This window comes from Amblyomma americanum, chromosome 1, assembly GCF_052857255.1.
Source record: "Amblyomma americanum isolate KBUSLIRL-KWMA chromosome 1, ASM5285725v1, whole genome shotgun sequence".
NCBI classification, from domain to species: Eukaryota; Metazoa; Arthropoda; class Arachnida; order Ixodida; family Ixodidae; genus Amblyomma; species Amblyomma americanum.
Window position 1 is genome coordinate 358,506,134 of NC_135497.1, and position 288,358 is coordinate 358,794,491.

At 48.1% G+C, this 288,358-nt stretch overlaps 1 protein-coding gene, 2 long non-coding RNA genes and 1 other non-coding gene across 4 annotated transcripts; 2 read left to right on the top strand and 2 right to left on the bottom strand.

Annotated features, from left to right (window-relative positions):
* The first annotated feature begins 39,070 nt into the window (after positions 1 to 39,070).
* LOC144115603 (uncharacterized) lies at positions 39,071 to 79,551 on the top strand. Its single transcript, XR_013311468.1, has 4 exons — positions 39,071 to 39,177; positions 39,344 to 39,449; positions 40,224 to 40,340; positions 79,004 to 79,551. It is a non-coding gene; the product is annotated as an uncharacterized LOC144115603 (long non-coding RNA).
* LOC144115604 (uncharacterized) lies at positions 79,328 to 130,102 on the bottom strand. Its single transcript, XR_013311469.1, has 3 exons — positions 129,871 to 130,102; positions 104,188 to 104,281; positions 79,328 to 79,443 (listed from the first exon to the last, which is right to left on the bottom strand). It is a non-coding gene; the product is annotated as an uncharacterized LOC144115604 (long non-coding RNA).
* Positions 92,691 to 189,163, top strand: LOC144115602 (uncharacterized). The gene is made up of 5 exons (XM_077650026.1): positions 92,691 to 92,947; positions 119,068 to 119,229; positions 139,046 to 139,425; positions 140,826 to 141,288; positions 184,475 to 189,163. Exons 1-5 carry the CDS (start codon positions 92,782 to 92,784, stop codon positions 184,660 to 184,662), a joined length of 1,359 nt encoding a protein of 452 aa, XP_077506152.1. The 5' UTR covers positions 92,691 to 92,781; the 3' UTR covers positions 184,663 to 189,163.
* Positions 146,411 to 146,482, bottom strand: TRNAS-GCU (transfer RNA serine (anticodon GCU)). Its single transcript has one exon. It is a non-coding gene; the product is annotated as a tRNA-Ser (tRNA).
* Positions 189,164 to 288,358: the final 99,195 nt, after the last annotated feature.

Consider the following 288,358-nt stretch of genomic DNA (forward strand, 5'->3'; position numbering starts at 1 on the left):
AATGGCGGCCGCATTTCGGTGAAGGCAAAAAGCAGAAACACTCGTGTGCTGTGCTGTGCCAGTGCCCATTAATGAACCCACAAGTGGTCGAAATCAGTCCGGAACCCTCCATCTCGGTACTATGGCCTCCATAACGGCGCCTCTCAACGCCCATGGGCAGCTATAAAGGGCCACTTACCAGGGGTCTGGACATTTTAGACAAACAAGCCCAGTGCATAAATGAGACATCGAAGATAACCTCTACAAAATACTAGAGCCATGGGCGCGCTGAAAAAGAGTAAGAATTCAAATCGAACGTTCGCTCTTCCTTTCGAGAAACCAACCCCTTCGTCCGCTACGCTTTCATCCTGTGCCTTGCGAATGGCGTCATCTTCCAAACCTTCGCGAAATACATTCCATTGGTACGATGTCCTTCCTGAAGGGTGGGCGTCCATAATAGTATATAATATACCGCGCGATAAGCCTTCACGCAGAACTCCTCTTAGGTGCTTCGATGGAACAATGGTTCAAACAATGACGTTATATCAGAGGTGTTGAAAACAGCTAATTCAACAAAGAGGACAATTATTAGGTTTCCCAGTAAAAGTATTGACAAAGGATTCAAAACCGATTATGCATTATATACGTAGTGAACCAGTGAAATCAGTATATTAGCATTATTCTGCCTCAGAGGAGAACAATACTAGCTCGCGCGGATCAGAATGCGAAATTCAGTCACCCATCGTTATTTAGAGCAGAGCTATTAACTTCACCACGGTAAAAAAAAAAAATCGATGCACTTCTTCATATCCCTTCTTGCAAGTGACCTTCGGTGCGGCGTGCAAAAAAAAAAAATAAATGCGCGATCCCGAAAAGGGGAGATGAACGGTACGGAGGGCAGCGCTCCAGGAAGCGAGCTCGACAGCCGCTGCAGCGACTGTGCGGGAGCGCAGTGAGCATCTCCGAAGCCGGCACGAGGAAGCCGCGGGAGGGCGGCGAAATGAGCCCCACAATCCGTACCGGAAGGGCGGCAGCGGGTCAAGAGCCCCGCAACAGCAACAGCAGCAACGGGAAAACCTACTCGGTCCGAACAGCGCGCGACAGACGGAGAGCAGGGCGGCGGCCAGACGCCGTTCAAGCAGCGTCGGCTCTGCTGCTGCCGCCACCGGTTGTGGGAACTACTCAAGTGGAACCGGCGGCCATTCGGAACGTGCTACGTTCTGGCCCAAAAAGGCACCACTCACGGCAGCGCCCTCCACCCCTCGTCTGCTCCGTGCCAAGGCTCCCCGCGCCACGGGCAGAGAAAGCAGAGGCAAAAAGAGGAGAGATAACGGTGCAAGAGTGAAAGCGGCCCAGCGAAACAAAGGCTGGCCCCGCCGCTCGTTACGTTTTTCCGTCAGTCAGCAGCACACCGCCGCGTGCGTGCACTGGGCTCGCTGCGGGGGGCAAGGGGCACTCTTCAGGTGCGTGCACGACCGTGTCCGTGCGTGCACCAACGCCACGGAGTCAGCTGGTAAACGTGGCCACGTGCCACATGACTTACGGCCGCCGCTCAGTGATTTCGAGGGCCAGGCGGCGGAGAGGGGAGCCCTCTCCCCACGAGCGGCACTGAAAGTGGGCGGCCCGCGTGCTACGCTCCGCGGACCGGGGTCCGAACGCGCTCTGGGCGTCGGGCTTTGTTTTACGTGTCACGCGCACGTGCATGGGTGCGCCTTCTCGCTTGTCTCATTTCCTTTTTTTTTTTGCGTGTTATCGCTTCTCCTCCCCGTGGTTTTTGATTGTGAGCGTGTTTGGCGTGCACGTTTGCGTGCGGACCGTATGCATGATTACGAGCTGTTGGCTCCTGCCCTTTGGCACGCGTTGCGTGTCTATCTTTGTCCCTTCATTCATGCATTCGTTGTTCGGCTCTTTCGTTTTTTTTTTCGCCCTGCTTTTCCGTAATTTAGACGCAGACAATATTTTTTTAAATCCCTTCTTCGGCTCACGTTGCGATTTTGAGCGTGCAAACTGCTGTCTCAAAAAAAAAATCGTCTTCTAAAGCCGCTTACAGCGAAGATTCTCATTTGGATTCTATGGATATCAGTACATGTTTTAGGCAATAAGATTCTCTAAAAGAAAGGAAGGGACGCTGCTAGTTTAGACATTAATGGAGCCGTAGATAAAAAAGAACAAAAAAGCCTGGCCTGATCTTGCACGTATCGCCGCATCGTAGGCCCTGGTCTCTAGATATCAACTTCCAGTAGAGCTTCCCCGACGCGGTCACGGTATGTCCAGAATTCGGAACTATGCCCTCCTCCAAAAAGCGTTGTCCGCAATGCATTAATTTTCTTGCAGATATCGACGCTTTTTTGACAAGCACTGTGCGATGCAGATCAGCAAGCCGCAGGGCGCATACCCAACATTTCTGGACAGATGCATTTTTGAGCGGGAAACCATTATGAACGCAATTTTTTGACATAATGTAAGATTTCACTATAGCAACGTCCACATACCCGCAGATCACCCGATGGCAGTCTTGCATTTTTTTTTTTCTATTAACGTTTTTGCTATCGTCAAAAGCGTTCCCCATTGGTTTTCTATGGCCGTCTGAACTGCTCGATGCGACCCATGGAAACACTTTAAAAGGAAGATTTTGCTACATATCGGAAGAATGGACCATTACATTCGATATTTTAATAACAGTATATTAAAATTTTCTAATTTTCTAAATTTTTGTCTGAAAATGTTGGACATGGAGAACGAATGCGCAGTCGGGTGCGGGCACAGCTTAAACTGTAGGGGTGAAGATTCGGCATGCTGTTCTGCTAATTGGTAGCCTGCTACCTGCGGTGTTCTGACTATCAAGGACACTACTAGGAGTACTTTGCAGTCAAGATTTAAACGGCGATACGTGCAACTCCCTAAACAATACATGGCTTCGACGTATATCAAGCGACGTGCCCAAGAGTTGTTGTTAACAGAGTGGCGTCGCGAGCGCGTGTTCATGCGCGCTCTGAACGACCAGGTGAGCATCGCGAATTTCTTTACCACTACGAACTGAATACATATAAGGTGCAGCACCTTAGCGTTTTAGAAAGGGTCGCACGGAACACATGAAATGACGCATGAGGGCAGGAAGCGCCGGCTGCGTGTCTATGTGTGCTACATCTTCTTCTGAGTGGTACTTGATGAATCATAAATAAGATCACTAGCCCGAGAACAAGCTTTAGGCGACAAGAACGCCTGTCCTTGACATACATATGAAGGAAACCACCAGTCGCCGAAAGCGAGGAAATCATGGGGAATGTTTCTACTTTTTTATTTTATTGAATTTCTCGCTTTGATGAATGGTAAATCAATAGTGCAATCACTTTGAGGCTAAAAAATAACCGATTCGAAAGTGGAAGAATAAACTGGACCACAAGCCACCGGTGGGATCCGTACCGATGACCTCCTAATTTTGCGCATTCTGCTCCAGCAATTGAGCTACGGCGGCGGTATCTTCTACTTTCGGGGGTATTTATGCTCTACTTCCTAGTCGTTTGTCTTTCGGCCATAAAATCATCACACTATTCGTTTTCCATTGATCCCATCACAAATAAAACAAAATGAAGAAAAACATTTCCCTATACTTTCCTCGGTTTCGGCGACTGTTGGCTTCCGTCATATATATATAATAACCAATCCCTCGTTTCCCTACTCTTCTCTGCTCAATGTCCCCGACATTGACATTCTGGCTTTTATTAGTTTGAGAACACGTAAATTTTCCACGGCGGCAGTATTTTCAGCCATTCGCGAAACTTGGCTTTGTCTGGACTTGACCGTGCCTGTACACGTGCCCCGGAAACCAGCAGAATGCCTCCGCAAAGTCACGCGCGGCTCTACAAGCACCCGCAAAGCAAGGAGAACGGCTCTGTTAATGGAATAATTGAAACGTCGCTATCGAGTTACGCCCCCAGCAGCGACTGGCCCTCGCTTCCGCTCATCGTGAGTCACGCACGACTGGCCTTAATGGGCCTCATGAGTGGACACGGCCTGCGCAGCGCCGAAGGCTTCCGCCACAGCGCGAGGCCGTCATCGCGCCTTGTTAGGAGGCCGCTGCCTGCTGTCCAGTGGGCGCACTTTTATTTTGCCGTAGGTGGAAGAGTAACCGGGAAGCAGGGAGAGGGGGGACCGTTCATCCAAAAGCGACACTGAGGACAAAATGATGTTGGGTTTTATCGATAGGGTACCGATTTGTAGAACACTTAGAAAAGAAAAAAGAGGTTGGGTTTCAATGTAGTTCAACCGAGTAGGACGTGCGAAAGCACTTGAGGCAACACCGCCTGAAAGGCAACTGCATGCAAGGTCTTATCGTCAGCCGCGCGCTGGGAGGAGGGTTGGGGGGGGGGGGGGGGGGTTCTGGCGCGAGTCTACCCACCCTGTCACACGCGTTGACGAAGCAGCTGCGCAAGGACTCCGCCGTAGGCGCTCTGTCACCGTTCAAAGGTTGAGGCTTCGCACATACCTCGCGTTTTTCAGCTTTGCTAGGGAAGTAGCGCTCTTCGCACTAAAAACGGAGCTCATATAGACTGCAAAAGGTCAAGGAACAACATACAAAATTTATATTGGGACTAAGGAAAAAATAAAATAATAAAAGGGTCCCCACCCGTGCCACTGAGTATAACGGGTTTAAGGAACGACATACAGGTATCATCAGCACCGGCCTATTTCGCTAGTAAAATCCGTGCGTCGACAGCAGTGTTAATGCGGATCTCAGAGGCTATATTACACCACCATTTCACTTCAAAGCGGAGGCGACCCGTACTTGCCGGTAGGGTCGTCACGAGTTTGAATCGACTGGCGGGAAGATTTTGAGGTATAGTTTTCTTCAGCGATATCTTTTTTTTTTCAGTCGGACAAACGTCGCCAAACCCAGAAAGAGCCAGGAAATTAGTTTTCACTGAGATCAGTACTCGCATTCAGTTATCCTCACTGTCTCTCAAGTGTGCGCCTATACGGCAAACAGCACCTCTACGCGTCTATATATATGTGTGTACTGTCTGGTTGGGGGACCGGCGTCGTATCTTCGAGCCAGCAGTAAAACCTAATAGACGTAGCATTTGCTGCTAGGTAATTCAACAATAATTTCGTCGTTCTTTTTCTTTCTTCTGCCTGGAATCGTGCGGCTGATCGTGAATAGTGGAACGTACGTTAGCATAAGCCACCTTCGCTCACAAATGCTCAGCGAACAACAGCGGCGCCTTCACTTGTTTTTCACTTTTAACGCGTAAAGCAAAGCACACACACACAGGTGGGGAGGAAGAGAGGGGAGAACACTCGAGCCGGTCCTTTCTGCGTAGCGGGTCTGTATTGCCGAATTTGTTAATGTCAAGGGGGGGGGGGGGGGGGGGGGGGCGGGCAACGTTCGCGGGCAGGTAGCAGGCCCGCGGGGCTGACTGAACCAAAGAGGCCAGCGGAGGGAACCTTGCCCCCACAGCGCGTTCACGCCGCGCGGCGCCTCCGTGACTCATGACAGCCCCCGTTGACTGTAATGAGCGAGCGCGGAGCGCCAACTTGGGCCGTTCGCCCAGCCGGCTCCCGCTGATGGTGCGGCACGATAATGCACCCGCCTTTTGACGTCTTCCCCGCAATTTGCCCATCGCTGCCGCCTGCTGTACGACGAGCGGCATATGCTACTGTGTAACCTTTGCCGTCCCGAGGTACTCACCGAGCTCGTCCAGGCCACCGCGCGCCCGTGTTTTATCTATCCGTCGTTTCGAAGCCCGGTTCCTAAGCATGGAGTGAATTGCTGGCTGTTACGGGCCTCCCTTTAGTTTTTTTTTTCTTTTCCTACCTCTCATTAGGCCATATAAAGCCCAGCGTTTACTGTCTGAAGCGAATAAAAAAAAAAAGCTTCCCTCGAGATTTTTTTTTTGTTTTCGTTTATTTCGCCTTCTTACATTCGTAACAATGTAACCACCGCTAAACAAAGACCACGCTCTCGCACTAGGTGGAACCATATGGTACTCGAATGCTTGAGTCCTTCTTATTCCTTGCCTGTTTCGCTGCCTTTCGCGATTTCGCGTGTACATCAAGTGCGTTTAAAATGCTCACCGCATGGGATCCTTACTTCTTTCTTCACAAATATTAGATCTCGGCATTTCTGAACAATGATACCCTGGAGTTCCCCCTCTCCCCAGGGTGACAGGCGCCTCTGATGGCTTGTCGTGGGCGTGCAAACCATTGAGAATTTCCGCCTGAGAAATCTCCTCGTCGTTCTACACCGACTAAACTGTTGACCAATGTTGGCTACGTTCTCAGCGCACGATCATCAGATAAAAGCCTTGTGCTTGTACGATACAGCATGCAGTAGTGCGTAGTTCTGCTGCGGTTCCTGCCGTCATTTGGCCTGAGCGATGACATTTAAATTCACCGAGTATGCATCGCCGGTGGGTGGGAGTTATATATTAGCGTCTTGCTTCTCCGTCTTTAGTAGCGCGGCCGACCGGGCGCATTCCTGCCCCCTGCCTATCTTTTGTCCTTATTTCTTTTTATGCATGACATGGTTCTGTCATTATAACTTTCTGCAACAGTAGCATACCGCTGAGATGTGAACGCGGATGAATGAGTCGTTCGAAAGACGCTACTACAACATTTGAATGTAACTGAAACGATCTCACAACGTGGCGCACCTGAATTTTTTGGCACAGCAAAAGTACAGTGACACTTTGAAGTGAGGAATCATTCACTACTTTATGGCGCTTTTCTTCGCTAGGTGTATTAGGCAGTAAAAACCGAAATATAAAAATCAGTTTAAGGTTCAAGTGTTCTTTGTTTTCTACCTGGAAAGGGACCTACTGATAAAGGCTCAGAAACTGCTTACATGCGGTTACTCGGAATTCGAAGCTGTTTTCGAACTGAATAATTGTCAAGTTTCAGCTCGTTGCTGTCAACATTCAAAAAGTGATCCAGGACGGGATGTAACAGCCAGAAACGAATTTAAAAAAAGATCAAATGTATCACCCACCATAATTATTATCATAAATACTGCACCATAGCAACTCCCGTTGCCACCATGCTTTGTTTAAACGTTCTTATTGAGATACGACGCCTGCAAGCGATCAATGACGGCACAGGGACGCCTTCTCAGTGCGGCCAGCAATCTATTTAAGCAACACCGGGGTTAGGTAATGAATGGCAATTTTGGAAAACGTATTTCTTTAGGATACATGCTTACGTGGCCTGATTCGTCACACTCTGTTGGGATTAGAGGCAACTAATATATCTTTACAGGTGCGAGCATTATGAAGGGAACATTTAACACCCACTCCAGAACCAAACTTCTTTTTATTTCAGAATGCAACTTTAAATGGCGTTATTGGGTGCCGCGTCCAAAGAAAAATTGCCTTGAGCAAGAAAGCATGTTTCTAACTACTTGATAATTTTTGCTCGCATGCTAGTAAATTGTTCTCTTTTGTAGTGCTTGGATTGATACATGTAGTGAGTATTACAAGTTCCACCTCTCTTTCGGCAATCTCATAGCGGCAACAGTACAGCGGGAACCAGGCAGCGAGACCCACAAACTACTGGAGCATAGAATGAAGTGCCCTGCATATTTCTGAGAAAAAGTTGTATGCCTAATTAAGAAGTGACTCCCGATTTTGACCGTATGGCAGAGCTTATGGCTACAGAAACGCCTGTTTTTAAGCGCGTGAAGCATTTGAAATATGCGTCACTTCACCTCATTTTTCTTTTTTTGCCGCTTAGAAGAGGACTGCATGTTACTATTTGCTTTTTTCCTCTGCGCTACGAGATATTCAAAGTGTGGTATTTTGTAGGTAAGTCCATCATTACTTCGCTTGGAACCTGGACGCCTCATTTAAGTGCTTCCTAGGTAACTTTTGCTTTTGTGATTTTAAGTGTAGACGCTAAATGTTTCCTTCCGTGCTTTCTTCTTTCAAATGGTGCCGTAGGTGTCGGTATACATGGAGAACGCGTATAATTCGCTTACGACCGCTACACCGATTATTACAGTTTCTTAACGCTTCTCCAGTTTCGATTTCATTAACCGAACGATGGCGGTGACGGGTAGTTGGTTATAGGTCACGTGAAGCATGAAGAAAACGGCAATATAACCGCAGTACGTTGTTTGTTGTGATTTCAGCTCTCGTGGCAGGCCGGTTTAAGTGTTGTAGTGAATAAAAGCTACGTTCAGCGATTATACTGCAGTTTTTACAGTGACAGATACTAAGCGGCGCGTTCTTGGGTTTCGCGTCCGTACTGCTACTGCTACTACTACTACTACTACCCTACTACTAGTAGTAGTAGTAGTAGTAGTAGTAGTAGTAGTAGTAGTAGTAGTAGTAGTAGTAGTAGTGTAGTATGGTCGCAGTGGTCGGCGTAACCAGTGGGTGCGTTGTAGCGGACATCGCTCGGAGGGTGGTTACCACGGAAGGATGAGCGCATTGCGAGGACGGAAAGAGGCGTAACCGTTTCGTGGTTGTGGAAACCAGCCAGGGGGTTGTTACCCGGAAAGGAGGATGGCTTTGCGAGAGCACAGGAAGCGCAACTGGGGGGGGGGGGGGGGGGGATTACCACAGGAACCGTACGGAAGGTGCTCACTGTGGAAGGAGGAAGGTGTGGCGAAAACGTAAGGAATAAGCGGAGTGTAGTTGCCACGGGAACCACCCGGAGGTTAATTACACTGCAAGGAGAAGGAGAAGGGTATGGCTAAGGGTTAGGAATGCGTTATCGGAACATGGTGGCCATGGGCGCCATCCGGAGGGTGGTTACCGTTGAAAGGGGAGGGAGATTATGGCAAGAACGGAGGAATGTAGCTCGGTCCATCTGCGCCAGATAGTGCGAAACGCGCCGCCCGAGGAGAGGGTCATCGGTGGCGCTAGATCGGCAGACTGGAGAGGAGAGCTAATCGAAAAGCGAGCATGTGTGGGAAAACTAAAACATCGCTCTAAAATTATACAGGTGACGAAGTGGCTCTCACATCCTCTACCTCAACATATCGTAGGATATAAATACCTTAACAACTGTCGCTGAATCTCGCGTTACACGGTGGTAACCATCCTGTCGTGATTTTTTCGTGACTCACGTGATACAAACACCATCTGCTCGTCACAGCCTTCGTTCGGTTGATGAAGCCGAATCCGAAAGAGCACAAAGAATTATCTGGATAAAGAATAAACTGGCTGTCGTAGGCGAATACAACGCAGTGATTCAAGTATGCTAATGTCTAACGCATCATTTGAAAGTGTAAAAGTTGTATTAGTAGTTGTTTATTCAAATAAGAATATAAAGGAAGGATAAAGTTTTCGCTAGCCCCGGCATCTGCCATCGATACTGAAGCACCTGAGCTGGGGCAGCGGAAATAAAGGATAGTAGGCAGAATGGAGAAATAAATGAAAGAGGTGAGGGGACACGAAGAGAGGATAGGGGAGAGGTAAGATACACAAGCTATTTGCACAATAAGAAATGTGTACAGGTTGCGCGCGTGATTAGTTCGTGAGGAAGCAATAAAAACACACGCGCACAGCACTGCGTTGACTGCAACTGGAGTGGGGCTTCCAGTTATTAATCGTTCAAGGTAGAACTCGCGGAACGTTCGGTCACTGTGCGTAACTACCTGGCGGAGAACAGACGGGATGTCACGCCCATCTGTTTGGTAGAAAACGCGCAAATGAAATTTTTGTCCATACTTTTTAAGTTACCTGCCGTTATCTCTCAATATCCCAAGTGGAGCTTTTGGGTTAAATCCCACATACCGTTCGACATCAATATGAATGCCATTGGCAACTAGCCGAAAGGGAAGTCATGCCTGTTTAAACCTAGCCATTAGACGGACTATACAATTTTTAATAAAGTAAATCATTTGACCCGCGGTTTTAATCACTAAGATAGTGAACTAACCTAACATTTTTTTTTAATTGACATGGACATAAAAGGGGACAGTGGCATCCTCGGGAGGTATTAGATATTGCTTGTGTAAATTCTGTGATTGTTCGCCCCGGCTCGTGCTTTCCAGTGTCCTAGAAATCACTTATATGTGTTTCTGTCATCTGATGTATGTGATATCGTTATTATTACTGCTCATTGTTTCTCTTTCATTTCTTGGATTTTTGGTTTTTATACCGCTTACTGTGATCAGGACCTATAGTTGTTTATAGCATACCCTCATTTTATGTCACTAAGTGATATAATTACTTATAGTTTGTTATTATATTTCATGTTATCATTTCTGGAGTGTCCATTGTATAATTTGTATTGTGAATTGTCCTTACTTTGTACGTAGTTCAATATGTTGTTAGCCTTTCGGTTGAGTTCAGTTTCATAGCTCATGCAGTTCCGGGTCAAAATGTTGCAGGAAACGGGTATGAGAAGCGAGTGGAGAAAACTTGGCGAGTTCAATGGCTTTGTTCTTCAAAATTAATGCCGGAAGTCCACAGCTTCGATTGCACATATCATTTTGTTGCCATTTAGTTTTGGTCGTTTTTTTCACTACCCTACGCGTTATATGATTAAAATAAATGGTATACCCACTAGTTCACTTTAAAACACCCGTGTCTCTATTGCGCTCTTGGTGGATAAAACATGGAGTCCTATGCGAGCTAAAAGTTGTGAACATTCGTTAGGAGAGGCCTCATAGCGCAGGCTGTTAAATATTAGTACTGCTTGACCCTCGCAGTTCCCAGAAGAGACATCGTAAGGCTGAAAACTCCGCTCGACAGCGCAAGCTGGTCGCCTCTCACGGCTCTTCAGTGCAATCGTGAAATGCAAAGCGGAGCGCTCCTCGCGAGATTGACACGTGGCCTCGACTGACCTTCGGTCGACACGACCCGCAGTCACTCAGGTACGCGGAGCACCACGGCAGGTGCGCTGGATCCCGCGCGCGTCACGTCGCTGGCCAGAGCGTGCAAGGTGCTGGGACGCGCTTATCGCGGCTTGGGACACCGATAGGCTTCATAACATCGAGCACCTGCACACGCCTCACTTGAGTAGGAGGCCTCCGTACAAAAGAAAACTCGTAGAGACACTGTCCTCTCGTCGTGATGGTGCGTAAGCTCTCCAACAGCACGGGACATTCCCTCTTCTGCAGAACACCTCTGCAAGCGTCGTATACTCGACTTAAGAATATATTGTGCGGTCTCCGCAACTTGTCATTTGGCATGCGTGAACTTTATTCGCCATTGTAATACTTTTTCTTCGCCATGCTTTTGGCTATCACAGAGCACTGGAAAATAGAGTTTGTTCCCACTTCAAGGATGTCAACACATACATAACGAGGATGTCTTCCATACATAACGAACAAAGCAGGAAAATATTAGCACACTTCAACAGCGCGATATCTTGCTCCGGGGTGATAACGGTTTACTCTGAGACCCTTCTCCGCCCTTCCTACATCCTGTTGCACGGTATGCTGATTTGCTGAGGTCAAAGCTATATTGCTGGCGTCTGCATATCTACAGCCGATTTCTCAAACATTTTTGCACATCAGAACTGTTCCTCACTGGCTCGCACCTGTCACTTCGGCTAGGAAGACCGCTGTACCTACAGAGTTGAGAATTTGGCCCTTTTTGTTGGCGCCAGCTGCATAGATTCTACTTGAGAGCGTGAAAAATGTTGCAAGTGCCAGAATTGGGCCTAGTTGGTTGTTCGCGACGCTATCAACGCGATAAACGTTTTATGGACAAAACATAAACTGAGACACAATAAAAAGAGCGCGCTCCTTGTATTGTGTCTCCGTTGATGTCTTGCCCGTAAAAAGTTTAGCGCGTTGTTACCGCCATGAAAACTGCAAGGCCGCATTGTTCGACAACTGCAAAACCATTCGTTTCCAGAAGAATACAGAAACCTACACTGATGTTTTCTTGCGCGAGAAAAGTGGTTCGAAGTGTGGCAGCAAAAGGGAGCACAGGACAGGAGACACATGACAAACAAAGACATTTTCGCCTGACGGTCTGTGTTTATGCTCGATCGCGCAGCTCATGCATAGGGGAAAATGAAATATGAAAAGTAACACTTCATTTTGCGCTCCAGGGGCAAATTTATTTATATTTTTACATAGAACTTCAAAAACTATTATGGGGATCACTCATCCGGAGGAAAACTTCAGAGCTGAAAACAATAAGCGCGATCCTCAGTCACACTTCGAAAGAAGTCTTTTCATGGGCGAAAATCAGACGTTTCTGTATGTATTAAACGTGTACTACACCAGCAAATAAACAGTGACCGAATATTTTCATATTTTAGGCGTTTTGAATCACAGCAAAGTAGGAATGAAAATACTAGCATTAACCTTAATGTGCGAGCCAGAACAAAGCTGAGAAAAAAAACCTTAATATGTTCACAGCGCAACTGATTTTAAACACTGTTTGCAAGCGTCGCCGTTGCCAGCCCACAAGATATAAACTCTAATAACAAGTCAGATGATGCGTTTTTCTGAATAATTGTAGGCCTTCCTATTTTTTGGCAAAATAAACTTGAAGAATATTGCGTAATCCTCAATTGTAAAACCATAGAAGCGCGACTGATAGCAGCATGCCTGACATTGGATCGAAGAAGTTTTCACCATTATCACCAATGTCTCAACTTACCTATGCTATTTATGTTTTCTTGTACGCCTGATTTCTATGCCCTCATGGCGGGGTCAAGGTTTTGTTTTGGTTTGAAATAAAAGATTAAGGCTGATATTAGGCTGGACTTTCTGTAGAGCGTATCAATTCAAAGGCGTTCAGTAAAAGTTAACTGCAAGCCAATTACAAACAAGATTGGAAGCATGTAACCAGGTTCTGGTGCATGAGGAGTTTTCTTAAACACTAACATCTCAGCGGGGCCCTGTTGTGAGAAATAAAAACGGCAGTACTTGGTACTGAAGCGTAAAAGGGATCTCACCATAAAGTGGATCTCATCTTTGTATGCCTTTTTGGAAATGGCGAGCGGTTGTTTTACCATAATGTCGCCCAGTTCTCGATTTATATGTATTGCACTGAGAGCACTGCGCTGCAATCCAGGGCAAGGCCGCAACTGTAGCGGAATGAAAAACGAGGATTTGAAATTCTGCAGAAATAAGCTGTTGTATTCACCCAGATATTAAAATCGGAAAATACTTGCAGTTTACGGTTGATGCTGGTACCATCGGCTTAGTATTTCCGTCATTAAATATTATTTGACTTTTACGTTTAATTATTACTAATTTTAAGAACTTCCTTTATAATGAAGAAAAAATTCATAAACTCAACGAAATTAGGCAATGAGGAAGCTTGCATTGAGTCGAAACTATTTTTAATGTGTTGAGGTTCAACCTCATGTTTAAATAGTGTGGGGGCTTAAAGGATGGAGGTTAATAAGGGTTGCGCTTAGGTAACGCCCAGGAAGGACATTGGTGTGCACTTTGCACGCTTAACATAGGCCAATACTTCGTGGATGCATAAAAGCTTTACAGAAGTAGTTCCACGAAAAGGTTTTTGTTTAAAGCGACCTATTTGGTTGTTATGTCATTTAAAGAAAATTATGTGCAGCCCCAACCACATTTTCAAAGCCTCCAGAGTTTCTATGTCGTCACGATAACGTAAATACTCCATATTTTCCCCACTGAGAGCCAGCTTTCCCGTCAGTAATTAGTACACATTTCTTTAACGCCCGTGTTGCTTCTGTATACGATCAAAGTTACGAGTACAGTCACAAATACTTATTTGGCTTACAACATATTTCTTCTAAATGCGCTTGACGCAGCTTACCGGCCACCTTGAAGTGAATGTTACATCTACCATCTTCTCATTCCCACCCCCTCAATTTACGCATATTGTATCCATGCGCACATCCTGTCTTTCGATATGCACCATCCAAGAGACCCTGTAGAGAGAACAGGTTAGGGGGATGCTTATTTGATACCCAAGGCATGCTCGTATGTACTGCAAAGCCCTGTTTTTTTTTCATTCAATCTCAAAATATCTAGCGGCTGCGAATTTTTCTTTTCTTTCTAGCATCATTAATTCTATATCCCTTTCCGCTGAGCGCACATTGTGGACACTACCTGAACACCGTTAAGCTCTCCTAACAAAGAGCAACGTCCTCATATTTCACCAGAATAAAAATATGCTGAAATCTGAAAAATTTTGTTTACGACCATCTCTCAGCCAAGCTGGAAATATGACTACAAAAAATAAGTTTAAAGATAGACATTTCTACGTTTTTTTTTCCTTAGCTCTTCTATGGCTCCGCTTAGTGTGCGTTTCATTTGCTTGTTTAGAAAGCGCGAGAACTTTTAGGCGAGAGGCAAGGCCTAATATGTGAAGATTTGTTTCAACGACGAATTCTTGTCATTGAAATCACTCAAGGAAAAGCATAATTTTGAAATATATTTCACCTTGGGGGAAGCCTCTTGCTCATTGTGACGCCCGCGGCAAAGTTTAAATGAAACTCCATACTCTTGTTTCTTCCCTTTCCGAGGCGTGGTTTAAAGCCAAGTTCACAAGTTATCTAGAACGGCTACAGCAGCGCAAATAAGACAGAAATAATCGGTACAGAAATAAGCGGAATGTTTGCTCATGCTGCCTTGTTTACGTTATTTCATTTTGAATACTACCTCTTGCTGCCGCCTTAGCCGGAAAGCTTTGCATAAGACGCAGGCTTGCATAACAAGTGACTCTTTAAAATTCAAGAAAATAAACAGCTGACTATTAGGTTATGCTCTGGAAATAACTACGATAGGATATCGCGGGCTTGTTGCGGAATACGTGCAGTTCTAAAACGTTTGTGTCCATAGCTTAGGTAAGGAATAACTGCATATGACGGTAAGGAAAAAGCGTTAATGCGCCACGGTGGCTCTGTAGCTTTCGCGTTTGGCTGCTGGTCCCTTGGTTGTGGGATCGAATCCTGGTCGGGGCGGCCCCATTTTGATGGAGGCGAAACGCAAGAACTCAGGGTGCCTTGCGATGTCAGCGCACGGGTGGCCTACATTCATCCGGAGCGCTTCACCACGGCGTCGCTCGTAGCCCATGCGTAGCTTCGGGCCGTTAAACCCATATGCTTACTTTCGAGGAAACCACAAACTCAATTTAAGCTTCTTGCTACTGCGACAATATCATTTCTGGTAGCGTTCACGATTTTATTGTCTTAAAATGAAACGCACAAAAAAGAGCTATAAACTACTAGTGAGACTAAACCTAGTACGTTGTAAGGAAACTAGTGCCAGTAACACAAGCCAGCCTCTTTTTCCAGAGCTCCTCGTGATATTTGTTTTCATTTCTGTAGCTCCTTCCCATCTTGCGCGCTGAGTAGCCTGAACAAGGCTCGCTCAGACTAGGAGCATCGGCTATCGCAAACTAACGCCGTTTGGCCACAAATCTACATATTACCGTTCCCTAGCGACTCGTTGACATCTGGATACTGATTTCGTCATAGAAATGATCAGAAATACTTGCGCGATGTTCAGGGTCATTTGATATAAAAGTATTCAACTTGAATTTTAATTTTTGGGTGCAAAAAATTAACTTCAGCCCCCTGGTGCTTTTAAATCCGCGCTGAAATTTTAGCGCGCCGATAGTTTTGTACGTACCTCTGTTCAAATGCGACCGCACAATGCACTGCGGCCGAGAATCGAACCTTCGGACTCGTGATTAGCAGCAGAATGCCCCGGGCGCTCAGCCGCCACGGTGGTCATCAATTCTATTTTTTTGTTACTTAGGCGTGAAGCATGGTGCTTTTTGATCTTAATAAGATGCTGTGCATTTCCCCTGGCACTCTAGCTGCTTGGTAACTAAAATATTAGCTACGTGTTACTGTATTATTTATGCGCGAATCAATATCCACCAAAGTGAACGACAGGCAGTCTTGTCGATTGATCGATCACCATTCGCAACCTCCTCAGGGGACGCGTTCAAGACAACGAGTGGCGCGATGTTTTCTTTTTACTTCCTTTCATGTCAGTATAACAAATACGTAAAAGTTTTCATGTGTTAGCAATGCCCGTTCATCTGCAGTAAACTCGCTCATCGAATTTCCCGTAATAGTTATCCTTATGCAGCCTACCCTGAGCAAGCACACATCGAAACATATCGTCAATATATTTTTTGACAGAACAGCCCGTGACTGGAATGGCCTTACGTCCGAAGTGGAGACCATCGTTAATATTGGCCGCTTCAAAACAGCCATCTAAGACCATCTGCACTCATGCTAACGCACTTTTATCAACCTATTCCTCATTTAAGGCGCCTTCTGGACATTTGATGAAAAATTAATGAAGAAATTATGAAAATTCAGTCCCGTTCAGTTAATTTTCTTAAAAGACCCACCTTGAGAGGTCCTACATAACAGGGGGAGTTACATACGTGGAAATACATGGTTTTATCTGAGAACAGTTGCGTCTAAGAAATTCTCTGTGGTTATGTACTAGTTGCGACATGGCGGGGGGAGGGGGGGGGGGGGGGGGGGAATGGAGATGTTGTGTGGGAACGGTGGCGGGAAATTTGAAGCAGATGTCAAGTAAGCGGAATATGTGACGGAAAATTGAAGCTGCTCGATGAAGCGAGTCATAGGAAAATCCTGTGTAGAAGACAGATGCTAGCAATACGCCGGGGACGATAAGGAAGTGAGTAGTTAATATCTACTTTCAAAGATGCCACACTCACATCTTACAAACATGAGGAATGAGCGAACCTCTCGTGAGGCAAACGAGCTGGAGGCGATGACTGCGAAAATATCATCTCAAAAATTTTGCATTCATATGTTTATATTCTTCAGTATTTTGTAGTTAATTTTCTCGGTGCAGTATCATAAAGAGAGTTCAATATTTTTTATTAGGAAAAGGATGATGTCAGCGGGAAAGGTTGGGGCTGGCACGTAAGGTGTTATGCTTGTAGGAAAGTAGACGAAGGTATACGGACACGGAAGGAATAGGGATAAAAATGTGCGGTTCAATAAGTTTGCAGTATCAACACCTGGGATTATTTCCCCATATTTGTTGGTGACTATAACCTGGTAGAAGTACTGTGGATGTATTATGGTCCAGAAGTTTTCGAGGTCCTGAAATGGGAGGACTATGTTAGGCAAATATTTCTGGAAACCAGGTCCTTTTGCGCAAGTCAAGGATTGCTGTGACAAGAACTTCCTCTGCCGCATAATACCTGTTCCCTGCTGAAGTAGTCGGCATGAATTTTGAAAGTCTTTTGTTATTTTCTGTTTGTTTTGTACACCGTGCGAACCAGGACTTGTCACGATTTTACAGGGGTTTCTTGGACGAACCTATCTGTTGGTCGTTTACCTTACTTTTAAGCACGATGAGCCAGTTATCTTCAATATATATGTGTCATGAAACAACGTCTCAAAGCATGGCAGGAAGGTAGTCAGTTTGTCAATTATTCCTTCACATTTGCCTCTATCATGAGGACACACTTTTTTGCGAGTGACACTTGGTTTCGGAGTCAATAAAAATATGGCATGTCCATGAAATTCATTCTATTAGTATTAGTAGCCATGTAGCTACAGCGATAAACGACCGGAGAGTTAAACAAATCACCGAACAGGAGAACACGTGCATTAGAGTGAGCTGTAGTGAGATTATAATTAATTTTATGTGGCACAAGATCGAGATTATGGCAGCAATAAAGGCGCTAGCAGCCGCCGAGTAGGGTTGTTTAGGCTGAGGCCCGAATGATAAGCCAAATGGTTTCGAGGTCTCAGGTAAGATTATTTTGAGTACATGACAACTGTTGGCTGGCAGCTATTAGGACATCACATTTCGTGCTTTTTTGCGATTCCTGCGATAAACGTGAAAGCCGGGGCGGTGAATCAGTATTTCATCGTCGCAAAAGTCGTTAGTCCCCCATGTTTATGTTAGCATGCGTAGGCTACTACCGGATGATGATACGAGGCCAGATGCAATATCGCGCATCGGAAGGAAACTGCGAATGTCAGCAGTGATTACGGAGAAAGAAACATTACTCCGGAGAGTGATGCGGAATCTCAATTTCCTCCTTGACGTGAGCTTTAAAATTATTGAATTTATTAAGTAAGGCTACTGCGCAAAAAATGCGGACAAGAAGACGACAAGGATGTTCGCAGATTTCACAAAAGAAAAGGCCCACTGCAGAAGAAACGTAGTTCAAGAGTGCCTGCTGTTGGGCGAGTACCCGTGCTTAACCATGCATGACCGACTCGGCCGAAAGCATGCACGATTAAATGCATATTGTTATTTATTCACAAAATGTCATACGGAAGGGAGGTACAAGACAAGTATTTCAGCGAGTGAAAATAATGTTCAGTTCACTCATGCAGCCTATATCTTTTTAGAGCGCTAGCACTAAGACCCCCACTCACTGATTTCGCCACTCTCTGTCTGGAAAGGCGGTTTGCTCGGGAAAAGCATCCTGGGTCTCCCAAGCCCCACTGGTGGCAGCCCCTGCCATCGCAAGGCAGTGGTGGCGCATCGCTTAACCTTGCACCACTGCACCAAGAGTGGTATCAGGACTCCGAGGGATCTACGAATGTGGAGAACGACCAATTCGTAACATATGAGATTTAACCCATTAAGTCTATCGCGTCATACACTTCAGGCGCAGCCTAAGTATCCTCTCCAGCTTTAATGCGCTAGCAATGAGGCCCCCACTCATCGACTTCGCAGATTTGTGTCTTAAGACTGCTTGACCTTTAAACCCCAGCCTCGAGCCGAAACCGAAACCAAAGTAAAAATCGAAGTCCTTATGCAATTATTTCGCATTTGCCTTAACCGCGCTAATTCGTCCATCTTTTTTTTTGTCTTCTCTGGTGGTGCACCTGCGGTGTTTTGCTATTATCACCACTCTGCCACAATTTTTACGAGCGGCTATGCTGACCGTCACCAGAGAAAAATATATCTACCAAAGCTCTCCTCATCTGTGGCCATGAATGCAGATTTCATTTTAAGGAGTGCAAGTTATGAACAGCATAAGCGCATTGGCACGTACGTCGGAAGTACGAAGAAAAAGATCATAACTCGAAGTTTCGCATTCTATCAAGTTAGCAAAGCAATACTCAAAAGAGAATCAGCCTGACGCTGAGTCAGGCGGTTAATTTTATTTTATCATGGACATCATCTGCTGGCTGCACGGGCGCTAAAACTGAAATGAACGAGCCGTCTCGACGCCCTTCACGGGCCCGCGATTCTTCCATCCAGCCACGGACTGCCAGGGCCCGAGGCGCCTTGTTGGTGAACACGTCCTGCACACAGCGATGCGAGCTGTCTAGTCGCGCCTTGTCGACAGCCAAACAAACAATAATTCATCGGGCATCGCGCCGAGGAAAGAGACAAAAAGACGCGCGTAGCACCAATGAGCCGACATCGCCGACTACTTGTTTGAGACCCTCAAAACTACCGCTCCCCCCCCCCCCTTCTTCCCTTTCCCTTCCAGACCCTCCTTTTGCTAGCCGTGTAATTGGGAGTCCAGGCGGCGGCAGCGCCATCGGCAGCGCGGCGCCCGACCAATCAGAGCACTTAACCTCGTTACCAAGGGGGCGCCGCTGTCATCGTCGTCTGCTTACAGGGTTAAGGCATACTTTCTGCCTACGCCGAGCTGGCCGCGGGCCCGCGCCCATGCGCCACGCTCGAACGCATAGCGGGATGACGCCCCGTCGTCTGAGATCCCGAGCGTCCCACGTAAATCAAGACAACTTCGCCTACTCCCCCTCCCCCTCCCCTCCCGCTCCCCTTCTTTCTCAGTGCGTACCGTCGACCGCACAGAGTACACTTCGAAAACTTACATATTTACATCCTCTGACGCCGTCTCCTCAAATTTACAGCGCGGGTTATGCCCAAACAAGTAATGCAGAAAAAGAGGTCACCCGAAAGCTCCCAACCAAATCGCGCAGTACAGAGAATGCCTTTAATTCACGGCTCCTTCGATTTAAGCCCCAATCAAGCGCAACCGTGATGCGACTTTTTTTTCTTGAAATTTACGTTTTCTGCCGAAATCAAGGTAAGCGAATGTGACGTAATGAAAAAATGACCACTCTCACTGTGTGGACTGATTTTCGTCTTTTGTCGACACAGCAATTTGAAAGAGAACGTCAAGATCTAAATATAAAATTTCAATCGCATTACTGCGCTTAAATGGACAGTTCTGGCTTGTTTGGTTTATGGGGGTTTAACGTCCCAAAGCGACTCAGTCTATGAGAGACGCCGTAGTGAAGGGCTCCGGGAATTTCGACCACCTAGGGTTCTTTAACGTGCACTGACATCACACAGTACACGGGCCTCTAGAATTTCGCCTCCATCGAAATTTGACAGCCACGGCCGGGATCGAACCCGCGTCTTTCGGGCCAGCAGCCGAGCGCCATAACCACTCAGCCACCGCAGCAGCTGTAAATGGACAGCTCTCTTCGCACTTAATTAGGATGGCAGTAATCAATGTAACGGACTTCGGTCAAGTTAGTCAAAATATTGCAGGTTATCGTCCCGCACCACGAAACCCGCTCTACTTTTTCAAGTTATTTTTGGAAAGCTCATCTTGCTGTCGCATTAAGGAGCCTCTTAACATTTCTTTTTAGGCACAATGAAGTTGAAGGCAGTAAAAAATAAATTGTCCCTGTGATCGCTTCTTCACCATTAAACCTCCTACTAATTTCCTGTACCCATTTTTTTGCTGTATGCATAATGTTCAATAAACTTGACGTCCCAGGAGATGTTACAGGATGAAGCTACAGCGTACTGATATATTCCTTTACCTTCATTTTGTGCGCGTCCAAATGTTGCCATTTTTTTCCTGACTGCAAATAGAACATATCAAGGTGCTCAAAGATTTGGGCACGTTGAAGTGCGCGCAACGCTTACCGAAAGCGCTCTTTTTACATGAGAGGAGAGAGCCGAATCACGAGCCAAAGCCAGGGATTGCTATCCATTTGTGCTACAACAGACAGTATACTGAAGGAAGTTTGGATAGGAGTAGGATGAGGGGGGGGGGGGGTGCAGATGACTTGAGCTGAAGGTGGCTCATACACTGGTGGAGTTTCAGATGCTTACTTTGCCCGCGCCAAGCTGTCGAACGCTTTTTATACACTGACCCGATCGCATGAGAGAGCGTCGAGTGGTGTGCTGCGGCAGAAAAATGGAGCGATATCTACTCGCAGTTGCGTAGTTTTGAAGAAAGCTCTTGTGAGCAGAGATCACTGCCTGCTTCTACGTGACCACTTTCTGCCAGAATTTGCTTTTATTTTCCGCAGTGCACCACAGGTGAAATATTCAAAACTGCAATACATGTACAAATTGCGTGCTGTGCATGCTTAAAAATAAATTCAGCAGAGAACAGTTTAAGTGAACTAAGTCAGTTCATCATGATGCATGCATTCCTTTATCGTTTTACGTCTTGTGATGCAACCAGCAAGGAGACGATGTATGCCAAAGGAGGAAACGATAAAATATGCAGCTACTACACAATAATCCGTGACTTGGACCGTCGGTGCGAAACTTCACTTAACCGGCTGTCCCGGTTTATTAACTTTTTCCTCTTTGGAAAAGCGAAATTCACATATCAGAGCTAATTTTGTCCCTATATAGGACTGAAATCTTGCTTAAAGGAAGCATTCAAGAAATTGACCTTACGTCCTCTGAGATTTAGAACTGTGTCGGTTGGGAAAATGTTGACATCACAGTGCAACAGGCCAATCAACACTGCAAGTCGCGCACTCTGCTTCATCACGCTGTTTCAGTGTTCGACCTTTTTTTTTAATTTTTGAGTCTTTGCAGAGCAAATAAAACTGTAAGAATAATAAATCACGGCAAAAATAGAGCCCAGTATTTTATGTAATAGTTATTCGCTGAGACAAACTTCATCATGCTAAACAGCGGCGGCGTTGACGTCGAAGTATGTCGTAACCAAAAACGCCGTCTTCAGCTTCTGCCCGAAGCCTTTGGCGGTTGACGACACAACCTAATATTTCTTATTGTAACTATTGTATTGGAATTTTACTATAAGTATAGGCAGCAAATAATTTCGTTTCTGCTGCCCACCTTGATGAAGCAATGTGCAGCCTTGAAGGTATTGGTGAGCGCTACCAAAATACGGAGAAGGACGAACACACAAGACAAGCGCTTTCTAACAACTGTTTATTATCTGAAGGAGCATGCCTATATACACATATTAACGTCAAGTCATACACAGAAGAGGGAAGAGCACACGACGCTGACATGAGCGATATGAAGGAAAAATATATAATAATAAAATATCAACACGTGCCTTTACAACAGCCGAAGATTGCTATTCCTGAGGTAGTTTAATTCGGTTCTCCCTAGCATCACCGAAGGGGAGCTGATGCATTGGTTATCTGGAGCAACTTGCATAGCGAAAGCTTCGATAATTTCGCGTTCCCGTCTGTTTCTGGCCCGACCTATTACCTTGGTGTTGTTTAGCATCGGGGTGCATTTGCAGTGTGCGCAATGTGGTGCCAGGTTTCCTGATTTCGCTACTTGCTCGCATAATCTTTCGTGCTCTCTGAGCCTCTTGTTCAGGCATCTACCCGTTTGCCCTACGTAGGTTCGTTGACAGCTAAGTGGAATGCTGTAAATGACGTTTTCTTCACACTCTCGATAGGTGATGTCGTGTTTGACGTTGCACTCAGGTTTCTTTTTGTGGTCTTCATTCTCGTTGACCTTTTTGCACATTCCAATGAGCTTATTGGGAGCTGAAAAAACCACTTCAACTCCGTACTTGTTCGCTGTCTTCCTTATTCTGTGGGAGATGTTGTGAATGTATGGCATCACAACGGGGCGTCCTTCATAGCTCGGTTTTTTAGTCTTATCGGACCCAGTAACTTCCCTTAGTAAGCATTCTGCAATGCCGCCAAGTAACTGCTCAGGATAGCCACAAGCCATCAATCGGGAAACCTGTTCAACAATGCTGTGCCTAATCGAGTGGGGCATGATTTTTTTATAGCTAGTTTTAGGCAAGAAGTTGCTACAGCTCGTTTAACTATTTTAGAATGACCAGAATCAAATCGCAACAGTGGTTTTTCTTCCCTGGGCTTATAAGCCCAGCAAGTGTGGTTGTCGCTGCAAGTCACCAGCAGGTCTAGGAATCTAATCTGGCTGCCCTGTGGGGTTTCAGATGTGAACTCAATGCCAGGAAAAACACTCTTCCATTAATTAAGAATACCTTCCACGTTTATGGAGTCGGTTAGGCTGTTGGGAAGGCAAAGCAGGTAATCATCAACATACCTAAAGAAAGCTAAAATATTGTGCGTATTTAGTATGCTCGATATCTTCCGATTGCCCTGTGCCAAAAAAATGTCGGACAGCACAGGTGCCAAACAAGATCCAATACTTATGCTTCCTTTTTGCAGAAACAATTCGCCTTCAAATTCCACGTACAAAGAGCACAGGTAGCATTCAACCAATTCAAGAAAGCAGTTAACATTCATTCCACACTGGTTTTAAGCCTAAGAGTTCCGAAGTGTTCAATGCATTCTTCTACAGCTTTCAAGGCGGCGCTCTGTGGAATGCTATAATACCGGGGGGCTTGATCTTAAAAAAATTTACGATTTCCTCAGACCCTTTAACCATGAATGGAAATCGTAAATTTTTTAAGATCAAGCCCCCCGGTGGTGTGCCTTTCCATTGACGTGGTTGACATGTATTATAGCATTCCACATAGCGCCGCCTTGAAAGCTGTAGAAGAATGCATTGAACACTTCGGAACTCTTAGGTTTCAAAACCAGTGTGGAATGAATGTTAACTGCTTTCTTGAATTGGTTGAATGCTACCTGTGCTCTTTGTATGTGGAATTTGAAGGCGAATTGTTTCTGCAAAAAGTAGGCATAAGTATTGGATCTTGTTTGGCACCTGTGCTGTCCGACATTTTTTTGGCACAGGACAATCGGAAGATATCGAGCATACTAAATACGCACAATATTTTAGCTTGCTTTAGGTATGTTGATGATTACCTGCTTTGCCTTCCCAACAGCCTAACCGACTCCATAAACGTGGAAGGTATTCTTAATTAATGGAAGAGTGTTTTTCCTGGCCTTGAGTTCACATCTGAAACCCCACAGGGCAGCCAGATTAGATTCCTAGACCTGCTGGTGACTTGCAGCGACAACCACACTTGCTGGGCTTATAAGCCCAGGGCAGAAAAACCACTGTTGCGATTTGATTCTGGTCATTCTAAAATTGTTAAACGAGCTGTAGCAACTTCTTGCCTAAAACTAGCTATAAAAAAATCATGCCCCCACTCGATTAGTCACAGCATTGTTGAACAGGTTTCCCGATTGATGGCTTGTGGCTATCCTGAGCAGTTACTTGGTGGCATTGCAGAATGCTTACTAAGGGAAGTTACTGGGTCCGATAAGACTAAAAAACCGAGCTATGAAGGACGCCCCGTTGTGATGCCATACATTCACAACATCTCCCACAGAATAAGGAAGACAGCGAACAAGTACGGAGTTGAGGTGGTTTTTTCAGCTCCCAATAAGCTCATTGGAATGTGCAAAAAGGTCAACGAGATTGAAGACCACAAAAAAAAACCTGGGTGCAACGTCAAACACGACATCACCTATCGAGAGTGTGAAGAAAACGTCATTTACAGCATTCCATTTAGCTGTCAACGAACCTACGTAGGGCAAACGGGTAGATGCCTGAACAAGAGGCTCAGAGAGCACGAAAGATTATGCGAGCAAGTAGCGAAATCAGGAAACCTGGCACCACATTGCGCACACTGCAAATGCACCCCGATGCTAAACAACACCAAGGTAATAGGTCGGGCCAGAAACAGACGGGAACGCGAAATTATCGAAGCTTTCGCTATGCACGTTGCTCCAGATAACCAATGCATCAGCTCCCCTTCGGTGATGCTAGGGAGAACCGAATTAAACTACCTCAGGAATAGCAATCTTCGGCTGTTGTAAAGGCACGTGTTGATATTTTATTATTATATATTTTTCCTTCATATCGCTCTTGTCAGCGTCGTGTGCTCTTCCCTCTTCTGTGTATGACTTGACGTTAATATGTGTATATAGGCATGCTCCTTCAGATAATAAACAGTTGTTAGAAAGCGCTTGTCTTGTGTGTTCGTCCGTCTCCGTATTTTGGTAGCGCTCACCAATACCTTCAAGGATGCATTTCCAACTAGCCCCAGTTGTAGCTCTTTTGACAATGTGCAGACTGCGGTACATCTTTGTGGGCACGTGTAATCAGATATTCAAGCCCACGTCGTTAACAGTCACTTTAGAACATGGAGTGTGTGCGAATTTCCGCGGAAATGATAAAAAAACCTCTGCAGTTTTTGTTACCATGCGAAAAAAGTGCAGTTTTTGTTACCACCTCACTCCACACCTAAATGTTGGAAGGCAGACCTCTTTTCTCGAGGAAAGTGTCACGAAGGTTAGCCAATTCTCAGTGCATAGAAAATTGTACATACAACCTTTGTCCGTAAAGTTTCGAGACTGATTTATTTTCTTCTCTAGAAATGATTGGAACCCCGAAACAAGTGTTGGTGCGTATGTGTAGCGCCATCTTTTCAAGCTAACCTGAGCTATTTATGTTAATTTCTGTGGCAGCCGCTAGATGACACTCCATGTAAAAAATACGTTGTCACTAGTCGTCTGCGCATTCTACTGTGAGTGAATGTGGAGATATGGACGTCCACCTCGAACTGCCTGTAAACATAAAATTCTGTGTGAAGCTTGGCAAGACAGCCGTACAGACGTATGAGCTCCTTCGTGACACTTGAGGCAACGAGACATTCTCGCGGGCGCGAGTTTTCGGGGAGAACGTCGGTGGAAGACGACACAAGGCAGGGGTGCCCTTCAACCTCACGGAATGAAAACAACGTGGCTCGGATCAGGGAATCCTACAGCAAGACCGCACCATCACAGTTCGCATGCTATCAGATGCTCTCGACATTAGTAAGACAACTTGCCACCAAATTTTTCGTGAGAACTTCGGGAAACGAAAGCTGACTGCCAGACTTGTGCCGCACTCCTTCACACAGGACCACAAGGACACGAGGGCATCAGTGTGCGTTGATTTGCTCTCTGAGGCAGAGAAGCATGCTGCATTCGTCGACAGCATCATTGCTGAAGACGAAACATGGTGTTTCCAACACGATCCTCAAACAAAGAGGCAGAGCGCCGAATGGCGGTCCACAAGCTCTCCGGCGTCGAGAAAGGTGCGGCGACAGAAGAGAAAACAAAGACGATGCTGATAGTTTTTTTTTATGCCAGAGGTGTCATACACCGCGAGTTCGTCCCACAAGGGCAGACGGTGAATCAGGAGTTTCATATCCGCGTGCTCCAACACATTGGGGATGCGCTGCGACGCCGTCGCCCTAGCTTATGGGCATCTGGACAATGGAGCCTTCTCCGTGATAACGCATGACCGCACACTGCTCTCAGCGTGACAAAATTTCTCGCCAAGCACAGGATTACTGTACTTCCCTATCCGCCATATTACTCGCCTGACCTCTTCCCATGCGATTTTTTCCTGTTTCCTCGTGTGAAGACAGCCCTAAAAGGTCGCTGGATGGGGAGCGGGGAGGCCATCCAAGACGCCACGACAAAGGAGCTGACAGCCCTGCCAAAAGAAGCGTTTCCCAACTGTTTCGAAGACCCCAAGAAGCGTTTGAAGCTGTGTACATACTGCAAGGGAGACTATTTCGAAGGAGTACTGCACAAAAGATTTCGATGTTAAACAAATTTTTTTATTGGACTCAGTCTCGGAACTTTACGGACAAAGTTTGTATATACGTACCCAACAATTCTGGACAAAAGCATTTTCGAGCAGAAAACCGTTGATGAACGCAATTCTTTCATATAATGTAAGATTTCACTATAACAATTAATATATCCGCAGATCACCCGACGGCAGCCTTGAATTTTTTTTTTCAATTAACGGTTTTGCTATCGTCCAAAGCGATCCCCAATGGTTTTTTATGGAAGCCTTAACTTTTCGTTGCGTTCGATGAAAACACTTAAAAATAAATATTTTTCTACATATCAGAAAAATGGACCATTGCCTTCAATATTTCCATAACAGTAACTTACAATTTTCTCATTTTCAAAATTTATGTCCGAGAACGTTGGGCATGAGGCGCGGGCAGAACGTTACGTTGAACGCTTCGGCGCTCACACTTATTTCACGTGTTGCATAGGGGACTGGTTTCTTTTCCCCCATGCACAAACTTATGAATGTCCCTAAGAAGACATAACAAATATTAGGGGGACACTTAACCTCTTCTTCTTCTTTAAGGGTGAGAGCGGTAATGGTTATTTCCTTCTTTCTTTGTTAATTAGGGCCTCTTTCTAATTATGAACTCATTAGCATGCATCAGTAGGCATACTATACCATGCGATACACCAGAAGACACACAAGGTCTCTATTCAACTAAGTGGAACGAACCTGTCTCAAAGACCTTCACCTCCTGTCATTTACTCGATGCAGGTGCTAGTATGTATCCCGGAATTTTAATGTGCTCGCAGAGTGATAACAGGATGCTGGTGCGATCTTGTTTGACGGGTGGGAGATGCGCGTTCTGGTTAAATAGGGCTAGAAGGCTGTCATTGTTGTTGTACTTCCATGCAATAAAATAAAACTGCATCAGTGGCATATGATAAAGGTGTTGATGAATATATACCAGACCATTGTATCGCACCATCTTTTCAGCAAGGGGCTGGCAACGACACCCTGAAAAAAGTTAAGCGGATGCCAGTACGGCCTAGTGTGAAAACTTTTTGTTTAATTTGCACACCGGAACTCTCCCCGTTAAACCGTTGCTAGAGGAGAAGTTTATGTTTTTGCCATGAACGATAAACTGCTTACTGTGTAGATAACCAGAAACTATTGACCATATTTTTTTTATTGTGAAAATGCAACCTTATTATAGGACATACTGCAGCGCACTTTGAAAAAAGATTTGATGGTAACGCCATACGGCCTCCGGTTCCTCCCGACTTCAAACGACGAAGGGGTGCTGTACGACATGTTTATGGCTCTTATGTCTTCATAGCGTATGGAATACGAGAATGGCAGTGCACCACGCAGACATGAATTCCTAACCTGCCAGAGAATACTTCAAAGAAAGTGCCGCATTTTTTGGTGACGTATTTCAAGCGCAGACTGATCCACCACAATGGATACCTGTATTAGATGAGCTTGCCAATATGAAACGGCTTTAAATGACCTCGATAGCTGAAAGCTGGCAGGTGTTTTTTTAACATTTGAACGTTGTGTATATATGTGAATTCATATTTTTTGTTTCAGTATACTGAGAAAAGGAAATAAAGAAAACAGCCTCAGTGGCCTATGGGTAGCGTCTGACTCGCAACCCAAGGGTCACGTGTTGGACTCCCAAATAGTTATTCCAGTTTCTGTTGCAGCGTAATTAATTTACCTTACATCCTTAAGTGTCGAAATAGCATTTCACTCGTCCTAGGACCTCACAGTTTCCATTTAACTCGTGTTTTAATCGCTTTCCTTCCGCCGCTCAACGTGTGACGTCACAACTCTCTCCAACATTCATCAATTAGCGTGGCAAAGCACACGGCTTTTCCTCCGAACGTCCGCTGTAACGCTGTCTTGTTAATACCTAGCTTTCGCAAGCAAACTCCTCGTCGGGCTGTTATCGCCAAAGCGTGCGCTTATTGCCGCATCTATCACAGTTCGTGACATTCGAAATGTGCAGACAGACATGCAGTACTGCAAACGTGCCCATTTAATGAACAGCCGTGCTCAGTATGAATTGCAATGAACAAATTGTGCTCAGAGCTTCCGACATGAGGAATGAGGATTGCAATTTGTGAATCTAGGTTTCAATCGAAGAGGTTTCGTTTTCTGCAGTGTGTATCATGGCGAATTCAATTTCCGTGAAGCGCATACCGCCGTTGCGTTACAAGTAATATTGAGGGCGACTGTACGTGTCAGTCAACATTCCTGTATGCGCATAGCCTCATGACTTCGAACGTACCAGCAGCATGGAATAATGCCAACATTTTATTAATCCATGAGAGAGAACACGTTACAAACGTAAAAAAAAAATTGGACCTATTATCCCACTGCCCACTATTTACAGCATATTTTATAACGTAATGGCGATCAGATCCGAGCAACCTTGGCCTTCAACCAACTTAAGGTACAGGCCGGCTTTGAGAAAGCGCACTTGACAATACAGCATTCTGTTACGTGTTGAAGACAACAGTTGGGCCGGTAGGAGGACCGTGCACTGTTCACTCGGTGAACCTGTGGCCGCAGGTAGAAAAAAACTCGGCGGTGGTGGTTGCAACGAATGCGCTTTGCAGTAGTCTTAGATGAGAACGACCACCCTTTCGGTCGTAGCAAAGAACCTTCGAGATGTGGCATCTGCAACGCCCATCATAATCTCGAACATTGTACAACTATTTGAAATTCGGGCTTGTTGGTTCATACTTCGGAGCAATAGCGCAAACAGGACCAGGGACCAAGAATGAGTAGACACACACAGCGCTAACTTCCAACAAATTTATTCGAAGAAAGCACAACAATTTATACGTGCAAATATTGCCGTGTCATCACAATGCATGCGCAAAACTCAGTGCGAACGTAGGTATGCAATTTTTTTTTTTGAGAGTCAGACAGAAGGAGTGCTTACACAAGCACTTCCTAATCTGGCTATCTTTTCTGCTTCAATAATCTCTCGAGTACGCTTGTCCTTACTTTTCCCAACTAAAAAACACTTGTCGAGTAACGGCCTGCAGTTTACACAGGCGTTGCAATGTTTCACAAGTTCTCCGTCATCTTCGTTTTTATTGCTTACATTGCGATTATGCTCACGGAGGCGGTCGTTGAGGCAGCCACCAGTTTAACCGACATACTGTCGCCCACACGAGAGCGGAATCTGGTCCACTACCCCTACCTTGCATTCAACAAACGGAGTTCGATGTTTCTTTGTGCACTCTTTGGACAAAGGACGAACACATTTGTTAACCTTGCATAGGCTGTGTAACTTTTGAGGGGCAGAAAAAACAACTGACACATCTATCCGTTTAGCAATGCGCTTAAGATTGTGAGATATGGTATCCAAGTAAGGAATAACTGACATTTTTTTCTTCTGTCTCTCCAAGGGCACATGCGCATCAGGTTGCAGCTCAGTGTTCAGCTTTCTGAGCACTTTCCGCCATTGAAATCTGAAGGAGACCAGGATAGCCAGCATGCGATAGCCTACTGCACTGTTGTTGCAAACTTAGATACATCAAATGCGGACAATATTTTCGGAGGGCGTTTTGAAAGCACAGTTTCGCTATCGCTCTCTTGACCAGTTTTGAGTGGGCAGATTTGAAGGGCAGGAGAGGTTTGCTATCTCGAGGTTCGTAGGCCCAGCAGGTATGACCTGGGTGAAAGATGATGCTGGCGTCATGAATTCTAAGCTTGCCATTAAACGGCAGTTCAAAAGTTAGAACACGCGAATTAAAACTTTGTCTGAGCATAATTAGTATGTTAAAAGCCTTGGATTCAAAGGAATCGGGGTCACTGTCAGTAAAAATTAAGAAATCATCAAAGTATCTAAAAATTTTGGCAACCTGCATGTTGTCTAATCTGTAAATGATGGCTTTGTCAAGTTTGGCTAAAGAGAGGTCACTTAGGATCAGGGCTATACAGGAACCAATATAAATTCCTTCTTTTTGAAGATGAGGCTTATCATTCCACAAGATAAAGGAGGACATCCGATAAAAGTTCTAAAAAGCTGCTAGCGTTAATACCTGCTGAGTTTTGAAAACCAACGATTCCAAACTGGTCAGTACACTCTTCAACACATTTTAGTAACTTATCCTGAGACTGTGAATAGTACAGGTGTTTGATGTCGACAGAAAAATCGTGAAGGGTATCACATTTACCCGACTGCAGATCTGCGGATATATTGATTGTTATAGCGAAATCTTACAATGTATGAAAAATTGCGTTCATAAACTTTTTCTCGTTGAAAAATGCTTTTGTCCAGAATTGTTGGGCGTGGAAAAGGTGGCGTCGGCTTTGTGGTCAGAAACCCACGTCACGCGTGGATGTCTGGAATGAAGAATAATTGACACATAGAGACGGTACTTCGTTGTGGCCAGGACAAAAGAGAGGCACTCTTTTTCCGCCGTTGAATAGTTAGTCTTTCCCTTTGACATAGAACGGCTTGCGTCGGCGATGTCTCGCTCTATCCTACATTTGTTTTCAGTGATCCCGGCGGCAAGGCCCATCCTTCCTGTGTCGGCGTGCATCTCGAGTGGGCGACTACTGGTGGCGCTTGCAAGCGCCGTTGAAGTTCCTTGAAGTCTTGGACCTGTAGCGCTTCCCATTGGAACGTAATTCCGCCGATACTAACGACAGGACTGGGAATCGGTAGTTCTTCGTTGACAAAGCGGCCCTTACGCGTCTTCAGAGTGAGTCCTGAAGACCGGATTGCTTTGAGTACTCTTTTCGGGCACTCGAAGTTTTCAGCGAATAATACGACGTCGTCCAAGCAAGCGAGACATGTCTGCCACTTGAAGCCTGCTAGCACCGCGTCCATAACTCGATGAAACGTAGCTGGCGCAGTGCAAAGCCCAAATGTCATGACGCTGGACTCAAATAGCCCGTCTGGAGTAATGAAGGCCGTCGTCTCCCAATCCCTCTTGTGGTCTTGAGTATGTCAGTACCCGTTCTTGGGGTCCATCGACGAAATACTTGGCGTGACAGAGCCGGTCGGGGCCCCCTCGAGCCTATGGGCGGGGTATACGTAGTTGCTCGTTATGCTGCGTACTATGCGGTAATTGACAAACAATCGTCTTGCTTTTTGATCAGGCGTTATCCAAGGTTTCTTCGAAGGCTGACAACGTCGTCGCGAGGCATTTATTCCACCTGGTCACAAATGGCTTCCCGCATTGACGCTAGGTAGGGCCTTTGTCGAAGGGGGCGAGAGAGTTCGTTGGTTACAGTTCGATGCTTTGAAATAGAGTTTGTCGGACCTTTGAAGAGGACAGAAAACAGCCCCGTTACTCCGAAGGAGGCTTCGAGGGCGTTCTTGTCGGCGCTCAGGTGGAGCGGGGCTAACGTCGAAGGTCGGCTCAGGGTCTTTGATCAGTTGGACCGACAACGACGTGTCCAAGTGTCCAAGTGTGCGAAAGTGTCGCTCCCCATAGCAGTTTCATCTAGGAAAGCGATAACCGTGCCTTTGTTGATGTGACGATGTTAGTCGCTGAGGTTCGTTACCCAGGCTGCGCACCTTTGTAATGTTTTTCGCATGTTCCTCGTCCAAAAACGTCGGCACGGCCTTATCATTTTGTTTGCAACGCCAGAGGCAACAATAATTTACTGAAACGGTTCTATAACCGCTGGCAACTGTTTCCACCATGTTCGAGGCTATCATAAATATAGTTGTTGTAGGCGCCTTATACTGAAGCTTCGTTTCATCTTTCAGCTTCACACCGTCCAGAGCGACGGCTGTTCTGACGTTCTAGGATTGCCGAGCATATTTGCTGCTATCGCCGCCCCCGAGTTGATTCTGATTGAGTGCACGGGTTCACAGAATAAAGCTTGTTTTAAAAGAAAAAAATGAATAAGGATGACAAAAGCAATAATTAAAAAACTGTTCGGTAATATTCACAGTGTATTAATCAGATTATAGAGAAGTTCACAGAGTTCCCGAGTTCGAACCCGACCGCGGCGGCTGCGTTTTTATGGAGGAAAAACGCTAAGGCGCCCGTGTGCTGTGCGATGCCAGTGCACGTTAAAGATCCCCTGGTGGTCGAAATTATTCCGGAGCCCTCCGCTACGGCACCTCTTTCTTCCTTTCTTAATTCACTCCCTTCCTTATCCCTTCCCTTACGGCGCGGTTCAGGTGTCCAACGATATATGAGACAGATACTGCGCCATTTCCTTTCCCCAAAAACCAATTAAAAAAAAGTTCACAGAATGTAATCAGCCCTTATACCTATAAGCTTTCATAAATAGCAAAAAAGCATTTGATTCAGTCGAAACTTGATGGCGGCGCACTGCCTAAACAGGGTTTGAAAGACATAAGTAATTGAACAAGAAGATGCTCATAAAAACTGCATAGCGAACGCAGGCCCCTGTGTGAAAACTGCTTGAGTACCAGTCAGGAAGGGTATCAGGCAAGGTGACACAGTCTCTCCACTGTTGGACGCCCGGCGTCTACAAAAACCATTGAAATGGTCGGACTGAGGTGGGCTGAGAATAAGGGCTAATGGGCAACCAATTAGCAGCCTCCGATTGCCTGACGACGCTGATCTGCTTGGTAACTCGGGAGAGGAATCGCAGCCCATGATTGAGGACCGAAACACTTAAGCAAGACAGCAGTACTAAAAATTAATTTGGAAAGAACTAAATCTATGTTCTGCAGTCCGGAAAAAAAAAGGAACAGTTTGAGATAAGCGGCAATGCATTTGGAGTGGTGAGGTAATGCAACTATCTAGGGTAAGTAATGACCGCACATTCAGACCATTAGAGTGAAATACCTAGGGTAAGAATGGCACGGCATGCATTTGGTAGATACCCTCAGGTTATGAATAGCACTTCACCCGTACCACTCAAGAGTAAAAGTATACAACTGTTGTATTTTTCCAGCACTCCGCTATTGGGCAGAAACTTGGAGGCTAAAGAAAAATCTTTAAATTGGGCTGAGAACCGCGCAGCTAGCTATTGAAAAGAAACATATAGGCGGAACTTTGAGAGAAAGGAAGAGAGCAGGGTGAGTCATGGAATAGAGTAAAGAATATCCTAGTTGAAATAAATAACAAGAAATGAGCGCGGGTATAGAGCATGTAATGTGAAGACAATATAGCCGATGTGCCTTTAGGGAAACAGAATGGATTGCAAGAGAAGGCAGCAGGTGTAGCAGGGGCTGCAAAGAGTCAGGTGGGTGGACGAGATTATAAAGTTTTCAGGGATAAGGGGGCCACATCTGGCACAGGACAGGATTAATTGGAGGGATGTGGAAGAGTCCTTTCACCTCCAGTGGACGTAGTTAGGCTTATGATGATGACGTCTTCAACGAAACTCACGGTGTTTACTTTCACTATTCTTATGACCTTGTTACAAAGCGTTCTGAGCACGCACGAGCTTTACTCTGGCGGCCACGCTCGCCACACTTAGATATCTTGCACTCATGTGGTGGCGGTCGTGGCATGTGACGTTTAGCGTCCCGAAGCTGTACGTGGACTATGAGGAACGCCGTATATAGTGGACGGCTCTGGATGAATTTTGACCCCCTGGGGCTCTTTAACTTACACTTACATGGAACAGCACACATGAGTGTCTGTTTGCGTTTCACCTCCACCGAAATGCGACAGCTGCATATGGGGTTCGAAGTTTTGAGCTTGGCCTAAGCAGAAAGACATCAAATGCACCACGCCACAGGGGCAAGTCTTTCACTGTATATTGTATTCTATGAGTGGTGAGGACTTTCGTGCTTAGCGTACATTGCCTAGGTAGTCTAGATGGCCGAGAAATGTGCTTGAAGCTATGAAAGAGGACTTCTTCGAAGAGTTGTTGGCTGGCACGAAAAACGCACGTTTTTGGAAGTAATAAAGTGTTATTTTTTCTATGCGGATTACTTCATCGCATATAGGCTTCGAGGTTGTTCTTCACTGGTGCTTCCAAACCAAATTCGTATGAAGTCCGCACTCAACAAATCTTGCAACCAATACTACTGCGTTACCTATTCACCAAATATACCATTCCGCAAAAAAAAAAAGATTTAGGCCTTAAAGATTTAAGGCAGTAAGCAATGCCCAAAACTGTAACTACTGCACATTTTCGCGGGTGCTGCGACTGCGATACTTCCTTTCAACAGCGAGAATAAATACATTAAAAAATTATAAGCATTTGAAAGTGGACACATGTGCGTTCCTTTCTCTACACGTGACGAAGCTCTCACGAGTTCATCTGGGTTGTCGACCCGAAGTTGAGTGAGTCTGCCGGCGAAGTATGTATAATCTAATCATTACTCATAGATAATTAAAGATATCATACGCCCCCATGGGCAGCATGATTAAGCAAGTAAGAGCGTTAGGCAACAAATTTATGAAGCAGACTGATTAAAGATTTTAAGAAATGAGCCACCAAGGTAACTGGAGGTAAGGTAGAACATTAGCTGGGGCGTAGGTCTCTTCGCCATGATAAACAAACGCAGAAAACAACGGGGTCGCTAGTATGCCGCCAGCTTTGCAGTACACGGGAAGAACCTGGCATGAAAAAAAACCAGCAAAATAGATCGCTCGGACAAACAGAAGAAAAGAGCGCATGAAACCCACCCACAGAGCGCGTGGTCCGATGTATGCGTCGCACACGGGAGAACGGAAGGGGGGGGGGGGGCGAGAAAGAAAACAGGAGACACAAACGATCAACGGTATTCATTCTTTTTGCGCCGAGGCTCGGCTGGCGTGGCGATAGCAATCAAGCGAAGAGGAACGCCGTGTATCTGCCAGGATAAATATACGCGGCTGGCGGCCGAGGTGACACCCGGGGGCTGACGGCAATCCAACAACACTGGATGCATCTTTAACCAGGCTCGGCGGCATTAGGTACGCGCGAGCCGGCCAGCACGTGTAACTTGGCGGCGTCGCCCGCGAATGCGCGAAGGGACGCGAAAGAGGCGTCACCGGAGGACGGCCGAGCGCACACACTCACTGCTGCGCCACCGGAGCCTAGCCGCTCTCGAGCGTCGTTTACTCACCCGGACAGGCAGCGTCCGATTTGTGGACGGCGATCGCGGGTAGCTAAGTCATAATGACTCGACTGGAGCGATGACTAAGAAGACGTCGTACAATATAAGTACAAATTATCCGCTAGGGGAGTGAAAAGGGAGTTTAGCTGTCCACTGGCGGACTGCCTTTTAGGGGGCAGAGTACGCGGTTCAAGTTCCGGGGGAGATTTCGATCGCTAATTATACGGAAAGGTTACTATTGGCAGCGGAGGCGTATTCCTATCGCCAAGCATAGTAACTTGAAGCAGTCAGCAACTGAAGGAGGATTTTAAACGCGGCACCGGAAGTGTTGATATTAGCAAACAGAACGAATTGAAACATCGGTTAAAATCTTGGTAAGTGCTAGAACTTCGCATGTTTGGAAGCCAGAATTTGTATTTGTTGCCAACCGTAAGTATTCCGTACTTTAAGTGATAGAAATCAACCTCTCAGGGTTTCACGAGAATACTCTGCCCCTAAAAGGGAGTGGTGCGCTAGAGGACAGCTCACTCCCCTTTGTACTCCAACATATAGGCTAATCTGTGTTTAGAGTGCAGCACTGAGAACGCATGCTAGGTTAGTTTGCGGCTGTCCAAAGTTGGAAGTGTATTCCAGCTGTCAACAGATCAAAGCACGAAGACACGGATGGCGAAAACACCAACCGCCGTTTCTACATTCCGTGGTTTTCTCCCCTTGTCTATTCACCGCTGGAGCATGCCTCCAATTTTAGCCATAATAGCCCCATTTTGGGGCCAACCATATTATGCTAATGGCGGAGATCATGCCTTTCTTCCACTTCTTTAATTTTTTTGGTTCAAACTGTTGCTGCTACTCCCGGCTTATGAAGAAGTAGCCTTGAATAAACGCACAAATAATTCTAAGTCCCAGCCGCGAGGAGTTCTTGTGCCTATTCCTCAGCCCCGAAAGAGAAGTCTCACGCTCTTGGAGCTTTGGAGCTCGTTTTGCATATATTTTGCACTACCTATACTGGGGTTATCGAGCGAAAGGAACTGATACATAAATGAGAAAGAAACGAATATAAGTGGCGTTACAAAAGAGGTGCGCTCGAAATTCCGATCTCCTAATATGATCGGCCATTGGGATGACGGAATGCACTAGCAGTTACGAGCGACCTTGCCGACTGTATGCTGTTTTTCATATCCATATATATACGGGAAGACATTGAGGAAATTTCTGACACCGGTCCCGAATATCAATCGAGTAAAAATTTTGCTCTCCTAGAGCAGGTATTTTAGGCCCACTTTGTTGGACCTTCCTTTCCAGCGGTCAGGGAGTATTTGAAGGCAGGAATTATCTCCTCTTGCTGCTCCTGAAATATTAATTTAATTTGAGGAACCCAAATCCTTTTCGGTATAACGAAGACAGAAAAGACGCGAAAATTGGTACAACGACATGCTGAAATGCATGAAAGGGGGGGGGGGGGGGGGGTAATGCAAAGAGATTGTTAATTCCACCGCTTAGCCTACTGTGTTTAAGCAAGTTATTGAGTTAGCACTGCAAGAGTATCGCACGCACCATGGAGATGGTCTACTTCACGAACCACTGCTGCGGCACGGAATTCTTGGTATTACTTTACAGCACGCAAGCAACAGAATGAAAGTTGCTGCTAAAGCGTGGCGATTTCGGTCCTACGCCATGCACTGCACTAGTGCTTATATGCTGAACTAGACAGAAGAAACCCGGAACACAGAGACTGCCGCTCTTTACGGCCGGGGTGCGCATAGTACCTCACCAACAGCTTGCAAGGCGCATAGATGATGCTGCATTTGCCGCTGACAGGTGGGCATAGCTCTAATTAAAAGCGCTGCTGCACACCCCGGCTAAGCCGCAGTGTGTTCCAGTCGCACGCAGAGCGCACGCTGGTGCCAGAAAAAAAAAAAGATAACGAAAAAAAAAACAAACGAGTGTGAAAAGCAGGGAGAGTTCGGCAAAAGCTACCGGTGCTCAGTACTCCTGAATGGCGTATTCATGTGACCCCGGCGGGTGGTCGCCCCTCCGCTCCCCTTCTCCGCACGCACAAAGGTGTGATTCTCAAGAGGCTCAACGCCAGATGTAGTGGCCGCTGGCAGCGCGTGATGTTTTGCGCATTATCCTAATGGCGGAGAAACCCAGTGCCACGCGAGGTGCGGAATTATTAATGGCGTTTACGGCGTACCTCGCACTCGTGTGTATCTATGTGCACCGGGGTGGACGAGTTATTAGTCTGATTCCGCAGGTCGTAATGTGATCTCTTTGCGAGTTGCGGTTGTGGCGTTGTTTTGGCACCGTCGACAGAGTTTGCGGTGCAAGCCAACTTCCACGAACAGCATTTCTTAAAGTCACGCAGTTTAGCTTCTTTTTTTAACTAGCATAGTGACAAAATCAAAACTCTCCCGAGAAAACACCAAGAAAATGCGTCAAGTTGAAGGCTCCATGTGTGAGTAACTCTGTGTTAACTTCTGTGTCCATGTACAAGAAATGCATTAGAAATGTGCAAACAGAGCAACGGTAGGCTTTATTTCACAGACGCACTTCGTTTTGTACCACGCCGTTTTGTGTACGAATGGCTCGGCTAGCCAGTGAACCTCTTTGAACTTGGTTATAGGAAAGCAGTGCGCAGCAACACATGGATCGAGAACCCACCTGTCACGCATCTGAGAGCGCCCAAATCTTCTTCTGCTCACTGAGCACAAGCATGCATGACGTCTGCTCAAATGATTATTTAATTCGGCCTCACACCACTCTCTCAACAATAACACGCGTGTCGCAAGTACACCTCTCCCCCCGTTCACGCTGCCTGCGCGCGGCGGAGCTGTCACGGGCGCGTCGCTCCCCGCCAGTTTTGCGGGGAAAGCGCCTCCCCCGCTTTCCCCTCACCGCCTTCCCTAATCTCTGTCGCCGCCAAAGCGAAGCCTTCGTCACCTCGGCGCTCGTATCGGTGCCGCCACTGTTCGACGCAACCGAGTGGCGTGTCGTATTGACCCGCGAGGTTAACGCCGCGATGAGAACGGCGCCATATGCCAGCGAGTCCCCCCCCCCCCCCCCCCTTCGTGCCGAACGAGGCCCCGACACCGACGACGCGCTGCCTTCCTCTCTCCCGCGCGAGATTCTGCGACCGCGCTGCAGCCCCCTCCAGCCCGGCCCTCGCTGCACCTCAACCGCAAATGATTTATCCACCCAGCCGGGCCAGCAGCAGCGGCGAGGGTGAAATCGAGTGCGCCGGTGGCACCACCTGACGCACTCCCAGCGAGTGCTGCGCGCGGGACATACTGCACTTCAGGCGGGGAGCTGCCCCTTACCTTACCGCTTACCGCGCCCACCCTTAATCGGCATGGTGTTTTGTTTTTTGTTCCTTCCTTGCTCACTTTACGAGCAAATGTGCTGCTCGTTTGAACCTTTGAATGCTACCTATGTTATCGCGAAGGATGTTTGACTCCCTGCTTTGAGACCCCGCTCTGCAAAAAAGCGGCGCTCTCTCCTTTTGACGACGAAGCGTACGTATGACGACTTCGTTTGTGGACATGACGGTGGTGGCTGTTCATGAGGATAAGAAAAACGAAAAGAAGCGGTAAGTGTAGGATTTTTTTTTATTTTTCATTATTGGGGGGTCGATGCAAAATCTCATACGTCTACAGCGGAAGGGCGAGCTGGCGAGTAACGTGTTTTATTATCACAAGTTCAAGAAAGCCCCTTCGACCCTATACCGAGACTTGGTTTTTCCTTTTCTTTTTCAGGGCAGCAGAATCGATCACAAAAGGTTCAACTGCCACGAGCATTCCATCTACACTAAAGGTCTCTTAAGCTCAGCGGATGTTTCACAGTCGTGAATTGTTGAATTTCGTAACTTTGTCAGTACTGGTTAATTAACTTTTGAATGACGCGCTTTAAACTCTTGGCAGGCGAGTGTTGGTTACGCAGCTGAACAAAAAAAAAAGTCAAAATTTTCTGCACGAAATTTTCCCTGTCTCCTCTTAATAAATGGTTTTTTGGCGAAAGGAAATGGCGCAGTATCTGTCTCATATATCGTTGGACACCTGAACCGCGCCGTAAGGGAAGGGATAAGAGAGGGAGTGAAAGAAGAAAGGAAGAGTTAGGTGCCGTAGTGGAGGGCTCCGGAATAATTTCGACCACCTGGGGATCTTTAACGTGCACTGACATCGCACAGCACACGGGCGCCTTAGCGTTTTTCCTCCATAAATACGCAGCCGCCGCGGTCGGGTTCGAACCCGGGAACTCCGTCTCCTCTTCGAATCCGAAACTTGGCGCTCGAACAGAGCCGAAAGGTTTGCCCGCGTGATAATAGCAGCAGTGACTGATACTTTCACGATGTGGATACCCTCATGAGAACACCACTTCGAAAAAGTATGGTAAAAGTAGTGCTTGGTGATGTGGATAACATCAAGAGCGGATATGTACCAATCGGAGTGTACTCCGACGCCGAAAGCACAAGATATGAGCCTACATTTCTCGCAACCAAGATGGTCTAACTAATGACACCCCGGCTGACACATAGATGAACCGAATGGCAATAAATACAGGATAAAAAAAAACTAGGAAGACTTACCAACCATGTGAAGTTGTGCTTAATATTTTTCTTTTGTCTTTTTTTTTCAGAATACCGGAACAATGACGCAGTGCCAATATTTTGCTGCAATAGAGCTACTGAAAGCACCCGTAGTCATCCATCTCCTTAATTAAAATTCTGAGGCTAGTTCAAAACCGTATGCCAAGGTAAGCTTCACTCAAACGTTGCTTTTGAACAAATACGTTTTTTTACAAAAATTACCGTAAACTTTTCTCGCAATCACATCGTACTTACGAAGACGTGTTTGCTGCGGTTATTTTCCGAAAATCAGTGTGATGGATCACTGCAGTATTGATATTTGTCAATGCGAATGTTGTTCAAGCTTATCGGTACTCGGTGCCACGGCGAAAAGAACAACTCTTTTTTTTAAATATCTCAAGCTGGTAGCAGCAGTGCATAAACAGCTTCGCGCTTTTTTTTTTCAATGTATGCACTGCCTCATTTTCTAGATGAAGTGTGCTACTGCTCTGCAGAATGGCCGAACAACTGAAGTGAAAATAAAACATTTTCCAAATATCACCATGCCATTACAAGGCGGTCTGTTTTTCACAAGGCTCAAAATGAAATCACTCCATTCTTACGGACCATATAGCTAAAATGGAAACGGAAGAAGAATGAACGCCGTCTATTCGAAAAATTCCTAAGGAATGGCATGCATTCCAGCCCATTTATAACAGCCGCAGTTACAATACAAAACACTCAAGCGACTTGTCTTCCTTCGCCCGACTGAAATGACAAAGCATCGGTTAAGCGGTCAGTCCAGGCTACTACGTGACGTTGCGCGCTAAAACCGGCACCTACAGTTTCTGGCAGCTTATTTTCGTTGCGATCCTGTAACTGTGGTAACGGCCTCCCCTGCGTAGCAAGGTGCTATGGATCGGCACAAGTGAGAAAGCAAGTTTTACGTCCTGACCTTGGCCTACGTGTACGACGGGAAATACGTCGATCCTTGGGCAACGACGAGCACGTATCATATAACACATATGGGCCCAGGAGTGTGGTAACAAGCCTCATGGCCTACATGTGGAGGCGGGAGGCTAGAAGCCTTGCCGAAACGCCACTGTGCACGAGAAAAGTTCCAAGCAGTTGAATGTGGAAACGCGGCAATGGACGATGAATGACAGAAAATAGTTGGCGCGAACACGTTCACGGATACTTGGCCCCACCGTTTTTCCCATTTACAGATTCGTAAAACGAACCCTCGCACCGTTTTGTTCAGTGCCATCGGTGGGTGTATTCGCAATCCAAAGCCGTATCGCAGCTAATTGTTAAATGGAAGGTTAATGATGGCAGCGTGACGACGTCGACCGCATGAAGTTTGAGCGTTTGGTTGCCGTGTAGTGCCGTAGAAAAGAGAGGACAAGTGGGATCTGAACCTGAGGACAGTATTCAAATATAACGAGGAGAATATAACGCTGGTGTACAAATTAAAACAAGTGTCAGCTTACGAGAGATGTTTGAATCGTTCTTTTGAGATGAAGCCGAATATACCGCAAGTTAAGAGATGTGATAAGGCTATAGAGTACCATGCTCTTTTCTTCGTCTTCTTTGATGAACCGCGGTGAATGGCTATAACATTTCTTTAGGCGTTAAAGCTACTTTTGTTCACTTCAGAAAATTCTAATTACAGCGCCTAATCTATGGCTATCTCAAATGTCTTACCTCTGAGCGTTGTCTCTCAAGCTACGTAAAGTCTGGCCCGGGGGTCTCTTCAATCATTAGCTTGCTAAACCAAAGTGCTCCCCCACGTCACATCCGAAGTGGATGCACGAGCCACATAAGTGTCTCTGACTAAATATTCCACGGTAATATGCCTTACATTATGGCTCGAATTTGCATAGGGTTGCTATTCTGAAACCTGGACCTCGGCAGCACAGCATGTTTTCGAGCTCTTAATAATATTCACCATTGTTGGTGGAGGAAAGTTCCCCATCTTTCTGTAGTTATTAAACGGCATTGCATTCGTCTTTGTGCCGAGCAAGGACGTTAGAAATGCATGAGTGTCCGGGCATTATATTACTGTCACGCATACACAGTCGCTTTCCTCGTTAGAATGATGATGCCGGGAGCCTTCAATTCTTCACGTCTCTGTAAGGCGTGTTTGGTGTCACGCTGAAGCTGAGTACTTCGAATTTCAAGCATGAGTTGTTTCAGGACATCAGTCTGGTATGTGAACATTTGGAGTTAGTGTGGCGCGATACTCACGAAGGGGAGGAGGATGGGGGGGGGGGGGGGGGAGGAGGCTGCAGGGACTGCTATAGCAAAGCCATCCTTTCCAGACCTTCGCAGATTACCAGTGGCCGCAGCTCCTCAGTTCTGTCCCCCATTGTTGCCTCTGGCCAAATCGCGAGATAAGTAAGCTGGACATACCGGCGGGCTGGTTCGTTCATTGCTGGAGGCAAAGCGAGACACACTTGTCTGTATACATATGTCTCCCTTTGCCCCCGTTTACTTCGCGCCGTTTTGTTAGTTTGCAAGGGTAACTAACATTGAGCCCACGACGTGATTTACTTTTCGATTTTTGATTTACTTTTCTCTGGGCACTCAACCGCCTAGCCGCGTACAAATTTGTGTTTTGATACTGTCAGGCGCAGGGCTCAATAGGGTAGGTTCAAAAATAGACCATAGAAAATCCATCTCATGCATGGCAACGTGGCCATCAAGTTAATAACATAGCTTTCTTCCAAAATTTGAGCATTGTTTTCCTGCTCAGGTTCGAAGATGGAGTGATGGCGAAATATTTAAAGTGGTTAAAGGCCATTTAATGTTGCCATTTTATCTAGTAATTAATGCGAATATAGTCTCGATGTGGTGTGTCACCCTTGAATATGATATTTTGCGTGATTAATTTTCATTTCATATCTTCTGCTCCACTCATCAATAGAGTGAATTATTGTGTCTGTAGTTCGATCTCCCTGTGGCTGTGCTCAAGCCTGCGAATACGTGTGTAGCTGCCCGGTGCTATAGCTGCCGAACCCCCACTGTAGGGGAAAAGGAGAAATAGTAATGCCTCCAAGGACGTTATGAACGACAATGCGCCTTCACGGCGCACGCTTCATTCTGTGAAATCGCGATTAGACGCCGCCATCTGATAGTGGCGCATTTCCATTCCACGAGGTCACGACACTTTGGCACATAATCCGTGGCACTCGCCACCAATATGCGATAAACATACATCGCCCAAGAAAGCCTGCATTTATATCAGGAGATATGACTCCTTTGAAAAATTTTCAGATAAATCACACCGACAATTAACTTGTCCGGAATGAGTGAGTTAAGAAGTAGCCCACAGGTATATCTGAAGCTGTTAACCAGTAAAGTCATTTGTCCGGGAAAATTTAAGGACGCACCGCTAAAGGCTTATGTTCGCGGTTTCAGCGACGTGACAATGCGTCGTGCTTTCTTCCTCCACGCAGCGCAGAGACGACACGCGCAGCTGCGGAGTGGACAGCGAGCTCGGTGGCCATCGACCGCGGCCCGCCGCCGGCGCAGTGCATGGCGTGACAGGGTTGCGCCCTCACTGACCTCGCGCCCTGCAGCGCAGGGGCGGCACACGTTCGATTGCGCCCACGAACGCGTGCCGAGCTCGGCATAACAACGACGCAATTAGGCATTCAGCCGGCGCCCATTTATTTCTGCATCGGCTGTTGCTCCTCCGCTCAACAACCTAACTGTATGTCCCCCGCGCGCTGGTTGCGGCGATTCGGAAAATGCTCGCGACGATTTATCCTCTCTGTCACACGCACGTGTCGCCTCTCCTCGGCGGCAGCACATATATATAAGCGCTCACCTCCGCGACTCATTTCTACATTGGCCGCCTTTAATTTCTAGGGAGTTTTTGAAGCTTCCAGACGCAGTCCATTGTGTATTCTTTTTTGCATATTGTGGCCAACGCTTTATACGGCCACTAATCCGTAATAATGGCTCATCATTTTCGACGAGGCGACCGCAAGAAAGGGTCCCGCCAAAGACCTCAAACATATTATTATCCAGTGGCAGGAAAATTTTAAGTTTGATGTTTTTTTTAACGACTATGCCTAGATTACACACGAAAAAGATATATCCTCCTTGATAATTAATTACGCAATTTTTGTCGCGTCCTTACAAGCCCGCATTATAGCTCCCCACCGTTTTCGGGGTCCCAATTACTCTTCTTTTGATTCGTTCAAGTCAGAAGTATAAATGCTGGCTTATTGTTGGCTTATTTCGGTCATCTAAGGAAGTAACCTTGTTTCAGGGTTTTTAAAAAGCTGATGCTAGCAAAAACAGGCAAATAAAAATCCACTTTCTCCGGAGCCGCACCGGCGCTGACGTAGAGCACGGGCGCATCCATCTTAGAAGCAGTTGTCTGCGCTCATTTATCGTGCCTGCCATGGTTTGGAAAGGTTCTGTACAGGGCTGGTCGAGTGTAAATTCCAGCCATACGCAGTATATCACACCCTAGCAGTAACGAAAAGCATCACAAAACGAGTTATGTGCAGATCCGACCACATTCGTCCACTGGAGTCGTATGTGTGGCGGAGTACATAAATGAATAGAAACCTTATCGTATAGTTGCTCTGCTAGGGGCACGGGCAAGACGCTCATGCCTATGCGGTTCGCTTGCCTGTACGACTGCGCTGTAGACAAGCTTTAGACAAGCTTTAGACAAGCGAGATCGGGTCCGCACACATTTGTTCACACGTGTCGCCGAGGGTCTAAAATACAGGTACAGAAGCCGGGTTTACGAAACTCCTTTTTCAGGAACGAATCCCGATTCTCCCAAAGCTATGCACGCAGGCTTCATACAAGAAGTACATGAACTACTTAATTGGAAGTGCGTTCGTAAGAAGTACAGGCTACAACGCCATCACTTTCAGGGTCCAGTCAGGAAGCCATGTTCGAAGGCTCAACTAGTAAAAAAAAAATCAGTAAAAAAAATGTTAGGGACGCCTAAGCAGTAGGTAAGATGCTCTGCAGCGATAGTTGTGGCAGGTCCTTTGGGGCCGCTTTGGAAACTGTTGCAGAAGTTACCTTGAGAGAGAGCTAAAGGCGTGGTGACTGTCGCGCAGAACAGCAGCTCCCGTCCTCCGCGCGGCCTTGCTGCGCTGCTAGAAAGTCACGGGGCACATGTGCACGCGGCTCAGCTGTCCTATTGTGAATGGAAAATTTTTGAGAGCATCGCATTTCTCTCCTGTACGCTGCCGAATTTGGAAATGACATAGCTGCCGCAAGATATAATGTTTCGTAGCACAAGGTGCAAGGTACCTGGTCTCCCTCTGTTCGCAGCGCGTAAGCTTTGAGACCAGCGTAGTTGGTAAGTGCGTTTTACGCGAGACCACAGATACACTGCGAAGCTGGCGCTACTCGAGGGGAAGGGGAAAGGGGGAGGGGAGGTTCGAGCAGGGTGGCTTGCATGCAGTCGTCGCCGTCACTTCGAGACACGCATCAAAACCTTCCTTGTTCTTTCTTCCTCTCTTCCATCCCCACGCAGCCCTGATTGCGGCCCACTTTGCGCCAGTCGTCAGGTCTGTGTCTCTCCTTGCTCGGCGTTTCGCATAACGGCCCCTAGGAAGCGCTGCAGTTTTGCGTTCAGACGCCCGACATGAAACCCATACAGAATAGATCATAGCCTATAGTTGCGAAAAAAAAGCAGCTGTTTCTACGGGCTTTTTCACCTCAGCAATGCTAATTCTCATTGTAGCATCTTGCGTGCGATAGTAAAGGCAAAATAGAACATTTCCAAAGAATTACAGGCATTAATTTGCTAGTTGCTTCGTATATTGTTTTTTTTTGTAACAGCATAGAAGGTCGTTAGCCTCGTATACGACCGCGTTCTTTTCTTTATTTCTTTTTTAGCTCGGGAGGAATAACTGGGCAGTAGCGGCGCATTATTTTTCCGACGCTATGAAAGGCTTTACTCGAGAGTAGTGGCAGAATGAAACATTCGGAAAACGTAGGCAGCAATCGTTTAGGTGTCCCCTAGAGCACACGCTGCAGCAAAGGTGCCCCCACTGTGCCAGGAATATTGGGATGTCCTAATAATTATTGGGATTGTTTCTTTCGATTGTACACAATATCGAGTCGTACTCCTACCGCGGCTTGAAGGGATGTGAGTGCCTTGGCGCTTTGATTCATGCTTGTTTACCTTACGCCTTAGCTTATCCGCGATGGATGAAACTTTAGTGTACGTTGAAAATATGGCTTTGTGAGCGCGCAACAGTGACACCATCGCAAACTAACTATCCTAGGGAGTATACAAGGGTCAAGGCGGCCGTAATTTTTTCGCGCCGTCGTAGCACAAATTACTTGTTTGATTCAACACCACTCATAAAGTGTTCTAGAGCCTGACTGCTTGTAGCAGTACATATTATCCAATCCGGAAGCTGGTTGCAATTTCATGCTGTAATCATTTTCAGAAGCAAAATGCGGTTACAGCCGTACAATTAATCAAGATTTTAGTCAGTACCAGAAAACGTAATGGATGATGTCAGTGGTCACGTGGCTTGATGTCCGTAATGGTCCCGAGCCCGTGTCGCGCACCCAGCGACCTGGCGGCGTCTATGCGGCGGCGCCAGAAAAGGCGCTCGCACAGAGGGGGCCAACGTCGCCCGACACTGGCGGCTCCTAAGCGAGCGGGCGCCGCACTGGCGGGACCCTTATTTAGGCAGGATACGGCTAATGGCTGCAATCAAACCCGCCGCGCTTTCTGGGAGGGCGGCGGTGGTGCGCCGCTTTCCCGCCGGCGTCGCCGTGTTTGCGATGCTTCGCGCACTTGCCACACAACTTGACAAGGACCCTGGCCGAAACAGCGCCTCCTCCTCCGTCGTTCGTCTCTTGTCCCCCCCCCCCCCCCCCCCCCCGCCTACCCTCCTCCGTCGCCGGGCTGGCGACCCTCACCAGTGATTTACGCCGCGCAGTAGAACAAACGGCAGAAGGGAGGAAGCATTCCGGCAAAGAAGGCTTACTACTCTCCTCCCTCGCCCCCTCCTCGGGCTTTCTTCGGTGAGCGCCCTTCGACGCGGCCGTGTTATATGGGCGCCCAAGGATGGCAGCTCTGTGCGATCCGCTAATTCGTTCTAATTAGGTAAAGATCCGGTCCAGTTTCCTCTCATTGGCAGAGGCGCGCGCGCCATTAGTGTGCAACCGCCGCGCGGCGTCCGAGTCGCGGCGGAAGGAGGCCAGCGCTGGAGAGGGGCGCTAAATCCTCGCTGCGTCCCTAGGCGCGGACGGGAGGCGCGCACACAATCAGACCGGCTAGAGCGAAGATGCAAGCACCGCACTGTTGAGCCACGCTGTGACGATGGGCACTGCCTTTCTAAGCACTTTATGCACCGAAGGGGATGCCACGGGCCATGTTAGAAATTTCTTAGCCTCTAACGCTGTCTCCAGCTCTTGCCCGGAGAAATGCAGAGATATAGTTTCGCTTTGGTTTCCTCGCTGTGTACCTATTCTATGGAACGTAGAATAATCCCACGCGCAAAAATTTCCATAAAGATCATCTACCAGAGACCTGGTCCCTCCAAGCGATCAACCAGTGTTGGGTAGGGCACGGATCGTGAATATTTTTCGGCTGGGAGGTCAATTACAGTTTTGTTTCCTTGTAAAGACAGGTTTTGCTGTCAGGCTTGAAAGGGCGCTTTCTATACGACTGTACCCATGAAGAAAACCTGGCACACTTGGCCGTTTCGCCGCGTCTCAGTCCCGCGGACGGCAGTGTGCGCACGGATTTCGAGATGTCTGACCCCATGCGCAACGCAGGCCGGAGCTCTTGCGGAAGCAAAACGAGCGTAAGGGTGTAAGAATATATCTTTTTTTTAGTTCTGAGCGTATCAGAAAGGAAGATATATTGAAGTCGGATAGTTTTCAAATCGAATCCTATCGAAGGAAACATCCTTGGATCGCCGGGGTGGGTCCGATAACCTTCTCCAGGAAAGAGTCCCAACCTGAAATGAGAAGAGATCAGGCTGTGGCGATATTCCTCATATTGAGTTCAAAAAGATACACATTTAGGAATCGGATATGTGACAGAAGCCAGGAAGCACTGCGTTTCTATTTCTTTGCGGTATGAACAGCGTTGCGTCTTGTTTTTTTTTTTGCCAAATTTTTCTAATGATGAGGTCACATTCCGTCACACTCAGTCAGCCAACAACTCGAGTGCATTGTTACAGCACTTCTAGTAAGTGGGCGAGGTATTATCCTCTTTACAGACCCGGCCTGGCTATTAGTGATTTCCATCTCTTCCGACCACTCAAAAAGCACCTCCGTGGTAAGCGATTCCCATGCAGCGCAGAAGTTCAGCGAGCCATCATGGCCTGTGTTCAGAGGCTTGATGCACATTTCGTCTACGCCGGCATAGATGTTTTGCTGTACCGTTGCAGCAAAGGCTTGGACAAGCATGATGACTGCGTTCAAAATTAATGAGCGCCAGTCACATAGAACTGTTTATCGTAGACCTACCTTTCGAATAATGGCTGCCTATGCGAGCTCTTGTTACCTTACTTCTTCAATTATCCTCATAAAATATATAGGTCAAATACGACATCGTGGTTTAATGCCTTAAAGTCAACAAAAACTGTATATGTCGGCCTAGGATTTTTTTTTCTGTGTGTGTATGTGATGCACACACTGATGATATATAGTCCATGGTTAGACGGAAGCGCGTGTGGAGAGAGAAAATAATAAATATTGGCAGAAAAAGTAAGTACATTTGCCAAATAGGTGTCAGTGGGGTGCCTAAATGGAAACGTTTTTGTTTCATTTCTGTTTAGTTTGGTAAGTGCCCGTTTTCGGCCAATAATGAATAAATGATTGCAATCAACTGTAACAGATATCGCGGTGAAACTCACAACGGTGTATTATAAAAGATGCACACAGGAGCTTTGATAGGCATTGGAATATTATCTTTTACAGATGCAGGCAACGCTATTAGGTAAGAACCGCGTGATGTACCTACAAACTCACAGCTTGATGAGGGTCGGGATGGATCCCTTTGTACCGCGCGCTTCGCACTCTGGACACCCCGTTACACCATCAGCGCTTTGTGCACCATGCTATATGTGGCGTTGATAAGGTTGATCCCGTAGTAAGATCTGTCTGTAAGTTCCGTGAAGTTACACTTTCTGCATTAAATTGTGCGTTGGGAGCTCTCTGCGAGGGTTATAGCACTCGGTGTGGGCATCAACAGCACTGACAACGTCGCAGTACGTCATAACACAAGGTCCTCCGTTCTCCACCGACGCATTTATTTTTATTTCCTTTTCAGTCCCACCATGGTATTTGTCCAAAGGGGTGACCATGTTCTCCTCTTGGCCTAGGTGATCTGAAGAGGTGTGCTGGAACGAATATGTAAAATTTGGACTTTCTGTTTTTATGCTTTGAGAATTCAGCGGCCTTATTTCGATATTTCTTAGAATTTTTAGGCCTTATTTAGAACTTTTGGGGGAGAGGGGGGAGGGCAAATAATATTGCAAAGTTAAAATTGTCCGCATCTCCGGTGACATATTGAGAATTTCTGGGCAGTCACGAGAAACACCGATTTTATCTGGGCTCTTTTCTGCACAGTGTCACCTGTGATTAGTGCATATATGGTCGTATTCAGGGCTGTGCTTGCAAAAGAAACTGTCATCACTGTAGGAAAAAGTAACAGTGCGAGAGCTAACTGACCGGGCTATGATAAAAAATGTGTGACGAAGCTTATTTCTGAACACATGTTTGCCCAAAGAGTATATATATTAATGGCAGCTAAAAACGCGAAAGCAAGAGAGCTATACATACACACACACTTGCCACATTTAGGCAGGTGGAGCCATCCCATGATCGCCTTCATGTCCAAATCACTTTATGTGGTTGTAATATGCACGTGTTCTTGCTTGGGACACGGTGCTCAATGTATCGCTCATGTAAGGAATTACGCCAGCGACAAACGCTTCACAAGAATAAAGTTTCGGAGTTCATGCCAATAAAACGCGCCGTGCAGCAGCATTCTCGGAGTAACAAGAATTCCTCTCATTATGGGGTCCGCATGAGGACGACAGTGTTGGAAATAGCATTAAACTATGGCGGAAGCCAGGACTAGACACTTTTCCACAACCCTTTTGCACGGCTTCATATCGGCGGTCGATTGTTGGAGCTGGAAACATTGTCAGTCTCATTGCATGCATTCGAAAAACCTACTTAACCAAATAACCCCTTAAACGAGAGAGGGCAGTGAGGGAACAAACGGCGCTACGCTAGTATGTGACGCTTCGTGAGGAGGTAGAGTCTCCTGGACTGTGCGGGCATTTGCCTAAAGTCACGGTGCAGTGCGTCAAAATGCTTGGTCCAGCTGCTCAATCCAATGGTCCCGCGTTGTCACCACGTTGATGGCTTCTGTAATCTGTTAATTACCATCTGTTCTCTGGTGGCCGAGTGTAATTCGTACCCAATAGCCAGCTAAGCTGTGATCAACTTGTAAAGTACACTAACTTTTTCACTTGAAACTGAATTTCAAGTGCATCGTTTCGAAGCAAACAATTTCAAAACAATGTATTCAGAGTACTTTTGCCGTTTTTTTTTTCTGTTCCATTCAAACCGAAAAGTTCAGCCTTTACCTATATATAGTCGGGCCCGGATGTAGCAAATTATAGTTTATAATCAACAGTGAGAACATTCCCTAGAAAATGCCATGCAAAAGTATATCTCCCGTTTATGGAACACTCGTTCAGCGAAAAATTAGACATATCAAACGATGCAACGCACCCTGCAAGTGGCGCTTCTCCTAACGGCCCTCTTCGATCACTTTTCGCGAGCGGAGACTGGTCGGCTGCACAGACTGCTGCACCTGCTGGCAGCGCTCTGAAACGAGGTGGACGTGAGATGTGCTTGAGGGTGACTTTCGTCCTCTTGAACTCATTTTCCACGCCACATCGCTGTCATGTGATGAAGCCAGCCTAACCAAATGGAGCCTTACGGCAGCCCTCGCCTTTTGTGCTTCGCTGCAGAAGGCGTTGCGGACGCCAATTTTACCTCCGTTTTAATGTACATGGCAAAAAGATTAGAGACTTATGATAGGCAGCGGCTAGTTCCAAAGCACCATCCTCTGCCACTGCGATGCGAAGCTGGTTAGGCCTAGCAACGCCTAAAGGGCCACAGAAAAGAGTTTCAGAACTTGAGTTTAAAATGCTTGTACTATGTAGAGTACAGGCCACTGAACGCTCAGTATACGTACGAGACCTTGAAATCGAGCGGGAAATTGACAATACATTTTTTTTTAAATTCGCGCTTTCGCATCTCGCGGCGACGCGCAGTGCCAGGCTTTCGCGTGAAGCCTGGAATACGACGTAAGTCATGATAGTGACGTCAGCAGCCGGGGGTTATCATTAGTTCACCGCGCCAACTTCTTTCATACGTTCCGCAGCTACCGCGGCTGCCGCTCCGCAGTTGCCGCTCCGCACGTGCCGGCAGCCGGTGGAGGTAGTGATGGCGCCGAGTGTGTGGGGCTGGTAGAGGAGCGCCGACGTTTTGGAGTGCGAAAATTGACGAGAGAGGAAAAGGCGCGAAGACGCGGAAGTTCAAATTTTGACTACATGCTACACTGCCACACTTAGCCATTTACTGGCGCCGCCATGCGGTGCGAGAGCACCTGCTAGTCTTCGTTGTCTTCACCGGCTCGTGCGTTGGTTCGCTGAGTGTGCTTGCTTTGCTAGTCCTGGTGCGCCCTTGTGCCCTTTCTGTCGGCTTTCGGTGACATTTTGGTGGAGGTGCTGGGTGATTTCCCAATGCACGGAGAGCTCCCGGGAGCCTCTATCTACGCCCAGGTACACCCCGTGGACGAGACACCTGTACACAAGGTAAGCCGCCGCTTGCGAGGCTTAGATCCTGAGTTCCGACCCTTGAAGGCACCAACCCGCGCCATGACGTCCACTACGGCAAGCCAGACCACCCAGAATGCCGTCAGTTCCCCACCGCTGCTTCTCCATGCACCTCGCTCTCCCGCATCGTTTCATGGCGACAAGTTCTAAGACGTGGAAGACTAGTTGGCCAGCTACGACCGGGTCGCTGCGTTTAATTTGTGGGACGAGGACCGCAAGCTACGCAATGTCTATTTTGCCCTGGAAGACTCGGCCAAGACGTGGTTTGAAAAGCACGAGTCCGCTATCCCCACCTGGCGAGACTTCCGGCGACAGTTGCTCGACACCTTCGGCAGCAACGAACGGAAGGAGCGAGCTGAAGTTGCCCTGCAGTCCCGAGCGCAGCTGCAAAATGAGAGCGTCGCCATGTTCGTAGAAGACATGACGCGGCTGTTCAACCGCGCAGATCCTACCATGTCTGAAACAAAGAAGGTGCGTCATCTTATGCGAGGAGTGAAAGAGCAGTTTTTTGTAGGACTTGTGCGCGACGCTCCCAGCACAGTGTTGACTTTGCTCGGGAGGCGACGAGCATGGAGCGCGCCTTGCAGCAGAGGTTCGCGCATTATGGTCGTCCGGCGAATATAACTGCTATGGACGCCAACATGCCGCTGCTTGGAACCGAGAGTGAGGCCCTCCGTGAGCTTGTCAGGAGCATTGTGCGCGAGGAGCTACAGAAGCTTTGCCCTGTCGAGCAACACCCGTGTGTCGGAGCCATCTCGGATGTCATTCGCGACGAAGTCCGTCGAGCGGTGCAGCCAATGGCCTGTCCCCAGCCGCTGCCTGAGCCGTATGCCATGACGTACAGTGAAGCGTTGCGCAGCTCTGCGCCATCACCACCGGCGTTTCACTGCCCTGCTCCTTCTACACCGCATCATCGCTTTTCGACTTCGCCTGCCCTCTCTGACGCACGACCACCCCTCAGCAAAGCACACGCGTGGCGCACATCGAACAACCGGCCCCTGTGCTTCCACTGCGGTGAAGCCGCTTACATATTGCGCCACTGCCCGTATCGTCGGATGTGCCTGCGAGGGTTTTCACCAGACGCACCCCGGCCACGCTATGGTGAACGACCCCGTGACATCGAGCAGTACCTGTCGGCCAGCGTCCCCCCTGCGCCTTCGCCACAGCGCCCGTCCAGGTCGCCGTCGCTCGGTCGGTTCTCGTCCCCAGGTCGCCAGCCGTCCATCCGGCAGTCCCATAGTCACCGCCGGGAAAACTGAAGACGGCGACCTCTGGGGGTAGGGCCGCCGTTGCTCCGCAATTCGAACAAGTTCCTCCGCTCGCCGACTTGACCCTTCAACCCGACCTTCGACTCCCTGCTCCGACCACCTTCCGACGCCCAGAACAGCCTCTGCTCGACGCCCATTTCGACGAATACCTCGACCCTCCACTTCGGAGCCTTCCACAACGCGTGTTTCAGAAATTGAGGTTGTTTCCGCCGAAATACCGGTCCTCGCTGACAACCACCACGTGACTGCCCTCGTCGATACGGCGCAGATTTCTCCGTTTTGAGTCGTGGTCTCGCTACCCTCTTGAGAAAAGTGCTGACTCCCTGGCACGGAACGCAAATTCGGACCGCTGGCGGTCACGTGGTGATTCCACTCGGCGTCTGCACCGCTAGGATAGAGATTCGCGGTATCATCTTCACTGGTTGCTTCGCTGTGCTCGTTCAGTGCTCCAAGGACCCTGATCCTCGGTCTCGATTTTCTTCGCGAAAATGGGGCTGTCATCGACCTCCGCGAACTCATGGTGATATTCTCCGCCCCATACACCACAGCCGAAGACAGTGCGTCAGGCAGACCCGTTTTCGCGTCTTCAACGACCACACCACTCTACCTCCGCGTGCCAGCTTGTTTGTTACGGTGGACTGCGACGACCCCCCCCCCCCCCCCCCCCCCCGCGTGCAACGGCATCGCAGAAGCAAACTTGTCTTTACTGCTGAGCCAACAAGTCTCCATCGCACCGGGTGTCGTTGCCTTGCAGAACCAGCGAACTGGGCATCTAGTTGCGAACTTTAGCGCCGAATACCGCCACTTGGCGAAAAATCTAGTCATCGCCTATTTCGATGAAATTAGCGAGCCCGCCACCCACTGCGCGTTGTCAACGTCCAGGGACACCCCTCCATGAGTACCTAGTCGAACAGTTAAGGCTGACGTGAACCTTACTTTAAACCCTGATCAGCATCGCCGCTTGCAAATCATCCTTGACTCTTTCATGACTGCTTTGCGATCACCTCTAAGGTCAGGCAGACGTTCATAACGAAACATCGCATCATAGTTGATGATAGTGAGCTGCCTATCCGTCAACATCCCTATCGAGTGTCAGCGAAAGAACGTGAGGTGATACGGCTGCAGGTTGACGAAATGCTCCGGGATGATGTCATACAACCGTCAAGCCCATGGGCTTCGCCCGTTCTGCGTGTCGCCGAGAAGGACGGGGACACTCAGATTTTGTGTCGTCTACCGAAGACTTAACAAAATTACCAAAAAGGACGTCTACCCATTACCACGAATTGACGACTCTTTCGACCGGCTGCGTCATGCCCGCTACTTTTCTTCTCTTGATTTCCGCAGTCGGTACTGGCAGATGGAGGTGGATGAACGGGACCGCGAGAAGACAGCGTTCGTTACTCCCGACGGGTTGTACGAGTTCAAGGTGCTCCCCTTCGGCTTGTGTTCCGCTCCTGCCACGTTTCAGAGAATGATGGACACTGTACTCGTTGGCCTCAAATGGCAGTAATTGCCTTGTCTACCTTGATGATGTCATTTTTTCTGCCACCTACGACGAGCATCTCAAGCGCTTGAGTGCAGTACTGGAGGCCATACGATCGGCCGGCCTCTCGCTCAAACCAGAGAATGCCACTTTGCATTCCAACGGCTGAAGTTTCTGGGCCATGTCGTGAGCGCTGAAGGTGTTAGCCCTGACCCCGACAAAACGGCTGACGTGTCTGCTTTTCCTACTCTCACTGACAAGCGTCCTGTGCGCCGTTTCTTGGGTCCCTGCGCCTATTACCAACGTTTTGTGAGAGACTTCTCCCGACTAGCCGAGCCTCTAACTCACTTGACAAAGGACGACCAACCTTTCATCTGCGCCCAAGAACAGAAGACAGCCTTCGACGACCTCAGGAACCGCCTCCAAACTGCGCCCATTCTTGGCCACTTCGACGAGAGGCGGACACGGAACTACACACCGATGCCAGCAACGTCGGTCTGGGTGCCGTCCTCGTTCAGTGGCACGATCGTATTGAGCGCGTGATTGCTTATTTAACCACGGAAAAAGGGTGCCTTGCTGTCGTTTGGGCGATAACTAAATTTCGCCCATACTTGTATGGTCGCCCATTTCGAGTCGTGAGCGATCGCTACTCGCTTTGTTGGCTCGCGAACTTTAAAGACCCATCGGGGAGGCTAGCGCGTTGGAGCCTCCGGTTGCAAGAATTCTATGTCACCATCGTGTACAAGTCGGGCAACAAACACAGCGACGCAGACTGCCTGTCCCGTGCTCCTCTCCCGTACACCACTGCTGACACAGAAGATGATCCCGCTTTTCTTCGCGCTTTAACCACGTCCGTTCTCGCTCAACAACAGCGAGATGACGCCGAGCTACGACCCCTCATACAGCACCTCGAAGGCCGCACCTCGTCGCCGCCCCGCTTCTTCACACGCGGGCTATCGTCGTTCTGCTTGCGGGGTGGCATTTTCTACAAGAGAAACTACGGTTCCACTGACACTCCGTATCTGCTCGTGTCCCAATGGTGCTTCGAGACGAAGTTCTGCACGCATGCCAAGACGAGCGTTCTTCAGGTCACCTCGGCTTTTCTCGCACGTTGGCGCGGATACGGCAGTATTACTGGCCCCGGCTTACTACAGTTGTCCAGCACTATGTTAAGTTGTGCCGCGAGTGCCAACGTCGGAAGGACACCACCTGTGAAGCCGGCCGGCCTATTGAAGCCCAGTGACCCGCCTCGAATTCCTTTACACCAGGTCGGCATGGACTTGTGGGGACCATTTCCGGCATCATCATTGGGCAACAGGTACATTATAGTTGCCCCACCGACTACCTCACCCGGTATTGTGAGTCGAAAGCCTTCCCTGCGGCACCGCTACCGAAATTGCGAACTTTTTCATCCTTAGCATTGTCCGCCATCACGGTTCCCCTCCGGTAGTTTTAACTGATAGATGCACGGCTTTTACATCAGCCCTTATTCAGGAAGTCGTGCGTCTCAATGGCATTAGTCACCGTCGAACCACTGCCTACCATCCTCAAAAAAATGGACTGACTGAGCGGCTCAATAAGACCATTGCCGACATGAGAGAGACACCGGACACAGCGCTAACCTGCAAATGAATTTTATTGACGACACAGAATCATATACTGAGGCGAGTTCCAAAAATAAAAATCGGAAGAACTCAACGCATGCGCGAGCCATTTCCATCCAGGAACGCAATTTCCTTATCCGAAAGATTCAGTGATGGTGTACTGGCCCACTCGGCTGCCTCCTTGTTCATTATACGTCCTTCTGTAATGTCACACATGTGACGGTCCTTGCTCATCGCTTAAGCTCTGCACTCGCGGAACAATGGCTTGCACGTTTTGCGGCGCCACTGATGGCAATCCTCTGACAGGTGATCGTTTCTTTGTTGTGCCACGATACGCTCGTATGCCTCTAGTCTTTCATTTTGGCATCTGCTAGTCGGCCCTATGTATACCCCACCACAGGTCAATGGGATACGATATACCCACCACTGCTGTGTGCACTCCACAAACTTGTTCCGATGCTTCTTTTTACACCCCCTTGAGCTGTTGATTAACAAGTTGGTCGTCCTACACAATTTCTACAGTTAGAAAACAACCTCAGCTAGCTCTTGAGCTTGTGCGAAATGCCGTGCATGTATGCGGAATCCCCGCCTTCTTTCTTCTTTCCTGCTCAGAATGGCTCTATCTGCACTTCTGCAATATTATACCTTCAGCCTCTGGAACCAGTACATTCTTAGGTTAACCCGCCGATGAAAGGCGACTGGCTTGCTCACAAGGGCCTTTGCTTGCATGTGATTATAAAAGCACGTATGATTCTCAAGGAGGCAGCACATTGCGTCAGTACACCTTCAGCTCATCTTTCGGATGAGGAGATTGCGTTCTTGGATGGAATAGGCCTCGCGCATGCCTTGAGTTCTTCCGCTCTTTGTTTTGTTGAACCAGCTTCGATGATCAGCATATATTCTTCCGTGTCGACAATAAAATTCATTTCCAAGTTAACGTTGTGTCCTCTGCCTCTCTCATGCCCTCGTTTTCTTGTGCGCTTATGTTTTCTTACATTTATTCCGCCAAGAGAGGGCATATTTACTGGCACGAACATCACCCGTGCGCAAACCAAAACATTCCTTGGTTTAACTGTTTCACTTGGAGATAGATTCACTTTGTGTATGGGCGATGATTGTGCCTAGAAATGTGTCCTCCTTTGGCTGAATTATTGGGTTTGTTGTCGGCGCCCGTTTTGTCCTTAAAGGAGCACTAAAGAGGAATCTGAACTCGTCTTTTTACCGCTGGAACTCGATCTACAGATTCCGAGAATTTTTATAAACATCAAATTATTGTAGTCTGTGGCCGATTTCCCTAATTTTAAATCGGATTAAACGTCCCTGCTTCCGCCTTTTTATGAACTCAACGCTGAAGGTAGGCGGAGTCAACCAACGCGTGGTGTACCTTTCAGCCAGTCCCATGGCGGCTTCGCTTTTGCTTTTATTTTGTTTTTAGGTTTCTGTGAATAAATAGTTTCAGTCACAAACAACATAGCCACAAATTAAGCCCACGGAAATAAAAATACGCATGGACTCTTTGATTTACGTATCACTCCGCTGACGGCAGAGGGGCAAGCCGCCGCGGGACAGGCTGAAAGGCACACCACGCGTTGGCTGTTTCCTGCTACCTTCAGCGTTGAGTTCCAAAAAAAAAAAAAGACGGTAGTTAGGATGTTTAATCCTATTGAAATTAGGAAAATCGCCGCACGGGATCATAATTCTGTGTTTCTGAGAATGCTCAGAATGTGTAGATTGAGTTCTCGCAATAAAAAGGCGAGTTAAGATACCTCTTTAATGCACCTTAAAATATGCCTTTGTTTTGTCCTTATTTTTTCACGCTGTTTCTAGAAGCTCAACATGACCCAACTAGCCCAAACGAGAACTTCAATTTCGCGATACTCTTCGAGTTCGATATATCTCGTTTCGAGAGTGTGCCATCTGAGGTCACGTGCTTCAGCTAGTTTTGAGAAGCGTATGCTCAAAAAAAGAAGTAGGGGAGGGTAGGTGAAAGGTATGGGGATGCAGTACCTTTATTGCTACCATCTCTTCATCGCACAGGGATGCGAAACGCTCATGCGTTTCTGCGGCTTCTGCTTGTGCTTCCTCTTCTTGTTGGCGTTGTTGATGCGAGCAATAAATTACACAACAAAACTATGGCCCCGGTTAGATATAACTTTAGTCTTCAGTGATAGCCCGTCCACATTCTTGACCTCCACACACTGTTAATCTGCGACAAGAGAACTTTTGCGCTGTAAAACCTTTTCTATTCTCCGCTTCAAACACCATGTGCAACACTGTCAGAGCTATCGCTTTTGTTTGCCCTGCCTGCATCCGCCACCTAAAAGTAGTGCTTTATTTCTGGTTAGCGAAACATACTAAATGCTTTGCCTGAAGGCTGACCACATGACACATTTGTCATGATCTTGATTAAATGTACTGTTATCTGTGAGAACACGCTGTCGCTTTCTCGTGCCATAGACCACTCAGGCACAGAACAAACGCGGAGTAACACGCCTCCCTTTATTTTCCCGTCCGGACTACTTCCATACCTTTCACAGCGCTGCACCTGATGTGTGAAACGGAGTATAGTTAGCTAAGCATAAAGCCAATCAAGAGATGATATTTTAAGTAAAAAATTTTGAAGTCTCTCTCTTTATTTAAGAGCGGAACATAAAAATCTTAATTTCGTTTACTGCTGTGATTTGTTGGCGGAGGAATACAGCACCTATGGACTATGGGTGGCCATGTTTCCAGCTGTTACTTTCTTCTACTCGAAATTGTATCCTGCAATAGTCACGATCACTACTTCATACAACCTTAACGCTCACCATTCACCACTAGGCAAGAAACGGTTCCTCATTCTCGGAATACAGGCAAGGCAAGTTTTCTTGAAGGTTATCGACATGTTTATTTTACTTGCTCTTAGGATGCTCTTTTTGTCAAAAAACGCAGGGAAACGGTGAGTACACATAACGCTCTGTTCTCAAAACAGCAATGGTACCCACAGCTCATGAACTTTCGATGAACGCTGCTCAGATGTGCGGATGTTTTACACTAATGGCAAGTGCTCGCCAAACGTCTGCATCGGTAAATTAGATTATACTTCACTTGTGTTTCTCTATGACCACGCGTCAAAACACTGCAGAATCCCGATAGGCAGACCACCCGCACATGATGATCACTTGTTACTGCTCGGTCAGCTATTTTTGCGAAAACACTGAAAAACGACGCATCGATACAAATATTCCCATGATTTGTTTAAACTTACGTGCGCTGCCCTCGAACTGTGTCATCCAGTTCGACTTTGTTATCTGGAGACGCAGAGATTCTTCTTTTATTTTTCTTGGCCTTATTGAGGCTTGGACAGAAGTTAACCCGCCCTCATATTTATATTCACTCTAGATTTCTCGTCTTCTGACATCCAGGATCTTTCAGCACACATATAACTCACTTGTGGGCAGCATATTATTGAAAATTACTTAGCTGACAACGGCTACACGTGTAAAATTCATAATTCAACCAAGAAAGAAGGTAGAGGAGTGGCTTTTAGCTATAGTTGTACGCTGATTTCTTCCTAGCGAAATGAACCTTCCGCCGAACGTATAAAACTAAGCTGTGAAAGCGGCAAATATGGGGCATAAACACACGGAAAATACTCCCAAAGTCATCCAGCCGCCTTCGGACAGCAGTATTTCTCATACCAGTTGGATCGTCACTGCGCACTGGTAGTGCAAGTTAACCAGGAGTATCTTTCTTGTAAGCACTAAGAATTAAGCCGCGTTATACATGGCACAAGTAAGCTTAAAACGCAGCGACATGCGACATATGGCCGCAGAAACCGCATTCACAACAGTTTATTTTTTTGTTGTTGTTGTTTTCTTAAACGCGATGCGTGAATAGCTGATGCACGAGCTCTATAACAAAACATAAAGAACAAGAAAGACGCCGATCAATCACGTGCGATGCTTTGGGTATGGAGATTTTCGGGAATCTGGCGCAGCTTCTGTGCTTTCAAAGCATCAGAGGAAAGTCTAGAGATAAGCCAAGGTCATTCAGAGACTACTCATGAAGGAACCTGCGATTTCTGGCTTCACAAATCGTTCCCAGTACATAACATTTTAAGCCTTCAACTGCTATTCTGCATTGTCATCCTCACCAGTCTCTCCGGCATCACTGCAAGGTCCATGGGTGTAGAGGTGAAGACACCTTTCCAAGCATTTTCTACAGGTGCGGAACTCGCTGTGCTCCACTGAGCTCCTAAGTGCTCCTAACTTCACCGCAAGTAAAAAGAATGTGAAAACCTGAGAGTAGCATCACAGTTATCCTATGATGACATCATTCGTGCTGTGTTGTCATGAAACGACACAGTATATTAGTGGCGGCCGGGGCACTGTGGCATCGCTGGGAACTAGGGCGCGAAGGAAGCAGTCATACCTACCCACAGTGAAGGTGGGTAGGTATGACTCCATTCCGATCTCTACAACAACGGATGGAGTGGGTAGGCTTCAGACACTTGCGCGTGGGCTCACGCTGATCTCAGGGATCTCGGGCTGTTAAGCAGTCTAAGCAGTCCGCAAATTGATCTGCTTCTACGGCTTTTGCCCGGTTCACCGTGATGTGAAGTAATCTGGCTGTGTCGCCTGCAGCTTACTGTAGCGTTTGCAAACCGTTCGTCATCGGCGTGGCCAGCAGCCCGGCCTGTGGATCTCGCTGCAATGACGGGACTGTAGGGCATATGCTTCGAATGTGCTCCCTGATTGGTGCGCAAAGTCCAAGAACCACCACCATACTGGTTCCCTGACTGTGACCAGGGCCCGTAGATGGTAACTTCGGTGATGGTGAGCCCTGGAGGCCTCATTGCTTCGCTTTCTAAGAGCATACCGCTTGGGCGACAGGTTACGACAGCTATACCCGCTGTTAGAGTCCGCCTTTTACGTTTTAACTCCTCTTCTCTCTGCCGTTTTAATCTTTTCTTTCTCTTCCCCAGTGTCGTGTCTTCTCAACCAGAATCAAGCTTGGTTAAGTGCTCGGCCTTTGTTTTTCTTCTTCTCTCTCTCTCTCTCTCTCTCTCTCTCTCTCTCTCTCTCTCTCTCTCGCTCCATCAGACTTCCCGCGCCCTCTTAATTTTGCTACACCCCGTCTCAATAACGCCATGAGGCGCTGTACAGTCCACGGGGATGTTATCACCAACGATTTCCCAGAGCCACTAGCAACAAAACAGTGATCAGGGTTCCTCTAATGGTTTTCGATAATGCCCTCTTTCCTCTTCAAGAAGAAATATCCGGCGAATTGAGTCCTTTTCACCTCAGATGACCAGCAAAAAAAACATTCGAGACACTTGTAGTGATTTGGTTCATCTTTATTCTAAGAGAAACAGTGCTAAAGGACGTGACAGACGAGGGTAGACACAGGACGACCACTCGGTTTGTGCCTTTCTCCGTCTGTTAAGCGTCCATCAGCGCTGCTAATTTTAGTCCGAAGAGACAGCTACGACTTTGTCGAGGCGTTGTTTTAAAATTCACGTAGCTTGCTCTCACTGCACAGGGCCAGTCATCAGGAGGCGCCTCATGTCACACGTCCTGGGGAGTACAGACTGACCTCTTTTGGTCTTTTGGGTCATTTCCTTCACGCCCCCGAAAACTGTGGCCAAGTGTGCAAAATTTCACAAATACAGGCCGTCGTTAGAACAGTGGGCCGCCAAGTTATTGCCGATAAACACGCCAGATCAGCTAACGAGATCGGCCTATTTGAAATGTGTGCTTAGTATTCCAGCAACGCGTGTGCAGAAAAATTCGTTCCTCTGCATTTATTGACTGCGTGGATGGCTCACATTGTGCAAATCCTTCTCTGCAGATGTCTGGATGTTTTTGACTAGTGTCATCACTTCTTAGTAATGTGATTACTTCAAAAACTCCAGCACGCTCTGTGACCTTGCTGACGGCAGTCTTTCAGCCGCCAGTGACAACTTAGAAACAAACATAGACTTCACTTTGTCGGCGAATGCAGGCGTGATTTCTAATCGAAAATCTTCAGTAAAACTTGGTGCTAAGCTAGTTGGTGACTCATTCTTTCAAAGCAAAGGCAGCACTACAATGAACACCACAGGGCGACATGGCAAATAAGAGCACTGTTGGCGACAGGCTTTCTTTTTTTCCTCACCAGTGTTCATATTTACACGTTTCCAGATCACATGCGCACAGCTGGGTGACGCCAGCCGTAATCACATAAAATTTTCACAGCAATCACTCTCTTATCTACCTTCAGTGTATGACAAAACAAGTAATAAAATATGAATAAGAAATGAAGATGATGCGTCAAGCAACCTGTCTGTAGTCGCCCTGTGGTCTTCATTATAGTGCTATAACGTTAATTTCAAAGAATGAGAAGTCTGTATTCTGACTTCACTTTCACTTAGCATGCTGCTTGTGTCTAGGAAAAAAAATGAGCAAAAGTCTGCAGTAGGCTCTTATCCATTTTTATCTCACTGTATTTTTCGAGAAAAAACACCAGGAGCAGGCGCTTACCGTCTTTTTTCTGTGGTCTTTTAGTAGGAGTCAAAGTGGCTGAAGTGATCGTTTCTTCATAAAATAATAATAAGTAATGCTAATCAACATATCAGATATTTTTCTCGAAAGGCCAAACGCTAATAAGTGGGTGGAAAGCAATTTCCCTCTGTGAAATGTACGGCATCGATAATTATCACTCTCATCATTGTAACCGAACAATGCGGCTGAGCTTTGAATGAGGCATGATAATGCAGGTTTGACATCCTTTTCTCTCCGTGTATAGCACACCAACAACCCTGCGCAACTTGTCTTTAAATGTGTAGCAGGACTCCTGCTTTGATGAACATGTTTTCTTCACGCCCTTTTACTCACTAGGCATGTGTAGGTATTTCCAATAAGCACCTTGCATCATCGAGCCCTACAGGCACATATATAGTGTTATTTTTTCTTCCACAGCTTATCACAACGTTATGGAACACGGACACAAGAAGAATACACATAAGACAGGACAGGCGCTGAATACCAACTATTTATTGCATCGAAAGAACAAGCACATTTTATTATATTTACAATGAACCACGTGATACCGCCAGCCGCAGATCGGCGTGAGAAAACGCCTCAAAAAACGCTTGACAATCGTTGCAGCGCGAAAAAGAACTTGTGATGCATGCTAACAAGACTGAAAAAAAAAACAACCGCAGAAAACAAGACAAAAACAGAAATCAGCGACAGCCCAATATTCTAAACAACAAAAAGGCACATGCGCATGAAACAGCAAAAGGCAGAAGAACAAAAGCCGCGCACGACAACTGTAAAACCTTGAAAAAAGTTCGGAAGACATAGGTAATCATTAAAGTGCATAAAATCCTTTGGCAGGGTGAGAAGGCACGAAGTGAAGGAAACGCGTATCTGCTCCTACAAAGGACAAATCTATGATCAAGGCGGTAACAAACGGATGCCTAAAAGATGAAAACGAAAAGATAGCAACAGTGAAAAAGCGTCGGAGAAGGTTGAAAAGAAGAATGCGTAAAAATCTGAAACATCATTTGCTGTAAAATGCATAGTCGGTGGTTAAGAATGAAATCATCGACTCCAACAAGTAACACGGCAAAACAGTTGTAAGCCATTTAATGGAAAATGAAAATGGATCTGGAGACAAACAATTACCCCTTTAAAACCATTTAAAGCCTGTAAAGAAAAATTACAAATTATCAACCGAAGGCCAACAAACAGCACGACAAAACAACAAAAAGCGGGGGAAAAACACTTAAAGCTAGAGAGAAGCAACACCTGCCTAGGTGTAGTTAAAATACAGGGATTGAGCCCTTTCCAAGGACATTTCTTTCTCCTGTAGAGCAACTGAAGGAGGGCTGATGCATGCGTCCCCAGCCTTTTTGAAGAAAAGGCTTAAAATCGCCTCCCTCACTATTTTGCTTTTCGCTGTTGCCAGAAACATGTCAGATAACAAAGAGCGACATTGATGGCGGGAGTGATTGCAATGGTGTGCCATGTGGCTCCCCGACTTGTTTTTTTTTTTTAACGTTTAGGGAGTGCTCACTTGCTATCTCATCAAAACATCGCCCCATCTGGCCACACGTGAGGAGGATCTGGCACACCACTCCCGATCGGCATTTGGTGTACTGCGTCAGATGCTTGACTGTGCATGCCACCTGCTTCTTCCGGTTTACCATCGGGTCTATGTCCGGCAGCTTGCATGAGGCGAAAACACAACATTCACCTCATACCTTCCTGCTATCCTTTTGATCTACCTTTTTGATCTGTGTTAATCTGTCGAAGAAAAACAATGAACCAACTAGACCAGACCATAATCCTCATTGAATGTGTTAATGTTAACGGAGGGCAAGTCGCACAGTTAATGGTGGCGGGTTATATAAATAGCATGTACAAGTACAGATCAAAAGTTAAACCTAGTTAAAACTACTGCCTCAATTTAATGGAAGCATTGCAACAGCCTCTGGTAGACATTGCTAGAGGAAAAGAAGGAATTCATTCCAAAACAGAAAAGGTTTTGAGGTCGGCTTAATGATGAAAGCCAGAAGCCGTATTTTCTAGCGATACATTTAAAGAGCTCTGTTCGGTTTTCTCTGCCTCGGCGGCCACGTTTCAATTGAGCAGAAATGCAAGAACGTTCGTTTACTGCGTCATGTCAGGCCACGGTTAAAAACCCCAGGTGGTTAGACCTAATCCGGTAACCCTTCGCTCTGCATCTCCCACAGTCCGTGTGCTGCTGCGAGACGTACAGCGCACATACCACAACATTATTTTGCATGTCTGCCTTTGGCTAAAGCCGTACTTTGGAACCGGCATTGGAACCGGTATACTGGAACCGGCGGTTGACACTGCCTGTGGCGATCAGCTCTGATGTCACATGCGCAACCTGAAACTAATAAGAGGGCAGAAGAAATGTATCCATAAAAGAATTGCTCCCAAATATGGCCCCTATGAGCGTTGGGGGAAGAGAAGGTGGAACTAAAGGTAGCCGCGAGAAATGTTAGGAGGACGGCGGTGATGAAGAGCCCTCAGATTCTCGAGTGCGGACAGCTTACGTGCAGAAATTTCAGAACGACTCATATTGCCTGTTCCGCACACCGCGTATGGCCTGGCACTTACAGGTTAACCGCATCCGACGTTTAGGCTGGTTGCCCAACGGACTGATGCCCCGCGAATGCCGATCTTGTACTTCTATGTGTACATATACGCACCTAGTAGGGCATCTTTCCTCTCGTAAGCAGCGGGAATATTACGCGCTGCCATTAAGGCTCTGGTATAAGTGAAGGCTGTAGTGGGTCTTGGTGCTCGCATGCATCACTACGTGACCGGTGCGAACAACAAAAAAAATTGGGCGAGTTTTGGTTCTTGCTCATGCCGAAAACAGCACAAATAGCGCATCCGGCGATCACAAGGGGCTCGACAAGCACTTATGGTGCCCTTCTGCTCTGGTTGGCGACTGTCTTAAACACGTCTGAGGCCGGTCTGTATTTATGGGGCCGCATACGGTGTTGGTCCTGCAGATAGACAGTCAATGCGACCACATGGGGTTGTCGAGCGAAGTCAGCAGCTGGTGATTCATTGTTTGTTACAAGAAAAGTCAACTAGTCGCTATTTCCGCGCCTAAGCGTGGCATTGGCCCTCCATTATTTCCGCCCCTTGGCCTTCCGCCAATTGCGCCCGCACAATTAATGCCCTTTCCATCAGTAAACAACGGCGTGGCCGGGACAACAACCCCGAGCAAATATATGTGACAAGGCTGCAGCCGTTTCCAGGCGCGACATTCAGAGCGCGGCAAGCTGTCGCGCCGCCTGGTCTAACCCATATTTTTTGCCACCCCTGCCTAGACAACGAATAGAGACAGACCGTGGGAGCTACCCGGAATCGTAGCGCGGTTATTAATTAAGCGCACTTGACTCTGCACCCTTCCAGTCGGCCGCTTCCCCCTCGGCCGCCCGTGGGCTTCTGGGCAGCGGCGCGCTGTGGCCGCAATTGGCACACTTGACTACGTTGGCCCGTGTCTCTCCGTGTCGGCCTCGCCGGAAGAAACAAGTGGGGAGGAAAAAATGCTGACCACCTGAGTCATCGCGCGGAAAATAATCGCCGCAACGGGTTATGCGCTGAGCGTGTGTCCGCCCTTGGCGATGAGAACAAATTGCTCAATCTATCGCGCTCTGCGCGTGGTGGTCCCTCGCGCGCATTGGTGAGAGCGCTGTGATGGTGGCGCGTCGCTGCTGTCTCGGCCGGCAGCTGAAAGGGTCGGGCGCTTGAGCGCCGCCTGATTGCATTCACGTGTGCGCACAATTCCGGTATGAGGGCGCGAAGGCGATAAAACTTGGTTGGGATGTCGTCGATGAGGGAAGTGCAGTTTTTTGGTGTTGTTGTTGTTATCACGCATTTCTGGCCACTTTATACGCTCAGTCTCTTTCTCTCTCTCTCGTCTCTTTACCGCGATGCTGTCGCCAGAAAACTTCGCCTGAGAGAATACTTTTTTGATAAGCCCGGAAACCCCCACCAAAACACGGACTTCCACCCAGCAAACCAAAATTGGACTCCCAACATCGGGCGGGAAAAACACTTGGATATCTATATTAAGGCAGTTCAAAATGACATTGTTGAAAATTTTAAGAACCGCAGGTTAGGACCAGACAATCTTTCTAAAAGAGAACGTACTGCTCTCGAGGCGCTCAGCAACCGTATCGACATCGTCATAAAGCCAGCTGATAAGGGCGGAGGCATTGTTATCTTGAACAGGGATGACTATATAGCAGAAGGCATCCGACAGCTTTCTGACAACCATTTTTATAAACAACTGCATGGCGACCCCACCGACGAGCACTCAAAAGCTATATCTGACATTCTCCTCGACCTCATAAAACACAATGAAATCTCCCCGAAACTATGCAAGGCACTCACGGCTACCCATCCTTCTCCTGGGCGTTTCTACATGCTCCCTAAATTACATAAAGCCGGTATTCCTGGACGGCCAATAATTTCAGGAATCGGCACTCTCACAGAACCAATATCAAAGTACATTGACACTCTAATTAGCCACATTCCAGCCACACATCCATCCTACATCAAAGATACAAACCACTTTCTCCGCCAGATAGACAATATAACATTACCAGAAGGAGCCTTTCTTGTGACCATGGATGTAACATCTTTATACACAAACATTCCCCATGCCGACGGCATTGCAGCCCTTTTAGAATCTTATGAACAGCAGAAACCTCATGAATCTCCAAGCCCAAACGTGTTAGGAACACTAGCCAAAATTGTGTTAGAATATAATAGCTTCGAATTTGATCTTCAATATTATCTGCAAGTAAGTGGCACCGCTATGGGAACAAGAATGGCCCCAAATTATGCCAATATCTTCATGCATCATATAGAGTCAAAATTTCTTTCTTCTTGTACAATTCAGCCGTACTTTTACAAGCGCTATTTGGATGATATTTTTATAATATGGACAAACACAGAACAACAACTTATCCATTTCATTGACAGTTTCAACTCCGTGCACCCAAACATAAAGTTTACGCACACCTACTCAGCCAGTCAAATCAATTTTCTTGATGTTGACATTCTGGTGGACAAGGGGTCAGTTCGTACAACCGTTTATAGAAAACCAACCGACTCACAAAAATATCTACATTTTCAAAGCGCCCATCCCCGTCACTGCAAAACCAGCATCCCTTATTCGCAGGCCCATCGTTTTCGAAGAATCTGCTCTAACGACCTAGACTTTCATGAAAACTCCGAACACATGCGCAACGTGCTCTTAACACAGCGCTATCCACGTTCCCTTATTGATGACGCCATAAGCAGAGCTTCAAATCTTAACCGTAGTCAAATACTCCAGGGGCACCAAATAGATAACCGAAATGATTACACTACAAACCTTATCCTCACATTTAACAGTAACGCACCGAACATAAACAGAATTCTTAATAAGCACTTTAACATTCTCCAGCAAAGTCCACGATTATCGAAAATATTTACATGCGCACCCCGCGTGATTTACAGGCGTGCCAAAAACATTCAGAACCACCTAGTCCACTCCAAGGAACACAAAACCCCAAAATATGGATGCCAGCCCTGTGGTAAGGGTCGCTGCAAAGTTTGCAAGCACATGCAGACTACGTGTTCCGCAACTAGTACGAGGTCAGTTTTCCAGCATTCAATCAACGGTAACTTTGACTGCGACTCATCAAACATTATTTACCTTCTTGAATGCACTTTGTGTAACCAGCAATACATAGGACAGACAAACACTGCATTCCGCATTCGATTTAACAATCACCGCGCACACGCCAAGTCTCTCCCAAACCTTCCCCTATCCAAGCATGTAAACGCAGAAGGACACCCATTTGACCAACTAAAAGTAACAATTATTCAAGGGGGCTTCAAAAACAGGCGAGAACGTGAACAGCGTGAATCCTATTTTATCCACAAGTTTAATACTATTCAAGAAGGTCTTAACGAAAAGCCTGGTACCCTTTCTTTTATTCACGACCTCCAAACAAAATAATACTACACTTCTCGTTAATTGGCTAACTCAGATATACCTTTTATAACTCCTAGAGTATATCCCAGGCAATCATACCCCTCCTTACTTACACTATCCTGCCTCGTGCAGTATTGATAAGTTTTTGACGTTCTTTCCTTACATTTTCCGACAATCTGAAATCTTTGCACACAGCTAGCCCAGCCCTCCTCCCCTACAAACAAGTATTCCCGGCGAGGTCGGTTCAACGACCTACCCACGGAGAGGGGTGCACCGTTCAGTGAAACCCAGACCCCGTGAGTGAGTTCTTAGACATGTGCTCGTTAACGTAGCCCACTCCTTCCTTAACGTTCTAGCCCTCGGCTCACCGGAAATTAGTGAGACCCCCAAAAGGCGCCTGGTTTGGCCTGTTCGTCACTGCCAGTGTCATTTGCGCAGCGGCTCCTCTTTGGCCACGCATCTGCAGCGGCGCCCTTTGTGTTTGTGCATTTTGTTTGTGTGTTTTGTTTCCGTGCTGCCCATGTCCCCCGCACCGTCTTCCTCTCCCTTTCTCTCGTTTCGCCATCTCCTTTTGTACCCCACCCTTCCTTACTGTACTAGTTTTCCCTTCTTTTTTTTTCTTTTATTTCTATTTTTTTGCTTCCTCCCCCAATATTGTCCCTGTCTGCTCCCCGCACCCCCATCTTTATTTTCTTTTTTTCAGTTTTTTTGAACCGTTGTTGCTATTTGCGTGTTACACTCCTTTCTCCCTCCTCTTGAGCTCACAAACTTAAAACGTCCATCTGACGCGAGACCACTACAGTCCTGAAGAAGACCGCACCGCGGTCGAAACGTTGATAAATAAAAGTGTCTTTGTAGAAGTGCCCACTTCTCTTAAATCTATATATATATATATATATATATATATATATATATATATATATATATATATATATATATATATATATATATATATATATATATATATATATATATATATATATATATATTGTAAGGCTAAAGAAGAAGATGCGTCGGATGATTTGAAAAGACGAAGACGAGGTGACAGAGTTCTCGAGAGTTTTTGCCAGCGCTACGCTTGTGTGTCTTTTGCCGATCTGATCCCAGACTGCTGCCGTTGCCGTTCCCGTCGCCCCAGTACCTCGTAACAAACCCCCCGTTACATTTGGTGGAGGAGCCGGGTAAAAACATCGGCCCTGGAGCTCCGTAGTCGTGCTCTCCCGGCGCGCACGATGCCTGAGGACGTCCAACACCAGGCCGTACAAGTGGGCCAGGCTGTCATCTGTGCCGGCTCTCTTCGTCAACGGGACCCGACCATTTTCAGCGGGACTGACGAGAACGATGTGGAAGACTGGCTCACATCGTACGAGCGGGTGAGCGTATACAACAAATGGGACGATGTGACGAAGCTAAACAACGTCATCTTTTATCTCGCCGGTGTGGCTAACCTCTGGTATCGCAACCATGAGGCAGATATTCAAACCTGGTCCATTTTTAAGACTAAATTTGCAGACGTATTTGGTCGACCGGCTGTCAGGCAACTCCGAGCCGAACAGCGATTGCGTGAACGATCTCAGCAGGCTAGTGAAAGCTTCACTAGCTACATTGAAGATGTCGTCGACTTGTGCAAGCGGGTCAACGCTCGTATGTCGGAAGCCGACAAGATCCAACACATCTTGAAAGGCATCGATGACGACGCTTTTCAGATGCTTCTAGCGCGCGACTTGCGTACCGTTGCTGAAGTCGTCACGCTGTGTCAAAGCTTTGAGCAGTTGCGCAAGCAGCGGATTCTGACACGCCAGCGGCCACAGCAGGTTGAGTCGCTCGCTGGGCTCACGCCTGCTCCTGACCCCTCGCTGCTACAGCAGATTAAAGACTTCGTGCGGGAAGAAGTGGCACGTCAACTTTCCTTTCTGCCGAGCGCTCACGACCGACCATCATATCTGACTCCAGCGCTCCGACATACAATTCAAGAGCAAGTTGCTGAGGCTCTTCCACCGGCTCATCCGTCACCACCTGTCACGGTTCCGCTGACATACGCTGACGTTGTCGCCAGACCACAACCTGTGGCGGCTCCGCTCACATATGCCGAAGCCGTCGCGAGACCGCCTCCTGTCGCGGCTCCAGTGACATATGCCGATGTCGTAGCAAGACCGCAGCCGCCAATCTATAGTGCGCCTCCGGCGCATTTGCGAGGGCCAGTGGCTTACCGACGACCTACTCCAAGGGTCAGCGATTCCTGGCGCACAACGGACAATCGGCCGATTTGCTTCTTTTGTGGTCTCCCAGGTCATGTAGCTCGGCATTGCCGCCGTCGTCTCCCGGACGCGGAAATTCCTCCCCAAGCTCCTGGGTACTGGCCCCCACCGAGTCAGTACTCTGTACCAGCTGCGCCGCCGCAAAGTCGTACTTCCTCGCCGGACCGTTCTACCCTCTCCAGCCGCCGGCCCTCTTCTCCACGACGCCGGTCTATTTCGCCTATGCGACGTCGCCCCACCGCTAACCAGGAGGAAAACTAGGCGCCGCAGTTCCTGAGGCGAGAACTGCGTCCACAACGAACTTTGAAAGACCTCATCCGTCAGCCGCTAACCTCATTGAAATTTCCGTCGACGGCGTTTCTGTCATGGCGCTTGTCGACACTGGTGCTGCCGTTTCCGTCATGGACGCAAAGCTGTGTAGTTCTTTAAGAAAAGTAAGGACGCCAATTGCTGGACTCTCACTGCGCACCGCCAGCGCTCAGAACATCCAGCCGTCAGCAGCGTGTACCGCTCGCGTTGTAATCCAGGGGACCATTTATGCCGTCGAATTCGTCGTACTGCCCTGCTGTTCTCATGCTGTTATCCTGGGCTGGGATTTCCTATCGCGCCATGCTGCTATCATCGATTGTGCTCGAGCTGAAGTCGAGTTCTCTCACCTGCCCGAAGCTGTCTTGGACACTGCCCCTCCTGGTGCCTGTGTTAAGGCCCTAGTTGCCGAAGACATTGACCTGCCTCCCTGCTCTTCAGTCCTCGTACCCCTCTCTTGCGGCCCTCTTCGCGACGACACTGTCCTCTTCACTCCGTCCCCTATCTTTCTGCACCGCAAGTGTCTGCCTCTGCCATACGCTGTACTGACTATATCCGCTGGCCTCTCCGTACTGTTCGTGTCTAACCCATTCTCGTTCCCCAACGCCTTGCGCCTAGGTGAATGTCTCGGCACGGTACAACCATTCGCGTCTCTGCTCATCCGCGAAGAGACGGACGACGCGCCGCACCTCTCCATAGCCGCACTCAGCCCACCTACTGCTGTGCCCGATCCCTCCTCAACCGAAGCATTCCTTCGCTCCATCGACGACAACCTTCCAGCGCCGCAAAGTGCACAGCTTCTCACTTTACTTAATCAGTTTCGCTCATCATTTGACTCACATCAAAGTTCCTTAGGCCAAACTTCCACTGTCACCCATGCCATCGACACAGGTGACCACGCACCGCTGCGACAACGTCCCTATCGTGTGTCTGTCGCCGAGCGCCAAGTTATTGAAGACCAAGTTGACAAGATGCTCCAGAGCGGCGTCATTCAGCCCTCAAGCAGCCCATGGGCGTCGCCTGTGGTGCTCGTCAAAAAGAAGGATGGCTCCATACGCTTCTGTGTAGATTACCGCCGCCTTAATAAGATTACGCGCAAAGATGTCTATCCCCTCCCGCGCATAGACGACGCTCTGGACTCTTTGCAAGGGGCCGAACTCTTTTCATCTCTTGATTTGCGTTCCGGGTACTGGCAAGTTCCTATGAAAGAAGCCGATCGCCCCAAAACCGCCTTTGTGACACCGGATGGCTTGTATGAATTTACGGTGATGCCCTTCGGGCTTTGTAACGCCCCCGCGACTTTTGAGAGGATGATGGACACCATTTTGCGCGGACTTAAGTGGAAGACATGCGTTTGCTACCTCGACGACATTGTGGTCTTTTCCCCGGACTTTGACACCCACCTCTCCCGTTTGAAGCACGTCTTGACCTGCCTCTCTGACGCCGGCCTGCAGCTGAACTTAAAAAAATGCCGTTTTGCCGCTCGTCAATTAACCATCTTAGGTCATGTTGTCTCTAAGCAGGGCGTCAGTCCCGACCCAGCGAAACTTCGTGCTGTGGATGACTTTCCCAAACCTACCTCCATCAAAGACCTGCGCAGCTTCCTGGGTTTGTGCTCATATTTCCGCCGGTTTATTCGCAACTTTGCGTCCATTGCTGCGCCTTTGACTCAACTGCTGTCTGGAAGTGCGGATTTATCACTGTGGTCTCCAGCGTGCGACGACGCATACACCACCTTGCGCCGTCTCCTCACGGCGCCGCCCATTCTGCGCCATTTCGACTCGGCCGCTCCTACCGAAGTTCACACGGACGCCAGCGGTGTTGGCCTCGGCGCTGTCCTCGCCCAACGAAAACCTGGCTTTGACGAATACGTCGTTGCTTATGCTAGCCGCACACTCACACCAGCAGAACGCAACTACTCCGTAACTGAAAAAGAGTGTTTGGCGATTGTATGGGCCCTCGCGAAGTTTCGACCGTACATTTATGGGGGCCCTTTTGACGTTGTGACCGACCACCATGCGCTCTGTTGGCTTTGCAACCTGAAAGACCTCTCCGGCCGCCTCGCTAGGTGGGCCCTTCGCTTGCAAGAATATGATATCCGCGTCGTGTATCGCACCGGCCGCAAGCATCAAGACGTCGATGCACTGTCACGCTGCCCCCTTCCAGCCGAGATCGCCAGCCTTTCCACCTCCGACGCTTCTCTGCCCTTGCTTCGCCTCAGCGACATGCCTTCAGCGCAACGCATGGATCCCTGGATCGCTTCCCTTCTCGACTTTCTCGCCAACCCGACGGCTGCTTCACCGTCACGTGCGCTCCGCCGCCAAGCTGCCCATTTTGCGATCCGTGACACCCTACTTTATCGCCGTAACTACAACTCCGAAGGTCGCAAGTGGCTGCTCGTTATTCCACGTCACTTACGCTCGGAGATATGCGCATACTTCCATGCTGCCCCCCACAGCGGTCACGCGGGCGTTTTCAAGACCTACACCCGCATACGGCTGCGCTACTACTGGCGCGGAATGTACACCTTTATCATGAAGTACGTGCGCGCATGCATTCCCTGCCAACGTCGCAAGACACCTCCCCATCGTTCTGCTGCTGAGCTGCAGCCGTTACCATGCCCTCCACGCCCGTTCGACCGCGTTGGCATTGATTTATACGGTCCGCTTCCATACACTGCAGACGGCAACCGTTGGGCTATAGTAGCGGTGGATCACCTTACACGATATGCCGAAACTGCTGCCCTTCCGGCTGCCACAGCGACGGACGTCGCCTCCTTCATTTTGCACCGATTCATCCTTCGCCACGGTGCACCTCGTGAACTGCTCAGTGACCGCGGCCGCGTGTTCTTATCTGAGGTGGTGAAGGCGCTTCTCAAAGAGTGCAACACGATTCACCGAACTACCACCGCCTATCATCCGCAGACCAATGGCCTCACTGAGCGATTTAACCGCACACTCGGAGACATGCTCTCCAAGTACGTCGCTTCTGACCACACGAATTGGGATCTCGTCCTTCCGTACGTTACTTATGCGTACAATACCGCTACGCAGTCTACCACCGGATTCTCTCCTTTCTTCCTACTTTACGGCCGCCAACCCTCTGCTACTATCGACACTATCCTCCCTTACCGCCCTGATGAATCCGAATATCGGCCTGTTTCCGACGCCGCGCAACACGCCGAAGCCTGCCGCCAAATTGCCCGGTCACTCACCACTGACACCCAGCATCGCCAGCGCTCCCGCCTCGACCAAGACCAAACCCCACCGAACTACACTTCTGGTGCACTTGTGTGGCTCTGGATCCCTTCAGGAACTCCCGGTCTCTCCTCAAAATTTCTTGCGAAGTACCATGGTCCCTACCGTGTGCTGGAGCGCACCTCTCCGGTTAATTATATCGTGGAACCCCTCACGCCGTCTCCTGATCTCCGCCGCCGAGGACGGGAGACCGTTCATGTCCAGCGCCTCAAGCCCTACTACGACCCCGCCGTCTTGCCATCATCCTAAGTCGCCAGGATGGCTCCTCTTGTCCCCGGGGTGATTGTAAGGCTAAAGAAGAAGATGCGTCGGATGATTTGAAAAGACGAAGACGAGGTGACAGTGTTCTCGAGAGTTTTTGCCAGCGCTACGCTTGTGTGTCTTTTGCCGATCTGATCCCAGACTGCTGCCGTTGCCGTTCCCGTCGCCCCAGTACCTCGTAACAAACCCCCCGTTACAATATATATATATATATATATATATATATATATATATATATATATATATATATATATATATATATATATATATATATATATATATATATATATATATATATATATATATATATTTCAGAATGCTTACTTGAAATAAGAGCAGAAAACTTCAAGAGTTGCTCTCCCGCGCGCCATATGGACACACAAAAGCCCTAAGCATACGTGCTGCTCATCTTCAAAGGTCGGATTTCTCGCGTCTAAAATAATCGATGTAGAGAAAATTTTTAAGTTTTTTTTTTTTCGAACATCAGGAACGGTGTTCCTAGCAGGTCCATTTACTCCTGGTGCGCAAACAGTAGCGAGCGACTTCTCGTGAGAGGCAAAAATTCGCGGCAACCACCCGAAGTATTCAGGTTTATATTATCGGCTTGCCCAAATGACTGGCGTGTGTCTTGGAAGTCCCAGACAGTAGTTATTATCGATCGGGCTTTCATGAAGTGCCGTAAAAACCTGTCCGTAATGAGCGGATATTATTTGTATCAAAATTTTTTAGTTCCAAAATCAGGGCACATTCAAGCGGCCTCGAACGGCCTTCAAGTCGTCATAATACCTTCAACGCCCTCGGAGGATACAGAAGGATTCAACGCCCTCGGAGCATACAGAAGGAGGGTGCTTTTGGTAGAAGCGGCAATAAAAGTTTTTTTCTTAGGACTAGAAGCCCATAGCAGTGCGCAAGCGCAGAGCAAGCCGGAAACAATGTTTCTTTTTATCCAGTACGTCCTGTCGGTCTCATCAAATATTGAGTAATTCTCTTCAACGAAACCTGTTGTAGTTTTGATTTAGCCAGACAGCCCTGCATTCTACTGTGGAATCTAGAGCGTGAGCCTTAAGGTACGTAATTAATTAGTGAATGAAATTAATTGACTTAAATACCTTAATTTATTGGCCTCAGGCGCACAGTGGAGAGAGGGAAATCCTCCTTTCACATTTAGGCAAGGAGGTTATGGCGAGAGGGGAGGAACGAGCAACCACGGCAAGAACCGAGAGGGTGGCTGCCGTGGAAAGAGGAGGTCATGGCGAGGGCAGAGGAGTGCGCGACCCGAGGGTGGTTCCACTGCAGAATGGAGCGCTATAAGGCTAAATAAAAGCGATAACACTTTTCGCTGATTCATAAGCTAAGCCTAGCTCTGCAATTTCTTTTTGTCTCTTTGCTTCCTTCAGACCGCCTGTTCTATCCAACAGTTCATATAAATCGTGGGTTCCTGCTGCACAGACTCAATTTTTTTCGGAATTAAGTTAGAATTTGCAAATGGTATTGACGTGTTTTATAGATTTCGGTTTCATTTACACAAAGCGGACAGTACTGGCGACAACGTTACCAGATCTTTTTCTTCTCTTCTATTCTTGACTAGTCCCCACAATTATTAATTTTAGTCAGACAGGCCCCGTTAGGAAATTCATAGAAAAATTCACTGAAAAGAACTTTTTTGTTTTTTGCACTCTAATGACATGCCGTCTGCTCTTTATTAACTTCGGAGTGTTAACACTAACACAACTGAGCACTGCTACATCGTCCCGTGTACTGTGAAATTCTGTCAGTACTATTAGATCGCTCATTTAAAGTTCCGAGCGCGCTGGGACATCGTCTACAAACGGGAACCCCCGAAGTAGCACTCCAGCCGCTGGCGAGTTCTGTGGGAAACAGTATTCCCACTACGCATATTAGCAAAGCTCGCATGCCTGTAAAAAACTCGCAATCGTCTAAGGTAAAGATCTTGCGAAATTTATTTCAACCCAAGCGTGCTGTAACGCTCAACGTCCGTAAGTAAATGATGCGGTTAAATGAATTCATAGCGGCATCGATTAAAATTGTAGTCGCGTCATTAATATTAACACTTCTCTCCCGGGTCATGACCCGGGATATGAATGGCGCCTCAAGATGTTGGCAAAGTATACCATTTCCACAGGCGAGGCCAGGGTCACCTTACCACCGGCCGACCTTTCCTCCTTTCCTTTCATTAAATTACTGTCTCTCTCGCTCTGCTGCTTCCGCATTTGAAGAAAAAAAAGAAATGCATTTGGTGCGATGACCAGCGCATTTTTTCCCCTCCTACCAACCAAGCAAATCCGCCAAACAAGAGGCCCCAGCCTTTGGTCGGCAACTCGTATAGGCGGAAAGGTTAGCAGTCAAAGAGAAGGGAAGAGTGACTGGAGGTTACAAAAATCAGAGGTGTCGGTATATATAGAGAGCACGTGCATTAGGAGCGTCTGCTCAATGGACGCGCCTGCTCCTGGGCTGCTCATTCGAAATCCGTTCAAAGAGGGTCGTTCTATAGACGAACGAAGCCTCCTTTGTTAGCTAGGTGCTCTTCTGCACCGACCTGTGGCCCGAAAACGAGGGATGTCAGATAGCTGAACGTTTGACACCTTAATCTAAATTTTTCGAAATAATAGAATCCACAACGCTGTTTTCAGCCTCTAGCATTAGGGACAACTGCTGAAAGGCACGTTTCCTGATATACAGGATGTTTCAAACAAAGTGATCAGAGAAAGGTTTTAAGAAGGACCGTAATACACTTTGCGAGCACTAAAATGAAAAAGATTGTTTGCGATGGTGTCTGAAAAGCCTTCCTGTTAAATGTTTCACGCTAAAGTGAATGATCCTTTATAATCCTTCAATCCTTAAAGGGGGTGCTGGAGATAGCGAATTGTTTCGCTGAGAAGCAGGTAGGTATTCAAAAGAAAAGTCAAAGTACGCACTTTTTCGGAATATGTTCCTCGCATGGACGGTTTTTTTTTCACGCTCGAGAAGAAGCACGGAAAACCAGGGGAGTCCTAAATTTCGGCCGCTGGCCTGCGCTGATATACCAACTGCGAAAGCGCCAATATGACAGCGTCATCTCCACGGTCAGTCGCCACGGCTTTTCAGCTCTACAACTTGAAAAAATATCTGTTCGGGGCATTGAAAGTGCTTTCCCAGTGCAGGAGACCATTACCAAAAATGACCACGGCGTGACTAGGAACTTCTTTTTACGCCCTATATGAATTTCTGACATCGACTTTTCCCTAACATATAGCAGTATAGAGGCCAGTAGGCCAGTAATTCATTCGTAGGTAATAGTTTGGTAGCAGTGTCACAAAAAAATACTGCTTGCGCCTGCTGCGAGTCGGCAACTATATCCTCTTAAGTTTAGTGGTCGTAACGTGCACCGATTTTTGAAAGTCCTGGAGAACGTTATGCCCTAGAAGTTTAGGTGTGTATGGAAGTGTTTATTATGCAGGGACTATGGTATGCACATCACTGGGTGTGCTCCGCATCATTCGATGCGAATATTCTGTCCGCCAGCTTAAATGACTTGTCGCGTTCAGTTCACCACGGGAGATCAAGCCACTCTTTTTTCTCATGTAATCAGCTCGAATAGATGTCCTCTCAAGCAACGCCATAGTTAAGGAACGCAAAGAAGAAAAAAAAACGCGTATACTTAGTAACCTGTCTAAACTTAAAAGCAAAACATAGTAAATGTAAACTGCGTAATCTTGCCGCACTAATATGTACCATTATTCCTTCTTACCAGCAGACGTCACTGAATGGAACCGCCTTCCTGTCACCACAGTCTCAATTTGTGACAGCACTAACTTCAACATCGCCGTTCAAATCGCCGTATAGCTTATTTTTTATCTATACTCCAAATAATGTAATAACGACTCCTTTCAGTTGTGCATACGGACCTTGAAAGTATGTATACTAAGTAAATAAATAAAAATAAATAGTCGATAATAAACCCTACAATGATGCGCTTGCGCCATTTAAAGGCTTTAAAACAGCTCTTCAATCGTTTGCTTCATTTATTCGTTTTCTAGAGAGCAGCGGCACCGCCAGCCAAGAGCACACCTCCGCTCCGATCTACGTGACCAGAGCGCCACTTCACGCTTAGCGGGCGACTAGGACAGCGGGTGACTACGACGACGGCTACGGGGCGCGAATAACGAGGGGAGCAACGGCGCTGCAGCTACGGGCGTCAGGACAGAAGGCAGCAACGGCGCGCCGGGAGACCCGGACAGAGAAGCCGGCTGAAGGCACACCTGAAAGGGCGCTTTCTTGGCAGTGCGCCGCCGTGATTGGGGAAAGTGGCGCTTAAGGCGGGACGCCATCCACCGGTGGCGCAGCGGGCGCCGACGCCCATGCAATCCATAGGCGGGACTCCGTGCCGCAGGCGTCGATGACCTGCGCGGAGGGGCATCCACCCTCCGCCCGCTTTGTCGCACCAGTCTCGCTTTTCTGCTGAGCGCAGGAAGACTCCCTGGGGCAAAAAAAAAAAATGAATAAACCCAACTCTTCCGAGCTTTAGCCGCCCGGTTTCCGCGTTGCTTGTGTCGTGCCGCAGACAGTTAAGAGCGCTGGCTCTTTTTTTTTTAGAACTGTTACGAAGCTCTAGCTGCTCAGCGTGCACTACTTTTTAGAGGGAATGCGCGGCACAGCAAGAGGGCAGCTCTGAGGTAGTATGCACTCCTCCTGCTAGCCAGAAGTTTGGGGCTGTTCCGACTGTTAGACGGTAAGCCGCATTACAAGCGGTGCCAACGAAATTGTACACGATTTCTAAGTGGTTATATTTTAGCTCTCAAACGCGGTTTGTGAGCACATGTGGGAGTCTTCGCTTAGCTCGGCCTGTATGACGAGGCATAGCGCATCTTCAGACCACTGACGCATGAGCCGCTTTTCTTATTACTTCAAGTTTCCAACTACCTGAGCGATTGCCAACTCATATCGTCGCAAACGCTGCCCTATTCACCATCGACGCAAAGTTTCTTTTTTTTTAAGAATTCCAGAATCCCACTTATTAAACTCCGGTTCAAAATATAAGCCTCTCTCATGGTCAGTTGGGGCAGACTGGCACTGGGAGGCGCTGGTGTGTATTCTAATGCAAAAAAAAAGCCCCATAGTCCGCTATCAGAGGGGCCTTCAAACCTCCTTGTCGCTTTTATTGGTATGAGAAAGTATATGACGGGCGCTGCTCGCGTGACAGTCGACTCATTTGCAAACTTTGGACTAGTCAGTGGTCCGAATAAAGTATCATGTAACCTCATGGGCTCTTTCATTTAACCAAATGGTGTGATTAAAGAATTGTGGCGTCACTGCATGCAACCTTTCGAAGCAGATGACAGTTTCGACTCCTGGCTTGTTTTCGATGCTGTTTTCAAAAGATGAAAAAAAAAACCCAAGGATTCTGCCTCTCTGGGGACTGCTGCTTTGAAGACAACTGCGCTCAAGAAGAACAGCTAAATTATGTGGTTTCTTTACGTGAACTTGCCTAATAGCACGAAAAATCAGCCAGTGTAGGCGTTTGGGTGAGTTCGTGGCAGGTCATTCTTAAAACAGCGCGAACAAGACAGGGACGAAGAGAAGAGTCCGACACAGCGCTCGTTTGGACGTCTGTTCTCTGCGCACTTGTCCAGTTCGCGCTCTTTTATGGAACAAAAAATAACCCAGGGAAAAACTGAGTGGAAACACTTCTCGTTATAAGAGACCAAGTTGCGCAAATAGGTCCGCATGTGAAATACTCCAGCCGAAGCTGCTTATTGGAGTGTACAAAGAAGAAGTAGGTGTGAAGAAGTAAGCAATGAAGAAGCAAAATCGGCGGGGTGACTAAATCATTGACAGTGAGAGCACCAGCAGCGTAGACAGAGTGACAGAGTGATTCATAAAAAAAATAGGAAGGAAACAAAATTGAGATAAGCTTTCCTTTCCCTAAGAAATGCGACTGCAAAACTTCGTAACATACATCCCTCAAAAAAAAAAAAATCAAGGTTTTAGAGAACCGTCAATTTCAAATTCTCAAATAAGTTGTCAACTGGCAGCACAAGAAAAAAAAATAATCGTCTTACAAATATAATTTATAGAGTAAAGCATTGAAGAATCAGTGCCTTGCAAGGAGAGATCATCACCTATCGCAAAATACTGTCACCCAAGATCATACAGTCTTTGCAAACCTCGTTAACGAATATCTCATTGCATCCACATGAGCGCAGCCATACGGCTACTGAGAGCTACGCATTTTTCTCAGAAGCTTGCGCAAAAATTCGTGCGGGTTCGGGGATTACTTTCCTCTGTAGCGGTGTGGTAACGCTCAGGTGGATATTGTTTAGGCATATTAAGCCCCAATCGAAATTTACTCCACATTGCGAAGTTCTTCTAAAAACATTGGACTTGGTTACTTCGTTTAGCTAAACTTGGAGGCTAAACGCTTTAATTTGCCCAGAAAACGACCATACGACTGCGCTGTTGTAGTGTCAAAAAGCGTTGGCCTTATTTTTATTCATTCACAAAGCATGCCTCACATTGAGCCAATCATCCTAAGCTGAGGCTCGCTTCGTGCCTGATGTATTCCTTTGCCGGTATTGAATGGGCGTAGTGGAGTAATATTTTACCCGAGGCATACTTGTTCAGCTGATGCCCTCTCCAACAACAATGAACAATTTGGCGGCCCGACTTGGGTGCAGCGTTATATCCATTTCGCCGCGCGCAGGTTCTCTTTACTTTACTCCTACATTACTTCCTGCGCCTCCTTCTGTAGGCGCAAGAAGATGTTTAAACGTTTGGGACCTCTTTTGGATCTAACAGAGGTCTTCCGTAAGTTAAAAAGGATGAAAACGTTCTGGTCGTTTCTGAGCGGTTGATCTGCTCTCCAACGAGAGAATGGTTTGCTCCTTTGCCGCTAGGTGACATTTCTTTTCCTCTCTGGAAACATAGGGTGCCCTATACGCAACGCGACCAGAAGTTCTGGAACAAAATACACAGCTATGCATAACCAAAACGGCGCTGGTGTAATAACATTGTGGTCGCGCAAAGCTCGCGCTACTGGCTTAATTCGCGTGAACTGAAACAATAAACTGTCATCGATGATTCAACTTTCACATCGTTTGAGATAAACAAAAAAATTAAAATTTCAGGGCGTTGGAAGAGACCTCAAACCATACATTTTCTTGAAACCGAAGCTACGCACGGAATGCTGTTTTTTTCTTCTGTTCGTGTTGTGAAGGAAACACGCGAAAAGGCACTGCAGTGCAAAATCCTGGAAACTCGTCTCGCCGATTCGCACTGCGGCTCAAACGCCTGGGACGCACCATGTCAACGGCCACTGGGGGGAGCGCTATAACGCGGGAGGGGTTGAAAACACTCTCGCCTGCCGCAGAAAGGCTGAAATTCGAGCGCTTTCTTCTAGGCATGAGAAACTTCTGCCATGACACTGAGCTGTTCTAAAAAAAAAAATTGCGTGCGAATTGTTTTCATTTCGTTAAAACATTTCAACTGAAGCGTTTGGTGTATATTCAATGACTAAATAATTTAACTAGACAACTAGGTTAGCGTGATATAAGCATTATTTAGGACGACTATAAGCAGCCACCAATATTAGCGCTTCATATTACCTCGGCAATGGGACAACCTGTACATGTAGGATTACCTAGGGTCGTTAGTGGGCAAGTGAGAAAGACGTTACGTTTTTCGATTATAAAGGAAATTGTTCAAAGGAGCATTGATTTCCACCATTGACTCCTTCACTCACACGGGCTAGAAAGCGATTTGGGCTGTAACCGAAGGCGCCGTGACAGAGGAGCCTTAAGCTTCGCTGTAACGACGCTCTCCGCATTCAAAACCAAGCGCTCAATAAGAAACAGCTGTTCGATGCGTTTTCACCGGTGCGGGAGAGCTATCGCTCACTGCCCCAGCGGTGGTTCGTGGCCGGCCCAGGGAGGACTGCTTCCCCGCGCGGCAGGCCGCAATTTCGATCGGGGCGAGCCGGAGGGCGCTAGGGCATGGCGAATTGAGTGCGCACGCCCTCTCGTTGGCGCGTGCTGCACGTGCGGCGACTACGAGGTGCGCTGCACGTGCCCGCCACGCGATCGCTGCCTGTGTGTGCGTGCACGGAAAGCAACCCCGTGACATGCACCTGCGCCACCACACAAGCCCGAGCGCCGCCCGCGGACCACCGCTGCGGCGTGCATACGTATGGGGTGGCCAGCGCTGCGGTCGGGACCCTGTTGCTGGACAGCCTATACGAGATGGCACTTCGGAGGCTGTATTTCTAGGTGCTCCTTAGGGGTTGCTCACCGTCATCAGTGCGTCTCGATGACGGCAGCCTTGATACGTCATGATTAAGGTCAAGCTCTCGTGATTGTCTGCCCTGCCGTCCTGTTTTTCAGCGCTGCAGCCACCAAGATAAGACCAAAGAGAACACGCTTACGCGCTACACATGCCCAGAAATTCTGCACAAGCCAATTTTTCAAAAGCAACCTGTTTCAAAGGAAACGCAATTTTTTATATATCGTAACATTCCACTATAACAATCGATATATCCGCAAATCTCACCACGACAGGTTTGCAATTTTTTTTTCATTAACGTTTTTGCTGTTGTCAAAAACGTTCACCATTGGTCTTTTATGGCAGTCTTAACTACTCAGTGCGAGTGATGGACAAACTTTAAAAGAAATATTTGGCTACGCATCGGAAGAAGGGGCCATTAACTTCAATATTTCCATAACACTATACTGTCATGCGGTTCTTTGACTTGAGTTTTAATTGTGAGGCAACTGTGGAGTAATGTAAGGTATATCTTACAATATTCCACAGTTGCCTCAAAATTAAAACTCATGTCCAACAATCGTCGACTTGCTGGCGAGTGTTCTCTGTGGGACCAAGTTGGAAAATAACCTCGTATTGAATGTTTAAAGTGCAAACAGCGAGAAAGGAAAGAAAGGATCTTTGTACATAGCCTGGTTGTGTATTCCGTTCAGCCTACTTTGAGCCGGTTATCTCGAGGCTGCAGTCAAATAATTGCGCAGTAAGCGTCGTTTCACGCCGAAATTCGCCTAAATTATGCAGCAAATCTGTAACTGAAAAGGTTTTAAAGGCTGTTCAAGAACCAAACTATTCGCACTCTAGCGCTGTGCGAATATGGGAAATTTTCGAACTGCGAGTCGAATTTGCCTCTATTCGATTCGCTTTGAGAATGCGTATTCAAAATCCGTTCTCAATTTTTCGAATAGTCTTCGTATGATTGACGCTATATTGACCCGCTCCGACGCCGCACAGCATGCTTCCGCGGCCTTTCTGCGCGCGAGGGAGCGACCAGCGTAGCGACGCAGTTTATTCGTGCGGCAGCCTTCATAATGCTTATGTACATGGCCTTCAAGATTGGGCGACGCGACAGGGTTTAGCCAGGTTTAACCAGCAGCGTCTTCATTACCGATAAAGGAGGCGATTTCAAACCGTCGTCCCTCTCATCAGCCGAGATTTTGCACTCCTTTTCATAAAAGGGAGTGCACAGCTTACTCGGTTTTTATTTCCATATAGGCGTATTCGGATACAGAGTGTAGTTTTGTAGTAGTATTACTGAATGCGCAGTGGAGTTCTACGGGAAGTATCCGTTTACGTGTACCCGTTTTGTGCACGGCCGTTTGTAGTTTGTTCAGCCTTTTCCTCAGCATTCCTGTGCACGTGACAACCAGAGTAATATGCAGGCTTCGCACTGCGTGCCCCTGATGAAGGTCAGTGTTGCCTCTTTGGACAGCGGCAGCTTTAACTCCACGACTTAGAGTGCGGCCCTTAGTGCTTCGCTGTTTTGCGTGACTATTCATTTTGTGCTTATAAATTCGCGCAGGTATAGCGAATAATGACAGAAATATTCGATTCGTATTCGATGCGGTTCTTTCACTATTGGATTCGTATTCGATCTGCTTTCGAAGAAGTGACATTCCCACACCCCTTCTGTTCACTTGTCATAAGATAGAGGCCGCGTGATCGAAAACTATCAAATCCGGCGGCTGACGGTCGTGGATCCTGAACAAAGAAAAATGCTGCGTCCGGCAGCCAACGGGCTTTTCTTCTCATTTCTCACTTGAGAATCAGTGCGAACACTTTACGTACAAGTGTAGGATTCGCGCGTCAGACCCGTCGCTAGCATTAGTGTTTCGCGCCACTAATGGAGAATTCGCCTGCAATGTCCGCTGCGTTGTATAGTTTCCTCATTCTTAGTGCGACCGCTTTGGGCTTGTACTCTTGTGAGATCACCAATCCGCTTGAGTTCATCTTTACAGGCAATGCAGATTTTCTTGGCATGTACACTCATCGCCTTATTTACTCGGGTTTTAACGTCCCAAAGCGACTCTGGCTATGAGGGCTGCCGTAGTGAAGGGCTCCGGAAATTTCGACCACCTGGGGTTCTTTATCGTGCCCTGACGGTGCACAGTACACGGGCCTCTAGAATTTCGCCTCCATCGAAATTCGACCGCCGCGGCCGGGAGCGAACCCGCGTCTTTCGGGTGAGCAGCCGAGCGCCATAACCACTCAGCCACCGCGGCGGCACAACCATCACCTGTATGTGAGTCTTGCGTCAATAATTCCATATATCTCCTAAGTCTAATCTCTCTTTCCGCCGGTTCACCCCGCTGAATAAATAAATATAACAATTGTCACTAATTCGAACTTAGCGGTTAACGCAGAGGCAGCAAGAATATCACTCAGCTGCTCCTCAAAACTTCACAGTAAAATATTCTCCTGCGCTGTATCTCTTAAGAGTTTTTTTTTTTTAATGTGTCGAAAAAGAAAGAAAACAGAGAAGAAATACGGCAGAGAAGGGCAAATCAGAGGCAGAAACTTCGTGCGTAGAGCAAGTAAGCAATTGGAACCTGCAGCCGAGCGTACCGGAGGCAGCTGGTGTTCGCCCCAGCAGCCCGCTCTTTCGCAGCGCTGCAGTCTCAGCTCCCTGCGGCGGAAGACGCACCTGAGCTCACTCGCACAGTGCGTGCGTAGAGCCTGGCGGCGTCCCTTCCTTATTTGCGACACACAGAGAGGGAGAGACCGCGGAGGTGCGCGAGGCGGCGGGGGCGCTGTGGCCGTTGCCACTAAACGACGACCGGTGACTTTATTCGGACGCGGGGCTGAAAGGTGCCGGGCGGGATTCCGACGACGACCGGAGTCCGTTGATTGACGACTCTATTGATCGGTAATCTGCTCGCGGAACTGCGAGCCAGGCTTCTTTTTCCCCCGGGCACGACCCGAAAGCCTCTGAGAGAAAACACGCCGGGCAGAAAGCAGGGAGAAGTAAAACCAACGAGCCGCAAAGAACAAAAGGGACCGCTCTCCAATCTCTCGTGCCCCTTTTTTCTTCTTCTTCTTCTTCTCTCTGATCCCGCGGCGATGCGTGGGCGCCACTGCTTGCGTGTTCTTTTACTTTCCGCCTTTGTTGTTCGCTTTGCGTTCGCCCGGCACTCATGACAAGATTTTTAAGACGAGCGCCCGATTGGAGCTCGGCTTTGCGCGGTGGGAAGCTGGCTCGCTGCATAATGTATATCCTGCACTGCGTTGCGCTGCTTCATAGACAATGTATGCGAAGTTATCTCTCTCTCTCTCTCTCTTATTCCTTGAAGCGTATGCGGAAAATGCAAATATGAGTGCGCTCTTAGGATCTTCGCGAGAGTTCTTCGCGATTCTATTTGCTGTCGTCGACAGATCCGCGAGAGCTTGGAGAGCGCGCATTCTGTGCAGTGCAGGACGCCGCACGAGAAAAAACATTTCCGCTCATGTCCCCGCGCTTCGGGGCGCCCGCCGTGAGCGCTTTTAATTTTCCTGCGCGAGTCTGTGTGCGTTCGTTCTGAGGCTTCATGGTTTGCCTTGATGCCGCGTGCCCTGAAGGACTGTAGAGCCGTCAGAACGACCTGCCCCAGATTTTGTGACGATATGAGAGCGGCGTTTGTTGCATTTGTACCCTGCTGCTGCGCCACCAAGGTCTATAGCCAAAACAGGAAGCTGTGTACTGGGTGTTTAGCTTCAGCGCGTGAGTAGTCGCTGCAATAAATAATTCGCACTACGCAACTCATGATCCACTGTTTTGGTTCGGCAGACGGGGCACTCTGCTGCCTCGCTTCAGTACACTGTTTCGGTGTCAGCGCTCCGCACTTGGCGACATGCACCACGTTCGTTGGCCACTGAAGTTAAAGTGCGGACAAGTGATTGCTGAGTGCTCCAAGTTCAACGGGATAATAATTGAGCGAAAGCTCAGTTCAGCGTAATTAAGCTGAAATGAGCGGAAAGTAACGCACTGCGCCCTCTAGTATCGACATCCCTGTGTGATGACACCACTACGTCCACTATGCACTGCTGCGCATTGGTATAGGTGATATGTTTGGCTTAATGCACCATAATCAGAAGTCGTAGTCGAGGGGTCTGACTTAGTTGAGACCACCTGGGGCTTTAAAATTCCGTTGACATAGCACAATTAACACACGCCAGCGTTTTTGTATTGTGCCTCCATCGAAATGTGACCGCTGCGGCCGAGGTTCGATCCTGCGGCCTTCAGATCAGCAGCTGAACTCCAAAGCCACTGAGTCAGCGCGGCGGCGCAAATTGGCTCGCCCGCACTCGGACACACTATTTTCGATGGATGGATGGATGGATGGATGGATGGATGGATGGATGGATGGATGGATGGATGGATGGATGGATGGATGGATGGATGGATGGATGGATGGATGGATGGATGGATGGATGGATGGATGGATGGATGGATGGATGGATGGATGGATGGATGGATGGATGGATGGATGGATGGATGGATGGATGGATGGATGGATGGATGGATGGATGGATGGATGGATGGATGGATGGATGGATGGATGGATGGATGGATGGATGGATGGATGGATGGATGGATGGATGGATGGATGGATGGATGGATGGATGGATGGATGGATGGATGGATGGATGGATGGATGGATGGATGGATGGATGGATGGATGGATGGATGGATGGATGGGTGGATGGGTGGATGGATGGATGGATGGATGGATGGATGGATGGATGGATGGATGGATGGATGGATGGATGGATGGATGGATGGATGGATGGATGGATGGATGGATGGATGGATGGATGGATGGATGGATGGATGGATGGATGGATGGATGGATGGACTCTTTAAACAGGGCGGTGGCTCAAGCCACTTAGCTATGACATGAAATTTTACTCTTGTCTTGATTTTAGCCACCAATCAGATAATCTTCGCTTGGTTACTTCTACCCGCTTAAAATCTACTTTTCCTTCACTGTCGTTAAACCCCAATGCCTTGGATAAATCAGCCCCGCTGCTTTCCACTGTAGGGTGAAGCCCTTTACAGAAAAGTATCAAGTGTTCAGCCGTTTCCTCCTCCTCTCCGCACGCAACGCACAACGTGTCTATCTCATGGTACCTGACTCTATATGTCTTAGTCCGCAAAACTCCCGTCCTGGCCTCAAACAACAAAGAGCTTCCCCTACAATTATCATAGATATTTTCTTTGGCAATTTCCTGCCTAAAAATCCTGTATGTTCCCAGTGCTGATTTCGTCAGCATCCCTGTTTTCCGCAGCGCTCTCTCTGCTTCTTTAACCTTTTTCTTAACCGATAATTGCTGATTTGCCCCCCTACTGCTGTCCAGATATTTGCTTGTCAATTTTCTAGTTCGCTTTCTCCATTTCGTGTCAACATTCTTTATGTACAGGTATCTGAAAACTTTCCTAGCCCACTGATTTTCCCTCATTTTTCTCATTCGCTCCTCAAATTCTATCTTACTGCTAGCTTCTCTGCTCTCGAACGACGCCCATCCCATATCACCCTGTACCCCCTGATTTGGTGTGTTGCCATGTGCTCCCAAAGCTAACCTCATATACGCCACGTTGTTTAATCGATGCGAGCGCCCACAGCGCCACCTAGTGGTGGCGCCCAGAACTTGGCTTGGCAGCGCATGCGAAACAGAGTGACGGCTGTGACGCACGGCTCCTTCGCGAGAGGCCTCCCATGAAGAGCTTTCGCTGAAAAATTATTTTCTTGGTAGTGGGCAGGTCGGTTATTAACGGGTTGGTACGATCCGCGTTGACGAAGCTATGATTCTTGATAAAAACCTAAGGAGCGGTTCGTTATTTCTCAAATGTATTACGTTAGGAGGGTTTAAGGATAACGTAAACAAAGGAAATTATTTTGAGCTGAGACTTGTGATTTTACATATTGCTGCGCTGGATAAAGAGCGATACCACCGTGCTGACAGTGGCACCCCAGAAGGTGCAAACATTTGGTCTTTCTTGAAAACATGGTGGATCTCCACTGGCACCAAAGAAGCTGTTCTTAGCGACGAGCTTCACTATACTCATTTCCAATTTCAGTTTTCTCTGGCATTTCTACCGGTACACTTTCGATAAAGTGCTCAGAAACCCCTTCTGCCCGCCTTTCTTCTTCATATCCCTCTCTCTTAAACCACTGCCCTCTCACTCTGCGCCTGGCATGTTTGTCGTTACAAACGCCTCCGTTCTGCGATTTTATGGTTCACATATATCTTGATTCAAGCACTTTAATGCAGTTTCACTTCAATGCGGCACTGTTCAGAGAAATCTACTGAGAGTACTTTAATGTTTTGGGGGAGTTTTTTTTTTTTTGTCACACAAGGCAGTCGAGCTGTTCCGTAAAATATTTGGGCTCAAAGGGAATAGTAGCTGATTGCTTCCATTTTAAGCTGGCGACGAAAAGTTTCAGGCCACCTGGCTTTTGTTATTAAGCATCACACTGCCCTCACGGAAGGATATGCATATTCAGACATGAAGAACATAGCTCGAAACGAGGTGAAAAACGGATCCCGCTCTTAGCCAGTGAAAATAAAATCCGGAAGAGGAGTTCCAGGCACACAAACACAAAGGCATCAGAGGCGGCGCCAGTAGCACCGATGCCTTTGAAATGCTGCCACTCAACTCAAACCATGCACAGCCAGAAAAAAGTAAATACCACAGGTCGCGAACCATGCTCCACCCACGAAAGCGTCACCCGGCTAGCTCGGCTCGATTGTTTCCTCTCTTTTTTTCGCGATATCGTTAAACGCCGGTCTGTTCACCAGAAAATTACGGGAATGACTCTGGCAGGTGGTCCGCAGAGGGCAACCTAGGAGGTAGGTGGGCCAGCTTAGGTCACACTGACCTTGCAGCATCATCACAACCTGCCCACCGGAGAGTGAGCAAACTGCCCACCGTGGCAGGTGGCAGTTCAATTAATGATTGGCCGCTCGAGAAGAGCAACCTGGGCCGCCCACAAGGCCCATATACCGCTGGCAGCACCTTCCATCGCAGGGCAGTGGCGCATCGCTCAAGTGCCGCACCACTGCTCCAGGTCGGGTGTGAGGACTCCCGGGCATCTACGAATGAAAAGTAGAGAATGACCAATTCCGCATATGTGGGCATTAACCAAATAACGCTATCGCGTCATGCCGTTGAGGCGGTGCTTAAGTGTCTCCTCCAATTCCTTTTTTTTTTCGGCGCTCTCTCCCACGCCGCGCTACGACAGCAGGGGTGAGAGTGGGAGGGATCAACGTGTCCAGCCGGCCGTGGACGCCGCCGCCTTGCTTCGTCCGCGAACATTGCTGCGCTATTCGTCAAGCCAGCGGCAGCCCCTCACAGCTGACGCCGCGTGTGCTTGCGAGGTTTAACGGGCAAGAGACCGCCACCGGACGTCACCGGGAGGCGCGTGAGTAGGGATTTTAAGAAAATGTGTAAATTATCCTCTCGCTTTTGAGGACTTGTACGCAGCAAGAACGCTCTATAGCCTTTACTCTAAGTAACGCACGCATTTTATAGCCGCCTTGAAAACCGTTGCACCGACCCTTTCAGCCCCGCCCATGCTACGTCGGAGCTTACTTTCGCTCTGCGCTGAAACGCTTCATGGAACGCAGTGCACTGCATGCCACCCTTTGCGTTGATCACTCATCGAGAACATGTTGCAACCGGCATTTTACTGTTCCTTAAAAGCTTGAATCTATTAGAGTAGTAGTATTAGTAGCAGTAGCACCAGTAGTGTAGTAGTAGTAGTAGTAGTAGTAGTAGTAGTAGTAGTAGTAGTAGTAGTAGTAATAGTAGCAGTAGTTGCAATTTTGTAATAAGGGTAGAAGTAGTAACGGCAGAAGTAGCATCTAGGCCTATCTATCAAGCAAGCATTGTTTATTTATAGCGCCCAGAAACCGCGATAGCCATTACGGTGGTACTTTTGGATACGTGCTTTAGTTACAGTAGTAGCAGTGCATGGTTGTAATACTAGTAGTAGTAGTAGTAGCAGTTCGTATTAGTGGTAGCAGCAGCTGCAGCATAAGAGCATAAGTAGTAGTACTTAGCGTGTGCGATTTAGCGCCTGGAAGCATTACATTGCTTACGGAAGACGCCATAGTGATGGGCTTCGGTTTGATTTCAACCGCCAGGGGTGTTTTAACGTTCACTTACGTCTCACAGCATGCGGACTTTTTAACCCCCCCCCCCCCCCCCCTCGACATGCGACCTCGTGGTCGACAACAGAACGCCTAATTACGGCGGGTCCCTTACAGCGCCCCGACGCCGACTTTGTACAAATAGGTATTATCCGCCCGCAGTTAAATTTCATGAATCAACTTGCCTGCTTCCCCCCATCTGCCCCTTAATCTGTTCAGGGCGACCGGTTTTTCGCTTCAGTGATACCATGCTGAGGACCCTCTACGACGTGTCTTTCTTTCTGACCATCTGCCAAATATGTATTTGCACAAAAAAACAAAACAGATGCAAATTTCAACTTGGAAACCGGGGCAAGCGAGCTGTTTTGTGTTACCTGCTGGAACAAAGCAATCGCATCTTCGTTTTATGGAGGCTATAATTGATTCACGCTTCTGAACTCGGAAGGCAAGCTATAAAACAAGGGAAGGAATTTTAATTGTGTCACGCGGAATAACGGGTGAAGCCATGCTGCGATGCTAAAGGAAGGCGTCATATCTCGATTTGTTTTTATTCAAGTGGCTTGAGTTTGTGTTTGAAAATCAATTCAAGGAGTAATTTGCTACGCACAGCGAAATACTCTCTAATCGTGCATTGTATTTCCCATCGTGCGTATTCGCTCTCGTAGAAACGCGTGTTTGCGCTGCTGTAGCCACGGATGGCCAACGTCGTTCCACTCGGCAACACTCGCAAAATTAACGTCAAGCGCCATGGAACCAGGCTCTCGCCTTGGAAGACTTGCAAGGAGAAAAGCTTGGACCTTGAGTGCCAAAGTAAAGACTCGGCCGTAGCCGAAGCCAAATCCACCGCCCATGTGGCCACGCGGAACCGCGGAGAAAGGGGAGAAAATCAGGGCGTCGTTTGCACGCCGGAGAAGAGGCGAGTGCGGGGTAGGGGCGAAGAAGCTGCGGAAGGGCAGGGGGAGGAACGAAATCGCGGGTGCGCCGAGACGGCAAAAAAAAAAATGCAGCTAGGGCCAGCGCCGAAATGGCGCCAAGAGCGAAGGCGCAAAGAAGGACGGACGGACGGACGCGGGAAAGGAATCGATCCCCTGCCTTCCTCCCCCACGCGTTCCTTTTTCCTTTCGATCTTATTAACATTCGGGGCCCCCATTGGCCGGCTGTGAGCGGCCCTGATTGGTGTGGGCGGAGCGTCAAGAGCGGGGCGTGCGCGGCGCGCCGTGTGTGTTCCCCTTCCGGCGGACCCCCCCGCCACCACCAGCGTCGAGGCGCCGGTGCGGGGAAAGAGGAAGGCGCGCGTTCGAGGCACCCCACTCGAACGCGTGCGCGCCCTGCTGCGGCCCAGGCGCGTTGTTCCGTCGCCGGGGTCTGCTGCTCCATGGCCAAGTCTCCCGAGAGGATGACGGCAGCCGCCAAGGAGGACGGTGGCCAGGCGACTGCTGCCCTCGAAGCCCTGGCCGCAGGCTTCGGCGGCCACCGAGTGCCCCGCGAGCTGGGAGGCTCGGCCTTCCGCGTGGTCACCCCCAAGCACAGCAGCTTCACCGGTGAGCAGCGCAGCCGGTGTGGCACGGCCCCACTCACACGCCGGCGCTCTTCTCGGCCACTTCTTCCCCGCCACCGATCGTGCCGCGGTGGCAAGCGGCACGAGTTGACCAGTCTTTGAATGCACATAGAGCGCGTGCATGCACAATGACTCAGCGGTGCAGGTTACCTGTTTACTTCAGGGCTCAGTCGGTGGACTCACAAATGAAGACGCTGTCGCCGCCTCCGAGGCTAAGTGATCTGCCGATCATTTAGCGTCGAGGCTACCAGCGCCGAAACCGGGTCGCGAAAAACAAATAAGTCCAACTCGCGTCATGACATCAAAAAAAAATTCAATTTAGTCTTCCCCAAGAAAGAAAATAATTAATCGCAAGCAGCCGACCAGGGCACGCATTTCTCAGGCCGACGAATTTTGTCTGCTATCCTGTGCTCCTAATCGTTTATGGACTGATGCCCGACAATTGCCTGTTGCTATATTCTTGGATTCTACGACATTGGTGCAAATTTTTTTATTTCCTCCTGTTTACGCGTTGGTACAAGAGCCGTTCTATGAGGAAGTCTAGTCGAGAGATTTCGGTGGAGCATCTATGCGAGTTGGCTCTTAAAGGAACTTATCACGAATAATCGCCGGCCTGTTTGGCATGCTGTTGAAATGTTGTCCCCATCTGCCCAGGCCGATGGAGTATGCGATGGGTAACAGACCAGTGGGGCCTCCCATGCATCGCCTACTTTGTCCAAGTTAAATTTTGAAAAGACAGATGCCTGTAAAATGGTCTGAGTCTGTGGGTGGAGGCTAAAGATCAATAAGGAACTGAAACGAAGTTCATGCTAAACAAAATATTTTAGAAGCCTTTATGGTGGCTTATCACCGTTGTATTCTTTACTCTGAACGTCGTGCAATGTTGGCTCCCGTACTCTCATTTGACTGACGCTACCTTGGGGGTTTGAGAAAAATGAAGGGACTGGATCGAAATGTACTTACATCGGCTCATCTTTGCACCAGGCATAAACACACCAGCTTTCCTTGAAAGCTCCTGAGCTGACCGGAAATAAGAGTTATGAAATTCCTGTTTGTTTTTTTTGTGAGTTCACCTTCTGGTGCGTATAGGTACAAGAAAATCTGTAGCATTTCGTTCACATTTGAGGGGAGGCAATAGAAAACTTGTTCTCCTTTTTGTTTACTCTCAAGAAAAGGTGTGTGCGTTCTGAAGAGTATCGTTCCTATACGTAAATTCTATCTTACTCAGCACCAGTGTGTACTCACGAGTAGTGAGTTTTTCGCAATTTTCTTTATTCCCCAAATATACTTTCAAAGCCATATAAACGTCTCCTGAGTAATTTTACAAATACTGCATGGTGGCGTAGGGGTGTCCTAGCCGTAGCCCAATGGTTTGAGCACCCGCATCGTATGCGCAAGGCGGGGGGATTCGATCTCCAGTGGCGCCGTACACCCATTGGTGATACAATGGGTACACGCTTTTTCCTGGCCTGGTACTCGGCTTCTCTGGGGTGAAGCGATTGTAAACTGGTTCTTTGATATGCGACCTTCCGTCGAGAAAAATACCTTGTGCCATGGCACTCTTTGGCCATAGATGCCCTTTCCTCATTAAAATCAAACAATCATCATCATCACTGTATAGAAAAAACTTAAGATTTTCTTTTTTTTTTTCTGAGCGCCCAAACCGAAATAGGGAATATACATTAAGATGACGCTTGAACCACTGATGATTGACAGGGCTGTGGGGGCAGTGACTGCTCTCCTTGCACCCATCCGTCTCCATTCTTCTTACCTCTGGCATGGCTTGAGATTCCGACCACCTCAAGAAAAAAACATGGACAGTTTCCGGGGTAATGCAGCCGCAAACTCCGTTTTTTATATATATAATTAAAAGGTGAATACGAAGAAAATGAGCCTCTCAATTGGAGACACACTTCGTCTGCCTCTCCACAGTCTCATGAATAACTGGTCCAGACATGACCTGCAGCTACCGTTGAAGAAGTTGTTTCTCATAGAACTTTTGCTTCCTGTCCACCGTTTCTCAACAAGCTTTTGCAACAGCATTACGTCCTGTGCTGCCGGCACAAGGACGCCACACGCGGATGACCGACTGCTGTTCGGAAAAGGCAGAGCGCGCGTCGTACACGGCGCCGTCAACAGCACCTCACCGAAGTGCACGCGTGGTGTTCCCAAACGACAGCGTGTATGCAGCGCACTTCGTTGTCGGAAATGCGCTGCACGCACGTACCTCCCGCCTCCTTTTTCAGTGCACTCTGTCTCACTGGAGCATTCGCTGCGTTTCTTTTTCGAATAAAAGAGGAATGGACCATAAGATGCATACGTGAGGAGAAATCTTTTCGAGCCCCCCCCTTTAGAATTTTAGATGCAAATACGTGCTTACTTCGATGGTCGTTTATGCGTAGGCAAGAATGCGTTATAAAATATTAATTTCTGGGATATATTCGGCCAACCTGTACAACGACGAGCTACAGCCTTGTTTTCTCTGTTTGCCGTTTTGATCCCATGTGTGTAGGCATGTGTTATCAACTTCAGCCTGCAGTGACTCCTTTGGTTCGAAAAAAGGCCGTATATGAATCGCTACCATTATCCTCGATGAGCATGCTGACCATATATACTAAAGGTAAAGGCAAAGTCTAGTTTTTCCCATAGCGATTCGGAGCACTTAAGTCTGTGACTCAAGAAATGTCTGTCGCAGGTTAAGGACTTGCAGTATGCGCACGCAGCATATTTTTTTATTTACCATTATCTTCAGACAAGACCCTACGGCAGACACGGGTAGTTCTGTTTAATATAGTTATCTTTTATACTCCAGGCTGTTGAGATCGCTTTATTAATGTATTGTGCAATCGTCTAATCAGCGTTTTCAACCACATAAAAAAAAAGGATAAAGAATGGGATGTCTTCGGGGGAGTTGCGCTGAGAATCGTTACGTAAAATAGAGGTATGCACCATTGAGAAATTTTCATTAAATCGCTTAACGCGCATGATTTGTCATCGTCAGTCTTCAGAATCTCTGCTTTTGCTCCTTAGTAAAACACAGGCGCTGAAATGTTTCCTAATCAAGCGCCAGTTCAAGTGTTCCCACCGGTTTAAAACACCTCAAAAAAAAAAAATCCACGCGATCAGGGCAAATGGTTTTTCGATTTAATAACGTAGACTTTCCGAACGAATAACAGTGAGCTCTCTAACTGTGCGCCAAAATTTCTCACTGCTGCAGTTCTAATTAGAAAAGAGAAAGAAAACCTCCAGTTCCAAGATTTTAAAATCTTGGAACTGGAGGTTTTTTTCCTCTTTCTCGCTCTAAACCACGCGGAGTGCTTTTTGGTACTTCCAGCCGACTGCGTTCCCGCGCCCTGCAGGTGCCAGTCGCTCAGTCGGTACATCCGCTATGCACCCCAAAATTCCTTCATTTTTATTTTCGCGATTCTAAAATTCCACACATTTACCTCCTGCATTCTTGAGCGGATACCTTCAACACCTTCATTGCACGAGGTCAGGGGTAATAAAATAGTGGGCACACTTGTGCTGACAAGCTTTGGCGTGTATCAGATAAGGAGGCGGCGAATACGAAAACAGCGCAGGCTGATCTATATATGCCGCTCCTGGCTCTGGCTTAAGGTTCGAGCCGATAAGTGTTCTTTCTCCGCAGCGGCGTGTCAGAAATATATCCCGCGCGGCACGCGCTTCTTTCGGTGCGCTCGGAGATACGTTGCAAGAGCCGTCTGCGGAAACGATGTATGGAGTGTGCGTGTGCAAAAGTTCCGACCCCTGTCCATGCGAAGCTGCGGTTCCAGACAGCTTAATCGGCGCCGTGCGCATATATGTCCAACGTGTGCACAGCTGAAAGCGGAAGCGGTAGCCGCAGTACTTCGGAGCGTTTTGATGCCTTTGCGTCCGTTAGTCCGCTGCTGCCGACGTGCTACTGCGCTGTTATAGCATACAATGCCAGTGACGTTCGACTGTTGGCCACAGAAGATCAGGTTTCCTTATAGAAGCGAAATGCTATAGTTCCCGCGTTTACTCAGATATCTTGTTCGTTAGCAAACTCAGGTGGTTGAATTTAATTATGAAGTGGTTTTGTTATATATTAGAAAGGAAAATAAAAAGAGCTAAGAGTGCCGGCAGTTGAGGGTAGCACATGATCTTTTGCACCTGAAAGGCGATTGGATATTGACACGATGGAGAAAAAAAGGGCCAGGAAATGACAGGAGAAAGGACATAGCAGGGAAAGGCTTAAACCACATTTGCAAGTTGTAACTTATTATAAAAGTATACGCACAAACAAGCAACTCTTCCTCCCATCCACCGCGCACACACACGCGCACACACACGTAAAAACCAAAGAAACGCGTCTGTTGTCCTATTACGGTCGTTTATAGTCAAGTATTATGACCATGAAAAAAAAAACAATTACGCATACATATACTAAATAAGTGCTGTCGTAGTTCGCGTTCGAGGCTCACTGTTCGGGACCAGCAGCGGCGGGATCGGCGGCTGATCTGGCGTTCAGAAGGAAATTATTCCGGAAACTATACGTCCTGGCTCAAGCTTCGGCACCAGAAAATTCAGTAAAGCACTAAATTTTTCCGCCGCAAGTAAAAGCGTCCTTTTTCGACAAGCGACGTAATCGCCAGGGACCTCTGCTTCACCGCCGTAGTTATCGGTACACGGGGCTTCTTGTAGGCTGCGAAAATTCAAAAAGATATTGGAACGTACAAGTTTGCCTCTTATCGACGCCTTCTCACTTTTGTAGAAGCTGCATATTGGTCAATTTATATCTCTCATAATAGATCTAAACCATCGACGGAATCAAAGCAGGAAGAGGTGGTGGCGACCCCTCTCTGGCTTCCCCCTCCCCTCTTTTTCACCCCTGTGCGAGAAACTGTTAACGAGAGAACCACGTTGATCCTATAGTTCTTTCGACGGGAAAAGTTCAAGAAATGTGTTGTACAATAAGGGCACCCCCTCCTGCCCTCTCCCCTCCCCTTTCTTCAGTCACCCAATTTTAGAGCTGCCCATAAATCCGCCCCTGAAGCGAGGATGCTTAAGGTGAAATGTGATTACAACCTGCTAATCTGGCACGATGATTATGCGCTTTTATTCCCCAGTTTCTATGTTTATTCGTTCTATATCGGCTAGTGCTCGGAAGTTAGGGCTTGCTACGCTGCGCAGTTTTGTATCCCCGTAATTCCTGTGCTGGCTGGCTGAAATGGCAGTATAGCGACACGAGTGAGGTTTGTGAGCTAATGGAGCGCGATTACCTGAGCTCTAGTGTCGGGGGCTAAAAATACGATGCCTCCAAGTTCCCGCATCACGAACACTTTGGGCAACGAGCAACACGATTTGCACCAGGACAACCTGAGGCAGTGTGGTCAGACTGGGGTGTGAAAAAAATAATGATTTGAACATGATGCGAAAGACAACTTGCTTTACTTTCGGAGAGGGTATAATGTGAACATCAATTTTTTTAACCCTTGTAGCCCGTGAGCTCCGCTAATTTTGCCTGTGAAATAAAATAGTTGTGACTAACCTCATATACAACGATTATTCAATGCACTTTAGATTTCGCCGAAGTGGTCCTGTTATATGCCCGGCCGCAATGGCCACATATTGGTGGAGGACAAAAAAAAAAACCAATTCCTCACAATCGCACCTCGGTGCGGGTTATTGAAAATCGGGTCGCTGAAATTCATCGGCAGCTCACCTCTAAGCTCGAGTATAGCCCTGTAACGTAAAAGGCTGCGTATTTATGTTTGCAACTTGTCACGGCCCCGTATAATTTCTGCTCCTTTTGTGTCTTATTAGTTGGAATATATATACGCTGACTTTATTTATACAGCTTTCTGAGTGGCGTGTCACCTGCCTTCATAGGCAGACGCCGTTTTTTGCAGCTATATATATCGCGGTTCTACAAGAACTTAAAAAGACCGATGTGAGCGGCACGCATTCTGATGTGTTCGACTTCTAGATGCGCAGGTACCACAACGGTGAAACTAAACTTATCAGGTTTGCTCAAGCTAAGCACAAGCACGAAATACTAGCATTTGGATCCTAGTTAGAGCAATGGACCGACAGGCAGTTGTGAGAACTATATACGACCTGGAAGTCATATACGCGCCGGAAATGTAAAACACAGGTATGGCTGTGCATGAGCTCGGGCGGCTTCAGCTGCACATTTGGACTCGTGATTTTTTTGTCGTGCAGTGAACACGCTATCACCTGTTTTTTTTTTTTTACTTGTCGGCCGCATCGCAAATTAACCGTCCGAAGGGTTCGTGGGATGCAAGCAATGCAATACTTACCAAGGAAGGCAGGACGCAACAGGCAAGTCCACAACTCTAAGAGTATGCACGAGAAAGTGTGGTACGTTTGTGCTGGCAGTCCCTCTACTTTTTTTTTTAACGAAACGGACAGAAGTAAGCTGTCGCTCGCTTTGATTTTTTTTTTTTACCATGAATGCCTAATGTAACACTGACTGTTATACTGGGGGTACTAGGTTCTCTGTTATAGCAAGCAGCCACACACGAGGGAATGCCACACGAACATTACACTGCGCAGACTTAACGCTCATGAGGTTAACGTACACTGTGCTTGAGACGGCCAGTATAAGATGCCGCTCAGGAGACAGCAACAAACGCACGTTCGCAGGTGCGTACATCTCGCATAATAGTACAGCGTGAAGTTCCCGTATACTGCGTGCGTGCTTCGTTTAGCAGCCTCTCCGGCGCAAGAGCTTCCGTGACTGTCGGGAAACATCAGCTCTCCGTGAACGGCCGACTCCTTGATAAAAATTCTTCCCCGAAGTTGACGTTTGATCGATACCACCACAAAACAGAGACGTTCTCAATCATGGCGAGCGTGGCGGGAGTCAGCGGCAGCTTCCGACCGCCCAGAAACACCTCGCCACGAAGCGCTGCACCCTGAAAGCACACTGTTATGAGAAAACTGGCGGTGCAGGGAATAATAAGTAAATAGGAATGAAGGAATTGACTGTTCCACGCAAGCAAAAGGAGGCAGTCTTCGTTTCCCCCGCTGTACCCGCGTCTACACGCACGCATAGCGCGCCGAAGACAGCCTATAACTGCCAGGTTGGGGCTCTTCGATCCGCCCTCGCTCTCCCGCCGGGGTGTTTACGGTCCGCCAAAAAAGGGAGGGTCGGCCGCCCTCTCCGCTTTTCCTCAGCTCTCATTTTTCTCTCTCTTTCTCTACCCGCGTACTTTCAAAGCCTGAATTGAGTGATTACAAATCGACGCGCGGACAACGGCGCAGGCGGAGAGATGACTGCGCGCCGATCTGCGGCGCGCCAGGGTGCGCTGCCTTCGGCCCCCGACGCTCTCCTTCGACGCCGCGCGCACGTCTCCGTGGCGAGATTGGTTCGTCCATTCGATCTGAATGCTGGCGTGCGCAGCTCCGGCGACCCGGCGCCCCATTCGACGGCCGAGGAGAGGCTCGCCGGGGCCGTTCCGAATCCAGGCTATGCCTGTCCCCGGCCCGCGGCGTTCGATGTAATTGCCGGGTAATGGCGCCCCCCTCCCTCTCCCACCGCCCCCGCGTTGAGTGCTCCGCCAGCCTCGCGCGTATTCGATAATGAAGTGATCTCGAAGCGACCGGCGATTTTTGAGACGTGTCGCTGAGAACTCGAGTCGTATCGACGCCAGCGCTGCCCGCCCACCGCGTGCGTGAAGCGAGATGAACTTGTCCCTCGCTTCATCCCATAGCCATTACAGTGCGGTGGCGCTGAAAGAGCGCGCGTGTCGGAGCTTCTTTTTTTTTTTGTTATATTCGCTGCTCTCAAAACGGGGCCCCACGCAGTTTGCTTGCTTGCTTTATGACCATGCATAAGAAGAAAACCTTCCAAATTCAATGCGCGTCCGTTTCGATTTGTTGCTTTCGCTCTGCAAGAGCATTACAACTTAAGTAAGGAACCAAGTTTTTTCTCGGCGTCGTCATTGGTGTGTAAATCGGGCACATTCGCTGGCACCACGAAGAATCGGCGAACGATTAAGCGCATAATTTAGACAGGGGTTCAAGGGCAGAATTAAGAGGGTTCCCCCTGCCCCCCCCCCCCCCCCCTTTTTGAGCGTGAAATTTTCTATGAGAAACTATGAAAAAAACCAATTTTTCGAACAAGAAGACACCAGAAATATAGTGCGCAAATAGAACTCCGCTCTTTCCTATAAACGCCCCCTCCAAGATTCACCCATGAATGCGCCACTGGTTATTAGAGAGTTCTAAATAGGGTGACCCCATTGGTTAGGGGGATATGGGAATAGCGGGGCGCCAGTGCGCATGCGCAGAACGCTAACTCAAGAGGCTTAAGCGTTCTGCGCATGCTCGTTGGCGCCCTGCTACTCCCTTAGTCCCTTAAGCGATAGAGTTACCATATAAAACTCCCTGCGCACTTGAGTCTTTTCTGCCATAAAGCACGTTCTCTTCCTCGTTTATGATGTTATAAAACTAATCAGCAGAAATTTTGCCTGCAAAATTCAAGCCACGCATTTGACTATTCCTTGTGGGTGGTAGTGAAAAACTTTTATTGCACATTAAAGGGAGGTGTCGACCCCCTAATGGGGACCCATTTACAGGGTGGTGTCCCTACGTACGGTGTCGTGATGGTGCCTTAATTTCATATGAAGGCGGCTTTAATTCCTTTGATGCGCCTAACTGTAGCGGTCGCGGTCGTTAAGTGGATATTCCATTCGGCTCGCGTGCTCGAGTTTATGGGCTCAGTCCAGACGACGGCGGCCGTATTTGCGTGGGCGCAATGCAAAAACTCATTTCTTTTTTGAATAGATGTGGCACTCGACAGATGCACGAGACAGAACTGGACAAGTGATTTCTTAAGAAAGCGAATACAGTCCAACCCGGATATGCCGAACTCGAAGGGGATGCTGAAGCAATTCGATATATAAAAACGGCAGTAGATGAGCTTATCTGTAACCTAATAGAAAGAATACATTCCACCCACGCTAGTGACGTGCTTCTTGCAGCGACGTGTCATGCGCCGGCGTGCAGGCAGCCCACCTCTCGCCAGCCGTTGATAGGCCTAATCAGCTTCGCACCAAGTCCGCAGCGGATGGTTTTTAGAACTAGCTACCGCCTATTATAAGATGCCTAATCCTGTTGCCAGAACGCAATAAATATGATAATCGCTCATTAAAACGACGGTACAGTTTCTTCGCGCAAGTTAGTTACGTTGGCTTCACCAGCGTGTAAAATGAGTACAAGAGGTGGCCCCCAAGCACACCCTGCGTTCGCTGCCAACAGGTGCCTCAGTCTGTGCCCCGTCTCCGCGCGCGAAGAAGTGATCGAAGGGAGGGATTAGGAGAAACAGCTGGAACTTGATGTGTAGTTCGATATATCGAACGACCGGAGAAATTTGAGTTCGATATATCCGGGCTTGACTGTATGAACAAGCTTGGCCCAGCAGCAAATGTTATTACGCAAAAACGCCCACGTGGTAGAAATCAACCCGGAACCATCCACTGCAGCGCGCCTCATACATAATAATAATAATAATTGGTTTTTGGTGGAAAGGAAATGGCGCAGTATCTGTCTCATATATCGTTGGACACCTGAACCGCGCCGTAAGGGAAGGGATAAAGGAGGGAGTGAAAGAAGAGAGAAACAAATAGGTCCGTAGTGGAGGGCTCCGGAATAATTTCGACCACCTGGGGATCTTTAACGTGCACTGACATCGCACAGCACACGGGCGCCTTAGCGTTTTTCATACATAGTGCACAGTTTTCTATTGGCAGGTAAAAATTTATTATTAACCGCCGCCGCGGTGGCTAAGTGTTTATGGCGGTCGGTTGCTGGCCCGAAAGACGCGGGTTCGATCCCGGCCGCGGCGGTCGAATTTCGATGGAGGCGAAATTCTAGAGGCCCGTGTGCTGTGCGATGTCAGTGGACGTTAAAGAACCCCAAGTGGTCGAAATTTCCGGAACCCTTCAATACGGCGTCCCTCATAGCCTGAGTTGCTTTGGGACGTTAAACCCCCATGAACCATAAACCAAATTTATTATTAACAATGTTCCTAACTACACAGCATATTTCAGCTGAGTGAGTAAATGCTGCCAGAAATCATGTTATGCGATGTCTTTCGACTGTTTCTTTCCCCCACTGCAATGAAAGTACGGCGTCTATATGAGATCAAGCTGAGGCGTACAGACTATAGTAAGCACTGAGCTTTAATCTCACTCGTCAAGGCGCGCTAGCCACGCGCCATACTTCTGCACCGCCCTGTGGCGCCCTGTGGCGCATTTTCCCTGCCATTCTTATGTGCTGAACGACTAAACGTGCAGTCTCATCTTTACAGGAGTGCATATTGTTGGGCGGGTCGGTCGCACATCGTTGAGGCTTTCTTGATAAGGAACAAAAGAGATGATTGCGCGAGTGATACCTCGGTAAGACATTATCAGACAGAGAGCAGATTTATGGCTTGCGCTTACTGATTGGCATGAGGTATGCGTTGTTCTTGTGAATAAACCCAGTCGCGAGTCTGCGCCCGCCCTTGTGCCCTCCTCGTTCGTGTTTGTATTATTTTGCGCAGTACCTTTACTTATCTCTACAGGTCAACACCACTTTGACTTCAGGCTACCTACCGATGCTCTAACGAAGAAGCCAGACAGGGCGCAGAATATTATGTGATACCCTTCTAAGAAAGCTCGTGCTCGCGCATGGTGTCACTGATACATCAGCTTGGCTGTACGATTGTTTAAGTTCCCTCAAATCTCCTTCAAGTAGCCACTGAAAAAGAGGAGGCGTTGAAACTTAGCAGCTCCGTTCAAAAAAAGGATTACCAGATCTGTGCCGTTCTGACAGCTACGCGCAAACAGAAACGCACTGCTCACTTTCTGTAAGGCGATGAATAAACAGATAAGAACGCACTGCTACTAGAAGTCGCCTTTGTACCGGTATGGTGCAGACATGTAACCTAAAGAAGTAATGTCTGTGTTCCAGGGCACACATAGACGTTGAAGAGTGTATGAACTCGTATTGAACAATGCGGCTGTGAAAGAGCACAGTGTTAAAGTTTTCCTTGCACCGATCTTTATTAGCGATTGGCGTCATGATGAAATATTTTTCTGCAATACTACGAACGGCTTCAAGATTTATATGTATATAGCAAATCACTGCAAATCACATTTCTTTTCATACAGACGCCAACACACACGCACACAAGCACGCATACACATAATGAAAATTAAATGCGCTACTTACAGGACTCCCTGTATACGCACATGCAGGATAAAAGTTGCAGAGCACGCGTAGAACCACCACTGCTGCGTTGGTGCTGACCTCCCACTGGTTAAAGCTGCAACATGATTGTAGAGACAGAGCCTGCTTCATGCATGCACAGTAATGACCTAATAACAAGTCCATCAGTATATGCTATTCCTCTACAGTGACCGAAGACAGACATTGGCCCTCATAACGCCATTTCTTCAGTGGCATGCATGCGGGCGGACAAGGAAAATGACTGATCGGTGTATTGTATGGGCCCGCGTGTGCCGCTGCGTGCACGCGCTGTAGCAACTTGCAGCATAGCAGTCGAGAGGGTACCGCCGCCTTTCAGAACGACCTTGCCTTTCTTTCCCTTTATGGGTATTGCATTTTAAATTAAAAGAATCAATAAAGCACCTTTGTACAATGTTTTCCTCTCCCCTTTGCGCATCACATCAGCCGGCCGAGGATCATGCGTGCTGTGTTATAAGCGGGACCACGATTGGGCTTCTGCTTAGGAAAAATGGTATGTGGGATATGAAGTTAGATGCACGAGGGCTATGGCCGACACCTTAGTGGAGGGCTCTGCATGCATTTTGACTACACCGCAACTCCCGCGGCCGTTTATGCATCTCGCAAACTTGACCTCAGAGTCCGAACACCAAAGCCACAGAGCCAACTATCGAGGTATTACTGAGCAGGGGACGCTGAGGGGAGAGGACAGTGCGTGCATGCTGCAGGTTGAACAGGCAAAGAAAACATCGTTTCCTGAACCACTGCATGCGCCCACCGAGAGAAACATGAAGGTAGATGAATGCTATTTCAGCAAAAGCTCAAACTTTTCTTGAAAACGGCGTCATACGACAAACCAAGGTCTGAGCAGCGAAATATGCGCTTCTCTTCAGCGTCTCAGGCGAGCATTAACTAGAACTTCACATCTTTCGTTTTTATCAGACGGACAGCGCACTATATACGAGACAGTGTATCCGCCAAGTTGCACTGTGTCGAGCACGAAAATGAAGTCCACAAAAACTATGTAAGATGAATGGGAACCACATGAGCATTTTCTGCTGTGAAAACGGCTTGTTCATACCAAGACAAAACTCTGTTCTGTGGTCGAGGCGCATGCGTAAAAGAGAGCTGCAGGTTAATTTCAACAATCAACTGCTTAACGCTGCTCCGAAGTCTTAGTGCACGAGCGTTTTGAAATATAGCCTCTGCCCAAAACGCTGCCACCCCGTTCGGGGTCGAACCAGCGCTCCCGCGTGCTTGGAAGCAGAATGCCAAAGCCATGCGATGAGCCACCGCAGCCGGCCAGTGAGAACGCCAGGCGTTTTATCGTGCAGCGCCTTAACGGACGACGCATGCAGTGCGCTGCCAAAACGACTTTGAGGCCGATTCATTCCAGCTGCAGCAGGAAAGGCCCAGAGGAAATAAACTGCCTCTCGAAAGTGCCGTTAATTTATGGAAGACGTACAGAATGAAACACATCGTGAAAAAATGGCGGCCAATTTGCGTAGTGAGGCCAAATACGAATTAGGGGCGCAAGAAATACATGTCTGGCCCTTGTTTGCCTAATTTATCTTGGTTTGCATTCTTTATAGTGGTTTTGCTATGTTATCCATGATACTGCTATGTGATTAAAGTGGGTTATCAAGTGTATTATGTGTGTTGCGTGTGTACACATGGCATGGATGAACACACACATATACTTATGAAGCGAGCCAACAGTCACCGAAACCACGGTGCATAGGGGAATGTTTTTAATTTTTTTAATGTGTTGTGCTAATCAGTGGGACAATAATACTTACAGTAGTTTATCGTTTGAAGAACGTTTCTTATAAAGCAGCAGAAAAAACAACCATGCCGCCGGTGGGATCCGACCCACGACCTACGAATGCGATATCGCGGCCGGTGCTCTACCAACTGAGCTACGGCGAAAGCTGTCCAATCTGCTGCTCTCGTGGGTATTTATGTTTATTGTAAGGGAACCTTGAGAGTGTTCACCAGCGCCACCCTCGTCCATAGCGGCGGACGTAGCACGTCCTGTAATACCGCGAGTGTGACGTGGAACGTCATCTAACGGCGAGGGCGGAAACTGTGCGAGAGCCCTCTTATGCTACCTATGGCATCAAGACTGCCAGGACCGAGACCCTCGTTAAGCTATTAGCAGACAAGGTAAAAAAAATGAGGGGCTCGTTTGACAAACTTATGAAGGGAGCCAACAGTCACCGAAACCACGGAGGACGCCACTTGCCGCACGAGTAGGAGGGGCCTTCCAAAGAAAAGTGCACAATATTTTAGGGTTATAAGGGCCAACGCGAATGGAAAAACTAGCTCGACACCTTTCCCGGATGAAGCGGTCGCTTGCGTTAGGACACATGTCTTTGCTCTATATAAGAAATCCGCATTCTTCCGCCAAGTTAAATGTGTTGTTTTTCCCCTTCTGAAGCCTTGTACAAAACCCGTGTGAACAATAAATTCGTAATTTGATGCTGGTGCCATGTATGCCCTTCTCGTTATACGTACCTTACTGCCCGCTATTACCGCTGTTCACTGGTTCCTCTTTGCCCTTCTACAGCACTGTAGCTTCTTATGCCTTTCATAACTAGTTGAATTTTCTTCCAATTATCTTTACATTGCCTCCATCCAAGGACTTTTGGAATGGCTTCGACACGTCTTGATATCCTCGACCACCTTCGTCTTAATTCTTTCTTTCAACCTTTGGCTGAGTTTTCCTGCGATTCAAGCCTCGACTCGAGAACTTTCAATGGGCCAGCGAGACTCAAACTCCCTGTGTTCTCTTGGAAGACATTGCGGCCGATCAGCACCGTCTGTTCCTGTATGTCCACCGCATTACTGCACGACAGGACACGAATCTATTTGCATTTCCTCAAACACGCCACCTCTCTCACGGGTGTCCTTCCTGCTGTCGGTGCCATCGTGCGCACGCATGCGCGGACGAACGGACGGACAGCGTCTTTAGGCACGTGGAGCGTGCATGATGCGCTGACCTCTAGAAAGAATCAAACATGACGCAGGCATTTATTCTCGCAAAAGTATTCCCCTGCTTCTGACTGGAGAGTGGCACGTGCATTCTGACAAATGTCATTCGACACAGCGGAGTACAAATGAGCGGCGCGGCTGCCAAACGAACGGGCCCTTAGTTTTGGGCGATGGGCATGCGAGGCGCGTCTCCGAATCCCGGCCCCGACTGCGGCGCGCGGCAGTCTGTCGCAGGGTGCGCCGCCGAGATCCTCGCCGTAACCCGATTAGGGCGGACGCTGGCTGGTTCGGCCCGGCGCTTTAATGGCCGTCTCGGATGCTGCTGTCCCTGAGCCGGCCCCCTCCGACGTCTTGTCGTGACCCGGCCTTATATTGCCGCTCTCAACGGGGCAAGCAACGCGAGCACAACGCATGCGCCAAGAGCGCAACCCGCAGGTGCAGCGACCTTGGTCAGCAAGGAGGCCGCATTCTGCGTGTCTTTCCCCCCTCTAATTCGGCGGCGGCAGTCTCCTCCTCGCGCTCACTCTTGTTCTGTGGCGCTCTTGTTTTTGTTGGCATCGCAGTTCGTAAGGAGCAGACCGTTACGTCGCTGCAGACGCTCTCACTTGCAGTATGGAGAGCGGGGTCGCTAAATTATTCCTGAGGCCAAGGCGGAGAACACTGCGCCGGCTCCGCCGTTGCGCGGCTTGCAGGGCGTGAGCTCGGCGCAGGGTGCTTTGGAAATCTTGGCAGAATGGATTTCGATATGACCGGTATACCAAGTTTGGCTGCAAACAGCTTTATACCCGAAAAGCTGGAAAAGAAGCGACCAAGCTCTCTATTTTTTTGCCGCTGCGAAAAAAGTCAAATGCGAATGCCAAGAACTCTGGTGTTCTTTGATACCCGTGCAGCCATACTACAGCGAATATTATATTCCCGTTACAGCCATATGCCGAGGCTCCTGCGTAAATATATGACGCCAGAGTACTCCGGGGTGAATGGCGCAGAAAAGGTTTTGAACTTGTTTCCTTTTGGGCGTCTATAGTTGTTAGTTGGTTTATAGTGAAGCGTTCATTAAATATCACATGCTCCAGGAATGTTTTCATTCAGCTGCACTGCAATGAAGCTGGGTGCCTTTCTTTTAAGTTTGTTCTTTAAGTTCTTTGGTAAGTTGTACAAGAATTTTTCTCTTTAATCAATTAGAAATATTTTTATAAGTGCATTTGCACACAAAAAAATAAAATCTTCGAAACCTGTGGCAACACCTTTAGTCGGACACAATTCAAGAATATAACGGCGAACGCCCGTTAAAGGAGACAGAAAAGGCGAATACTACACGATGATACAAATGGGGGAGGGTCTCTCTACAAGTCTTTATCCAAGAGCGACCCTCCAGCCAATGCCGTTGACCGGTTTCCATGACGTTGCGGTTGTAATGCAGCAGAGGCTATATAGGCAGAAAAAAATACGAGGCGGTCCTTTATCCCCGTGTCGCGAGGAATTAGTTGTTCGTTGTTCGGGCGGAGGGTGCGGAGAGGGGAAGAGGGCATGTAAGAGAGAAGGTTCAGTGTCGCTAGTGCTGAGAGGCCCACACCCCAAGGCGCGGGGACAAAGAACCATCTCCATTTATTTCCTGCCTAGCCTCTGCTGCATCGCAACCGCGAAGTCAAGGGAACCGGTCGGCGCCATTGGCTGGAGGGGTATTAATTTATTTCTTTTATAGGCATTACTCGCCGCTGCATTCTCGACTTGTATCCGACTGTAGTCAAATAAACTGGCATGTCCACATTTGCTGATTATGCACCATTCGTGATGCTTTCAGCGAAAAAAAAAAAAAACTCCAGACATGCGTAATGGAGCAGTATATAACTACAGTAAATTATACCAGCCCTGTTATAATGACAGATAGAGACAGCAGTGAACCCAGCATTATCTACACAGACCAAATCTAAGAAACGACGCACATGTGAAATCCAGTATTCCAACAGAGACTTGGTAAATGAATTGGTGGAATAAACGGTGAAAAGACGAGCTCCCGAAGTTGAAGAAAAAATAAAGTGGTCGACTGTTCCTGTAAGATCAAGGATGAAGTCGTGGCTACCTTACACTGAGTGGCAGAAAAAGCGTATTGAAAAGAAACCCATACGCTGACATTTAGGCGGCCGTCACAATATTTCATGATTCTTAAATTAAATCCCATTACTTCGCCGGTCCACCAGGAGATTCAGTCCTTCTTCCGAGTACCGCTTTAAAGAAAGAGTAATAGATAAACCTTCGGTAAACACGCTTTGCAAAAAAAAAAATGCACATTGGGCACGCGCTGCCTTTATGCGCGTAATGTGAGCAGCGCGGCGCTGAACACCAGAAACCCGTTGCTACAGCGACTCGCCCAGATTAGGCGCAACACGGTGCACGCGGAGGCTGAGGCTTCGGAACCGAGAAAAAGTAGAAGTCGAGAAATAGAGGAAAGCGAAGAATACGGGAGAGCCGCCAAGCTTCCTGGCACTCCCGGGCGCCAGCAGCTTCATTCGCTGCCGGCAGCACCTCGAGCGATTGCCGCCGGATCCAGGCGGGCTCCCATCCGCGCTGGCAGCGCAATCGGACCTAAGCGTCCGCGCCCGTGTTACCAATCTGCTGCGAGTAATAAGCTTGTTAACGCCCTGCTTCCCGCAAGCCGCCGACCGCTAGGGCCGGTACGCCAGGAGCGCCGAATTTAATCCACACCATCCACCGGAACCAGCGAGGAGGAACCGGCGGGCCTCTCATCGGCCGGGGAGGGCGAGCGTCACGCACGCACACGCGGAAAAGAGAAGCGCTTCGCGGCAGCCGGCGTCCCCCTCCCCCCATTGCCAGTGCAGCGCTAGCGCCTCTCTTTTCTTCGGTGCTCCTCATAGACCGCAATTAATTTGTGGCCTGAGGGGGAATCCCCGAGCTCAAAGACAAATCATTCCCCTCTCTTCTTAAGCCCTCTGCGGCGAGGTGAGAACAACAGAACAGGAGGATTTTCGCCGCCGCTCGCGAGGCGCCAGACGAGCCGGGGGACCCGGTGCGAGGGAAGAAGAAGAACGGAGAGCAAACTCACCGCCGCTATCTCCCCCCCCCCTCCCCTCCCCCCTCTCTTGCGGTCTGGCGCTGCTCCGCCTTGTTTGCCACCGATTGCTTCTTTTCGCTCTCTGCGTTGTTTCTCGTGCTTCACCGCCACCCACTCCCGCCACGACGTTTCACTGCTCTTCGCGTGCGCTGGTTTTCGCGCCAAACCGCACCGCACTGAGGCCCGCATCAAGGGTGCTTTGTTGCGCTTGCCGGCATCTCAATCTGTCTTTCGCCCCTTTCCCTTTCAGTAAGTTTTTTCTTCTTTTTTTCGACAACCCCTCAGTCTTGTGGCCGCAGCGCTCCCCCCCTTTTCTTGGCACTGTCGAACGCCTGCCACTGCAGCGTTTCATTACGGCCGTGTGCCACTGTGCATCCATTTTTGGCAGCTCGCTTGTTGGCGGAATAAATCTTTAGTGTTTTCTTGCCGCTCCTCTCCCTACGGTCCCTTACTTCCCTTTGCTTTCTTCCTATTATAGAAGCGTGACTATTCCTAAGATAGTAAAAAAAAAAAACAACAACTAGGCAGGTGATCATAAAAAGAAAGAGCGCAGCACCTTTTGCACTGCATCCCGCTTTCTATAGCGGCGCGAAGGCTCTGAGCCCTGACCATCGTATCTGTGCTCCATAATCTCTGCTTGTCTGGGAAAGTCGGCTACGCCGTTCATGGTTTTGCTGCTTTTCTTGCGGCTTCCCTTTAGAATTTCCGGGCTCCTGTCTCACTATTCTTTTGCGCCGAAGACCGTAGGATTTAAAGTGGATACTCGTCCCTTTTGTTTATTTCTTTGGAGTTGGGATAAAAAGTAGGAAGATTGGAACTTCCCCTTCTGGTTCACTACGGCGCCACCGTATTCCGTTCCGAGTTCGTCGAGCTTGCACACGTCGTGGGATATTATTCTAGGAGATGGATCTGCAACGTAGATCCTGGCTTTTCTATAGACACAAAACTTCGGTCCTCCGTGTCAACCGCGCATACTTTTTCTGGAGAAAAAATACAGGTGAAAAACGGGACACGAACAGCTCGCATTAGGCTGCAGGGCCATGAAACAATGCTTAGGCTCCGCATAGCGAGCCGCACACAAGTAACAAGATTGCGATCCGCAAATAAGTGGCACAAAGCCGACGTGTAACAGCCTTGTTGCCATGTTACGGAGAGCACACGCTGGGAAAAGGTACGTGCTCTAGCTATATACGCGGTGCAGCAGAACTAAGAGCGCTGTGTCTGCTCTTCCCCTGTCTCACGTGTTTCGGAACCACGAAGGTGTGTCGCAAATGAGGGATATGCTCTGCTGTCGGATTACGCTTTCGCTCGTGCGTCGTCCTGGCTCTCTGAAAAATAAGCGAACGACCAGTCGGCTTTCGTGTAGAGAAACGTCGCTCACAGTGAGAACGATATAGACCCAGTCATCATCAGATTAGTTTTCTTTTGTTTCAATAGCGAGAATTTTGCAAAGAAAGAACATATTTTTTTTTACAATTGTCGTTAACTGATGAGGGAAGGGTCTAAGCACGGCGCTGTAACCGGATCAAAGCTTTCTCCGGCGGCAGGAGACACGCTCCTCCTCTCCATGTCGACATATTCGCCAAGCACCCAGGTGCATTTTGCCGAGCTGCAAAACCGGTGCAAAGCGACGAAGGATAACGAAAGACGACTCCACAGGTTCGCATTTATTGGTGCTTCAAGCAACAAATCAACAAATAAACAGCACTTTGTGCAGCCTTTCTATGCACGATCGAAAGAGAAACATGGTTCGACATAGGAGGCAAGTATTTAGTCTTTTTTTTCAACCACGCAATGCTTTTATTCTCCCGTTTTCTGCAATCTCAGTCGAATATAGCACCGAAACCGCGGCGAAGTTGATGCCGACACTGAAACGAGTTTCAGCTCATGGCACTTTCATATAATATAAAAGAAAGAATGGTTCCCTTCTTAAGATAAGAGCGGCATTCTAGCTATTCCGGCGCGGCCTGTCAGCTCGGTTAGCTCTCCCTTTACATCCACCGGCCGTTGAGTTTTTTTCTTTGGCTTCGTTCTCTTCTCGGTATAGTAGTTATTACAGTTAAAGTGAACTGCACGGGAGCAGGCAGTGTGTTTAACTCTTTCCCAACCGCTCCCTTATAGTTTCGATCACCCGTGATTGATAGATGTGAGCGCCAATATCGCAAAGATCTTACGGCGGCGCTAGGCACGTCGCCGCATTCCGTAGATACAAATGACTAAACGATCAGTGTTTATCTAGTCGCCAGGTTGCGATTCTTGAACCCGTAGCGAAACCAATGCCGCGCCGTGATAGCTAACGGTCATGGCAGACTGCGCAGGTCCACCGCAAGTGCGGTACAGCCGCGCATCTCGTCCTTCTCACTTGGACAGCAGGCGTGCGTCCCGCAGGACCAGCTTGCACTTAGTACCGAGCTTGTGCGCCAACTCCACGAACCACACGACACACGGACCGTTCAGGTATCAAGCACAGGATGTAAAGCTGCTACGAAAAATTGCTACGAAGGCACCAAAAAAACAGTGCAAGTCACCGCAGGGCACGTCGGTCATGAGAGTTGACGAATTTATTTCTCAATGACACTGCGAGCGGCAATGATCGTTTTTGCAGCTTATTTTAATGCTCTAGTGAGGAACATTTTATATAATTTATTTATTTTTATCTTTTTTTCGGGGGGGGGGGGATTACTAGCTTACACCGCAGTAATACGCCCTAAATTAGAATATGCAGCCGCCATTTGGAACCCACACCAAGAGTGCATTTCTGAGAGGATTAAACATTTCCAAAATCGTGCCGTTAGATTTATCTATTCCGATTATTCATCCTACACTAGCGTGACCGAGCTAAAGAAACGATCCAGCTTGGCCTTGTTAAAGGACCGCCGAAAATTTTCCAGTTTATCCCTCTTTTGTCGATGCTACTATTCACTCCTGTCAAGCACCTCCGTCGAAAAACATTTCCTGTTGTCAGCTCGGCAGAAAAATAGTCATACCCTTGCCCGAAAACAGAAAAATTTGCGCAGTCTTGCTTCATACGAACAGCAAAACATTGTAACGGCCCTTCCAATACTGCTGTTACTAGATAGTAGTAGGTATGCTAAAATTTTTTGGCGTCTTTTAAGTTTTCGTGTACCTTTCCACTGTAACGTTCATCTGCTGCACTTTGATTTATCATGCAGTTTTTATTGTTTACTAGTCCATCATCCAGTTCTTATGCTCTGTTCTGTGCCTCTGTCTCTTTTTGTTCTTGTTTTTCTATTTGCTTTTGTAACTATGTTTTGCATTGCAATCTTTTGAGGTGTCGCCTATGTTCAATTTGTATTTAGTACCTTTATGTTGGCATCGTGCAAAATATTGCCCTTTTATATTATTTCTGCCCAACCCACCCCTCATGCATTGCTTCCTTCTGAGGTCTTTGGGGTTGTAAAATGCACAAATAACAAATAAATAAGAATATGTTACCCATTTTTTCTTTTTGTTGACAAAATGTTTGCGCTTCACGAATGAAATTTCGCAGTAAATATCCAGCCTCTGCGTAATAGTTATCATTTTTCGAAACCTTGTTCATTTACCTTCATTTCTATGAGCGACGCAACATATAGTGATCCTAACAGTACATTAAAAATAATAATCATCAAGTAACACGAAAAAACCGCCGTTTTTCTCAAAGTTGAGAAACAGTTGATTGCTATTTCTGCACTGCACACATCGCAGTCAGTGGAGAACGATGGGCAAATAAACTGATAGCGGATGGCGCTGTTCTGTGTACGCTGGTAGCGAGTTTAGTGGAAGTGACGTTACTTGGCAGTGTCTGCGTGAAAGTATACTTAGCGGCGCCTACCACACTTTTGCTGTCCTCGCAACAAAAGGCACACATACCCACACTGAGGGATCGGTTAAAAATTGGAAGACATAGAAGGGCTAATCACATTTATATTTTCACGAAAAAAAAAGAACGAAACGAGAAAAGCCAGAAAAACAAACAAGGCATTCGACACAGGGAAGAAGGGAATAAATCTGTGTAGCCGTCATCGGCCACCTTTATCTCGCTCCATTTTCTGCGACAAGGACTTGACTCCTGGGCACGGAACAATCCTATATGAGACAAACACGATTTGGTGCCCAAACGCGCCCCTACGACTCAAGAAGAAAATAGGGCGCGTGCCACTCTATAAACTCCTGCAGTGACTGATTTAATGGGTGCGTATAGCAGCATCTATGACTTAGAATGTGCTGCGCCGGACAGGCAGAGGAATTCATGCTGACGCGTACTCTTGGCGACGAGATGTAACACATTTTTTTTTACTTGCCAGAATTTATAACAAAAATTTCGAGCCTGACGGGAGGGATGACTAATATTTTCTGCAAAAGCGAACAAAAGATGCCAGTCTCTCAAAGTAGTGGACTGTCCTGGTACTGAATACGCGGAGGAGCTCGTCCAAAACCACAGAGTGTCAGGAGAGCGCAGCTGGACAACCTCTAAAGAAAAAAAAAAAGCCCTTGCTACCGACTACACGTTGCCCAAAGTGAGCCCTGAGACATGTTACACACCAGAAAAATGCACTGGGATTTGAGATTTTCTACGCATTGCAGTCGTTTATGCTGGGACATCATAGAAAGCTCGCCTCCAGCGCACGAGCGTATCGAAATGAAAACTGCTTTCACTTAGGTTGCGACCACATTTTTTATTTTTTTTTCTCGGGGGGGGGGGGGGGGGGATATTTTTCCCAGCGACAGCAGCCGGAGTTGCCGAAAGACTAGCGCACAGAGAAGAGAAAATGACCGCGCTGCAGCGAACCGCGGAGACGACCGGAACACGGTGAAAAGAAAAGCGCCCCGGCACAGCGTCGCGTGGGCAAACCTTTTCCGACGCTGGACGGCTCGTCGTGAACGATTTGCTGCATTATAAAAATAACGTTTGCGTCGAGCCCGTGTCCGTGCCACGCGCTGAGCTTAGCGAGCAAACAAGTGGACTCCCCCTGTCTGCGGATGGGGGAGGGGGGAGCTCAGCAACGCCGGAGCGTGGGGGACTCTCTTCTCGCGCGGGGCCTCTGGAAAAGCGTCGCGTCCTGTTACTGGGACAATCTGTTATCAGCGCGAACCGGTGCGCCGATAAACAGAGACGTCGGCGGCGGCGTAGGAGCCCGCGGCCAATGTTTAGGACGCCGGACGTAGCGACTCCTGCAGCGGCAGCGCTTACTCTGATGGCGCTGAATATTTGATCAGATCCAATACGCGCTTCCGTGCTCTCTGCGATCGTCTTTTTCCAAATGCCATTACAGCAGCGCGGGCTGCCCCCTCACTCGCCTGTACGCGTTTATGGTCTGCGTCCGGCCCCTCCGAGGGGAGGCAGGAAGGACTCACGCGCGCACACACACAACTCCGGTGGTGGCGGCGTCAACCTGGCTCTTCCATTCCACAGATGCGCTCACACGCCGGAAGCTCTCCGACCGTTCTATTATAAAACGCCGCGACTCAGAAGCAGTATAAAGCCGGCACAAAAAAGGAACCGCTCAGCTTATTGCGAGTGGCTGTCCTTGCGGGCGCATCTCTTCCTGGGGAGCAGCGGGCTAGGGTAGGGGGGCATCGTGTTCTTGTTACTTGGCGATGCTTTATATCCGCCGCTGCCAAGTCCGGCTGTTATTACTGCTTGCCTGACGAATGAATTTGTAATGCCACGAAACGCTGGAAGTCTTGTTGTTGCCTCTCTTGCGCATCCTGCCTTTTTTGTTTTCCTTTGTCGCGTCCACCCGAGCCTTTGCCAATGCGGAGAAACCGCCGTATTAAGCTTGATATATTGTGTTGCCAAAGGATTAATGGTTGCGGCGATTGAAATGAAACGTGAAGAACCGGGATAATTGTTGCCCCTAATGATCACATATCGGCTGAGCTGGCAAACAAGTTCTTATTACCGACTAGCATTTGTGTAGTGCTAACAACCGTCCTCATAAAAAAAAAGGGAAAGGAACTATCTCTGGAGTCACTTAAAGGAATTATGCTGATGGTGGTGATTTTTTTTTTTAAAGAGGGTGTAAAAATATCTTTGACCAAAGAGCTGTGTGGCGTAATATGTTTGTCCACTCAAGGTGAGATCAGGTACCCATTCTCAAAGCATTTCCCAACAGGTAAGCTGGGCGCCAGGACAGTGGGAAGCTTGTACCCATTGTAACACCGATGGGTACTCGGCTTCACTGGTGATCGAAGCACGCACCTCCCGCATGTCAGGAGGATGCTAAAGGAACAATAGGCCACCGCTGCTGTATTTCAAGAAATTATTGCGAAATGAGATACAGTGTTCTTCTAAATTAATGGGCGAAGGTTTTCTGGCCACTCATCCCCCTCCCTTGGTGTATTAGTAGATTGAACGAGACCCCACATAGTGCGCCTCCACATGCGCTGTCCGATTCCAAAGGCGTGACTGCGTATTTGGCACAAGACTTCATCGAGCAATGCATGCAGCTGTGTGTGTGCGGCTGCTTCCGACATCATGTCGGAGCTCTCTTTCTTTATATTACTGCAGTCCATGCATTCGAGTCGTGTCTTTGTTATCTGCAACGGATCCCATCAGCCGCCATATAACCAATCCCTCGTAATTTAGTAGCGGCCGACTCCTGGATGCGTGTCTCAGGTGGTGTTAATCGAAACCAAACATGCTCTTTTCTGTGAGCTCAGATAGGCTACGGAGAAGTGTCGCAGGTCGTAGTGGACGTGGGCGAATGCCATTCGCAAAAATTACGCCAAAGAAAGCGCGAATTCGCCAGCGATCGTTATGACAGCAAACGGTTGCAAACGAAGACAGACACACAGATTCTGAAGGAGATCTGTATAGTAAACATTGCAATGTAGAGTAACGCTTGCCGAAATCCTGCTCGCTTTTTCTATTTAGTATATTTCGCAGATATTTAGTAATCACATGCGTTGTGGAACGAGGCCGTATGTTTTTGTGGCTCTTCACTGCTTGTTCTGGTAGCACAGTTTTGCTCCTCTTAATGAGTTGCAATGCAACAAAGGCCGTCGTGAGCCAGTTAAAACAGGCTTAGCTGGCAAAAAGATGTTCAGCGCATTAAAGCGTTCGAAAGCACTAACTGTTGGGCTGTGTTTGCTGCCCCTCAACGTTTTCGTCCATCTGTTGCCCTCGTCCCGTTGCTCTAAAGATAAGAGCATACAATAAAAGCGTTCAAAATCATATTGAGTGTTTAATTCATTCAAAAACCTAAATATAAGAAGAGTATTACAAATGAAGACGCCTTCAAGAGATGTGCCGTAGGGCGACGAATTCTTTCTTTTCTCACCTCAAGGATTCTCATGCTCCAAAGCGCGCGGCTCCCGACATGCGATCATAACCTTCAATTAACCCATTTGCCCTAAAATTTCAATTGGGAATGGTTTTGCTGAGGTTAAATTAATAATAGTTTAAAAGAACTTCTTGCTGTGCGAGTTGTGCTCTTCAGCGCAACTATTCATGAATCCATGGTACATTTATGGTGTCAGCAATTAGAATTTACTTTGGCTTCGCTGGAACCAGTGTTTTCACAGTGCAATGTCATAAAAATTTCTGAGTGAGGTGAGGTGCATACAAAGTTCTTCATATTTAGTTGACAGACTGCTGTGCTGAGCCTCGGTCTTATTTTTTTTCTTATATGTGACTTCACCTGGATGTAATAATCACACCCTACATTGCGAAGCCTCAGCATTGTGGCACAGTCGGAAGTGCAACCTTTCTTTTTTATGGTGGTCTGTGGTGTTCGCGGAGACCAAAAACCCGGTGAATCACTTTAACCAGTAAGCTGGTTAATTAAATTGTAATAGGTAACTTTTTAACTATTTGAGATTGGCGCCTGGTTTGAAGTGACGCGATTTGATGGACTTCATTGAGCGCTCACCGCCATCGCCGGGTTTTCGAATTACGCCTAAGTTTGTCGAGCCACAGCACAGTCGTAAATCGCGTTTTTGATATTCTAAAAACAGATATGGCTAATGCTAACAGCCAGGCACATATCTATAATTAAAACACGGCGTCCAACTCAAATAGGAAAAAATTAACTATTAGAATTTAGTTGACCAGCTTGCTATAGTTAAAACGATTCAGTCGTTTTTTTGGTGTTCGCCAGCACTAGTATTACGATGTCGCAACAACCGTACTGTTACCTCAAAAAGCCTATTCTTAAAAAATAGTGGCGGACTTCCCTGAAAAACCTGTTATATACGCACTCAGGAATTTCGTATATCAGTCGGCTCACCTGTGTACGTGTCTGCGTTATGGGGGATTTTATAATAACTCGGCCAACACGTGCAAGAGCTCAAATTATCAGACTATGACATGGGCTCAACATACCTGCAAACACCCGCTGACCCGTCTCTGCCAGAGCAAGTATTAATTAAGAACAGTTATTTTTCCGAAATTATGTCGGAACAAAACTCTTTGCCCCGAGACGTTCTTCAAACAAATCACGTTCAAATTTTGACCCGCCACTTTCTCATTTCTCAGTTTCGCTGTTAGTATCGATAACTACTTTTTACTTTTTTTCCTTCATATTAGCGCATGCTTGTTATCCGACGAAGCCACTTCTGCTGAGCCCAGATTGCGTGGGCAGAATTTCAAAATAAATGAGTAGATAAAAGGAAAAATATATGGATAAATGAGTTGTCCGTTCAATACCTTATGTATTCGAAGACTGCATGACTTAACATGAACAGCATTAACAATTCTGCAAGCCGTAATGTACTTGTAAGAAGAAAAAAAAGATACTCTTCCACTCGGCGTTTCATCGCAGTGGACTGTCTGTTTACGTACTCTGCAACCGCAGGAGGCCTGCCGACACTGTCGGGCCTTCCCCGACCGGGAAATTGGCTTCTGGACCCGCTGTTGCCACCCCTGTGGCCGATCGGACTGCGGGCAGACCAGCCGCCCCCACTCTGGCCTTTCCTCCACTTCTACCCGCCTTCGGATGCCCACCTGCTGTCGCCCGGTGAGTAGCACCGCCGTCACACGCAGCAGCTGGCGTCTCTTCAGGGGCCAGACTTTCGCCAGCTCTCTTCAGCCTCGCGCATTTTCTCTAACAAGCGCTGAACGGCGAGCTCCCGCGCTACTGCGGCAATGAGCACGACAATTCTTCTGGAATTTTTGGCTGGACGACTCTTTTATTTATTTTTTTCACGGGTAACTATGTAGAGGCCAAGGAAGATTTGTGCCCCTATCAGATCACCCTGCAATTCCACCTGCCTAAATTGCGAGAGTTGTATGCCCGCTAAAATCGAGGAACGACCTCGGCGCGTCCAAACCGAAAGTTACGTGAGATACTATGGAGCCTCAGCTCCTTAATAAGTGTTTGGAATAACAGCTACACTTCGCTTCCATCGCAGTGCTTGCACAGTGTGATTGTAGCAAGCATGCAGTGTCTATGTTAAGGAGGAAGCCTTTAATGGCTCATTGTTGCCCGTCCGTCCTTGAAATCTGTCACACTATAGCTGTCAGTCAAATGACGTCAACTCGATAAGAAAAAAACCCTTGTGCACGGCGGTATTCGAACCAGAATCCTTCCGTTGCGCAGTAGAGAGTGATAGCGACTACGCTACTTCCTGCGAAGGCACATGTCGTTCTCCTTGCCCGTTATACTCTGGGGCACGGGCAGGGACACTTTATTCTGACTTCTTTTTACAGTCCTACAATAATTTTTGCCTAGCGTAAGGACGCTGGAGAGTGTTTGCGGAAAGGCGTTGAATCAGACGGATGCCTGCCAAACGCCCTCCAGTGTCTCCAGCATTTAAGATTCAGGAACAGTTTTGTACTTAATCAACATCTTAACCACACTTCAGTGACACAAGCAGCAGCACCGCGCTAAAGGCTTTCGCCTCACCGCACTTTGGGTCAACAAAGTGCCCACAGTGCCCAACGAATAACCCTGCATAACCCTGAATAACCCAGTGTATACGCAGGGCTATTCACGGGCAAGCCGACAAAGCGTAACCTCAGACACCACCGCTTCGGGCTCAACTGCATATGACTTCTTTCACAACCATAAAAATATGCTTAGTTGTCTATGCACAGGCCAGTAATTTTTCCCCATCACAAGAGACTGCGCAGAGCATAATTTGACATTTCACAGTTGTGTGTATGCAATGCGGCTTCTATCTACCCTTGATTTCTCAAAGCGCGGCCTGATGGCTTCTTTCGTCGCGTAAAATATGGCGCAATAAACGACTCACTTCGTCGTGGGGAAATATAGGCCCGAGGGGAAGTTTGCAAACACGAGCGCCCCTTAGATAAGTATTCACGAATAAATCTGTCGCGTGTCCGTGCTCACCGCTCTGTCGTTCATCGTCACTTTGAATGAGCCCGATAAAAGTATCCAAGATGCCAGCGTCCGTAATCTTGCCGACATCTACAAAAGACGCCGCTTCCATGGGACTGCCTAAAAGACAACGAGTGGTTCCCCACTATGCGTGCTCTCGATAACCTTGTCAGTTCCTTTAGCTAATCTAGCTTTGCAATCCTGGCGCTTACTCACAAGACCCGCACTAGGTTGTAAATCCTCGCCAGCTCTACTTGCGTATATACTAAGGCGGCAAGCAGGACTTCGTTTCACAGACGCGCGTCTGGCGGCACCTGGGCATAGCGGAGTAGTGCCGCAATCTTGTTTCTATCAGGGAGGAAAATGTGTGCCATTTTTTGTTTTAATTTTACTACTTATCTCCGTAGGTTGGACAACACAGATGCTGCGTGTCATTTTACTGCCAGATAATCTGAAGCGAGAGATTTTATCGGGATTTTGAAGGATGTACTAAATCGCAAAGCCGGGATTCATCATCATCATCATCAGCTTAACCACGCCAACTGCAGGGCAAAGACCTACCCCATATCCCTACAATTATTCCTTGCCTGTGACAGCTGCCGTCGCCCTATCCCTGCAAACTTCTAAATCTCAGCCGCCTCCCTGACTTTCCGCCGCATCCTGCTACCTTGCCTCCCCTTGGAATACGCTATATTACCACCAACGACCATCGGTTACCTTGCCTTCGCATTACATGCCCTGCCCTGCCCATTATCATTTCTTCTTCTTCACTCGCGTTTCTTACCTCATCCCGTTATGCTTATAGTAGAATACATGTTCTCATTCTTTGCGTTCAGTATCAGTCCAGTAGCAACACGAAATGTCTTAAGTATCATGTCCACACTGAATGTGGGCGGTATTTGCTTTCGTATAAAAACCTAAAAAACGTCGATCCGCTCTGACGTATTGAGAAAATTAAGCACGAACAATAGCTCGCTTATACCGCTTTGTCAAGCGTCCAATTCATTACAAGACACCGAGGAATAAAATCTACAGTTTCCCGCAGAAGTTTTCGTAACACGGAAGCAACGAAGAGCTCCGCATTCGCAAGTATCTGCATGGAGGCGTACATAAATGCTGAAGGCGCATATCCACTACTGCGCAGGAGAGCCTCGCCTTTGCTCGTATATGCTAAGAAAACATATAATATTACAGCGCCCACTTGAAGGATTCGACAATGTTCAAGCTCGTCATGTTAATGAGATGCCAGGTGGTTTCGCGACCGCTTTTTAAAAAGGTGCCTGTCGAATTTATCCTGACTGCAAGCCATGCCGGAGATAGGAAGCTTTAACGAGGGGATTTATTTATTTGTCGCAGATACCTCAAGGGCCCTTGGGTGATGGCTTTACATGAGGGGTATTAAAGTGACTACAAACGCATACACCACTGTAGAAGGGGCATGATAGTCGTTAATTTCTGCCTAGTTCAGCTTGAATATCTTGCACTATCAAGCTACATTTTCTTGTTGCAGGGTTTTCGGCTATAAATTGTATTTCACCTGGTCTGTACGAAATGAACTACTGGTGAAAAAAACCCTTTAGTATCGATATTTACGTGAAAACGTAGAGCACTATAAATAAAAATTGCCTTTAGTAGTTCGTTATATAAACTAGAGTGTAGCAGTAAGGCACTGAAAGTAACAGGGATAATAGTTTATAGTTACTTAACAAGAGTGAAACTATTCGGGAATAGGAATCGAAATATACGTAAGTAGATTTCGTGCACATTGTGATGAAATGTCGCATCATTAACGCGTTTCACATGTATTACCACTGCAGTTTAATGCTCGCTTTTTTTTATTTTAATTTCCTTTAACAGCTGGCTTGCTCCATCAGTTGTTGCCTGTTTCCCTTGACCCCCCTGCATAGGTTACAAAACCAGCCTCTTTTATTAAGGGCTTCTGTCAGTATCATTTGCTATGGCTGAAGAACAAAGTGCGAGGCGCAACCACAGGTACCACAAACTTAGGACACCGGCAAAAAAATATCCTTCTCGATAAGGTGAAACACGTGCATTGTGGGTAACTACTCTCTAAGCGGAAGTTCCATGAGTGCGAAAAAGAGCGATGCGACAATGACAGCTTCAGCGCGCTCGACTCCGTCGCTTCAAGGGGAACGTCATGCAAGCAACGTTGTGCCTTTCGCTGCCTCCGCACCTAGGCTCAACAACCCATCTTATGCTACCTCCATCTTGTATATATATATATATATATATATATACATATATATATATATATATACATATATATATATATATATATATATATATATATATATATATATATATATATATATATATATATATATATATATATATATATATATATATATATATATATATATATATATATATAGTTAAGGAAATGAGGGACTCGTTTTGACAACCTTAGGAATGGAGCCAACAGCCGCCGAAACCAAGGTGCATAGGGGAATGTTTAATTTTTTTAAATGTGTAGTGCTAATCAGTGGGATAATAATACTTGCATTATTCTATCGCTTAAAGAAAATTACTTATAAAGCAGCAGAAAAACAACCATGCCCCCCGTGGGATCCGAACCCACGACCTCCAAATACCGAAAGAGCACCGGACGCGATATTCGGAGGTCGTGGGTTCGGATCCCACCGGCGGCATGGTTGTTTATCTGCTGCTTTATAAGTAATTTTCTTTAAGCGATAGAATAATGCAAGTATTATTATCCCACTGATTAGCACTACACATTAAAAAAATTAAACATTCCCCTATGCACCTTGGTTTCGGTGACTGTTGGCTCCTTTCCTAAGTTTGTATATATATATATATATATATATATATATATATATATATATATATATATATATGAAAGAAGCCAACAGTCACCGAAACCGAGGTGCATAGGGAAATGTTCTTTTTCTTTTTTTTTAAATTTGCAGTGCCAATCAATGGAAGAATAATATTTTGATTAATCTATCGCTTGAAGAAAATTACTTATAAAGCAGCAGAAAAACAACCATGCCGCCGGTGGGATCCGAACCCACGCCCTCCGAATATCGCATCCGGTGCTCTACCAACTGAGCTACGGCGACGGCTGTCCAATCTGCTGCTCTCGTGGGTATTTATGTTTATTGGGTGTAAGCGAACCTTGACAGTTTTCACCAGCGCCACCCTCGTCGGCGGACGTAGCGGCGGACGTAGCACGTCCTGTAATACCGCGAGTGCGACGTGGAGCGTCATCTAACGGCGAGGGCGGAAACTATGCGAGAGCCCTCTTATGCTACCTGTGGCATCAAGACTGCCAGAGCCGAGACCCCCGTTAAGCTATTAGCACAGAAGGCAAATGAAATGAGGGGCTCGTTTGACAAACATATGAAGGAAGCCAACAGTCACCGAAACCAATATGTTTGTCAAACGAGCTCCTCGTTTCACTTGAATTGTCTGCTATATATATATATATATATATATATATATATATATATATATATATATATATATATATATATATATATATATATATATATATATATATATATATATATATATATATATATATATATATATAACGCCCCTTATTTCCTCAACTTTGCTAATAGCTTAACGAGGGTCTCGGTTCTGGCAGTCTTGATGCCATAGGTAGCGTAAGAGGGCTCTCGCACAGTTTCCGCCCTCGCCGTTAGATGACGATTCACGTCACTCTCGCGGTAATACAGGACATGCTACGTCCATCGCTAGGGACGAGGGTGGCGCTGGTGAACACTCTCAAGGTTCGCTTACACCCAAAAAACATAAATACCCACGAGAGCAGCAGATTGGACATCCGTCGCCGTAGCTCAGTTGGTAGAGCACCGGACGCGACATTGCATTCGTAGGTCGTGGGTTCGGATCCCACCGGCGGTATGGTTGTTTTTTCTGCTGTTTCATAAGTAATTTCCTTTAAGCGACAGTTTAATCGAAGTATTATTCTTTCACTGGGGGGGGGGGGGGGGGGGAATCAGTACTACATATTTAAAAAAAGAATAAATAAATAGAAACATTCCCCTATGCACCTTCGTGTAACTGTTGCTCCCCTTAATATGTTTGTCAAACGAGCCCCTCTTTTTCCTTGAACTTGTCTGTAAATATATATATATATATATATATATATATATATATATATATATATATATATATATATATATATATATATATATATATATATATATATATATAGTCGCTTGTCGTCTGGCTGCCTTCGCGGCTTCCGAAGCTGCCGCCATCAGCGACTTCTCTTCCGGTCTGGCACCAACCTTAGTGTCCCTCGCTAGTTTTGGTGCCTTTTACGTGTCTCTGTGATCAGCTCTTATCTTTTTCATGGTGGGAGCGTACTTTCCGTGCCTCCCTGCTTTCGCCGGTTGGCGCGCCGTGACCCTCTCCCGCTCGTCTTCGGGCTTACCAACTTTTCGATGCACTTGGCCGCTTTTCCAACTTCACGTGCGGTCACACAAAGCTGCCAATAACGACACAAAGGAACGAAAGAAGGATGACGACGATGACGCCAACGATTGAGTCACTAGCAGGTGCTATACAGCAATTCGAACACATAGCTAAGGCTTCAGGAAACGGAGCTGCTGTGTTTACACCAGCATTGGTTTTTCTGCCGGGTACAGTTCGCACGGAAAGTTTCGGATAGTTTTGGCTTTAGTTTCGAATTCAATTTCACGACGGCTTCGGTGCGGTTTCGGGGCGATGTTCGCCTGATTTTGCCGTGAATGGGAGCTAAAACCGTTTCCCGTTGTAAAAAAAAAAATGCCTAGTGAAGGGGCACACCAAAATCGGTGCGTTCAGTTGAGTGAACGTTGTGTGCACGGGCTCTTGACCCCAGGCTTTTCTCGTCTCTTTCCATCGCTCGTGCTCGTGCACACACGTGCAAAAAGAGAGTAGCCTGTAGTAGTGGTCGCACCTATACGGATGCATGTATCTGTGCTACGTAACTGGGTTACGAGCGAGAGTGCAGTGCTTGTAATACGGTTACGTGGCAGTATAACACTTCGCCAAACACGTGCGTCACAATGGCGGCGTGACGGGAGCAGCCAAAAGGGACAAGCGCGTCCAAAGAAAAAAAAAAGCCTTCTCTTTTTTTCTTCCCCGAAGCCCCCGTGTTTGTGTGCTCTATCTGCGGTTTTCCTACTAGCAAGGGGGACAGAAAGCCGATTAAAATGAACTGCGCCATGGACTTGCCCGAACCGCGAACAGCCCAGCTCTGCCTGTACGGGGCGCAGCACAAATAGCGTGACCGAGGGCGATGCCGAAAATCGTCGGCTTTCCGCTCTCCCCTTGACCCTACTCCCTCCATTTTTTTTAATGCGATATAGAGAAAGCAATTCACGCACGCCGCTTTTTTTTTCAGGTACGAAGTGCTTCCATCGTGAGTAGATTCAAAAGAGTCTCAATGCGAAAGACATGAGGGAATAAAAAGGAAGTCATTCTAAGCATGTGTAATACAAACATATCAAAACCCGACGTGATCCCAGAGAATGTCGGCCTTAACTTAGCACAGCATGCAGGCGCAGTTAAAAGCGGCGTCTTTGTGGATGCGCTTGCATTCTGCCTATATAAAATGCGCAAATAAAGAATTAGTGCATTCGGGAGATATGTTCATTCCGCCGTACGAAAACGAAACGAACATGCCTCTGGCACAGTTCCACTCGTAACCGATGTCAAGGAGCGTTGGTCTCGGTTATGACTTGAAGGCACGCACATTATATATACAGGGTCCCGACGGGTGGGAAGCCAGTTATGAAGTGCCGTTTTATTTTGTCAAAAATTTATTTGGACTTGTGAGGGCAGCCGAGGCTCACATCAGGACGTTGTCTCCCTTGGGTACAACAAATAGGTTATTCCATAATCTTGCAATTTTAAATAATAAAAATCATCAGGGAATCATGTTACGCTAAAGAGACAAGCAAGCAAAAAGATGAACATTGACCGCAGGAAGGAAAAAGTGAAGGAAGGACTATCCCGTAAGACGCAGCAGGCGTTGCCTGAGGCCATTCAAGTTACTATGCGTAGCTGACGTTTAAACTATCAGAACTAGCAATTTCTTGCTTAATTTCGCTTTACGCATTCATACAAACGGCCCCTTTTTGACTCTCTAATGTTAAATGCCGTACAACACTCAGTAAATAACGTGCGTGTCCTAGCTGAGTGCGAATTTACGTGCAAGCGAAACGTGTTGGCTTTCCTTCAAGGTTCATAAACTTTCGTCCCTCTGAAATACATTTCCGACAATTTCTGTTCTCACAGAAAACCCGTAATTGACAAGAAATTATCGTAGCAATATTATAGCGCACAGCAGACAAACAGAATACAGAGATGAGAGCAAGCAAGACCAGATACCAGAGCTAACAGCAGGACCAGACCTCTTGTCTTCCGTTTTTTTTTTCTTTCTGCATCCCCTCAGTTTTTTTCCCTAATGGCTAAACAACTAACCCAGACATTTACTCTCGCAAGACATGCCTATATAGAAGGATTTGAAAATATTCCCATACCATGCTTGGTTTTGCATTCTGCGGTTTTGTAACGCGCATCAATATCTCGGCATAGACGAGCGTTTTTCGAACAATTCTATTGAATTCAGCACTGTTTTCTCTTCTGTCTATGCGAACGCAGTTTAAACATTCATTTTGCACAGCAGTGCGGAAATATAACGTTTGGACGGGCAACAGTTCCAGTCAGGATATCAACAAAATAAATGAATGCAGCGTATAGCTTGAAGCTCGAGGTTGGTTATGAGTGAGATATATATTAAGCGACTGGGCGATATTCCTGCTGAGCTCGTTCTCGCTCTTCACTGTCGGGGCGTTTTACCGAAAGGCGCATGGCCACTGCGCTCTGGGAAGAGGATACTTTGATGTCTATTCGAGACGCCCCTTGGCGTTTTTATTCTGCTCGTGCAGCCGGTTTGTGACGCACTGCCCAGTTAGCATCATTGAGTTAAGTGAATTGGAGATGTACTTTCTGATTACTAGAGTGGCCTCCTATATAAATTGCGGCCGTCGCCACCGCCTCGTACCTGCATTAAACCTCGACCACTGCAGCTTCATCGCCTCAGCCGCTGAGCCTCCTTGAAGGCACGCGCTTTACATGCACCGTTTACTTGACTATAGTTTAGGAATTGGAGCGCGCATTGAGCCGTATAGAACACTTCCTGAAGGACGAAGCGTTCCCAGATATCTTGAAGATGTTGGGAGAGAAGCTGTCGCGAACAGCCGCTTTTTAATCGCGTGAACTCGGCCAGGCAGAATTTTAGACTTGAGGGAAAATTGTGGACCCCACGCTGAAAACGGTTATCCATTCCACACACGATATAACCACGGTCTGAAGTCTTCTTTTAGAGCGAGCGGAAGAACACGGCGATGACCCGCAGAGCATGACTACGCATGTGGTCTTTTCCGGGAAGGCCTCGGGGGAACGAAGAAATCTAATTGTTGCTGCTGGCCGAGGGGAGCGTGCTTTCTATACGCAGCGCCCTTCAAAAGCACGCAATCGCCGTGGAATTCGAGTGCAGTTGCTGTTGGTCGCGCGCAGGCAGATCGTTGGGAAGGGGAGCAGTGCCAGAGACAAGAGAAGAAGATAGAAGAGAGCCTAACGCCCCGAGATCAGGTCTCGGCGTTACTCCTCTTCAATCTCCGGCCACTCGCTCTACCTGGGGAGGGAGGGGGAGGGAACAATAATATTATCTTTCGATAAGCGCGAAACGGGTTCGTCGAGATCAGTCTACACAATGGCGCGTCGGTGTTTGTGTGTGCGTGCTCGCCGGCGCAGTCGCCGCCCCTCGCGACCCCGACGGAGCGACAGCGTGCGCGGAGGGTCTCTCGAGCGGGGCGAGGAACAGAGAGCGTTGTTTTGTGCCGGCTGCTCAACGCGAATTCGATTGCCCGCCGACGCTTGTTTTTGTCTCGCCCGCAACCGTGCAACCCGAGTCCGTCTTCAAGGAGGTCCCGAGACACTGAGTACCTCGATGCTCGGCTGTTCATCTTAAAACCTGAATTCCTATATCATTTACCGGTTGTATTTTCGCTGTATAGGCATATTAGAATAGAGAAATTTGAAGTGGACCAGTCTGATACTGCTGGACTCTCTGCAAATGCAACAAGTGTATGAGAAGTGTTGAAAATCGTTCCGTACGTCCTATTCAGAGCGCAGTCGTCTTCGTATGTATGACACCGGTGTCATTAAAGCTAGTCTGTTTTGTCAAATTTGTATATCTTAGCAATGTGTGCATGTTGGCAAAAGAGTAAATGGTGATTTCGCCTCTCGTTGTCCTTGTGCACAATGAATTCGATACAGAGCGTTCAATGCCACAGCATTAAGGACACCTTTGACAAGGAACAGACTACGGGTAGGTTGTTTTCCCCTCTGCCCTCCTTTCTCGCGCCAGAGGGCGGATAAATGTCCACGCGAAGGGCCACTTTGTCCTATGCGTACGCTGGTGCCATCTGGCTGCTCGCACCGCCGGGCCAACTGGTAACTCTGCCGGGAAAGGAGTCGGCCGGGCGGTGCAGCCTCGGCGACGAACCCCGATCCACGGGCGCTGGCAGCGCGCGCGCTCTTTTCTAATGTTGTGTCAATAGCCCGGGGCGAGTCTCTGGGACACAGAGCAGGCGCACGACCAATCCAATCAATCTCTTCCGTTACATAGCCCCGCTCCCTCTCAGGAGACTCTGCTTTGTTTCTTTAGGCCTCCCTTGCATACACGCCACGGCAGGAACTGCTACTGGGCCAGGAAAACGCGCTGACGACGGTCACGGTTCGCGAGGAGGTTCATCTCCTTTGTTTTCTTTTCATTTGAAAAATAAAGAAAAAAAGCGCGGGAAAAGGAGCAAGAGGGAAGGGGGGGGGGCAGATTGTAGCAAATGCTTGCACTGGAGATGAGGTTTGAAATCAGCGGTCTACCCTCGACGACCCTGGTCTCTCAAGGAAATGACAGCTGAGGACGTACTTTCCAGCATGCGCTTGACATCAGGTGTAACAGGTTTATATATTTGCTCGTACGTACGCCTACTCGAGGATGGGAGACGTCAGGCATGCAACTGTGGCAATAACTTCGTCGACATCCTTACCTACGGCCCTTTGTTCCGCCTTTGGTAATGACTTGATCTGGGCGTAGTGTGCACATGGCCTCCAAATTGATCCTCGACCAGTTCAGCCTGATTCTGACCATAAGCCTACCACTGAAAGCGCACTGTATGTAATAAGAAAATGTCATTGTGCTGACACACACATTTGCAAAAACAAAAGAAAGTGAAAGTGATAGAAGTGCCTTACGCCCTCTCGCAGGTACCGGCAGCCCAGGCCTCCAATTCCGAAGAAAGTTCAGACCACTCAGCACTGCCGATGACACACGCGATCGTGGCACATACAGCGGAGACGATGATTTTATTGAGCCGTTTTTACTGCGCTTATTTCGTCATGCCTCCACCGACGCTGTGAAACATGCAAATAGAAACAATTAGCCTTTTTTTTTTCATGTGACGTCTGCAGTTAAAGGATAGACGAGGATGACCTAGAACAAATTGAATAATTATAGCGAAAATCGGACCTCTAGTTAACGCCATGCGAATTGTATGCTCTCCTCGTTTGTTGATGCATTGGTGCTGACGTCGAGTTAAAAAAAAAAAAGCTCGAAGCATTTTCTATTTGCAACTAGTAACATACTGCAAATCGTATAATTAATAAAAATAGCGAAAAGAAAAGTATTATAGCATGCAGGTTATGTTTGTGTTTCTATTTTTTGTTTTTGTTCAACAGCTGCTTGCGTTTCGCCGCAACCCACTGAGCAGATATTATGCTATCGAACAAATAATTATGCGCAGCTCTGACGAATCAAACGTGTTCTACCGATAGGAGTAAAGATATCATATTTGCCACACATTGGAGCAATCGCACGACTAACCCAGTCGCTCCAACGTTGAGAAAGCGGATTTGCTAAAAATATATTTTCGCCGGATTAAACCATTGAAAACAAACTATATATATTTCCAATAAAAACAAAGTTTACTCTTGGAAAGAGAGAGCGTAAGGCTCACCAGGAAGAAATTAATATGAAAACACGTGTTGCTGACTTCGTAGTTAGTAACGAAGGATTTGGAAGAAGTTGCCGACCCATAAAACTGGGCGCTCAAACTAACGGACACTAATGCATAAATGATGCTGACCATTCAGAAAGCTATGTCATCTGCTTGTCCAAAGGAAGTTGGTCACTCCGACTGAGCTGACGTGGAAGGAATGTCTTTTCGATATACGAGAAAATCACATGTTCATCCTGGACATTTAATTTCTTTCATGGTTTACATACTTGTCTGTGGTTGAGTCCCATTTTTCGTGTACGTGGAACGTCTTTGCGATGTTCTCTCTGCTATAAATAAAAGCGAAACGATGTCCCTCCTGAACACAAATGACGGATAGCAGCTTTTTCAGTGTAAACCCACAACTCAAACACTCAGACAAACACATGGTGTAAACTAAGCGTACAAAGAGTTTCTGAAGCTATAAAAAAAGATAAGCAACCTTGTGCGACGCACGCGAAGCCATGCGAAACTTGAGAGTCTCGAACGAGAAAGAGTCAAACCGCTGCAGACAAAGTGCTCACCTTTTCTCAGCCTTGATGCTCGCAAACCTCGGATATCTGACAACCCGTACCCATATCGACCCGAGTAGCTACTATTCTGCTGAATAAGTCACAAATATTGTGCATATCTTTTTTTCTAGTTAGCACTGTACAAGCCGCATCTTATCGTCCCTATCCTCCACTCACAATCTGGAGCTCTTAGCTGCAATCGACGGACCTAGATAACCAGCGAGCCTTGGCTCTGTTGGCAACTCATTTCTCAGAGTCTTCACCCGACTCCTCGATATAGTTTTTGTGGCCTGAGCTCACAACCTGCATAGCCTGTATTGCCTATCTCTTCAGCAAAGATATGTTGCATAACTGTAAATCTGTGACTTATCGAAAGGTAATTATAACTTCTGTCATCAAACTGCATCCAGCTTTTATTTAAAAAAAAATTGGTTTTCAGCACCGCAGTCAGTGTCGTGAACTATTAAAAACCTCTCTAAGAGCCAAGCTAACCGTAATAAGTTAGTAATAGACAGTCAATTTCGTTAGTGAGGAAGCGTAGCTTTTACTACTTCTCTAAGAGTGCAGTAAACATTAAAAAGGCAGAAGGGATCAGTGACAGAGTAAGCAGCAACAGTTATTACGCATTACTAAATCTTTCACGACGGTATTTTGATAAAACCGAACCACTGCTCTTCTCGCATGCTTGTTAGTGCTAAAATGTACAGATGTATTACATCCACCACTATTCATTAAGCTCACATCTAAAAAGAGCCTAAGGCACCCAGAAAAAGATATTGGAAAAGGCAGGTCGAGATGTAAAAGCAAGTGGTAAAGGGGGCGCCAAAAAAGAACGCATGAATACCACCCCCACCCTTTCTTCTTTTTTGCATGTACCCCCCCCCCCCCCCCCCACCCCTTTCCTTCTGGTTCATAATAAACCCCTCGAGATTGAGTGCACTAGATGAAGCACACGGTAATGAAATCCCATAGCTGACCCTCGCCTACGAGTGTGGAGCTGGGTTTCGCGCACCCCTCCGGGACTCAGATTGAGAGCTTGCGCGGTTTGTTGGAGGGCCCTTTCGACCTTTGCTTCGTTGACACTGGCCGCGGTGTTTTTGTGTGCGTGAGAATGACCGCGTCCTTTGCGTTTGCCCCGGCTCTTGTCAGTGATATATATGCTTGTGGTAAAAATATATCTGATAGAAACAAAAAAAGGACGTTTATTGTGTCATTCTCATTCTTCTCACTAAAATAGCAAGTTCCCCAACCTCCCTCTTTTGTTAATCTCAGAAAAGTGTCCAGATTCTCTGCGCCAGAAGAAAGGAGACGAGATTTTGACTTGAAACCTTTTGTACAAGAGGACTTATGTTCTGTGCCCGTGGCGTGGCCTCACCAAAGAAAAATTAGTGCTGAGTGTTTTATTAACTGCGCCTAACTGTATAACCACACGTAACAGTCAGAGAGAAACGGGGGAAACTAAGGGGAAAATTGGAAGCTTCAAAGTTTCTAGAATCAAACCTTTCGCAAGAGAACACGTACATAATATTAAGAAAGCACAAATTTAATTTTTCATGCGAGCAGTCAGTGCAACTTCCTGCTGCAATAACCTTTGCTAACTTTGTGTAAGCACATTGAGAAGTAAATGAATGCTATATGAATTCGTTTAAAAGAGGCAATAATTGGTTTTGGTGCGGTGTACGAAGGTTTTTTTTTTTACAACTCTATAGGCCAGCTAAGCAGCAGATTTACCTTTATTGACTATCTAGCCTGTTAATTACATCTGATTCTATATATTACTTTGGAAAAAAAATGCACCTTCACGCTTTACTGGTGTTTCTTCTTTGAATGTAATACATATTATCTGCGGGATTTCAACCACGCAGCCGAATTATTTCATAGGCATTTTTATTAACTTCAAGTGAAATTTCAAACCTTCCTCGATGGGAAAAAAATATTTGTCACGATTTCACATTTTTCTTTCAGTGCCTGCCCATGGCACTAGAAACATGAAATATACTTGGAATCACTTCGTAAACACTCATTACGTCATTCAATATGACGTGATGGATCTGCCCTGCTAAATTTGGGGCTGTCTCGAAATTCAGCCCTTTACCTTTGCTTGTGGTCATGCGTTCTCTATTTCTATTATCTCATCATGAATATTTTTTTCAAATTTCGAAAACACATTTTGTTTAAAAGAACCCGCAGAACTCACGAAAACGTTATGCCGTAGAGGAGCTAGCACATTCAGAATGCGGAGCAAATTCCTTTGCGCACTGTCCAAATGAGCAACAGTGTCCCTTCAGGCCACGTCGGAGGATAATGAGCATCTCTCTTTAGAAATATAGGCTTCTGCAGAGATACAATTTGCGGTACCTAATTGCACTGGTTCTTTAACTGAAAAGCAAGCACCTGCACAACACGTTCAGCTAAGGGACTCCGAAAAAACAAACCTACACGAGTAAAGCTGTTTGCTTGCATCTTGTATCGGGTCGCAGGCATTGTCCTTTCCATTGCTTATTTATTAGATACGTTAGGCATAAAATAAATGCTAGACGGCAAGACACCGAAATAAAATACCACAGTTTATACAGGGTGTTTCACCAAAGGCAGTCAGCAATGTTTGAAATAGTTTTTTTTTTTCGTTAGGAGAGCACTGTTTTCGGCATAGCGTTGTCAGCGGTGTTGTGCATCAGAATACGGCTAGGACGTGCTATCTAGCAGGATGGTCAATTAATACCGAATAGTTAACTTTGAGCTATTACTGTCAATTAAGCTCCTTATTTATTGAGATGCTTGTAGCCTTCCCGAAGTGATATTCATATCAGTTTTTGGAATTTTGAAAATTCTATTCTCGTCGCCACTGCAGCGCAAAGAATTTCGGGGGCCACAAACGGGTTGAAACGAAACCACGTGGCCAGACAGAGCGCTAGCCACGCCTAGGAATGCGCACCACACCTGTGTGCGGGTGTCACGTGCTGTTTTCGCAGCGCCTGACTGGGAGCAGCGAGTGGGCCGAGAGCACACGACAGGCGCTGCGCTGTGTGACGCGCGTTCGTAAATGTGGCTAGCACTCTTTCGGATATGGATATTGCTTACGGTAGGCCACGAGTCTCTCAATAAATAACGAGCCTAGCTGCAATACGCAAAAAGTTTACTATTCATTATCAGTTAACCAGCCTTCTAGTTCGCAAGTCTTAGCTGTATTCTAATACACTATACCACTGACAACGCAATGCCGAAAAAAAAAGAGTGCTCTTCCAAGTCAAAAAGCCTGTTCAAAAATTGCTGACAGCCGTAGGTGAAACATCCTGCATATGGGTCAAGGGATCGGTCCGGTATTCTGACGGTTGGCGAAAACACAACCTCTCCGGCCCATTGGCCTGGGCACAGGTCTCCCGGCAGCTGTGTCCCCACCGGTGGTGCCGCGGCGTTCCGGCGTTCGCGCGCCTTGCAGCTCCGATCTCGGCGACCCCCACGCTAGTGCGCGCGCGTGCACTCGCCGCGGCCGGCGTCGGCCGTGGCGGCGGCGGCAGCGCGTCCGTCCCCTGGTCCTGGGGGACCCCTGGGCTGAAAGCGATACTACTTTTTGCTCTCCCCGCCAGGCAGGGCGCTAATTTCATTGCACGCCGGTCGGACGCCAGCGCGGCCTGCCTCGCGAGAGGGAGAGGTGCGCGGGGAGGAGACGCCTGTTGCTGGAGTGTAGCGTTCGCGTGATTAACGTGGACGTGTGGACGTCCGAGCAAGCGCCAACTTTTCGCTCCGACAACCTGCTGCTGCTGCTGCTTCTGTCGGGGTTCGCGCGGGGTGACTCTTTTGTTCCACATCCCGTGCGCGCACTTCGCTCGATCACGCCGTCTCCTGGGACGGCGTGGACGTTGCCTGCGCGCACTGCTTGATTTCGCCCACTCCGTTTTTTCTCTCCTTCTTCTGCCTGGTTTCTTTCGCTCCTTCTTTTACGGCTGGCTATCGCTATTTATTTTTTTATCGTTCCTACATATTGGGGCAGCCACACGCGAGGTTGTGGCAGGCTCTGTCCTGAGGGCGATTGATCGATTATATACCGGACTGACTGCCTTTAACAGCCCAGTGACTCGAGCTTTGGGCAAGTGTTTGGTTTCTATGTTGCGCGTTTTTTTTCTCGTTGAATGTATTAACAAGTTTCATTCTATTTATTTGTTTATTTATTTATTTAAAGATGTGATCCTTGTTCTTGCGCGTACTCTCCTCATATCCATGTCGATACTTTTTCAGCTTGCAATCCTGTCAAGCGTGCTTCTTCTGCGCAAATTGCGCGTTTAGTGGAAAAGCACTGAGTTGCGAATGAAAAAAAGCGTCGGTAATATTGCAGTGAGCTAAAAAAGCGCAGGTGGCGGCTAAAACACCTGTTTCAGTGTTTTGTTTTGCCAGGTACACCTCATATGAGGTGTGCTTTGTAACGTGACTACTAATCGCATTTCGAGAAGGCATTTTGCTCATATTATTCATATGATCACTTTAGCGGTCTGCACTATTCATCATGCAGCCAGCGCTGATGATAAAGCTGAGGTCCTACAAAAGCTGCTGCTGGTAAAGTGGCAAAAAAAAAAGCTTGCCTGATTTTTGATCTCCCCGGACCAAAATCACCAAACGTGGACCTGGTGCCCAGGTAGCCTACCGACAGGCCATCATTCCCACCAGGCTCACATGACAACAGCTGGCGCGCTCTTGAAAACGCCTGAACCCTGTTCCACGTGCGGCGCTTTGTCCCTGACCCTGATGAATAACTTCCTTCTGGTTGTAATTTTATCGCATGCTTACTGACTTTGCATACCCACTTCATTTTCCTGTTACTCCCTTTTCTCCTTGATCGTCATATCCCCTCATCCCTTTCCCCCAGTGCAGGATAAAAACAGGTTTATCCTTCCGGTTAGCTTCCATGTTTTTCCTTCTCCTCTTCCTCCTTCCTCCTTGACCAGGAAGTGAATGGTAGTTTTCTGCTACGACATGTCACGGCGACGCTGGCGCAGTGCACACCCGTGAAACTTCAGTCTGCAGCTATCACTCTGAAGCTCATTTAGAATAGGAAGTCTGGGTAGCGTGAGGGTGCGGCTGCGGGCTAGTTGGTGTAACTTTACTAAAAAGGAAACAGCGCAAACACAGGACAAGGTAGAGATGAACGATACAGGCGCTGACTAACAACTGAAGTTTATTTGAAAATGTGCACAGAATAAGAAGCCTTGAGGAGAGTTACCAGCTGCTTAGTCAACATCAGCGGCATTGTAAAGGGACTAATAAAAGTGATAAAGTTATACAGTTCATAAAAGCGATGAAATTTCAACAAGGGACGATGTTATGAGGCTGTGGGCAGAATTACAATGAAAACTGAAAACAACAAGATATGCGGCGAAAAATGGACCGTGAATCTTAGCATTTGGAGGTGCGGTAAAAGACAGTAGTAGAGATAAGTGATTAATAGATTAGTTTACAGGCTAAAAATGTTCTAAGGAAGGAAAGATTAATTATTTTCCAGATATGCTGTCTCTTTCGTTAGTAGGTCTATGGACGGACTGCTGACACACGTGGCGCCGCGGTTTCGAATCAGGTATGCTTCATGAATTTTTTGTGTGCGTTTATCGGGATATCACCTTAAAATCTTCAACCTGTCGAAGGCTGGCAGGCAAGAGCAATTCTTACAGTGAACAGGCGAGTTGCTGCCTGTGCCACTCTCGAAAGAGAACGTTCCCGCCGAAGGTCGTTGATGCATCTTCCTGTCTATCCTATGTAGGATGCGCCACATGATAGCGGTATCTCGTAGACGACCGAGGTGACGCATGGGTTCAAAAAAGGAGGTCTAGGCTTTACCGTGCATTTGCTTTTGGGCTGATCGTCTTCGTTAACTTTTTTGCAGAAGCCTCCTAATTTGTTGGGTGCCCAAAAGGTCACCCGAACTCCCAGTTTTCCGGCTGTCCTCTTGAGTCTCTGGCTCACTTCGTGGATGTATGGAATGGCCGCTATTCTGGGCCGGTCCATGTTGCTTTTAGTTCGATGGGTTTGGCGCAGCTCTCGCAGTAATTTTTCCTCCAAGCTAGCGAGGAGCGACTTGGGGAAGCCCACTTGAGTAAACCGTTCGACTCGCATCTGGAACCTGGTCGGGACACAATGGATGCACGACCTTATAAATGCCTTCCTAATAACTGATGTGGCAATGCTGCGTTTCACCAGCTTCGAGTGCGCTTACGATTACGCTAGAAGGAGCTTCATCGAGCGTGGCGCGTACTTCCAGCAGATGTGATCCGACGTTATTGTGAGGACCATATCAAGGAGCCTGAGTTGCTTGCTGATAGTTCTGAGGCTAATGAGAGGCCTACAAGTTTTGACCTAAACAGGCCCTATGATGCCTTCTGGGGTTGTGAGCTGGTTGCCTGCGATTGGTTTGAATAGTATGACGTAATAGTCAACATAACCGCATGATTTTCACGGCCCCGTAGTCTTCCATATGTGGCAGAATGTTCTTGTCATTGGGCTTGAAACAGGTCGCTCAGTACCAGGGCTAGGCGGGACCCTATGCAGACGCCGTCCTTTTGCTTGTAAAGGGTCTTTTCAAAGCAGACTGCACAAAACTGAGGATAGAACCGAAGCAAGTCGAGGAACCTGTCTACGCTGATACCACAGGTGTTTTAAAAATGAATTGTTCCGTGCTGTTCTATTGCATCATTAACGGCTGCCAGGAGTGCTGGTTGTGGTACAGTGCGACAGGATACATCAGCCGTTCCTTCGCCACGTCGGGGATATTTAGCCTGAAAAACGAGAGGAGGTAGTTGCACTTGCCTGATAGACTAATAAACTAAATAGAAGCCTGTTTAATCGTTTATGCTCTATGGCGTCAGTCCCAGCCAATCTTTTATTTCATCTTCTTTTCTTTCTTGACAGGAGCCTTTCCTCAAATCTTGCGCTGAAACGCATGATTATTGCTACATTCTTTTCTTTTTCAAGTTAAGCTTCATCACCATTCTGCAAACTAGAAAGGGTGTCAGTCAGTCATTGCAAGTTATAGAACAGGAAGAGAAGCTGCGGGTGTTTTTTCAGGCAATCAGAAAGTATCCAGCTTCACATGGCGCTTTTGCGATTTATTTGCGCCGGATATCGGTGAAACACATCCACCATTGTTATTGCTGTTTGCTCCATGCACGAATATTCCTGAGAAAGAAAATAGAAGTGCAAGGATTTAGGTTTACTGTCAGGGGGGGGGGGGGGGGGGGTATAGGGATCCATTTTTTCTCTAGCCATGCCCACCTGATAGGCTCTCTATCTCTCTGTGGTCCACAGCTAGATCTGATCGGAGTTACTGCTCCTCCATACTCATTTCCTTCTGCCGGAATTACTGCCTGAGTACAACCTGTTTGGTACAGCACGAATATATAATTGCAGTTTACAGATCAAGCGATAGAGAGAACGCGTTAGACAGGAAGTCGCTCATAAAAAGAATAAGGCCTCCAATAGCGCCAGAGCTCCAACCTTCAGAGGTTTCAATCTTGCAGCTTGCAAGTATGAGCCAGAAAGTCATTAGTTCAAACGTCATCTGAATTGAAATGCCTTTGCACTTAAATAACTTCTACCGCGTTCATATGAGCGTTTGCACAGTATATAACCGAATTTTTCTCACTCTCAATATTGCACCACCTTTTGTCACGTGGGCGTGGAATCGAGTGCAATGAGATGGGAGATGTTGCGTTACAACTGCCGCTATCACTTCTTCAGTCCGGGAAAGGGCGAGCAGCCTGCGAGTCTTCTTATCTTTCCCGCTCGTTCGTAATGAAATATGAGGGTCTTCCCACGACCATTGCCGGGCCCCGTGGAACAGCCTGATTTACCCGGGTGGCACCATATCTCTCGTTACAGGGGGAGGGAAGGCGGGAGCCGCGGCAGCAGAATCGGCCAAGCTATTCGGCACTGCACAGGGTCTGTCAGCGCTACACTTCCGGCCTTTTGCCCTGGGCTCGCTCACGTGCGACCTGCGGGTAGGGGCCGCCGTAAAGCCGTGGCTGTTCGCCGACGCGGTCGCGCCACCTCCGCCGGCCGCACCGCCTCCTCCGCCGGGCCTGCAACCATCCTCCGCGGCCACCTCGAGCCCCGGAGCCGCCGGCCAAGGTCCGCTGGGGCTCACCGGTGCGGCATCGTCGCCGTCGACGCCGCCGTCTCAAGCGGCCAAGGCTTCGAGCCGCCAAGCCCTCAGCCCCTCCTCCAGCGAGCCCGGCAACGGAGGACTCATATCCACCATGGTGGGCTCCTCCTTTCTTTCATTTCAAACACTTGTTTTTTTTTTCTGTCTTGTTTCGATCTACGCAGTATCCGACGACTGCACGAAAACCGTCAATGTTAGAAACGTCATAAAAATATTACACTTTAATCCAGTGTCATTCATTTACGATTCATCTTGTATTTGGTTTGCTTTGTAGGGGTTTAACGTCCCAAAGCGGCTCAGGCTATGAGGGACACCGTAGTGTAGGCCTCCGGAAATTTCGACCCCCTGGGGTTCTTTAACGTGCACTGACATCGCACAGTACACGGGCCTCTAGAATTTCGCCTACATCGAAATGCGACCGCCGCGGCCGGGATCGAACCCGCGTCTTTTGAGTCAGTAGCCGAGCGCCGTAACCACTGAGCCACCGCGGCGGCTCATCTTGTATTTGATATTGTATTTGCCCTCGTGGATACCTCCTGTTAGGAGCGTTGTCGGTGTAAAAGAAATTAATATACAGGAAGGAGGAGAAAAGTCAAGCTCTCCCCGTTTATCGAGAGCCCATGAAATAATAAAACAGAAAGCGCAATGTGTTTTTTGGCTGCCACTCAAGCCTGCAGCTTTCAACATCAAAGTAGTTTTCAGCGGCCTTCCACGCTAGTGATAGCAAGCACCTCACCGGCACACCCGGCTTCCCGCTGTCACCGGGGACTGGAACAGCTCGTCTATAAAATTTGCACCCAATGGGCTGAGTAAAGAAATCTACTGCGTAGACCGTATGCAAACGTGCGTATTCGTGCGTGCATGCGGGCATTTTTAAACGGGTCAAGCATGCACGAAGCGCGTGCATAAGCTGTTTACCAAAGCTGGAGAAATATTGGCTTGACGTGTGTGAGTGCGTGGAACATCTGCTAGCGGTTAAAATGAGTTCTAGTTTGCTTAGTAACATAGAATAGCCATCGCGAAGAATAAATATTCGCGCACTGCCGTCGGCGCTATCATTCGTTAACGCCAGTCCTGAAAGAAAAAAATACACCCTGTACGTAAACTCAATCGCTGAAGCGCACAAAGAAATCCTGAACGCTTCAACTCAGAGGTTACAAAACCGTACCTTCGATGCAAACAATCGCTTCACCTCGCCATATGAAACATAATGCCAAAAACCGCCCAAAATACAGAATAAAATATTACAACGGCTCAATGATGAAGCACATGTCGTGAAACGATGACCGGCCACTGGGGACAGAAGTTCTTTGAGCCGGAAATCGGACACTTTCGAGGTTCAGAATAGGAAAGGCAAATTTTCTCACAGTTCGCCATGCTACAGGCACGTGACGTGCCTGAAAGAGGAACGCTCTGCTCCCTTCCGGTGAGCGAGCTGTGGCGTTTTTCCGGGAGCCTCGCGGATTCTATAGGCACCACGGCCTAACTTCTCCGCAGGCCCCTTGTAGCCGACTGGACCTGGGACCTCGGCTGAGTCCGCAGACGCTGTCGGCGGCGGGCCTGCTGTCGGCGCACCACCACCACCACCACCTGCATCACCTGCACCACCTGCACCACCCGCTGTCGGACGTCTACTCGTGCCTGAAGTGCGACAAGATGTTCTCCACGGCCCACGGACTCGAGGTGCACGCGCGGCGCTCGCACAGCGGCAAGCGGCCCTTCGCCTGCGAGCTGTGCAACAAGACCTTCGGCCACGAGGTCAGCCTCAGTCAGCACCGCGCCGTGCACACCTCCGAGCGTACTTTCGAGTGCAAGCAGTGCGGCAAGACGTTCAAGCGCTCCTCGACGCTTTCCACGCACCTGCTCATCCACTCGGACACGCGGCCTTACCCGTGCGAGTACTGCGGCAAGCGCTTCCACCAGAAGTCCGACATGAAGAAGCACACCTACATACACACCGGTGAGCGCTCCCTGCGGCCAGGTGTCGCGGAGGCACCTCCGAATCCCAGAGCGATCCTCTATTGCTCTGGGCGCTCTTACGTTGAGAACTGCAATATTTCGTGACGCTGGAAGGCTCGTTCGAAACGTCGGACGAACTCAAACCTTCCTAACCGTACTTTTGGGACTTGCTGTTCCCATTGTCGGAGCTATGAGAGATAGTGTAAAGATTTAGCCTTCAAGTGCGGCTCCGTTTGGCTAGTCGGTAAGAAGTAACGCCCTGTAAGGCCTGCAAAGCCACGGCCGTTACCGGAGCTCACCTTGTGCCTCGTGGCAATATTCCCAGCAAGACACTGTGGCCTTATCAAAGGAGGGTGCCTGCAGTGGCGTCAGTAATAGTGTTCAGTGGTGTATTCTATTGTTGCTGACACTATCGAGGAGGGCCAGTTTTGCGTAATTCCCATCGCCGACAGCGTGCAGACCAAAACTGCTTAGATGTTTTCTTTTGTTTTATTCCCGCCTCAGATTTATATATATATATATATATATATATATATATATATATATATATATATATATATATATATATATATATATATATATATATATATATATATATATATATATATATATATATATATATATATATATATATATATGAGACGCGCATGAAACAAAGTTATGTACACCCGGCCAATTCTTCAACAGCACCGCGCGAGCGCCGACCAAACTGCTTCTCAGCGCCTTATCACGGCGCGGAGCGGCGAACCCAGCGAGAATAACCGCGTGCGCGCAACTTTGCCCACACAGGATTGCTGTGTGTGGGCAAACTTGTGCGCACGCGGTTATTCTCGCTGGATTCGCTGCTCCGCGCCGTGATAAGGCGCTGAGAAGCAGTTTGGTCGGCGCTCGCGCGGTGCTGTTGAAGAATTGGCCGGGTGTATGTACATATAGCTATATTTGTGTGTCATATACTGGGTGTTTCAGCGTACACTTTAAAAAAATCCTGAAAACATTGGGCTCAATATAGTAAAAAAGCAGGTGTAGGATCACACTCTTTGCTCTCGCGGACACAATATGGTGCAAAATTCCTCTAATTAACCAGGTAATTAGTAAAACACCACTAACTTTTTAATCATCGTAGCTGGGTGGTTAGTCTCAATTGGGAGATGGATGCCGTGAACAAGACGATGTCATATCAGTTTTGGAAAGGAAGAAAAACTCAATTTTTCGTCCCCTGCACCACGGAAAAATCCGACGCTTTTTCCCGCACGCCACCGGAAACTGAGCGCATGTGGAGCGAAGTATGGCGTAAGCGAAGTGTCCGATGGTGACGTGTCGTAATGAATGCAGCGCCCCATTCTGAACGCGTGTGCTAACTTTCCTGGCGAGAGAACATCGGCGCTCAGCTTAGACCGCGACCGGCGTTATCGACTGCTTCGTCGCTCGGAGTAAGGGAAATTATAGTCAACGTCTGCTACGCGTCCGTCGCTGATAAGCACACCTGGTGCTCTGCCTGCCTGGTTAACGCCGAAAGGAGTTTTTTAACTCTTTTTTTATTTTCGTCGCCAGCTTCGTGAAAGGCATAAATGTACTTTTCTCTAGTAGTGTGCAGATTAGTCTTTAACGGTAAATAGTGCCGGTGCATCGAGATGCATTGTATTATTTCTGTCAATCGTTTATTTCTTTCATACGGTATCGGCTTAACTGCTGCTATAAATGAGAATGACTTCGTAGATGAAAAGATTCCAACTGAAGACATTGTAATTTTAGCACTAAGGTGCTCCCTACCGGCTGGCTCAATACGGTTGTCATGTGCTGGATCAGACACGTCCCATGCTGTAAGAATTGCTAGTACTTAATTAAGAAACCTTGTGCGCTGATGTTAAGCACTTTCTAGTTGTAACAGGAAAGAATGAAATTTGTGCCTTTTATGAATTTATTTGGTTCCAGCCCAACTTGGACACTCCAGGAAAGAACAAGTACATGGGATGAAAGGAAGCCGTTTTCACATTACGTGTTCAAAATACTTGCCGCCATTGCGATGCACAGTACAATTCAGTCTTTGGTGGGATTCAAAGCAGAAATGAGCATTTCTCGCAGAATCTTTTCAATTGTTATCTTGATACGCTCCTTAAAATTCGTTCTTAACGTATCCCCAGATGAAGGTATCCAGTGGTGAAAAATCGGACGATTTTGGAGGCCACGCTGTTGTCCCCCCCCCCCCCCCCCCAATTTATTGGTAGGGAAAGGTGCTCTCCAGGAATTTCACCGCGGGAAGAAAAAAATGTGGCGGGGCTCCATCATGATGAAACCAGATTTTTTTCAACCCGGCCAGTAGTAGCTCTGAGACAAATGCCGAGGCGGCGCCTTTTTGGACGCAGTCTGTGTACTTTTCGCCAATGAGGTTTCCGTCGATGACGTAAGGACCAAAAATACGGCCGTCATAAATGCCACACCAAACATTTGCTGACAATCTTACTTGGTGCTTGTGCTAGTGTAGCCAATGTGGGTTCTTGTCGCACCAATAAAGCGCATTGTGCAAGTTCACATTGGAATTCCTGCAAAATTGGGTCTCGCCTGTCCAAATCACTTTGTGCAGCAATTCCGGGTCTTCATCACGTTTATTAGGCACCAGTTGCAAAAACCGAGCTGTTTCTGCAAGTCATTCGGTGGCAGTTCCTGGTGCAGACACACACGATAGAGGTGGAAGCTGTGTCTTGATAGTGACCTCTAAACTGATGCCGGGCTGGCTCCGTAGGCGTTGGCGATTTCCCTGACACTTGCTTCTGGCTTGAGAGAAACGTAGGCGAGGACATCAATGTCAAAATTGTCGGTTGCGCTCCCTGGACTCTCCCTTTTCTGAACACGAACTGATTCAGTAGACTTAAGTCGATTAAATATCGATACGAACGTGGGACGAGTCTGCACAAGACGACCAGGATGCTGGGCAACATACAGTCTAGGTGCCAGCTCCGCGTCAATTTGCGCGCTCACAAAACGATCACAATGTTCACTTTCTCGGCAGTGAGTATTGGAGTTGCGCTGGCGCGGCCATTCCCACAATTCACTCAATGCGGCGTGACGTTTTAATCCTAGGCGGCACTTCCACACATTCAAGTGTTTTGAAACACTGGCACTGCAATGGCCTTGCCACACTCGCACCTCCAAGACAAGCCCCTGAAAGGCAAACTGCGCTCTGTTGGGAAACTGAAGCTAACACACGCTAACACAACCGCAAAAACAACTGCCCGATAGCACACAGCCACAGCCGCGCAAGCTCTCCTTGCCACACACACACACACACACACACACACACACACACACACACACACACACACACACACACACACACACACACACACACACACACACACACACACACACACACACACACACACACACACACACACACACACACACACACACACACACACACACACACACACACACACACACACACACACACACACACACACACACACACACACACACACACACACACACACACACACACACACACACACACACACACACACACACACACACACACACACACACACACACACACACACACACACACACACACACACACACACACACACACACACACACACACACACACACACACACACACACACACACACACACACACACACACACACACACACACACACACACACACACACACACACACACACACACACACACACACACACACACACACACACACACACACACACACACACACACACACACACACACACACACACACACACACACACACACACACACACACACACACACACACACACACACACACACACACACACACACACACACACACACACACACACACACACACACACACACACACACACACACACACACACACACACACACACACACACACACACACACACACACACACACACACACACACACACACACACACACACACACACACACACACACACACACACACACACACACACACACACACACACACACACACACACACACACACACACACACACACACACACACACACACACACACACACACACACACACACACACACACACACACACACACACACACACACACACACACACACACACACACACACACACACACACACACACACACACACACACACACACACACACACACACACACACACACACACACACACACACACACACACACACACACACACACACACACACACACACACACACACACACACACACACACACACACACACACACACACACACACACACACACACACACACACACACACACACACACACACACACACACACACACACACACACACACACACACACACACACACACACACACACACACACACACGCGCACGCGCACGCGCACGCACTCACAAAAGAAAGAACGCCTGCAAGTGCGCTCATCAGGGCTCTCAAAATCGACGTTCGCGTAACTGGCGATGACTATAATTTCCCTTACTCCGAGCGACGAAGCAGTCGATAACGCCGGTCGCGGTCTAAGCTGAGCGCCGGTCTTCTCTAGCCAGGAAAGTTAGCACACGCGTTTAGAATTGGGCGCTGATTCATTACGACACGTCGCCAGTGGACGCTTCGCTTACGCCATAATTCCGGCGCTCCGCATGCGCTCAGTTTCAGTCGCGTGCGGGAAAAAGCGGATTTCTTCGCGCTGCAGGGGACAAAAAATTGAGTTTTTCTTCGTTTTAAAAACTGATATGACATCGTCTTCTTCACGGCATCAAACTCCTGATTGAGACTAACCACCCAGATACGATAATTAAAAAAGTTATTTAGTGGGTTTTTGATAATAACCTAGATAATTAGAATTTTGCAGCATATTGTGCCCGCCATGTCAGAGAGTGTGATCCGACACCATTTTTTTTGCTATATTGAGCCCGATATTTTCAAGAATTTTTCAAAATGTTCGCTGAAACACCCAGTATGTCAGATACATGTATAGTTAGTTTATGGGGGTTTAACGTCCCAAAGCGACTCAGGCTATGAGAGACGCCGTAGTGAAGGGCTCCGGGAATTTCGACCACCTGTGGTTCTTTATCGTGCACTGATATCGCACAGTACACGGGCCTCTAGAATTTCGCCTCCATCAAAATTCGACCGCCGCGGCCGGGATCGAACCCGAGTCTTTCGGGCCAGCAGCCGAACGCCATAACCACTCAGCCACCGCGGCGGCTAGATACATGTGTAGTTATCGACTATTCGGCTATGCCACGAATTTCAGTAAGCATCTCCTTGCTGCTGACTGACATTCTTGGTTCCATTTGTTTTGTTTGCTTTGCCTGCTCCTGCCACGACTGCAGCCTCTCGTTTGTTTCATACATGGCAGCGAAAAGGGAAGGAAATTTAAAGGATTCCAATGATTTCTGAAGGCATTTGTTTCACAGTAATGAAAAATTCATGCACATGTTGCGTTATTAGCCTTTTTAATAATACGCATTATTCTTGTGCTGAAAATTCGCTTTAAAGGTTGGCATTCAAACCTTACAACATTCTCCCACTTCAAAATCAAAGGCCACTGCCAGCTCCACGAAGCGTGACCACAATCTCTCAGCAGCTATGGCTACGACGAAGGCAAGTGTGCCATCTAATACATAAAGCTACTGCTCAGGTTACAAGCCAGACGAGTATCCACATCAACCTGAAGCAGATATGGTACCCCGCAGTTTTCTCTAGCTAAAATATGGCGCTGCGCAGTTTCTAAACTGCTGTGTCCGCTGCTTCACGGATGAATCTTGGAGTCATTGGCTTGAAATTATCCATTATGAACCCTACAGTATATACTGCGTTAGAAATGTTTCTTGCGTTTAAACTTGCAGTCTGCAAAAAGTTTTAAACTGAAACTTTTCGCATTGTATTCGGTAGTTTTCTGGCGAGGGATTTCGCAAAAGTTTGTTCATTAGTGACCCGCCGCGGTGGCTCAGTGGTTAGGGCGCTCGACTACTGATCTGGAGCTCCCGGGTTCGAACCCGACCGCGGCGGCTGCGTTTTTATGGAGGAAAAACGCTAAGGCGCCCCTGTGCTGTGCGATGTCAGTGCACGTTAAAGATCCCCAGGTGGTCGAAATTATTCCGGAGCCCTCCACTACGGGAACCTCTTCCTTTCTTTCTTTCTTCTTTCACTCCCTGCTTTATCCCTTTCCATACGGCGCGGTTCAGGTGTCCAACGATATATGAGACAGATACTGCGCCATTTCCTTTCCCCAATAAACCAATTATTATTATTAGTGCCACGCGCTCAGTGCCGACGCCGAAGCAGGGGAGATGGGCGTCTTAGTACGTACTAAGCACGCAAAAGTAAATGTCTGCCGAAGCGACGTTCCGTCGAGTGGTATTTCACAATATCCATTATAGGGACACATAATATCATCACTTGCGCAGCATAGCGTAGAAACTCCACGTACTAGCGTCAAGTTACTCGTCTGTACTTGTTTATACGCGAGATGTTGTACGCCGCACTAAACCATGCGACGAACACAGCTCTCGTTTGTTTCTGGATTGGAATTTGTCAACCAACTCTTTTCTTACCATTCTACAACATTAACAAGGCTAAGCTATTCTTTTCCATTTAGTGCCCATATATTGAATTACCCAAACAAGACTTATTTCACCTCAGAAATACTAGTGTTGAGGCCAATCAAAGCACCAGTTGTTTTTCTAACAGAAATTGTTAGTATTTTCTTTTTCTGTATTCATGATACCCGACAAAACTGCCGGTTGTTTTCAAGATGAAGACCGGAAGTAGAAAAACAAATTTGAACTCCCCTTTTTTATGAAAGCACAAAATACGCAGCAAACAAATTTTAATCTCGTAATACTACACGTACACTTACCCTCCCAGCATACTATTCCGCTACACAGTAGCTGCCTGTAGCGTTCACCTTGTTTGTCTTTCTTGTTCTTCTCCTGTGACAGGAGTCTTGCGTCCAAGTCTTGAATATCAGTCGCAAAGGAAAGTTCTAGCTGTCGGAAAATAAATGGAAAAAAAAGGAGTACAAAAAGAGAGAGTTTCTCCTGGGCTCCCGCACATAACGGCGTTTTTCCGTATTTGCCGGATTCTTCTCATTTTTGCTCCGAGAAAGCTGTAGGAAGCAATCTACTCCCGTCATGCGAATAAAGATGAGCGTCGAGCACGCCGGGAATAGAATCCCCGGCACAGTGCGAAGATGAGCGGGCACGAGACAATCATATTCAGGCGCGCCCTCTGCCCGTATTCTCGCCTACGGTGAACTGTGTGTAGAATATAGTGAACCGGCGCGGGGAAAAAGGCGCACCACGGCGAGAAGAGGTGAGAGGGGGGAGGGAATTCTCGGTTCAAGTGGGCATAGTGGGTGGCATGGCATCGTCGCTCTCTTTCTGCGCGGAGCAAAGCATTCTAGTCCGCCTCTGCATTCTCGTTCTATTGAAGGGCGCCAGCTCCTCCACATCTGGATGAGAGCGGCATGACGACGCCCGAGCGCCAGGGCGTAGAAGAAAAATCCCGTCGGGCTTGAGAAAGTGAATGGGAACTTAGCGAGGGAAGGAGAGTGGAAGAAGTGAAAAGTTTTCGGCACCCATATCAGCCACCGCCGCCGCGTCGGCGCCCTTACGCAAGCATTCTCTTCCCCCATGGCGGAACGAAGCGCCCGGAGGACGCCGCGAAGGAGAGTGGTGCCCCCCGGTTGCGAAGCGCAGCAATGACGGGTTCACTCAGGAGCTGCGTGAATCGGCCAGGCCTGCGGCACTTTCGGGGATCGCTATAGCGCCCGCGGAGAGAAAGTGTGAGAAAAATACCGCGCGCCAACGTGAGCGCGAACGCGGTGATGATGGGCGGGAATGAAAGTGGCGCATAACGCCTCTTCGAATCTAAATGGGAGGCACTGTGCGACGGTGCTTGCAGAGAGTGTCAGCACTTTTGCGCGAGAGGAAATTGCGCGCAGCTTGGTGCCCACCGGGAACTCGCGCTCAACGCTTCTATGAGCTGGAGCGGCACGAAAGGCCGGGGCCAACGCGTGATGTCCCCGTTGGCGCTGCCTGTCGGTTTGCAGAGCTGGACATCTTGAGTGCCTATAGGGAAACCAAAGGAACGAAAACGAGTGACACATCACCACGTACCCAGCGCTGCACAATGTTCTTGCGCGACTGCGTGTCTCTTTAGCCATGCGACTTCTGCAGTTTTTCATTAATCGAGCTACTGGTATTCATTTTATTGACCACTGGAAAGGACTGCCAGGCCTATAGGTATAGCTGACGCGAGTTTAGTTCTAGCGCGGCAACAGAACTAAAGTAGATGACACTGAATTATGCAATAGTTTTAAAAAGAAACGTACAGGTCAAATATACTGCCTAGCAGCTGCGAGCGTTTAATCTCGCGCCGCGCTGTGTGAAAAGCTCCGTGCCAAGTCGGGACACATGACAAGTGGTCCAACTTAAATGGGCAATGTGTCAGTCAGTGAAGCTAGTCACATACGAATGCTAAAGCGTTTGCAAGTGCACTAGAAAGATTGACTGAGTATTGTAAGAGTACAAATGGCATTCGATGACGAGACAGGTGCACGATTCTGAGAAACCGTTATCCCAGAAGCGCGCGTACCCTCTGTCACAATGCGTCAACAAAGTTTCAGACATTGCTTACCAACATCAATTGGGTGTTTTACAACTGCCACCTGTCGTAGCATTTGGAAAACAACCGACATTTTGGAAGTGCAAGGACAGAGACCTCGCGGAGAGAGAGAGATAGTGTGTAGTTCTTGCTGCACCTTCTGAGAAGCTGGCACTGCATAAAAGGCGGCTATAACGCGAATGGGGCGTAGAGGGAAACTCGAACCGACAGTACAAGCGGCCACAGGGAGCGATTTAAGATCACACGGCAACAGATTTAACAATTCTGGGACCGCAATTGTTGGCATAGCAGCATATTTTTCTTTCTCTATAGGAATGTGCTGACGCAGGGGCTATTTATGAACTCGTAATCTGCCATTCTGTGCGATGCCCTATCCAAGAATTTTAAAGTATGACTGCTGCAGACGCGAAAAGACTGCGTCGTTCAAGCTGATTATATTTGAAGCCGCGAGGTAACGCCCTTATCACTGTGCCGCATTTGTGCGACTTATGCGCGGTGAGAAATGCGGAAATTTTAGAGAAGGGTTAAATTTCGCAGACTGTTGTGCTCGGATTGTAAATTTCACCGATTCTTTTCATTGTACAGCGTCTGCCATTGCACTCCTTCGTAAAAGTTGATGTAAGACGAGACTTCCCCACAGAAAACGCAAGTAAAATGGCTTTTTTCTTAATAATGCCAGCACTGGCCTGAGCTTACAGTTGCAGAAAATAGCTCAGTTTTGAATACGATTGAAGCGATATTCGTTTCGCTAGTCTCATGTGTAAAGCTACGGGAGGACCGAGGCCCCCAACGTCGATCTACCGGAATAATTGAACCTACCTGAAGTCGGTAATTTTACGTTCAGGTGAAAAAAGGAATTGTTGGGTTGAGAGGGTTGATATGGCAACCATTGGAAACCATGGCAACAACGTGATAGATGTTGTTTATGCTTGCACGCACATCTGTGCCGAAATGGAGGCTCTAAGAATGCGTCAACTAAACTGACATATGCATTGCCCGATTATGTTCGTCTGCACTGCGTGCGGGCGCGGCCAGCCAAACGAGGCCAGTGCGCCTTCTTCTCTCAGGAGCGACGTTTCGGGATTCGTCTGCTCACCCATCTAGCCTCCTTATTTTGTGTTTCTTGCCACACTTCTTATTCACTCTTTAGAGGCGCAGTCTTACGCCTCGACGTGGAAGGATTGTTTTGTGCTTGATTCCGCCCTCTGACCATTTTTGTGCGTTTCAGATACGTCGTTAACGAGCTTGATTGTCCGAGCATTCGGTTACGCCTATGTATATGGGCGAAACGCAGTCCTAAAAGTCGCCTGTGCAGACTGGTCCGTAAAGCGCATCTTTTCGATGCTCATCATGTTCGTGCGTCGTATTCCAGTCGGTGATCCGGAGCATCTCTCCAAATCCGTGAAGGAGCAATAAATCTGTCGCGACCAGAGCAATAAGAACACAAGATCTGAATCCATATGGCCCTTTGAAACACGCTCTTGTGTTTCGCGGAACAAGAAAACTTGCTACGGATCGCCGATTGGAACACACCATGAGCTAAACGAAACGCGTGATGCTTACTGAGGACAACCCCAGCAGCAATAGACGCATTAATCGGAGAGAAAACTGGATTCGAAAATCTTCCCACGAGTCGATTCAAATTCATGTCGTCCATACCGGAAAGCACAGGTTACCACCGTTTTGAAATGAATGGTGATTAAGCGAAGCCTCTGGGATCCGCGCGAAAAATCGGAGTTGACGCACTCATTTTGCTTACGAAATTGGCCGGTGGCGGTGCCACCTGTATTTTGTCTCCACGCTTTTTTTTCAGCTTATAAAAGCTCCGTTTGCGATGAGATTGGGCTCTTTTTCATTAGAATTACATAGCCTATCGATGCAGGGTATCTTCATTTGTCCTCGGTGTCCGTTTAAACGTACAGGCTCGTCTGGTGTTAGACACGCACAAGAAAGCATGACGGAATTAAATCACAGCTCCACAGAACGTCACACGAGTGTGAAGTCTACACTATTGCGCATGTACAAAAACTGCAGGAACCGTGAAGCTTTCCGCTCTGCCTGTGCCTGCTCGTTTCTTCGCAAGTACCCAACTATATGGCGAAATGGAGCTTACTCTGGCACTGCTCGGTCATGTACACATGCAAAAAATCATATTTGAGTCATTTTGAGTAGCCCATACAAGCCCCTTGTCATCGCCAAAAAATATTGCGACACAAACACAGGAACATTCCAAGCCACTTAAAGAAAAAAAGAAAACCTCCCGTTTCCTCATCGGAAGTTTCACATTCACGACATAATTCCTATAGTTACTAGTGTAATAAATTTTTGCCGCTTTTATTTATTGCCACGAAATTTATTAGTACGTTAGTACCACTTTTCGTCGGTATTGTGCTCATATCAAGATCAAGGAGATGTCGCCGCATAATTCATCGTAGATCTTCCATTTCATTTGGCTTAGCTACCGCATACACAGCTCTCGACACCAAAACTTCCGTCACGGCCAAAGCGCCACGTATCGCTGCGACTCAAATTTTATTTCCACAAAGTAAAACATATTTGATACCCTGTGACTGTAGCACCCCTTCTCCCGCACTCCTCTGTGTCACTGCATACGCTCGCAGAGGCCGTTTTCCATTTTGCGCAGTGCTTCTACGCGGCGTGCGAAAGGTGCGCGTCGCATGAATTCCGCCGTGGAGACAGCCGACTAGCGTGTAGCGTGATTTGAAATGTTTGGTAGGCGTTGCGGCTTAGTTGATGCTACTCTATAGGGAGCAGCCCTGTCTAGGGGGAAAAAGATATCGTGGCAGAGACCGCACATTGCACATGCCAAAAGAAAAGCGCTCTCCGAGCAAGGCCGGACAGGCAATCATTCCTGGGAATCCGGCAAGCATCACGCCGCGAGAAAATCTCACAGAAGAAAAAGAAGTGGGGGAAGGAGAGGGAGGAGGGACGGGTGAGAGGGGGGAGAGGGACCAAGCAGTGGCGGTGCTCTGCCGGACTCAATGAGAGGCAAACACGACGCCGGCGCGCTTCTTCTCCACCCGCTGCTCCTCTCCGAGGAGACTCGTGTAGTCTCGCAGTCAGAAGCGACCGACTATTCCCGCGCGCGCTGGTTTCGGCGCCGCCGCGCTGCAAGCAAACACAGCGCGAGACAAGCGAGTTCGGCGCCGCAGAGAGCGCGCATGATGAACCCGAGGGAAAACAAAAGCGGCTGCAAATTGTAGGGAAATCCGATTGTGTGCGCACGCCGTCCGAGAGGGGACCTCGGGGAAAAGCTCGCGCGGCGGCCCAGCAGCTGCCGCTAGGGGAGGGGATCTAGGGAGGAAGGCGGTCGGCTTTAAAATTTGATCAGACGTCTCGCCCGCTTTCTCGGCGACCCTCTTGCTGTCGGCCCGGCAGCGTCAGGCAACCGCTGCGCGACGCGGAGAGACAATGGCGGTGGCTATGCTCGCCAACGGAGGTGGGGTCGCCCATTAACAATTCAGTGACCAATTAAGGCCCGGAAAGTGCGCTTGGTGTCTACCCCACTTGCCGGTGCGCGCTCGCCACACCACGTTAAGGGCCTGCACAGAGTCGTGCGCGTCCCGTCGCGTTTGTGCACGCACCCGGGAGAAGAGGAGGCGCGCCGCCGGCTCTGATTCTGCAGCCTGCCGTCATCCACCATCCTTTTACTGTCGCCTCGCGTCTCGCACGCCGCGGACTGCGCTTAAAACCGCCCCTGTCGCGACAGCCTCCGTGCGTGCGGGCATTCCTCTCCAAAAACCGGCGTACGCGCGTATCCCCCCGCTCTCGTTGCTCGGTGGCCCCGAACAATCGCAAAGAAAGGCCTGCTCTGGAGGGAGGGGGTTGCTTGCGGCGCGTGCGCGCTTTCGAGAGGCGCGCACACACAATAATCGCGGCCGGAAGTCATAGCGGCCCGACCCGAAGCGCACACAAATCCAATTTGGTGGGCCATTTGTCTTGCAATGGCCCCCGGAACCTCGCAGGGCTTCCCCGGGGCGCAGGTTGGCTCCCCTGTCGGAGGTTTGAGCGGGTCGTTTAGCCCCCGTGGCACGCGCGGCCCGCGCCGGACTCGGGCTTTTAGCCCCGGTATAAATTATACAGGGGCCCGGCCCGGCCCCGATTGCCGCGTGGGCCGCCGGGCGGCGCGCACCTTTGGCGGGCGCCGAATTCCGAAATCCTTCTTTGCGAGCTCCAAGGTACACACGCGCGCCGTCGGGCCTATTTAATAAAAGCCAGTGAGCGCGGCCGCCCGCGGAGAGGAGGCAGGGGCGCGCGTCCCTCCCGCACTGGCCGCCACTGCGCCGGGCAGCCGCTTAAGAGCACATCGGGCCGATATCGCGGGCCGCCGGACGGTTTGTTGTCTCTGACAGCAACACCCGAGGCCCAGCGGCATCTGGCTGACTCAAAGCCTGCCACCCCCCTTAGCGTGGAAATTGAGGGTGAGAATTACGAGCCGTGTTCTGTTGAGAACAAACGGATCGCGGCCTGCGTGTTTTCCCGCAGATTTATTCTCCGATTCCCGCCGGACGCCTTATATATACTGTTCTCTCGTTTCCGCATTTCTCTGTGCCCCCGACGGCCCCTCCATCTTGAGCCATCTCACTTTTGGCCTCTCGTCCGGTTTTATTCTTTTCCCGCCGCTAACCTCGTTATCTGCTATAGCTTTCACTCCGAGCTTCACGCGCTTTTCGGTAGCAAATCGATGTGCGGGAAGCAAGTAGCAGCAGCGGAAAACAAGCCGGCGTACAACCGCCCCCACCCCACCCCGCGCTTATCCGCCGTGACCTTTCATGCGGCTGCGAACATACCGAAGAGAGACGATGCTTGTGTGACAGGGTTCGTTGTTTTGTCGATACGAAGCGCCTGTCGTATAACATACCGCCGTCGATACGAAACCACGCCCCCCCCCCCCCCCTGCCTCCATAAAATAGCTATTTTTATAAGCCGCGCAGGGAACCCGCCGGTTTCCGAGGTGATCGCAGCGCCATAATGTTTCGCCTGGTGAGCGGAGAAAGAAGTTCTGACCAGGTCGCGCGCGCAGCGGTTTCACGGCGCCCCCTCCTCGAGACTGCCTCTATAGGCATCAGCATCCTCGTGCTGCCGAAGCCACACTTAGCGTGCGTGTGAGTGACTACATGCCGTGTCTGACGCGCCAAACAGAAGAACCTTAGCAGTTGGCCGAATGCCTGTCATTGTTCACAATGTGGTTTCGTTTATGCTGCCACCACTAGTGGCTGTCGGCGGTACCTTTTGGTTACGCAGTAGAGAAAGCGCAGCGCCGCCTGTGCAGGGCAGTATCTTCATTGTTGTACACAAGCGAACAGGCTGGTCGGGGAGTGCTGGAACGGTGTGCAGTGGAACAAATAAAGCGACATTTTAGGGACACTCCACTGTTCATTGCATGGCCCTCGTGAATCTGTCACTTGTAGGCATACATAGGGATGCACTAGAACGCAAGGAGTGTTTGTAAAACCCAGTAATTTCTTTCAAATTCACCTGCGTTTGTTCCGTATAGCATAGGTCGAGCGCACTACAAGCCTGCTCACAGTTGTGCTTTTGTGCTGTGAGGTGTAACGCATTTACAAAAGACATTGTTGGCAGATAAATGACGCATATAACTTTACAGTGAATTTTTTAATGTTTACATATTTTTTATTTTAAAAACTGTGATAGATACGTCAGTGCGGTGTGTGCACGTGGCTTGTACAGCAATGTGGACATGATGTACACTATTATGAGCCCAAGTGCTCTGGATGCGCAGGCGTTGACTCAAAAGTATCCCTACGTCACCAGTCACCTAGTGGTCTGAGAGTAGAACATCCATATCGCTTGAAAAGGAGTGCCACTCCTTGTTCATTCCTCATCTCCTGACCTCACCAGTTGGCTGCCGTTGGCTGCTATATACAGCCAGTGGTGAGGTCCGGTCGCCAACCATCCAATGGCCGGGCCGCTTCGCGTAGACGCTTGAAAGCCGCGGGCATATTTGAGTGACCAATGGCACGGGACCAAATGGACGTGAAATGGACAATGAAAAATGGACGGCTTTTAGAATACGGCCCCTGAAAGCGACAAGCAGCCCACACGACGAGTCGACAAGCTGGCGCGCTTCCCGGCGTATGCCGCCACTCTAATAAGGCACCAGCAACCTACATTTCTTCTCAGATTTTACCAGCAGCTCTCTGCTGCACGCTTCTGGAGCGTTGATTCGTTCCGGGAACATTCTCAAATGTCCGTCCCTTCTTGCCGGAATGGACACGGTGGTACAAAGATGCAACACCTCCAGCAACATAACTTCTGCAGGCGCTCGCGCATCCTAGGCACTGTTGTCCCCGACGGTAAGTCATAGCTTTCAGTTAAATGATGATTAGTTAACTGAAATGAACCAATTAGCTTTAAAATTTTTGGTTTTAAGCCGCAAGATTATACTGAGAAATTGCAGGCTGTCAACATCGAAGGCGAGCCCAGTTTTCAAATTTTCTCAATCGGCATCGGAATACACAAGATAAAAGAAAACGGCTTTGCAAGCTCGTTAAGTTGTCTTTCTGGCGTCGCAAATTGATAAAATGGCACCGCTAAAACTTCTATACTAGAATACAGCTTAAAGTAACAGCAGTTGTTAGCAATGGGCCATGGTTCGTGATGTCCTGCATTTTTTCGCTGTCCAATCACAACAGTAAACGAAATAAGTTTTTTAATGCTTGAGTCTATCAAACAAGCTAGAGGCATCAAAATGCTCGAGCTTAAAATTTTGTCTTATGAATGGATTTTTGTTTAGACAGCAAGAAAAGCTTTAACGACGGGCTTTTTTTTTTCTGCACCGGAGGAACTCTGTGTGGCGGTCCTGAATGTGAACAGAGCTTCACTGCCGAATTGAGCTGTATCCGGCTATAATGCAGCGGTAGCCTAGTGGTTGAGCATCCGCCTCGCATGCGGGAGGTACGGGGTGGTGGTGGTGGAAACATTTATTGCCAAATACGGAGGGGGGCAAACCCTATAACATAGCACGAGGCAACCCTTAGGGGGCTGCCCTTACTGGGCAAAGGACAGCCCTTGGAGGGCTATCCGCTTCAGGGCGTCGGTAATTATCCGGCGCTGGTCAGCAGCAGCGGAGCTGGCCAGGATAGTCTCCCAGTACGACTCTGCCGTGGTTGGGGATGTAGGGTGTGGGAAGGTAGGACATGTGAGAAGGACGTGAAGGAAGTCTCCCGGTTTGACGCTGAGCTTACAAGAAGAACGGAATTGATCGGGGTAGCGGGCATGAAGGAGAATAGGGTACAGAGCAGTTCGGATCTGGAGTCGTCGCCAGTGGGAGGCCTGGGTTAAGGTTAGGGAGTGAGCCGGTGGTGCGTAAACGCGTCCTGTATCTCGGTAGTAGGTAAGAATATCTGAACGCAAGCAGACGCTCCTGGGATGGTGCAGGAGTTCCAACTCCGGCCCGGAAAGTGAGACCTCGGGCGAGGGAGTGGACCTCCTCGTTACCCGGGAGGCCTGAGTGTGCGGGAGTCTAGATAAGGGTTACGAGGTGGGTGGGGTGCCAGAAGCGCAGAAGCCGAGCCGCGGTGCGGGATATCAGGCCTTCGGCGAAATTGGATAGGGCGGATTTTGAGTCGGAGAGAATTTTGATGGCAGAGGTGGAGACGAGAGCGAGTGCAATGGCCGCTTCCTCTGCAATTTCCGATGAGTCTGTGGTGACGGATCCTGATGCGATTAGTCGGGCCTGATTATTAGCGCCGGCGAGAACCATGCGGGAGCCTGACGAGTACGCTGCCGTGTCCACGTAGGCTACCTCGGAACTGTTGCCGTAGAGCTTGTGCAGGGCTTCGGCGCGGGCTGCCCTGCGTTCTCCGTCGTGTTCGGGGTGCATATTCTTAGGGATTGGAAGGATGATGAGATGGCAGCGTAGGTCTGGAGGTAGGGGAACCCCCTCGGTAGGATGGGCGATCGGGGTGATGCCTCGCTGACAGAGTAGAGCGCGGCCTGCCGCGGTACTCGACAGGCGAGTCAGCTGTGCTGTTAGGGTGGCTTCTGCCAACTCCTCAAACGTGTTGTGGGTACCGAGGTTGAGGAGCCGGGTAGTAGAGGTGCTGAGGGGTAGGCGGAGGGCGACCTTCGTGCAGCTCCTGAGGAGCGCGTTCATGCGGTCCCGCTCCTTTTGCTTTAGGGGGACGTAGGGGAATGAGTACGCCGTGCTGCTCGTGATGTACGCATGGGTGAGGCCGAGAGTGTTCCGCTCTCACAGACTCGCGCGCCGATTCGCCACGCGCCGAATGAGACGGATGGCTTGCTGGGCTTGGGTCTTGAGAGTTTGGATGGCGTTGCCATTCGCGCCGTGGGAGTGAAGGACGAGGTCCAGGATACGAATCTTGGAGACCAGGGGAATGAGGTGGTTTCCTAGAGTGAGTGAGATGGGAGGGTTGGAGGGGTTGTACGGCCTAGGGCGGTAGAAGAAGAGTTCTGGTTTGGAAAGGGAGGAGGCTATGCCGCGCGCGAGCGTATGAGTCGATGATGTTGAGGGCGGACTGTAGGTTGTGTTCCATGTCGGCATCACTGCCTCGATTAGCCCACACAGTGATGTCGTCAGCATAGAGACTGAAATGTATGTCGGGTATTTGGGCGACTTAGTGAGGGAGTTGGAGAAGGGCTATATTAAAGAGGATAGGAGGCAGTGCAGCACCCTGAGGAGTTCCCCGCGCTCCCAGTGAGACACCGGACAGCCGGTGGTAGCCCATATGGTGAGTGTGGCTGTTCGTTCGGAGAGGAAATTGCGGGCGTAATTGTACATCCGCGGGCCTACGCCTAGGGCGTGGCGGCCTTCTAGAATGGCTGCGTAGGTGACGTTGCCTTAAGCTTTTGTTACGTCGACGCCGAGGATAGCCTTGGTATCACACGCGGGGGGCGGGGGGCGGGGGGGGGGGTCAAGGATGTGGTGCTTGAGCTGTAGAAATACGTCCTGGGTGGATAAGCCCTGGCGGAAACCAAACATGCACGAAGGCATAAGGTTGTTGTCCAAATACCGGCTGAGCCGGAGAACGTGCTCTTTGAGCTTGCCCACACATGCGTAAGAGAGATGGGACGGAGGTTGGCGTGGAGAAATGGTTTGCTGGATTTGGGAATAAAGATTACTTTGGCGTCTTTCCACTGAGGTGGGAAAGTGCAGCGCAGGCAGCATTCGTTGAAGTAGTCGGCTAGGGCTTTCACGGAGGGGGAATCGAAGCTGTAGAGTGGCTTGTTGTGCACTCCGTCGGGGCCAGGAGCTGAGGACGCGTTGAGGCGCCGAAGTTCTGCCCTCACTTCCGCCTCGCTGATCGGTTGGTCGAGAAGGTCGTTGGGGGAGCCTGTGTAGTCAGGGTGGTCTGCGGAGGGATATGCGGGGAAGTAGAGATCACGAAGTTCCTCGAGGAGTTCCTGCGGGGAGGCCTCGGATGTGTGTATGAACTTTATGAGGTTGTATTTCTGGAGTCGAATCAATGAGATGGTGGAATAGGTTCTAGTTCTGGGGCAGGCTCATGTTGCCGTCCAGCCTGTTACAAAGGGATTCCCAATTTTGGCGCGACAGAGTTGCAGCATGCGTTTCAATCTCCTTGATGAGGAGGGCCAGCCGGCGTCTGAGTGTTCTATTCCAGCGCTGACGCCGCCACCTCCGTTGCAGACCCGCCTTGGGCTCCCATAGGTGAACAAGATGGGAATCCATCGCGTCTGCAGGGCAGTCCTCTGGGAGTTGGCGAATCACGGCGCGGACGTCACGCTGGAGTTGGTAGCACCAAGTAGCTATGTCTGAGATGGTGTGTAGAGTTCGGGCTGCTCGGGAGGTGTGGAACGAGTCCCATTTCGTGATGGTAGCATCACGAGAGGGTCTACGTGTTGGGCCTGCTTGTAGGAGAATCTCGATAATGTAGTGATCACTACCCAAATTATCCTGGGTGTTACACCATGCAACGTGAGGGAGGCGGTGGGTGAAGGTGAGGTCAGGAGTAGTGTCTGCGCAGACGCTGTTCCCGGCGCGAGTAGGGTTGGTGGGGTCTGTGAGAAGGGAGAAGCCGGCCTGCTGAGCTGCGAGCCATACCCTGCGCCCCTTCGAGGCTATGTGCGGGGCGTTGAAGTCCCCTACAATCAGGAGGGGGCATTTGTGTGCGGCTCGCTTGGCAAGCGTGAATAGTCGGTCGATGTCGTGCCGCAGGCACTTCGGGTGGCTGTAGACGTTGAGGATGAAGCGACTAGTATTCCGAGTGCGCTGCTGCACGAGTTCGGTGATGAGATGATCTATTTCGGGGACTTCTAAGGGGTAGGAGATAGTAGTGAGCGCACGGCGTACAAGAAATGAAACCCGAGGGGGCGTAGGAGAAAAGGGGACGATGGGCACGTAGCTGGGTAGGGTGAAGGGATTGGAGGGCTCTTGCAGCGCAAGCACGTTGGGGCCGTCCGCCCGAGCTAGGAACTGGTAAAGCAGCCCCCGCTTGGAACCAAAGCCTCGAAAGTTCCACTGCCAGATGGTGAGGCTAGTGCGTGGTCTCGCCATCACTGAAGCTGTAGTTTGCCGTGGAGGAGTTGGAGACGGTGTGGAGCCGGGCTTTCTTTTTAGGCCGCACGGCAGCAGAGGCTGTCGTGTGGCGAGCCTCTTGCTCCTTAAATCGCTCGTCAATTTGGCGAGCAAATTCGTCTAGACGGGTAGTGAGATTGGCGAATTGATTTGTGAAGGCCTGGATGGCCCTGAATTCTCGCCTCCATGAGTTGTTCGAAATTGGGAGGCAGGGCTGGCGTACCCTTGGTCGGGGTTGGTATGGTCAGGGAGGTAGCGGGTGTTGCGGCCCGCTTCTTGGCCGGCGGTTTGCGAGCAAGGAGAGGTGGCGGTCGAAGAGTGCGGGTAGGAGCGGCCGGGGCCGCTGGTGCCGCGGTAGGGGTTTTGGCCTGCTGGTGGGCATGCAGCGGTGCCTGGATGCGGAGGTTGGTGGTTTGGAGGGAGGTGAGCTGCGGGCGGACACGCAGCAGCTCTTCATAGAGGAGGTTGGCGGAGTCCTGAAAAACGACACCTGCCCAGCTCACCTCACTGGTGCAGCGGCCGGGTACCTGGGCAGGTGGTCTCGGTGGGACTGGGGGTGGTGGTGGCCGGGTTCAAGTCCAGGAGCGGGGCTCGGCCTTGGGTTTGTTAGGGCTGGCTGCGGCAGGCTGCAGCACCGGAAAGGACGTCGATGTGAGCTTCGGGGCCTGAGGCTTGCGGGTCGTGGAGTGGCTGCGGTGTTGGGGTGGAGCCTGACTGGTGGGAGCCTGACTGGCGTTTGCCTCGGCGGTTCGCTTGGAATCCCAATACCTCTTTTTGACGAGGTATGCGGTGCGGAAGCGCGCCTTTTACGGTCTGTCCGCCATCAGGTGTGCTTTACCGCAGACCTTGCATTGCGGCGTGCAGGAGTGGTCCTCAGGAGGTTCGATTGTGTCGCAGCCGGGCACACATCCACATGGTGGCTGAGTGCACCGCTGTTACGGCAGTGCTCGATCTTATTTTTGAAGAGGTAGCACGTATAGAGTACTGAGGAGTAGTAGATGTGCTTGGGCACCCAGTCTTGTTCGAAGAGGATGATGATGGAGTCTGTCGAGCCCATGCGTCTAAATTCGAGGATGGGAGGGTTCCGTTTGTGACTGAGACGGTCCTTGATGTCTTCGTATGAGCGGTCGAGAGGGACCCCGTGGACCACGCCGCGGCCGCAGTCCTCCGGTGCCGCTTGGTAGGAGTATATGTCTTAGGCGGTGCCTTTGATCAGTATGGACTTGATGTCGAGGGAGTCTGCGCTGCGGGTCGGCAGTGTTGATGAGGATGAGATCTTGGAGGGTGTTGATGATGACTGTGTCGGTCCGAGGCGGGCTGCTTGCAGAATGACATCGCCAAGCACAACGCCGTTCACGGTCGGAAGGTTGAAGCCGCCACGGGGACGGAAGATGAGCTTATGGTCGTCGATGGGGGGCTTGAGGTGGCGTAGGGAAGACAGTTGGGGCGGCCGGGGCCGGCGCCCGGCCGGGGCTTGAGGCAGATTCGAGTAACGGTGAGAGGGGATTTGCGACTGGAGCTTCGCTTGTCGTGCGCTGATTGCCAGCCGTTAGTAGAGCTAAGTTCCGAAGGAGGTATGTCTTCTCCTTCAACTATAATGAGTTCCACGCCGCCGTCGAGGCGCCGACGCGCCGGTGGTTCGAGCGCGAAGCTGTGTCTCTAGCGGCGTTCGATATCGGCGGCTGCTGCGCCGCGAAACTTACCCTCAGCGCAGCGGGGTGATGAAAAGATATGAATTTGCCTCTTGATGTGTGGTCAAATCGAGAAAGGTTGGTATGGGCAGGTTCCTGACGAGAAGCGGAGGCTGATGACACTAGTTTCTGATGGCTGGGGTGAGTAAATCCGGTCGTAAAGGACAAAGTTTGCGGAGCGCATGTAAAGCGCGTCCCCTCATCCGGCCTCCGAACGCCGTTCGCCGGGAGGTACGGGGATCGATCCCTATGTGCCGCCGGGTACCCACCGGTGATACAATGAGCACAAGCTTTCCCCTGGTCGGGTGTTCGGCATACTCAGGGTGAAAAGCTTGGAAAATGGGTCCTTGACACCACCTTGAGCAAGACGAAAATACCTTGTGCCATGGCGCTCTTTGGCCGCAAATACCCTTGAGCCACAAAAATTCACTATTACCATATATGAGTAGAGAAGCAATTTGTGTATTTTATGATGAAGAAGATTTAACGCAATTTAGGTGACGATACTAAGCGCAGCGACGTCATTTTATATATGCACAACATGGGAAAGCCAACTGAAGGAACTTTCAACAACGTATTTTTACGCTTAATACTTCTAACTGCCTTGTCGATTCAGATAATTTAAAAACTGGGCTCGCCTTCTATGTTGAGGGCCTTTAATTTCGCAGTATAATCGTGCGTTATATAGCAAAAATTAGTAAAGTTCATTACTTATTTACTTGTTATTAATTGTCTTTTAATTTAACTCTGTGACGTATATAATGTCCGTCTTGCTGAACAATATACAAGCACAGACAGGACCGACGTTTCTCTCAAGTATAAAAAAAAATCTGCGGGAAATAAAGTAACCCGGTATAGACAGGCTTCTGCTAGCAGCTAGACATCATGTAGACCAACACATTTTTCCTCAATTATGCTCGTCTGGAATCATTCTCGAATTTAAACGGAATCATTACACGTCATGCATACCGTCTGCGCTCACTTTGTGGCGCGGGTCTCGAATAATCTTAAAGCAAACCCCGAAAGCTTGCGTCAAATCGACTGCATATTTCACGCAAAGGGATCGCTCTTTTTTCTCTTTCGCGAGCGCACACGGGTCCATACTTGTGTTTATAACAAATCGCACAATATATCTATTATTTTCTTTAACTTGAGTAAGCCCAGTAACAAGTTCGCAGACCTCTAGTTGCATCATTACGTTCGCCTTACCGACGCTGTGAGGCAGCTGGAGCTTTGCGCACTTCCGGTCACTGCGTACCTAGTTACGCCGTGGAAGGTGTCAATGGCTGCCACGACCGTAGCGACGAAAAAGCACCTCCTATTCAATCGGTCATTTGCTGTAGGCGGCTTCTTTAGATGTTACTACAGGTGGTCAGCGCAGTGAATCGGCCTTTGTCGCGATCTAGTATACTAGATCGTGACAAAGGCCGCCAATACCAAATACACTCATGCGCAGTATGACGAGCCTCACGTTTTCAAACAGGCGCAGCCTGTGGTAGATTTTGCGGTCTAATGTACTGTAGCGGCTTGATCTTGGGTAAACACCTTCACCTTTAACATTAAATTTTTGCTCCCCAGGTGCATATATTTTTTTCATAGCGAGTGAAAGGCTGCTTAGCGCTGCAGCGTGCTCATATTGAGCATTACTTGGTTTTTCACCTGCACGCCAACCAAAAAACGAAGACGAGAAAGACGATAAGGGGGAGCAGGTTGTCGATTGTTCATCTCAAAGTTCATGTTTTGATGCGTACATACCAATAGTATTGTTCGGGTTTAGCTATAGACTAGATAAAGCGTGGACTTGGCAGGGTGAAAATAGAACAGTATATTAAACAGCACGCCCGGATACCTATCTCCCATCGGCTGAGGGTAGTTAACCTGTTATCTTAGGGCTTCATTTTCGGCAGGCAGCCATTCTGCGAGGAACGAGGCTCTAACCCTGTTTGTGAAAAACTTGGCCCGAATTAAAAATTTGGAACAAAAACCTGGCTTTACCAGAAAGCGAAAGATTCTGAACAACAGACATGTACTGCCGTCAGCATGCTTAACACGAACGCTCGAATGAGCGTCGTGCACTGATACTATACAGCCCCTGAGCGCTGGGCGCTGAGCTCGAGACCATGCTGCGCGGTGTGTTTGCGGCGGTTGGGGACAGCTCGTGCCCTGCTTCCACTCCAACGCTGTCTCAGACCCAGCGACCGACGCCCAGCTGCGCTAATGTCAGTCAGAGACACGCGCTCGAGTGTTTATGTTAAACGTGCTGACGGCGGTACTGCTTATTCAAATTGGATTAGGAGCACTCGGAGATGTACAGGCGCGTACCACGTCACGCAATAGCCCATTTCGACATAATAAATGTCAAATGCAGCAAAGTACGGATTTTTCTTTCGTTCCCCACCTTTTGACCCCTCGCTTTTTATTCATCTCCTCTTTATCCTCAGTATGTGCTTCCGCTTGCGCTTTCGCATGCTGCATAGTTCAAACTGTGCTTCGCAGCTCATTTCGCTCGCCTTCGCGCGTGGATCTGGTGAGTAGTTTTCTATGGTGTGCCGGTTCAAGTCAAAAGTGCTGTGCTAAGCTGCATTCGGAGGAGGCTTCTTCGCGAAAGCTCAAAACAGTGAAGAATCGAAGTTCCACTTGCTTTCTAGTTTAATGATGAGGAAATATCGCTATACTATAGCACGTTATGCGAAATTCCACAGGTGTACTTTGCTGCATACCACAGTTGACGAAACCAAGATGGCGAAGCTGTCGCTAGAAGGGTCGCTAGAAAGACTGGCACCAAGAGCGTGGACATGAAGTGTTGAGCGCATACTGGAAGGATTAAACAAAAAGCGGCGCCGTCGCGCTGGGACTGCCTGAGGCGCGTGGTCCGCCACCTTGTTTAGATCAACTGGGCCTTGCGAAAAAGCCTGCTGGTGGAATTTTACGTGACGTCCTCAATGTGGCAGTAAAAAGCAAAGGCGCCAGGCATCGGCTGCGCATGTAGCTTTATGAAAGTGCATTCGCTGACTCTTATCTTAATTAAGCACGTGAACTGCCATGTCGCGTACTAAAGGTGCCTTCCTCTTGTGATATTGCTTAATTAAAGGCTAGCAAAACGCTTCGCTTTGCTTCATTCATTTATCGGCGATTCAATTTGTGTCACCAATGTCATCATTCTCGTCACTGTCGTAGTCTTTATCAGTGTAATTACCACCGGTCATGGCTGTGTAGTCCCTAATTGCCCACCCGCTTGATATGCATAATTGAAATGCCCTCCTTCTGTTACAATGACCTCACCGTTGTCGGTCTTGGACAGTAACGCCCGCCTTCTGAGTGTTCCTGCTTCCGGTGCAAAATCAAAGGCGTATCTCGTTTTCTACGCTGCATTCGCTGGAACCGCTAGAAGACTTCTGCGCCCAGTGGCTCTGGTGTCATTGCCTTTTGCTACTCGGCACGTATCAGTGTTGGTTGCTCATCTTCACAAATTACGCATCTGTATTATACCTTCACGCGGTGCTTCTATGCAACGGAAATTGCACAGACCTATTCGGGGCCTTTTTTGAGGGCTTCGAAGTTAGTTTGGCACGTGGCGCCTTCGCTCCAGCTGACATTCTTTCCGTCTGTCGGTAATACTGCTACGTACAATAGGGCCTGTCTCTACCATTGCCTCGTTTAACGCGAGGTAATTGGTAGCGGGGTAACTTTTCGTGCATGTTGCATGTCTTCAACTTTTTGGGCTAGATTTTATAACGATCTTCACTACGCATTAAAACAGTTAACGCATTAAACAGTAAACGCATTAAACTACTAGGTGCCAAAACTCATCCTTTCCCTATTCGGTGAGTAACTTGGGCGACATTCTTCTTGGATAGCATTAACCTTAGAACGTTGTTCACCAGAGAATTTTTATTACGTAAACCTTCGTGACGGCTCGAGGCTCAGAAATCACGCCGATGCAAGCTAATCGTCACCTAACTAACATTCTTATATTCCTTAGAAAATTTAGTGGTAGCTGGCGCTGAACCTCGACATTCAAAGCTTTTCAAAATGTTAATGATATTAACAAAACCTGCATCCATTCTGTTTTTGCTGAAATGTAACTTCTCAATGCGCCGCACACATGCAAAGCCTACTTTGAGCAAAGTTCTGTGTTGAAAACTTGACTACTGGGTGAAAATATCAGAGTCGTTTATTGGAAATTCGGAACCGTGATAACAATCACCTATCACCCTCCACCGCCTTAGTTCACCACTTCGTTAAACCGGTATCGCTATAAAAGGGCACGCACGCTTTGTCTCCATATATTTAGAAATAAAGCTTTCGCTTGCTCAAATAATGATCCCTCTCTACTTCAATAAATTCAGCCGTTTAGACTGATAGAGAATAGCTTTTTGGCCAACTTAACTTTGTTTACTGATTCATAATTTCTGCGATCTGATTACGTAAATTCTGAAAAATAAACATACCATTCTCGGAAATTCTGGAGCACAGTAAGAGGAAACCCCAGTAGAATCATGCGTTGCATTGGACACGCTCCTTATGATCAGTGTTAAAACACACATTTAGGCGTATTATAAATCTAATACACCCTGGAGAGCCTCCCAAACTACATGGAAAAACATCATTACTGCAGTTTATAGATCCAGCCTCGCCCCGGTCAGATTTGTTGAAAGAGCGACTAACCGCCACAGGCACTCCAGGATTTATGCTCCGGAGCAGGACAGTTTTATTTCACTGCAAATATTCTGAAAAAGCTGCATAGCTTTCCCGTATCGACGTGCTTAAGTGCATGTTAAGGATAAATTGCTCTCTTAATTGAAAGTTTGACATTATGACCTCGCTTTAAAATTTACTTTTACCTTACCGGGTCGTTGCGGTAGTTGCATTAAAAGGCTGCCCCACATAATGAACGACACTTTCCTCTATAAGACAAGCGCCGCCATGAGTTGCCTTGCCGTCTGCATAGTTCTCATATCGGACGCCAATAACTGGCAGATCGCTTTGCAGCATGCTATCTTTTAACCCTTTTATAGCCACAATTAAAGGCCAGAATGACAGTACTACTTGAAAACGGGCACACTGCGCTGCTTTGAAGTTTAAAATTTGCCTTACCTTGGTGCCGAACAAAGGTACAAAAAAACATTTCTTACTGCCAATTTAACCAACACACGCTTTCTATTCTATCTTTTTCTAGCTCTATAAATATAAAAACTTATGAAGCGGCTACGAATTGAAACTTCAGAAAGCCCGGCCGTTGCATCTTGTTAATTCGCATGACCCTACTTAATGTCAGTAGCAGACAGTTCAAATCTCACGTTTCTGGCTGTGCGAAAGAAACCGCCCACGTGACAGTGACTAGAACACAGACTTGCAGTGCTGTTTTTTTTATTTTTAAGTTGCATTTCCAAGCCCACGGGACGAGCGCTGGCTATTCATGGTCACAGTGTAGTTGTGGTCGCAATGTGGTCACCGAGTCGCAAAGTAGTCGACGGCACAAGACGTCTCCCAGCCAGGAACCGCACTAACGTCAGTATGGCTTGGAAACATAATCTAAATAACGGCAGGTTTTGCAGGATGCAAGTTTAGAAGGTCACCCCTGTCGAAACAATGTAGTATACAAAACCGCCCGCAGCTCGCAGCGTAGCTCATTCCAACTTACCTCTTCCATCGCGTGCCCTCGAAGCGAAATTTGGAACGCAATGTTAGTGACTAAATCGCGCATTCCGGCTACTCGCAAAGCGCACTGCTTTGTCCTCCCGCTCGGCAACGGGTGCGGCGGGCCTGTGCCGCCCTGTCACGGCCGCAGCCGCCGCCGCCGGGAGCGTATGTCGTGCCCGCGTGGGCGGCTTGACTCATCGCGGGTATCGACGTTGACGCAGAGTGGCCGGCGCACCCCAGGTTGTGCGGTGGCCGCCGCCGAGCAGGACAAACAACGGGAGTCCAGATCCGTTAACCGGATTACAAGTCGCAATTTGCGCGCGCTCTCTCTCAACCCCGGGAACCTCGGGAAAGATTGAATTTCAGCGCGGCCCTTGGAACTTGATTCAAAGGAACCTCGCTGCTGCTGGTGCTGTCGTTGCCTTGGGGGATTTTGACCGCACACACTCAAGCGGAGAGACAGGGACGATGTGCCGCGCACCTTCCCCTCTTCCTTGGCCTCTCGTGTCTTGCCATGCTCTTGCTTGGTCTGCCCCGCGCCCTTGCTGCTGAGAGCGATTGTTCCACGACAGGCGCGATGTGAGCGTGGACCGCGTTTCTGGCAGGTCTCTATAGTGACCGTCATGACTTTGTTTGCCTGCCTCTCGCGCGTGGGGCCCTTTGGATGGAAGCCATGATTACGGGCGTCATCCTTTGTTTTTCTTTACTGCTTTTCTTGGGGCACGTGCGGGAATTAAGTTGAAAGTCATTGCCCTATAGTGGCCGAAGAAAAGAATGAGAGCGTGATCGAGGAACCTCCACTGGCAGAAGCTTTCGACGAACATCAAGATAAAGAAAAGTGACAAAAAAATGCCGAAGAGGATAGCGCTTTGGCATTACCAGAAGACAGAAATTGGTAAAAAATTGGTCGGGAATGAAAGCCGTAAGTTTTTTTGTTATTAAACTAAATAGAAACTTTTAGGGCGTGAACAATTGGTACGCCGACGATAATTTTGCTGACGGGTGTTATTACGCAGCTGATAAAACCGCATGAGGACACCTTACATACAATAAATTAGTTTAATGAAGCACAATAGCTGTAAAAAACTGTATACGCTTTGAAATATCTGTATAGACACAGGTAATTACAGCGGTTGCAGCGGAATCTCAACAACTGCTGAATATCAACAAAACCTAGTGTCAATGGAACTGCGACACGAAAATATACTGGTGCTGAACCTTCTCGAGAAGAGTGCTAAAGAAAGGCGTTGGATAAAACTAAGCAATAAAGTCGGTATGAACTCAAAGACGTCATAGCCTTTGAGCCAGCATGAACGCAAATTCCAAATAACATTTCTTTTGTGTGCGTATGTGTGGTGCCAATGGCAATTCTCAAATGCACTGGGTCGTTATTGCTTAAACTAGTGTAACTGAAGATTCCTATTTTCTTGAGGCAGTGAAATTGGAGTGCAGCACAGGCCCCAGCGCAACTTTCAGCAAGTTGGAAGCGGAGGTTTCGATAGCAAAGGAAGCGCCTTCGCACCTTAGCAGCCGTACTGGAAGCATTGCGGTCCGATTTGCATAGCTATATGGCCATTTTCCTGCATAAATTTGCGCATAGGAATTGTTGCCGCAGCAAGCTAGAAAGAAAGGACATACTTATTACTGTTCAACGCACATCTCAAGCTACTCGCGGGTGCGCACGCGCATAATTGCGACAATTATTGCAGAATGAGAAAAAGTGCAAACTTTGGTTCAATAACTGCATCACAATATTTATGCTTGAACAGTTTCGGCGAAGGCTGCATAGCTGTAGCAAATAATGGCGCGTATTCTAAGACGATGATCGAGAGAAATAAAATAAAAAGCTAATATCACGTTTTGTATAGTGCGGTACGTCTCAATGGCAGCACCGTGTATACTTGTGAGACAAGGTGTGCACTTTAGAATGTGTTGGTGGTTCGCATTCTATTATCTTTGTTTTCAGCTGATGGAGGTTAGGGCCTGTACGTACTTCTCCTTGAATAACCGGCGACTCTTCGCATGCGCGATCTCTTCAGCGACCTTCAGAAAATGTGAATAGAATCCTTTCATACATCAAGCATAGCATGAAAGCTATAGGAACCGAGTTAATGAAGCCTAATAAGGGTTTATGTATTGTGTGTGTGTTGGGAGGGGAGGGTGGGTTGGAAATATTAGGTTGAATAAACAGAAATATGCGCAGGCGCTATAGCAGAATATAATTGTATTGCAGTTTGGTGAAAACGAAAACAGTAATATTGCCGTCAACTCACTGACGTGCTCAGCAATTTAAGTGCAGATTGGTTTATAGGTGCAGATTGGTTTGGCTATTTATGACAAAGAGAAACGACCACTGGATTATACTACCTAATAGCTATACTTTAGAGAAAGTGACATATCCAGGTCTTTATACTTTTTCTTGGGAATGCATCTGCATTTATCGAGAAATTATCGCTTATTGAAACGGCCTGAACTGTTCTGCTGAGAGGTAATTCTGCATGAGAGCCATTGTCTTGTGCCTTTATTCACTCAAGAGAAGCATTTAAATACTCTGCTGTGAGCCACAGGATCTAGCATTACTCCACAGTGCCTGTCCATGCACTGCTGGGCTAATTCTGGCAGAGTGAAGCGCAGAGATCGGCTTCGCTATGCGCATAAAAAGTCCGTTGAACTGTCGCGCACTTTTGTGCTACAGGTTTTCCCGAGTTCGGGAAAAAAAACAGAAACAGGGGAAAAAAAAAATCAGAAACCCGCCAGGAAGATAAATGCGCTTCCTAAAAAAAAAAAAACTAAGCAAGGACGCCGACGAGCCAGAGGTAAAATGCGCGCGATGAATAAACGAAGGGACAGCGCAGCGTTAACGGCGGTGCGTTGCGCGCGAGATTGGAGAACTCGTTGATGAAGGCGGAGAGAGCCCGCTCATCATCATAATCATCACCGCGGAGGCGTCATTAGCCGTCGAGGGCCGCTGATTAGCGAACATGCAAATGCACCGCGCTGGATTTCGGACGGCGGCGGAAAGTATATGCAAAGACGAAGCGAGGAGTGCGCGAGAAGGGAGGCCGGTCATTTGCATGCAAGTGCGCTCGGGAATTGACCCGCGCGTTTCGGTGCCCGCAGCTGCAACCCCGGACCCGAGCGACGGCTCTCGCCGGGCAGGAGCGAGAATCTGCCGAGGTTCGGCGCAGGCCCTGCCGCTGCTGCCTCGACATGGGAGGCAGGAGGCCCCCACTCTGCAGACGCGACGCGAATCCGGCAGTGCTCATGCACACCGCGGGGGCGCTATCTAGGCTGAGGAATCTTTGAGGGCTTGTATAGAAATGAAGTAGTTGCCGCCAGTAGGGATACACTAAACGTATACATGCACAATGCGCACAGTCTTGTTTTTTTTTTCTTTCTCTTTCGTAATGACAGTGAAAGTTGCTTGTGGAAGCGCTGATTTCTACACTTCCATTAAGTGCTGAGTCAGTTGCGAGACTACGAAAACGTTTAGAAAACGCTGGAAGAGAGAGAGAGAGAGAGAGAGAGAGAGAGAGAGAGGGAGAGAGAGAGAGAGAGAGAAAGAGAGAGATGAGAGAGAGAGAGAGAGAGAGAGAGAGAGAGAGAGAGAGAGACGAGAGAGAGAGAGAGAGAGAGAGAGAGAGAGAGAGAGAGAGAGAGAGAGAGAGAGAGAGAGAGAGAGAACCATGTCAGCGCCTAGCAATGCCTGTGTTGCGGGGAAAAAATGTGTACCAACGGTGGAATGTTTCCATTTGCGGGTTTTTCTCATATTCTTTGCTTTAATTTTTATTTTCGCTTTCTCTGTCCAGCGGTCGTGTCGGCATACTGGTGCGTATGTGGCTCTAAGTATTTAACGCTCCTGAACAACACAGCAGCTAATAGCAGCCGTCGTGAATCTTCAGACGGTGTAATCGTCGGATTATGTTCCTTGACAACTTGTTCGCGGTGGCGTACCTTGGGTTAAAGTTAAACAGGCTGAGAGCTGACATCGGTAAGATACGTGAGAAGAACGTTGGCTATTCCCTGACAGCTGCAAGAATATGGCGTTTGTAGCAAAGGCTCCCGGTTATTACTTTAGTGCACGTCTCGACCCAGCAAACGGGAGTACAGTTTGACAAAACTCACACCTGCACAGAAGAGCGAAAATTGAATCCTTATAGTACAGACTAGAAAAAGGGGAGGGAAACATAAGCCCGCTGACCGAAGTTTCGTCAAAGGTACTCTTGTTCTCATTCAAGATTGTGCATCACTACACAGAAGCTATTTTGATGACCGTCCGCTGTCAACTTGTACGTACCTGGAGCTCCTTGCGGACAGTTTCAGTCATATTGAAGCCAGATATAGCGAAAAAAAGACACGAAACAATCTTTAGACCCTCTGTTATACAGTGCCGACATGGCGGGTAGCTTGTTCTGTCCCCCGTTCTTCTGCGTCATATTCCCGAACGAACGTCAAAAACTGTTTCTCCAGCGCGCCGAGCCTGCAGGCCGCAAGCAAAGCTAAGCTAACGTTCTTTGGCTCGATCAGAAATAATCAAGCTTTAGCTGTGCTCTCTGTGCTCCTTCCTACGCGACACGTTCGGCTGCCACAGCTCATATGACCTATGACCTCTGGACGTCACTACCTTTCATTCCTACCCTCCTTCACATCCTTGTCACTCAGAAAGTGTTTGATGTTCACGGTTTCGTACGGTCAGCATTCCAAGCGCGCCAACTGTTCTGCATTCGAAAAAAAAAGGGCCCTCATTCTTCTGGTTGGTAATCAGACTTTTCACAGTGGTTATCTTAATATCTACATAATGCTCCGGTATGCGATCATCTCCAGTTTTATTGACTTGTTAAGTGCAGCACTCAAAATCGAATTACCGTAATTTCCGGTACACAGTCCGCATACCGTGTATTGCATTAGAAAAAAAAATCATTTCTTTTCTACAAGACTGTCTGCACCCAGTGCAAAGCCCGCAGGATCAAGGCGCGCAAACAGTGCATAAAATACATAAAAATGCACGAGCACGCACAGCGTAAGTATCGCATAACCGCATAACAAAATAAGCCATCGGAATTGAATATTGAAATCAAGTACTCTTTATTCCGCAGCTATGTATCCGCAAGGGAGAAATTTCAACTTATAAACCTGCATATCGCGTGGGCTGTATACAGGAAATTACGTTACTTCGTATTGCACACCATAATTTACTTATACTTAACAAATGAAGGGAAGTGCAGATATTTTAGCGTCTTGGAAAAGAAACACAAATGTCCCCAAGGCAGGAAAGGTGACGTGTTGCGAATCCTTAAGGTACACAGCCCTTGTCAAAAGTAAGGAGCCCACGGGGTTTGCTTCTAAGCCACGTGTAGTGGGGCTCCAGTAGCGCTCTTGAAGGTCCTCACTTTGGGAGGGGTGAAGGCGAAAGTTGGTCTCACCTTCAAGAGAAATAGAACGCTGGCGATGCCCAAGAAGCCATACAGCATGGGCCTGGAGCGAACCTTTCGGGCTCTATTATTTTGACAAAGGCTTTACGTACTGGCCATAAATGCTTCTTGAAGATCCTTTTTGTCATTGCTTGGAATCAAAACAAGAAGCTATTACCCACACAACGTTTTTTTCTTCGGCACGACTAGCTCGTGAGCTAATCGCCATTAAACTATAAACGAAGAATGTCAGATATGTTATGGAAAACAGCAAGGTCAAGAAAGGCGCTATACATGGACGGCGCAGGCGTCCTGGTTACTTTTTCTTCTGTCACACGTCAGAATACCTATCTCTAAAACAAGGAAGAAAGGAAGAACATCTGCCGCATCACACACTAGGAAAAAGTAAGATCCGCAACTGCGGATGTTTCTCGATTCTTGGGTGCGAATTATTCTTCTGCATCCGATTGGCAAGACAGTTTTCCTTTCTTTTTGTTTTCGTCAGTTTCGAAAGAAAGAAGCGTGAAACAAAACTCGCCGCCCTCGTCTACGCTGAAAAGATATTCATTAAGAAAATATATTTGCCACATGTAGTCATATTCTGCACATTCTGCAGCGCGGCATAACTTTTTTAGTTTTACAACGGTTACTGAAGCTAAAATACAATACCGTTCCTTGGATAGCGAGGAACTCGATTTTATTAAGAGGTTAGGTCTAATGCGTGGACTAGCCTGTTCGTTTTAGAAAGGAACATTACAAGGTTGGAAAGGGTAAACCCGACCTATTTACAGCGCGGAATCTCCACAAATGAATCAGCTTAAAACCGTAAGAACATGTCATACACCTCAGCACTTTCATAATAAGCGATACTGACGCCGATAGCAACTTAATACCTCCTCATCGTATACTATGTAGACTGCCAGTATTTGCCGGTTTCTATATACTTGCAAGTAGTGAAAAAACGAGTTGCAATATAGGTGGATTAAATCATTGCCGTCTTCGTTGAAGTGAACCAAAGTTCACTCAAGAAATTCTGCGGCTGCTGCAGCATGCACCATGCTGCTGCTCCGGCGCTGTCGTCTACTTCTACTGGAATACCGTTGCTAAGCATCTCCCTTTGCTCACAGACGTTCCTCCATTCCCTTCTAGGTTCCGTTTTACTTTAGGCGAGCCAATTGCATTCACCTCCAATGATGGTTTCACGAACGTCAGCACTCATTATAACTGACTTTCTTAATAGCCTTCTCTCTGGCACGACACTTCTTGCCTGCTTCTGACGCATAGGCCTACGATTACCTTGAAATGCTAAACCGCCTTAACTCGGGACAGTGTTATGTGCATTTCTCTAGCGGAAGTGTGCGCCATCATCGCGTAACCTTCTGCAGGTTTAGTGACGAACGATAGGCCAGATGCCTGCCGCAGAGGAGCTAACATCGGTCTCAATTATCACAACCACTAATTACTTAGCCTACGAGGCTGATTCCTTCCTAGCTTCCCAACGTGTGGTCTGTAGACGAGTCGGAGCTAAAACTTCAGTGCAAGCTCGAGCCAGGTCCGCTGGACGATTTCTTTGAATTAAATACAAAATTATTCAAGGGAAGCGTAGCATTGCAGTTGTAAAACAGCTTTAATGGTGGCCGCAGACGGAAGCGGGTCAGGCGCTCGTATTATCAGGGGGTAAGCCTCGCGCCAGTATTAGAGAACACGTCGTTGTAAGCATACATCATCATCATCTTCATCAGCCGAATTACGTCCACTACTGGACAAAAACCTGAGCTCTAATTAACCCTGTTCTGCGCAAGTTGCGGCCACCCTATCCCCTCAAACTTCGCAATCTCTTCCGCATGCAACCACCTTCCAAACTCTATAATAACGGCACGCTTATTCGCGACGACGAGAGGATGCGATCAACGTGCGCGTCGTGAAGCGTCAACAAGCGCTGTTCGCGTGCACCCTTCGCGAGCGAATAGATTCGGCCAGCTAGAGACGGCAGCGGTAAATCGCAGCGCCGAAGCGACGCAAATTAGAGCGCGCAGGCCCGGCGCCGGCACAGTGCATGGTACTGGCCCAAAGATAGGTGCCACCCGGTCGCCTATTTCCGAGACGGATCGGCGGCTGAGCATCAAGGAGGAAGTAGGGGGCGACACTGCGCAGCCCGTCTCCGGCATGTGAGTGATATGAAGCGGGCTGCCCCAGCGTGCTTCGCGCCCGAAGCTCTCAATCACCGCGGCGCTGCGGGCTGCTGCGTGCGTTGTAATAATCTCGCCAGCGCCAACGACGACAGACCCCGAACCGCAGGCGACGCCCACGAGAACGTCGCTGGAATCTCGCCTCTTTCCCGCGCGCTTGCGAGGATCGCACCCTGCCCGCGACGCGCCGCGGAGTTTCGATGAAAACTTTCCTTGAGCACTGAATATAGAGGAACGAGGCAGAGAGGGGCGGGGAAGGCAAACGCGAACGGAAATATTACACTTCTTGATTTATTGCCAATAAGACGCGCGCCAACTTTCACGCCTTCAAATTGTCCCCATTCTAGATTTCCTTTCTTTCGTTTCTCCCCCCTCTTCCCCTCTCTATCCGTCTCTCCGTTTACAGTTTTTATTTACTGAGGCTTACAGACCCATTTCGCTTTTGGTCTTTTAAGCTTATCTTTTTGCGTGCATGGCAGCGGACAGAGCCGCTCAAGAGGCGTAGTGCACGAAAAAAAAAAATAAGGCAGGGAGAAAGAGATAGAAAGATAAACTCTACAAGCATGGAGAGATTCTATAAGCTGGAGAAAGAAAAAGTGAATCTTTTCTAACTTTTTCTTCTTTTTTATCTTTTCCTGTTCACGGCATCACCTCGGTCAAGAAGAGGAGGATATAGAACGTAGGCGGTGCGCTCTCACATGAGACGGAGTACAAGTGGATCCAGGCTGTGGGATTATGTTTTATTGCTTACTCTAAACGCGCTTGCCGCATCCTATTCCTCAAAGAGTGCTCGTCTAAATGTCGTCTGGAATCTCATTTCGACTCTCATCCTTATCGCGGGCTTATAACACTGACTCCTTGGAACCACAGGAAAAGGAAGGAAATCGAGAAAGGAGCAGATGAAAAAAAAAGCAAACAGGAACGAAAACTTCGCCAGTGCGCCTCCCCTGTCCCATTCTCTCGTTTCCTAGCAGTGTTGGATGAATAAAAATAGATAAAAAAGGAAGACCTTTTTGGCGCCCACACAGCAACGGCGGCTGCTCTCCGCACTGTGGGCTTCACTGCGAGGTGATTCTTAGTGCGGCGAAAACCGCTTCTGCGGTTGAGTGCCTCGCTTTGCGGCGGAATGGCAGAACATTGGGCCGAGAGCGCGGTCCTGCGCCGAAGCGGAAGAGCTGCGAAAGGGGAAAGAAAGAAAAAAAAGAGGAGAGGCGTGGGTGGAGGGAGGAATTTCCCCGCTTCTGGGGTGAAACAGGAGAGGGGGCTGTGAACTGTCTTGAAATGTCCCCCCCCCCCCCCCTCCCCTTATTCCCCGCGCCCTTCCCCGCACCTCGGAGGGTCATTGGCTGCCTCTGGCGCCAAATCGAAGGCGCGGACGGCTGCATTCCTCTAACGAAAGCGCTTCTTGCGCCAGGCCCGGCCGCTGTCTTGAACAGTTCGCAAGAAAACTGGGCCCACGTCGCCGACATTGAGCAGAAGGGGTTGTGTCATTCATTCGTTGCAGTACTGGCTGTTGTCGAAGTGAAAGAAACTTGACGGTTAGGTATGCAAACAAAAACAAAGAAACGTATTTGCATTGAAACTACTCATCAATAGTCTCCCGGTGGTTATTAGGAGAACATATTAAATACTCAAAGCTCAGTCCAAAAGAGAATCTATTTTATTCATGCACAAACGCATTCTGTCCGTGCATTTCTGCCACCTAGCCGTTTAAGGAGGCCCGTATATATTAATCTTAGCAAGGTTCAGTGCAGACCCCCTGAATACAGTGCACACTATATAAGCCCGTGCACTTTCATTCTCTGGTAGGCAAAATTGTTTTATTTACTGACGAGGCTGAGTATCCCAAGAAAAGATAGCGGGCGGTGCGTTCATTTTGGATCTGTGTTTCCTCGTTTCACTCGCCGCCAATGCTGAGGTCCAAGTTCGTGCTTTTTCCTTCTGCATTCGCTCCAAGGTCCTTCCTCTCGCCGTTTGGGCCTTGCTTGTTGGCTTCCCTCCATCGATCAACCATGGTAGCGCTTGTCCTGCCCTCCCCTCGCCCTCGGTAGTTACTGCACTATGCTTTCTGTGTGGTGGTGATACAATTCCGTATAAACTGCATAAATAAATTGCCATACTTTCAACATCTCGGCACTCAGAAAAGAAAAAAGAGTGTTCACAGCAAAATCCAGTTATGCTACACTGAAACAGGAAAAATGTGCTGTACACTAAAACTGCCACCTGAGGCGCAATACGAAAGCATCGTAGCCGTGGATAAAGCTGATCCTGTCCTTTGAGAACTGTAAAACATAATTAACTGCTAGCAGGTAGGACATACGTGGATTATGCAGAAAATAATGTCTGTAAGTGTATATTTTACAATAAATAATAAAATATTTCTAATATATTTTTGTCATGTTATTTTCACTCAATTTATCTTGCTTTCTGAGCAGTGTTTACTTTTCTCAAGTAGCTTATCGTAATAGGGCGCGAGCTTTTGGGGTCCCGTACTTTTCAGCAATACAGGCGGGCGGCGAAAGTTGTAGACACAGCATATTAGACGTTATCGTCGTCGAGAAGACGCTGGAAGAAAACTTTTCTCACCCGAAATCAAATTAACATCACTTAAAGCCAACACTGGCTTGCAACGAAGAATGTTAAAGTCCTTCTGAGGTCTTCAGCTTTTTCGTGAAAGTGTGAGCAGCCAAGAGGTGCAACAGCCCCGCAACACTGCTAAAGGGCAAGCCAGGCCGTTTGTTCCAATTGTACAGCACGGTTTCTACACTGTCTTGCAAGAACAAGCTACTGTTGATTCGTTAGCTTTTAAGCAAGTACCAAACGAGCGGTGCTTTTTTTCCTGGCCTCCAGAAAGTGTTCACGTGGTTTTTTGAGACGAAAAAAAAAACGGAGCACATGACTGAATGCCATAACAGGCGACATTGTGTTCATGCTGAGAAAGCCCATCTTTCGTTTCTACAAGAGGCTTAACAATGGCGGACGACTATGCAGAAAACTAAGTTTAGCTTCATGCAACTCAAAAAAAAACTTTAAGACATAACAATATATATTAACAATATATATCATCGTGCTGTTCTGTTCTATCCAAACTTTCTGTAATATTATTCCACACTCTGGTTACACCTCGTAGGCTATCTCTTAGCATGGCTTGCTCTTAGCATGTCCCTAGATACGTGAAGTATACATACAATTATTTACCACTCATGCAACTGGAACACAGTATACAGCACCATTAGTGCAGGTTAATTATCTGAAGATATTATTGTGTATAAATCATTGCGTAGAAATTATTTTACAGTTCTGTCACCGTCACAATCTTCTATGCGCTCTCCTAAATTTGAAACAAAAATCATGCTACTCTTTCCCAAGAATATAAAATTACTGTGCGACTATATACTTATATTATTTGTATTGTTGTAATGTATTGTCACCTTCTAAATCCTAATCTTACAAAGATTAGGAAGTTTACAGTGATAACGTGGCATAATCTGGCGCAGAACAGTGTCAATTGGAGGCTAATGACAGAGGCCTTTGCCCTGCAGTGTGCGTAGTCAGGATGATGATGATTAGGGCCATTTTTACTTTATTGTCATTTCACCGCCAAGTAAAAGCATATAATGTTAAGCTAGATATGTAACGACTGTCACGACCAATAAATATATATCTGACGAAACAGTGCGACGTTCGTCAAGAAAACATTCCCTGTTTACAGACGTCTCTTTTAAGGAACTCGTTGAGAAAGGTTGATATGGGAACGTTGCATCGCCCCGGATGGTGCCCTTGTGGATGGAAAAAATTGCATTGGATCAGCCACACCTGTCGCTTCCAGCGTCATTGCCAAACTGAGATAAACTTAATGTAACAAACAATATTACGCTAAAGACTGTCAACATTAGCGGTCCTCGCGACGCGCGTATTATTTCCGGAGAAGTAAGAATTGATATTTTGGGGGACAATTATTTTACCTGCTAGAAAATTTTTCGAGGCCTGCTTATTTTATAACTGTCATGTGCAAGTTGATGCAATCACAAAATAGGTGTTTATTTATACTGTCTGCTATCATTAACTTGCCTCATAAAGTGACAACTGCTGTTGTTATATCTCAAAAAAACCCCTAAGGCATTCTGCTGTAAGCACACAATTATCGTCTTATTTGAACTGAAACGGAGATATAGAGTTGTTGTTTCATTTGGTTCCGCATCGTTCAGTGCTTTATTCTTTCATCCGCCAAGCCTTAACGGATGCACAACTCTCCCAAAGGAAACGCCTCGCGTTTTTACCTTTCTCGGCTGATTCTGAAAATAGCTTACCGCCACTACCGACCACGCCTTTAATCACCCAACTCCGGCAACGAGGTATAAACTGGAGAATGCCGAAGAGCCCCGGTAAATAATTGATTGGACAGTAATAAAGGCCAGTGCGAGAATGCGTCGAAAGTACAGCTCGCGGGTCAAAAACGCAGTGACGCGTTTCGGCCCGGCGCCGAGACCACGTGCAGTTTGTGTTTTGGCCTCTGCGCCTGCACCACCCTCGCGCTGCACCGCGCCCCGAAAGAACCGGTCCCTGCTCGCCTCTCCTACCCCCTCGCGTTGTACATACCGCGTGTGATTGAATGCAGATGGCCAGATTACTTAATTGCCCTGGGGACGTGTTGCGCCCCGTAAGGGCGCTGCTGGGCCGCACGTTCTTCGCCAGCCAACCCCTCTGCCCCGCTGCTATTACGCCATCGGCGAGGCACACACAATCAGGCTGGCCATTAACAATGCACGCCACCAGGGGGCTCTGCCTGTCGGGTCCCTGGAAGCGAGGAGGGTTTGGCCGCTCGCCAGTAGGCACGCGCCGCACTGGCGGATGGGGATGTACAGTCACGGTCCCTCTGCTAGAACGGATGGCGCCCCGTGACTTACCGCACATTCAAAACTGACGCGCGAAGCTCTCGAAGCTACTTGTCGCCTCACTTGCGCAGCCTCGATTATATTGTCACCTTTTTGTAGGCATCTCCTGCCACGCGGTAATATCGCTGCTGCGCTTAGCTATCACTAACCACCTCTCCTGTCTTCTTGTATTTGCATAGGCGACAGTTTTCTTATTCGCCAGACCTTTGCAGTTGGGAAACAATGGAAAATATCACTGAAAACTGAAAAAAGCGAATGCTCCGGTTCCATCACCACTCACTGCGAAACTGAATGCTGTTGTTAAACACTAGTTGTTTCCCTCCCTTACTCCCAAACTAATGTCTCGTGAAATAAGGTTTACTTCACGTCACTTACTAAAGCTTTACTTTTTTCACAGCCGAATTGAATACGAGGAGTGATGCTTCGCTACCGAATGGAATACGAATAATGGTGTCGAAAACCCAATCGAATACGTAACGAATAGTGATAGAGCTGAATCGAATATTTTAACGAATATTCGCTACATGTGCGGGTATTTGTACGAAATGAAAATCGCGCGAAATAGCGATGGCACTGCGGTACGACGCTATAACTTACGAAGCTATATCTATAGCTGTGAAAATAAGCAGTAAATTGATCTACACTAGGGAGTAGGCTACACGAATTCAGTATGACCAGCATGTTATACGAATCGAAACATTACCTTTGGCTACTGAGGACACGTTGAGCGAATAAACAAGCTCAACATCTCAGTAAATGACAGCGACGAGATTTACGTATGAGCCATGGCCCCCGAGATCAGACGTCATCGCTCAACCTTCCTGTGGCCTACCTATAGGAAGACATTCGATTCGCCATTCGAAAATATCGAATCCTCGCACACCCCTATTGAAATTGTGTTGGTTACACAGATTTATTATCTTCGCAGCGGTGGTTTACTAAAACAAGGTCAGCATATCGTGCGCATGTAGAGCAAAAAATTACGGCGATCGCTCATGCCCCAAAAATTAGCGGCGCTCCACATGCTGGTCGAAACAGCCGCATGTATATCGCAGTCGCTATTTGTCACTTGGGAAGCGAAAAGGAGCTTTTGGCCCCTCAGATATCTCGCCGACATACACGTGAGTGAAGCTATGCGCATCATTCTATGTGGGCACTACAGCCTTGCGGGCCAGGTTCATCGCCAGTGCTTGGAAAAGCAATATAAAAATATAAAAAAGTTTTGTAAGATTTTATGGGACATACGCAGCTAAGGCTATCATGCGCCAAGCGCGGAAAACAATTGAAAGCTAATTCGTCCAATTTTACTGTTCTGACTCCTAGCTACTAAAAGAAACAAATCTTATGTGAAGACAGATACACGCCGAAGTCATTGTTCTCTTATTTGAAAAGCTGTTTCTGAGAAGGAACGCCATTGTACTTTGTGTACTTTACTGACAGTATATACCACTCCAAGGTTTATTGAGACTTAGTGCAAAACAAAGTGCAGGCTACAAGCAAGTTTTTTTTTTCTTCCTGCACAAACAATAAATTTGGGGGACGAAATTTTCTGTTCACAGTCCGTAAGCGAAGCTTCCTTACTACCAACAGCCCCAGCGCCAAAGACGGCGCAGAGAAGACGCATATCAGTACTGGGCTCATCATTTCGAGTTGCTCCCTTCAAAAAGGCAGCATGACTGCGCGTCTCGCGCTTCCCTCCAAGAAAGCGGCGTTCGCTCCGTTTCGCGCGCGCTTCCAGTCCGTGCGCAGGAGTCCTCCTCGCGGCCTCTGCTGCTCACTGTCGATAGCTATTCACTGAAACGGGGCCCATTCATCTTGCACCCGGGCTCACAGCCGAACGCGCTAGCTTCCCCCTCGCTTCCCCACCAGGGGTCGCTGCCGGCGCAGCCCTGCCACGGAAGCAGCTCCCACGAAAAATTACTCGCTGATTTAGTCATTGAGAGCAAGAGAGGTTGGGGGGGGGGGGCGCACAAAAGAGAAAGAGAAAAGAGCTTGCCATATTGAATGTGTTACGCGATGGGTTCGCTGCGACGTGACACGTCCGCCGCCGGCCCCGCTGGCGGGAGAAGGGGCTTGGGGGAGGAGGGGGGAACCCTGCCTGCCTCATGAGGCACTGATCGCTGCAATCGTCGGCCCAATTGCTCTTTTACATGCCGCAGAGAGGGAACACGCAGCGAGGGGCACTCGCTCGCCGGGCGCGCTCCAACCGGGAGGTGTATACCGGCAGGAGTGGCGACAGTGATCGCTCGGGTAATTTCATTCACCGCCGTCGGAGAAGGCTCGCATCGATGGCCTCCAAGTTATTTCGGACGCCTGGCAGGAGTTGTTGGAAGTTGGTAAATGATGCCTCTTCCGTTGGGACTGCACGAATCCTTTTTACTAGTTTTCTCCGGCTTGCTCTTTTGTCTTTTTTTGTGTTAACACCTTAATTTTCTTTAATTCGCACTGACACTGGATGGGTTACTTCGACCCTTCCTTTTTTCTTTTGGAATCCGACATTTGTTTTTTTTTTTTGCGTCAAAAACTACGGAACCATTTTTTTTCTAAATTGTTATATAACCACACAACATCTTTTGTAAAACAGCGCGAACAACGTCGGACAAGAACAAGAAGGACACGGGACGAGCGCTGACTCTCAACTAAGGTTTTATTAGCAACACCTGGTGCTTATAAAGTGAAAAACATACACAGAGTACATCACATGTTACACTAAAAGCGATAAAATGTGAGGCAGAGAAGCACACGACGCTCAAAGTCCACCAAGAAAAGCTATCTCTTTGTCATTGAGAGTGACTGACGGTTTGCTGACGCACTTTGGCTCTTGACATATAGAATGCTATTACTTTTCGGGTGGTCTGATCACAGTGCGTGTACAGTACTTTTGTGTTACGCCACATAGCTGTGTATTTTTTGTTTTTCTTTTTCATTACGTCACTGTGATCAGACCACCCGAGAAGTAATGGAAGCATTCTATATCAGTCAAGAGCCAATGTGTGTCAGCAAACCGTCAATCACTCTCAATGACAAAGAGATAGCTTTTCTTGGTGGCCTTTGAGCGTCGCGTGCTTCTCGGTCTCATGTTTTATCTCTTTTAGTGTAACGTGTGATGTACTCTGTGTAAGTTTCTCCCTTTATAAGCACCAGGTGTTGCTAATAAAACCTTAGTTGAGCCTGTCAGCGCTCGTCCCGTGTCCGTCTTGTTCTTGTCCGACGTTGTTCGCGCTGTTTTACAAAAGATGCACATGTACCAACTCGCCCAACTGAGCGTTCTGCATAACCACACAACTTCTATATGCAAAGCAAGCTGATACAATTTTCTTGGGTGCACCGAGATTTTCTTGTCAGAGTGCGACAACATTTACGTGCAGGCAGTGATTTAATTTTAAGTAGTGCTTAACGCTTCAGTTCGCAGCTTAAGAAAAACTGAGTCACACGCTATGATTCCTTATCGCCGAATGTATCTGCAAGAGCGCTGTTCTTGGGGCGAGCTCTTAAATATGACAACGCGAACTCTCAGGAGTACAAACCATTCCTGCGCAAAGTGTATGAATTCTGCTCGTGCGGCTCGGCGACAGAACCTCACGACTAGTTATGCTTTCTCAGATCTTTTCTTCGCAAACTCATTATTACAAGAATGTTCCAAGTCTGTTCACGGAGAAAGTCGAGGAGCACACGTTGCTAATGCTTCTGGTACTGGAATAAATTAAAAGACATCGCGGACGTCACCGTTCTTACATGTCTTGCCGGCAGTTACGCCGCAAAGAAGCGACTTCAATAATGTAAGCTCATTCAACTTGAGGCATGTAGCAGGGGTAAATGACTGATTACTGGCTCTTAGATTATTTGGTGCGTCCTTGTCCTGATTTGGTATATGCTCTTTCTAGCCATTCTTTTTTTTTTCTCCGAGTGGTTGATGAGATGCGTATATGGTAGTTTCCAGCACCTATACTCGTAGGTAATTAGTGTAAAATGATCCGTTGTTCTGCGAAATTGTTGTTTCAAGTTGGCGAGTGCATTAACGCTGCGCTTATTTAATCTTCACTTCATTTTAGTTTGTTCATTTAATAATTTGTGGCCTCGGACGGCGGTGGTGACACACAGCGCCTACTTTTGCAGTTCTGGTCAATTTTACTGAGCCAATCGCACATTCAAATTGCCGTCTCTAACACCTGTCCCCGTTCCCCGCTCTTCGCAGGTGAAAAGCCCCACAAGTGCGCTGTGTGCGGCAAGGCGTTCAGCCAGTCGTCGAACCTGATCACCCACAGCCGTAAACACACGGGCTTCAAGCCGTTCGCCTGCGAGGTGTGCGGCCGGGCCTTCCAGAGGAAAGTGGACCTGCGCAGGCACAAGGAGACGCAGCACGCCGACATCCGGCCCATCTGAGGCCCTCGGCCGCTTCGCCCGCCCCCGCCGCTGCCTGCGTGCGCTGTCCATGTCTCGCGTGAACAAGCTCCTTGGGCGGCCTTCCCAGCGTGGACTGAACGGCCGGACGAAAGCTTCGGACAGCGGCTTGTGTGAGCCACGCGAATAGAAGAGACTGAACGAAGGCGGCAAGAAGCGAGGACAACGTCTTCAGCGTCCACAAGCCGCCTACTCACGCGGGCAGGAAAGGCTTCAATGCGACGAAGTTGGCAAATGCCGCGATCGCTTCGCGTGAATTCGTTTACTTGTGTACAGCGCAGGCGGCCTCTGCTTATATAATGTTGCTCATTGCCGCTTTTGTGTCTGGGCGGAAAGGCGACTGGTTGTGCCCTGCGCAGCCGCGCAGGGCACACCCAAGCAGCGTCTCTTCTGCACGCAGCAGAACAGTTGTTGTTTTGCTAGGTCTAATAGTTCGTCGCAGCCGCGTCCAGTGTGAACCACGGGGCACCTACAATGCTTGACGCGTATTGGTTGCTCATTTTTAGCCCGCTGTGTTGCGGCGGTATTTTCGGAAAATTCCCAGCTTTATTTGCGCCTTTATAGGATGACCGGTGTGGGGTTGTAGTGTAAATCTGCTCCTGGTGCTTATGAAGCCCTCTGACGAAGTGTTCACAATCTTGTCAATAAGCGAAACCTTCTTGGCAATATAAATTTTTATTAGCATAGCGTTACCCTGCACAGTAGCCACGAACCTCCAACAGCGCATGCGCAGATGGACCCGGGGTGTCATCTGCGCATGAGCTGTTGCCTGCTGCCGGTAACGGCATATAGTAACGCGACGTTAAAACTCTCTAATACAGGTCGCCGCCTGATGCCACCGTCCGTATGTCTCAACCTACCGACGTGACAATAGTCACCAAGTCATTTTGACATTTCACATTCGCAAGGGAGTAAAAAGCCTGCGCGAATAGCTGTTCCAGGTTGAAGCACCGTTATTGCGTAAGAACGCTTCTGGTGCCCAATAATTTGCTGCTGACTTATTTGCTGCACTGGATTTGCATGGTAGTGTGGTGGAGAAAGAAGCTCGAGCTAGCATAAGGTTCATACGGGCGTTAAGTACTTTTCTTTCCACGGCAGAAATGGGTGGCCATGAGAAGAACGACCATAAAGGTCTGTGAGTACATACTTACGGTACTTGTGTTCTCAATGAGGTTTGTTGTAGATTAGTTCGCAAGAGTGGTTTTGAAGTGCACTTTAAACACGAATTAGCCTATATAGGTGCATAAAGGGAGTCAGCTGTCCACTGGCGCACTGCCTTTTTTGGGGGCAAGGTATATTGTCCAAGTACCCGGGTAGATTTGGACAACTAAAAATATGAAATGCTTAACCTTGGCAACGGAGGCATATTCCCACCGCAAAGCATAGTAACTTGAGTTAGCAAGCGCAGCACCGGAAGTGTTGATATTAGCAAACAGAATGGATTGAAACTTTGGTTAAAATCTTCGTAATTGCTATAACTTCGCATGCTTTGAAAAGGGAATTTGTTTCTGTTGCCAACTGTAAGTATTCCGCATTTTTAGCGTTCAAAATCAACCTCATGGCCGCGGCACAAAACTCTACCCCTAAAAGCGAGTGTGCTAGAGGTCAACTTACTCCCTTTGTACTCCAACATATAGGCGTACTCGTCTTTAGAGTGTAACTACATTATATTCCTGCACCGAGAAAGAAAGCGACAGAAGAAAGGAAAGGCAAGATGGTCAGCCAGAAGATGACTTGGCGAAGCTGAGAAAGAGATAAAATTCAAAATGTCTTGACGAGCACGTGCATGGCGAAGTTTGGATTACCTTTTGTTCCCAGTGAGCATTCGCGAGTTCCACATCTGAATGTCACATCCCACCATATGTAAATACTACCAACATAACACTGAGACGTGCAACTGACAATTCCAAGCTGCGATTCTAGTCATATTAAGTTAGTCTATCACCAAAAGAAAGCTTAGCCTGTTCTGAATACTACCTTCAAAACACTTTAGTTCACTTGAACCACCATTGTCTCTGAATCTGTGTTAAAGAGTTTGAAGAGCGCAGCTATCGAGCATCTGAACACCAGGCCTATTAACGGATGTCTTGGCACTTGCACGTATACCACCGAGTTTTCTCAGTAAACGTCTTTACGCGAAGGCGTGTTTCCTAATGCTTTCGTAATAGTAAAACAACGGCAGGGCAAGTTGATGACGCGTCAGCGCATTGCGCCTTTCCTAAGTAGAAGGGCAGTAAAGCTGATTCGAACATTATCGTGTATGCTAGGCCTTCCAAAGGCCCAGCATACACGTACATCTTTGCTGAGGAGAAGATTACTGCACTTCTCTTAGATTCACTGTAAAATGGGTATGCAGCAGCAAGGCTTTACGCAGCACCAACTTTCCACAAAATATATTACACAAATGAATCGTTAAAACCAAGTATTTTCACTGCTCCAAGTTATGTATCATCCCGTATTCATCACCAATTCAAAATGAGTGTTCGAAGTTGCAGAACTAACCAGTACTTTCAATCTTTCCTGCCCAAGACCAGCTCAGACTGGAACCACTTGCCCGCCTGCTTCGCCTGCGTCCCAGAACCAGAAGCATTCAAATCTGCGCGTCTTCATTATTTATGCTCATATCTCTCCTTTTTTGTATTTGATTTTGATTAATAACTTACCACTCCTAACTGTAACGCCTCAACGGCCCTGATAGTAACGAAATAAATAAATAAATATTGGACGCTAGGCCGAACGTGCCAGGTCTAATATTTCGTAAGCCATACCTTAAAAAGCAGCGTAGAAAAAGAAAAAGCAGGGGTAGACCGACAAGAAGTTGCGTTCAAGTGTTGTTTCGCATCCCGACACCAGGTACCGCACAAGGCTGTTAGTGCCGCTCAAGTACCTCAGGCCATGTTGTTCGAAGAGGGACAAAAAGTGGCTGCAAGTGCGATAAGGTTCGTAAGCACATTTTTTTCTTAAATTATCAGATTCTTGCGCGAGCCGTCAATTCTTTTTTTTTGTCAGGTATATACAGAACTGGAAAGGAAGAATTTATTTCAAAACATAATGAAACATTCGGTGACTACTGCGTGAAAGATTAGTAGGTTGCATATTGATCACCGTCCCGTAGAAACAGTGCGCTCAGGAACAAGAATTTTTTTTACACGACAAGCCAACATGCGCACAGCCGTTGCCGAAAATGTACAGCCCACAGTCTGTGTCTCTAATTCGTGTAGTGGGGCACTTGTAGCCCCAGCGAAAGGCTTATGTTCCGTATGAGTGAAGTCGAAAATTTCTCACGCCTTCAAGAGATTTTGAACGCTGCTGTTACACAACGAGCCACACTGAATGGCCCACAAGCAAACCTAGTGGATTGCTCATTTTGGACAAATGCTGTGCACCTTTAGGCAGAGGTTATGGATGACACCACTGTGCAATATCAATATAATCTCGTAGCTTGACTAAGCGTCGGCTGGGTACCATAACTATAACTTCTTAGTGGTAAATGCGATCTACGCTGCGCACATCCTGGGTGCCAAATCTTAGAAACAAAAGTCTGTAGATGCAGTGAATATTTACGCAAGAATCAGCGCCGTGGAGCTAAGCTAGTCAATGACCGTTAGATAATCAAAGCTGCTCCATAAAGGCTTCTCGAGTCAGATGTTTCGTTTTTTATTCTTGTTTCCAGGTTTACTGAACGCAGTTTTTTTTAGAGTTTGAGAAGGTGTGAGAAAGGTCGCTTGCGTGATCACAAGTGTTAAGAGTTTCGCTATCTTTTTCTCGCACTATTTTTTTATGCAAGTTGTGGCCCATTTTCATTGCGTAAGCCCCAGGTTCCGGGTAGGATGCTCTTTGCTCGGCAAACCATTAAAGCTGGTTATCACTCCTGGGTGAACAGTGCTGTCAAAGCGTCTCGAACGAAGACATTTAGGGGCAGTATCTGAATACATGTACATAGAAGAAGAAGGTCGGCGGAAAGTAGGAACTCGTTTAGTAATGGGCCTGACCGATACCATTGTTTCATGCTGAGACTCAGAGAGTTCTACTGCTTTTTTTATGTTGTTTTACGTTCATCCTATTGTGCCAGCCGTTGCCGTACAAGTATAGTGGGCTCTGATGAGGAAGCAATTCGACGCTCCCGTTCGGAGTGCATGAGACAGGCGAGCAGAGCTGGCGGAACTACAGTGTTTGAGCCACACCTGCGGCAGCATCGCTTCGTGCCTGTGCATCCTTGTACATAGCTTCCCTTCGAACGGGTGCGTCTATTCACGTGTACAGCATACGCTAGCGTAGTTTGAAAATTCGCTGCCGTTCGTCATTACTGTCTAGTCTTGCTTGGGCACACGGACATAACATGTAAAAAAAAAAGTGTGGAGCACTCACCAAAGACTGTCAATGTAAGCAAATACAGCTGTGTGTCTACTGTAAAGGCGCGTTGTTTTTGTTTTATTTTCATGATGACCATGTTACTGAATAAATGCTCCTTGGTGTTTGACAGAAATGCCAATAGTTCTTGTCTTGTTTCGTCATCCTGGCATAACTACTGACCTCCTTCGGTATTCACTAAGCTGCTTCAGTGGTACCTGTGAGAGAAAGGTGAACGAAAGCATCTCTCTGGGGCCACAGCGAGCGGTATTAACAAAAAAAAAAGACGCGGGCGGCAAGAAAACTACACGAAACCTCAGGCACGCGTATACTTCACCTGTCGCAATGATGGAACAGTTTTGGTGCTGCCTACACCGAAGGATGGAAGTCTGAAGGATGTTGGAATGTCAGCGTGAGCTTTTTTTTTCTGTTACTGCCACTGCCGCCTCTTCGCACTTTGCTTTGTAGCGGCTCGCTTTTCTCTCTATTCTTATTTTAGTACTTGTCTGCTCTATTCTCTTCCTCCATATTTAGAGCAAAAAATGCAGATATGTGATCAAGCAAGCCACTCTTCACCTCTGAACGACCCCGTCTGCCCTCACCCTGTCTGCTTTTCTCGCAGTTGCCGCAGGGCGCACGCGTGTATTGCGTAGAGGCTATTCCTTATACTTCGCTCGGTAGACGTCCCCGCGTGGCGGCGAGTGTGAGGAGCACGCTTTACGCTCCAGAATGTAAAGTATTTCTTCGGTATTTATACAGGGAAATCGTAGGACTGTGCGTCCGCCAGGCCGGAACTTCGACAGATGAACGTGCAAGAATACCGCATGAAGCAAGAACTGCCATCACGTATGCTTTGTACGAATAACCTAGTCGCTTTTCCCTGACCGTGCGTTAAAACAGCCAAACAAAACATCACAGCAGCCGCCCAACAGTCTCGCTGGTATCCGTTCCTCCCGTATGAGCGAACGGTCAAAAAGTTCTATGCGTCCATTATGCACAGCTGCGAATCGTTCCCACGGCTCGGATGTTTATACAACATATCCAACTCAACGAAGGTTGCCCAATATACATACACCATTGGCAGCGCTCTCCAGCCATCTGAGCCCGCCCGTGGCTATCTCTCTGCGATACGCCTCGATGTGAGCGCGGCCTTCGCGAGAATATAGAAAAGCGACACGCTCGCCGGCCGCTGTCCATGCTCGGAATCCACGCCTCGGGAGTAGAACGCGCCAGCTCAACTTGGGATTCAGATGGTGATCTGAGCGAGCGCACTCGAAAAAAAAGGGGCAGGCGAGCATAAAAGCGCCGAAAACTGCGAACGCGTGGCACAGCCGCGTTGCGTTTCCTTTTTGTTTCCTTTGGCTTCTCTTATTTTCTTTTGCTCTCACGCTTCGCCAGCATTCTCAGAAGGGATGACCACATGTAAACTTGAGCGCAGTAAGCTTTTCGGTGCACATATTCGCAGGTATATATTCATAAATGCCAGCAAAGTTCAGACAAAGATATCGAGATGCTGGCGCCGAAACGAAGGCGGTGGGTGTCGGGCTCGGTGTGTACAGTTGCCTTACTTTTCTTCACGCAGCATTTTACTGCATGTATTGGTAAAATGATTATAATTAAAACAACATGCGCATTGCAGCTAAATAGGTTATGATTAGAACTGGTAAAAAAAAATGCAGAGGCCAGCGCCAGTGACAGGAAGCGGACGACTGCTTGCTTTCACTTAGCTTCGCAATTCCAGGAACAACTCTCTTATTACAAAACCCAATAGTAAGTACTTTAAACGGATTAACAGCGAGCGAGTTAGTAAACAGCTCCGCTTTTAACCACTCCTATAGCAGGGCTCTTAATAGTACACCCCCTCTATTTTCTCGAAGCCAGGTCTGACATCCTTCGACATGGTTCTACACGAAACATTTAGTGGCTTCTTTCGCGGACATAGAGATCAAGAAACCAGGTCAGGCGTCGTATTACATGAGACGAGCTGGTTTTGATGTTGTAGGAAAAACTGTTCTGGGTATGCTTCTTGAGCAAAGTATCAATAACTACTTCAATTACTCGCACGTAAGCAGTGATCCGTGTTAGCGGGTTTAAACAAAATGCGAGAAGGCCGTAAGAGAACATGGGTTCCTTGAAAGCGGCAGCTTTTTGATAACCTGTGAGCTCAGTTTCTTGGTGACCCCAATCTGGAGGTCAAAGACTGGTCGTCGACCAGAAAAACATATCTGAAACGACAGGAGGCGCTGAGGGCAGGAGAAGATTGACGTAACTGATTATGTTATGAATTAGAATTACGCAGAAAGGAAACATAGATGAACCTGTGGCCCGTTTCGGTGACTCAGTGGCCATAGAATTCGGTTGCTAGGCCCAGGGTCGCGGGATCTAATCCGGGTCGCGGTGGCCGCATTTCGACGCAGGCAAATACGCCCGTGTATTGTGCGATGCCAGTGCGTGTTAAATAGACGTAAAGTGATCTAAATTAATCCGGCATCTCTCCTAGCCCGTGTGTAGCTTGGGCACATTAAACCGCACACATGCCAATCTAGATCGACCTGTGAGATTCTAATCATTGTCGGCTCGGCCAGCCCAGCTGAAGCCGGCTGTCAAGCACTACAGCCACTGAGTTACGGTGGCAGTGATTATGCCGATATTGCGTGTGTCGACGTTTTCGCGGGGTGGTTGGCTATGAAGCTTCATGAAGCGAGCAGCGCATTCTAAGACACACAGAGTGGCACGAAGAATGAGAACGAACACAGCGCTGACTATTAACTGAAGGATTTATATCCGCGACATAGAGCATAATATATGATTGAAGGATATCACAAACACTAGGCATAAACTTAGATAAAATCGGCAATCTGTAAACACTGCCTGCAACGAACCGGAATATGAACGGATGAGGAAAAAGAAAACGAAGAAAGATATCGAAAAAAAGAGTCTGGACGAAGTCGTCCGTCGGCACAGCACAGAGCCCAGCTATGCCGATGGACAGCTGCGGTGTCACCAGAGTCATGTTTTACTCAGCACCCAAACGACAAATTCATGTTTGCACTAACCAGCCATTTTGCGAGCACGTGAAAGTGTTCTCGAAGTTTGTTTTGCAGTTGCTGAGTTTAACGAGATGAGCTAATACGTCGACGCGTCTTAATGCTGCTATCGGGGAGAACCTTTCACTGGGAGCGTGCCCTCACGTTCAATGCTGCCCGATGGTGTTCTGGTATCGATCTTCAGGCGCGAGTGGTTTTCGCGCTTACCGAGGATCAAATGCTTGAATAACTGCTTGCGCTTCGTTCGTAGCTGATAACAGCTGCAGCGGATAACCACCGAGCAAGAGTCCTTGCTAAGGGGACTAAAGAACGCTACAATGTACATGCTACTGCTGTCGACACCTCCCTCTTTGCGGAGCCCCGAGCGTTTAAGAATAAGCGGCCGGTATCTTCAATAACACTTTTAAGCACGGACAATGTGCTTCTCAGCTTTCGCACGACGCTTCGTACCGAGCTGTTAAACGGGTGCCTCAGAGACAATGACACAGTTTTGCAGGCCTAGGTGTGCCTGTTGCTACAGCACCATACTGAATATGTGCGCTTGTGTTCTGTTATTAGTTGTACGAGAAGCACGGCTAAAAAAAATAAAAGCAGAAAGAGCACATCAGCGCAAACGCAGACACTGCAGGATTATGGCCAGTCAAATTTTAAATAAGTTCATGCCTCTGGCCAATCAGAAAAGGCGTCGTTGGATGTCTAAAGTGGAGATGATATTGACATAGTAAAGAGCGGACCGCCTACCGAGATATTTTCATGCTCGCGTTTATAACACGCTGTTATTGTGAAAACTGTACTTAAAAGATAGCACATCGCATCATTGTATTTAAAATATAGCAGATTCGCCGGAGTCACTTGCGAGGGACCGAGAACGGACAGCATTGACAAGCTCACTGCAAATTACAGGAGCGGTACTCTGCAATGGCCGACTGTGTGATTAGCCCCGCATTGTCACCCGCATCTCCACTGTCAGTTTATGTTTTTTTCCCTTGTATTTTAGGACTTCCTATTGTAAGCCTGTAGTTAGCCTGTTATACTTGTGGTGCAGGCAGAGGCTCTATTTTTTTTCATTTTTTTTATGCCTCACCATAATTTATGTAAGCCTGTAGTATTTGTCTCATGGAGAAGGAAAGTTGGTTCAATACGCCCACATCGTTCTAAAAACATCAGAACAAGCGAATTTTTTGAGTCATAATTAATAAAACCAAATAGAGTTATCTGAATAGAGAAAAGAAAGGAAATAAAAGAAAACGCGGCGGCATGTCCCTTAAACCCCTGTAGACCTTAATGGTTTTCCTCGTGCCTAAGCAAAACCTGCAGGCTTCGAAGCATCCCGTAGTAAAACACACGAATTTAGCTTTGACCACCTCGAATTCTTTAACGTGCACCAAAACCTAAGAAGACGAAATACTTTTTTTCCGCTCTCAGTTCACCTTTGCCAAAATGTCGCCGCAGGGATTGTACCAGTGAACTCGTACTGAGCAGCCGAACGCTACTGCGAGCGAGGCGCTCCGGCGGGTGCAAAAGGTCGTTAGTCGCTCTGTATAACGAAACGGTCACAAACCACAACAGTGAAGAAAACGCGCGAAGAATAAAACTCTACAGCTCGATGGATTCTCAGCTGTACATTCCTGAGTCCCGCAATTGATAATCGACATTTTAGCACGCGCATTCTGTTTTATATTTCGCGGCCCATCTGGGACGAATTCTTGAAGCTCGTTGCATGGCGTTATTCCGTCTCTTCTCGGAGCATAATGTGCAAGGAAACAGAACAACGCTGGCGTTTCTTTTTTCTTCTCTGTTTCCTGACAAGACACCCTCCTTGCAGGCAGCAAACACACGGCCACGCCTCTCTGTCAACACTCCCGAGCCAGGGCATAAGCTGAGCGCGGGGTAGGCAGCGCGCGGTTCGGGGCCGGGGCGACGGCTCGCCACACTTTTCCCGAGCGGGCGCGGTGGTTTTCCCTAACAAGCTCGCAGCAGTCGCGAGGACGCGCGTATCCGCTCAAACCAACAGTCGGCAGCAGCAGAAGCGGCGGACCCAATGAAGAAGGACAAGGCCTCACTGCCTGACCCTCGCGCCCGGCCGGCTAGCAGCGCAGGGCCCGGGCTAATGAAATCACAGGGCCCAGATCTCGGGGGATTTGCGAGCGGCGCTGGCGGCTGCGGCGCGGTGCTCCAGCTTGTTGGCCCCAAGCTCTCGCTGCCTAGCGGCGGGAGCCGCGCTCTCTCTCCTCGACGTTTATTCAACTTGTGTGCCCGGACGCGATCTTGTCTCGCTCTGTATTCGCCTCTTCTCTCTCTCTCTCTGCCTCACTTCCTTCCTCTCGCTTTCCCCCTAAGAAAGAAAGAAATGGGGACGAGCACGATGCTGACGTCTTCTGTCGAGGGCGCAGTCTGCTGCCGTTTCCACAATTCACCAGTGCAGTGCAGTGGCAGCCATAGTCAGCAGCCCCAAACTTCATGCTCCTTTCGCTTGGTTTTAGAGCTCCTAGGTCAGCGTAACCCAAGGTCCTGCTTCAGAGAAGCGCGGAGACGTGTCCCATGAGCAGATGGAGCGGGAAACGCGGGCAGTCCAAATCGAACTATCCCGAGAACGGTCATTATATACTTTTTTTACGACGTTACGAGAGCGCTGTCGTCATCTCTGTTGGGTGAAAAACGGGCAGAATGCTTCCCGAAATAACAAAGCAGCATGGAAGCATTACAGGGTTCAAAAAATATCACTCTCGGCGAGAGATAATTAATGCGAATCCTACTAAAAGGCACGATGTTGGAATACATTCTTTTTAAAATCGCCTAGCTTCGTTCAGCGCGAGATGAAGCCTATAGCCTTGCGAGTCGGTGTAGTATAATTTTTAGAAGAAAACAACAAGTTTCAAGGAAAAAAACCCTTTCAAAGTGCTTCGTTCAAGAGTATTTTGGAAAGCTTGTAGTAGCCGATTAGCAGAATATAACGTGTGGGGAAAATGCTGTTAGGAGCACCTATAGCTCGCATTAAAAGGGTCTGGCTTCTTTGCTACTTGTTTCATTCTGTAATCGCTGCTTGCGTTCCGTCATTGTAAGGATGGTTGGTGTAACTAAAGTGACTGACGTAATCACTGGACGTACTATCGCGATCAAAATATTAAGTGACGCGTGTTCTCAGAAAAAAAGTTTATTGCGCCTCTATCTCGGGCCCCAGTCGCGCGGTATTGATACCGGCGGCTAAAGCATGCATGTCGCTTCATACCTTGGCACATTTCCGGCGACTTTATTAGGTGACTGGGTCGAAAAAAAAGACATCCTTCCGCAATTTCTCGCCCCCTAAACTTTTGATCGCGATAGTGCTTCTGAATCATTGCTATTTTAAATCTATACGCAGATGTGCTTGGCGTTCTAAGCGCCCAGCTTTTAATTCCAAAAGCAAAGATGATATTCACAGTAACGCTTAATTATGAGTGCGGGCAGTTCCCGCTGCTCAAACAAAAAAAACACACACACACACACACACACACACACACACACACACACACACACACACACACACACACACACACACACACACACACACACACACACACACACACACACACACACACACACACACACACACACACACACACACACACACACACACACACACACACACACACACACACACACACACACACACACACACACACACACACACACACACACACACACACACACACACACACACACACACACACACACACACACACACACACACACACACACACACACACACACACACACACACACACACACACACACACACACACACACACACACACACACACACACACACACACACACACACACACACACACACACACACACACACACACACACACACACACACACACACACACACACACACACACACACACACACACACACACACACACACACACACACACACACACACACACACACACACACACACACACACACACACACACACACACACACACACACACACACACACACACACACACACACACACACACACACACACACACACACACACACACACACACACACACACACACACACACACACACACACACACACACACACACACACACACACACACACACACACACACACACACACACACACACACACACACACACACACACACACACACACACACACACACACACACACACACACACACACACACACACACACACACACACACACACACACACACACACACACACACACACACACACACACACACACACACACACACACACACACACACACACACACACACACACACACACACACACACACACACACACACACACACACACACACACACACACACACACACACACACACACACACACACACACACACACACACACACACACACACACACACACACACACACACACACACACACACACACACACACACACACACACACACACACACACACACACACACACACACACACACACACACACACACACACACACACACACACACACACACACACACACACACACACACACACACACACACACACACACACACACACACACACACACACACACACACACACACACACACACACACACACACACACACACACACACACACACACACACACACACACACACACACACACACACACACACACACACACACACACACACACACACACACACACACACACACACACACACACACACACACACACACACACACACACACACACACACACACACACACACACACACACACACACACACACACACACACACACACACACACACACACACACACACACACACACACACAACGTGCTTCAAAAGAGTCGCCCAAGAGGAAAAGTACGCAACCGCGTCCCAGAAATCCCCATCCCAGCAAGGAGACGCGGTGCTCGCGCGCATGTACTCGTGTCTGGCGCAGAGTGTGCGCGGCCCAAGGGTTGCGGGCCCGCGCGGCGCCTCGGCCTAATCACTCATTAGCCAGCTCAGCAGCGGCCGCCAACGGCCAGCGCAGCGGCCCCTCCAACACTCCGTCCGGCCCCGGGCCGGAGCGGCGTCGGCGCCGAGAAAAGCCCCCGGGGACCGTGCTTGGCGGCCAGCCCCGTCTTGGAGCTGCTGGAGGGGGGTCTGCTCGTAGGTCGGCAGCGCGCCGCTTTCTCTCCGTGTTTGCTCTGTGTGATTGCACGCGGCCCGAGGAAAAATCATTGCGAGTCAGCACCGCTGCGAGGCCTGCGATTGCCGCGAGCTGCGGCGCCGCACCCCGCAAGTTTTTTTCGCTCTTTTCATTTTGTATTTCTATTTCCTGTTTCGCACCTAAAGAAGAGAGGAGTTCACTGGGTGACGCTTAACACAGTGTTTTTTTTTTTATGAGTCGATGACTGCGTCGCGTCAAATGAAGCGTCAAGATCTGAAAACGCCACATCCGAAACTATTTCACCTTATTTTGTCTTGTTTTTGACCCTTCTGTGCCTATGAACCCACCTCCCCGCCCTCGCCCCAACCTCGTCTTAACATAGAGGGTTTTTCAGGTAACTTTAGCCAAGCTCTAAATAATTACAACATGCTGTGCGGAGATTACGCTTGTGCATGATTGTAGGTGGTCTTCTTAACCAGGTCAAAGTATTTTTTATATGCGCCTGATTTGCTAAGAATACACACTTTAGTTGTTTTCTTTAAACTAAATTTATCATGGTTACTTTTTTAAAACTTAAAAGAATGCGGTATGAATTAAAAGCTGTTACGTGGCAGGGCTCCCACGTGGCAATGTTGTCGCCTTCAAACGCAAGCCGATTGTAAGAAGTCAACGACACAAAGCCGCAGTGAACAAACAGGCCACTGGTCACAGCGATAGTTCCACGATGAGCATGACAACTTCGCTTTGATGGCATCACTAGACTGAAATAAATTATCTGCGCTATAACGTGAAATGCCGACAGCGTTTCATGGTATTTAGGGCAGAAGCGCCGCTAGGTGAAAAGTCGGAAATGGCGGACGCGTGATGCGCGCAGAACTGTGTCACGTCAACAGCAAATGGAGCACTGTGTATGGCAAGAATTAGTGACCTTTATTATAAAGTCACCCTATTCACCCTAAATGTTTCTATTCCGGGCTGACTAACACTGTAGGCTACTTTTCAAGTCCCCTGTTCCCCCCCGTCGGGGTCCTATCTATCAGTATACGGTCTGACACAAAGCGGAGCGCTTGTCTTCAAACAGCAGCCGCGCATAGGGCACGTGCAGGATACACACCGAATTATCACGTAACAGACCCACTCGTCACAGGCGGCGCTGTCTGCCATATAGACCTTAGCTGTGAGGGCTACCTCGGCCCCGCCATATTGCTCGCGGTTTTGTTATGTGCATATGGCGCTAGCATGGTGGAAGCTGCAGCGTAGCCGGTAGGCGAGAGTCCAGAGAGGAGGCATTTCAACATCTTATTCGCCCGATGCAAATTTCTACAGGCAACGAAAATGCACGCCAGTGCAAAGCTTAGCCACGGGCGACAACGCAACATGCCTTCACGTCGCAGTGGGCTCTGTATAAGCCGTATCTGCAGATCATGGTGCAGACACCTGAGACGTTCGCAAAACTTCCGTGCCGGAGTTCCACGAAGCCAGCATCAGCTTCAGTGCATGCGTGTGGAGCGTAACTAGTGCAGCGGCTATCTTGCTCCCAAATACGACAAATACGCCCCCGGATTCAAAAGTATGGCAGCTGGCAATATATTCGCTCGCTCCGGTGAGTGCGCTCTCCTCGTAATTTTTCATTGTGAAACGCCTTTTCAACGTGGCCGGGAAAAGACACACATGCGTGACTGAGAGCCTCCTCTGACCAACACATCCCACGGGCTGCAAGCGTAGGTGCGTGCCGAATGCCGTGGGCTTCACGGCAGCATTGCGCTCTCCCAGGTGTGAGAAAGAAGTTACGCGTCACTCCCTTCGCGCCCGCCGGTCTGAGCCACGACGGGACGCTGGGGGCCACCAAGCCCAGCTGCAAGTGCGCAAGCAGATCAAAGCCGACGGACTGAATGGGGCGCGGTTCCACGTTATTGGCTTACCTCTGCGGCCCTCCGCACACCAGCTGAGCACCCCCAGCTCCACGTTTAGCGCCAAAAGCGGCCCGGCCCGTATGCGAGGAACGCTCCCAGATTCTCATTTTCCTCTCACTTTGCTTGCCTCTTAGATCCGCGCAAATCCCTGGGCAGAAATCTCGAGGCACGATGTTTCTTTCATGCATCAGAAGACTGTGCGTGTCAGCAACATAGCTATCGACAACTCGGCGTTCTCTCTGGTACAGGTAGGATTTTTGGAAATGAAGAAACAGCTTTAAAAGGTGCACCACAAGACAGAGAATGGCACACAAAAGTGAATGAACTAAGAAATGAAGTCCTATTTAAAAAAAAAAAACAGGTTGTGAAGTAACTGAACCACGCATGTACTACTGTTAACGCAGACAGAAACTAACATGTTATTGTTTACGAATTAAAATTACTTATACTTTGTACACAACAAAAAATAGAGACCGCAGCGGTGGCCAAGTGGATAGAGCATCCGCCTCGCATGCGGCAGATGCGGGGTTCGATCCCTAGAGCCGCCGGGTACCCACCGGTGATACAATGGGTACAAGCCTTCCCTCTGCCTGGTGCTCGGCTTCTTTAGAGTGAAATTCTTGGAAAATCGGTCTTTGATCCCACCTTGAGAAATGGAAAATACCTTGTGCAATGGCGCTCTTTGGCCGTAGATGCTCTTGCGCCATAAAAACCCATAATCATCATCACTTTGTGCAAAATTTAGCGTACTCAGGAGTCCGGCCGTGTTTTAACGCAATAACGTTAAAGGCTCCGTTCACCAGAAAATCCGGTGACGGCGTTGTCAGCGTCAGCGTTGTCAGCGACAAATCTTGGGCATGGCTCTGACAGGTGGTCCCCGGGGACCAACCTAGAAGGCAGGTTGACCACCTAGGCTACGTGACCTTGCGGCGGCATCACAGCCTGCCCACCAAATAGTGAGCGAACTGCCCACCGTTGCCGACAGGTGGCAGTTAAAGTAATGATTGGTCGCTCAGGAAGAGCAACCTGGGCCGCACAAGGCCCACCGTTGGGAGCACCTGCCATCGCAGGGCAGTGGCGCATCGCTTAACCGATGTACCGCGGCTCCATGAGGGGTATGAGGACTCCCAGGGATCAATGAATGTAAAGTACAGAATGATCTTCTGCGTATATGGGAATTAATCCATTGCGCTATCGCGTCATAACCTTAAGACAGAGCTTAATTGCTCTCTCAATTTTTTTATATGAGAAATGGCTCTGCTTTCTTGCGCGTTTCGAGTTTTCCCGCAACCAAAAATTCATTCCTCATTCAAACTGTGCGCACAGCCCCACCTGCTGCAGGGCAGCGCGAAGTGCTATGTTCTCTAGCAGTAATCTTCGCTCGGTGTTCATGCAAGTTATCGGTTACAACATGCTCCTTCTGGCTAATGTAGACTTTTTCATCGTCCAAACTAATCTGGCAAACCATTTTTTTCGGCGCATTTCAGGGACTAATGCCTATGCTTTGTTCCACACCGGTTCTTTTCATTTCGGTGGAAACTCGAGAGCAAATACGTGATAACTTCGCTGAAGCTGAAAATACCATGTTCGCACCTTAGCTGTTGGCGACCTTTGTCATGCTATGGGACACCCCGTGCAAATATGAAAATGCCTGAATGTTCTTTCTTTGCTCGGATGCATCTTGATGCCGTCTGATCAGGCATTGTTTCAGCGATCGTTTTCATCAAACCTGACGAAAATTCGATGGCAGACAAACGTTTCACTTATGTTGCAAAGCTCGAAGGTGCAATTATGCCTGAATATTTTCTTCAGGGCGGTTTGGAAGAAGTTAGCGACACCCGTCATTACTGATTTGGAATGGTTGGCATCCTTACAAGCCTTTTCTGAGATCTTGGTGAGTACACTTATTACACATGGCTAACACCAGAGAAGGCTGATGGCAAGCCAAGAAACCGGATGGCGTTCTGGGTGGGTAATTCAGGAGTAAATTTCAATTAAGTTGAACAGCGTACCCTCTCAAGATACCTTCTGCAACTTCAGGGAAGGAGACATTTGACCCTCCATGCGGAAGGTGCTGGGTTCGATTCCCAGAGCCGCCGGGCACTTATCGACGATACAATGGGCAAAAACTTTCCCCTGGCCTGGCGCTCGGCTTTTCTGGGGTGAAATGCTTGGAAAACGGGTCCTTGATCCCGTCTTGAGTAGAAAATACTTTGGTCCTTCAGCCATTAAAATTCATCATAACCATCATCACTGCATTGGGCCAACGCTGAAAATGACTAAAAAAACATCAACACACCTGATCGCTGTACACGTGCATTACTTGAAAGGTTCGGTTTAAATTCTGAAAAAAAGTATTTTGTGTAGTAATCAGGCTGCACATGATGCACATGACCCTGTATAATATCGTCCTTCTGATTATGAAAAGAGCTATTAACACACAGTGTGGCCGATAGGTACATTTGAAGAACTCGCAAAAAAGTTTATTCCAAATTGCACTTCGGGGTTGCAAAGCGACATCTCCGGTCTCTTCAGTGAGCTCTCTCATTCCTACGAATAGCTCTTTGTGAGGGACCGAGTATAAAATGATTTGATACCCACTGAAGAAACTGAATTGCCTCAGCATAAGCATTAATCATGTTTCTGAAGGCAGCATAAAGAACTCCTTGCTCCTAATGAGCCCTTTAGCGCAGCTGTTCAGAAGGTGTTGTAGTGGGGGTGTGCGAATATTCTAAAGTTCCCAATTGTGAATCGAAATTCATCCTGTTCGATTCGCTGAATGAATCACATAGTGCACGTTCAAAATTTTTTGAAACGAATCGAATGTATCCTCAACTGGAATAGCTCGCTAATAAATGGCACGAATTTAGCATAAGGCGCGCCGCTGTTTTTTTCGACGACTGTTTAAAAAACAAACAAATGATTTCATTCCGACGCCGCACAGCATGCTGCCTCTATCGGCCTTTGCGGGATGGAGACCTGGTTAAGCTCTGCGGCGCGGTCCGTTGGTGTGGTGGCTTCCATGATGCTCATACATGGCTTCCCATTTGTGGCGACACGGCAGTGGTCATGCAATGATAGCAAACGGCGCCTTGATGTCCCACCTCGAAGGCCGTGATTCACATGTTGCCCTGGCCTCTGTCACCAACTGAGATGTGGCGCTAGTTTATCTGGTTTTGTCATCGGGAGAAAATGGTAATTTTCCTATAGTACATCTAACATGACAGTCATATTGATTTAAAGTTGAGTACCATCTAGTGGAGACCAGTGTTGCGTCTTTTGACAGCTATAGCTATAACTCCATAAGTTAAAGTGGCGTACTCCAGCGCCACCGATAGCGCTTCGCAGTTTCGCAGGATTATTCGCTTTGTACGAATTTTCGCACAAGTAGCGAATATTGGCAAAAATATTCGATTCACACACGCCTCTGTTGTAAATGTTCACTCCCACTGTTTGCAGTGAACCTTCTCAGTAAAGGTGGCCCTCAGGGCTGCAAATTAGCTAAGGGTTCTCATTGAAAAGAGAAAAAACTTTTATACCATTCCCAGGACACTTCTTTATAGATTTCAATAATTTCTCCCAACGCAGTATTTCGAGTAGCTTCTCATCACCGACCCTTACTTTTGCCAGGTTTCGCGCAGAACACACAAAGTACTTTGTACTTTTCGTTAACGCACAAAGTACTTTGGCCTTTTCGTTAAACCCTCCATTCGGCGGCACTACAACACCACATTCTTTGTCATACTGCAGAAGAACAAATTACCGCTCGCCAAAAATGATTGCTAACCATCATTTTCCACCTTTGTTTTGAGCCGAACTCATGCTGCCAGAGTTGCGAAGGTAGCCCTTCTTCATGAGCAGGTAAGAGTTAAATCAGTGACATTTCGCGCAACAGCGGTGTCTCTAGCATCCGGTGTGCCCTGTAGAAGAGTTTACGCTGGTAGGAAGGGCAGTGTGTTGCCGACAGTTCACGTAAGGAACGCAGCTTGGGAATGCTGGTTATTCATTTGTGATCGAACAGCGCAAAACGACGGGACAGGAGAGGGGACAAGCCTTGGGTTACAGCTGAGTTTATTTCGAAGAAACACGGCTTCTCATGCCACCTGCACCACCGCATGCGTCGCACCCATATCGCTCATGCACTCTAAAATGACAAAAGAAGTTTTGCAGTCACAGAGGTGAATCAACGTTTACCGTGCCACATTCCTTCTTTGGTAACGCAACGGACGCAGCACTGATACCAGCCTCGCTATCGAAGCTGCCTCCATGATATCGTGGACCAACTAATCTTTGTGTTTCACAAGTACTTTTCATCTGCTGAGTTCGGGCGCAGATGTTTTCGAAGTGCAAACTCTGCAATGTATCCCTAGATTTCTGCCTGCTTGCTTAAAATGGCTTAAGAAATTAGAACGCAAAATGAATTTTAAGCAAGCAGGCAGAAATTGAGGGATTCATTGTAGAGTTTGCACTTCAAAAACCTCTGAGCCTGAACTCAGCAGATGAAAAGTACTTGTGAAACACAAATATCAGTTAGACCGCGAAATCTTGCAGGCATCTTCGATAGCGAGGTTGCGTGACCATTGTATCAGTACGCTTTCTGTGGCGTTACCAAAGAAGGAACGTTGCACGTTAAACGTTGATTTACCTCTATGACTGCAGAACTTCTTTTTTCATTTTAGAGTGCATTAACAACCTGAATGAGACGCATGTGGTGGCGCAGGTGGCATAAGAAGCCGTGTTTCTTCGAAATATACCGAGTTGTAAGTCAACGCCTGGCTCCTGTCCTGCCCGATTGCTTTGCGGTGTTCTATCATAAAAGTTCACGTCAACACCGGGATAATTGCTGGTGAAGATCGTGCAGTTGGCATTGTATTGCATGCATGTACCAGGTGACGTGGTTCAGTGGGTTTCAATGAGGCAGCAGTTTTCGCCCACGGAAAAACACGAAACACGCACGAAATTCTTCAGGCTTTCAAGCTAAAGAGAAACGGGGATTCTTGCTTTTACTAAGTCAGGATTTTCGTGATGGGTAAGGAACATGATTTGTTAAATATTAAGTCGTATGTACTGCGTGCGCAAGCAATGGCACAAGCGTGGCCTATTTTTAAATAGAATTCGAGTCCAGTCGTTGTACTCTGCACATCTGAACAAGTTGAAGCAATGGGCCTTGCATTATGTTTCATTCTTGCACCAGTTGGATTATTTGGGCCACTCTCTCAGTGGTATGGTTTCCTACTAGCTGATAGATCCGACCACTTCAGAACTAACTAAACGTAATGCTGGCGACGAATATGTTGTGCACAACATAAATTAACTCGACTCAATACAGTGTTGTCCAATGGGAGAGCATTAGTTTTTTTCCCCCTTTGTTCTGTCATTTCAAGATACGTGGCAGACAACAGCGCGGTGAACAACAGGAACTGAAGAGAGTAGACGGGACAAGCTTTTCCTGCACTAAAGCTCTGGCTACGTTTCTTCCCTTCAGTCCGTGCTGTTCACCGCGCTCTACCACGAATCTTTAACAACTTGCCCAACTTTCTTCTCTAATCACTTAATGATATTTCAAACTTGTTCTGGTTCAACCCAAAAGAGTTGATGCAAATGGTTTCGTGGAAGCCGAGTGTCATTACAAAAACCGCTCTAAGGTAAGAGGAAACTTCCTGAAGATTATTCCAGCCGCCCTGCAACTATGAAAAATTTCAAGCAAGTATGCAGTAAATAATTCGTGCTTTTGCTTGCCCGAAATGCACTGCAGCGTTAATGCTTTTGGGAACTGAAAGCCTCGAAGTCGTAATAGCTTCATTCCACTACTTGCTCTTTGCCCGCGCCAACAGGGATTTTTGCTTTATTTTTCTCCTACATCCATTAGTTTGTTTCTTTTATTGTTTCTTTTTTTCTTTAGCGAGCATGCTCAGCAATAACCAATGCACACAAGATGCTCTTACATGACGAAATAGGGACCCACAGTGGTGGTGCCTCTGGTTTGACTCGGCTGTCACTCAGCCAATCAATTCACCCCACAGGCGGTCTAATCAGTCATCTCGTTCCTGCAATGATGTCACTATTAACAAGGCTCCACGGGAGGTAAGCAACCAAAAAAAAACGAAAGCGCAAGAGATGAATGCACAACGCGAAAGAAAACTGCAGGCTAGGCTAGCAGCAGCGAGCGGCGAATAGGGTGGGTGCGGCGAAAGAGGGAGGGAGACCCGGGAAGTTGCGCTCTGCGAGGAACCGCAACTCAAAGCTCTCCTGATCCACTTTGTGCTTTAGGACGAGCCCCGCTTTTCCCCTCGAGCGGAGTTTTGTATCTTCCGGGTTCTGCTGTATCGTTCTTTCTGCCCGTCTCTACGCTGCGCTGCCGAGCGTGATGGACTCCCCTCCCCTGATTCCCGCCACCAGAGAAGGCCTCCCTCCTTCCCCGCCGTGGGCCACCTAAGATTCCCCGAGGTTAGCTCCCTAACGAACTGCACGTTCGGGGCATCTTTCTCCTTCCTTTCCTCCTCACTTTCTCTTTCCGTTATTCCGGTACATCACCTAGTTGCCCTTTTCATCTCCCTCTCCCCAGCCTCCTGTGAATTGTGAAGCTGCGGGACGAACGAGATTCGAGCGGCGCTCGTTTGAACGTTGCGATTTCAGCGCGTGCCTGAGGCGTCCAGAGCCGAGTATAGGAGAGCGGCTGCGAGGCGCGCCCACTGCTGGCCAGCGACTCCGCCGAGTCGGGCCGGGCGCTTCGCCCAGTCTACGAGTCAGCGAGTGTGCCTATACTGCTCCGACTTCATCGGAAGCTACATGGCAACGCAACACAAATGCATGCTTTCAAGACTTCGACAAGTGGAGCCTAAATTTGAAGTCTAGACGGATCAGCTGAACAAACTCTCGCATGTTCTTTAACTTAGTCTTTAACTTTACCGTGCTTAGGAGCAGATGTTTCAAACCGTGTTATGACCCTTTCCTTAAAAATGCGACTTCGGCCGTAACAGCACAGGGTCAAATTTTAGTCGAGGACTTTTTGTGGTCACTGTCAGTTATAAGCTCCCACTTGCACTGCAGGTCGGATATTTCCTGCAGCCAGGAGTGAGTTGTTCCGACAACGATACGTCTCGGGTCTCTATTCCTGCACTTGAGATTTCACCTGCCATTGCGATATATTTTCAAAGTCTTAATATATATAAAAAAATCCCCGCTACGAATCTCGGGGAATTTGGTTTTACAGCCCTGCTTCCATCAGAGTTTGTCGCATTTATGTAATCACTGTGTCATGTATCTGTGTATATATAAAGCGGGTTTTATCCCCCTCTCGCACTGGTTAGGTCAAGAACTACTGTTTCCGCAAATTTTAAGTGAGACAAAAAAATGCTGCGTTCTTTATTCATGCCAACCAAAGGAAAATATTACCTTCTGGTCCAAAAATTCAATCTCATACTCACAATACATAACACTTGGTGCAGATTTGATAGGCGTCGCGGTACGCGCGGAAATACTGGAGTACGCAAAACGCTGAGCTGGGTTAATTGGTGCAGGCTCATTGTAAAACAGCGAAAAAGACGAGGGACCAGAGAAAGAAAGACGGAACAAACACGCTCTCCTGCGTTTGAGGAGTACGCTTTTCTGAAAAGTTAGCCTGGGATTGTGACGCCAATGAATTTTTTAAACAAAAAAGAAGCTGTGTGAAATATTGGCGTTGTAGCCCTGATCCCGGATTACCCTCTCGGGGAAAAACACGTCCGGATCACCAGTCACATGGCGTTTTGCGTCCATAGGTTTTGCGTGCGTTTGCTCCTCTGGTGTTGCTTGTAAGAAAGGGTCGAAGTCCCCTCAAGCTGCCTCCAGCAACGTTTTCCTCTCTCTCGTTCGTGTAAATAGAGAAACGAATAAATAAATTTTGGCAGATAGCATTTTGTAGAAATAAAAATTACCGAGACCCCCTCAGACTGCTGACGTGCTTTGAATGAGAAAGCAGTGCCTCATCGGGAGCTCTGTTGCGAGGTTCATTACAGATTCCTTTCTTTCTAATGACACACCTGCTCATTAGCATACAGTCGTGAGGAAACGCATAATCTAGGTTTACCTTTATTCCCCAAAAAGCAATGCGGTTTTGTGGCCTATTGGATGCGTGCTCGTCTCGCAATCTGAATGTCCTTTATCCTTCCCAGAAAATCTTATTTATTTATTTATTTTTATTTGCCGTAGACATCGCTATGTTATGGTCTATTCTGGCGCCATGAGAGAGCATGGTGACGTCACTGAAGAATTTCCTGCCTTGAACGGTGACAAACGGTGGCTTTTGTGCTCGTCGGACGCATAAAGCTTTCGCGTTAAAATGCAACATACCCTAAAACGCGTCGTTGTGCAACGGTTCCAAGAAAAATGATTCAAACCATTTTTAAAGGAACAAAAAAGTCATACAGTGTTTGCATGCATCTGCGTAGCTAAACATTGCCTGGGAAAAAAATATGGAAATCTGGAGCGATAGTCTCTATTAAAGTTCGAAATTTAAACATTTTACTTGGAAGATCACCTAAATGTTTTTTGGCACAAAGCAAGGTTGAATGGTTCAAATATCAGTGCAGCCTATAAGCAACTCGCATAACAAGCCTTTTGGCATTTTTTTCTTTTTCCTTCTTTATTGCCTTTGTTCATTTATTTTTACCAGGGCAGTTAAGGACCGGAAGTTGTTGCCGCTGGATACTACAGGTCGTAAGATCGTTGAGATATTTTGCAGAGTTTTATGCCGCTCGTAAAAAAGCCTTGAGGCACTGCGGAATATGCTCAAAAAGAATAATAATAAAAGAGGTTACAAAATATAATTCATTTATTTTAGCCCCACATGCCGTGTTAATATTTAGACGCTTAGGCGTATATACACTAATTTCGTTACGTCGAGAAACCCAACTTGGTGATTTCGAGTTATGAGTGCGTCGTGGTATTTTCGTCTTTCGTTGGGAATACTGTCTCAATTGCGAATAAGAAAGTATTTTTCTTTGCTCAAATAGAAGCATACCGGGAACTTAAGTTTCATCTTCAGCGCTCCTATTTTACGTCCAAGAGTAAATCTGTGCCTACGTTGTCTGCTGCTGCCACGTTTAGCAACAGACACCAGGACAAGCTGCTGTTTAGAGCAGATTTCTTTTTTTGTTGCGACTCTCCCTTCTTGTGTCTCGGGCAGAATGAAACTTTAACTTTTCTGATTTAACTTGTTTAGCATATTAGTTTTGCTCCCCTGGTAGTTAGGTTTGATTTCATGTGGGCTAATGTGCAATCCATTCTCCTGGCTATGTCGGAAGAAGAGAGGAAGATATTTTGCTCCCTGTGCTTACCTAAACATTATCCAGTTGTGACTGTCCCTGAATTGGTTCTCGCATAGCTTTCAGTTCTCCTGTTGGTAGACGTTTACAATAGCTTCCAGTTTTGAAGAAGGCAGCCCGCATCGTAAATTAAAAGCATTGTATTCAGGGACTGAAAGAAAGAAAATAAAAAGCAAACTGCCGATATCGAGAAGTGAGAAGGTCGTCTCTCCTGATTGCAGGCTTTCGCCCGCGCACTGCAGGCATTGAACCAGACACCTAGAAAAATCCCGTCCGAACGGGCAGCCACTCCAGATGGCGCTCATTGTGGGCGCGGCGTCCGCGCGGGGTCCTCGCCGCGCCGTTTGTAGCGGGCAGCAGGCAACGCTGGCATCGGGCACCATAGGTGCCGCGGGGGCTGTCGCGCTGCGCAGAAACCACATTTGCGGTTGCGTCAGACAGCGGGACGGCGCTATTCAAACAATGCCGACAGCCGGGGAAACGGAAAAGAACAACAAAAAGTGGACCTCCCTAAAGAAACCGACCGCGCCAAGTCGCACAATGAACGGTCGCGTGCATAGCGGCGACGACCGCCAAGTTGGCAGATTAGCAGCAACAAGGACAGATCCCGTAACTCTACACCTGAACAGCAACGGAAGTGGCTGACGCCGCTGCATCCGCCCTTCGGGTTGCTTTTTTTGTTTTTGTTATTTCTTTCCCTAACTTGCGGTGGCGCGTGCAGTGGCTCGGGGGCAATCTGCCTGCTCAGTTAACTGCCCGTGTCAGGTTGCAGCGGCTCCCCTTCGTGTCAACGAGACTAGCAGATCTTTCTCCCCCTCACCCTCCCCCCATCTCGCACCCGCTGCAGAGCACCCGTCGCGAATCATGGGAAGCGTTATTCACTTCTCTGTCGGTCGTCAAAAGGCGCATCGGGTGGCGCGGGAACAGCGGCGGCTCCTTTGTGCGCGCCCAATCGTGCACCACCGCCGCGGGATTCCCCCGTGGTAACGCCTCCGCCGCCCGCGGAAAACGCTTTTCCCTTGCGTTGCAGGCCGTAGGCTGTGCCTGCAGATTTCGCGCAGGAGCGCGGGTTACAAAATGGTGGCGTAACCCTACAAAGGGAGGCCGGAAACCTCCGCTCTCGTGTGCGATGCAAAGCAGTACGTTGCCTCCCCCCCCCCCCCCTCACAAAAAAAAAACAACAACAAACGGATGCCTAAAAGGGAAGACAAGGAAGACAGCATCGATACGAGGAAGGGAATGCAAGCACGCAGACAGTGAAATACGTCTCGCCGAAATTTATGCTCTCTGGTTCGTGGAGTGGGTTTTCTTCTGTTGCAGCAAAAAAAAAAAAAGATAATAAACGGACGGTATCCAGAAAAGTACAGCATTCGTCAAATTACTTGCAGCTGAAGTTTAATAAATAGCGTTATGTTAACTTATAGAACCGGTCTTGGTGTAGAGAACACTCTTTGTTGGACATCTAAACCCTGCTTTCTCGGAAATCACTTTTAATTGTGAGGCGACTATGGAACATTGTTTGTTCGGGGCGCGGGGGGCGGTTTAACAGTGACTCAGGCTATGAGGAACGCCGTAGTGGATGGCTCCGGACAATTTCGACCACCTGGGGTTCTTTAACGTGCAGTGACACCGCACAGTACACGGGCCTCTAGAATTTCGCCTCCATCGAAATTCGAAGACCGCGGCCGGGATTGAACCCGCGTCTTTCGGGACAGCAGCCGAGGGCCAGAACCACTGAGCCAGCGTGGCGGCACGACTAGAGCATATTGTAAGGTGCTGTTATGAACATATTGATGGGAATAGTGTAGCCTTCCGATTCGTAGCTAAGTCGCGCTTTTAAAGTTTTTCCTGTGCTCACATCGGGTAGTTAAGAATGTCACATAAAACCAATAGGGTGCGTTATTCACAATAAATGTGAAGCCACGGCGGAATGTTCTAAGAAACTGTTATGAGCATATTAATCGGAACGGCCTAATCTTCCGACGCGAAGCAAACTGTTGCGTTTAAAGTTTGTTCAGTGCTTGCAACCGGGTAGTTAAGACAGTCATAAAAAAGCATTGGGGTGCGTTTTTTACAATAGATAGCAAAAAAACTGCGAGCGTTCCAAGGGAGGACCTGCGGATATATTGATTTTTCTGGTGCAATTTTTGCGATACGGGGAAAAACCGCGTTCATAAACAACTTCCCATTGAAAAAAATGCACTTGTCCACAAATTCCGGGTATGTTTCTCCTCCTTCAGGCTGACAAGCTGCTATTCACATCTTTGGGAAGCCATACACTTCACATTTCTTTCCCTACAGACGAATGACGTCGCCTGGGTGACCAATATCATCTAATACTGCGTGTTGCATTTAAAGTTTTCCTTCAAAGCTTCCTTCCTCCTCTTTCCCGTTGTCTTAATAGCAAGCACGGGCTGTCATCTGAGCGGCGTGCTGCTCTTGGCGGATGCTGTGCCCTGAGACGATGGAAAGCGTGTTTGGTCTGAATATAGTGCCGGTGACATTCCATGAGAGGGGTGGAGAGCTTTCAACGCTGTTGTCCCCTGTAAAATTGCGCAAACAGTGAAAACGGCAGAATAAGGTACATAAAAAGAGACACCCGCATTCACGAGGAGCAGGGCGACGCCGTATAACTCAACGTTAGTGTACAACCTGGTTAATGCTAAACAAGCTTGTAGTTTTTTAATGCTGAAATGAAAAATAAAAAGGAGCAAAGAAAGAACAGACGAGAACAAATTCATTAGCGATTTTGTAGGCGCACAGCTCGCTTATTCCGCGTTTCCAGTCCATTAAACTCCGCAGAGTTCACCTTGAACGAGCAGTGGCCGTCGCTTCCGCGCCTCCAGCCAGCGCGAAAATAAATGGTCCGGGGCACAAGTCGGGGAGCCTCACCAGCTCAGTGCAGTAAGAGCCAGAGGCAGCACTTTGTGCGCGCCGCCTGTGTTGACGAAAGGAAAGAGCGCCTGACACCGCGCCGGCCCCGGCGGTCGTGCCAGCGTCCGCGGCGACGGCTTCCGTGGTCAGAACTCGTTAGGCCGCGGCCGAAGCGTCCCAGCGCCGCGCTATCCCGAGTGATTTGATGGCGCGCCGTGTCTGTGCCGTGCCGCACGCCAGGCCCGCCTAATGGCCCGAGTGCGCGCCGTTAGGCTTCTTAAAGCGCTGCCGTGACCGCACAACGGCCGCTCAAACACTTGCGGAGGGGTGCCCCCGAGATCCATCGAACCGCCGGACGACCCCGGTCTGTTGTTTCAGCGCTTCGATCTCGTCTGGCAAGAACAGGGCTCGAGGGACAGTCTTCGAGGGGATTGATTTTGTCGCTTGGTTCCGAATCGCAGCTGCCGCCCACGTCTGAGGCGCGCTGTCTCTCTTGCCCTTTCCCCAACCCCATGGAGTGTGCTTTCCTCTCGCGCGACCAGCGACGCGCTCCTTTTCACCGTACACAGTATGTCGACAGCCAATCTTGTCGCAAGCATTCCACGAACTGCCTGCCGATCTTTGCTCTCCGGACTTGCGGCAAAGGCAACATACTCCCCCCCCCCCCCCCCTCTCGCGTCCCCTCCCTTCCCCGCCTACTTACGATCAGTTTTCTAAGCTTTCTCCTTCTTTACGACTTTCTCTGCCTTCTGATTCTGATGGACATGATTTCGTCAGCGCATCTACAGACGTAAAACACAGAGCGCCGCATGGAATAAATGCTTTCTAGCTCTAAGCGCACTGATTAATATACACATGATCGCTTCCGGCAGTTGCGGTTTTAAACACCAAGCAGAGGACGTAGTTCGCAACTTTTTTCGCACTTCATTCTCTAGCACATGTATATAACTTACTGCTACCGCCTGTAACACCAGGGATGATGTCATCGTCATCCCGTTGGTAGAGTTGTGGCCGTTGTTCTCGTGCTTCTCAAACACTCGATGTTGAGTGCCAGCCTAAAACAATCGGCCCAGATCCATTCTGTCCGCGTCTCTATTTGTAAAGTTCTCGTTATTTCTCCGAGTATCTGCGCGCGCGCGTGTGCGTGCGTGCGTGCGTGCGTGTGTGTGTGTGTGTGTGTGTGTGTGTGTGTGTGTGTGTGTGTGTGTGTGTGTGTGTGTGTGTGTGTGTGTGTGTGTGTGTGTGTGTGTGTGCGTGTGTGTGTGTGTGTGTGTGCGTGCGTGCGTGTGTGCGTGCGTGCGTGTGTGTGTGGAAGGAAGCGAACAGCCACAGAAACCAAGGAGCAAAAGGAATATTTTTATTCTTTTTACTTCGTTGTGTTGATCAATGGAGATTATTCAAGAATAATTTGATTGGGTTCAGTTGGCACCGGCGGCATGTGGTAGTGTCTTTTCTGCTTTTTTAATGAGTTATCTTTAAGCGATAAAATATTCACTAATAATCTCCATTGATCACACCAGAAATTTAAACAAATGATAAAAAATCCCTTTTGCTCCTTGGTTTATGTGTATGTTGGCTTCTTGCGTATACGAGCGAGCCCCTCATTTCCCTTCCCTATATATATATATATATATATATATATATATATATATATATATATATATATATATATATATATATATATATATATATATATATATATATATATAGGGAAGGGAAATGAGGGGCTCGCTCGTATACGAAAGTATATATATATATATATATATATATATATATATATATATATATATATATATATATATATATATATATATATATATATATATATATATATATATATATATATATATATATGGAGGGGAAATGAGGGGCTCGCTCGTATACGAAAGAAGCCAACAGTCACCGAAACCAAGGTGCATAGGGGAATGTTTTATTATTATTATTATTATTATTATTATTATTATTATTATTATTATATCAGTGACGTCTTCAATCAATCACCATTCGCGATACTAATCACGGCACCGGTCAATCATCAATTGGGTTGCTATATCGATTTACTATTGGGGCCGCCATCTTGAATTCTTTGGACTTTTCACGCCGAAGGGACGTGGCCGCAGACCCCTATAAATCGAGAAACGTGATGAATAAGAGATAACGCACTTAAAATCGCTAGTAATGTGTGTGTGTCAGTATGTCTATCTATGGAAACCGCCAGTCGCTTGACCACAAACGTAGACACGGAGATGCAGCTTTTCGCTTTCGACCAGGGTTAACCATAGCTAAACCACCAGCAATTTTTTTCCGACACGCGGTGCCGACTACGCCGACGGCTTTTCGACCGAACGAGCTGTATAAGCTATCGCGTAATATGACGCAGTAACTGTCTCACTTATCTGGGTGGACACCCGAACCGTGCCGTAAGGAAGGGATAAAGGAGGAAGTGAAAGAATAAAGCCTGTCAGAGGTGCAGTAGTGGAGGTCTCCTGAACAATTTTGTCCGTCTGGGGATCTTTAACGCGGACTGACATCGCACAGCACACGGGCCCCTTTTCGCGCTTCGCCTCCATCGAAAATCGGCCGCCGCGGTCGGGTTCCAACCCGGGTACTCCGGCTCAGTAGCCGAGCGCGCTAACCACTGAGCCACAGCGGCGGGTACTGAAAAAATCCTAATTAAAATTAGGAACAACTAAATACCCGAACTTGCTGGCAGCGATGGCGTAGGGGTAGAACATCCGCCTCGCGTGCAAGAGGACCGGGGCTCAAATCCTGGTGCCGCGCAATTCTCCACCGGGTTAAAAAAAAAAAAAACCGCGTGTCGATGGAATTGCATAACCAGGCCTGGAGTGCGGCCTTATCTCGGTGACCAGAACCGACAACGCACTCCCTCACCAGAGCAGGATTTGGCCACCCTGGTGTAGTACTTGGCCACAACCTTCGATGATCAAACCAATTAACCCTCGGCCCTCAGTCCCCAGCGGCTGCAGAGCAACTGACCACGGCGGCGGTCAGACCTGTGACGCAGCGGAGGGTGCTAAGAATCTCTGGCTCCGGACAGGCCGCCATTGGAATCTGAACCTGGCAACGTTTAACGCTAGAACTTTAGCTAGTGAGGCTAGCCTAGCAGTGCTGTTTGAGGAACTAGCGGGAATTAAATGGGATGTGATAGGGCTTAGCGAAGTTAGGAGGACCGGTGAGGCGTATACAGTACTAAAGGACGGACACATACTGTGCTATCGCGGGTTAGAGGATAGACGAGAACTAGGTGTGGGTTTCCTCATTAATAAGGATATAGCTGGTAACGTAGAGGAGTTCTACAGTATTAACGAGAGGGTAGCAGCTATAGTAATTAGGCTGAATAGGAGGTACAAGCTGAAAGTGGTGCAGGCCTACGCACCCACATCCAGCCATGATGACCAGACCGTTGAAAGCTTCTATGAGGACGTAGAATCAGCAATGAATAAAGTAAAATCGCAGTACACTGTACTGATGGGCGACTTCAATGCGAAGGTGGGCAAGAAGCAGGCTGACGACCACGCAATAGGTGACTATGGGATAGGCTCTAGAAATAGCAGGGGAGAGTTATTAGTCGAATTCGCGGATAGAAATAATTTACGGATCATGAATACCTTCTTCCGCAAACGAGAAAACAGGAAGTGGACCTGGAAGAGCCCCAATGGTGAGATTAAAAATGAAATCGACTTCATACTATGCGCTAAACCTGGCATCATTCAGGATGTGGCCGTCCTCGGAAGGGTGCGTTGCAGCGACCATAGAATGGTAAGGTCTAGAATTAGCTTAGACTTGAAGAGGGAACGGAAGAAGCTAGCGAAGAAGAAGACCATTAACGAGTTAGCCGTAAGAGGGAAAGCACAGAAGTTTAGGATAGCGCTGCAAAACAGATATTCGGCTTTAACTGAGGAAGATGATCTTGATGTTCATTCAATGCACGATAACCTGACATCAATAATTACGGAGTGCGCAGTAGAAGTAGGCGGTAGGACAGTTCGAAAAGATACCGGGAAGCTATCTCAGGTGACGAAAGATCTGATTAAGAAGCGCCAAAACATGAAGGCGTCTAACACTACCGATAGAATAGAGCTAACGGAGCTATCAAAGTTAATAAATAAGCGCAAGGTAGCCGACATAAGGAAGTTTAATATGGAGAGAATCGAGCATGCTATAAAGAACGGAGGTAGCCTAAAAACAGTAAAGAGGAAACTAGGCATAGGTAAAAACCAGATGTGTGCATTAAGAGACAAGCAGGGCAATGTCATTAGCAATATGGATAAGATAGTTAACGTAGCCGAAGAGTTCTACACAGACCTGTACAGTAGCCAATGTAATCAGAGCGCTAATGAGAACAGCAGTGCACAGCAATGCGTCATCCCGCCAGTAAAGAAAGATGAAGTAAAGAAAGCCTTAGAAGCAATGAAAAGGGGAAAAGCAGCTGGGGAGGATCAGGTAACAGCAGATCTGTTGAAGGATGGAGGGGACATCGTGCTAGAAAAACTAGCCACCCTGTATACGCAATGCCTTATGACCTCGACTGTACCAGAAGCTTGGAAGAATGCAAACATTATCTTAATTCATAAGAAGGGAGACGCCAAGGACTTGAAAAATTACAGGCCGATCAGCTTACTATCCGTTGCCTACAAAGTATTTACTAAGGTAATCGCTAATAGAGTCAGGGCAACGTTAGACTTTAATCAACCAAATGATCAGGCAGGCTTTCGTAAAGGATATTCCACAATAGATCATATTCACACTATCAATCAGGTGATAGAGAAATGCGCAGAATATAGCCAACCTCTCTATATAGCTTTCATTGATTACGAGAAAGCATTCGACTCAGTGGAAACCTCAGCAGTCATACAGACATTGCGTAATCAGGGGGTAGAAGAGCCTTATGTCAAAATACTGGAAGATATATATAGCAACTGCACAGCTACTACAGTCCTCCATAAAGTCAGCAATAAAATTCCAATAAGGAAGGGTGTCAGGCAAGGAGACACGATCTCGCCAATGCTGTTCACCGCATGTTTGCAGGAGGTTTTTCGAGGCCTGAATTGGGAACAGTTGGGAATAAGAATAAATGGAGAATACCCAAATAATCTGCGATTTGCTGATGACATTGCCTTGCTGAGTCACTCAGGAGGTGAACTGCAAATCATGATCAACGAGTTAGACAGGCAGAGCAGATCGATGGGTCTAAAAATTAACATGCAGAAAACCAAGGTAATGTTCAACAGCCTACCAAGGGAACAACAGTTCACAGTTGGCAGGGAGAGCCTAGAAATTGTGCCGGAATACGTCTACTTAGGGCAGGTAGTGACAGCTGATCCGGATCATGAGAGGGAGATAACTAGAAGGATAAGAATGGGGTGGAGCGCATATGGCAAATTCTCGCAGATCATGAGTGGCAGTTTACCAATTTCCCTCAAGAGGAAAGTGTACAACAGCATAATCTTACCGGTACTCACCTACGGGGCAGAAACGTGGAGGCTAACGAAAAGAGTTCAGTTTAAGTTAAGGACAACGCAGCGAGCCATGGAAAGAAAAATGATAGGTGTAACGTTAAGAGATCGGAAGCGGGCAGAGTGGGTGAGGGAACAAACACGGGTTAATGACATCCTAGTCGAAATCAAGAGAAAGAAATGGGCTTGGGCAGGGCATGTAATGCGAAGGCCAGATAACCGCTGGTCTTTAAGGGTAACGGAGTGGGTTCCAAGAGAAAGTAAGCGTAGCAGGGGGCGGCAGAAGGTTAGGTGGGCGGATGAGATTAAGAAGTTTGCAGGCAAAGGGTGGATGCAGCTGGCAAAGGATAGGGTTAATTGGAGAGACATGGGAGAGGCCTTTGCCCTGCAGTGGGTGTAGTAAGGCTGATGATGATGATGATGATGATGATGATGATGATGAAATACCCGAAGTGGACATCATTGGAATCCGTGGTCTCCACATTCAAAATAATAGAAGCAATCTAACCTCACTGGACAGGTTAACCTTCACAGTTCAGCAACCCACTCGACTGATCGAGCGCGTGGCAGTCAAAAGACGAGGGATGAAAGAACGAGACGCGTGTCGGCTCGTTCAAGTCTTTTTCATAAGCAGCCTAACGTACGCCACACTGTACATGCAACTTAAGAAATGGGAAAGGGAGGAGCTAAACTGTCTCATTAGAAAAGTGTGTAAGCCGGTTGTGCGGCTACTCAGAGATGCATCAATCGAGTGATCTCTCTCTCTCTCGGCCTACACAAAACCTTAGAAGAGTTTACAGAAGGGCAATTTACGGCACAAGAACGACGTCTCAGACAAACCGAGGCGGGGTTCCTATATCTAAACGCTCTAGGTATGCAGACGGAACGCGGCCCCGCTTCTGCTCTAAGTAACAATACCAATGGAAACGCGAAAGCTCATTCCCACAAAACCGCTCCCAAAAAATTAGCTGCGGTTTAACTACTGTTGGACCTGGTTAGAGGGGGAAAGCTGTGGTGTATCAGGTAAGTAGACGCGGGAGTCTGTAACGCTGAGTTCGTTCCGCACACTGGAGAGACAGCGCGCCCACCAAGCCACCTGGCAGGTGGCAGTCAAATTGATGGTTGATCTCGAGGTGCTGGTCACCCAATGAACGCTGCGGTCTATTACTGCAGTGCCGCGTGTCTGCCACAGCGTTGTCAGCGCTAATGCATGCAGCCCACATCTGTCTCTCACCACCGCCACGTATTTCAAAGCGAGATTGAGGCGTCCGCTGACCCAGGGAGCCAGTTATGCGCCCTTCCTTTCCTCAAATTCAACAGAGTCTATAGAACGTCTTCAACGCCAACGCCGGTAACAGAATGAAAGCCGACGGCCTATAGAAACAGAGGCGAGCGCTCGGTTTCGGCGGCGGCGGCGGTGTGGCGCGCGGCTGAATGACGTCATAGCTGTCACGTGGTTTCTCCTCGGTTCAAGGTCAAACTCGCGCACACGGCGCACACAGCGAAAAAGCAACGGAGGGGAGTAGTGAAGTTTTCGCTTTAAAAACATGCCCACGGGGCAACACGATGGCAAAAGAATGGCCAGGTCGAGAGCGTTGAACAAACAAGACTAGAGGGACGAAAAAGCCGTTTACGTAGGCGCGGCGCACTGTCAGCTAGGTAGAAAAATAGCACCCGATTTGCGTAGTTAATCAAACGCGAAGTAGGTGCACTAGCACTGCTTACCCCTTCATGCTATACTTTCATAAGCGACGCAGAGTGCGCCGGCTTTGTTTGAGGTCGCTCCGCCTTCTCATCGGCTTACATGCGACACGGCGTTGCCACCGTCTCCTTCGGGCTTCAAGCTCACGGAGAGAGGGAGAGCGCGAGAGCATGGGTGGCTTGCGCGAAGCAAATAAGGCAGTCCTATTCGCTGTTTAAATCTTATTCGCGGCGTAGAACCCCTCAGGCCTCTCCCCATTAAACCGCCGCGGTGGCTCAGTGGTTAGGGCGCTCGGCTACTGATCCGGAGTTCCCGGGTTCGAACGCGACCGCGGCCACTGCGTTTCGTTGGAGGGGAAACGCTAAGGCGCCCGTGTGCTGTGCGATGTTAGTACACGTTGAAGATCCCCAGATGATCGAGATTATTCCGGAGCTCTCCACTACGGTACCTCTTTTTTCCTTCTTTCTCTCTGTCCCTCCTTTATTCCTTCCCTTAAGGCGCGGTTCAGGTGTCCGCCGAGATGTGAGACTGATCCTACGCGATTTCCTTTCCCCAAAATCTAATTTTCTAATTTTTACTACGCGCTGAAATTAGCTTTGGCTATATGCGGGGTGTTATGTTTGGAGGCGCCAACATGCCAAGAATATTCAAGCCACTGGGAATCATCAATCGACAGAGGCTTCAAAGGGCCATCGATGTGGTTGCAGCGCCACGAGTGCAGGTGGTGGCGTCTACAAGGGTCCTTCCACCCCCCCCCCCCTGCTGTTTACGGGGTGAAACGGCCCTCCGCTGTCTGAGAACGGCTTTGGTGAACCTGTCTTTTGTTCTCAACGCCGGACCCACCCGGGACATGTTTCTCCCGGAGGGGACGACGGGGGAGCCGGCAAGCGGCGGGACTGCAAATGAGCCGTGGCAAATGCGGCCGGGTTTAACTAAGCCAACGTCGCCGGAATCCTCGTGCTTCGAAAACAACTTCGTCTTAGACTGTGCTTTTCCTTATACGTGGAACCTTCTGCAAACTGCAGTGGCGACCTTTCGGTCCCACGCTCCACGTGAAAGCTTCTGCAAACTGCGGTGGCAACATTCAGTTCCCACGCTACCGCTGTGAAGTGCAGGTGACTGACCTTCGACGATGCCATGGGACCCCCTTCGGGCTATTCATCACTGAAGCCTGGACAGCGCGGACCATAATCTGCCAGAAGTGGCAAGAGTGTGTGGCTGGGGGCGTCATGGAAGGCGGACCCGGAAGACTGGACACGTGATCTACATCACATTGATTCGACGCATTTTTAATGAACTAGATTCCCCAACTAAGGACCTGGGGACAGGGGACCCTATTTAAGCAGCGATCTGGCGTGTGTTCGCCAGCTCCCGATTCACTCTTTCGAACTTTGTAAAAATGTAAATAAACCCTTTCAGTCTCTTCTTCACCTCGAAGCCCCTCTCATCTCTTCGTCACCCCCACAACAGCAGTCTCCCGGTCCGGAACCCGGGGACACCGACCTTGGCGAGAGACGGCACAGGCGAACCAGGGGCCCGCATCTAACAACTGGTTGGCAGCGGTTGGATCGACCATGCGGCGTGGTGTTGCTTCCGTGGGTGAGTGCTTGAACTTTGCTTGAGATTCGCCAGGCTTCAATTGTTTGGGTTAAAACTTTGAACTGCTGGGAATCGTGGGAAGTTGATCAGTGAGACGAGTGTGTGTAGCTCACGTCAACAGTTGTTCAGCAAAGTCAAGGCTCAAAACAGCAAACATGGATCTAATGAAGTTGCTAAGGGCAGATTTAGTGGCACTGTGCGAAGAGTTGGGTGTAGAGGTAGAGGAGAAGATGAAAAAGTCAGACCTTTGCACATTGCTCTTAGAATCCGCCGAGGAAGAAACAGTTAGCAATACGTGGGAACTCATTAAAGCGGAGCGAAAGAAAAAGGAAAATGAGCAAAAAAAATTGAGGAGGAACGGCTAGCGGCCGAGCAAGAGGAACGGGAGCTCAGAAGGTTGCAGCTTGCGCATGAACAAAAGAAACTGGAATATGAGAGCTCGAGAAGCACGTCCCTAGAGAGAGCGAGTCAGGCCGAATCGTTTCATATGGACAGATTGATGCAGCCGTATAAGATTGGCGAGGATCTTGGTTATTACCTCGTGAATTTCGAGAGGACGTGTGAGAAACGGGGTTACGCTAAGGAGACATGGCCACAAAGGCTACTAATGGTGTTGCCCTGTGAGGCGGCCACTATAGTCGCGAGGCTTAATGCGAAAGATGCCGATGATTACGAGAAGGTGAAAGCGAGTTTGCTAAGAAAGTACCGGCTTTCGGCGGAAGAATTCCGACAGCGGTTCAGAGGTGCCAGCAAGAAAAGTAGCGAGAGCTATGCAGAATTCGCATTCAGTTTGAAGGCCAACCTTACAGAGTGGTTGAAGGGCGCGGAGGCATATGACACCAAAGATAAGGTTGTCGAATGTGTAGGCCTCGAGCAGTTCTATAACAGTATCCCTGAGGCCGTTAAGTTATGGGTGCAAGACAGAGAAAATGTGGGCACAGTGGAGAAAGCTGCAGAACTAGCGGACGAATATGCAACACGGAGAAAACTGAGTTCCGAGTCAAGCGAGCCTGAAAAGAAAGAGTTCGGTTTAAGAAAGCGTTTCATTCCCAAAAATCGATCGCAATTTAGGAATCGCGAGACAGTTGAGGGCACTAAACAGGCCCCAGAAAAAACTGAGGATCGTGCCAAGCAGGCCGAAGCTCAGAAAGCATTGACGAAGGAGCTCGAGGCCAGGAAGCCGTTCCGTTGTTTCAACTGTCAGGAAACTGGACATATTGCAGCAAGGTGTAAAAAGACGCGATTAGCTTTCTCATATGCCAACGACAGTGATGAGAATTTGGAACTTCTGCGTCCATATATTCACGAACTCCAGGTAAATGAAAAACCGTGCAGGGTCCTTCGGGACAGCGGGGCAACAATGGACATTGTTCACCCCTCATATGTCAAGGAGGAAGACTTTACTGGGGAAGTAGCATGGATAAGACAGGTACTAGAAAATCAGAGTGTGTGCCTGCCTATGGCAAGGGTGGTGATTTCCGGCCCGTTCGGCGAGCTAGTGACAGAAGCCGCCGTCTCGTCGGCTGTTTCATTGCAGTACCCGTATCTATTCTCCAATAAGTCAAATCAGCTGCTTTGCGATCGAGGTCAGAAGCTGGCTGAGGGGACAGTGAAAGCACTGACTAGGTCCAAATCCCGCGAGCTTGCTTCCAAGCTTAGGTACAGTCAGGAATCAGAGGCAACTGGTGAGAGGGAGGGAATTCCCGAGATTGCGAAACCAAGCAAAGAAAATGCAGCTCGAGCACATGAACAGCAGCAGGAACCTGTTACCGAAGGTAGCCCAATCGATGCCAGCCTACAAGAAGCATGCAGTCCAGACTCCATGTCATTACCCACCTCCCTGTGCATGGATCGCTTGTTGCGCGTTGACAGAGACTCCTTAATCACAGAACACGAAAGAGACCCTAGCTTGTCAAAGTTACACCTCATAGCCAAGGAGGGTATTGCTAGGCGTAACGTGACATTGCACCACAAAGGCGGATTGCTGTATCGCCATTACAGGGACAAAAAAGGGGAAGACGCTTGATCAGCTGGTCGTGCCTGAAAAGTACCGCTCTGACCTTTTAGGCCTCTGTCACGGAAACAGTTGGTCAGGGCACTTAGGTGTGAACAAAACGAAGGAAAGGCTGCTTGGGGAATACTACTGGCCGGGATGTTTCCGAGATGCTGAACGCTACGTGCAGTCATGCGACGCGTGTCAGCGCACCGGAAAACCAGGAGAAAGATGGAAGGCCCCGCTAAAGCTAGTGCCGCTTATCTCGGAGCCTTTTCGACGTCTGGCCATTGACACCGTCGGGCCACTACCCAGAACTAAGTCAGGCTATAAGTACGTGCTCACTATGATATGCCCTGCTACCAAGTTCCCGGAGGCGGTGCCGCTAAAGGAGCTTAGCTCGGCAGAGATAGTGGACGGTCTCCTGTCCGTTTTCGCTCGAATTGGCTTTCCGGCAGAAATTCAGGCTGATCAGGGGACAGTTTTCACGAGCGCACTCACAACCACGTTCTTACAGAGGTGTGGGGTGAGGTTGATTCATAGCTCCGTTTACCACCCTCAATCGAACAGCGTCGAGAAGTGGCACTCAGTGCTCAAAAGAGTGCTACGTGCTTCCTGCTATGAGCACAAAGACGATTGGGAAAGTTGCCTCCCGGCAACGCTGTTCGCCCTGAGAACAGTACCGCACGAAGCGACGGGCTTCACTCCTGCAGAACTAGTGTACGGAAGGGCTCTTCGTTCCCCGCTTAGGATGCTTAGAGAAATGTGGGAGGGGACAGGAGAGAGTCAGTCAGTAGTGGAGTATGTGCTGCAGTTACTAAACCGCCTGAGTGCCACACGAGAACTAGTGGATCGAAATCTCAAAACGGCTCAGGACACGGCGAAGAAGTACTACGACAAGAATGCTAGACTGAGAACCTTCAAGACGGGGGATCGTGTGCTTATTCTCAAGTCCGCACGCAAAAATAAGATGGAAGTTCACTGGGACGGGCCAGTGGAAGTTTTGGATCAGATTTCAGAAACCAACTACACTTTGAAAATGCCAGGGAGAGGACAGCAGATAAAGATCTATCACTGCAATTTAATGAAGCCCTATGTAGAAAGGAGCGGGGTTGTAAACATGGCCGTAAATATCCCCGAAGAGCTACAAACCGAAAACCCTGAGTGGAAAGGCAGCATGAAAGAAAATGCTACCAACAGCATAGAGGAAATCGTGTCCCGATCCGCGAGCACCATGGATCTAGAACAAAAGCAGCTCCAAGAATTGAGGCAATTGCTGTGCGAATTCCGGGAGAGTTTTAGCGACCGGCCGGGGAAGACAAATCTCATCACGCATGAGATAGAGCTAACTTCGACCGATCCAGTAAGATCGAAAGCCTACAGAGTTTCTCCAAGGCAGAAAGAAATAATTGAGGCGGAGATAAAGCACATGCTGGAACTTGGCGTGATAGAGCCATCAGAGAGCGACTACACCTCCCCGCTGATACTCGTGGAGGCACCAGGCAACGATCCGCGACCTTGCGTGGACTACAGGAAGCTGAATACCATAACGAAGGACCAGCTGTACCCAATACCGAACATCGAAGAAAGGATCGAGACAGTTAGCACGGCACAGTACATCTCCACCCTTGACCTAGTGAGAGGGTACTGGCAAGTCCCCCTCTCGGAAAGCGCGAGTCGGTATGCAGCATTTATTTCTCCCATGGGGGTATTCCGACCTTTGGTGTTCAGTTTTGGGCTAAAGAATGCACCTTTTAGCTTTTCAAAGCTAATGGACATCATCCTCAAGGACATGCAGGATTTCGCGCTGCCTTACCTTGACGATGTGGCCATTTTTTCTAACTCTTGGGAAGACCATGTTTTCCATCTCAGGAGGGTACTGACGAGTTTGAGGGACGCTGGGCTAACCATTAAGGCCGAAAAATGTAGTTTTGGCTGCTCACATGTCACCTATCTTGGTCATGTTGTCGGTAGAGGGACGAGGAGGCCGTCAGACCTCAAGATAGCCCCTATCGCTGAATTCCCGCAGCCCCGAACTAAGACGGATGTACGGTCATTTCTCGGTCTTGTGGGGTACTACCAAAGGTACATACCCAACTATTCACAGCTAGCAAGTCCTTTGACCGATGCGCTTCGCAAAGAAAAGCCGAATAGCGTTATCTGGGACGCAGCAAAAGAAATTTCGTTTCAGAGCTTGAAGAGCGTGCTGGTTTCGCGGCCCGTGTTACGCGCGCCGGACTACAGCAAGGAATTCGTGGTCCAGTGTGACGCCAGCGACCGGGGTATGGGGGTCGTATTAAGCCAAGTCGGAGACGACAATGAGGAGCACCCTATCCTTTATGCCAGCAGGAAGTTAACCGTAAGGGAAGAAGCCTACAGCGCTTCGGAAAAGGAATGCGCTTGTCTGGTTTGGGCCGCACAGAAGCTAGCCTGTTATGTTTACGGGGCGAAATTTACTTTCGAGACAGATCATTGTCCGCTTACATGGCTGCGTCAAATGTCGCCCAAGAATGGCCGCTTGCTTCGATGGAGTCTAGCCCTCCAGCAATATAACTTTTCTGTGCGATACAAAAGGGGCAAATGTCATGGAAATGCCGACGGATTGAGCAGGTTATTCCCATAATTGAGGTATCCGTTCGGTGGCAATTCGGTGCCTTTTCGTATTTTTTTAGGTACTAGTTAGCTTTGTTTTGGCGTGGTGTCCTATTATCCTTTTTCTTTTGCTTCCAAATTTGCCACCTCTCTTCAAGCCGTGTTCGGCGAATCGGGCTTTGGCAGCGAATTTGGCAGACATGGAAGCTGTTCTTAGTAGCCGAGATTATTGCTGTCAGCTACAAAATTTTGTGCTTACGTTTAAATTGACAATGCAGTAGTATTACATAACAGCCTGGCGGCTCTCGGGTGAATTTCGTGCACTGCCTGGGGAGTGGCGCCATGTTGAGTGGCTGATTTCGACTAATGCCTCTGTTGTCCGAGGTTTAGGACTCTACTCTGTGCTTGCAGACAAGATGAAGAAGGGCCTCCCACGCTACAACTCAAGTCATCTCTCCTCGACCAGTGATTGTGACCACTGGCCGATCGAGATTGTCCTGGCCGCGAAGGAGCTGTTACGTTTGGAGGCGCCAACATGCCAAGAATATTCAAGCCACTGGGAATCATCAATCGACAGAGGCTTCAAAGGGCCATCGATGTGGTTGCAGCGCCACGAGTGCAGGTGGTGGCGTCTACAAGGGTCCTTCCACCCCCCCCCCCCCCTGCTGTTTACGGGGTGAAACGGCCCTCCGCTGTCTGAGAACGGCTTTGGTGAACCTGTCTTTTGTTCTCAACGCCGGACCCACCCGGGACATGTTTCTCCCGGAGGGGACGACGGGGGAGCCGGCGAGCGGCGGGACTGCAAATGAGCCGTGGCAAATGCGGCCGGGTTTAACTAAGCCAACGTCGCCGGAATCCTCGTGCTTCGAAAACAACTTCGTCTTAGACTGTGCTTTTCCTTATACGTGGAACCTTCTGCAAACTGCAGTGGCAACCTTTAGGTCCCACGCTCCACGTGAAAGCTTCTGCAAACTGCGGTGGCAACATTCAGTTCCCACGCTACCGCTGTGAAGTGCAGGTGACTGACCTTCGACGCTGCCATGGGACCCCCTTCGGGCTATTCATCACTGAAGCCTGGACAGCGCGGACCATAATCTGCCAGAAGTGGCAAGAGTGTGTGGCTGGGGGCGTCATGGAAGGCGGACCCGGAAGACTGGACACGTGATCTACATCACATTGATTCGACGCATTTTAATGTACTAGATTCCCCAACTAAGGACCTGGGGACAGGGGACCCTATTTAAGCAGCGATCTGGCGTGTGTTCGCCAGCTCCCGATTCACACTTTCGAACTTTGTAAAAATGTAAATCAACCCTTTCAGTCTCTTCTTCACCTCGAAGCCCCTCTTATCTCTTCGTCACCCCCACAACAGCAGTCTCCCGATCCGGAACCCGGGGACACCGACCTTGGCGAGAGACGGCACAGGCGAACCAGGGGCCCGCATCTAACAGGGGTAAGCACCTGCCGCTCGACTGCAGCTATTTAGCGTCTCCTTTCCTCCTCACCGATTTTCCTTCCTTTGATCCCTCCTAAATTTCTCTCCTTTTGACGGCACAATGTAGGTGTCTACCGAGTCTCACCTTTCCACCTAAACAATTTCAGTGCCGACGCGCGGCTTCCTCTGCATTCATTCGCCCGCTTGTGCTATCCACGTCCGCGATTCACCGCTGTAAATGGGCATTTGTGTGCCCTCAGTTTCCGCAAATTAAAGGACTGGCGCAACTTTTCCTTGGGATCAGTGCCGCCACAGGTCTATCTTTGCGCGACCCGCGTGAAACGAAAAGGTGAGGTCTTGACGTGTAAAGCCTGGACTCCATGTACGCGAAAACTCACGCGAACGCGAAGGCGACGGCGGCAAACGACGAGCGACGCCGTCGCGCGAAGCAAAATGCATGTGTCGCTTGCCGTGTCGCTCGGATCTGCACCCACAGAAAATCTCGCCCGTCGCCCGGAAGTCCCCCCCGCGACTGGCCAATCAGAGCCCTTCAAAGCCGTTTCCGGTTTGTCCACGGTTTCTCACGGGTACATCTCACGAAACCAGCCCGTCGTATTGGTCATCGCCACCGCCGAGAAAATATTTGTTTTTGTTGCTGAGAGGCAGACCTGCATGATTTAAATAATTAAAACAATCTACTTGTTGGGTGCGGAGGGCTAACAGCATTTGGAGCGGGCTACGCGAGCGGGCGTACTGCAGGGAGAGATGCGTGTCGAGCCGCGGGTACCGGCGCTCGATCCACCGTGCCGCTGCGCTCCAACTGTGCAGAAACACTCGCGGCGCGCATTCTCACTGGTAACTTATATCTTGCTCACTTACAATCAGATTGCGGTGACAGTTTATGGGAGTGTTTTTACTGAGCCGGAGTGCAGAGGCACCGAACGAAAGCACACCTCCCCGGTGAACTCGTGATGTGACTTCGTCTCCGCAAGCACGCCGTTGGTTATCTCCACTGCCGCTACACCGCTGCCGTATAGGAAATATTCCTTTGGCCCTGACTATGAGGCACATTCACAAAATTTTAAGAGAGAGAACAGGTTACGGGCGTGTTTCTAAGCTTGAGTGCGCAAAGCACGGAATCCGCTGCGCACGTCGCGGGTTCGCGTCGCCTGCCGCCTTCGCTTGCATGGAGGTTGCCCACAAGCGACGGAGCGAGCGTCGCCGTGCCGCCTCGTCGCGTCGCTCGCTCTTTCGCGCACATGGAGTCCAGGCTTAACCAGGGCGGCACAGCTGTGCGTGTTCTCCTTAATTAAGTGCTGCAGTGCGCAGGGGCGATTTGATTCTGCTGCAGCGCTTTCGTGCCGTCGTTTTTTGGCTGCGTTTCCAGATTTTATGCGATGTGGTCACATTGCCCACGGTGATTTTGGAACAACACACTTCCTACTTCGAGTTGAGTATACGAGCGTCTTAAACTGAGCCACTGCGGCGAGTCATCTGTTGAAAGAATTATATTTGAACAGCACAATAAAACTGCGGGACACGACGAAGAGACACCACAAGCGCTGACTCGCAACTAGATTTTGTGCTTGTGGTGTCCATTCTTCGTTGTGTCCTGTAATTTTATTGCGCTGTTCAAACATGAATCAGTACCAACTCGCCCAGTTCGCAGCTTTAATGTTGAAAGAATTAGTTGGCTTGGGTATTTTTCATTTTTTCTTTTGCTTTATTTTTCTTTTTCAGTGTTTTTTCACCCCCTTGATTGCTTACCCGCTGTGAAGCGTAAGCTTTACTTCGCCAGGGAGAGCCGATTTCGCAGTGCGTTGCCGGTTGACCTGCAAGTGAGCCAGAGGTGAGGTGTGGCTGTAGGCCTTACCTTATGTGGTCCACCATGGTGTCGCACCACTTGACCTTTGACCTTTTGATTCGCCGGTAGAGGGTGGTAGAATAGGCTGCAGCGTTCATTGGGTGACGAACCTCTCGCGATCAACCATTCATTTACCTGGCACCTGCCAGGATGGCAGGGTGCGCGCATTGCCTAACCAGTGTGCGGAACGCAATACGTGCTCGTAATAAAGTATTCGCTTTAGATCAACCAATTAAATTTGATGGACAGGATATTGAAGTGCTTGAGCAGCACAAGATTCTTGACGTTACATTCTCCTCATATTTAACATGGGATTTACACGTTGAGAAATTATGTAAGAAGCTTTCCTCTGCAACTGGGGCCATATCACGTACACGCGCCATTCTTCCGGTAAAAATAAAACTTCAAATATATTACGCTTTGTTTGCCTCACAAATTAATGACTGCAGCTTGGTGTGGCTAACAACAACTAAATAGAACCTAAGCAAAATTCTCGTGCTACAAAAAAAGGCTATTCGTCATATATTTTGTCTAGATTATCTATCTTCCACCCTACATTTTTTCCAGCAGTACAAAATTCTTCATGTAAACTGCATGTATGAATACAGACTCTTACGCTCACATTACTTTTCACCTGTCGGCTTTCGGTCACTTTTAGCAATTTCTGGTCCATTGCAGCATCACACTAAAATCCTAAACACACGCAGTAAAGACACACGGCTCTTACCCTTTTTCCGCACTGATTACAAGCTCCAGTCTTTACGCCACAATCTTCCGTCCGTATTAAACAAATATCAACACATCAAATGTTTGACCCCTGTTCAACTGCTACAGCTTTTTTCCAATTTGTAATGCGTTTTTTGTTTTTATTTTCGCTACAGTGTTTCTTAGATATTCTTTTACAGCTTCCCTCCAATTGCTCACGAAGATGCCTTCTCATTATTCATGCGATTTGGGTCAATCTGTAACAAAAAATGCAGTCTTTGTGTACACATTTTCTATCGAACTACTTGAAAATGTTTCTTATTTTTTGTAAACCTGAATATTTCATGTCAACCTTTTTTCATCATTTTTATTAGTGTTTGTAATTATTTAGTGGTCTCGTCTATGCTGCCTTGCAAGGGTTGCCTGGGCCTCTTCAAGCTGTTTGATTACAGCTTTTAGCCCGGGTGACCCACCAGCTTCAGTTCAGTTCAGTTCAAGCAATGTTAGAGACGCCAAGCCACGTCTACTTGCCCGATACGCCACAGCTTTCGTATACTCTAACGAGGTCCAGCAGTAGTTAAACCGCAGCTGTATTTTTTTTTATTGTACCTAGAATGCTTCTTTCCGGGTTCGAACCCGACCGCGGCGGCTGCGTTTTTATGGAGGAAAAACGCTAAGGCGCCAGTGTGCTGTGCGATGTCAGTGCACGTTAAAGATCCCCAGGTGGTCGAAATTATTCCGGAGCCCTCCACTGCGGCACCCCTTCCTTTCTTCTTTCACTCCCTCCTTTATCCCTTGCCTTACGGCGTCGTTCAGGTGTCCAACGATATATGACAGATACTGAGCCATTTCCGTTCCCCCAAAAGCAATTAATAATAATATTAATAATAATATTAATAATAATAATAATAATAATAATAATAATAATAATAATAATAATAATAATAATAATAATAATAATAATAATAATAATAATAATAATAATAATAATAATAATAATAATAATAATAATAATAATAATCAATCTTTATTTTTCGGTGCCCAGGAACCACCCAAAGGTCTTGGTGCTGGTACACCATTCACACGCACAAAATGTAAATTTATTTCACCACAAAGGAAGACACTCAGGGGAGGTAATGCAGCAGTCAAGGCGATAGAAAAAAAAGACAAACTAGGCTTGACAGCAAGCATGAAGCAAAAAAGCGAAAACAAGAAAACAGCGAGAGCAGCGGTAAATGAAAACAGCTAGAACAGGCAACAGACATATAAATAACTAATGAAACAATAAACAAAGAGAATGAACACGAGAACGACCGATAACAGCCAAGCACAGCATATAGCAAAATACAAACAAGAATAAAGCCAATACTAATGTGAACGTATAAGAAACCTCTGAAATACAAGCTAGAAATACAATCATACACAATAAGAAATGTATTTAGTGAACGCGTTACAGACAATCAGGCGTGAGTACACAGTATTAAAGAAATAATAATAATGAAAACAAGTAGAAATAATAATAATAATAATAATAATAATAATAATAATAATAATAATAATAATAATAATAATAATAATAATAATAATTATTATTATTATTATTATTATTATTATTATTATTATTATTATTATTATTATTATTCTATCGCCTTGACTGCTGCATTACCTCCCCTGAGTGTCTTCCTTTGTAGTGAAATAAATGTACATTTTGTGCGTGTGAATGGTGTACCAGCACCAAGACCTTTGGGTTGTTCCTGGGCACCGAACAAATAAAGGTTGATTGATTGATTGATTATCAACATGGCGCCCAGTAAGGACGCATGTGTGCTGTGCTCCCGCCCGTTTTTTGGTAAGCAGTAGTTTTTTCGTTGTGCCGATGTAACAAACGTGTACACGCGAAGTGTGTCACTTGGAGTGACGACGAGCTGCAGCTTTTGAAGTCCGGCTCGCGACCATTCATGTGCAATCTGTGTTTGTCGTCTTGCGGCGGTGCTAAGCCTAGCGACGGTGGCGAGTCAGCGGCTGCATTCCTTTCTTCCACGGCCCACCAGCCCCATCAACCGACCGACCCGACCGGTTCCCTCGCTTCCTCCCCGACGGGCGAACCTGACGGTGTGCTTGCCTTGCTTCGGGCTCTCCTCCTGGAATCTAGTTTCTGAGGGACGAGGTCGCTCAGCTGTGGGAGGAGAATGAGCGCCTTCGTGGTGACAACTCGGGGGCGCTCTCTCTCCAGGCCGAGGACGTTGCCTCTCTGCGGGCTGATGTTCGCAGCCTACGCGAGGAGCTTGCGAGGCGCCCTGCTTCATCGCAGCGCGATCCGCCTTTCGTCGAGCCCCTGTCCGCGAGCAGTCCTTCCTGTATGTTCCAGCCATCCAGGAGCTACTCTGCTGCCCTTCACTGTGGGATGGCACCCGTTGATTTGGCCACCTGCCCGACATCTGTATCTGTTCCCCCACTTATAGTTAATTCGCCTGAGGCGCAGAAGAAGCACCGAAGCCCAGCCATCTCTGGCTCGTCGAGCTCATCCAGTCTGATCGTCGCCACACCTCAGAAGCGCTCGAAGGCTATTTTCGTCTGCAAGCTGTGCCCTGAGACAACGTCGGCTGATCTGACGAACCATCTGAAGTCCGTGAACGTCACCCTCCTTTCCTGCCGGCAGTTGAAAACGAAATATGACTCTTACTCGTCCTTCGTAAAGTCAGCGCGGAATTTTACGATCAGCTTGTTGACCCTTCTATGTGGCGTACGGGCTGCATCTTCAAGGCTTTTCGTGGAAAGCTCCTGGACGGTATGTTGCATCCTTCCGAGCTGACGGTTGATCTCAGTCAACCCTAAATTGGATATATATTACCAAAATGCCCGAGGTCTTCGGACTAAGGGACCTGTATTTTTTTCCAATGTATTAGCCTCTTGTTATTCGGCTGTTGTAATTACTGAGACCTGGCTGTCTAGCGAAGTTAACTCAGGTGACTTCTTTCCTAATAACTATTGTTTTTCGAAGTGACCGCCCTGAATCAGCTTCTAAACAAAAAAAAAAGGGGGGGGGGGGGAGTGCTCATTGCTACTGACAGTTCCGTGCAGTGCGTTCGGCGTTCCGACCTGGAAACCATTGAAGAATCTGTCTGGTTAGAGCTCGACATCAAAAACTTTTATTGGCAGCTTTCTACATTTCCCCTAATCTGCCTCCTCCTGCCTACGATGATGTACTACATTGTATCGAATATGTTATCACTTCTGATAGCAAACAAAAACTACTCATTTTAGGGGATTCTAATACTCCAGGTATTAACTGGAATACCTTTACATATTCTTACAACAATCATTATGTAGTTAGTAAGTGCAATCGGCTTTTAGATTTCACAGCTTTTAACACCTTGCAGCAACACGATTCAATTGAAAACTGTTGTGGTAATGTTCTTGACATTTGTTTATCTAATTTTGAAAATGTTGAAGTCTCGACATCTGACATCTCACTTACTCGCTGTGACAAATTTCATCCTCCAATTCTACTAACGGCTTCGGTTTCTGTCCCACCTTCTGCTAATTCAAATCGTGCGGGGAATTCCCCCCGTTTCGCTTACGCACTTGGCGACTATGTTGGTCTCTTCGGTTTTTTCTCTTCTGTCGACGCGTCCGTTTTAAACGAAATCAGCGATGTTGACGAACAAGTCAGTCGCTTCACTGAAATAGTTCTCAATGATATGCGCCAGTACATACCTCGGCACACTCCTACTCGCAACAAGTTTCCGTTCTGGTTTTCCAAGGAACTTAGAACAGCGCTGAAACATAAGGAGCGGGCCCACCATAAAGCGAAACGCCCTGGGCTGGATACATGGGCAGATGAATTTCGCCGCTTGCGTTTCCTTTGCAAACGCCTGTACAAGCGGATCATGAGCCCTATCTTGAATATTTAGAGAATAGTGCCTCTAATCGTCCTACTGAATTCTGGCGATACGTTCGCAAGCGTTCGAATAAATCTGATAGTCATATTCACTTAGTTGACTCTCATGGGAATGAAATTCGGAATGTCGCTGACGGCTTTGCTCAACACTTTTCCTCCGTGTACAAATCTCCACGTTGCGATTCCGTATGCCTTCCAGCTGGCGCACATAATTCCGTTCTTCTTGACGAGAAGTTGGTAAGTGAGAGTCTTAAGTGTTTGAAACCATCTTTGTCCCCTGGACCTGATGGCATTCCAGCCGCCATAATAAAAGCCTTCAATAGTACCTTCGTCCCTGTTTTAACCACGATATTTAATAACTGTTCGAAAAATTCTGCCTTCCCCGCGTGTGGAAAACGGCGCGTGTTTTCCCTGTCTTCAAATCAGGAAACAAATCTGATGTTTCGAACTACCGCCCCATTTCTCTTCTTTGTGCAACCTCTAAGCTTTTTGAATTAGCTTTGCACAAAGTACTTTCGTTCCACCTTGAACATGTAACAATACATAATCAGCATGGTTTCATAAAAGGTCGTTCTACTACAACTAACCTTGTGACTTTTATGACGTATACATCAGCTGAAATCCTTCAGAGGAGTCAGGTAGACGCTGTGTACTCTGATTTGCGCAAAGCTTTCGACGTTGTTACTCACTCATTACTTCTTCAAAAGCTTCTGCTGTTTGAGATCGACGTTTCAATTGTAGCCCTCCTACGCAACTATCTTCTTGATCGGTCCTGCTTTGTCAGTGTAAATGGACAGACCTCATTTCTTTACACTCCAACCAGCGGAGTTCCTCAGGGTTCGGTATTAGGCCCGCTTCTGTTCTCTGTTTTTATCAATGACGTTTCCTCCGTGGTCAAAAACTCCTTGTTTCTCCTTTATGCGGACGATATAAAAATGTTCAAGGCAATACATACTCTTCATGATTGCTTGTCATTGCAATCGGACATATCCGCCTTCTCTGATTGGTGCTTGAAGAATGGGCTCACTCTCAATTCATCTAAAACCAAGGTTGTCTCATTTACGCGTAAAACGCACAGTCTTCTGTACTCTTATTCTGTGAATGGTAGGCCGCTGCCCAGGGTTGATAAAATTAATGACCTCGGCGTACTTTTCGACCGTAGCCTCAGCTTCTCCTCTTATACAAAAGGCATTGCTCTACGGGCTATGTGTACACTCGGCTTCATCTGCAGGCCTTCGAGAGAGTTTCGAGCCCCACTTCCTTTCTTAAAGCTCTACCTCTCCATATGCTTGCCGCTTTTGGAATATGAGTCTGTTGCTTGGAACGGCACTTGCCAGTCGAACTGTGAAAAAATCGACAGAGTTCAGCCAAAGTTTTTACGCATATTTCAACATCGGTTTTCTTGCAAAACTTCCAGCTCTCGTCCCAGACGGAGTAACTCACTGCAGCTTCCTTCTCTTAGCTGCCGTCGCGTGAGGGCAGATATAATTTTCTTGTATAAACTTCTTCATGGTCACATTCTATGCCCTCAGCTCCTAGCGCGTATCGTTTTGCGTGTACCACGAAAGAGCATAAGGGAATTCAGACCATTCCAAGTTTCTGCACTCCTGCACTTCCTCTCCCCTCTGTACAGAATGCAGAAGTTTAATTCTTTGTCCTCACCTTGATAGATTCGAAAATTCTCTCCCTTCCTTTATATTGGATGTCCGTGACGTTCCACTTTGAGCGCTCTTTTTCTCATACATAACTTCCCCTTTCATGCATTTTGTCTTTACCACACTTGTGCATTTGCACCGGTATTATATTGTTGTTTTTTCTCCTTAATTGTTCATCACGTCTACTTGTTTTCATTAATATTATTTCTTTAATACTGTGTACCCACGCCTGATTGTCTGTAACGCGTTCACTAATTAGATTTCTTATTGTGTATGATTGTATTTCTACATTGTATTTCAGAGGTTTCATGTTTGTTCATATTAGTATTGGCTTTATTTTTTGTATTTTGGTATATGCTGTACATGGCTGTTATCGTTCATTCTTGTGTTCATTCTCTTTGTTTATTGTTTCATTAGTTATTTATATGTCTGTTGCCTGTTCTAGATGTTTTCATTTACCGCTGTTCTCGCTGTTTTCTGGTTTTCGCTTTTTTGCTTCATGCTTGCTGTCAAGCCTAGTTTATGTCTTTTTTTCCTATCGCCTTGACTGCTGCATTACCTCCCCTGAGTGTCTTCCTTTGTGGTGAAATAAATTTACATTTTGTGCGTGTGAATGCTGTACCAGCACCAAGACCTTTGGGTTGTTCCTGGGCACCGAAAAATAAGTATTGATTGATTGATTGATTGATTCATTGATTATTATTATTCCAGATTTCTGAGAACTTCGGTGTTTGCTTGGTTCGCTCTACGCACAGCCTACCTCCATCCACTGCGGAGACCATGGTTTCCAAAGGGAAATTGAAAATTTGTTTTGAGGAAAGGAAACATTGTAGGACGCTTAAAAAATCATTTTTTTATGAAGGAGCTAGGGAAAGAAGAAAAGAAGAAAGAGGTACCCTAGTGGAGTGCTTCGGGATAAAAAATTTAAAATTGGTTTTTGAGGAAAGCAAATAGCGCTCTGTCCCACATATCTTGGTGCACGCCCGAACCACGCCGTAGTGGAAGGGATGAAGTACGTTTATGCTGCAGGAAATGCTGAATCCTATGACACCATGCGTAACACTTTGCGAGAAACGATTGGCATGATACGATTTTTTTCCACAGCCCCGATTACTTTTGGCACGCGGTTCCATTTACGCCGACGGCTTTTCAGCCGAACGAGCTGTATACGCTGTGGCGTAAAATGACGCATTAACTGTCTTACGTATCTCTGTGGACACCCGAACCGCGCCGTAAGGAAGGGGTAAAGGAGGATGTGAAAGAAGAAAGCACGTTAGGGGGGTCGGAGTGGAGAACTTCGGAATAATTTCGACTAGCTGCGGATCTTTAACCTGCACTGACATCGCAGAGCACTCGGGCACCTTTAAGAGCATTGGCTCAACCGGTGGAGTTTCAAGCCTTCGAGTTATGCTAATTCCAGGGATAGGAACGAACACGGCTGCCTTGAGTTCTACCTTGAACGATTAATAACTGGACGCCCCACTCCAGTTGTATAGTCAGCGCAGTGCTGTGCGCGCGTGTTTTTATTCCTCCAACGTGAACTAATCACGCGCACAACCTGGACACATTTCTTACTGTGTAAATAGTTTGTGTATATTACTTCTTCACCTATCCTCTCTTTCTGTCCCCTCACCTCTTTCATTTATTTCTCCATTCTGCCTACTATCCTTTATTTCCGCTGCCCCAGCTCAGGTGCTTCAGTATCGATGGCAGATGCCGGGGCTAGCAAATATTTTTTCCTTCCTTTTTACTATTATTTTAATAAAAACCACTTACTACTGCCACCATAGCAACGGCATTGCATCCCAGCGGTTGCCATGATAACCGAGGTGGTAACGTAAGGGAATAAAATAAAATAAAAACAGACGGACAGTGATACCAGAGTATCACAAACCAAAACTATACTACGCCGAGTATATATATATATATATATATATATATATATATATATATATATATATATATATATATATATATATATATATATATATATATATATATATATATATATATATATATATATATATATACCAAAAGTGATTTCTAAGCAGCTGATTGATCAATATAATATAAAGCCACCAGAAACTGAATGAACCTTAAAACATAACAGCATTTAATTCACGACGTTTCGGCTGGAGGACCAGCCTTTTTCGAGTGTACTACAGGATTTGAAACATGCAGCTTTTCTAAAGCGTGCGCGAGGTTCAAAATTTGCGTAAAGCACGAGTGCAAACATCGGAGGGTTGGGGGGGGGGGACGAAAAGACCAGTAAAGAAAAAACTAAAAAGGAGAGAGAGAATCGATGACAGTTAAAAACGCGATGTCCTAACGTGGATGCAGGTGTTCCGAAGGCGCGAACGATAAAAAATAAAAATAATAAAAAATTCCCCAATGCAGATTGGTTTCGGTGACTATTGGCTTCCATCATAAGTATATATAGGCTATACCGTGGCAGAAACATAAGAATAGAGATCGTTACTTTTTCCACCGTGCTGTGTGCCAACTCTATTGCGTTACTTGGGCTAGCAAAAATCTTTTCCTTTCTTTTTATTATTATTTTAATAAAACCACTTACTAGTACTAAAAAATTAGTGATCACCTTCCCTGAAAAGATCACAACCAAATATTTTTGTGCCGTACGTCGATGACTGCTTTTCTATTATCAAGAAGGATGCTTTTCTTGATTTCACAGCGCATCATAACAGCATGGAAGAGCCATCCAGTTCACAGTCGGAAAATAAAAGAATGGTCAGCTACCATTTTCGGACATCTTAGTGAAACGAAGCCAATCTGCGCACTTATTCAAAGTGTACGCGTGAAGAGCACCCATACCGGCCGCTATCTTCACTTTAACTCCCTTCACCCAGCCTTTCATAAGAGACCAGTGGTTGCCTCGCTTTCTCGTCGAGCAGACCGCATCTGCACAGAGCCAGAGGACATGAAGGCTGACCGTCAGAGTTCGCAAGGACCTCTCCGAATTTGGCTACCCGTTGCCTTTCGTCAAAGTTATGGAACTCAAACTGTTGCCACCCCCCCCCCCCCCCCCCCCCCCCGATCTGAAAGTGGCTCAGCCGCCAAAAAACGTGCACCTGTGTCATATGTGCCCGGAGGAGGAAGAGGAGGAGGAGGAAAGGCAGGGACGTACGTTAACCAGACGAATAGCCGGTTTGCTACCCTGCACGACGGGGGAAAAGGAATGAGGGGAGAAAAAGATGGAGGAGAAAAGACAGTTGCAAGAAATTAAGGTCAGTGTGTAAAGTCACAGCGTTCAGTAAAGTCACATCCTATCGTGCAGGCCAGAAGTCTTCAAAAAGCGAAGCAGTGCCTTGGAGGCCTTCACCGCCGACGACCGCCGCGGCCAGTGGCCAAGAATCTTCGTTTCCGTCAGTGGGCGCAGGTCTAGATGCTCCAGTGCACGGCAGAGGGACTGTCTTTCGGCGCTGTAGGCAGGGCATTCACAAAGAATGTGGACTATATTCTCATCATACCTGCATATGGCGCATGCAGGGCTGTCAGCCATACCTATTAAGATGGAGTAGTGCTTGGTGAAAGCTACACTAAGCCACAGGCGACCCAATAAAGTTGCTTCACGTCGTGGTAGGCCGGATGGAAGCCGAAGCTTCAGATCTAGGTCTAAGGTTTTGAAACGCGAATGCGAGAACTGGCCTGAATTCCACGCGGCAAGCGTGATGTCCCGCGTCAGTGGTCTAAGCCTACCCGCTGCGTCGGCTCTCGAGATGGGGATGGACACACAGTCACCCTCATGGTGAGCAGTTCGCGCGGCCTCGTCCGCGCGGTGGTTGCCTGCGATGAGCCGCTGTGTCCTGGCAGCCATTGGAAAACAACATCATGCCCTATGCTGATGGCTGTGTGGTGGAGCTCTCGAATTTTGGCTACAAGTGTTTCATGGGACCCATGACGAAGAACAGATTGTAACGCTTGGAGGGCTGCCTTTGAATCAGTCAAGACAGAAGATTGTTGGGGTGTTTCTTCACTGATATGCTCAATGGCGACACGAACAGCGGTAAGTTCTGCACCAGTCGACGAAGTCCGGTGTGATGTTTTTACTTTCTTGACTATGGTCCTTACGGGGATGACTACGGAGCCCGAGGAACTGGAAGGGGTCACTGAGCCATCGGTGTATACGTGCAGTCGGTGTCCGTGTTTCTCATGCAAATATCAGCGGATCATCGAAACCTTGGCGCGCATCTTGCGATCTTACAACGAAGAGGTGTCACACGTGCCGGAAAAAAAGTTGCCGCAAGCCCTCGTCAACGTAAAAGCCTGCCTGCCAAAAGAAACATTTCCGGGCGTAGTGTACAGTATACCGTGCAAAGACTGTAACCTTGTGTATGTGGGTGAAAGTGGAAACTTTGTTAAAAGGTTGAAACAACACCAGTATGATATTGCAAACAAGAAAGCTTCGTCAAATGCACTCGCCGAACATTCTAAAAGCATGCAGCATGACATAGATTGGAGCAACGCGCGCATTTTAAAAAGAGAAAATAATCTCCAAAGCCGTTTATGTCTACAATCCTTAATTATTCAGACAACCGAACACACTCTTAATCGCACTGACAAGGCACTTCCTAGTGCATACGGCTGCTGCCCAGGGCACATTTTTAAGCTTAAATAGCCAGCCTTTCACGTCTCTACCTGTTTGTGAACAAGGCTCCCCTGCGATAGCCGAAACGTCAAAAAAAATTAAGTGTCCATTTTTATTTTTGGTCGGTGTTCTGCCTTCTTCTTCATGTATACTCCCGACCAACCCTCCGTTTCCGTCCAACCCTCGACTTTATCCCATTATACAGAGGAACGCATAATTGTGATCAGCTGAGAGTGTTTTCCGTCAGCGTTTAGTTTTCTCGTGCGCTACAATTATTCCTTCCAGTGCGGAAGTAAGGGGTCGTGTAGTAGTAACTTGGGCGATAAGTAATAAGAAAGGAATAAAGCAAAACGTTGTTACTCTGTAACTTCCACAAGTTGCTGCTGCTTTTAGGATTAACCTTTGGAATTTATCAGACTGCTATGACGGCACAGCGAAAACCCACTTATTGTTAATATTCCTTCGACTCCCTTCCTTTATTGGCTTATCTCCTTTTTCATTCTTTTTTTTTGCACAAGTGACGAAGCAGAAAATTTCTGATGGTTCAGGGGAAAAATATGCTTAGAGTGCTATATCTAAAGGCCGTTGCCTCCTGAGATAAGGAACAACCGCTATCAGCAACTTTGTACATGTTTTCTACAGCTGTCGCGATAGCTTTACGATTCGTTACGAGTTGATTATGTGTCGTGCAGGTTATTAAACAAGGCAGAGAAACCAGAGAAATTTATAGCGATTGTTACACTCGATTTATTGCCCCTGAAAATTATCGATGCCGGGTGGCTGCCAGGATAAACGTCGTTAAAAATGCACGCGCTCCTTGCCTCTTCAGCTGGATGCCAATCTTTGTAGCTCGAGGCCGACGACGAGACACGGGGGAGAAGCGACTAACGGTGCGACGTTTACTCGTACGCTTCAGTGTGGCGTTCCTCGGAGCAGGGTTTCCCGCTCACCCAGGGCACGCCCTCCAGGCGCAGCGAGAGTGACGCCAATAGAGTTGTCGCGGGCGCCGCCAGCTGAGCGTTGCATCTCCAATCTGCATGCCGAATGAGAGCCGACAGCCGCGGCGTTTCGCTCCTGCCAATCATCCCGGGGCGGCGGAGGCGGGCGACATTCCGAGCACGTCCTTCTCTGTCATCCATCCCCGCTGAGACTCCCCAGAGGATTTGACGAGTGAAACGCCCTAGGATACGCGCAACCCTCCCGCTGCGGACAAACAGGCGCTGCAGTCGAGACGAGGAAACCGCGCACGATTCGTGCGGCGACAACACGCTAACGAGACCAGGTTTCCAAAATGGGCTTGCGAGAGGCCACAAAACGGCTAATGCGACATTGAGTGGCCACATGGGTAGCTGAGGTGACCGCAGTTAAGGATTGGTTGATTGATCGATCGATCGAGTAACGCATGTGGATCACAATGTTCACCAGAATCCAGGAAGCCAGATAACAATGTTTCCATCAAGTCAAAGAATTTTGACCCTCACTCTAAACTTACGATATTGAAAGCTCGCATTTTTGTCTTGCAGGTAGACTTTCAGCCAAAAAAAATTTATTATTAATCTGTCTATTCCGTTGAACAGTTTCGAATTTCCAACCGTTTCCAATCATTTCAAGACAGGAATTAGTCGGGCCACTTAGTACATGACATAAAATTAGCAGCGCAGCAGACGGGACATAGAAGATACACATCAGTGCTGTTGGATGTAGTGACCATGGAAAGCTGACAGCTATTTAAGGCTGAAAGGGATTTTATCAACGTCGGCTATTACCCCCGTCACAAGCATACCGCAGAGGTTATGATGTTTAAAGGCATACGGTGCGCAACTACAGGCACCTTTGCCGCTAAAGGCCTTGGAGCCCAAACGAGCAACCTTCGAGAACCTGGATCTCAGAAGCATCCAGTGTACGAAACTCAAAGCAAAACAAACATCTAAGCAGCTAACAATGAATGTTTGGAAACGCCTTATAACAGTGAAAAATGCTTCTATCGTTGTACTTTTTGGACGGGTGCTAATATTTTAAGTTCAGATCCCAAGACAGTAAAAACGTAGCAGCAACAGCGAGTACCCATGGTGTCCAATTCTATAAACGAAACCTGCTGCTGCTGATCATAGAAGCTGTCGGTAATTTTTTCGTGGAGGAAATAAAATGAAATAAATTTCTAAGTTCAACGAATGAAATAAATCATCATCACTAGCCGTGGCCATCTTATCCCCGCAAACTTCCTAATCGCATCCACCCACCTTTCGGCCGCCCCCTGCTACGCTTGCCTTCTATTGGAAACCACTCCGTTACACTTAACGACGATCGGTTATTTTGCCCTCGCATTATATGCCCTACCCAAGCCCATTTCTTCTTTGATTTCGACTAGGATGTCATTAACCCGCGTTTGTTTCCTCACACACTCTGCTCTGTTCCTGCCTTTCGATTCTATACACACAACTATGAAGGAAGCCAGCAGCCACCAAAACCAAGGTGCACAAGGGAATGTTTATTTTTTAAGAATGTAAATCACCGTTAATTAGAATACCCGCAAATCGATAATTGCGAGGCATGGAAGATGAGTGATTAATACCCCTGCAAAATTTAAAAAAATGAAAACATTCCCCTATGCACCTTGGTTTCGGCAGCTGTTGGCTTCCTTCATATGTATGTCAAACGAGCCCCTCATTTTCCCTTCCATTCCATAGTTCACTGCGCTGTCGTCAATTTAAGTTGAAACCTTTTCTTTAGCCTCCCTGTTTCTGCTTCATAGGTGAGTACCGGTAAGATACAGCTTTTATATATAAAATACTTGAGTTTAATTTTAAAATTCTAACTTCAGGCACCTTAGCAACCGCAACGACTTTATCAACTTTGGACTGCACCATGTAAATGCGTCGCTGCTCCTTTACGGTCTCGCTCGTTTGGTGAAAAGAGGCGCCTTTGATGTAAAGGCCCTCTAAGAGTGCCGTGCCAGAGAGGTATTAATCACTCATCATCCGTGCCCTGCAATTACCGACTAGAGGGTATTCTAATAAACGACTATTCACATCGTTATCAGCACGCACTTTGTGGGCTGTCCACGCGGCCATTTTCATTTAAAAAGCGTTGTGCGTGGTTCCCAATTGCAAACAGTGGTTGAAAGTTTCCAGGCTGCATTCAGAGATAATTAGGGGTGTGCGAATATTCGAAACTCTCGAATACAAATCGGATACTGTACACCCTTCCACCTCTTTTACGATATATCATGCGAGCGTCAATCGTTCGCTCGATCAGTGCCGTATGACGAAGCGAATTAGTAGCCTCGCCCAGAGTTGCCCCATATGCACGAAACACAGGCCAGGGAGACCGCTGTCTTCTTGGCTTTTGCCAGGGATGCACGAAGCACCCCCGATTCTTCCCTTCGCTCATCGACTGCTTGGCATGCCGGCATCCGACAGCCCGAAGAAAGCAAGTGAAAGCGGAAGATGGTAGTAGGCTCATCATTCCAATCGAGTCTCGAGAATGGGCGCTTCAATTTTTTTGTTTTGTTTCGGAAGTAGTGCGAAACTATCACGTGCACGCAAAGAAAACGAAGAGCAGCAAAATACATTGTTGGGGACGAGGGGTCCTTGAGTGAGCTGACTCTTTCAGCGCCGCAGGTCCCTTCTCCGAATGACGTTGTCGGAGTTTGTTATGAAGGAAACTGTACAGGGGGTTTATTTTACATTATTTACAAGATTTTGGAACCCATTGGAGGGTGATGGGGGAAGGTCGGAGGATCTGAGAAGATCTGAGGATGATCGAGGATTCTTCTCTCATGGCACTCGTCGTCCGGTTTTAAAAGGGTCCGGTCCCTAGGATTCCCCAGGTCCGAGAATGTCTTCGCCAGGTTGGGCGTGGCCTAACTTGCGCTGTCGTACACACACACACACACACACACACACACACACACACACACACACACACACACACACACACACACACACACACACACACACACACACACACACACACACACACACACACACACACACACACACACACACACACACACACACACACACACACACACACACACACACACACACACACACACACACACACACACACACCACTTCACATAGGGACACGGCCCCGTCACATGCCTCGCCGGAGAAAGAGGGTGCCGCTGGACAATCGCCCCCACCAGAGAGAGCGTTGTCTTCGCGTCCGAACGACAGTTCTCACGCTCCAGCCGGACTCGTCTTCCGGGAAGTCCGAATGGGCGAGGCGCCGGCGAGCAGGCATAGTTGAAGGGGTGAGTCACCCCCTGCTCGGTCCTGGCGGTCGCTAACTGCCTCCGGGCCGCACGATTTTCAGGGAACAAGGCTTACAAACGGCAGTGGAATCCTCCGTCTCGAATCCAATAAACCTCGCGAGGACCGGCCGTGGGAACCCAGATGCCTATCGCCGTGCAGGGACCCCGGCTGCAGGTGTCCTGGCCGAATACGCAGCTGAATCAGACCACCGGCTGTCACCAGAAACCTTACAGCTCCTCCGCGGCCCGAAAAATCTCGAATGTCCAGCGTTGACGACCGCTGGGCAGGAAGAGATGAGATGGCGTCCGTGTTGGTCCCCTGGATTGCAATATCATCGCCCCCAAGGCAGAACCCAAAGCACCACCAACAAAGGAAAGCGCAGGTGGGACGTTCCAAACAGCAAAGCACTGCCCCACCCGCAAGCGCTCGGACTTCGCGAAAGAATCACCAGGCTTCTTCCATTGACAACAATACACTTTAAAAAAATTGTGTTCAAATTTGGGTTAATGTTGTGCCGACTGAGCGCGAAACATCTCCTTTTGAAACTGCCACAGCCGGATTACTCGGAACAAAGTAAAAAAAAAACACTCACACAGGAGGAGATTCCTCTTAGTTCTCCCGCTTACATCAGTCTGCTCAAGCCATCAGCATTTCCGTGCAGTTTCCCCTTCTTATAACGCACCGACAAATTGTACTGTTGGAGAGCCAGACTCCATCTGAGCAAGCGACCATTTTTGTGGGACATCTGTCGCAGCCACGTTAAAGGACAATGGTCAGTCTCAAATACAAACTTTGCTCCGTACAGGTAACACGACAACTTCTGCGCTGCCCAAACTAAACACGCGCATTCTTTTTCGGAAGCGCTGTACGCTTCCTCTCTACTGGTCAGTTTGCGGCTGATGTACAGAACTGGGTGTTCTTCATGGTCGTAGCCAACTTGGCTTAAGACAGCACCCAGCCCTCTATCACTGGCATCACACTGGACTATGAACACTTTCCCATAGTCAGGGGTCCTGAGCAAGGGTCGGGACACGAGTGCTTCCTTCAGGCTTTTGAAGGCGTTTTCTTTTTGGTTATCCCAACTTACGTTAGTAGGTGCTCCCTTTCGCAAGGCGTCAGTTAAGGGACTAGCCCGCTGTGAGTAGTTAGGAATATATCGCTGGTAGTACCCAACTAATCCCAAAAATGAGCGAATGTCCGTTTTCGTCCGTGGTTGCGGAAATGCTGCGATCGGGGCAATCTTTAATTCGGATGGGCTCCTAGTTCCCTGGCCTACAACGTGGCCCAAGTACGTCACCTGTGCGCAACCAAATCTACACTTTTCTGCCTTCAGTGTCAGTCCAGCCTGTCGTAAACTGGAAAACACGGTCTTTAGGTGTTCTAAATGCTCTTGCCAGGTTTCCGAAAAAATTGCCACATCGTCTAAATAAGGGAGGGCAAAGCACTGCATGTCCTTCAGTACGATGTCCATGAGTTTCGAGAAGCTGTAGGGGGCATTCTTCAACCCAAAACTACTAAGCATTAAGGGTCGAAAGGTGCCCGCTGGGGAGATGAAAGCGGCATAACTGCTCGCGCTTTCTGAGAGGTGAACTTGCCAATATCCCCGTACGAGATCGAGGGTGGAAATGAATTTCGCGCCGCTCACCCTTTCTATCCTTTCCTCTATGTTGGGAATCGGGTATAGCTGATCCCTGGTAATTGCATTAAGCTTTCTATAATCCACGCAGGGACGAGGATCTTTCCCTGGGGTCTCAACAAGAATTAGTGGTGAGGTATAGTCACTTTCCGCTGGCTCTACAACCCCTAACTCCAACATGCGCTGAATTTCCGCGTCCATTATTTCTTTTTGCCGTGGTGATACCCTGTAGGGTTTCGACCGTACCGGCTCATCAGAGGTGAGCTCGATTTCGTGTGTCAGGAGGTGTGTCTTTCCCGGGCGACTGCTAAATAGGTCAGAGAATTCGCTCAACAACTGCTTTAGCGTGTCGACCTGTGTCCCGCTTAGGAAATCTGCATTCACGGAGTGAGCCAGAATGTTTTCCACGTTGTCACTAGCGTCCGCACCTCCCTTCAAGCACTGACTCTCGCTGTCCAGCTCTTCTGGTTCATTTAGAGTCAGATTGACGATCCCGCTGCGTTCCACGAACGGCTTCATCAGATTGCAATGATAGATCCTCACCTGCTTTCCCCTGCCTGGAACCCTTAGCGCGTAATTCGTCTCCGAAAGTTTTTGCAACACTTCTACTGGACCATCCCAGTGAACTTCCAGCTTGTTTTTTCTCGATGGCCGGAGGATCATCACGCGATCGCCCGCGGTGAAACCTCGAAGGCGAGCGTTTCTGTCATAATAGACCTTGGCGGCCTCCTGGGCAGCTTTCATATTTCGATCTACTAATTCCCTCGTGTTGTTAAGGCGGTACAGTAGCTTAAGCACATACTCAACCACTGTCTGGTTCTCTCCTGTCCCTTCCCACATTTCTCTCAGCATTCGGAGGGGAGAGCGGAGGGCTCTTCCGTACACGAGTTCTGCTGGCGTAAACCCCGTAGCTTCGTGGGGGACTGTTCGTAAAGCGAAAAGTGTGGCCGGCAGACAATCCTCCCAGTCTGCTTTATGCTCATAACAAAGAGCGCGTAGCACCCGCTTCAGCACCGAATGCCAGTTCTCTACACTGTTGGACTGCGGATGATACACCGAGCTGTGCAACAGTTTTATTCCGCATCTTTCTAGGAATGTGGTCGTCAAGGCGCTTGTAAAGACCGTCGCCTGATCGGCTTGGATTTCGGCCGGAAATCCTATTCTCGCGAACACTAACAAAAGGGCATCATCTATTTCTGTGGAGCTCAAGTCCTTCAACGGAATTGCTTCGGGAAATTTTGTGGCGGGACATAGCATAGTAAGCAAGTACTTATAGCCTGATTTCGTGTTAGACAAAGAACCTACTGTGTCTATTACAAGCCGGCGGAAAGGTTCCGAGATCAATGAAACAATTTTCAGTGGAGCCTTCCATGTCTCTCCCGGCTTGCCCACGCGCTGGCACGCATCGCATGATTTTACGTAGCGTTCTGCATCTTTGAAACAACCCGGCCAATAATATTCCATTAATAGGCGCTCCTTTGTTTTATTGATTCCCAGATGTCCTGCCCAGCCATTTCCGTGGCAGAGACTCAGAATGTCCGCTCTGTATTCTTCGGGCACGACCAGCTGATCAAATGTTTTGTCTTTTCTGTCCTGGTAGTGTCGGTATAGTAAGCCTCCCTTCTCATGCATCGTTATGTTGCGTCTCGCGATGCCCTCTTTAGCTGTAAGGTGCAGTCTTTCCAAAGTGAGATCCTGATTCTGTTCTTTTGTTAGGGACTCCCTGTTCACCTGCAGAAGGCGATCAAAACTACGCGATGTTGGAGATAAAACGGATCCTTCAGCGTTTTCTGATTCCTCTACCGACTTAGTGGTTGAAGTCCCTCGTCGCTCATTTGCTCGGTCAGCTGTCTGGCTTTCATTCCTCGTTGGTTCACTTCCCTCCTCATTTGATTGCAACGATATGCTGGCTGGTGCGTCTCTGGCTACCTGAGGTTCGGGAATCTGACTTAGTTGAGATGCGAGCTGACGAGTTTTCGATCTTGTCAAAGCTTGTATCACCCCGCTTCCGAGTTTCTGGCCTCTCTCGCGTAGAAATTGGTCTGATCGATTCGAGAAGAGGTAAGGATATTGAAGTGGCACGGCCTTCGAAACTGCGGCCTCAGTGATTAGCTCTCCAAACGGTCCACAAATTATCACTCTAGCTATGGGAAGGCATACACTGTGTTCTTCTACTGCCTGTTTTATCCACGAGACTTCTCCCGTAAAATCGTCCACTGACACGTAAGACGGGTGGACAACGTCCATCGTCGCGGCGCTATCACGAAGCACCCTGCACGGTTTCCCGTTAACGTGCAGCTCGTGCAGGTATGGCTTTAGGAGCTCTAGATTCTCGGCGTTATCCTCGACGCACGAGAACACCAAACGTTGCTTTGTACACTTGGCTGCAAAGTGCCCGACACCATTGCAGTTGTAGCAACGAAATGGCTTACTAGCCTCAAACTCTTTTTTCGCGGCTTTGTCTGCTCCCTGTCTCTTCGCCTGTTCTTCACGCTTTTCTGGCGCTACCTTCGTTGCCTCTGATTGCTTCGAACTTCTAGCACTTCGCGTCTTTCTGCTAGGCCCTTTATCTCGCATCGCGTTTCGAGCGTGTGACGCACCCTCTTCAGTGCTCAACCTTCTGCGCGAAACGTACTCCTCTGCTAGCTCAGCGGCCCTTTCAACTGTGTCGACTTTTTCCCTGTCTTGAACCCACAGTTTCACCACTTGGGGAATGCTTCGGTAAAATTGCTCAAGGCAAAAACACTCAATGATTTTGTCTCGGCTTTCATAAACCTCGGCTCCTTTTAGCCACTCTAGCAGATTCGTCTTTCGTCCATACGCGAAATCCGGATAGCCCTCGCTATTATTTTTCATTGCGTTCCTGAAGCGCTGTCGGAAAGCTTCGGCTGACAGCCGGTACCTTTTTAGCAGGCTGGCTTTGACTTTTTCGTAGTCAGCTGCGTCTTGTGTGCTAAGTCTCGCTATGACTTCAGCTACTTCACATGGCAAGAGTGTCAGAAGCCGTTGCGACCATGTACTGCGAGAAAAGTTCTCCCTTTCGCAAGTTCTCTCAAAGTTTCCCAGGTACAATCCTATGTCCCTTCCACTTTCATAGGGCTGCATGAATCTGTTCATTCTATATGATTGTACATCGCTTGCTCTTTCAGGAGACCCGGCTCTCGAACTGTCGCCTTTTTTTCGATTTTCGCTTTCAAGCTGCAATCGCGTTAGATTTCTTTCTTCTTTTTCAGCTTCCCACTATTGCCATTCTTTTACTTTTTCCCATTCCGCTTCCCTTTTTCTTTTTTCTTCCTGTACCAAATTCCACGTATCTAACAGCTGATCGTCATCTACGTGCTTTTGAATTGTCTTGCATATTTAAAGTTTTGTAATTTTTCCCTGTACTTCTATTGACAGTTCCTCGCATAACAACAACAAGTCCGACTTTGACAATTTCATAAGGTCCATGACAACGCTTTCTCCGCTTTGGCAATGCTATCTTCAAAATGTCGTGAGATTACCCTTTCTCAATTGACATACACTTCCCAGTGATTCTAGATTATTCTCTCAAAATCTGAAGCCTGGCGAATCCTATAGCAAAATGCCGAAACGCTTACCGGTTGAGAAATCACAATGTCGCACGGTCCATCCCAGCTGCTGCCAACCAGTTGTTGGGGACGAGGGGTCCTTGAGTGAGCTGACTCTTTCAGCGCCGCAGGTCCCTTCTCCGAATGACGTTGTCGGACTTGGTTATGAAGGAAACTGTACAGGGGGTTTATTTTACATTATTTACAAGATTTTGGAACCCATTGGAGGGTGATAGGGGAAGGTCGGAGGATCTGAGAAGATCTGAGGATGATCGAGGATTCTTCTCTCATGGCACTCGTCGTCCGGTTTTAAAAGGGTCCGGTCCCTAGGATTCCCCAGGTCCGAGAATGTCTTCGCCAGGTTAGGCGTGGCCTAACTTGCGCTGTCGTACACACACACACACACACACCACTTCACATAGGGACACGGCCCCGTCACATGCCTCGCCGGAGAAAGAGGGTGCCGCTGGACAATCGCCCCCACCAGAGAGAGCGTTGTCTTCGCGTCCGAACGACAGTTCTCACGCTCCAGCCGGACTCGTCTTCCGGGAAGTCCGAATGGGCGAGGCGCCGGCGAGCAGGCATAGTTGAAGGGGTGAGTCACCCCCTGCTCGGTCCTGGCGGTCGCTAACTGCCTCCGGGCCGCACGATATTCCGGGAACAAGGCTTACAAACGGCAGTGGAATCCTCCGTCTCGAATCCAATAAACCTCGCGAGGACCGGCCGTGGGAACCCAGATGCCTATCGCCGTGCAGGGACCCCGGCTGCAGGTGTCCTGGCCGAATACGCAGCTGAATCAGACCACCGGCTGTCACCAGAAACCTTACAACATGCATGTGCAGTTTAACCATCAGAAACGAATTTTACTTCAGCTCTTTTTTCATGCTGAATGTCAGAATGAAAAAACGAGCAACTACTGCCAACGCGGGCCAAAAACTGTTCTTTAGACTTATGGCAACAAAATGAGAACAAGCGATCAGTTGTTTGCTTGATTAATTGGTGAAATATTGAGCATACTGCTGGCGGTGGGTGTCATCTGGGTTGTCCTGAACATCGATGGCGCGTGTGGCAAACAATGTTATAAGGGAAAAAAGGGGGGGGGTAGGGGGCTGCGAACAGGTTTAGAAACAGCCTAGCAGGCAACGACCGCCCAAGCCGCATGTGACAGTCTCACTGAGTTTGCCGATTCGCTCCTCCGTCATAGGGTGCTCATCAAGTGAAAGGTCTACGCTCGCGTGATGTTAAAAAAGCGAATGGGTGTACATCTAATATGCGTGTGCAATTCGAAAGCTCAGCCGCATTTGTATTCCTAATATTCGAAAGCATGCGACGCAAATATATGCGATAAATTCATTTCATGGAGAGCATTCATCAGAATTTGTTTCCTTCATCGAGGGCAAGGCTGGGCGAGCGTCGCCGACAGCATCCCAATAACAGAGCGGCTCCGCGCGCCTTTTTTAGTGACGACATCTTTACTATGTATTTTTTACTCGTGACAATATTTCTGCATGACAGCGTGCGATCATTTACGCCCTTTTCCTGCAGGGTAAGTCATGATTTCTTATTATTAATTCGATAGCATTACAGGGGCCGTTCACATAAAAGCCGTCGTCTGTTGTCCGTCCGTGCCGCGAAAAAAGCAGGTGACAACTTGCCCACCATGACAGATGGCAAGGAAATTAATTCAGATAAATTCTATGCGATTTCCACCATCCCACCGCAGCACTGTTCAACAGCTCATTGGTCGAGAGATAGCCAGCCTCTCGAAAAACTATCCGTGCAAAAAAAGAAAAAAGCCTTACGGGAGCTCGGGAAGCACAACCTGGCTCTAAAAAGCCCCACCGTTGGCTGCGTTTGTAACAGCCACCTGCCAGGGCAATGGGGCATCTCTTAACCGCTGCACCCCTGCGCAAACAGTGGTATCAGTACTCCCCGGGATGTATGAATCTATGAAAGAGAAGGAGTTGCGCGAGAGATATCTATAATGCTATCGCATTCTGCTTTTAAAGCTAGGTTATGTGCCGTCCAAGTTTTTAACGGCATGGCTATGGTTCACCGACCTGGAATACTTTTTTTCCTTACACTGCACCAGGGCCTTTTGGGATTAAGGAAAGATAGTCATGGTGTTCTCGTAAAGAAGAATTAAGTTTCAGCCTCTGCCCTTACTGATCTCAACCATACAATCAGCGTTAAGACGTACTGATTGATTTCTCAAAAAAAAAAGTTAAACGTTTCAGCCCGCGAACATAAAAATGTTATTCTCGGTAGATGCATCAATGTTCCATCATGAAAAAATTGGATATCCTCCAGCCCAGTAGATGGTGGAATGCTAAATCGAATTGATACAACAGTGTAAAATTGTTAGAAACATTCATATTGGGCTCGAAATACATTGTTTGGCTCATGCGAACACGTTCGCAATTAAGTAGAATGAGAAGTTCACATCGCATGAGTTGACGCCGAGAAGTGCTCATACAGTTAGGTTTGCCAATCCACTGCGTCCGCCTCGATGTCGCCAAGAACAAGACTACGTCCACGTATTCACTACACGACGATGTACTTGGCAAATGCTTTTCGCATCAATTTGCCGCATGCTCGGCAGGGCGCAGGGGGAACCACACTCGCACATGTGCAATCTATTATTCATTTTGCACCTTTCCTCACATTACAGTTTTCTTATTCTTTTCCCCTCACTCTTACTCTCTGGAACGTGCGACCTTTGCCGACGAAACAATAGCACATGGCACTTGGCAACATGCGCTCTGTGTAAAGCTAAATATTGTGACTTGTTTTGAAACGCAGTACAGATCTTATTGTGCGCGCCCCGTTACTTGGCGCCACTACACAGAGTTGTTGGCGCTTTTGGTTTATTGCTCGATCGATGTTCTGCTAGCATGTTGTGAGAGTAGCCCAGGAAACCAGCTGCAAGGAAGCCATCAGTAACTTGAACCACCCACTCGCATGTTCTTGTGATGGTAGCAACTTGGGTTTCCGATTTCGCCACAAGAACCGAGGACTGATCAAGAAACGGTGTTTGCAGAGCGCAGCCTAAAGAAGGGACCCGTCGAGGCGGCCGAAGCAGGGTGAACAGTTGCGCTCTCGCAAGAGCGGCGCTGCAGCAATCACCTGTGACCTGCGCGCGTAATTCGCGCTGCAGCCGGCCGTTTGTCGTCGGTGTGGCCGGTGCTTCACATGTCGCAATTACACACCCGTGCCGCCACCGGTCCGCGCACACAGCGCATGATTAGGCCGCGCAGAACCAGCTGTGAGCGGTCGAGGACGAACGAACGGAATCAAAAGTCGCGCCGTGCCCGGACTGCGCAAGAATGGCCGGGCGACCCCCCGTGGCCGCATCGCTGCAGCGAGTGCCGAGCGTGCGCTTGTTATGTGCCCCGCTGCGGCGTGCATTGCTTCCCGGTGCCGAGGCGTTGCTTGCGACGCGGTTTCAAGCACGTGGCTCTCTTGCACAATAAGGCCCCCGCGGTGCTAAAAGTTGCGAGGGGCGGCGCCATCGGGGGAATTGCATCAAAATGCGCACCGTGTGCCACCGACAGCGGGCCGCCAGATGGATTTCGAATGCAGCGTCCGGAACGGTGTCGAGCCGCTGCCCCTGGCAGGCCGGGCTCTTGAGCCGCCCGCCGCCACCTATCGCGGTGTCGTCGCGCCCGGCCCAGATATACAGGGGCGCTCCTATCGCGGCGGCCACCGGCGGCGGGCCGCGGCAGGCGCCGACAGCCAGGAGCGGCGCGCTTTTCTGATCGCGGCATACAGAGCAGAAGCGATCGGCCGCTGGTGAAGGCTACGATCAGAGATTCGCCATCGGGCGTGCCCCGGTAACTTTTGACGCCCGCTTCCATGCTAATCTGGCGCTTGAGTGAGGCGCTGTCGGTGAAAATGCAAGGCTGCGTGCCGCTGGAACGTGCCGTACTCTTTTTTTGTTCTCTCACAAAGTTTGCTCAGTGCAGTTCTCCGCCGCTAACCACGTGCCGATTGAATACTGAGCGCAAAAATAAAACCGGCGGAGATGGCAGATTCATAGGCTCGCACGTGCCGGTGTGGTATGTGCGGTTGAACGTCCCGAAATTGCAGTTGTTAAACGTGCACTGATATCGCACCGCACAAGGGCATGTTTGCAATTCGCCTGCATCAAAATGTGACCGACAGGTCCGGGATCCAATCCCGCGTTTTGGGGCTCGGCAGCCGAGCCTCATAGACACTGAGCCAACTGCGGCGGGTTCCTGGGGAGGACGTAACACAGCCATCGAATATGACCCAGTCTAGCAAGGCTTGCAGTTTTGCTATAGGTTTACAAGTGCTTTTCATTGGTCGCTGAAATTTTTGAGATACTCGTCACTGATAAGTGATACTTCATCCGAGCTTTTCGAAGGACTCGTATGCGACATTCCACGCTATAACATATCCTTCTGAGCCCCTCTTCAAAGCACTTATAATGCTTTTAATCACGGAATACATTCAAGCGTTTTTGGCGGTAAATCAAAGCACCTTCAGGTGCTGTAGATCCTCGTACGTGCAGGTTTTCTTTGAGTATGGTTTAATAGAAATAATTTGCGCGGTGTGAGGTTTAGACTAAAGGGCGGGTGATTGAATCTTTTCACCGTTGTCGCTCCCAGGAAGGCAACTGTATTTTTTTTGGCATCGTAGGCCAGTGCGCAGTGCTGCAGCAGAATGCCTCGCACCCTTGCTCTAAGTCTCTACTCCTGGATTTTTTTAGACTGCTGCCAGGTAAGCGCTGGTTTATTTTTCTACAGTCCCTGTTCTCTGCTTTCGAGTACAAACCGTAACCTTTCGACAACGTGCGGAAAAGGACACTGACAGCATTTTTTTTTTTTGCACAGCTTACCGGTTCGGCTTCCCTCGAGAAGCCCCAAACAGGAGATTGGCGTTCCGTTTCCGAATCATACCAGAATGTCTAGGTTTCTTCAACCGTCACGACGTCTACTAAACGCCATAGGTTGCCTCTTTGGAATCGGTGCTGCTCTTCTTGGCGCCTTTCCACCTCTTCCTGTTGTTCGGCCTCATTCAAACTGTGTGTGGCGTCCTGCAATATGAGGAGGAGGAGGAACAACTTTATTTACGTCATGGCCTAATGGCATCATGACCTAATGGCGCCGTGACGGGGGCCCAGGCGGCAACTCAGCGGAGGATCTGAGGCCTTTGTCGCTCAACAGCCGCCGAGACCTGCTGGACGGCCCAGGTTTGCACGTCACGGTCATTTCCTCAGGTGAATGTGGTCATGAATAATCACAGATGCACCCGGCGAACTCATCTTCAGAATCGTCTCAATGCCTGTTTTTGTCAAGTGACAGTCCTCTATTGAAATACTTTCTTCACCTGCGATGTTTCTTTTAGTCACCACTTCTAACGGTCTGCCAGCGCACCCACCGTCTTGTAGGAACATGTGGCCATGTTTAAATTCGCCGAAGACACAAGAAACGGCTTCATTGCACTCTTCCTTAAAAAAAAAAACATGTAACATTCGTCACAGCGAGCGTAGCGCCTCTTAGCCAGTTTTGAAATAGTGGAACACAAGCGTCTGAAAATTCTGCCTTTTCAGGTTCATGCCTAAGCTGAAACTGGAACGAATTGTCGCAGCTTTCCATAGTTCGGTGTGGCCGACGGTAAGAGAGGCGCTGCATTCGGCTGTGTATGGCTCAGTATATCAGGAAAATATTAGGCTTCAACAATAAGCACTTCTTCACTGCTTGCTTCGGAATTTTCAGTTATCGACAATTTAATATTCTTTTCAGTGACCATCGCAAAGGAGCGTGTTCCTGCTTCTGATCCATCTTTTTTGTCGTGCCGATGAGAACAAATGCTGTTAAAATAAAGCGAATGTGGATAGCTTCAGTTCTGTACAATTTTCAAAGTTCTATAAAAAGATAGAAAGTGTCTGAGATTTGCATTTACATTCATTTGTTATATATGTTCCCCAATATGCAAGTATATACCAGCGGTATGGTTTTGTGGTTTTATAGGGTTTAACGTCCCAAAGCGACTGAGGCTATGAGAGACGCCGTAGTGAAGGGCCCCGGAAACTTCGACCACCTGGGGTTCATTAACGTACGCTGACATTGCACAGTACACGGGTCTCTAGCATTTCGCCTCCATCGAAATGCGACCACCTCGGCCGGGATCGAACAGGGGGGCCAAAAGCCCAGCACCTTAACCATTGAGCCACCGCGGCGGCTGATAACAGCTGTATCTTACCGGTACTAAATTATGGGGTAGAAACGTGGAGGCTAATAAAAAGGGTTGAAATTTAAGCGAGGACAACGCAGTAAGCTATGGAAACAAAAGTGATAGGTGTAACGTTAAGAGACAGCTGGAGCGAGCAGAGTGGGTCAAGAAAACGTACGCGATTTAATAATGTCAAAGATGAAAATGTGCATAGCCACGGCATGTAAATCAGAAGGAAAGGTAAACGATGGCCCTTCACTAAAACGAAGAAGCTTCCTACAGCAGGCAAGCATAGTAGTGGGTAGAAGATTTCGGAAGGTATTTCCAAGTTTGCGAAAGTAAGGTGGCCACATCAGGCACAGGACGCGGTTAGTTGTAGGGACACGGGAGAAGTCTTTATCCTGCACTGGACAGTAGTTAGGCTGCCACTGTTGCTGATGATGACGATACATTTTATTTCAATATTTATTCGTTTGTTAGCTGAGTGTTTGTTGGCTAGACTTCCACCCCATCTTTGTACTTTTTCATTCTTTCTTTTATGGCTAGTAACACCATCGGTCCATCGCACACCAAAAAACTAACCATATTTTTTTTAATAGTTCGCAATCCGCACGTTATGGGACTTAGGTCACATGACTGACTCGCGGAGTCCGCGCACACTCCCTATGGACGAGTCGAACGCGGCGCTGAATCCTTCTATGCAAGGCGGCGAAAAGTAAAAAAAAAAACCTTGTAACGTGTAAAAACGAAACTGCAACACTATTTATTTCATTTACTTTCAAATACTGTTAGCCGGGAGCGCATTGTTAATGGATTGATCAATTGAAAGCGCAAGTGCAGTTTAATCACACAAAATATAAAAAGTAAAACAAAGCTATATTTTCGGCGTTCACCTTAAACGAGATACAATCATCAAGCGGAAGGGCGTAGGTATTGTCTTGACAAAACATTTTAATGTTAAGTGGAAATAGCTGTTTCAAATGTTGTTGGAGTACTTGACTGTAAGAGAGAGGCTGTTAAAGCATTCGATGCTGCTATCGTCCTCAGAAAGTAAAAATTAGTTCATACATTATTGTGTGGATTCGGTGCTTGGTAACAATATTCATAGTTTGCTCTTAGGTGCCTAACACGTTTGGGAATTAAGTAACGGGAACTATTAATATTGAGGGAATTTCTTGAAAGCTGAAACAAAAATTTTAATGTCGTGTAAGCGCCGAGCTTCAGCTAGAGAGGTCACATTAAGTATACGCAACATCTCTGACAGAATCAGTACGAGTATATCTTGACATTATAAATCGAACTGCTCTTCCTTGCATAACTTCAAGTTTGTTTATTAATACACTTTGTACGGGATCTCATATAACGCTAACCTGTTCTAATGTTAGCCTCACATAAGTTAAATAGACAGTTAATTAGGCAGAGATTCAGGGCAGTTTTAATATTCGATGCAAAAACCAGTTATTTTTTTTCCAGCAACTGAACATATTTTCAATACATGATTTTTCCAGCTTAAATGACGAGAAATAAGGACTCCCAGGTATTTAAATGTGTCTACTGTGGTAAGTGAAGTAAAGCCGAGTTCATGGGCATTTGAGGTGTTGTTCGTGACCCCCAGAACTACTGATTTTTTTTTATCTTCATTTTCAAGCTTTGGCACCATTTCGCGACGGCTGCGAAAGCAGCGTAAATACCTTTTTGGTTATCTTCCTTGTTTATTCCACTATAGAGCAGGAAGTCGTCGGCGATATGTCTTACTGTAAAGTATTTAATAATACCAGAGGCAGTGCCACTTATACAGATTAATGGCAAAACAGGATCCAAGACGGGCCCCTGAGGTTGGGCTTAATAATTCTGATTTACTGCCATTGATTTCGGCAAACCGGTCTCTACCGTTTAGATATGCTGCTATCATGTGCATAAGTTTTTGATTAATTCCCATTAGTATTAGTCTGTTAATTGAATCACTATTATGAACCCTGTCGAAATCCTTCGAAAGACCAAGGCATTTTGCATCGATTTGCTTCTTATCATCCAGCGCCTTCGCGAGTCATGAACTGTCTATCCTAGCTACGTGGTAGTTGTAAGTTTTGTCTAAAATCATTCTGGTTTGGCAAAAGAACTTATGTCGAGTCAAAATGTGCATAGATTGCGTTTGATATTATAAGCTCACGAAATTGCGACACACGCTAGTTAAACAGTTTGGCTTGTATTTTTCAGCTGTCTGCATGTCTCCAATCTTGTATACTGGGACCGCCTTATCTATACGCCAGTCATTAGGCACTCATTTCGATTCGAGTAATGCTTTAAATGTAATCATCAGATAACTATTTATCCATTCCGCGCAAAAAGGCGTTTGGCATGGTGTTACCACAGGCGTTTGGTAACAGCATACTTGCGCAATGTTATCAAAAAACAGCTTCGGTAACTGCTTTGTTATGCTGTTACCAAAAAACAATAACCAAAAAGATTATGGTTGAAAGTAACGCAAAGAAATGATGGCTTCTCTGCGTTGTACTTAACTTATTGATCAATCTTGGTTAACGAAGCAATGCTGAACGTCTAGAGGTATGCCGAAGGCTTCTGTTTTGAAACTTGTAGCGTGCTAAAAGAATGCGCAATTGTAGCGAAGATGGTTTTACTAGGAAAGTTTTTTTTTTCTTGGCTCATAAGGCATCACGCAAAGCACTAGACGAGCGCAATTTTCCGGACGACCGCACCGCTGGTAGTGGCTGTGGCTGCGCTAACTTGCGCGCGGCCAGCGAGTAGAACAAATAGTGAAGCGTTGACGCGTGCGAATGTGGTGAGCACGTGCTGGGGGAAATTTGCCTTCAGCGCGATATTTCCCTCTGCGCAGAAAATAGTCTCAGCATGGAGATACGATTAAGAAAACTTCGCAAGCGTAGTTTTTCAAGAAAAGCTTCACGACTTAACTTTTCGCTTTTTTTTTTTCTGTAGTAGCATGACTGATTGAATGGCTGTGACTAAGTTATTTAATTGGCATAAAATTAGGAATGGTATCCGCTACTCTTAAGTATCAACGTAAATGTTTCAGTTTCATAACGGCAACACACGAGAGATGTCTCTGTAATCGTGCTCACCTTGCCCAGGTTGCCATTTTAAAGAGTCTGTTCAATGTGACTTGAGGCAAGTTTCGGGATGCCGTGTGAAGCATGGTCCACATATAGACCCTTCGTCTTCGCGTAAAATTCGGTTCCGATTCGTTCTTGCACACGAACAGCCTTCTTAAAAATTAGGATAGAACACCGGTTTCTGCATGAAATGCCCTATCAAGAAAACCTAGTTTGCCAGTGCACAAAGTTGAAGATGCAGTGCGGAAACTAGCGGATATCTTGTACTGTTCGGAGTTTTCAGTCAATTGTTGATGCTTTCACTCCTCTTTTAGCGTTCGTTATTCATAGCGTGTTTTGATCTGAGAATAGCTGCGAAAAGTGCGTTTTGCAATCGAGAAAAAAGAACGCAGGTACTGGCGTCGTTGCAACGCGCGCTAGCTGGTTCATGTTTCATTTGTTTTATTTATGTGACAAACGTTGAGGGTAGGCTCAGGAAGAAAATGGAAAAAATCTCCACTTCAAATAGCCTGAGCCACCCGCATACTAGACATACAGCCACATAAGGGGCATAATAGAGAGAGACGGGCTAGTTGGTGACTATTAGTAGAGTGCATCTTGAAACCGCGCAAAAGAGACCATCACGTGATTACGATGATTGTATAAATGTGACGCACTGTTGTAATAAACCAGTTGAAGTTCCGCGCTCTGTCCTGTTGGTTTCTTCCTCGTCCCTTGTCTTTTTTGCGCGGTTTCAAGATGCACTCTATATAAGGGGCATAGGTTAAAGAAATTGGAACCATCATGTCACTCGCGCGGAAAAAAAAAAAGCCTCGGCTAACGAAGCCCTGCTCCAAGCCTTTTGTGAGTTTGGAATGACAGCTGTGATGTTGAATAAGCATATTCGCAGTGTACAAATAATTGTAGGCAAGTCTAACACTGACGCGGAAGTACAGCACACGGGAATTGGAACGCACACGACAAAATAACTCAGCAGTTTTTTTTTAGTGGAGCCTGCCATTCTCAGATTTTTTATCAATGAACAAAAAAAAATACTTTATTTTCCCTCGTGGAAAGGAGCGCGAATATCAGTTATTTGTGCCAGCAAAAATGACCCTAGAAAGCTCGTTTTGAAACTTTTTCTTGAATAATTCGATTTTTACCCACGAAATCACGAAAAAAAAAATACCCGGAAATTAAGGGCTCTATCCGTCGACAGAAGTGAGCGATTGGAATCGTAGGGGCGATTTTTGTCCAGAGAAACCAACGACGCGTGATTTTTAATTGCCTTGATTGTTTTTTTTTATTCGAGAAGTGTGCCAGGAGGCATAAGTTGAAAAAAGGAAAGGGGGGAAGGAATGCACGGGGTTGAAAGTTAAAAGAAGGAGTGAAGAACCGTTGCGCTGAGGTAGTCGCAGAAGTTGTTAATGAAACGGCTGTCCATAGTCCACTTCACGTAGTCACTTTCGCGGTTCCACCGCAGGCCCACCTCCCTGAGGAGCCGTTTTCTGATAGCAGCCGTTGCTGGGCACGTCCACAACAAGTGCTGCACATCACAAATGTCCGGTGCAGCGCTACAGTGAGGGCACCTGTCAGGTACTGGCAGATCTTTGGCACGCCACCGATGACGGACAGATGGTGTCAGAGCCGCACCTGCCCGAATCCGGCGCACGGATACCTCCTCCTGCCGAGTAAGATTACGGGGGAGAGGGTGCGAACACGGAGGAATTAGAGCGCGTGTTCGCTGGCGCAGAACTTCGGAATCGGAAACATGGGACAGGAACGGATCTGGGGGAAGAGGGGAAGGTGGCGGATCGTCTGATGTATGAAGATGAGTCTTAGCATCCGCTTGAATGTTATGTGGATCCTGGGCATGGCCGCGAATCCAGTGTATGCGCACAGGACTTGGATACTTTGCGCAGAGCACATCAATAGATTGTGAAATCTGGAACGTTCGTCGAACAGCCTTAGGCTGTTTAAGGGCGGCGCGGGAGTCGGTGTAAATATGAACTGTATTGAATGTTGGAACGAGTGGAAGGGAAGCAATGGCATTATAAATGGCTTGAAGTTCCAAGGCCAGGGGAGTGCACGTATCCGCAGTATACGTCGCGCGAGAGTTGAGATGCGGATGAGATGGACTATACACAGCAGTAACTCCCCTCTCTGCAGAATGTGATGCATCCGTGTATAATATGCACCCTTCAGGTAGATACGCTGCTGATACCGACGGGGAAAGAGTGGGGCGATTGTCAGTGAGCTGGCAATAGGACCACGGTGGAAGTGTCTTTAAACGATTAAGTTTGAGAGACTGTTTTCGAGCTCTATTTGCCACCCGTTGGTCGATGATTTCACTGAGCGTATTAAGTTGGGCGAACTCCTGTAGCACAGGAATGGGTGTTAAACGAGGCAGATATGTTATGACGCGCATAGCCTCACGATTGATAGCTTCAAAGGAGTCCCACTGTCTGCGGGTGAGACGTTGAAATTGTGCCTGATATACTATCCGTGGCTGAAGGATAGAGCGCACAAGCTGGCGGGCCGTATGAGCACGTGCGCCACCAGAGCGCATAGCTATGCGACGAATCAGACCTAGAGTAGCGTGAGCCGATTTACGGGTGGCTGTCAGCCACGGGGTGCCAGTCCCAGATGTATGGAGGAGAAGACCAAGAATACGATCAGTTTCTACCTGAGGAATCAGAGAATTATGTACCGTAAAATTTAAAGGGGGAGCTTTCCGTAAGGCGGCTTTATTTCCAATTTGAATGAAACATGATTTAGTAGGAGAGAGTGTTAGACCCAGAGGTGGGAGGCGAGATGTCAATACATCCAGCGCGTGTTGAAGGACCGACTGATGAATAGACGCATCTGGATGACAGCACCACAAGGTGATATCATCGGCATATGCAAGCACGTGGATAGAAGGGATTGTCTCTAGGGCTCGAACAAGAGGAATTAAAGCCACATTAAATAATGTGGGGGCGAGAACGGAGCCCTGCGGCACTCCTCTATTGGAAGTGAAATTACCAAAGGGCTTTCCGTGGACACGCATGCTGTAGGTTCGATTTGCTTAAAAGGCGTGAATGGAGAGGAGGAACCGGTGAGGGAGACCAAGAGTTTGAATGGAGGCAAGAATGGCAGAGTGAAGGATGTTATCATATGCCTTTGTTATGTCTGTAGCGATTACGGTTCGTACAAGGTGACTCTGAGGAGAGTGGTCAAGCACGTCAGCAGTCAAAGTAGCAAGGCCGTCCTCAGTTCTAATTTGTGGGCGGAAACCAATTTGGGAATCTGGGTAACAATCATGGGATTCCAGCCACCACGACAAGCGTGCGGCTAGAATGTTTTCATAAAGCTTGCCGATGGTAGGCGTAAGGAAAATTGGACGAAGGGCCGAGAGAGATACTGGAGGCTGACCTGACTTGGGTATTGGAACCACAATAGAATGCTTCCAGTCTCCCGGCATGACGCCTGAACGCCACACTTCGTTAAAAGTATCAAGTCGGGTTTGCAAAGCCCTCCCTTCCAAGTTACAGAATAAGGAGTTAGGTATGCCGTCGTGCCCGGGAGTAGTAGTAGTTTTTAAACGTTCAATGGAGGCCAGCAGCTCTGCCATGGTGAGGTAAGAAGTAATCCCATCGGGGGGCTCTGTTACCGATAAGTCAGGTGAAGACGTAGCGGTGCAGTCATGGTTTGGAAAAAATTGACGGGCCGCTTGTTGTGCAAATGTGTCCTCATCCACATTTAGCGCGAGGCGAATGCTCTCTGTGTAATCTGCAACCTGAGAAGGGCGCTCCATGGCGTGAAACACTCTCCAAAGATGTCGATTGCCCTGCGTAGAGGACAGGCGGGCACACCATGCAGCCCATCGTTGCCTGCCTAGCCGCTTTGCATAGCGCCGCGCCCGTGCGGTAGCGCGGTGAAGAGTAGGAAGAGCCGATGGGTCATCGGGTTGACGAGTAGCGTAAAGATCCGCCTGGCGACGAAGAGCCCACAGATTCAAGAGATGTATGTCCGGGTTTGGGTCATCTTCATTTACAGTAGTGGTAAGAGTGTGAGTAGCGAGAACAGCAGAGAGAGTAGACAATGCTGAAGAGGGGTTGAATGTAGATAAATGATTGTCTGCGCGCACAGAGTCCCATGATGTTATGCGTACAGTGCGGTGTATTTTCCGTAGACGCGTAGGCGTGAGGGAGATAAAAATAGGGCTGTGATCGCTACCCCAAGTATCAGAATCAACAGCCCAACGAGGGTTACCGGGGCCTAACCACCAAGTCAAATCAGGTGAATACGGGCCAACTCGTGGGCGGGTAGAAGTATTCGGGTGGTCTAAAAGTTGAAAGGAATGATCCGAAAAGCTCCCTTGGATGTGTACACCCCTTGAGGAATCCGATGGGTAACCCCACGCAGTGTGTGCGCCGTTGAAGTCACCACCAACTAGAATTTAGATACCGAGTTGGTAGAACGTAGAAAACGAACCCATCCCAGATTGGGAGATGCGGAGCCAGGACGACTATAAAAAGAAACTAGAATAAGGGGTGTGCGTGCAGGTTTTACGAGAAGGGCGACAACCCCTTGACGTGCGTTGCACCACCGTGAAAGGTCGAGCGGTGTGTGCGGAACTGAACTGTGAATATAAATTGCAGATTTACCTGGGCTGAGGGAGGAGGCGGTGCAACGGCGATCAGGGATAGAGGTTGAATGGTATGCGCAGAAACCTGAAAGGCGTGGGAGTGAATTATGCTCTTGCAGTAGGAACGCCCATGCCCTCAGGTTTCCGTCGCGAAGGCGGATGTTCACTTCAGAGGCCTTATTAGCGAATCCTCGACAGTTCCACTGCACCACCACCGATGATGATGCGCTATCCAGGACGAGGCCGAAGAGCTTCCACGATGAGGGATGTCACCTGCTTCATCAGCGCTAATATCTTATCCACTGTCGGGGTAGTCACGGCTAACAGGTTGTCGCCACCTGATTGTGGGCCAGTGCTTACCCTAGGTGATTCCTCTGATGATTGCTCCCGAGTTATTAGAATTCTTCGAGCGGATTGAGAACGACGCTGTTCCCGGCGCTGGGTGAGTTCGTCTAGTCGGCGGCGAGCCTCCGCGATTGCATTGTCTAAAGCTGTGTCTTCATCTGTGGCATCCACACGTGATGGATGCACTGGACGGTTTGGCGTACCATTTGATCCGGGAAGGTGAGCCGCTTGTGCATATGTACGCTGGTGAGGAGACGTATGGTGAGCAGCGGGCTCAGATAAAGGAAGTTCAGGGAAGTCGTTGTCGTCACATGCGAGAGCTGCAAAGCGATTACTTGTAGGAACATTCATTTTTGAAGGCGACTTGTGAAACGTCTTCGCTTGCTTCTTCTCTGGACAAGCGGGGGAGCGAATGTCATGGTCCGGCGATTTGCACAGGGCACAATGAACTGTTGGTTCATTCATGTCGGCCACAGCTGCTGGATTAGGGCAGGTATTTTGCATATGTCCTTCTTTGTGGCAGTGATAACAAAAAATACTACGAGGTCGGAAGGGCTGTGGTTTGACGATCGCACCGTAGTAGGTAAGGTACTTCGGGAGAGTCAACGGGCCTTGCAGGATGAGCAGGTATGAGCCCCGGCGACCCATAGGCCGTGCTTGCAGTACAACATGAGTTGAGCAGCGAATGTTTGCGCGCACCTCCTCGGGAGGGCTCGTGCTGTCGACATGATACACCATGCAGCGGAGTGTGTCAGGACCAGATGCAATATATATTTGAACCGGGACATGCTTGCTGTCATCCAGGGGGATCCGCGTAACTGCGCAAAGTTTCTGGGCGTCCATCAAGCATGACAAGTTTACCGTGATGGTGTTCGATGGGCGATGGACGACAAACCCGCAGTAGAGCCAAGAGCATGGTCAATTGTGGCTTGAACATTCCGGGCAGGGATGGCAGTCATATCAAAGCGCAATGTAGGCTTGATGGTAACGCGGAACGAGTTAGGAGCAGGCGGAAGAGAGCCTTGACTCACGGGAGGCATCTGTGGAGGAGGCTCAGACTCTGGTGACGGCCCTTGGTGGGAATACTGAACTGGCGCGACGGGCACAGTTTCTTGAGGGAGTGCCACGGGCACAGAGGCGGTAGAGCAGTCCATGTCACAGGCCAAAGTCGTAGCATCGGAAGACGGCGCAGGCTGGAGGCCCAGAGGCGCGGACGATTGCGTGGACGTGGAGGCTGCGTCAGGTGGCAACACAGCGGGCATTCGCGTAGCTGTCGTCGACAACGCAGAATCCATGCAGACGCGTAGTGCGGCCTCGCTCGGCAGCGCCGAGCTAAGCCTAGCTTGCCCCTGAGGGTTCCGGTTGGGTTTTCTCACTTCAGAATGCGCCCACCGTGGCGGGAATTTCTCCGCAGGGGCGTCGTCAGCATTCGGTCTCACGGAGGGCACTGTCCGACCCACGCCACACGCGAGAAGACAGCGAAAAGAGAAAACACACACCTAGAAGCAGACACGTAGCCACCCACTAGGTCTTCGTCTTCTTCTTCCCTGCCTTGATTGTTATTCGCACAACGGAAAGCTTGGTCCCCAGATTTCCCTATCCCGTCACAGCTGCGCCACGAACGCCATAAAAGAGTAAATATACGTAAGACGGATTTTTTTATCGGTACTAATTGGGAGTCGGCTTTTCGGTATTTATATTTTTTAATTCGGCGGATTTTTTTCCTATATTTCTGAGCGCAGTTTTCTGGAGTATTTTTGAAGACTATTATATTTATTCATTAATTGCCATTTTTTCTTTCGCTCATATGCGGTCGTATTCCTGTGCGGCCAGTAGTCACTTAGAGTTGACCTTGTCCTTCCTTCAGCACGAGAAGTTCGTTGCTAGTAATTAAGGCACAATTGGGGTTACTTCAAGCTGTGCTTGTCAAAAGAAATGCTATCACGATTTAAAAAAGTAACGGAAGTGAAATAACGGAACGTTCAGAAGAAATATGACAGCAGAAGTTTACTTGTCAATGCAGGGTTGTCATGTAATCGGTAGGTTGCCTCACTGGGTCGAGCGAAAGGGCAGGGCATCGCGTGGTCTGTGCGCTGACGGCAGTGATGAAACTGCCGCTGAACCATCGCAGCAGCCAGAACACGTCGCTTTTCCGTGACGCTTAAGCCTGGTTTCGTGTCGGCGCGCTTACCCGCAGTGCAGAAACCTCCCTTACCAAGTGAATGCCCTGAGCGGGCGATGACAGAGTACAAACCATGCTGTGCTGGCGTTCGCCGAGGACGTGGAGCCTCTCGGTCTACAAAGGTGTGTAAGGTAGCGGTGCAATCCAACGGTACCACCGCCTCACCACGCCAATAGATTCCGAACTTTGTTAGTTTTATGCTTTGACCGAGTATAACTCCCACTGAATAGCCAGATTGCTGCGCGTACATATCAAGGACACTGGCCTGTTTAGTTTAAAACCCCATTTCGAAAGTTTAATTCAGCGCGCTTTTATCGATTTTTTTTTTAGTTTAAAACCAAAAAGTCCAACCCGTATTACCAACGAAAGTATTTATGTACCCCAATGCTGGAAGCATTTATCAGTTTATCAGTGACTGTCAACAGCGACTGAACTGCCCCAGCCTAAAGAAAGTAATAATTTGTTACTCAATGAGATTGCTATTCTGAGACATGATTTCATGATTCTTACACTTCTGTGCAAATATATAGATGTAATTATAATTTGAATTCGGGATAGTTGGTTGACCAATGGAAGCATATGCGCATGCTGCATTCAGGCAAACGTTAGGAACTGACAGAAAAGGAGGAGTGCTTAACCATGTTGCTCGCCCTTTATTTTATGATTTACGCACATTCACGCATGCATCCTTAAAAGTCATACTATAAGGGCTGCCGCTGTTCCGCGAGTTCATTCATCGACGCGAAAGCTGCGCTGCTACCTTTACATCAACAGACGCTCTGAGAACAGAATAAAACATAATAGAAACTTTTTCATGCTAAAAACACGGAGAGTTAACTAGACCTTGGATAATGTATACCGATGTGCAATCACATAGTAAGGTGCACCACCGATAGTGCAGATATTACAGCGCAAAACGTTGTCGTCCATCTAGTCGCCCGCAATTGTTTGTGCCGAACTAAAGTTAGAACATCTCTTTGACTACTAATATCATGACTGACTTCGTCAGCATGAGGCGTCATAAATATATACTCTCTTCATTGCCTCTATAGCATTGTAACTCGTATTAGTTGTGGGCACCTTAAACTGCATTGTAAGGCGCGGACATAAGCAAACGGGGCGCACGATTCCGTTGTAAGTGCAATCACGCCTTCTCTATCGTAAATAAAGAAGCATTGTTCGTCCATGAGAAAGCGCACTGGCGCCCCCTACCAGCATGCAAGCACCATAGGTGGCAAATTCAATTAGGCAACGCGTGAAAAATGTTCGAAGGCAATAGCGTGCTACTTTTACTTTTGTCCGCACCTGTGCCTTGCTCGAATCTAGGAACCACCGTAAGGTCGTAGTATGTTCTTATGAGTCACTTGAGTCCGCATTGTAGTTTCATATAAACTATACTGTTTATTTATGGCTGTTTCTGTTTATTAAACTGTTTATTACTGTTATTGTTGATTGCAGCAGCATTAACTACCGCTATTACTGTTCCTCTTTATTAAACTGTTACTGTTACGGTCAAATGTTAAGGGGAATCCCTTAAGGTGGAGTAGATTTGTAATAAAGGAGTAATTAGTCATTGGCATATCCACCCAAGCGCAGCCATACGACTGCAAAGGAAAGCTATACAGCTTTCCCAGAAACTTCGTAGTTAAAGAAAAATTCGTCCTGTTACTGTTTATTAAAAGCAGTATTTAACGCTACCGCTTAGTATTAGCAAGTGCCTTGAAGTACAACGCGATACAAGTATGATGCGACGCCGCTAATACGACAAACAACCACTTACTTAAAGAGGCTCCTTTCCTCAGAAAAGTACTAACAACAAAGTTCGTCAGTGGTCGAAGAACTAGCTCATGTAACCTTTCTTGGCCACTGCGACGGCGCGTTATTTGGAACATGACAAGTTTGCTCGAAAGAAAGTAATCTATGGGCAATTTGACTTAGCTTAAACTTTTCTTATACTTAGCTTACACTAGCAACAACGCGGGAGCAGCCCACCATGTTTATGAGAAGTTGGGTTTTATTCCACCCAAAAGCAAGCATCGCACTTTCTAAAGCATCCCCGTTGTAGTGACAGTGCAGTCACTGAACTGCACTGACTTGGAGTCACTGGGAAGTGACTCCAAGTCATAGAAATCGGTAGCCCCATCCGTCGGAAGGCTCAAGAAGCGAAGACATAGGAATCCTCCCAAGAAAGTAATACAGTTCACTCGAGCCGAACCAGAGATATAGACAAACAGTTTTCTCTTTGACATTATGTGCACTCATTCATCAAGCGCGGCCGGCCGCACGGTCAACTTCCGCGGTACGTACCGAGGAGATACGGGTCGGCGAAGCTTATACTTGACAAAGTACGGGTGTGATGATATACTATCAGTACGCGGAATAAAATGCGGGTGGGCCAGGTGAAACGCGAACACGGTTTGGGCTATATTAGTGCACTAGCGCTAAGGATTCGAATGTCGAAAAAACCTTTTGTCTGTTTTTGTGTTGTTTATCGCTGGCCACTGCCCGAGAGCGCTGTGCTACAGCCGCAACCGATCGCCGCTCGTGTTTAACTGCCACTTTCTCGCGCTGTGCGCTGCATGCCGTCGTCTTCATCAGCTTTTATTCGTGTGCAATGGATACAGAACACACCGCGCTATCGCAGTGCCCCCTTAAAGTGCGTTTAGCGGTCCCAACACTTTATATTGCACTACCACTAAGGCCCCCAACCACCGATCTCGCCGACCTTCGCCTGAATCCTGACCTTGGAACCCTAGCCTCGAACCGAAAGAACAATGATACGCGACGTGCTAACGCATACACTTTGCATTTGGTCAAGTAAGCTCAATCGGCTGCATTTTTTTCTTGAGTACTTTACATGCGTCCCTGACGCGTAGCCAAGTGCTCCAAGTGCATTATGTATGAACCCCAGCATCTAAACATTAATCCCGCCAGTGTACGTCACAGCGGTGAACGCGGAGTAGAAAGAAAAAGGTATCTGCTGCAGCTCAGGCAAATTGCTGTTCTTTGATTCAGGCCGGCTAGCAGGGCCTCTAATCGTGATTAGCCAGAGACTCAGGTCAATCGCTACGTTTCTCATTAATTCGTTAGATGTGACAAAATTACAACAGCAGAAATTAGGATTCAAATAATTGGCGAGTAAAACAAACATATCAGCGTGCATTTTGGTGTTTTATAAGATTGAAATAGAAAGCATGGTTCATATCACCGAATATACCATATATTTCTTTGAAATTAAACTTGTGTCCTTCATGTGTGCTATGATTACGTCCACTCCGCAGCAGAAGTACCTCGGCGTTTGGCATGTCCTGTCGCACGTTAAGCCAATGCCAATGCAGAGGCCACACCCCGCCGTGCGCGCAGCTATACTACCAAGATAAGATAAAACGCGGCTAACTGCAAGGCGCGAGAAAATGGCGTTGATAGCATGGCTTCCACCTGTCACTGTGGTAGAATTTCCTATGAACGGCTGGCGCATATTAAGCGGCGCGCACACTGCCGGAACTGCAAACCAAAAGAAGAAAGCAAGAATGAAAGGTAATAATGGCGGAAGCGACACTGATTAAGGCCCTCCACTGCAATTAGGGGAATGGCCGTCCTTTGTTTCATTAGGGACACTGTCTTCGACGCGAGCTGATTGCCGGAGCCGAAAATTATTAACTTACCAAAGTGGCCGTGGGTAGGCGCTTCAGGTCATGAGCGATGCAGGCTGGAGCAGAGGTGATGGCGCTGGTGGTGGTTGGGGTAGGAGACGGAGGGGGAGTGAAGAGGGGAGATGTGAGGCGAGATGAAGCCAAGTCAAGCCGAGCCCAGACGGGAAACAAATTGGCTGCGCGGTGACGCAACCGTAGCCGCAGGGCGAAAAGCCCAGTCTCCGTCTTCTTGCGGGGATTCAAACCGCGTGGCGCTTGTCACGAGCGATTTCGGGCGCGGAAGTTGCGCGCGCGGACGGCCCACACCGTGCACGCACCGCCGCTAACTCGATTAACTTGTTCCGCGCGAGCGGATATGGCATGCACTGACGCGTACGGCTATAGGTGCTCTTCATCGGGCAGGGAGGGGGGGGGGGGGGGGAGCACCATTTCGGTAGTTAGCTGTAGTTATGAATCCTCCAAGAGCAGGGGAGCAGGTGACGGCACTTGAAGCGTTTTTCACGCGTCATATAGGACCAGTTGGGGCTACAGCGGTTCCTGTTGACTTAGCGAAAGGCACAGCGGTCCACTGTATATAGGCGCAGTGTTGAAAGACGCGACTATCGTACGAGACCAGACGACTGGTGTGTGTGCTATAAGGCCTAGTGAAACGCAATAAGAGCTACTTTAAGCGACTAGTGTGACTAATGTTTGTGTTCAATAGAGCCAGCGAAGGGTATATTCGCAAACTGGTTGCAAAGGGAAGTTTCTGTGTACAGTTAAAGAATGAGGCGTGTAAGTCTTCGCACTTCAGTTCGGCCCGATAATACATGGCCGTTTCCTCAAAGTAGTCGCAGAAATTTTTCCCACTGTCTTATGTTTTTCGCTAGTAAATTCTGCGAGATATCATTGGCTAAATTTTCTATAGAGTAGTAATTTTTTTTACTAATGCACAGCTCTTTCGCCCTGCATTTTGGGTGCCCTATTTACCTTCTCGTTGCCTCTTCTCTGCGCTGTTATGGCTCGACAAGGAAGAAAAAGATTAGAAATCTTATCATGTCCAGTTTGTAGTTTGTTCAGTCTGGAGACAGGCTGTTTTTGTATTTTAATTTCTTAAGACTGGAGCACCACAATCCGCGATATCGCTTTATATCCTGGTGCCACCATTGGTTCCTGACATACACACATATGCAAGTATTGCTGCGGTTTCTTTGCTCTTTCAGCTACAATGCCTGCAAGTTTATTCACACGGGAAGAAAAAGATCAAACAGTGCTGTGGAGATGGTGGTGGTGGTAGTGGTTTTTTATTAAAATAATAGTAAAAAGGAAGGAAAAGATTTTTGCTAGCCCCGTCATCTGCCATCGACACTGAAGCACCTGAGCTGGTGCAGCGGAAATAAAGGATAGCTGGCAGAATGGGGAAATTAAATGAAAGAGGTGAGGGGCAGGAAGAGCCCTTTACGAGTATGTAGTCAAAGTATACAGCATTGAAATATTTCTCAAGGCCGATCAATATTTCGTGCTGACGCAGTTTTGAATGAAAAACTTAACCTTTGCCCCGAACTCCCTACTATGTCAGCGATGTTGGGTTTCATCTTGTAAACTTTCAGCTCCGGCAGTTATTACGGTCCTTCCCCAGTCAATGGCAAGCTCCGCAAAGTGCTCTTCGCGACGGCAACTACGCTGTTCTGTGAATGGTTTAAGGGAGGCCGATATCTTAGCGGCTGACTCGCAAATAACGCGATACATATGCGGGGTCGTTCGTTTTCGCGTAAAACCCGAATTCGCCCGATGCTTGCACCTGGAACTGAGTGCTTTGAAATTGGGTTAAACCCTATTTCTACCAGAAAAAGCATCTGAAAGTAGTTTTTCACTCCATAAAGCTGAAGTCACAGCACAACTTGCGTATGTCTCGTACTTTTTCTACAGGGGCTTTTTCAGTTAACTCATGGTTTGTAGGGCTTGTTATCCATGGCCTGGTTTAATATGTGGATAAGTTCTTAGAAGTAAGAAGCCGCAATATAGGCACTGAGGGGATGTTTTACTGGCATAATTGTATCAAGCGCTATGTATAGGCTAACGACGACGCGTTCCAATGTTGTCGGGTGTTTCAAATGGCCGCTGTGATGTAGAATGTTTTCGCAGGGCGTGAACGCAGGAAGGTCTAGAAGAGACGCAGAACTTGTGCGCACAACCATGGCGATGAACGTAATTGCAGTAACAAAAAGAAAAACGTAAATGCTCGACGTGGGGAGTGTTCTTGGTGCAGGCTGCAATTTCTAGATAGTTTATCTAGATGACCCGAAATATTAAAGTACTTGGTGAATAAGCCCATTTCTACCAGAATTTGAACTGGAAAAACAAAATCTCCCAATTTATACTATCTAATTCTGAAAAAAAAAATACCTGGCAATGAAGAGCCCTATAGATGTATAGCGTAAACATAGAAACTGTCTCGAGGAGAAAAAATGCTGGAGGGGATACGTAAGCTCCGCCTTAAGGTGATAGCGTCATCGGTTAATGCCCATATATGCGGAATTGGCCATTCTTTACTTCACATTCATAGATACCCGGGAGTTCTCGTATCCCTCCTGGAGCAGTGGTGCGGCAGTTGAGCGATGCGCCACTGCCCTGCGATGGCAGGTGCTGCCAGCGGTATATGGGCCTTGCGTAGCCAATGCAGGTTGCTCTTCCCGAGCGACCAATCGTCAATTTAACTGCCGCCTGCCACGGTGAGCAGTTTGCTTTTTATCCGGTGAGCAGGTTGTGATGATGCTGCAAGGTCAATGTGACCTAAGCTGGCCCACCTACCTCCTAGGTTGCCCTCTGGGGACCGTCTGCCAGAGTCATTCCCGTAATTTTTCGCTCACAACGCCGACGCCGAATATTCTGCGTAACAGGGCCTTTATTGCTATCGAATTAAAATTCGGCAGAGACTCTTCAGACCGCTTACATGTGGGAAAGCGAAAGCATGTCTGGACGCAAGACGTAGAAGTTAGCTTTGCGGTTTGCGAACTGAATTTAATTCAGGAGATCAGTCTTTTTTTGTTTGTTTGTTTGTTTGTTTGTTTCCAAGTATGTCACCCCCCCCTAAACACGCACACACACGCACACGCATGCGTATGACACCCCCCCCCCCCCCCCCCCCCCCCCCGGAACGCTTTACGACCAAAGACGTAGTGCTTTTTTGAGGAAAGGAAATGGCGCAATAACTGCCTCACGTCTTAGTAGACACCTCAACCTTGCCGTTGCATCACAATTTTGATATGAAAGACTGAGAATTCATATAATTGAAGGTGCATAGGTCGTCTGTTTGAATCCTTGTCGTAAGTTAGCCTCCAACTTGACTAGCACATGTAATCTATTTGCAACGAGATATCCTGTGACACCACCCGGAGCGTTGTACGAAAAACCGTTGCGTCACAGTTTTGGTACGAATGTCACAACATGAAGGTCGGCCAGTGGGGAGTATATATAGACGACCGACGTGTATTTGATTGCATTTTGTATGAAATTACGGTAACCGATCGGCTTGCTGTGTGCGTCGTAGGGCCACTTCGTGGCGTCACCCTTTTCGCTTGCCTTCGCTGGGATTTTCTGTACCATCTGCGAGTGCATACACGCACACTTGCCGCCGGTTTTTCTTGTAATGGGACTAATATTGCTTTCGCATTAAAATTGTAGAACCGCCAGAGACTGCTGCAAGAAATGCGGCAAGTATATAACCGTAAACATTCTGCCATTATACTTTGTAGGAACGTACAGATAAGGCTGTTGGGGGAAAGTTCTACTCTTACACCTTGTCGTCCAGTTCTTCAACTTCTCCTTCCTCTATTTCTATAATTGGTGAAGCGTGAAACTCAATGTATGAATATCTATCGACGCTTTTCCCTGCTTGCGAGGAAGGAGGGGTTACAGTAGTGGTGATAGCGGTAGCTGCAGCAGTATTTTAGCAGAAATTATCAGCAATAATTACGGTTTTGTGAAATAGCGGCAACTAAGGCCATAATGCACCAAACGCAAGGCAATGAGAGAATACTAAGGTTAAGAGAAACAGAAGTGTGCGTGACTGGCAGAACATGTCAGTACAGAACCTGTAGCACGAGCAACTATTAAAAAACCTCTTAAAAGGGGTGTTGGCTATAAAATGGTTTCATTAAGTAGAGTACAGGCAATCAAGCGTTCATACCACGCATAAGACCTCAAAAGCAAGCGGATAATTTACAATACATTTTTAAAAATTCCCGCTTTCTCACCTCGCAGCGACCAGCACTGCCGGGCTTTCGCGCAAAATCTGGCACACGACATGATGTGGTGCAAGTGACGTCAGCAGCGGAGGGCTATCCTTGGTTCGCCGCGCCAACTCTTTCAGACGTCACGCAGCTATCATGGCCATAGCCACTCCGGTGGGTCAGAAAGCTGCGCCCCCCACCCCCCACCCCCACCCCACGAGGAATTCCCGCGCGCGTCGGCAGCCGGCGGAGGGGCTAAGTGGATGGGGGGCGGCAGAGAAGCGCCGAGATTTCAGCATGCAAAATGTGGCGACAGGTGATGTAAAGGCGCGAAGATGCGGAAATTCAAGTTTAGACTAGAGATAACTCACCTTCCGAAAAACTCATTTAAAAAATTCTTGCTGGAGGGTTACCGCAAGCTGAGTGCCCCTTTCAGCGTCCCTTAAACACTATAATCACAATCATCATTCAGATTAAGTTTGCGCATGGTGAAATTCTGCGAGCGCCGAGTACTTTTTTAGAAGTTTTATGCACGTTTTTGCGACTCTTATCGTAACCTTGACGTTCATAACTTTAGATATATGTCAAGAAATGCGGATTAACCTCCTTTTTAGGGTATAATCTTCTACTTCTAGCAAAGTGAAAAAAAAATCTAAAAGCACTTCAAAAGTCACAACCAGCAATGTTAAGCCTCTGCAAGACAAATGTCTCCTCTACTTCCGCTTAGCCATATCGTTCAGAAGCTGCAGCCACACTGTTCCCAATCCTAATCTCAAGATTTCCTAATCCCATGTCTCAGCTGCGCAGCCACTAGCTATATTTCCCTGCTCTTAGAATCCACACTGTTACCCTATAGCAGGCCGCCGAATATCTCTTCTCAGCGTTACAGGTCCCGCCCCACCCAACTGCTCCACTAAATTTCAACTGTGTTATTCTTACCTAAAGCATTCTCATTAATTCACGCTGTTCTTTATATATATCTTCAAGTTTCGCTTATAATTTTCCTTTCCATGCTTCGCTGTGCTGCCCGCGATCTGATTTCAATCCTTTCGTTAGCTTCCAAATGCTGACACCTCAGGTGAGCAGAGGCAGCTGTCTCTTCTGTGGGATGTCGGCAGGCTTATACTCATGACCTGAGAGCGCCTATACCATACCCACTCTTTGTCTCCTGGCTCTTCGTGGTCCGTACCGGTGGCCACTGCCTGACACAGATAGATGCGCTCCCTCCTTGCCGTCAGTGCCTCGTAAACTGTTGTCACCTTCCCAGTCGGTCGAACGTTACCCCAGTTTCCTCCATAGTGATTTTTGTTCTCATCCTCTCCGCCTCAGAATTGGCCGAGCTCAATAAACCATAATACCGAAGGACCTCCAGAACTTTTTCCTAAAAACAGCGGTGAATGCCTATCGCAGTGGCCAGTTTGAGGTTTTCAGAGCAAGAATCCTTGCTAGTACTTCTCATTTGATACCAGTAATCAGCAGTCATTCATTAAATTCTTCGTGTAGTACTGAACCATCAAAGGCATCTAAATCACGCGTGCTGCGTTCGCGGCTACAAGTACGAATGACCTGGAGTATGTGCAAGAGGAGGGGCCTTAACTATACAGTGCGCAAGAGTATCAATACAGCACGAGGCGGTATTTTACGCGCGCCACATCTGAATAGACAGCAACGTTTTATAAGTTTCGGATCGCTCCGTCGGCAAGCAATACTGCTGAGACATCGCGGGTGCATATGGCTGTGCGAAGCGCGTTGGAAATGAGAGTCACTTGAGCTTGCCTTCAGCCCTAGCGGCCGGACGCCAGAGGACCGCGCAGGAGCAGCAGCAGCAGCAGCGGAGTGGAGACCACCTCTCGGATCTCTGGGGCAAAAGAGTCATCAATCTCTGACTGGACCGGCGGGCGAAGCAAGCGCCCGGCAATCAGCAAACGGCGACGCAACCAATGCGCCGGCTGCGCTCGATCTGAATTATTTATGCGGCCGGAGGCCTCCACTGGAGGGCTTCGTCTCGTGCATCTCTCCATTAGGAGGAACCAGCGGCAACGGGCATGCAGTGACGGGACCAGATCGGGCCGCTCAGTTGCAGAGCGGCTCGAATTCTGCAACCCGACACAGATTGGATCATGTGGACGGAGAAAAAAAAAGATGAAAGCCCTGAACAGGAATGGAAAAATTGTAAGGTATTACTCACACATGTCAATAAAAAGGTAGGTGCGACTGGTCCCTTTTATCGTGTGTTTTCAGAAACGCGGTAGGGGTATCGATGCCCTGTTCTGAAAGCGATTTTCTTTCTATAGCTGATTTCCCAAACTTTCGAGATAAGACGCTAGCAATGCTTTCAACTGGCCCATCGAGTTTGGCTGCAGCCGTTAATAACCATGACCCAATAAACCGAAAGCTTTGGGCGCTTGAAATGTACGTACACTTCACTTTCGTACGTGCACGCGTCAGTCATAGACATTCGGGACGGAAAAGTTTTGACAACTCAAGCAAGACCTTCATTTAATCTCAGGACAAAAGGCGCCGATCTAAGATGCCCGCAGCTCAGGCTGCATGATCAATGGTAACAGACCCGCATTACCAAACAGTGGAGGAAGTTCATCAGGTAATGCAAGAAAGCTTGCGGATGAGTTTCCCATTGAAGACAATAATTCTAAAACTTGACAAAAGGTCCGCTAGTATTCAAAGATTATATCAGCACTCAATGAATATACGCCTTGTTGATTCATTTCATCACCTTGTACGCGTCACTATAAAATGCTAATCTAATCCGTATCAGCGGCATATGTTTTTTTTACCCATGCGGCAGCTAGCACACATTACGTGCAAGACCACTGCGCTTGACAGTGCTGCAGGCGAGAGAGGGGCTGCAGGGTACGAGGACTAGTATTTTTTCCTCAGTCCCGCAGCAGGTGTGAAAAAGCGATTACGCTGTCTTGTACCTTCGGCGTATTTAAACAATGGAGTACCAATAAGCCCCAAAGTCTCTTACAAAAAGGGAATAAATCAGACTGGAAGGAGAAATATTCCGTTTTGAAAGCTTGACATAAGTATTGAGTTCGACGACTAAAACTATAAATAAAGCTATAAACTATATAAGGTAATTTTGCAAATAGAACGCGAAAACTAATTGTACACTTCATTATCGCCGGTGGTTTTCAAATACGCTCCCAAAGAGGAAATAAATTAAAGTTGAGAAAGTGTTTTTCAAAAAAGAACCGCAGTAATTGGCTCGAAGGCGCTCGTCTTTATTAAGTACCCACTGACACGAAAGAAACTGCGGGTCGAGATAATATTATATCAGCCCCTGTGCTCTCGAGAAGAATATAAGGCAGGCTACCTGGGGACCTTAGGCTCTCCGCCTGATCGTGCCAATAAAAAGCTAGTTATTCATGAGCTTTCGGCTCAAAACACTCGTCGTAATTAAGTCACAGACGGAGCCCACGTCGTATTCAAATGCAGTTATCTTTCGCGGCGTTTACGAGTTCCGGAGAACTTGCACCTTCCCTATATGAAACTAAATTAAAGTGAAGCCTTTCTATGAATACTTAATTCGGAACCGTATCCTTTCTTTGTATGCATTTTTTTATCATTCGGCCTGGTTTCTCCATAAACTTCTGCGTAATTTGCCCGTGCTCGTGCTGGCACATACACAAATGCGATTTGTAGGACCATGTGGTCGTTCCGCTTTGCGTACGAAGCGACGCCGCACTGCACTAGACGACCGGTGCGCTATTCCTTTGTCATCTAACAGCGTTATTAAAAGGCCGAAATGTCACGGCTGCTCTTTAAATCTTTGATTTGGGTCAAGCGCAGTGTAAAAATTAAAAAGAGAACGGAGTGGTTTGCAGTGGAAAACACACGCAACCTGAACACCTAACATTTCAAAATGGAGTGTAAATATCCACGTCATCCCTATTCAGTTAATTAATTAGTTAGTTAGTAGATGTCGGTCACAAATGTGATGACCCCCATAATGCGCAGGTTCACACGGGACGGAGAGGCAAAGAGACACCGTATGGCTCAGTTTAAACAAACAGGTATATTCAATAATTACACATGATTAAGATTATACATCAGAGGCTGGGGCGTCCGAGCTTACGTGCCGACGACTTCATGGGGGCGATGGAGTGGCTCCGGAGTTGGGCTCGAGCGGTTGCTGGCAGAAGCTGCACGCCGTCGGGCTTCCGCGCTGAAGGCCCTCTTGGCGAACGATGTCGTCCTGAGCGTGCCTCTTCCGTACTGCTTCTCGATTTTTATATCCTCTTCTCCACACTCCCTAGGGTGAGGACGCCCACGCCGGAGGGGAAGGAGGGGGGGCTAGGGCTTTCACTTGGGCGCACAAACATACCACCGCATCGTGGTCTCGCCCCCCTCACGTGTTGAGTCCGCGGGAAAGAATGTTGTCTTCGAGGTAGCGCATAGCGTCGGCTGTGGTAAGGCGCGCTCTGGCTTGCTGACAGTTCCCGCGGGTCACCGGCCTCCATTCTCCATCCATCAACTGACACTCGCTCCTCAAGGTAAGGCGCGCTCTGGCCCGCTGACAGTTCCCTTGTCCTGGAATGTGCTCGGAAGGGCCGCCCCTGGAACCGCCACGCCAATTGGGGAGGATAAAGCCTGTTTCCCCGCGGCGGCGGCGGCGGGTCCGGTTGGGTCCGGTTGGGCTTAAACCCCTTCGTTCTGGTTGTCACTCTCAACGAGCATGGCTGGGTAATTGATGATGCCTGTCATCTGGGTCTCCGTCTACGCCGCGCCGTCGAACGTGGAACCTCGTAGCACACACAAGGAATGTACCTCGTAGCACACACAAGGAATGTACCTCGTAGCACACACAAGGAATGTACCTCGTAGCACACAAGGAATGTCACACTCGCTCACCCTCCAGAAGAATGTTCTCCGAACATTTGAGTCCCTGCAGCTCCCCTTGTCTTTCTGAATCGCCTCGCACAGTGCGTCCGACAAAACACTTTTCGCTGCACTCAACACCACTGCACAACACCATATGCCTCCGCTGTCATAACTGGCGTCTCCAGGGGCAGCACTGATCTTCTTTTACAGATAAACATGAAACTCAGCACCCAAGCCTCTCCTTTCTAGTCCAAACTGGACGAAATAAATTTACCACAGTTACAAAGGAGCTCCCACTTCTAGCACGATCACGGCACAGACAAAAATATAGATAACGAAAGGAAGTAGGGCAGGTTCTGCATGCGCTCCGCATGCTCCCCTGTGAAGGTGTTACTTAATGACAGAAAGGTTTAACTACCAACTCCGATAACTTAACACATAAGCACATAGCAATGTTATGAGCTGTGGCATTACACAATTCTAACCAGTTCAAAACTCCGCTCTGTTTACACCATTAGTCCGACTTAGCTTTCCGATTTCGCAGCGGATATCGGCCTTCATGAGTCATACTAAGTAAGTCTGTGACCCTCTGTCTGCTTTGGGACTCGCGAGGGCTCGTGGCAGGAGCCTCTCCTGGCGTTATCTGCGCGGCAACCTCGCGCGCTTCTTCTTCTAGCAATGCATGAAGTAAATCCGGTGGCATTCTGGCCGTCACCTCTGGCGCCTGCCGAACAAATGCAGGAGAGGGCGTTTCTTGCGAACTATCTGCGCGCTCCGCTTCACTTCTGTCCCCATCAAAATCCGCGCTTTCCCTTTCCTCATTTCGTGAATACTGAACCGGTGCCGACTTGAGGCGATTTGCGTGTATCCTTATCAAGCGCCGGTTCACGTCTCGGACTCTGAAGTTTACCGGAGAAAGCTTCTCGACAACCTCGCACGGTCCTCTCCACTTCGTCTGGAACTTACGAGCTAGCCCAATCTGCCTTTGGCAGTTTTCAATGTACACGCTGTCCCCCACATTAAACGGCGCGTCTCTAGCACTGCGATCGTGCACCTCCTTCCTGCGCTTCGCCGCTTTCTTTAAGGCCTCCTTTGCGATGTCCCTCGCCACTTGCAAGCGCGATTCTAGCTCCACCTTATAGTCGTCCAGTGAAGCGTATGGGACACGACGGGGGCCCTCTGGCACTTCACTAGGCTGGTCCGGGTCTCGGCCGTAGAGAAGAAAGAATGGCGATTCGCCCGTGCTCTCGTGTGCTGCGGAATTGTAGGCAAACATTGCATACGGGAGCCACAAGTCCCAGTCCCGCTGGTCGCGCGAAACAAAATGCGACAGGAACCCGGCCACGGTTTGGTTCAGTCGCTCCACCGCGCCGTTGCAAGCCGGATGGTACGGTGTTGTCTGCTTCTTAGCGATCTTAAGCAGCTCGCAAACTCTCCTCATTAGCTGCGACACGAAGTTCGTTCCCCGATCTGTCAAGAGTTGCCTCGGGGGTCCATGTCGGAGCACGATCTGTTCGACAAATGCTCTTGCAACCGTGTCTGCCTTCTGATCTGGGAGTGCTACCGCTTCCGCGTATTTGGAAAGGTGATCGACAAATACTAAAATGTACTTGTTTCCGGAAGTGGTCGTGGGCAATGGGCCCATTATGTCCATACCTGTCCGCTCGAAGGGAGCCGAAACCTCAGGGAACGGCTGAATTGGAGCTGGTCTTCGTCCCTTGGGTGTTTTTCTTTCGAGACAGGAATGACACTTCGCACAGTAGTCTCTAACATCCTGTCGCATGCCACTCCAAAAGTACAAACGCTCCACACGCCTGCGTGTCTTCGCTACGCAAAATGACCGGCGCATGGCGCATCGTGAAACGCGCGAAGAACCCTTTCTGTCCACGACCGAGGTATGACGACTCTCTCCCAAGCGGTTTTCTCTGGTCTCCCTTTCCTGGTTGGCCTCGTGCGCCGACACAGGGTGCCGTCTTTGTCAATGAAATAACCTAGCTGTTCGGGGTGAGACGGTGCGCCCTCTAAGCTTTCGATTATTCGCTTCAGGTCAGGATCTTTGCACTGCTCTGTGCGTAATTCGGCGGGGTCGACTACGGGGACAAACTCTTCTATAGCTGCCACGGCAGCTGTGCGGCTGAGTGCATCAGCATTCAGATGTGTCTTTCCTGACTTGTGCTCAACTTCAAAGCAGTATTCCTGCAGGTGTAGATTCCATCTAGCGAGTCGCGAGCTAGGGTCCCTGACACTCATCACCCATTTCAGAGGATGGCAGTCTGTGACTAGCTTGAATTTGCGGCCGTAAAGGTAGCATCTGAAGTGCTTTACTGCCCAGACAACGGCGAGGCACTCCCTTTCCGTAGCTCCGTACTTTTGCTCTGTGGGGCTCAGCTGTCGGCTAGCAAAAGCAACGGGATGTTCTTTGCCCTCGATAATCTGAGATAGCACGGCACCAACTGCGAACTTTGACGCATCTGTGGCCATAACGAAGGGCAAATTAAAATCCGAGTGGCGCAACAGCGGTGCACTCATTAGCTTCCTTTTCAGGGCCCCAAAAGCATTCTCCGCGTTTTCGTCCCAGCGAAAGGCGACATTTTTGGCTGTTAAGGCGGTGAGCGGCTTAGCGAGCTTGGCGAACTCCTCTATGTGCCTTCGGTAGTAACCGATCAGGCCGAGAAACTGCCGGACCTGGCGGACGCTAGTCGGGGATGGAAAATCCGAGACACACCTTAGTTTCTCAGGGTCCGGTCGCACGCCGTCAGCTGAAACAACGTGCCCGAGGTATTTCACCTCGTTTTTGAGGAATTGGCACTTAGAGGGCTTCAGCTTGAGACCCGCTCCTCTTAGTCGCACCAAAACCTGCTCAATATCGCGCAAATGGTTCTCAAAACTGTCGCTGTATATGATAATGTCATCCATATACACGAAGCACACCCTCCCCAGAAGACCTGCCAGGATAACATCAGCGGTTCTCTGCCAGACAGCAGGGCTGTTGGCCAGACCCATCGGCATTCTTTTCCATTCATAGTGCCCTGAGGGCGTGTTGAATGCCGTTTTCTCGGCATCTGCCGGATCCATTGCTATCTGCCAGAATCCCGCCGCCATGTCCACTACCGTGAAGTACCTGGCAGAGCCCAGCTGAGAAAGCGTCTCCTGTATATTGGGGATGGGGTATGGATCGATGCGAGTTACGGCATTTAGTTTGCGGTAGTCCACTACCAATCGATACGAGCCATCTGGCTTTTCCACCAATAGTGCTGGTGCTCCCCAGGGTGACTTTGAGTGTTCGACAATGCCGCGATCAATCAGGTCCTGCACCTGCCGCTCCATCTCCTCACGTTGGGAGTAAGGAATCCTGTACGCACGCTGGTAAACGGGCGATGAAGTGCCGGTTTCTATCCTGTGCTTTATAACGCCACAGCAGCCCAAATCCAGGTTGGACGCGGCGAATACCTCCGAGTAGTCGTTCAGCAAACCAGCCAGAGCCTCCCTCTCCCTGGATTTTACGTGAGAAAGATCGAACGACACCTTTGGAGCAGCTGAAGGACTAGCATGCTCTACAGTTGCGAGTACCGTATCGGTGGGCTCACGTTGCTCTATCGCAGAGGTGAAGAAAGCCAATGTTTTGTTCTTGGGATGGCTCAGTGGCTGCTGGCTACAGTTAACCACCCGTAGGGGCACTCTGTGGGCGTCATTAACTGTCACGAGGCACGCGGCTGCCTTCGGGCCATTGCTGAGAGAGTCGACCGGCTCAAGCACTCCCACGGCGCCGCTCTCTACATCTGAAGGCACAAACGCGTACAAAATGTGCTCCGACCAAGGAAGGACGACCGCCTCCTCGACCAGCCGGACGGCAACCCGCGAATATACCTTCTCCAATGATCCCACTGTTTGACGGGTGTCAATATCGGTAATGCGAATCTCAGCCCCTCTCCTGTTCAAAAACGGAACTTTTGAGCCGCCCGCATTAACCTCTTCCTCAGAGAATGAGACTACTACCTTCCCTTTTCTCAAAAAATCCTGCCCTAATATACCTGACACTCCGTTTGGCAGAGACACCGTGTCCGGGCATACGTAGCAGGGGTGCTCCAATGCAATTCCGCCGAGAGAGAAGTGTAACCGGTAGAGTCCACTTATGCCAAGAGGATCCCCCGTTATGCCTACAAATTTGGTTGCCATACCACCAGACGCTTCCAACACCTCGCGGTCCCCCTTCCTTCGAAGCGTGTTAAAACTGCTCTCCTTAAGCAATGTCACCTTTGACCCCGTATCTATCAACAATTCCATACAACAACCATTTAACTTGCAACGCACAACAGGGCATGCCTCGTCGGCCACACAAACTACCACCACCTCATCATATACTGCTCCCTCCCCACGCTCCTTAGGCTGGGGAGGACTAACTAGTTTTTTGTCTCGGTATCTGGAGCCCCGCTGTAGACTTGCTTAGGGCGTGTCTCGCCTGCTTCTCTTTGTGGCTCCCCACGGCGCACGTTTTGGCAGAACCTGGCGATGTGTCCGCGACCCTGGCAAGCGAAGCATACGATTTCTTCAAAATCTCGCATACCGCGCCTGTAGCTTTGTGGCGGTCTCCGGTTTCCAGCGAATGGGCGCTGTTGAGCGCGCGCTTCAACCTGGCATTCTACCTGCTGAGATAGCAGCTGTTCTAAGCGATCTAACCGCTCTGTCACGAGAGCAACCTCAGGGTTGAGCACCGCTCTCTCTATGACGCGTACTCTCGCTGCGGCTGTCGTTAACGCCTCATTTTGTTCCTCATCCAATGCGGCCTCCACGGCTTGGTCGAAATTGCTCGGCTTGCGCGAGAGCACGAACCGGCGCACGGGGTCTTGCAGACCAGCCACGAACAAAGCGGTCATTTCCTCTTTAAGTAGATCCTCCGCGTATTTCTTCCTTAGCTGGTCTCCTTCCTCCTCCCTGCTTAACGTATCGTGTGCTAGGCGCTGAAGCCGCGACGCAAATGTTCGCACGTCCTCCCCTACCATCTGTCCGGCGTCACGGAACCTCTGTACCCGCACGTGACGTGGTTCAGTGTCGAAATGCTCAAACGCAAGCTTCTTAAATTCCGCAAATGATTTTGTGGATTTTACTTTTTCGTCTCGCCATGCAAAATGATGAGCAGCTCCTGCCATCTTACACCTCGCCATTCCCAGCATTTGAGCATCGAACCATCCCCCCATTTTCCCAATCTCTTCTAGCATGGAAAAGAAATCGCAGATTGGAACCCCTGTCTTATCTCCCGTAAACGTCGGAATGACGCTTCCTAATGCCAGCATGCTTGCTCCTAGCGACGGCTGTGGAGTGGGAGCTCCCTCAGATACAGACATTTTTTTTTCTCAAGCCCTCCAGTGCCTCAAGCCTCTCAAATGGGGGTAAAAGTCCCACAATCAGTCCCGTGATTCCCTTTTGATAACAATTTTGAAGTCATGAATGTCACAGCATTCAGAGGACATTTGCTTTTGAGACCCCACTTCTGACACCAGTGTGATGACCCCCATAATGCGCAGGTCCACACGGGACGGAGAGGCAAAGAGACACCGTATGGCTCAGTTTAAACAAACAGGTATATTCAATAATTACACATGATTAAGATTATACATCAGAGGCTGGGGCGTCCGAGCTTACGTGCCGACGACTTCATGGGGGCGATGGAGTGGCTCCGGAGTTGGGCTCGAGCGGTTGCTGGCAGAAGCTGCACGCCGTCGGGCTTCCGCGCTGAAGGCCCTCTTGGCGAACGATGTCGTCCTGAGCGTGCCTCTTCCGTACTGCTTCTCGATTTTTATATCCTCTTCTCCACACTCCCTAGGGTGAGGACGCCCACGCCGGAGGGGAAGGAGGGGGGACTAGGGCTTTCACTTGGGCGCACAAACATACCACCGCATCGTGGTCTCGCCCCCCTCACGTGTTGAGTCCGCAGGAAAGAATGTTGTCTTCGAGGTAGCGCATAGCGTCGGCTGTGGTAAGGCGCGCTCTGGCTTGCTGACAGTTCCCGCGGGTCACCGGCCTCCATTCTCCATCCATCAACTGACACTCGCTCCTCAAGGTAAGGCGCGCTCTGGCCCGCTGACAGTTCCCTTGTCCTGGAATGTGCTCGGAAGGGCCGCCCCTGGAACCGCCACGCCAATTGGGGAGGATAAAGCCTGTTTCCCCGCGGCGGCGGCGGCGGGTCCGGTTGGGTCCGGTTGGGCTTAAACCCCTTCGTTCTGGTTGTCACTCTCAACGAGCATGGCTGGGTAATTGATGATGCCTGTCATCTGGGTCTCCGTCTACGCCGCGCCGTCGAACGTGGAACCTCGTAGCACACACAAGGAATGTACCTCGTAGCACACACAAGGAATGTACCTCGTAGCACACACAAGGAATGTACCTCGTAGCACACAAGGAATGTCACACAAATGTCCTAAGGAAGACGGGTGGGATAAAACGAAACTTTGCAAGTTCCTCCTCTCTTGAGTCGAAAATCAGATCGTACAGCCACAATAGGAACTGGCACACTGCGAACCTCCATCATCTCCACCCCCAATAGAGGGTCACTACTAGAGCAGCTGAACACTATCCTTGGAATGCGTCATGCTCAGTACGCGTATGAAATAACTTTGTGGGTCAAAAGAGGCTCCGAAGGAGAGATGAGAGACGCCTTACAGCCAGCGACCGATTGATTATGGAGATACGCGGGTGCAAGCGACTTACGGGGCACCACAGAAAAATCAAAACTAACAATTTCTCAAGCGCAAACCACGAGGAAAACCCCCAGAAACCCCCTCACTCGGCTAACGTTAGAGGGCGACAAAGTGCCAACAGTCCCTCACATACGGAAATTAGGCCTGCATATTTAAAAAGACGGAGGCTATGCAAGAGCCACACAAGGACTCATTAACATAGTCGCGCAAATTCTGCGTTTGGTAAGTCGCATCACGACACGGTACCATGTCATAAAGGAGGAGGATACCATCCGCTTAGTTCAAGCTCTGGTAATCAGCCAGATTGTCAACTGTGCTCCGTACCATCGCACACGGCGATGGGCAGCCTGAAAGCACAGTGAATCCACAACACGGCCCGAGAGCACACCCGCCTCCCCAGCCAGCTCATTCGGCTAACGCAAAGCACCACAGGAAGGCATGCTCTCCGTAAACTAGGCTACTCAGAACACAACGGGGAACACTGTGAAGCAGTCACAATGGAGCCTGACCTCGGGACAAGAATCCAAGTCAGCCCGATCCCACGAAACATGCACGCTGAGTACCATGATGAGGGAAGGCGCGCAAGAGCGAAATTCGATCAGGCAAAATACGGAAACCTCACGAAGGTCACATGCACACACGCGGCGCAATATGCCTACCGACCTGCTATGGTCTCCTATGTCGTCGACCCCACCCTGTAGATGGCCTCAACAACACCATACCATCCTCCAAAACCGTAGAAGCAGAGGAGACGGCCATCGCTCTCGCAACGGCCTCCAGTTGAGAGGAAGCCAAAATTCACGTGCTCTCAGACTCCCGAGCGGCATGTGGAAATTACGCAAGTGGCCGCGTATCAGTAAGTGCGCGCCGAATTTTAACAACGCGAAACCGCCAACTTCCTAAAATGGTACTCATCTGGACACCATGCCACGAGTATCTAAGCGGTAATCAGCACGTGCATGCCGTAGCCCGAGGTATTACTTACCGTGCCCCGACAGAAGACTCAGCGGCCCCGGAGCTGGTCCCACGACAGTACAGTGACATCCTTACCTACCACAGGCTATATCGACCAATCTACACCCCCCCCCCCCCCCCCAATGCAAGCTGACACGCGGGAAGAAGCCGTAGCTTGGAGGCACCTACTCACGAACGCATACCTGCACATCAGCCTTTTACACCACATATATATTTCACATCATGGTCATACATACATACGCCCGCGATACAGGCAACATACGGGATTGTATCACACTACATAAGCTTGCCAAAGCATGCAGGCCGCCCTGAAAATCCCAAATCCACAACCTGAGCAGTGGAAGGCCGTGCTGTCCAGCTCAAGCTTAGAGGACCAAAGACAGCTATTTAACTGGCGCAGCAGAGAGCTTATGCTGTAGGAGCCCTGGACTAAGGGACCCTCCCAGTTCAGTGAGAGTGAAGCGCTTTACTGAATAAAGTTTGCCACCACCACTATTGCCGGGCTTCGAGAGGGAGATGGCGCTTTCGCGTGTTCGATGTGCGTCAGAGTTTCAACCAAGCTTGCAAATGTTGGGCTTTTCTCTATATTTTACAGCGCCGTGTAACCTTGTAAATTTTCGTCGTTTTTTTTTTGTCATTCAAAATGTAACCCTCCAGATCATCAATAATGACCAGATTTTATATATAAAACAAAAAGATCGCTCGACCACCTGAGATTGCGACGCCGCAACGAATGCTTTGGGTATTACTTGGAAGGCGCGTTATATCCACGTGTTGTGGTAATGCCAAGATTGGTTCCGGTTGCTTCAGCTGTTTCGTTCAACAGCGCTGCAGCTTACAGCATCGTTTCACTTTTTTAACACTCACAGAGAATATAAATGCATCGCTTTCGAGTTCTTATCATTTAAAAAGCGATTGCCGTTTACAATGTCCGCGAGCTCGGCATCGTAAGCCTCCTCTTGTAAAGGAAACAGGTTGATTGTCAGATTGAGAAAACATCTGAGATGCGTGGTGAGACCACTGTGAATAAAAGAAGCGAGGCGTAAAGTTAGTGTGTTAGTGTTCTCGTTTTATACTAGAAATTAAACCGAGTAACGGCATAAAGTCGATGCACATGTTCTCCTAAGATACCCCGACGCTTTATTCGTGAGGGTCACGAACTGCACGCTCACGCGCCTGTGTCTCCAGTTTTTCAATGAAAAAGCATCATATTTTCCCCTCTCGGCTTGCCTGCTGAGCTACCTGAGCGCCCGAGTGCTGGCAGGAAATGGGTTGCAAGCGCACCTGCGGTAATAGTCAACAAGAAGGCCACCTTCCATAAGTGTCGTGTCTGCATTCCGGTGCTCACATGATCAGATCCTTGAAACACCGGTCTCTGTTTGGCCAAAACACAATGTAATTAAATAAAACACCGTGGCCTCGAAATTAGCAAACCTAGGGAAAGGCTTAAATAACTATCTTCTCCTTCTTATTCCTGGTTTTGCGTTCGCGCCGCTGATACATTTGGGAAAGGCTTCTTGCCACAGGCTCTTTTTTTTCCTCGCGTCGATGACCATGAGGCCCGTCTTCAAGAGATTTCCCTGCGCCTTGAATACAACACGAATGCCGTACTTTGTCACCACTTTAACGCAATGGGGCGGGTTGTCTAGCCCAAGCCAGAAGTGCGCTCCCAACAGGGTTCTCTGTTGAGCTTCTTACCAAGCACTTACGGCACCTTTGCAGCTCCAGATTCCCGCAGAGTGAGCAGACCTCTCGTCCCCATCCCTGCGTAGCTCTACAGGTTCAGAGGCGCCGAAGGTATTCCACCACACTGCTCAACTGTAAATCCTTTCGGCCGAACACCTTTGGCAGAGACTGTAGATATATGGCACTGCCAACAGTTGTGCTTGGGGCCTTTCGTTACTACCGCCTGCTATCTAGGGCTCGTTCCTAACTCACTAGCGCAATTTCCTTCGATGCGTGGCTGCAGCAAAAATTTGTCTCGTGTAAGTACGCCTCGAAAATATTGCGCCGCATTACAGAACCTGTGGCTGACTTGGCATGCAACCGGAACGAAAACGTCGCGACTACGAGGACGACGTCCTTCAATGCAGTGGGCAAAGCTGCTGCACAGGGCCGGTTTGAAAGTGCCTTCAGAGCAGCATAGTTGTATTAAACGAGAAAAAAAACGGCGACGACAAACATGCGACAAACCTCTTTGAATGGGTGCTTACGGTCTTTAAAGCCGCATTTCAGTTTCGCATCTGCAGGTGCTAGAATTCAACCTACGAACGAGGTACACCTGTCGGATGTACAAGACATGAAAATGCCACTCAACAGTGCGAGTCGAATCCCTCGGCACTAGTAAAACGGGAAACTGCGGCATAGTACATGATACAAGCTGTACAGAAATCGTGCACGGATACAGACTAAAACAAGTCCGGACTCGAATGTGGAACAGCCGTTTAGAAAAGCGGGTTTCACAAACAAGTTTTTGTAACAGCGGCAGAGAAAGATCGAAGGGTTATAAGCGAGGCAGTAATAAAGGAAATGGCGACAACCCAGTGGTAATAGAGCCGTAAATCCACGGACTGTCCCATAAATCGAAAATACTCGGCCCGAAAGCATGAGTAAATCGTGTTCTGAACTCTAAGGAAGTGCGAAGTATATATATATATATATATATATATATATATATATATATATATATATATATATATATATATATATATATATATATATATATATATATATATATATATATAAGCAGACAAGGTAAAGGAAATGAGGGGCTCGTTTTGACAAACCTATGAAGGTAGCCAACAGTCGCAGAAACCAAGTTGCATAGGGAAATGTGTAATTTTTGTTTTTCGTATGTGTTGTGCTTATCAGTGGGATAATAATACTTAGATTCACCTATCGCTTAAAGAAAATTACTTATTAGCAGCAGAAAAAACAACCATGCCGCCGGTCCTCCGAATATCGCGTCCGGTGCTCTACGAACTGAGCTACGGCGACGGCTGTCCAATCTGCTGCTCTCCTGGGTATTTATGTTTATTGGTTGTAAGCGAAGCTTGAGAGTATTCACCAGCGCCACCCTCGTCCATAGCGGCGGACGTAGCACGTCCTGTATTATCGCGAGTGTGACGTCGAATGTCATCTAACGGCGAGGGCGGAAACTGTGCGAGAGCCCTGTTATGCTAACAATGGCATCAAGACTGCCAGAACCGAGACCCTCGTTAAGCTATTAGCAGACAAGGTAAAGGAAATGAGGGG

Bases quoted from the DNA above. Each gene is read 5' to 3' on its own strand.
- LOC144115602 (XM_077650026.1), top strand. From the start codon at position 92,782: ATGGCCAAGTCTCCCGAGAGGATGACGGCAGCCGCCAAGGAGGACGGT. The intron at 119,230-139,045 runs GTGAGTAGCACC...CTCTCGTTACAG, and splicing joins TGCCCACCTGCTGTCGCCCG to GGGGAGGGAAGGCGGGAGCC. The intron at 141,289-184,474 runs GTGAGCGCTCCC...CGCTCTTCGCAG, and splicing joins GCACACCTACATACACACCG to GTGAAAAGCCCCACAAGTGC.